Source organism: Battus philenor, unplaced genomic scaffold (assembly GCF_028537555.1).
Source record: "Battus philenor isolate CCGP_79_NKW_IND1 unplaced genomic scaffold, ilBatPhil1.0.hap1 SCAF_4, whole genome shotgun sequence".
Lineage (NCBI taxonomy): Eukaryota > Metazoa > Arthropoda > Insecta > Lepidoptera > Papilionidae > Battus > Battus philenor.
This window is the reverse complement of record NW_027181704.1, coordinates 7690758-7979115: the sequence shown is the minus strand read 5'-3', so window position 1 is coordinate 7979115 and position 288358 is coordinate 7690758. Positions and strand designations below refer to the sequence as shown.

Sequence of the window (288358 nt, the reverse complement as noted above, 5' to 3'; positions counted from 1 at the left end):
AAGTTGGAAGGTTGGGTTGTTTATTCGGCTTTTTAATTCCTATCACTACTGCTTCCTTCCAGATTTTTATTTTTATCTATCGCTATACTGATTATTTTTCTACAGAGTAGGAGGAACTCTTCTTTGGTTTTTTCTTCTCTAATCAGGGAGACTATTGATTTTTCCCTGATTTATACTCCAGACCGGCAGTCGAAATCGAACCGGAATCCCCAAGGTCCAAGCCCGGTTCACAGAAGCACGAGGGGTCGTCTTTGAGCTTGAATCTGCGGAGGTACTCGGAGAACCCCCCGTGCCCCGTGAAGAGCTGGATCAAGACCGTGTCCACCTCGACACTGCTGAGCACGCGGTAGGGAATGTCCGGGAAAAGTATCCTCGTCACTGAAGCCATCGTTCCTTCCATATACCTCCTGTTCCATTTGTCGAGCGACTCCAGTCTCAGTTGTCGCTTGACGAATGAAACGGGGCATCTCTCGTATTCCGGTCTTCTTTTACTCTTTAGGGCCGCGTCCTTGGCCAACTGATCCGCCCTCTCATTCCACTCCATCCCTGCGTGCGCTTTCACCCAGTATAATCTTATATCCTTCTCATTTTCTTTCACTTTCATAATATTTTCTTTCACTCTTAACGCTAAAGGATGGAGGGTCCGGTCTTGCAAAAGTTTCGAGGGCGGACCGCGAGTCGCTCATTATGGCGCATGACTGCGCGGACCTGCTGGCCGCGTACCCTGATGCTTCCGCTAGAGCCAGCAGCTCTGCCTGGTATACAGTGCAGAAGTTGCCTAACTTGAGTTTCTTAGTATGCAACTTTACGGCGTCCCGCATGACGCAGAACGCCGCACCCACCTTATCCTCGATGCAGCTACCGTCGGAATAAATTACCAGATCGGCAGCCACGGTGGCAAGTCGGACTTCCTCCGCACTTTCCCCCAGACAGGAGAACTCCACACCAACTTGACCAGACGAGTGTGGTAGTCTCAGGTAGCTGACCGGTACCTTTAGGTCTTGGTCCCCTACCACCTGCCGGGAATAACCCCTTTTTATTTCAAATAAACGGCTGCTTCATGGACCCGAAGGTCTAGAGGAAGCAACCCGGCAAGTATGAGGACCGAGTGCAGGGACGCAGTCCTGTGGGTCCTCACGATCTTCTGTGCGAAGCCCCGCTGCACCGCGTCTGACTGCCTGCAGATCAGCAGCTTCCTAGCCGCCGGCGCCGTTTATTTTTCAGGCCCTTAATTATGTCAGTTATCTCGTCAGAGGTTACGGGGTGTATATATGGTCCGGAGGGAGGATGTACCGACCAGCTTCGGACCACTTTTTCTGCATCTCCCCGAGGCATTAGAAGACGTCTTCCTAGCGTACCTTTGTCGTATGCTTAATTTTGTCACTTTCGCAGCATGACCACGAGAATTACTTAACTACTTATCCCAAAAAATTGTCGAATATTTTTTAAAAATTAATAATAACGTTAGTGATTTTTATTTGTCTTTAAATTTTGTATTTTTATATTATTAAAGACAATAATTTAATGTTCCTCTTTTCAAATGCACTAGTTTTAAGTTAAATAGTACTTTAAAATAATTTTGTTATTCTAACATCCTTCAAAATTTAGATAAAGTGTCGGTAATCATGGTAATAAGGAAAATTCGAGTAATTTAATTGCTTCGTCTAGCTAGAACTGTGAAGGCGGCTTACGTAGCTTTGTAGAGATTTATTGCTTCAATTATACTTGCTCTTACCAACTTACACCTGAAACTGCCGTCTTTTGTTCTCAAACGACCAGATTTAACACATTGACTTCTATGCGACTACTACATCTGTTATGTAATTTCTATTGTTGTCTTAAAAAAAAGTAAAAGTTTCTTTGACAAAGAGCAAGTAGTTACAAAGATGTACAATAAAAGTCGCAACTTAACCTAATCTATGTAATATATTAAATTACCTGACATAAAAGCAGTAAAAATGTTGTTACAGAGCAAAAAATATGATTAGTATAAGTAAAGATTCTGATCACTTTTTTGTAGTCTATATTGACCTTTTTTTAGTATTTATATAATTCTTGTCAAAATTTAAAAAAATATTACAGAGTACCAAGATTCTATAAAATACTATTATTAATTTTAAATAACCGGAAGACCGGACTAGTTTCACTCACATCAAAGATATCTTTAGAAGCACTGTAGATATTTATGTTAAATTCGGTGTAATAGACGCTAATAAACATTTGGATAAAGCATAAAATTCACTTACGTGGTAATATAATATTTGTTCTGTAACATTACATAACGATACAATATCTACAAGAACTTATCTATTACCTACTTACTGTTACATTACTTCCATTCGTCATTAAATAACAGTAAGTAGTTACTCCCAATTGCATTTTTTTACTTATGGTTAAAAATATATTATGATTCAATATTTTTTATAATGTGTTTTCACTTTACTCTTTCCTTGGCAACTTGGAACCACCCGTGACCTGCCGTAGCCACGATCTCGTCGGTCATTGGTCATATGTCATTAGGTCTGCCTCTCACTCTGGTACCTCGTGGTCCCGTCCATTTTAAAAACCCACCATCATTATTCAATGAATTAAAAAAATATTATTTGTGATTCCCTTTAACAAAAAAACTCATTAATATTCCTATTAGTGTAAAAGATTTTAAACTAATAATAAGGACCAATGAATTGCTCTAGGTTTTTTGTGTGTTTGTTTTGGGTTAGTGTTATTTATTGTGATCGCTTTCATAAATTAAAGATTTTAGTTATTTGTTTGTAGTTCTTTTTAGACACTTTAGGGCAGGGCGCTTTTGTAATACTCGTGGCTACGTACTTAAAGGTGATGAATGTAATAACATCCATCACCTTTAAGTACATTCTGGAATAATAATTCCAGAGCTCATTTTAATTCTAGTTTCTATTAAATAAGGATTTTCACATATGCTCACTTTTTATAATCCATATATAATATATGAATATGAATATTAAATGAACAACGGTAAAAGCTTTTCGGTAATTCGGCAAATTAGTAAGAGTTATCCGTAGGGCGTGAAATTCTGGACATAAGCCTCCCTCTATAGATTTATAACAGAACTGGAAGGAAGCGGCCTGTATCCAACGTCTTTCGTTGAAGGTAGTGATTGACAAGCAGGGCTTTGATAGCAGTTACCACATGACTTGCTATCTTGAATGTTACAAAGTTAATAATAAAAATAAACATTAACTTGTCCTTAGTTTTTCATTCTTATTTATTATTGCTCTCAAGCATTAGTTAAATGTTAAAGGTTAATGGCACTGGTAAGCAATAAAATTTAGTGAATTGTAATATACGCTTAAGAATGAAAGAACGCAGTACGCAGCAGTAAGAATTGATGAAAGTGTATCATTGACGTTAGTGTATTCCTCGCCTGTTAGCCTACGAATTATTCTTACGTTCAGTATAAAGCTAAGTAGATCAAAAGACAAGTCCCTGTTTTTATATACTTTAAACAGCTTGTTGTTAAAGAACGAACGAAAAACAGACAGGACTTTTGTGCTATAGATCCTATGCATTCTAAATATTTACTTTATTCGATTTATAAAATGATTCTAGTAAAGACGTCATCTAGACGGCTGGTAACAACATACTAAAATTAGGGTAATTTAATTGTCACGAGTGCGGGGACAGCTTATGTAGTTTTGTAGAAATTTATTACCTTAATTATACTTGCTCTGGCCAACTCACACCTGACACTGCTGCCGTTTGTTCTCAATCGAGAGGATTTAATTACAAATGAAGCTTATGTATTACTTGGCATAATAGAATAGTAACCTCTACTACATGGTATATGGTCAACCTGTTTAAATTTGAGATAAAGTCTATTTTCATCGGATCATATCTCGATATAGTATTTCAACGTTTAACAACAATAATCGTTATTACCCAGAGGTTTGACGAAATTCGCGAGTGTTCGTATAGTTATTCCGTGTTTCCAATAAATGGTATAGATTCGATCGATATTTTGAGGTTATGCAATAACAATTTTAATTTATTTCGTAATTATGTAGCAAAGAGGATTATTATTAAATAGCAGTAAAACTTAGGTATGGCGGTTCAGAATTGACCTAATCAAAAAAGTTTTATTAAAGATACCGCTATTAGTGCAGCAAACAGCTGCTTATGTAATGGTCCAACATAAAAATAATTAAAATTTCCTAATAATACATAAATTCCTACTGTAAAGTGTCTTTTTGTTTTTTTTTTTTTAACTGGAATAGATGGAGAAACAGGCATGTATTTTAGTGAGAATATAGAATAGAATGTGAAGTCAAACTTCCACATACAGGTGGTGAATAAAACACTTGCTAGCGAGAATGCTACTTTTTAATGATAATTTCTCAGCGTCTAAAACTATTTTGTTCGTGCAAGGTACGCCGTCGGGACGTCATTTAGCTGTCTCATTTCTAATTCGTACTCCATTTTTAAATTGCATGAAAGAGTTATAAGAGGATGCTACTTGAGAAAATATGTGAAAATTGTAATATTTATATAACATATTACAATTTTTGAGTTGTTTTACAAAAAAGAGGTTATGTTCAATGTACACATAAATAGCATTGACTCCAGTATATCACTGCATATTTCAGCTCTACAAGTCGCATCAAAGGTTTCATTCTGGATTCGACTTCAAAGTTTAAAAACTGCTCTTACGAATGCATTAGTACTTTATATTTAGTGTGTGAAAACGGTACAGCCCAAATGTAACTTCAAAAAAGCCGTCCTAAAATTTAAGCGTTAGTGTAGTAAGAGAATCTCGACTCCCCTGTTAATGTTACCTACTCAATGTGCCACGTGTTCTGTTTAAGTACTCAGTTTGTGTCGTTATTCACTTTTTCCTCTCAAAATTTTCATATACGCCGTATTTACACGTTATGAAATTTATGACAATGACATTTAGATCATAAACCTAGTTTTTGACCACAGGCCCTTTAAGATAGTTATGTCTCTAAAAGTAATCAATGAAGAATTGAGAAGACTCGTAGAAGAACCAGAGACACATTACAAAAGAACTGCAACGTTTACATGGCATATTTTTAAATATAGTTCGACCCACAACCGTAATGCTAAATTTCAGCGCTTAACTTGTAATTTACTTAAATTTCTGTGGAGAGTTAAAATAAATTTTCATGGACATATTTACAGAAAGAGAACGTTTACTTTATATTTTTTAATCGTAAAGCACAAAATTAAGGAAAAATTTGTAAAATTAAAACCTTAATATAATGTGTAAATTATTTTTTTGTTCTTTTGTTTGATTAGTGAGAAAATCATTGAATCAACATTTTAATAACTCACTAGTAGCCAACTAAGATCAATAAGACTCACCTTAAAGCCAAATATTTTGAACAAAATTTACATATTGTTTAAATTTATGCTTGGCGCTGCAATAAAGATTGCATTTCAAACGAATTCTATGTCACTTTATTATTAAATTTCACCACTATGATGTTTTGGTAGATGACTTATTTATTTTTTTATATCCAATTAACAAAGATTCTGATTCTGAATCTGATACGGTTCTCATAGTATGTAAAAATACCAATGTATCATAACAGGTTGTCAAATATCTCCCTTCCGCTTTTTTGCTCTTTATTCAATGCTTTATAAAAAGTGTTACAGTGATCGGATTTAGTTCAAATATGCGCCCTTTTGTTCGATAATCTGTTTCCATCTAGACGGCAACTTCATAATACCTCCCTAGTAGAAGCCCCCCTCCTTATTTGCGAAGAACTCGGACAGCCATTTTTTACAAACCTCTTTTGAGTTCAACTTTACACCACCAAGGGCGTTTGCCATGGACAGGAACAGGTGGTAATCACTTGGCGCTATGTCCGGGCTATATGGTGGATGTGATAAAACCTCCCATCCGAGCTCCCGTAGCTTCTGACGAGTCATCAACGAAGTGTGTGGTCTGGCGTTGTCCTGGTGAAACACTACACCCTTCCTGTTGGCCAATTCTGGACGCTTCTGGTCGATCGCCTGCTTCAAGCGGTCCAGTTGTTCGCAGTAGATGGTAGAATTAAGCGTCTGGCCATATGGGAGCAGCTCAAAAGTGGATGATTCCCTTCCAATCCCACCAAACACACAGCAAAACTTTCCTGGCCGTCAATCCCGGCTTGGCCACTGTTTGGGACGATTCACCGGCCTTCGACCACGACCGTTTTCGCTTGATATTGTCGTATGTGATCCATTTTTCGTCGCCAGTCACCATCCGCTTCAAGAATGGGTCGAGTTCGTTCCGTTTCAGCAGCATATCGCAGGCGTTGATTCGGTCCAGAAGGTTTTTTTGCGTCAAATCATGCGGCACCCAAACATCAAGCTTTTTTTTGTATCCAGCCTTCTGCAGATGGTTTAAAATGGTTTGGTGACTAACTCCCATCTCCTGGGCGATGTCACAAGATGCCACATGCCGGTCTAACTCGATGTAGTCCATGATTTGATCGGTATTTGTCGTCACAGGTCTTCCGCCGGCTGGCTTATCCATGGTGTGGTTTTCGCCGGCTCTGAATCGTCGAAACCATTCCTCCGCAGTTCGAAGTGATAGAGTACCATCCCCCAAAACACCATTAATCTCACGGAAAAGTTTCTCTAGCGGATTTGCCTTTAACGAAGGAAAACTTTAAAATAGCGCGAATTTCGGCGTTAGTGAACTCCATGTTTACACGTCTATAACTGTTGAACGCAATATCCAAACTAATCATGTCGTTTTGTAGGTTATGTCAAGACCTTTCAAATTATGTATAGTATTGCCAGATATGAGCTCTGTAGCGCTTTGTACATAGCCGCGAAATTTAAAAGACAAAAAGGCGGAAGGGAGATATTTGACAACCTTTTACAAATAATTATCCCCTTTCCTAACAGAACCCACGACAATCATCGCACGACTATAGCGAAGTTAATTCGTAAATATCGTACAAAACGAGAACACGGGTGTTAAGTTCGGTTTCATCCGCACAATAGTTAACACTGGTAAGTTTTAAAATACCAAAAATTAAGCTAAGTATCAGCTTCTTAATCATTTATTGTTCTTCAAAATAGTCTACTGGATCATTTATGCACTGTTGCACCCTGTAACTCCATCTTGTGAAACAGTCACCACTGTTATTTGAGGGTCTTTTCTCTTTCTTAGATATCTTGAAAACTGATTCTATGATCCAGTTTTTATTTTATTTTAAAGGATAAAAGTTGACACGAATTTTAAAAATGAGCGACTAAATGTTGTATAGTTCGTGAAAAGATTTTTAAAGAGTTCTATTTTAGTTTATAATTTTTGAAGTGGCCTGTTCTGAAAAGTTTCTTTGTCACCAAAATATTATTGAAAAACCTTTTAATATACATCGTTCTATATTTTTTTTGTGTATTATATTTACATACATCATATTTATTTAATATATTCAAATGAATCCGTGAAAAATAATGTTTAGTTTTGAAATAGTTAAATTAAATCAAAATCATTTTTGTATATTCTGTTCTATAAATACTTTTTACCTATACCGTATATATTTCGTAGAGGGAATGTAGAAGCTCCAGGTACAGATTACGTTTAATTTGCGCCTGTAAATCTCTGTTTGTTGGCTCTCACGTCGCTGTCGCGGCTTGGCAATTAAGTCTCATTGAATTCAGAAGCGCTCGTACAACTGAAATTAAAACATTTTTGCGGCATATAATTTATAAATAAAAGATTAAAACAGAAAACCTTCCCAAGTACATAGCTTTTCATTATTTTCTTTTTAAATTTACTGTCCAGAAAAAGTCGGAGTAGAAAAATATTCATGTTTAGATACGTAGAATACCAAGCAATTTTATAATGTACATGTACATAAGAATGTCACCTTTAAATATGTATAAACTATTAGGTATAAATAGCCAATTAAGCACGTGTGTATTGTATGAAATAGATGGCGAAAATCAATTAACTCGGAACAAAAGCCGACAATTTCATGAGTAGATTAACACATTAAGAGTAGATATAACTTTGGCAATGAATTGTATAGGTGATTGAAACACGAGTTATATTTAGATACAAAATAATATTTATTTAAAAGTTATAATACTACTGTGAAACGGTAAAATATTCGAATTAATTAGATTAATACAGAACTTACGAATAATGTAGACAGTATCCAGAAAAGTGAGAGTCCCGGTCGGAATATGTCGAAATGCGTAGACTAAAACCCTCGCATATTCCTGCTCCATCGCCTGCTGTCAGGGATACAGAATCATTCTGGGATACATACCTATTAAACACTGCAGCAGAATCAGACCTCTATTTTTTTTTCTCTTAAATCTCGCTGCAGTGCAGCTCTGTGTCAGATACGATTTTCTATTGCGATGGTAAAATTCCTACCAGAGTCCTGATATAAAAGCTTTACAAATAAATCTCTCTGTTGTCAATTCCGCTGTGTAGTGTTTGTACCATATTTGCGACTAATTTTTGTTCAATCTAGGAGACATAGATCGTCGCATCGCGGTATACTCAAATATGGTCCTTTTAAACTTCGAAAATCATACTGCGCCATGTAAACTGCAATCTCAGCCTGTCTCAGCACACAATTAACAAAAGTGTAGCTATCTCAGAGCGTCGACTTCTAACCAGTCAATAGTAATGGGACATAAAGGTTCCAATTCACGCCACCATAGATGACTTAATCACGAGTAGTAAGTAATATACGAAGCAAGGAACTGTCAAGGGTGTTTTATTCAAACGAACTTCGATTAAATATGCATAATGAAGAATTATAAACATGAAACTGAAATGGTATTTTGTATTTAGCACTACAAAAAACATTTTAATTTTATTATATCATAGTAACAACGTTATGACAAATTGATGGCACTGGAACATTCCAACTATTTTCTTATAGGAAAAAAAGTGTGTATTGCCGGTGATTATACCTTATTATTATTGTACTAGATATTGAAGAGCAGTATATCCTATTCATTCAATTATATCAGAGACACTTAAAGGCTCCAAGTATACGATAAATTCATAAAAGATCTGATAAATTCGTCGCTATATTCTACACCTTTGATAAAAGGAGATGCCCACTTAAAGCGTAAATTAATACGTGAAGTAATTACGGAAATAACTCTCTACAAAAGTACTTATGATTGAGTACTCGAGCCGCGGCTTTGAGCTTAAATTTACGAAAAAGTAGTAAAGCAAATTTAATACGTCTAATAATTATCTATTATCAATCATTAATAAAACAATTAGGTTATTTTTAAATGTAATCATCATGTCGTACCTATGGAAAGATTTAAACAAAAATTTAATCATACAATGAAGAGTTGCCATTCCTACAGATAAGAGGTTGGATGGTTTGTCTGTCTATAATTGTAGTTTTTAACATAATTTTATTAACAAAGGCGGTTTTACAAAGAACTTAATTTTATTTATTACAGGAACGTATAATTCTAGAGTAACAAACATTGTAATGAAATTTTTTTACCGTTCCGCTCACCGTCCCAGCAGGAAAAGAGTTAATTATTCGGAAATTTTTCACTGGCACGGAACCCGTGCTATAGAAACTATTAAAGAGGTTCCAGATTTTAATTGGGGCATTTGTTTTAGAACAAAGCAAATGGCGAAACGTAAAAAATGTTCTATTAAACATTTAATTTTCTATAAGGAGCTATTTCATACATTTTTTTGTTTTTAGCAGCAGTACTCAATGCTTTGTCGATAAACGTTATAGGTTTATTTTATTCTTTTCGAATATCACATTTATATCGCATTTACTTTCGTAAGTTAATATGATTTTTATTAACTTATTAACTATACAAAAACTCATCGAGCTGTTTGTGATCGAGGTGGTGTACCATGAGGTTTAGAATTTTGAAATTTGGGTATGACGATTTTCTTTTGGAGATAGGACAGGTAAGAATAGCTTTTACAAAAAGAAAAGATTTTTTAAATTATTTACTACGGATTACACTTTTCCCAGTTATTAGAATTATTTTTCTCCTATTATTAGAATTATTATTTCTTTAATGTTATGAAAATTGATTCCTTACTATTTTTATATTCTTAGATTTAATTCAGGTGTTTTATTTTTTATGTTGTACCAGATTAGGAGTTTATACTGTTTTAGTTGCTGGTTGATCTTCTTATTCTAATTATGCATTTTAAGGGGGTTTACGTGCAGTTGCTAAAACTATTTCCTATGAAGTTATTTTAGCTTTAATTATATTATCAATGATGGTTTTAATTATAGATTTTAATTAAATATCTTTTTGATAAGCAAACAATTTTTTTTTATTATTTTAAAAAATTTAAATATTTTTAATAATTCATTTAAGATTATTTTGAATATTCTCAAGATTAGCAGAAAGTAATCGAACTCCTTATTATTTAGTTGAGGGGAAACAGAATTAGTTTCAGGGTTTAATGTTGAATATAGAAGAGTGGGATTTACTTTAATTTTTTGAGCAAAATAATCTTTAATTTTATTTAAAGGATTATTATTTATTTTAATATATATAGAGGATCATAGAATTAGATGTTTTTTATTTAAAATTAGTTTAATTTTTTATTTATTTGAGTACGGGGAACTTAACCTCGTTATTGGCTTGAAAAATAATATTTATCTTCAAAGGGTAATTTCTTTGTCATTAAACTTTTATTATTTATTGGTGTAAAATTTTTTGTAAGTTAAATAATTAATAAAATAAATATCCTTTCTTGAATTTTCAAAACAAATGCTTACACAAGCTTATTAATTAGATAAAAATTAAAAATTAAATTTTCTCAATATTAATAATAGGATTAATAATAAAAATACAAGATAGTTCATAATTGTCCAGTGATAATATAAGGATCTTCAACTGGTCATGCTCCAATTCAAGCTAATAAAAAAATAGTAATGAAAATAATTCAGTTTATAGGATAGAACTGAAGTATTTTTTATTTAATGTGAATGGTAAAATAATTAAAATTAAAATAGGTATAACTAAAGCGATTACTCCTCCTAATTTATTAGGAATAGATTGTAAAATTGCGTAGGTATTAGTTTTCTACTTGAATAGGAGTCACTAATTGATAAGTGGGTATAAAATTATCTGGATTTCCTAGTAAACAGGGAGATAAAGTTAATAATAAAATTAGAATTATAAATTGAAAGAAGTACAAAATGAATGAAAGGGAATTTTATCTAAATTATTATTAATTTCTCTAGGATTATGAGTCCTGTTTAATGTAAAATTCCTAGATGGGTAACAGCTGAAAGAAAATTTGTAAAAACGGTCGCTCCTCAAAAAGATTTTTGACCTCATAGTAAAACGTATCCTACAAACGCAGTTGCTATAAGAACAAATAGAATTATAATTTCGATTATTCATATAAATTTTAAATTAAAGGATTCATAATAAATTTCTCGACTAATTTGTAGGTAAATACAAATAAAAAAGAATAAAGCTCCATAAGCATGTAAAAGGTCGAATTAATCAGCCATAATTTACATTTCGACAAATGTCATTAACACTATAAAATGCTATTTCAATATTTGCTGTATAAAATATAGTTAAGAATAGTCTTGTTAAAATTTGAATAATTTGACATAAAGCTGAAAGAGATCCTAAAATTCATTAAATAAAAATATTAGAGGGAGAAGAAAGAGCAATTAAAGATCCGTTAATAATGTTTAATAAAGGATAAGTTTTACATAAAGTTAAAAATGTATTTATCATTAGTAATTAGATGAACGAAGAGGACCAAAAAAAATTGTAATTAATTCAATATTGCTACAAGAACAATAAAAAGGTAAATAATTATTATATATATATGAAAAAATATGTTTGATTATTATATAATTTTAAAAGTAAATTTTATTTTCATTATTAAAAAAGTAAGGATTAAAAATATTATTTATTTCATAATTTGAAAACAAAGTCAGTTTAAGTTATGTATATATACACATAAATATAACTCGAATACATATTATTGAAAAAAGTAATACAAAAAAATCAATATTAAAGTTTTCATTAAAAGTAATTATAGATACATTAATAAATAAAAGTCCTAAAAATAACATAATATCAATAAATATTTATTAGTAAGCCGGATAAAATACACGGAAATAAGGTTTGAAAAACAATTACTAATCTTATGGATATAGATTAAAAATATGTAAAAAAGAAAATAATATTATTAAAAAATAAATTTTTAGTAATATCAAAGGTTTTTAAATAAAAATAATAATTTTGAAGATTACAGGTAAAGAAAATCTTTCTTTGAAATTTTTAAAGAATCAATCTTATTTTTGATTTATAACACCAAAGTTTTACTACTACTAATGATAATACATATAATAATAGTTACTTTAATTATTTTTATTTTTGGAAACATAATATCAGAATATGTACAGATATCAGTGAATAAATCTTAATATAGTAAATATTGCTCCTATAGACAGAACATAATGGAAGTGGGCTACTACATAAAAAGTATCATGAAGAAAAACATCAATTGACAAATTATCTAAAATTACGTCTTCTGTAAAGAGAAAAAAAGTCCTAATCTTCATAAAATATAAGGACTATATTTGTGTTTTATGTAAAGTAGCATGTCAACTGAAAATTTTAATTCCTGTAGGCACAGCAATAAATATAGTAGCTGATGTAAAATAAGCTAGAGTATCAATATCTGTTCCAACTGTAAATATATGATGTACTCAAACAAAAATTCTTAATAGGCCAATTGCTATTATAGCATTGATTATTCCTAAATAACCAAGTTTATTTTTTTCCTCTTTCTTGAGAAATAATATGTGAAACTTGCAAATCCAGGTAAAATAAAAATATAAATTTCAGGATGTCCCAACAATCAAAATAAATTTTGATATAGAATAGGATCTCCTCCTCCTGCAGGATAAAAAAAGTAATAGGAAAAAGTAAAAATCATAGTAATAGCTCCTGTTAGAACGCAAAGGAATAAAAGTAATAATATAGCTGTGTTTCCTACTGAAATAAATAATTGTTGTAACAAAGTTAATTGCTCCTAGAATAGATGAAATTTCTGCAAAATGTTAAGAGAAAATGGCGAAATCAACGTCACTACCTTTATGTGCAATATCGGAAAAATGAGGCGGATAAACTATTCATCCTATGCCTGCTCCTTTTTGAACAATATAATAATAATCAGAATTAAATGTTATTTTTTCGAGGGAAAACTATATGAAAAGATCCTAACATTAAAGAAACTAACCAATTACCAAAATTATAATTGGTATAACTATAAAAAAATTATAATAGAAGCAAGAGCTTTAACTGTAGTATTATAAATTTGGTCGGATATGAGAAATCCTTAAAACGATAAGCGTGAAAATCTATATTCAGCGTTATCATTATTGTGTATAGATTAGTAGGTTTCTGAAAATAATTCTGCCTTAATTCAATTTAAAAAGAAAAATATGACAAATTTTTTAAACATTTCACGTAAAAATCTATATTCCGCGTTATATTTATACTGAATAGATATCAAGATTTTTTGAAATAATTGTAACTTGAAAGAAATTTTAAAAGAAAAATATGACGAAATTTTTTAACTCTACCTCCTAACTAAAAATGTCGGCTGGTTCCCTTACCTACTCTGTACAGTGCAGTTACTGCAATTCTTTTCTCTTTAATGCTCCACTCCTTTTTCTAAACAAAAAACGTACAATAATGGCGGGGAAAAGTCTATTTTTTTAACGTAGAACGTTCAAAATTCAAATTAATGTTTTTTTTTCAAATGTATATAAACAGCTAGTAACAGAATTTATGGCTAGACTAGGTATTTGTCTCTAAAAGAAAACGATAAGGAAAAACTCTGTGTATTATTTCAGAAGTTTTAATCTCGTTTTTTTATTTTTTTTCTCAGAAGTCTTTCTCTTAATATTGAAATTATGTAACCACCATTGAGAATTATCCCATTTAATCCTTTCCAAACTCCTCTCTTAAATGCAATCATTTTAATTAATTCAGGAATTACTGTTTCTCGTGCTCTTCATTCTATCATAAAAAAATTTCACAAATAACTCAAAGCTTTTTTATTACTCTTTATTGGCATTTTACTTTTCCATTCTTCCTATGAATGCCTATGAATATTTTGAAGCCTCTTTTTCTATTGCAGATAATATTTATAGATCTACTTTTTTCATAGCAATAGGATTATTATTTCATAGATAGGATTTTATGTAATTACTGGAACTATTTGCTTAATCCGTTATTTTTCTCAATCTGGAAAATGAATTGATTTTATTTTTAGTTTCATGAAAGATTTTTGATAGCTCAAGCCACTAATCATTTTGGCAACAAAATTATCCAGTGGTCTTCTTACTTTGAACAGGGCGGCTAAAACGCGTTATTGTGAGAAATGTTGTCAAGAAATTTACTTTGCAATATATTTATTTTTTAATGGCTGCGTGACAAGTGATGCCATCAGTAAAAGCATATCAATGATATCCACGTCTTTTGGAAAACAGAGCAGTCGTTGTAAAACCCTCTAGTCTGATAGCTTAACTAAAATAAACATTTGTTTCTAACCAAAACAATGCTATCGATAATGCTGCCTTTCTTAATAAAACAGCGTCTTGGTGGGGCAAGAGAAACAGCGGTGGACTCATAACGGTGTTACATTTTGTAATCGGATACCGTACTATGTTGTTTCGATGATGCTTAACATATCCATCAAAAGTCCTAACAGTATAAATAGAAAAATATAATAGTTTACAAATAGTGGTAGGTAAACTAATTATCTTAAAAAACTACTACACTTTATCAAATCTCTTTAACTCAGCCAAATAATTTTAACAAAAAACTGTATCGAATTATAAATAAAAGTTGATTCTCTTTTGTAAAATTATTAATAATTATTTTTACATTGTCCATACACGCTGGTGATTCGAAATACCAACATGAGAGACGGGTTTGAAAGTATGCAAACAAATATAATTTTACACCATTTCGAAGCGGAAGCTTAGTGCTAGCCGGAAATTGAAATGTCTAATATTTTTGGTTAGGTCTTTGCTTTCGGATTAAGGCATAAATATAAACATGAAATACTGTAATTGCGTTATAACGTAAATCGATTTTGGTGTAAAATTCTTTCTGGCGTGAAATCGTGTTTTACTTGTCTCGAAGTTTAATTTTTTTTCATAACTATTATTAAAGCACATTAATAATATTATCAGTATTTTTATAATTTTTTACATTTTAAAATATTCCTTTTTCTTTCTTTTTTAGGTATAGGAAGAAAGTTTAAATTTATCTTAAGGAAATATTTCTGATGATCAAAAGATTTCTGTGCGCAACTTCACGATCATAAAATAAGAATACTATGAAATAATAATAAGTTTCGGTTAATTTATTAATTTTTAAATGTCATTCATTTAACAAAAACATACTTTGAACATAAATTAAACAGTTCACTTCAAGAAAATACAAATGTATAAAAACTCTTTTGACTTTGTATAAAAGTTTACCGGCCATTTTAAAACTCGATTTCCATCCTTTTTTTTCCTATAATTGCTATGAACAATAATATTGCGATTAACGACGTCCATCGATATCATTTAAACCTGTTAAGATGCGTAGATAATTTAAACGGTTATATAGTGATTCGAATCATGTATAAAACAGATTTTTTAATATACCCAGTTCCATGATTAATTATGAACAACGTTTGTTTTTTCCTACAATGAGTAGTTTTTTTATTACAATGTTAATTATATAATAAAATAAATTAAAATTAAGTCGGGCATTGTCAGAGCAGTTATGTTAATTCTCTTAAACCAATCACAATAAATGAACCTTAGATATTAAAGAATGAAGATTAGAAAATGGTAAACATATTACTAGATACAAGTTAGTCGGATATTTAACATTCCTTTAGTAGTATAAAAAGTTGATCTGCCAATAACAAATTGGTTTTGCAAGCGATATTCAAATGAAGTTATGCGATTTACTGGATGACTGATACGCCCCGAGCATCTTCAGCATCATCTTGAATAATGCAAATTCATGTGCGTGATTGAATGTATCGCATTCGATTTCAATTTTATGTAAATTATTAGTGGGGCGGAGTATCATGATTTTTGTCCATCTATTAGCAATTAAAACATAAAGATAAACGAAACTCATAATTAAATGTACCTAAGGAATATTTCAAATTGAAAAATGCCAAGTAAAAACCAAAATAAGTATAATAATAAGTTTCGAAAATTTACTCTATTCAAAATTTTACTAACTTTTACATTAAGATTTCGCTAAGTAAGATTGTATAAATCAATTTAAACAAAATATAAATAGCAGTTTACATGACGAGCTTCTGGATACACATTTTAATTTAAACAAGCTTTGTGTGGGCGCATATACAGTCCACGCAAGGTCCAACAGGCAATGGTGCTTCTGTTTACCGGGCGTGGACCAGACCACGATCCACCTGGTAGCAGAATGTCCCGCATTTGAAAGACTCCAACATGAGACCGAATGCCGGCTAGGCAAAAAGATAGAGGAGGCAACAATTGCTTCCATTATAATGGAAAAGGATGAAAGAGAGTGCGTCCTCAAATTCTTTAGGAAAGTTGCACAATACACAATAGACAGGAACAAAACATAGGTGGATAAAATATTGTAAAGTTATTAAAATAGATTCATACATATTAAAAAAATGTAAAAGAAGTCCGTGATAAAATTGATGTACATGCGAAAATAAATAAACTAATTATAGCTGTGATACTGTAATAGAAATAGATAACTAAAGTGTTTGAGGATGTACGAAAGGAATGGAATGATCGAGAAAGGAAGATGGAATTGATAGAAAGAGGAAAAAAAGATATTGTGAACTATGGAAGACGAGAACGAAAATATAAAATACAAGTGAAAAAATTATTATGATATACAAAACCCTGTTTCCAATTAAATAGGGGTTGAAGGAAAGGTCCCCAATAGCGGGGGCCTAAAAAAAAACAGGCAATAGTATTTTTATTAGGAGAACGCTTAGTAAGGGCTAATGAATGAGACCTAATGTGAAAATGAAGAACATTCTGGTTTGAGATTGTGTGCTTGTTGTATGATTGATAAATTTACCTTGTCATTTTAATTGGTTTTGAAGAAAATATGCAACGTCCGCGACAGCACATATATTTAAATATTAAATATAAATATATTTATAAATAAATTTGAGTACAAGGAGAATTAAGGCGGATGCAGTAATTTATGTCATATTACATAGTGCATATTCGCAATGATTGGCGCATGTCATTGCTGCGGGTCAGATTTACTACAACCTAGAATGCAAATTTATGGATCAAATTGAGCTGCGGTGCTTTCAGCCTTCAGTTCAATTGTTATTCAAATTTCAGGTAAATTTATTAACTTTATTTGTGTGACCATATTCGCTCTTTAATTTTGGAACATATAATACTATTCTCAAAAAAATATCACCACATTAAGGTATTATCTCTAATATTTTCAACACAAAACAGTTTTATAAAATTTAAATGTAAAAATAGTTATACTGAATAAGGTTAAAAATAATTTTGCTTATAGCTTGCATATTTATAGCTTATTTCGCACAAAGCTATTTTATTTACTTAGCATTGTTATTTGCATCTAGTGTTTTCTTAAGCAACGTTCAAAATGGTTTATTACTCGGCATAAGTGCCCTTGTTTTTTTATACAGACCAAGTAATTTATGCAATCATGACCAGACTAGTAGATCGTGTACACCCAACCTTTTTTGAGTCCGAATTCAGAAAAATATTTTATTTTTTTTTTAGAAATGTAAATATTTACTAATATGTATAAAAGCTATAAAATGATTTATAATGTTAAAAAAAATATTATTATTTCGTTGTTTCACTATATACGAACAATTTTGAGTTTTCACGAGGAAATCAGCACCCTAAATACAGAACTATTATTAACAAATGTTTTATTCTGCGTGCAGAACACGTATAATTAAGGTAATAAATTCTTCCAGAGGAATTCACTGCCATCCACCCAGCGAGATGAGAATATTAAATTACTGGAAATAATAGCGTTTAGCACAATATTTTACACATTTTAACGTTTTAATTTAATATATATGTAACATATTTAGTCTAAATATATGTCATCATAGCCAGCTATTCTTTTTAAAAACAATTAAGCATCGCAATATATATTCTTCCTAGTCATGGAGAGGGCGGGGGTTGAATTTTTCTACGAGATAAAATCATGGATGAGGAGATCTATAGTAACACATAGACATAGCCCAGTTGATAGGCAAGTTGTAGCGGCAATGAGTAGGCGATATAATGCGCAGAACAGATGGCCACTTGAGCATTGAGGTCCTGGAATAGGGTCCACTGACTCGTGGTCGTCCTCCCACAAGATGGTCTATCCTCATTGTGGGTCGACCTTGTTAAGTTCAGGACGACGTCCCATGCATGCCGTTTTCAACCAGTCCTATTGGAAATCTATGGGGGAAACGTTCGTCCAGCAGTGTGGACGTCTTTCAGCTGGAATACTTATAATGTTTTCTTCCTTGGAATATTTTAAAATCTTTACGAAACTATAAACTCTAACTCGAAAATGCCGTAAAATTGCTAAGGGCATTACATAGAAAAGCAAAACGTTTTACAAAGTAATCGTAGACTTTTGCTAAAGTTATATTATCAAAATTTAAATCGTTTATTAATAAGGTTACATATTCGGAAATATTTCTTAAATGTTTTTACTAAATAACTTCTTCTTAGTAATAGATTAATACTATTAATGGCGTTTCCTATTGTTTTTTTTTTCAAGTTTTATTGGTCAAGGCAAATAATAGATAATAGGATTACTAACAATAGTATTTCGTTACTTTAAAATAATCTTATCAAAATGTGAAATAATAAGATGACAATTAACAATGCAGTAATTAATACCTGTGAATGAAATATCTCGTATCAAAATAAACATCTTTTGGTGGCACGTTGTAATATCTGTTTTACCTTATTTTAATAAACATTAAACAATTTTTTTCGTAATAACAAAAACTTAAACAGCAGAGTTATCCGGAGTCAACTCGTTGAAACATTAATTCATTACGATTTCTGCTCAATATCATTGCAATAGCCTTAGGTTGTACCGCTCTACTGACTCTTGAAAATTGACTCTTATACAGATAGTACGAGGATATATCAGTTAATTGGATTTTTACTTCTAAGACAGTACTATTTATTTTTACTTTTTTTCCTTATTATGCAGCGGTATAAATCGCACTGCCGTCTGTGGGTGTAATCCGTTCTTATCCCATAAATACTGGACATAAGAAATATTCTCTTCAATTTTCATTTTATGAGCCTCATAGTTCCATAGATATCGTGAAGAGACAATATATAGGCGAAAATCTCTTGCATATGTATTCAGTCTAGTCATAAATATTTTGTTATAAATAAAAATTAATAAAATTTTGGTTCCGAATTCAGAATCTGTCATTCTATATTATTGTTCGTTGTGTTTTCTTATTTTCACGCATATTTTAAAATATTTTGTGACATTAAAATAGGGTGGTATGATAAAGGGAACCGAATCGCTAAAATTGCGTAATATAAAGCAGATATAGTTCCAAATAAAAATTTTAAAATACTGTATGCGCTTGGTACTAGTCAAGTGATTCTGTACCGGGCTGGTATGTAACAGAAAAAGTCCACATAGTGTTCATATGAAATAGGCGACCATAGCAGTAAAGGTAAAAATTCGAATAAAACCTGTCCGAAAGCAAAAGATTTTATCCCGGGTGACGAAGATAGCACCTAGAACTGTGTCGCGTATTTTAAAAGATGACTCAGGACTTGCAGCTTATAAAAAACGCTCTGGCGATCTCTTAACTGATAATTTAAGAAATAATGAATAAACAAAAGCTCGATCCACCCAATCTTGGTTAGAAACGAAAGTCTCGGACTTCATGAGAGTTAAAAACTGGCCGTCATCTAGTGCTGATCTTAGTCCACTGAATCATGATTTACAGTGAGTTTTAGAGAGTAAGGCTTGCTCTAAACCCTATAATAATTTGGAGTACTTGTAACAATACTTTTAATTGGCAGTGAGGAATTTTTCGCATCGAAAGTGTAAGTGTTGCTATTGATAACTGGCTTCAACAGGTAAAGAACTGTATTGCTTTAAATAAGCTTCAAGTATTTTTAATTGTTTCATACTAATGTTTTAAACTAGCACGCTGTAATGGTAATAAATTTTACGTACTGTGAAAAAATGTTTTTTTTTTTTGTAACAAAATTTATGGCTAGACTAAGTTTAAAACAGATTATACAAAATGTTAGCCTGTCGAGGATTGAACCACTATTTAAGTCTTGCTTTTAAATCGTAATCAATAATCAATCAATATAATCCCACTAAAATATTGACTTTATGATTTCTTTTCTTGATAAAATAAATATGAGTCAAATTTGTTCTTATACAATTATAATATTACTGTAAAAGTATAGCTCGGAAAGGCAGTTTAAAAAAATAAAATTTTTCTCAATATTTCAGAGATGGCAATTCAAATAATACAATTTAACTTCGTTCAGCGATTTTATCATTAATATTATAATTAATAACAGTTATATTTTTATAGTTATTTATTGACAATCTATGCTCTTTTTGTTATTAATACGTTATCTTATATCCTTCATACGTCTTATCCTTTTTAAATTTTAAGTTTTCATAAGTATATTCCGGAGAAAAATTAAAAAAAAAAATTGATTAAAATACTGTCCATAACAATGTGCACCTTAAATCAAAGGAGACACACGATCATTACGTAAAAAAAATAAAAATATAAGATTGTCGACAAACCAATGATCTTTGGATTTTAGAAAGTAATATTTTTTTAAAAACAGAAATTAAATTAGAAAATAACAAACATATTTACGCAATGTTTAGGCCCCGATATATTTTTATAAAGAGTGTATAAGTTATTACAAAAAAAAACATAGAATTCTAGTGAGACGGCTGAGTTCATTGTACTCATGCGCTATTTTGAATATCAGTAAGGTTTTACCTAGGTTGGTCTGAGTTCTTGCAATAATGGGTGAAGGAATCACAGGAACGTAGCAGAGTCATAGGAATCATGGTAACGTTGAAAGATACTAGGAACGTTATTGATTTTGTTCAACGGGTTCGGGCAATACCATTATTAAGAAATTGTTCAAAAAGATATTTAAAAATAAATTTTATAATTTTATATTTTGTTCTTAAATTAAATAACTTTCAATGTGTATTCCTTTTGGTTCCCTAATCTAGTGTAAATACCTTCATTAAAATAACATCCTCTTTCACTCGAAGATAGAACTTAGTTATTCAACGAAGCGAGGTAAAGAATACCCTAGAGAAGAATTTCATCTACTTTTATCACCATTCGTCAGCAAAACAGCCTCATTTAGATTTTAGATTGGATTTAAAATATAATTTATGTTAAATGATCACAAAAATTTTTATACCGTACATACATTTTTTTGTGATATTAAACATAAATTTTATCATTTATATATAAACAATTTTTGTCACTTTTTAAAGGCTGGAATGTCAATGGGTAGTATTTGCAGCAAAGTATACACAGGAAGTTTATATTTGTTTGAAGAGTCGTGAGCTTCAATTCAAGGCTTACTGATAATCCGATAATCCACTATTCAATTTCATCTCTAATTTCTTGATAAAAAAACATTTATAAGAACACAGCTGATTAAAATAATCTTGGATATCTAAACATTTTAAATAATTCCATTACTTTGTAAAACGGATTTTTTCGTAGAAAGAATTTAATAAATTTTCATTTGTGTAATACGTTATCAGCGTAACTTGATCGGGTCGCTAGTAAAAAATAAAATAAATCCGATAAAAGTATTCACATCCGTTCTCAATTCAGTATGAGATTGTATGCACAAAGCTACATTTCGCGATGCTCAATAAAATTGTAATGGCAGTAGAGACAAAGCAAGAGGGCGTGACGCCAACGAGCGCAATCCAAGGCTTTATTTTGTTTAAGGTGCAGGCAACACGAGTCGTATGAACTAACTTTGAAGTGCTTGTGTACCGTTTGACTGCACCCCTAACTTTCGATCTATTCAATTTCTTCTACGTTACTTGGATTTAGATAAAACTGCTAAATACGCACCTTAACAAGGATATAGTTTTTTTTATCAGAGTTCATTAAGTTGTGTGTATTTAATGTACATGAACCGTGTTAACACAATATTTTTTATAGAATTTTAGATTCCTGGTTTAAAATAACCACTTTGGTTATTTTTACTAATAATTTATGTATTTGAGGAAAGTATCCAGGTGAATACTTATATATATAGTCATAGAAAAGTAATCCCTAATGGGATTGTGTAAACTATTGCAGGAAAAAAATAACGCCGTGTATTAACACAGGGCAATTTTTTTGTTTAATTATTGTTATTTTAGGTTAAAGCTTTGAATAAATAGAATCAAGAACTTTTTCTGCAAAGTAGAATTGTAAAGAAAGTTTTCGTTTCAATTGACTACATAGTCGCGATCAAGCAGGAGTCCAAACACGACTAATGCACGATACTATGAGAAAAGTCAAGCTTTATTTGGTTTAAAGCATATTACACGGATCATATAATCTTTTTAAACTTTCAGAACACCCCGTCGTCGAACGTGCACCGAAGATTGGGATCTCATTTAAACTTTAGACGTTTGAATAAATAAAACTACTTTATTTCGTTCAATCGTTATATTGAAATTTTACTTCTGTCTATAATCTATTCAACAATTTCAAAATCTCAATAATTATGTATATTCTCATTTTAAAAGTTATTTTATTACGTCTTACGGCTGCAATTTATTTTCACAGTCACTTCAGGAAAGTTGTACTTTTTCTCACGTGTAATTGAAATATATTGCTGTAATATTCACAGGACCGGAACTCTTCGTACTCTACTTAGATTTTGCTATACGCGAAGTTTTTTACGGCAACCAATTATTATTCATTTTCACCCTCCCTAAAGAAACACTTAGGAAAGTGTATGTCTCTACAAGTATAAATCACTTGAACCTTTAGCTTTTTTTAATTACATTTCTAGTTGAAAATTTTACACTTATTATATTTTAATAGATGAAGCTAAAATATATTCCTACATTTATTTTACATTTATATATATACAAATATATACTCTCATAAATATAATAATTGAACAAATATAATACATTCCACGCGCGGCTGAGCTTATACTGCAGACGTTATGGACAAATATTTAATATTAAACATTTGAATTCATATTCAGGTACAAAACATCTTTATTTAGGTAAGAATTTACAGGCACGATTGATATTGATGAAGTTACTGCTTACTAACTATCAAAAAAATTATAGAACAAACACTGAAGAAATGAATAAGTATTTTAACATATTAATTTGCTGAAGGTTAATTGTGGATGATCGGAAAAGTCTTACAATCTATTTATAGCTCTTACTTTTAGCCTCTTCTGACCAGAATAGGGCTCTGTCTTAGTTGAGCCTAATTACGCACATGTCACCAGCAGACTCGTGATTGATTGTTGCGCTAATATCAGAGACAATTCCTCAACAATGTGTAATTTTGGCGATAAACATAATTATACATGTGAATATATTATGAAGCATTGATCATACCATATTTATTATGCGTATGGTGGGTTATAATTTCAAAGCAAGTAAAAAGCTTTAAGGTTTCGATGTAATGATACGAATAAGAACTGTGGTAATCGGTGTTATCGTCACCTAACCTGTTAAATAATATCGCCACTGAAATTATTGCAATGTCGAGTTAGTGCACGTGTAACGTAAAAAAAATATTATTTGGCTATATGAAAAGATAAAGTTATTCAAACTAACATTAAAATTAATGGTCCGCTTTTCCGTTTTTTCATAGATGAAGATTTTCATCACTTAATTTTTTTACATAACGAGGATTATAGTTGTATAAATTCACTGTTGTTGTGAAATGAATTAGAATTTGCTTTGGCAAAGGCTCGGTATGAAGCAAACGTGAATTTCCAATGAGTCATTAAGTAGCTTATTCGGATCATAGTGCGTCGAAAGCAATCATTTCCAAATGTTTGTCGGTAGTACGTGGGGCGTTTGCTTTATGCAAACTATTCATGATTCCCATTGAACGATGTTTGTACAGTTTTACGTTATGCACCTTTTGATTTTTTCAGTTATTTATGATAAATGTTTTTAAAGTTTCTGAAAATTAAATAACTTTCCTTTTAATTTTTTTTGTGTATTTTGGTATTTTAAAACCTTGGCTATCCTAAAATAAATTTCATAGTTCCTTGAATCTGAATGTTACTAATCTAAATGACGTTTCTTAAAATTGATTCTAAATTCTTATCTAAATATTTGTTCGTCCCGATTGATATTCGGGAGGGATTCGCGTATCAAACGCTCACATAGAAGCGTTAAGTGGTGCGGCGAGACGATAATACGTCAAACCACAGTCTGGGGAGAGTCCCTGTTCTAGCGAAATTAATATTATCTTGTAATGTAGATAACATAGTTGACAATTCGATAAAATTGGTTAAAGTTTGTACTGCCTCTGTTATATTAACATTTATTATAAACTATAAGCTTTGTTTGACGATTGAAACCATATTAAACATTCATATTAAAAAGAAATCGAGGAGTCTATAATATAAATAAATTATAGAAAAACTTTATTGCATAGTGGCTAATAACTTTATCTTTTATATATGGAATTGATTCATGTTAGCTCATAGATTCGAGACCCGGCCTTTGAGTTCGATGCAGATGATAAAGCTGGTTGACAATATCGAACAATACTGGATATGAATGAATAGGACCGAACTATAAAATGCCTCATTTCCTTATAACAGAAGCTCTCTCAAATTTTATTTCTCGAATACTAGTCAGAAATGATATAAATTATGTTCAAAAATAACCTTTTGTTGCTGCCCAAATATTTACAAAATTTTTATTTTGTTTTTAATATAGTGTGGTGTGCAAAAGTATAAAATAATAATGTTTATTTTTTTTAACTCCATTGAAACAACAAAGGTTTTTAAATTAAAGCTATAAAGCTTGAATGTTCAATAAATCATTTAACTGCAATAGAAGTGAACGATCTCGAATAGTCAGAGCACCATCCATGACCGCATCAAAGCAACGCAGTCTCGAATCCAATGCATTTCGTTTCGCAAATAAAAATGTTATCCCATGAGACCATGTGTAATTGCAATCTGAGTTAAACAGGACTGTTATGTTAATAGTAACAAATGAAATCCTTAGTCTCTGAAATTGTACATTAACTTATGAGATTCAGCAAAAATATTTATTTCATAAGAAAATTCAATGAAATGCTATTTTCAAACAAAATAAAAAATAAGAGTTAAAAAAAAGATACAACAAACGAATATAATACTCAGCAGAGCTCATTAAGATAATAATTTTCCACTATCTTGTTTAGAATTAAATTCATTTCGAGTTGTAGGCTTGTTTGGTATATTATTGTTGGTATATTATTATTATTTAGATCTCTAAATAATAAGATATCTATGCCACATAATTTTTTTATTTATTTATTAACGTTTAGTTCAAAGCTAGCATTATTATGTGCTAGCGTAGTTATGTACGCCTGCAATAGAATGCTGCAATCAATTTGTTCCCTTTTTATGTAACTTTTAAAAATTTGAATTTTACTATTGGCGTGCCTAATTAAAATTAATAAATAAATCAAGAGACAAATTATGTACTATCTTAAACGGAGACATTTTTCTGAAAATGTGAACTAAAGCACGTAATTGTATCGAAATACCGTTTTATAAACGTTGTCGAATCCTTTTCAAACAATGTTATCAAAAAGAAAATGGTATTCGTAATGGTATACCTAAAACTAGCTTTTTGTCTTTTGATATCGCCTTCATCGAGCCCGATAAGTGGTTTTCTTCCAGCTAAGACTTAAACCAATTGAAAAATAAAATACGACGTCTTTTAGAAAAGAAAGTCTCTCAAAGCATCCCTAAGTAAAGAAGTGGTTGACATAAACATTCTTACTGTATACGACGACTTACCTAAGGGGCTGAGAGATTGCATTCAAAATTAAAATAGGCATCCAACTACTTTTGATTTTCAATAAATATAAGACGTCTACGTAAACGAAATATTAGTGACTCAATAAGGAAAAAGTTGATTCATACTGTAAACGGTAATTCTTCTCCTCTCCATAAATTTATGTATTTATTAAATATTAATTAAAAATGATGAAAACTTACTAAATTGAAAAAAAATTAAACTCAATTACTAAAACTAATGTTGATAACAATTTGATTAACATTATTTTTTGAAAACAAAGAAAATGGAGAAACTAGGACATATAAAAAAATTAACGATTTTTACGTTGATTTTTTGAACAAACAATTCCAAAGTATTTTGGTAAAACTCTGTTTCTTAATGAAACTCATTAGATTCTTAAATAAACTAAAGAAATAAATATTATTATTAACGTTGTGTTGTAGGATTAGCCTATCTCAAGAAGCATTGTACAAAATATAATTTTAAGGGACACCTTTGATTTAGTGCTAGGTTCAATTTTCCAACGGCGAAAAAATGGAAATAAAAATATACCTTACTGAGACTTGTACATGTAAAACTCTTACAACGCTGTAATATATATATATATATATATATATATATATATATATATATATATATATATATATATATATATATTAAGCCTTATAATCTATTATTCTACATAAAGGAGAATAATATATATAAATCTATTATCGTGCCCAAAATGCCCCAATTAACAGAGTATCCCCTCCCGATATATCATATTTATAAAATGAGTAGCATACTCTTGGTCAGGAAACTGTTTGTTCTAGAAACTATATTAAGAATACACAATATTATGCATCATAGGTAAGAAACAAGTGACTAGAGAAGAGAACATGTAATTGCATAAATACCAAAACCAAATTCAATTCTTGTTAATATAACATTGGTTCAATATTCAATGAAAGAAACTTCAATAAAGCTAACGTGCACAAAACACAGTACTTTTATTTTTTTAAAAAGAGTGACGAACACATAATTCATTTAAAATGTTACACATTTAGAGAAATTCGTTGAGAGCATTTATTTCTAGAATTTAACTGTTTAAAATAAGACGGAAATTGAAGAAAACCATTAAAGGTTTTGTCTTGATCCCGAACGAACAGAAGTGCAAGTGCATTGATAGATTTATTATATCAATTACCCGGGTAGTGTTCTCAGCTACCTTCCGTTTGAGTGCAGGTGCGCTGAGTTACCTTTTTTTCTTTAATTTTTTATCAAGACTTTCTTTAAAGCAACGTTGAAATTTATCTACATCGAACATGGGTATTAATTTACTTCAGAACGTTTTCAAAACATGTTTAGTTTATTCACTGTGTAATACCGTTTGTAATTAGCAAGAGTATTTTAGAATTTAGGTCAGTTACAGTGTTTGAATATTTCCGAAGAGAAACAGGTATACGGCTTTCAAACACTGGACATTTATTTTGGTGATGTGATATATTATGGATGGCGAGTTTTAGCATCTGTCAGTTAACTTGTCTATACCTTTTAAGAATAAAGGTTTCGCACTAAGTTCTATCCATTACTACATTTGTATATCAATATTTAAGCATATCTAATTTAGCGTGTCTAGTTTAAAATATATGTTTTATTTAAGCATACTATTCTGTTTTATTTTTGTATTATAATTTTTTTACGGTATAAAAAGTAGCAAATTCAACATTATAATTTCATCCACTGCTGATCTTATACTTCCCCCATAGATTTCAAAAAGAAACGGTGGGTAGTATAGCATGTATCGAACTTCCACCGACGGTCTCAATAAGCTGATCGTATAGATTTTCTATGTAAGTTGAGTATTGCGCTTACCGTTTCGTTCTCCGCTGCAGAATATTAAGACCCCAGCGGCTATTTTTGTACACACTATGCAGCCTGCTCACTGCCAAGATGAAGAGATCCTTACGCTGTCTATAGAATAAATAACCTGTCTAGTGTTTGAGAACCCTGCGATACCGGCCATTTTACCCTCAGGCCGTGATTAGACGGAATCCTAATCAAAGGGTCCTAATTAAAGATGGAATCCTATTTAATCAGTGTCATCGCATTACATGATAAAAAAAAACCAGTTTGTTTCTTTCGAAGTATAGAAGTAAACGACTTTCGCTTTCAAGTTAATTTAAAAGATTTTATTTAAAGCCGTTGTTACCCTTTCGATTCGATCGTGATACTTGAAAGTTGCTAGAGCTTTGAACGGTTAGGCTGCGTCTTTCGTCCTCCGACTTTACAGTGTATATGACCCGTATAATTGCGTCTCGAAATAAATACACAATACAGCTTTGAATTTTCTTCATATATAGTAAAGAACGCGCTCCTAACATGACTCTTTTGTTTTGATTGTTACAATCATTTGATTCTATTATAATCATTTAAGAAATAATAGATTGATTTAAGAGACAAAATGTTCAATATCAATGCTTCATAAAATCAAAACTAAAAGTTACAAGATTTTCTAGTTTTTGCTATTTATATATGCAATGTTAATGTTTATTGTTAGAATCATCAATATTTACATTTCACGCGTAGGATATATATTGTTTAATATAAGCCTTCCATGTGGATTTCTTATAGGATCGGTTGGAACGGCTTGCGTCCAACGTTTTATGACCTTAACAAAGTCCTCTGTCCATCTTGTGGGTGAACGACCGACTGCGCTAGCAGTTCGGTGATCTCTCAATAAATAGCGAAAATATCGAAAAACTTTAATGAAATAATTAATATTTATTAGCCTCGCAATGTTCGCGTTACTTACATACATCAATTACATACACGTTACTAGCAATCCATTAGTATATTCATGATTAATTGTAAGCGTAATAGATATTAGAGACTATAACTACAAACAGATCATAGAAGCCTTGTTACACTAAGAAATATATTTTCATTACATTATTTGTAACGATAAAATTTTTGCCGTTGTTTATTTCTCTATTATTATTTTCGTTAAAATTTTGTTAACACTATTTGAGGATTTTTATTTTTTATTCCGGCACAGTATCCTGAGTTTTTAAATATTTCTGGATACTTTTATGATAATATCCTTTATTATATTATTATGTAAACATTTTTCTGTTTATTGCTGCTTGTGAATATGGAGCGAGATTGGCTTAAATAAAACTTTACGTGACAAGCTCCCGGGAGGATAAGCTTTATAAACTACGCTGCACATTAAAGTGTCATAAGCGGAATGCACCTGGAAACGGCGTCGGGATACGTTGTTCTCTACCGTCACTGTGATCGCAGTCAAGTTATTTTAGAACTTTGTCACCAATATCTTTATAATATATAAAATTACGAAATTGTAGTAGCACGTGTTTCACAAGTGTGCATTATTCAATAATTAAAACCTCTACGTAGGCCGCGAAATATTTACGAGTCTACGTACTTGCGGCGTTTTGCGGCCTACATATTATATACTAACATATGCAATACTTATTCTATATCAAAATTACAATAAAAATGATTTATTAATTGAAGTGAAATATAGCAAATTCGTCAGCGCTGCTTTATCGGTAGAAGCAGTGTTCAAAAACGATGCAACATTTTACTTTTTGCGTATTGTAAACACAATGTTCGAAGGCAACGATGATAGAATGAAATATAGTAATAAAAAAAACTGTGTGCTTTTTAAATAGTAGAGAGTATACGGGAGCCTGATTTGATAGAACCTAGAATCAGATTGAGCTCTCTTATAATAGCATCCTTCAACTTAAAGCTACAAGATTTTTAACGCACCCTGATCTGAGAAGAGCTCAAAACAAGTTCAGATGATTTTTTGTTGTCATTTTTACTTTATTACCGCTTAAAAATCCTTCACACTGTTAAAGGGTTTGCCAGAAGTTTTTGTTTGATGAATTTCTGAATATATTTTATGATAATTCACAAAGCATGGCAGGCGGGTTAGTAATCGCAGGATGATATTATAGTCCGTAGAGAATGGTCCCCATCTTCTGAAAACTTGTTTGTAAATAACGACAATACCTTATAATTAATGTACAAAGTATGAATTACATAAGATCGTATCTCGGGAATCGAACTATCGACCTTCGATCGCAAGTTTCAGTTCTCTACCGCTGGGCTGCCACTACAAACAGAGCTACCACTGTTCTATGATAATTTAGACATCACATTGGAGTGTATACAAAAGAGTTACTAATTTTATGGAGCCTAGAGGAATACTTAGAGGTAGAGAATATGCGAAATTGTAGGCAAGGACCTATATTCTGTGTATACTAATTAAACACATGATATTTTTTGTTTCTCTAGCTTTTTCTGAGTTACTACGTTGAGAAATTGTTTCGGATGTTAGAGTAACAATCAATCACGGCAGTGCTAGTGACATGTGCGTAATTAGACGACACTAGGAAGGACTATTCTGATTAAAAGTTTTTTAAGAATACTAATGAAGATAAGCTTAATTTTGAAATTTGTACATCGAAAACGGATAAAACTTTTTTCTACAACTAATACGTTCCCTTTCTTCTTTAAAATTTAAGATATTTCTTTACATAAATTTATTGGTTTTGTTAATTATTATACGATTATTTTTAATCAGTATTTATTTTGTAATTTACTTTTAAGTAATGATTAGAGGTAATAGTTTCCTAGCCTTGTCGACTCTAGCGAGTATTTGTTTAAACAATTCTTTCACTTACAAAGATTAAACTAACCAAATAATTACACTCTGATTAAATGCATTGCTAAGACGCAGATTAAAGTATTAATTTAATGTTATTATGATTGAATATCATACCACCATAATGATGATTAGGTTCGAACGTTATTACACGGTTCTAACCTAATAACTGTAATGAATATAATCTTTGTGAACTATGTTCTATGACACAGCAACACCGCCATCTAGCAATTACATAAAACAGATACTCATAAAAATTTTCTTTTGTTAATTTAAAGATGTCATCATTTCCAATATTTCAGTCGCAGAATATCCACTGCTGGATTACAGCCCCATCCAAAGATTGGATGTGGCTCCCGTCCTGCTTCTTCTGACAATCTTGACAACGTCATCGCTCTACCATGTGGGTAGACATCGTACGTTTAATGATGTTTATACGTGTAATAATTATTCCTTTAGAACAATTTCTACATTGGGAGAGATTGGCTATAGGTGTAAAAGATTAAATGAAGAATGTGTAGCTCATTCGTTGTCATGTAAGGTACACCATATCCACAAATCTAATGTTTCAGAATTAATAAATGACACATTACTCGTAATATAATAAGAAAAAGCGTTATAAAAATTTTGGTCACTGGACATCCAAATTAACCATTTATTTAAAATCTAATCTTGACACAGCCCAATAGAAATCAATTAAAAAAGTAACAGATTAATCTATACAGAGTGATTGAAAAAAGGTGTAAAATTTTAAATCTTTTTGCTGAAAAATTATATTTATTAGTAATTATACATTACTCCTTTAAATCTTTTGCACCTATTTCTATAATTATGTAAACAATAATCTTTATACATCTTTTAGAGCTCCTTGTAATAATACATAACAAGAATTTCGCGAAAACATAATTTGCTAAGTGTTTATTTACGCTAATCGGCAAAAACATAAATAGAAATATATCATTTTGTTAAATAAACATAGAAGACACAGAACGTGATTATATTACAAAAATGCAAATATGTTTGTGCCTGTAAAGTAGAGTGGGAACGCCAACATCAGATTTATTGGGCTCCGTCGCGTACGTGCTTTAATAAAAAAACATAAAGGTAATTCATGCTACGAGTTATTGCCGAAATACAAATATTTGGTCTAAGTAGTTTATGTGTAAATATTTTATATGTGCAGTATTCAAATTGTGAGATTTTTTAAAGCTAATAAAAATATAAAAGGCTTGCAGACCCTCTGTCTCTATTTGGTTAGTTAGAGCAAGTTAACGGTAGCAATTACTTCTAAGTTAAGCATGGCTTGCATAGTGCCGTAGATTTAACGCGTGACATATTAGCAAGTTTGTTTGTTTGTTAATTTTAATCTAAAAAGATTTATAATAATTTTACTAAGAGATATTGTGGCATATATATATTTAATTTAATTTATTTATTTTAAATAGGCGCGCAACGGCAACACTATATCATTGTTTGTCTATTGTAGGCATACTCAGTCCTTGTTATATTTATGATGGCTATCTAAACGTTCGTAACTGAATAAAACAAAAAATATTAATAAACTGCTTTCTATATAATAAAACAAAACTTATAATCTATTTTATGTTAAACTAATTATAGCTAAGATTTTACGCTTTCTTTACAGAGATATTATTGATTTATTATGAGGAAATACCATTGATGTTTTTATTCTAAACCATGTTTGTTTTGTAGCGAGTCCTTTCATCATATTTCTCAGGAGTCACAATTTCCCCTTAATGTTATGCAATTCCTTTTGTAGCTGTACATAACAAACGAATAATAAATTTTATTACTTTGTTTTCTTCCTCGGTCCCAAGTCATATGTGCTAGTTCTATTTTAACTAGCAATAATGATATTTGACTCCTTTTTTAAATAAATATTGCGTAAATAAAAAAGTAGAGAAAGTTTGAAAAAGTTTAAATACCGTTTGACGAATGCGTATCTAAGTTAATTAAACTGGATAACTAATTAATTCATAGTAACTCGAGTGGCAAATACGAGCTGATAGACGTGACGTTGGCAGGCTCCCAGTTGGGTGGATGAAGAACTCTTATCTAACATGGTGATGATGATGATTTACGATTTGAGAAACAAGTTAATATTAGTGTAGTTTTTTAAAAGTCCAAAATCATTGACAATAAGCCAGTAGAATTTGGTTACTAAAATCTAAGGGAATTTCCTCATTCTGTGTAGAATGGAAATAAACGAGCGGTAAATTACGTCGCTACTATTGCTTCCCCGAAGCAAATGTGAATATGCAACGATTCATTAAGCCACTTATTTGGTTTATTCCTGTCCGGGTGCGGTCATTACCGTTGTAGCCATCCGCTTCACGTTTTAAAATCGTAGATGCCATGCTATACTTAATTTTTTAAATATTTGTTTAGGGTTATCAAGAAATTACACTAAATTTATCTGAACTGCGGTTCATACGATATTTATGATTTATACAGAAAAAGTTAGCAGTTCTTGTTGGTTTTCTTCATAAAATTTTAGATCAATATACTTTGGAAAGCCTTATGTACTTACGTAATAAATATGACATATGTACGATTTCATTCACAATGACACGATGTTCAGGTTCTGAAAGATAGGTAGATAGATGACTCGCAAAGAATAATTTACGTCAGGGCTGTTTAAACAATCAATCAAGGAAAAAGTGACGGGAATGTGTAAAGGAAGATTTAAGGATTGAGCGAGATGGAAGAGGATCGTAGAGGAGGACAGGACATAAAGAATTGTAGCGGTATAGAAACTAAGTAAGTAAGAATCGCATAAACTGATCTTTGTACAGAACAATCTCTGAAAACCAGAATAGTGTATAACCAAAACAACACTAGAGCGCCTCCTTTTGTCCCAAATAAACAAAGCAGTAATCTCGAACCTCAAGCGATCTTGAAGAATTTATAAAGCAAAGGTGCTGAATATTGAATATTGATCTGTATAATTTCATATCTTGATTTCGTAAACAGACAATATTTTTGTGTTTCTAATGTGTTGGTTGCTATCAATAAATATGTTTTTCTATTTTTTATTACTACTAAATCATCGATCTTTTACACTCTTTTAAATTGTCTTAAAATATTTGAAGGCATCATCATCACCATTTCTGCTATAGGACGTCCACTACTGACCTCTAGACCTCTCGCATACATTTACACTGGGACCAGTAGAAAACAGATTGCATCCAGTATCCACCGATGATATTACTAAGGTCATCTGTCTACCTTTGTGTGTTGACATCTTAGTCTGCACTTGCCGATTCGTAGCCTCCACGCTAGAACCTTAAGGCTCATGCGGCTATATGTTCAAAAGACTTAGTTTCGAAAAGTATGAAAATTATTTCGGTGATATGATTTATGCCATTTATTTAACTTATACAAACAACTGTCAAATAATGTGATTAAAATATTTTTTATTTCTACATTATTAAATATGTTGTAATATATATGTGGCCTATTATTACTTTAAAAATATCTATGCCAGGAATTGTTATATAATTTTATAGTTGATTCGATTGTCTTTTTCATCGTTATATCTTTCGGAAAAGGTCTTAACACTCAACCACATACACATCTATTTGTATATAATGTTACTAACATCGATATTGCTTTATTAAATTATGGATTAAGGTAATTGTTTTTTGGCAATCGTTATATCAAACTATTATTCTTTTGTTATCGTATATTATGGAGAACCTAATAAAATTTTAGCTGCAGACGTATAAGTTGAACATCAGTGACAATTTGGAGAACAAACATTTGTCTGCTACATGTATGCCATTTCCGTTTCCCTGCCGAAATATAAATTCCATGACCGAATAGAATCCATGAAAGGGTTTAGGTTAAGTTCAATCAAACTTTGGCAATCATCGCGGCCGCCCAATCTCCCGTGTAACAATGTGTACATTGTTACACAACAAGAGGAAAATCTTCTCAAGTCACATTAACCGTGCCCTTATTTATGCGCCATGAATACAAATGCAATAATAGAAGGGATTCCAATCTTACATGTCTATGGATACAGTAAACCAAATCAATTCTTCTAGTAAATTGCTTCCTGTAATAGATGTACGCAAGTACAATATAATGCTTCACAACAGATATTCTTGACAATATTTTGCCGTCGTAGACTATATCTAACTTTGACTTGGATATGACTGACGTAAATGCCTAAGTATATGCTAGTAATCTCTTTTGACCTGTGTTAAATAGGATAAAATAGAAGACGGGAAAACTGACCGAAAAGCTAAAAGATTTTGGAACAACTTGGATAAATATTGGGTCAATTTTTACGTGTTTGATACATGTACTCTTTATATATTGGTAATGTCCTTAATTAATTTAAGATAAAGGATATTTTTTTTGTATTTGTTATTAATAATTGTATAAAATGTTACCGTATATTATCCTTTTTTTTACTTTTATTTATCTGTGCATTTTTTATAAAAATAGTATTATTTTAATTGGTTGAGGCCATTGGTTGTTACGCGGAATGTACAGTAGACATGTTTAATTTCCGGTAGCCGGTATACTTCCGTTTCAAAATTTATTGAATACGTGTATGGTATGAAGATCAATATGAATCTAAAGAAAAGATAGAAAATGACAACTTTTGTTGAAAATTTTTTGTTCTCTTTTGAACAAAATCACTTACACACACTAGTAAAAATTATACACGGACCTAAAATTAAAAGTAAATAATCAGTGCAGCATAGGCTTCTTACCGTTGACAGTTTTTCTAAAGTTAAATTGAATACATTGTTACCGGTAGTAGTAAACTATAGAAAAAGTAATAATTCATTATGGGCCCGCCTTTTTTTCTCATTGATAGCAGTCGAGAAAAGAACACCTTATGGTAAATTGTAAGAATTGCCCGTAACAACCGTGTGCTATACATACACGCTTATAACTTTTTTAAATGTCATGTAACAAGTCGACAGTCTATGAGCAGAGATGTGTTCGAAGATAACGGTCGGTAAGATTATATAAGAAGTAAATTTCCCATAGGAAATATATCTGTATTATTGGTGCTTTTATCGCCTCAGCTCATCAGCTGATCATCAGCTGTACGTAAAGTTGAATAAGAAGGATCAAATTATGTATTAATGTGTTATATACAATAATATAGTATTTTTTTCATAAAATTCATTAATATTAAATCAAATCAATAAATAAGATTTTCCCAATCGGCGATACTTTTGGTATATGTATACGGTGGAAAAAAAGTTATCTGACTCTTTAATAGTTAAAAAGAACAACTCTTGAAAGGGTTGAAGGAATTTCGATCAAACTTTGCAAAGACCGTTCCAATCTCATCTATAAGCAACAATGTATAAAGAAGGGTGTTTCAAATCAACGTAAAAGCTTTCTAATTCAAACCTCGAGTAAATCAACAACAAATTAAAAAAGGTTGTCGGAATTATCTTATTTTTTAAGCCGAAATGAGAATTCATAAATATTATTTAATTTCTAGTGATTATTTAATTACTTAGTAAATAGCAAAAAACGGTTTTATTTATGGGCTTATAAGTAATACTGTTTCTATTGTGTGACAATAGTAAGATAAGAGATAGTCATTTAGAAAGCGATAAATAGGATACATGAAAATATTATTTTGTAATTGAAAACTCTGGACAGGATCATGTTGCCATGGGTAGGAATCGTGATACGATGTCCATTCGTCAAATTTTCTTCTAAATTTTTTTTTTTGCGTAACTCGAGTGGCAACTACTTAATACTTAACTTGTAACTGTAAATTCTTTTGAAATATAACGGCCCCTACACTATATTTACATTGATTGCATAACTCATTTATTTTTATAAGATGTTTTTAATTTCCTGTAGGCTTGGCCAGCACAAGAAAAAATCTAAAATGAATGTATGCTTTTATATTACTTACTCACTTTGTAATTTTTATTTTGCTCTATTCAGGTTGACCACTTTTACACTTATTTCCAATCTTCAAAAAAATCAATATGATCACTCTGGAATGCGCTATTAATAATATTTGTATTGCATTCTTTCAACCACGTCATATTCAAATTAATCTACAGTAGTTGGATAAGAAGAGTCAAACACGCATTATTATGGCGAGAAGGTACAATAGCTATGACCTGATCACCTACGGTAAAAGTTTTGAGGAACCACTAGTTCCTTTCCAAGCACTGTTGGCCCGGCTCAAGGTGGCCACTCTGATTGAAGTGGGCTCGATTGAACCTTCTAGAGAAACGTACCGCAAAGCAAAGGTTATTGTTATTGTTAAAGATTTCTTCTGCTTCTGCCATAGCAGTGGAGAGAGAATCGCGGATGGAGGCGCAAGTGTGGGTATTGCAAAGTGCCGCTTTCCCTACCATCCGCGACTAAGCGAGGTTGCACCGCGCAGGTAGGTCTATGTTTAACTATAGACGAAAGTAAGCTAACGATCTCAAACCATAAAAACCCCCAATTCTTACAAAGAAAGCTTATAATCCTATGATGTGGTCACTTTTTATTTGATATAATAAGCTGCTACGACAAACTACTGTTTAATGTTATTGAATTGTCGCAATCCAATACAAAAATAGTAAATAAACGTACTACAATAAACAACGATTCCTTCAAAAAAAGTTTTATATTTCGCACGCTGCAATAATATAGCTATGTATGTATATTATCATAGTAATGCTTTATGTTACGCGAAATATTTTTTGTTCGATTAAATCTTAAAACGCCTTTATGTTTTCTTTTATGTTGAATGTTTGACAGCTGGAGGTTTTGTAATTACTTCTGTAACATCTATAAAAAATGAAAAAAACTGTTTTTAATATTCTCCTCAAAAGCTTTCTTTTTTATAGCATTTTAATACCGCCGTATCAATCGAGCCTTTTCTGAGTTTTTACCTGAGCTACACGTTCAGTAAATCATTATTATATTAGTAATAATTTAGTAAATGATTTACCATTACACTACTATAATGACTTCCAACGATAAATAATTTTAGCTAAAAGTTAACTTTTATTGTCTTAAGCAATTGAAAAACTGTTAACTTCGGGCATCCAATTGAATCAGGAAAACACAAATATTTCTAACTCGGCAATAACTCGGGGCGGGAATTACCTTTCTGTTTTTATTAAAGCGCACACGCGCCGCCGGCTCGATATATTTATTGTTAGCAGTTTCAGTCGTTAACACCCTACTATTGCCAAAATATTAAAAAATATATATTCACTCTTTACTTTGATTGTTTTGATCGTAATGTCAATTGTTTTAATTTAGTCGAGTTAAAACAGATAAACATTCATTGTTTGATTTAAGATATCTGCTGTGAACGATGGATTAATACACGCCTCCTTTATCAAGCAAATTGTATTGGTAAATGAATTAAGAGATAATGTCGTAATTATGACAAAGTCACTTGAGAAACTCAGCACGGTGCTTGAATATTTCAAACGAGTTGCGCAGTGGGTAGGACCGAGAATAAGCATGGATATGACTAAAAATAAGTTAAACGTCTGTATCATGTCCACTCCTATAACAGCTGCAGGCTCGATGCTTGAATTCGTTGACTAAAAAGTTAAACCAGATTAGTCCAACTTCGAGAAAGTAGTTTATCATCGAGTCCAATCCAGGTGTGCAACATTCCGGAAACCATGAAAAATCTTCTTGTGTGATACCGTCAATGCCTTAAGAGGAAAGACTACAAACGTGCGTGTTATCAGTGATGACTTACGGTATGGAAATGCGATCACTCACTCTGGGCCTTACTAACAATTTACCTACGATATCGAATCAAAAATAACGAGACCGGAGTGGCAGCAGGTAGACCATATAGTACACAGAACAGATGGCTGATGGGTTTCTGGAATGGAGAGCACGAACCGGCAAGTGAAGCATAGAATGCCCACATTGTCGACAGACTACTTTGTTAAGGTCTTCTGCTTCCATGCGGTATTATTGGAAATCAGTGGAGTAGGTCAATGTGCATCAATGGACGTGTTATGTCTGAAGTGATGATTGTTTCGTTTCACATTTTTTAACCACCGTAAAATCCGATAGATGGCTCTTGTTCGTTTACCAAAAGGTGGCGACGACTTATTTTCTAACAATAAAACATCTAAGTATGTTTTTGTTAGTTATTAATGTTTTCTACATTTTAACTTTTCATAATAAGCATTATATGAAGGAAACTAAATTATTAATGAAAACTATTCGTTTAAAAAGACATTTTAAAGTACAATGACATTAATACAATGATTTTCGTTTCTTGTTTGAATTGAATGCTATGCGTTGGATGCTTCAATATGTACATTAGCTCTGGGGTTTAGCTATAGTAGACATTTTTAATTTCCGGCGGCACCGGGAGCTTCCGTATTGAAAAAGTGTTAACTGAATGTGTGCACGTGCTCTCGGCGTGTCGGACTCGAACGAAAAATATTGACGCTTGTAAGGAATGAATGGAGCTAAACGTAAATAAAATAAATCGAGAGAAGTTTTATTTATTTTCTAAAATGAGCAATTGCATCCTTTTACTACACTATACATATTAAAAATTCACAATAAAAAATCTACCAATGATAAATAATAAATATTGGCAACACGTATACTAAAAATAAACTTTTTCACTGACTTTTTAATAGTTAAATAATCCCCTGCTAAATAAAATAGATTCGATAGTCCTTTCCATTTATATATTTTTCAATATAATTAATTACTATAATTCATTAAGTTAATTTCAGTACACCGAATATACTTAGAGAAATATTATCTGAACTTTTTAAAAATATTTGCTATTTCTTTATGCCTAGAAAAATGTTCTTGTTTAATTCTTGTTCAATTTCGAATAACCGCTATACTGTTAATACTAATGAAGTAAAATTGGACCTGGTACAATTATACATCGCGGGATACAATCTTATAGAACTCACATTTTGTATATTAATTATATAGGATTGCCCTTGCTCACAAATAAGTTTTCATACAGCAACGTTCTCTGCGTGCCATAATACGATACAGCAATCGCCAACCTCGGACTCACAGATATCTTTGAGGGTGGCCTGTGCCTTGCAGTGAGCATCTATAGAGTGAAACGACGACGATCTGCGTGGTCAACTCACGTGTGGTAGGCGCGGGCTCGGAAGTGCTCCCGCTACGTAGATCGACAACATAGCTGGTAATCACTTGATATAGGTAACGCAAGACGGGTCATCGTGGCGATCTATGGAGAAGGCCTATGTTTCGCAATGATCGTCTTTCGGCTGTCATGATAATCATCATCTATTGATGATGATGCTCTCTGTATGTAAAAATGACTAACGATGAAGTACCTTTTTTTGGACGGCTAGTAGAAATATAATTTCATTTCTTAAATACTTCGTTTTTGGGTCTACAAGTCTATTAAATCATTTAGTTTCACCGTGTGTATTACTAGTTATGACTTATGGTACTGAAATGATGTCCCTCGCTTCAGGCTTCATTGGCAAGCTAACAATGACTCACCCAGCCACGGATAGGTCCAGCAGTGGACATCTTACGACCGAAATGAGGATGATGATTTCGTTCCACTCGTTCAGTCTAACCAATAACTCTAAAGCAACATTCACTTCTTTTACAGTATTCGAAAAAAAAATTTTTAACAATCGCTTTGACTTCTCTGTGTGTACATACACGAAAAAGTTTCATATAGGCAGATTGATTATCACCGATAAGTTGCTAGCTAACGAGAAAGTAAACAAGTTATCCTTACAAGAAAATAATGGTATTTTAAACATGTATGCATCTATTTTAAAAGGCACGAATCATAATAAAGATGTTCTTCACTCGCTTTTAGGACCAACTAAGTAATTTATAATTACTTTATAAAACAACTACTATTATTAAATGTCCTATAAATTTAAACTATAACCACAAAACCAACCTATTTTAAGTGCACATCATTTATTTGTAGTATTTAAAAAAAATGTTGCAAAAAAATATTGATTAGTATATGGTAAAGATTGAGAAAATATATAAAACTAATATGTTTTTTTTTATTCTAAAGAGTGGGCCATTAAGTTAGATTTTAAAAAACCATAAATTGTGAAATACAATAATGGAAAGCAATATTATATTTACAAAAGCTAGCTACGTTCTAATTACTTAAAATCCTATTTTGATTTTTCAAATAATAACCTAAAAGCATATGTATAGGATGTTTTACTACAAGGAAAATTTAAATGAAATTAAAAATCCAAATTAACATTGTTTCTAAATCTCATCTCAAAAACATTTACTAGTTTCAGTGAATTTATATTTCAGTGAAATTTAATTATTTAGTCCACTATTAACGGGGCAAAAATATTTATGTTTATTGTCGGGAGAGATCCTCAATGGGACCACATTACGCTTGTATATTTAAAACTCCTCTAATTACATTAACATTGGAATTATAGTCATTGTTAATTTAATCTGACTAATTTATTACCTACGTAAATTAAAATATTAATTACACGACTAACATATCTTCGACACATGCTGATTGTTATAATATATTAAAGTTGTACTGAATTATCAATAATTTAATTAAAAATTGTTAAACACAAAAAATATTTCATTACTAATATTTTCGCTCATTCGTAAATGTCAGTCAGTTTTTAAGTGTTGTGTTTATATAAAAAAAAATTAATAGTGTCCTGGGATTCAACGAACGACCCGCGTGCTTTTGACATTTAACTTACAGGCAGTTCACACCCTTTTCATCCCCGAAATCACCCCGAATATGGAACCTCAGAAATAAATAAAATGTTTTATTATGCCTGTCAATCTTTCTTTTAATAAAATTATATTAAAAATATACTCACTTGCAACACGTCTTGATATATTTGTTAATATCATTTTACTATGAGTATTGTTTTAAGACCGCATCATGAAATATTATAGAAACCACGTATTGATAAAATTGATTTGTGAAATTGAATTGATGGTTTTTTGACGTAATAACACCTATAATGAACTATATAATAAGAATAAAATATAGCGAAAAACAACTCGTATAATATTTTATACGATATCATAACAAAAAGATGTAACTACAGCTATACGCAGGTGTGATAGGTGTCAAAAATACGTCACACCGTGTGTTGTCGGTGGGTTTTACTTTTGCCACTATGATAGAGCGTCAGGTCTGCTTCGGCCAAGTTTAAGGATCCTTTGAAGTCTCCATTACAAGGCTTGCTTAGGTATATGGCTAGAAGTCCGTGTGGTTTATCAAGATCCACTTGCTTTCTATGATATTTAATTTGATCTTGTACCTTTAGTATTTCTCTAGGGAGGTCACGTTGGAGATTTTTTTAAATCCGTGCATTTAGATTATAAGTAGTATGAGGCCGTTGAACGACTAATAGTGTTTAAAAAATTGTAATCTCCTAGTCCATAATCTTAATACAATAACTAAACTGATGATAAACATCCTGATTTCAGACATAGAACTTCTACTACTGAATATAGGCCCCTCTAATCTTCCGACGACTTTAACAACGTAGACAATAAGCGCAGAGTAAGACGTCCACCTTGTTAGTCCTAGTTTGCGCTTACCATTCTATGGTCTCCATTTCAGGACCTTAAGACGCCAGTAACCCCCTGTTTTGCGCTAAGTAGTCTACCTGCTGTCACTACAATTCACCAATCAGGTGGGTCATGTTGGTTACTTTCTTTCTTCTACGGATTTCCTCATTAAATCTCGTATGAAAATCCCAAGCATAGCCCACTCTACTCAACAAGCCCAGAAATAAGAGACACGTAAACTTGATTAATCGGTTATTATGTAAATAGGTTAAGCTAAAAACTTTTTCAAATGATGAAGCAACATCAACAGTAGAAGTTAGTAATCAACGGTTCGTTCGTAGCACTGCATTACTTCTACGCGCTGTCCGAATGTTTGTACGGCGCATTGTAAGCGATTCATTCTACATCAAACATTTTTAATTTCCGGAGGCTTCGGCTTTTTCGCTTTAAAAAGTTTTTTATTAAATGCGTACGCATATTTCTGGGAACGGTCACGTAAATGAACAAATTAATAAATTTGGAACTCTTTGTTACTATCAAATAATAAAACACTTTATTTTATTAAGAAATAAGGCAAAAAGATCTTATTTAATAACGTAAGTTGCTAGTAATTTAGTTTGAATCTTTATTTTTTTATATAAGATACATTAAGACAAGCATTTTTTTAAATATTTTTAACTGTATTTCCTACTAATTAACTTGTAACGAGTGCGAAAAAAGCATGATATTTATAGTGCACATAAGTATTACATCGTATTTAAAATGAAATACCGTGTAACATCGTTGTACAAATCTGGCTGAGTTAAGCGTTGCAAATTAAGAACGCAAAAAATATTATACTCCTTTTTATGTATGTCAAGTTATATAATACATAATAACATATTCTATTTTTAAATTGCATGTCGAGATAAATTTTTTAATGATGTATATATATGATAATAATAAATATGATAATAATAATAATAATAATAATGTATATAATGATGTATATATTTTTTAAGTTATATATATTTAATACTTATATTAGTAGAAGATTCTTATTGAAAAAGAATTGCAAAGTACTTGAAAAGTTTTAAGAATATAAAGACCATACTTTCAATTAATTTATTTATCATTTATTTTATCAACTATTATATCATTATGTAAAAACTGATCGTATACCTACTCTTGGAGGTATTTTAGGAAGGTAGTAAAGCGCCTATGACCGCCAAAAAGTATTAGAGAGGTATTTAGAAAAATAAATCAATAATAAACTACATACGAAATTTGTTTGTATAACGAAGTAATAAAATCAAATATACAAATAAAGAACTTCTAAACTAATAGATATATTATGAGTAAATATCAAAACGTAATATTTTTATATTATTTTTAGCTTGTAAATCTCGATCATGACAGATTCTGGGCACATCAATTCCCATATAAGTAAGTTAAGATAGAAGACAAGTAAGATAGAAGTGCCATTTTTATTCTTATTCCACTATTATTCTTAGAGAATAAAATATTTGCACTTGGGAGTCTGGATTATAGAAATTTATTATCTTAAACACCGGAATGACTCTTTCACGTCCATAAAATAATAATTTGCAATATTATTTTATATCTGTAAAACATCCGTATTTGAGCTTTAATATATATCCTTTATAATATCCTAATCATATTAATGATGTATTATTTTACATAGACGACACGGCATAGAAGAAGAAATAAAATCTATTTCAAATGAACGAAAAAGAATTTCAGTTTTACTTGAACAATAGATCCTAAAAGACGAGATTTTTAAACGAACCATTCACACGATACTGTCGCCGCTTGCTTTTTGTTGTACTTTATCATTTCGTGGTACTCTGTAATCGCTGCTCCTTTCACAACAACATGTGCAATGTGCATGTTCTATTTAAGAAAAATTCTAATCATTCTTATAACAATAACGAGTATTCAAACTGTACAAGTAAGTAAAACACGTTTTTAAGTACTTAGAAAAAATAAATGTCTTTTTTTCACTTATAAAATGAACTATTTTTAATTTTAAACGTATATAATTCTCGATTATAATACGGCTTCCTGTGGTATTATCGCTATTCGATTAGATCGCCAATATATTTTCCTAAAATTCCTAAATTCTCGATTCTGCTATACTTAACCATAATATTATTAAGGTATTATTACTAATTCTATATTTCAAGAAAATTAATCGATTGAGCCGGCCTTCTCTGGTATCCTCGAATCAGAAGCTTTTAACGCTTATCACGTGATATCAAAAACAGAGATTCTCTTTTGAGTCTCTTGCACCCGAGTCACTACAAAGAGGGTCTGCCTATGCAGCCTATGAACTCACAGGAATGGCCTTATATGTCTAAAATTACTACTAGTAATTCGGTTTTGTAAAGAGTCTTCGTGGCTAACTTCTGAGTAATTTTTAACACAACTAAAAAATCTATCCAGGTTTTATACTTATAAAATCAATAGTTTGAAAATATGTTTTTAGCGGGTAGAATTTTTTAAAATTCGTTCTTAGCTGACATCCACTCGGCGAAACCATATTCTTACCAAGTCTCTAAAGCGAAAGATGTAGTATGAGTGAACGATATATAGATGATTAGTTTTTCCTGGCTTTTCCAAGTCGAGGATTGTATGAAAATTGCATGAAATAAATAACTCGTGTTTCTTTCTTGTAACGATAATTAAATATTATAAACACAAATTTATGGCATTTGCTAGTACATGGCATAGTTTTATCATTTATTTACAAAAATTATACGCTATTAATATTACTTTATTACAGAACATATACCCTGGAAAACCTTCGCTTAGTGACGTACTTATGTTGAAATTGATAGCCTACTATGAAAACAAATATAATATATCTGAACAAAAATCTGATTTTAGAGCATTTAGTAATATTAATTATACAAAGGACATGTCTGACGTTAACGATAATGGTGAACAAGGACTGCACATTTCGGTAAAGAATTTTTTTATTTTTATTCTTCCTTACGGGACTGGTGTTATAGCAAACAGTAAAATATTCTCACTTTAGCGGCAATAGCTCCTATTTAAAAATAAAATAAACGGAGAGAATGTGCCTGCTGTAATTCATGCGAACCCACTACGAATTAATAAAATCGCTACATTATTCGCCCCAGAATACGCTGTATTTATTACAATGTTTTCCCTTATCTTTTGTAATGTTAAATATTAATTAGCCATGTTAAATTATTTATTAGTTACGACTATCTGGGATTAAACCTGTGTTCCAGTTTTGTAAGCCACAATTCTTAATCACTGAGCCACACAAGAGTTAGTAAGTTGAAAAAAGTAGTCTATTTAAAATCCTTCACTAGTATTTGTTTTTATTAAACAGCTCGCAGCTCAGCTTCTTAAATTAATAACTTCATAATAATTTAGACATATTTTGATAGGGTTCTGTAAAACTGTAAAAAAATATATTATTTTGTACTTCCATATTAAAGTTTTCAATTAATGTTTTATATTTTTAAAAACATTTATTTTTATCACATAATTATAGTTTTTCTTACTTATGTAATTACAATCAGAAACTTTGGATGAGCAACAAACTGTTTTGTATATACAACGGAAATCCGTACCATTTTTTAAGGATAAACATTTAGAAGATTCCGTTCTAGTCATTTAGTGAGAGAAAGACACGCTACCCGTGGAAATTGCAATGAACCGAAAAAATAATTAATATTGAAGAAAATATAAAGCGAAAAAATGACATTGATTACTTTTTTATATCTAATCAACAGATACACAAATGAGTACGTAAATTTTTCTTATAATTTTTTCACAATGTCCCTTCGAAATAATTTTCTCTCGAATAACTCAAAACTTAAACTATTCATTTTTATGAAATAAATAAAATAAGGTTTAAATCGTAAGGTAAAACAAAGTTCTGATAATTATATGATGTCTGATGATATCTGATGTTTAAGGGTTTCTCTAAAACTGCTATTGAAAATAAAAATGTTTAATTAATGTTTTCAAAACAATAAGAAATATTATTTAGTTATGCAGTACAGTACACGCACAATGTATTGCTTAAGAAAAATTATTATTAGCATAGTATTAACATTGTCTTTAAAAATTCAATGACTCAATAGTAGCGCAATGAAATTTCCCTTACGTTTCTTTTCTCAAATTAACCGCCCATTGCTCTCTTATTACTTCTTATTTAAATCTTGTCCACATTCTGGTTCGCTTTCTTTAAAAACATTTTTTTTTCCTGCTCTGTTTTTAACACATCATTTTAATTTATTAAGTTTTGGAAAAGATGTTTTTTTAACATACATATTCAACATACCTCAAACCTTTTTACTCTTTTGTTTCCTCCTTCTTAACCATTTTATACCAAAAAATCACGTAGTAAAGAAACCGTTTATCTGAAGGGATATGGTGAACACTTCAAATAATCCGTTGCTCATCAGACATTCAAAATTTCTCTTTGTATACGATATCTGGTCGCTCTCGCTTTCTTAAAAAAAGGAATGTATTGTAATATTGTCCTAGTAATTCTATTGGCGTCTACACCAAAATAGTCCCGCCTACACAGTAGTAATTTATTGTTTTGTTTGTTTATTGTATATGTTGTTAATATATAAATTTTAATTTACATTTTTTTAAATAAAAATCAAGCTTAGACCACAGTTTATGGTATTAAGATTATTTTTTAAACAATTGTCAATGTACTATAGTACAGGACGCTCATAAATACTTATAGTAATTATGTTTTAATAATTATTGAAAGCCCTTCATAGATGCTATATAAATTTCATACAGTTTTCATAATCTTGGAGTTAATAAATAATATAAATAATACACTTTTAACTCTACAATACGTTACGATACAATACCGTACGTTTTTAATAATGTTGAAATAAAAATATATTGAAAAGTTTAATAAAGTAAACAATCAAATGTTTAATCATGGTATCAAATGCAATCAATATTTATATCGCTTTGGAATGTACATGTTTTAGGTTCCGGTTTATGAGGCCGACACGTACGGTGAGCGAATATAGCTTGTTATGAAAACAGGAAGGCGAAGAGAAAATATCAACAATCTTTTGACTTGCGTACAAAGTTAAACGATTATTGCTTAATGAAAGCTATAATTTGTACATTGGATAGTGAAACCTGATTTTAGAAGTTTGACACTGATACAAATAATGAAGACAAGTAAAACATTATTTTAGAGGAAAACATTCATTTTAGTGCTACCCACGATTTTAACCAGTGCAGTGTTATTATTCGTCATCTAGAAGTGTAAGAAAATAAGACTAATCAGCCCCATTAAACGTTACTGCTTTACCTAATTGCTTTAAACCTCTACAGCGAACGCAAAATTATGTTTTCAACACTTCAAACAGCTACTCATTTTATTGCTAACGCTAAAGAATAAAATACGGTGAAATTAGTTATTCATCAAATTAGTTTAATCAGAACAATTTACCACATACAAGAGATTTCCCAACGTTGATGTTTATGCTTTATCTTTAATTGGTTTTACAAGAAATGCAAAGAATATGCTTATCTTACAAATCAACCGTACTTTGTAAACTTACACTTAATTAAGAAATTTCTACAATCTGTATTCTATTCCGTATAAGCTGTTCCGGCAGATTTTGTACTGTACAAAATATCTATAATATTTCAGAAAGTTTATTTATTGTTTTAATGTGAAATTAATTAATTATAAGATTGGTAAATTATGGCCGATGCACCTGTTGAACGACAATATAAATATGCAACGCTGCAGTTCAAATTGAACTTTCGAACACACGATGTTCATAGTTAATTGTCAGACGTGTTATGTTTATATCTATGCGCAAAGGTTCAAATGCCATTTATTCCTATTTCATAGCCAAAGATACAAAAGCCATTACATCTTTTGAATTTAAAATTTTATTTAAAACTTCTCAATTTTCAAATTTTTTTCAATAAGAGTTTTTTTTTTTTTTATAAAACATACACAACTTGAAAAAAGGATAAGTGTAATCAGTGAATTTGTTCTCAAGTAATGGTGTAACCATGGGAAAAGCACGTGTAAATCTTTATAAATGTGCATATGTTTCACTTAAATAGTATAATATTCTGTTTAAATAAATCAGCAAGGAACGCTTTCTTACACAAAGGAAGGTATTACCATACAGGGTGTTTTAGGGTTTTTAGTTATAACACCGTTCAAACGAAGTTATTTAAACGCAGTGTTTCATTTTACACGACGACAATTACGGTCATTCGAAGTCGACCGTGATATTTCCAGTCCATTTCTCTTAACAGCTCCGCTTTTACAGCCGATTCGTAATGAAACTCGTTTAAATATAACAAAAGTGGTCGGATTACGGCAAGCCAGCAGTTTATACGACTTAATGACCACGCTCCACAGAAATAATTGGAAACTTAGAACATTACCAGACTGTTCTGATTATTTTAGGGGTTAGAAAATCTATGAACATGTATTTTATAAACTTATTAATAATATTTTATTAAACATATTTTAAAATTATGTAATTTTATGACAAAAATATAATATTTCTGTTTCCAAAGCTACACAATTTGAATATTCAGGGAAATACAGTTACTGAATTTTTATTATAATTTATTAACCTTTAAAATTAACAATAATTCCCAGTATTCTTCTTTATCTTACAGCTGAAATGATGGTAATGTTGATAAAGATTCTTTTCATAATCCTATTCACGTTATTATTATTTTTTGTGCAAAATATTGCACAGTTCAATCACTTGTTAAGATAATGCATAGGGTTTTTTGTTTTATGTTATGTTTTATATTTGATTACAATGTTTTGTAACTGTCGCTGTAAATAATCACTATAAATAAATAAGTAAAATAAAATGCATCTGTGTACAATTAAATAACTTTTTAATTTAAACATTACCAGCAAAATAATAAATTAGTAAAAATTGATAAATACACAGTTTGGAGAAAGCCCCTCACGCACAAGTGCAGTCCATTCGTTTGTCGAATTGAGTGATTTCCGCTGTGAGATCGACCAAAGAGAAATACGAATGAAACAAAATGTTCACGAGCATTGCGAGGGTCGTCACAAATTTTATTTCCTGACCATTTTAAAAATTATTTATAAAGTTTTGTAACTCTTCTAGGATTTTCAATATTAGTTATAACGGATAAAATTCAATACAAATCGCCAAATAATTATTGCGTGCAAATTATGAACATTGAAAAAATATTAAAAACTTGAAAATTGTAAACTAACAATACGTTAAATAATGTTGATAAAAATTACTTATAATAAATTTATACCGAGGTTCTTTAATAACCTCAATTTTTTTGAAATTAAAATAATACATAATTCTATTAGTGTAGTCGTGTAGAGTCTTTATCGTTTCTAATATGTTCTTCCAATTTTGAATATCAGTATATAGTATTCAAAACAAGTATAAATATATCATACAAATTAATACAAAAAAAATAGTAGCAAAATTAGCTACTTGAGAGTAAAAGCTTTCAACATACAGTTATTGTATTTCTTAAAGTCACTATTAACATATAAGGTACTTTCTTTTAAATTTAAATTTCGTTTAAATTTTCACGTGTTTATGATATATACGGTCAATTTTGATAAACTTCTTGTGTTATTTACCTAGTTTTATATATATAGTATGGAATTTACGCCAAAGAACTTGTTTAAAATAAATGTTATTTTAAAATTTCTAACGAAACAATAATCACAAATAGATATTACGCAACTGTTATTACTAAGTAGTACTTTGTTTTTCATTCCATTTTTACAATTGTTCATTTAATACGTCGCGATATCATAATATACACCTATATTTAATTCAGACTACCATAAAATACTAGCTTTTAACTAATTTCCGTCAAAATTGCTACAGTCTCTATTTATATAAATTTAAATCATTAAGTACACTAACATCTATACGCAACATTTGTTGGTTATGGCTGAAAAGTACAATAGTTTAATAGAAAATACAGACTCAAAACTATTCATTTAATATTTTTGGTCTCATATTTGTCATAGTTATAACCTAGATGAATGTGCTATTGCACGTGCGATATGAAATCTGACATTGGCATAGTTTTATCTTACATGGCACGTTCACTTTTTTTTTATTTGATTTCTTTAGCTTCTCCTTCGTGCAAGGTTTGTAACAGTTTTACTTTTGTGAATACAATAATTTCGACGAATGTTTTTATTGGTAGGATAAAGAAATATCGAGAGTAAAAATAGCAATATATTTTTCCAATATGAACTATACATTAAATTAAGACACACATCTATAGCTGTTCAATATTTATATTTTTTTTTATCATAAGATTTTCCATATTATTACAAAAAAGGAAAGTTATGACGTAATGACGTGACAAAAAATATATTATTACCAATAAGAACATTTATTTTGTAAGTAAACGCAGTTATTTATGTCTTAAATTAAGAAAATAAACAAAGTGATCACTCTGAAATTTGCTTAAACAATTTATTATATCTATTGAACGGCTACAGACAAATAACTTTTGACATTTTGTGATTTGACGGGATAGCTAATATTACATAAAATACATGATTAGAGTTATATAGAAATAGAAGAAACTGTTATGTGGAATTTACTCTTTACTTTTATTTGTTGTATACTTGTCCCCAATTTTGTTAAGCATATGTAAGCTTCGGTAAGACTGCTGTTTCTATTTCTATATTAATACTCTTCTATTTATACATACTTATCTACATAACTGATATGCACTCAACTAAAGCTCTTTGTTAAGCTGCAAAGATGAAATAATTATGCAATAAGCTGCTAACTACTATAAACTTACCGTAACTAAACTATTAGAACGGGAAAAGATTCGGTCGAATGCACATCTCTTGCTACACTTCATGTGGCGGTACTTTTAAATGTTGTATTATAAAGAAAAATAAATGTCACGTTATTGCTTGCCAATTTCTCTTCTTTTTTTAAAAAAAAAATTGTTGGGAGATACAATCATTTTGCAATATTCTGTTCTTCCTCTTTTCCAGTAAATTTTATTATTGTAATAAGTGTAATATTTTATTATTGTAATATATATATATATATATATATATATATATATATATATATATATATATATCATAACCTCAAAATTCTATTAATAAGAAGTTAAACACACCCATACTCACCATGCGTATATCTCACATTTTCTCATAAACATGTGAACGAATATAGGTGAACGAAATAATTTATAATTTTAGATAATTTTTTCACCAATACTGGTTATATACACTTTTTGCAGCAAGAGTAATCATAGTTCCTGTATGGTGTGGGAGAAATTTTTTTTTATTTCTATTATGTATATACAGAAGGTAAAAATCAGTGTATAATATTTACGTTTTAATATTTAGCTTCAAAATATTTAGCCTTTGTTGGAAAACAAACTTCTTGTTTATGTTATTAATCATGATTTTGAAATTAATTTTATCCGGTTCTTATAGATAGACACTACTTTTTATCCTAGACTTTTTATGTATATTCTATAAGGTAAAATTCAAAAACCCAATACATTTGTTTTTATTATTTGCTTATATAATACATTCTATTATTACTAAACTTTTCATTAAAATACTTGTTATTTGACGATGTATTGTTTTAAAGAAGAATGCCACTTATTGGATGTGGGCCACGATATATCGACTATAAATATAATAGATGTCAGCCACAGCAACAAAGAAGAATAAAGAGGGTAATAATTTCTTGCAACAAATATCTAAAGGAGAATCGAAGGCGCTCATAAGAAAACATAAGTCATTTCAGATTTGTAGTGGAAAAATTGTTTTGTTATTTCAGTTTCCTTCCGTATGACGTTAATTGAATCGTTTTTTTTAAAGATTTTTAATAAGTAAATTTTAAGTAAATGTCTTTTAACAGTTTTTGTTCATATCGGTATTATTTAAAAAAAAAAATTTTTATATTTTAAAAAGTCTTAGATATCACAGCGACAAGAATAGAAAATTTTCAAAGAATGTAAAATTTAACGAAAATAATGTTATGAATTATTTCGAAAATATTTAATGTCGAAATCCTCTCGGAGTCTAGCCAAGACTAAAATATGTAGGTCATGAAGCTTGCGCCAAAACAGATTTCGACGCCGGTTGCAGGTGTAATCCTTTGGCGACAATCTAAGCAACGTGCAGCGTTTAAGCACGGCTCGTGTACATAATAGGATGAAGTAATGGCTAAAATATTACCACGTGTATAATTATCATCATCTTTCTTACTTTGCATTTTTCAACATATTTAAAATATATTAATTATAAAGGCGGTTGGTTTTTATTGAGTATTTACTGCAATATTATATATTAGGTGGGCAACTAAGTTCTCCCTATTTGTCTATAGATGTATCCAGCAGTGTGTTGATAGAGATTGACATATTCAAAACGACATGGGTAGGCTCCCACTAGGTTGCTTAACGGCTTAGTGAAGGTCGCGGAAATTAGCTGGAGTATACAGGCCGCGCAGTACCGGTCATTGAGGCGATCTTTGGTGGAGGTCGACATGGCGGTGAAGATAATGATGATGAAAACGTCATGACCCAAGCTTAGACATATGGTAAATAAATCGCTATGACACGTTAGTGATATACGGTATATGTAGACTGTACATTAGGTTATGTGAAAAAATCTGATTTTGTACTGAAAAAAAAATAACAAAACGATCTGTGGTATTGAAATATAGATTTACTACGGAAATAATCACTAATCTATCCAATCATGAGCGAAAGTAGTTAGGTGTCTATGAATTTTAGACGTCATATAGCTTGCCAAGGATGAAATTCTTAGGGAGAATTGCGGGTCACAATCCATATAGTGTGAATTGGAGGACTTCGCATATCTAAAGGTTTTTATCCAAGATTATTGCAATTTCTACATAAAGTTTAATTTTAATTTCTCCGAGCCATGATAATACTGTTACAAAATATTTACGGCTACTGTACGAATTACGAAATATGATGATGTTATGATTCTTAACCACTAGGCTATTGTATTGCCAAACGTATTGTATAATATATTAGAGAAAATTCTACACTTTCAATTACCTTTATTTTATTTGTAAGACATTTTTTTACGCACGTTAAAATATCTTTACTTTATTCGGATAATTTGTGTTATATTTCGTCAGCTTAATCTGAAATGCGGACTTCAATTGCACGGCATTGTATAATTATCTAAACATAAGATTATGTCATGTGACCTAGGCCCCGTTTTTCGGCTATTATGCACATCCATATAAGTTTAAGGAGCTCATTACTTTTTTCTCAATGCCGAATTGTCACAAAACAACAAAAAAAATTCCAAATGAAATGGTTTTTGATGCAATTTTTTATAAAAACTCAATAAATATTTGGTCTATTAGACAATCCCCATAAATATAATCTTTGTCACAAACAGCCACCAACAGAAATGAAAGAGGAAAATGTTTCTCTTGTAACAAATACCGGAGCAATATTGAAGACGACTATAAGAAATATACGTCATCTAAGATTTGTAGCGGTGAAATTGTTTCGTTTTATTTTTAAACTTTAGCTTTTTACTTTGAATATGTAATAGATATTTTGGAACAATTTGATACGATTTACAACTAAACGTCAAACACGATTTTGTATGCGATTCAATTTACAAATATGATTAAGATTGTTTCATTGTAATTTGTATTTAGTTAATACATAGATAATAGTCTATGCTTAAGCACACAGTTGCTTAGATATTGCAGGTTTCTGACAGCCTATTAAGGCAGATTACATTTGCGGCAAGTCTCAGAACATCACGACGAAACAGGAATGTATGGTATTACAGATAATTTTTAGAACTGTTTAAAAATTACATTAAAAGAATAATTTTGACATTCTAAAATACGTCACTTAGATAACCTTTTCACGTATATCACACTGTTATTTTATTTCTTTTCACATTTTAATGGCGAATTAGAAATTACATTTAAACGTTATAATGAATTTAACACGAGAACACGTTCGTTTTACGATTCGGTATTTTAAAATATTAACTCATGTTTATCTTGTTCTTTGATCATTAACTTCTACAGTTTTAAACGAGAAAAAATATTATAATGTATAGATTAACATTATGTTATTTACACAGATATGGGTGATATATACCATCAAAATGTTAACGAAATACACCGTATTTTAAACAAGAACTATGTAAAAATAACTATGAAAAATTTTTTTTTATCAGATTGCGCATTTACAAAATTCTCATTTGTCATAAATATTAAGTAACTAAAATCAAATAGTGTTTATGTAAATATTCCAAAACTTTATAAACAGCACGCTGTTTAGTTTTCTATATAACTGGTGTACAAATACTTTACGCTTCGGATACTAACAATGCTTTGTTTCCATTCAGTTTGAGAACAATAAACCTCACTGTCCATTGTAAATTGAGATTATCTATCCATAACACGGTATCGGAATTTTTAATTTCGCTAACATCCAAAAACATAGCGATTTCGCATTTGTTATAACAATTAACCTGAAATAAAAAATATCTCGTATAAAAATGTATAAAACGTGATTTAAATTTTTAACATCCATGTTATGTTTAAAAAATTGGCAAAATTATCCAATTCAAATGCAAACGAAAATATTTTAGATACAGTGTTTACCCTCATCAGTTATTTGGGATGCAATTTAGCCGGTGAAATTCTGGTAATCTCTTGTGATTTACATCGAATAGCAACGTCCATCGTTTTCCAATCGATTGGAAACAATGATGATTTCCATAGCGAGTAGTATTTGGACGTCAAATTAAACCAACCAGCCAATACTTAATCTATGAAATTTTTAATATTGAATACGTTTTTATTATTAAATTATTATAAATAATTCAGGATTTATTGTAAATTCCAAAAAATGTCATAGGTAATTGTCGTAATTCGGACGTTTATGAAGCATTACACCGTACAAGGTATAAAATCTATTAATTTTTAATTTAGTAATGTTTTATTGCATTCTATTTTATTCCTATTATCATTTTATTTATAATAGTAGGACAATATGGTGTAATTAACACAGTAATAACAACGTTTGGTAAGTCGTTATTACATTATCGACGTAAAAAATGTTGTTATGTATCACACACAATTCATCGTCGTTTCAGACTACCACCGCTGAGCATAAATCTTCCCCGTAAATTTTCAATAGAACTTCATACGACCTTACCTAATCTAAACAAGGTTATCTGTGGGTCCGACCTGTGCTGCGCTTGCCGATCCGGAGTCACCACTATATAATTTTAAGATCCTAACGGCGATCTGTTATGTGCACTAGTTGTCCTGCCCACTTCTACTTCTACTCGCCAATCCTCTGGGTTATATCGGTAACTTTTGCTCATCTACGAACATCTCCATGCTTGTCTCGATCTCGTAGAAAAGCTTCCTGAACATAGCTCTCTCTTTGGCTCGTTGAGCAACTGTGAGTCTAAGAACGAGGTCCGAAGTGCCACAAAATTCAATGAGTGCAATAAAATATATAACTATGGATTTAGATTAGTAATAAATATAATTAAATATATTACACAAAAAATTTGCAATCTATTCATCCAAATTATTATAAAATATTTTTTTAATTAAAAATAGGAATAATATTCTGTAATAAATCTTAATCTAAATGTTAAGGACAACATTTAGCACGCGACATTTTTCCTCGGGTATTGTAATAAAGAATGATTGGCTGTACTTTTTCTACGCCAAGGAAAATGAGTTAGAAGCAACTCAAAATGACATTCTAATAAAGATTGCTCGAAGCGTTTTAGTCTAAAATATCCAAAATAATTCAAAATTTTATTAATAACAATCTCAATATCCTGTTTAAAATTTTTATGATAAAATCCCGCCGTATGTGCAACATACACCGGTGTTTTAATTTATTTTAGATATTTTCAAATTTATTGATCTGGCAACAATAATGGCGAAATTTTACTAACACAAACTATAAACGATTCAAAATGTGTATTAAATTAACTTGAAGAGCTAGTATTCCGTAGTTGACTTATTGCTCAAGATATCGGCTTAAGTACGTTAATGATCTTATTTAATCTCAACACTGTTGAGGGCAACACAGCATGCAAGATAGCGAGAGTACATAATTAATTGATACCATTATTAAACGAAAAACAATAGGCTATACAGTCGATTCTTTTCTATCGACTTTAGAGAGGATATGTTCATATTAGTTATTGATTATTGATAGCAAAAATATGTTAATCTCCATAATTGCTAATAAACCTATCTTTTTATTGTAATGACATAATTTGTAGTTATTTTATAAATAAATAACTATGGAGTCTTTTAAATTTTTTACCTTTATTGAATCTACTTACAATGACATGAAGATGCAATAAATATACAAAAATATATTTCCATGAATTCGCCGGCACAGTTTTTTGTACATTTTCATACTAGGTCTATTAGCGGTTGACACCTCATAAATTTGATTATATAATTTTTAACAGTATGGTATAGTAAGTAAAATCGACTTAAGTAGTATTACTAATGCACTCCACAATAAATGTTCGATTTTGCAAAACGAAGCATTGTGCTTGCTAACACTAAATCGGTTTGCATTAGTAGAATTAGAATTCTCGTATGATCCCAGATATTACTTTTATTGGCTAGGCGGTAGCCGAAAATTAATCAGTTCGAGAAACTTTGCTGGCCAAATACCAAGTACTTAGTTATATTAACTGCTAATATTTGCACAAAATTAAAATAGGAGAAAAAGGATTCCGATAAACTAATGCAAATAACTGACATCGGGGAATTAATGCTCAGCGATAACGTAAGTATCAGAAGCCGAGTCGATGCTCTTGAATTTGATCGTTGTTTGGTGTGCACTTTCGTGAATAATATGGCCATCACTAACAAACGGTGAATATAATAGTTACGAAGAAACCTTTTGAAAGATTTCGTTACTTTACCTCTGGCATCTATCTACACCACATACGAATTCAATATTAATCTATTTCCGGTAAACTCTGTGATTAGGTCGCAGTACTTATTACTTACTTGCTTATCCAAAACGTTCACTATAACAAAGAACGTATCCATCATTGTTTCATAATGTTACTAAATTAAAATTGTAGTTAATATTCACATCGATGCTGGTACCTAAATTAGCAGCACCTTATGAAAACACGGTAAGTACCTGGAAGCTACAATGACGACTTGTATGAAATTGGGCAGTAAATTGAAAATACAAAATACTTTGAAGACGTTTGAAATATAAGTATTTCCGGAACACATAATGGACCAAAATATTTTATACTTAATCACCCTTGAGAATTGTTTTGTAAAAAAATTGCTCGTTCGTTGAGTTTAAGACCCTTCGCTCGTTAGTCACAAATTGAGTATTTTTCTCGTACGTCCGTAATTTCGGTTTCTGACGACTCAAAGTCTGTTGCTTCATTTTTTCATGATATACGTTTTGAAAATTTATTAATAATTTATTTAAGGCGAATCATAGTTTTTTAGTACTTCTATTTTACTTTGCCAAAATATCAGATGCAACAGTATATTTTCAGTATTTTAATAAACTGATGTAAATATATATTTATATAATTTCATAATCATTATAACCGACTGGTTTCGCATTTTATTGTAATGTATTATTAATGTAAATAAAGATTATTATGGAACCTAAAAGTTCAACATAAAATTCCCTTACTAAGCAATCCTTACTGATTGCTAATTCCGTTAATGTGCATTTACTCTTGTTAACGATCTAGGAGTAGAAAGTAAATCTTCTCGTTTGGCCGTTTACCAAATATCTTTTAATTAGCACCTAATAATTCTGTTTTTAATAATTATTTTTATTTTCTTCAATTACACTCCATTAGTAATTTAGCTGTGCCAAAAATTATTAATGCCGTTTTTATCAAAATTTATTCTTAAATAAATTTAATGAAACCAAACAAAGAATTAGTACAAGATGTTTGGAAAAATATTTTAATTAGACTTCGAGGAAAGTTTGTTGGAGCTTTTTGAATTCTTCACGAAGCATTGAAATTTGGAAAATAGTACAGTCTTTTTTTTAATTTAATCGCTACAGAATAAAATCTCAACAAAGTATAAACCCCCTAATCCGATTTGCTTAAAGAAGGTAAGTATGTTTCGAAAGGACACTCTAATTTGGGACGAGCTGTCTCGAGATATTCGAGAGCTCTTGAGCTGCGGATATTTGCCATTAAGATTCAAAAAAGAGCAGGAAAATACCATATGACTAATAATAATTATTTTATAAAGTTGCCACCTGCACTTTTAAAAACAAAACCAAAGTTATCGTTGAAATGGCGATGATATTGCGGAAGGCTGAACCTGAGATGCGAAGCTAACAAAAATCGAGATATTTCTACACTCTTTTCTCGGCCGCTAGAATACAGTATCTTTTATATAGAAGATTCCTATGGTTGAAGACAAAAAAGGTTTATTTAGCTTTTTGCTTCGTTGTACACTCTCTTCTAAATCAAACTCAGCAATGCTTTTATTCCAACCTTTACGGTTAGTAGGGTATGCGATTATACTTAAAAAAATCTTTTACTAATAAGTAAAGTAATAATGGTATAATTGCTTTTTAGACATGATTAATAACAATTATTATGATTCGTAACGTACTTCCCATTATCATGCCACAGAAACAGCTGTGCTTAAGATTTCTATATGGGATCGATTCAATAATGAGGAGATCCGAATTTGAAGGAAAGTAATCCAAAATAGCCCAGCGGTTGGGTAAGTAAAAAGAGTAGTGGATAAACCACGTAGCTAAGGAAGAAATGGCTGCTGGGACCATTAGGTTCTTTAGTGGAGATAACGGCACACGAAGCGTAGATAAAGGTCGTCGGAAAAGGCTAGTTGCAGGCCATGCCCTACAGGTTCTATTGTAAACATCTAGGTGAGGCCTTTGTTCAGTAGTGGTCCCTACAGATGAAATAATGAAATAAGCGTTTAGTCTCAGTAATTGTTCATGAAAAACATTATTCTTAAAATGGATTCAGCCCATTTAATTAAATGAATATTTGCTATGATAAACATTCGTAGAAAAGTAAATATATGGTTTTTATGAATACACCAGACCATATATTTTTCCAGCAATAATGCTGATTCATTTTTTAATAATTAATGTCACGGAAATGACTAAAGTTTTATATAGAGTTGATCAAACGGAACCGATTGATAGATGATTTCGCCGATGACTCATCGGCCTAGTTCTTCCTACTCGTCGTTCTTGTATATGGATTAACGCAAGCAGTGAAAAATTTGCACGTGAAAATAATTTTTAACAAAGCTTTTAAATAATAATAAATCATTCTCCAAATGTAAATAAGTTCCTGTACTATTGTGATATTATTTATTTATATTTACTTTGTGAAACCATTATGATTATATTAAGATGTATATTTCTTCTACATATATTTCTTAGACACTAAATAATGGGACATTCGACTACAGAAAAATAATTATTAAATTTAATTTGCGTAATATTTCCTGGCCGTTTATAGTAAAATATCAGCATAATAAATATGATCAAATAATATTGCTACCCAGTTCAAGACTCATATATAACCAATTATTAATAACATTATTATCTCAAAATGTATACATTTCGATTTTGCATTATACTTTACATTTACTATTTACCTAATACAGATAACTTAATAAACGTTATTAATAAATACCATTAAACTATTTATGAATGATGTTGTATTCTATTATTAAATAATGTTACAAAATAAAAAAAAATTGTGGTTGAGTTTATTTTTATCAAATATTATTTGCGCGTTATTGTTAATCTGTGCAGGCACTAACTAAATTCACTGTTTTCAAATAATTTTCAAACAATTAACGACTTTTTCCAATGTAAATGTGACCTGTATAGTTTGCCACAATTTCATTCTATCAATTCCATTGTTCATATCAGATATAAATCGACATCCAATGTTGATTACAAGCTGATCAAATAATTTACCTAAAATGGCTGAATATATCTTCTTTTATGCTATAATGTTTGTTAAAATTTATTTCTGCGTTCAAAAAATATTAAATTAATTTGTAGTAAAATTAGTACAGTCGCATGTTATTCTTTGTGAATATAAATTGCTTCGAACTGCTTAGCTGTTTCCAAGATTTTGAAAGTAATTGTAGCACTATACATTAAGGAAAAATTAGACAAATTTTAACAGTACCGCAATTTTTTGTGTTGGACCAATTATCAACCCCTGAGCATCAAGCAGCCCTTAACTTTCTCCGCGAGTCTATTATAGCTTGTCATCTACTTCAAATGAGTTTTTATTTTTCTTCCTTGTAATTAAAATATATTGCTTTAATATTTCCTTCTCGCAATTTTTTATTTTTTTAATCTAAGGTATATAATTTCTCGAAGTTATCTTCTATTAACGTTGTTTTGCTTTGAATGTAGGCTTAAGAGAAAAGATTACTGCCAAGTTTATTTTAATGTTTGTTTTATTAATTTTTAAACATAGAGAAGGTTTACAATTTTTGACAGTTGATAGCATAAGAAACCACCTGGGTTTTATATATGAGCTATAACAGTCGACATTGAATAAGTAAAAAAACGTAAAATAAAATAATTTAAAATGAAGTTAAAGATGGGAATAAGTAAAAACTATCCTCCACTTGTCTAGCCTCTGTATTTATTGCATTTACAATAAGATATAATATTGAAAGTTATTAACAATCACTGTGACAACAATAACAATCTTTACTTTTATAAAAATCTGAATATATAACAGAAGCCAATGTCTTTCTTATTATTTTTAAAACCTAAATTTAAATTACAAATAATTAACGTACATAATATTCTTAGATTCGACAAAGAATACTGATTTCTATATTACCATTTCCCCTTTTTTACTCTCATATTCATTTAAATATAAGAGAAAAGAGGGGAAATTGGTAGCCTTTGGTATTTTAATAGGTGGCTATCTAGGTACCTCAGCGCTTACGTATCGTCAAATAAAAACATTCTCTGCAAACATTGCTCTGTTCTGATTTGAGACGATCAAAACTAGTGTATAGTTGTGTTACTAAAAAGACAATCGAAAATCTCGATGTAAGGTACCGTGATGAAGTTGGATTTTAAATTTAGAAATGCTGTGTCAAAATTGATCTTCAAGAACTGTTTGTCGTGACGTTCAATTAATTCTTTTTTTTTTAATAAAAGAGTAAAAAGTACCGTTTAGAAATAACACATGTCGTAACAGTTGAAGACAACTAAATCTATTAAGAGAAGTTTAGATACTAATACTCGTAGGTATGTCCGTTGATGCGTTGTTCGTGACTCCTGTTAGAAGCTAAGAAAACTACAATTTTTCCAACACTTTTAAAACGTTTTACGCTGTACCATTCATTAAGTATACAAGTTAACCCAAACTATTGTGCTCTTTAATGTAAAATAATACATTTTTAATATAAAAGCCCTTTTTTAACCTGTATTTTTCCGAGTGATAATTTTAAAACAGAATACTAATCAAATTTAGTTTTAATTTGATAATTGATTAGGCTTATTAAGTACACATTTCTGACACTTAATTTTATAAAACTAAAAGGCAAAACATGTATGACATTATATATAATCAAGTATGCATAGAAATGGTAAGCTCAAAAAATAAATAGTAAAAGCATATTAATGTAATCTGAATAAGAGCTGTTACAGTCACTAGAAAGTTATTGGCGGTGATTAAGAAAGCGCGCTATTATGTTCCTGAGCAGAATTTTATAATAAACAATGTCTATTAACATTACTTCGTAAGGGAAAAAGAAGTACTTAAAGATCACCTTCGGTTATTGGAGAGAGAGTATTAGAAGAAACGGCAGAAAAATGCATATTATGCCATGAACTTTAAAAGTATTATGTTAGTACCTAACTAGAAAATGTTGACGATATTTCAATATTGTTAATAACAACATCTCCCTAGTGCCTAATACATAGAATCAATACCATTAACATTATGCCGAGACATGTTCACTAATCAAACATTTGTGTTAACAGGGATCAGATCATACATACGCGGTTTATTGCGGACTTTACACGATATATAATATACCTGTGGTTAGTGTTATATGTTTACAGATGATTAAAAAATCTGATTATTACAATTTTATATTTTTAATCATCCACTATGGGATTTGTGGATCAAAGACTGCGAATTTTCCTTCATATTTGGCTTCCTATTGTCACGAGACATTTTTACAGCAGACACTTGGTTTAACCACCACTTGGGTCTGTTTCCATGAAATCTTTTCCTGTTCAGGGTGGCCGTTTTTAAATTATTATTATGATATAAGTACACGTAGTATTTTATGATGTCATCATCATTACTTTTGCCTTCTCGTTTTATATTGATATTTGTTTCCTGTTTTAAATAATATTTTCGACCTTGATACCTTTAAAGTATAACGAACGACAGGCAACGTAAGTGATGAGATGAAAATAAAACTCATGTGGTGGTAAGTGGTACGTACAGTGTTAATATGTAAAACCGCTTGATATTCGCGATTTTGTGTGGTCTCCACTTTTTATCCGTAGGATGTAGTATTTCAGCCCTAGGGCGTCCACTGTCAAATGATATAGGCCTCCCACATAAATTTTCAATAGGACGGACAGTACATAAAGCTTCCTCTAATGGCCTACATCCAGCGTGTTCCGACGACCGTAACCTTTATGTTACGCCAAAAGTATTTTTTATATTGTAACATTTATGCTATGTATAGTTATTTAAAAAAAAGTTCATAATACATATATATTATACATATTTAATTTCTTTAACAAAAAACTCTTAAGTTATTAATCCCTTACGACTATTGGTTACAAGAAATTGTAGAGACGATCGAACGTGAAACCTATTAAGCCAATATATGCATAACCTGATGACTTAAAATTAATATCATTTATGTACGTAAGCTATGACTAATTATCTCAAAAAGTTTCAAGCTATCTTTTTAATTACATAATGGTGTTAGACGATAAAACTTTAATTAAATTAAAGATTGAGCGCGTATTTGCTACACGAAACATGTTCCCGGCGCACTTTACATTTATATTTATTTTTTATACATAATTGGGTTTATCGTTGACTAACCACTACACGCAATTTTTACTTAGTATAATTTTTGACTATTTATAAACAGTTTAATATATCATGTCATTAATTTATTAAATAAATTAATATAAACAAATGGCCGGTGGGGCCTGGAGGTTCTAGTGTGGACCCCACAAAATTAGTGACGCACACTGCTTCCAACCGGTCCAAAAAGAGGTTTATGGGGGAGGCATAAACCTAGCAGAGGGAGTTCTACGACTGGAAAAAAATTTATATTAGGTACAAAATATGCAAATTTATAATGAATTTAGATTGTAGGACACGTGTTTTATTAGATGTGCAACAGTACTGATATGATACTCTTTTGTTTATGCGACTGATGTAGGTGTTGCTAGGAGCTTAAAGAAAGTCAGCCCCGTACCTGCATCTGCCCCGCGCACCGCAAACATTACCAAATTTTGATGCACCAAAGTTTTGTGGATACTGTAAATTCCATTACGATATACAAGCTATTTTGTGAACAACGTTTGTGTAAGATTAATTTGTTAATCCAACTTGTGAGCCTACAATGTTCAACAATATATTACATAATGATTTAAAATTCAAACAATTTATTATCTACCCAAATGCTAATACAATTTAATTGATTGATATTCTTTAAAATATAAAATATATATAAAAATATAAAATATATCTTTTCTGCTATAAAATTAGCAGAATTGATTAATTACCAGGAAAAGTTTGAGAATTTTATTCGATGAGGATTTCTTTTATAATTTTAATATTCATTGATATTTGGTCAAGTAAAATAGAAATTTCATCATATATTTTTAAACCAATTTTTAAAATTTGAATCGTTTTAAAAATGTAAATCAACAAAAATTACGCATACATACAATTTTTACAAACATCTTTTCAGCCGACAGACGCCTACTGTAACGCATTGGCCTCCTCCTAAAATCGACACGGTAACCGGTCTTGCGCAGCCCGCATCCAGCGACTTCCTAGAATCCTTTGCCGTCGGTACACCCAGGGGGACGTCTACCCACGCCATGTTTACCGCCTCGTGGTCGCCTTTTAAGAACCTTTTGGCCCCAACGACCATCGATGTCACGAGCGACATGCTCCGTTCACTGCCACTTCAGACGAGCAATTGTTCGTGCTACGTCAGTTACCTTGGTTCTACTGCGGATCTCCTCATTTGTGATTAGGTCTCGTATCGAAACTCATCGCATATGCATATGAAGTTTTAAGTAAATAAAAAATACCTTTTTTCATTTCTTAAAATTCCCTTTTACTTGTTATCCGAAATTAAAAATAAGAATTTAAAAAAAATTCTTTGGATACAAATACATTAGTCAAACTTGAACACAAATATTAATTTGCAAATGTAAATTCGCTTCTGGTATTCGACAAGATGCTATCAACCGCTATACGACCGCAGGCTGAACTGAACAACAAATAGTATTGGATTCTCAGACAGTGCCAAACCATAAATATATTTCGATAGTAAATCAAGCTAAATATTCAATAAAATAAGTTACTTATACAATTTATATTTTATTTAATAGTCTTTAATGTTTTCTTCTTATAGGTTGTAACCTTGAGGCGTTAGCATTTATTTATTTTTAAAACAGCATCTTAAATAATGCAAAAAAATTCTAACTAACCTTCACATTCTCAAAATTCACATAAATATTTTGTAACTATGTTACGATCTGTAGGAAACTGTGGCTAACGCACTGAATAGAATTGTATAGTAGTAATAGTATATATAAAACTTCTAGCCTTATTGGCAAAGTCACTGTTATCCAACGAGTTATGAAGAGTGCTAAATTTAAGTTTCTCTAGAACATCGACTCAGGAATACGAAGATCGTTAAATGAACGAAAGTAACCTTCAAAGTGATCTGAAATTAAGGAGCAGTGGGCAGAGGCCTCTTAGGGCGAAGATAAGATGGCTTCTGGAAGTAAAAACCAAAGACCCGCAAGCGAAGTCTAGGAAGAACCTTATTAAGTTCGTATTTAAGAGGTAGGCCTTTATCATCCGACAGTGGACGTCTTGCGGCTGAAATGATAAAAGTAAAGACCATTTACAAATGCACAAATGTCAAACAGTTTTAACAATTAAGATTGTACATATCGCTTACTACCAGATGAATTTCCTTTTCTCCTTATCACTTAGGTATTCTATCATTCGGTATATTTCAAGTGTAGTGCAATCAAAATAAACGGTAAATAAACGACAAAAGCACTAACTCAAACAAATACACTCTAAATTTAAAATCTATTAATGCGCAAAGATTTTTGCATAGGAAATACATGCATCTGCATACTTTGCATTTAATAACACGTTTAAAAATTTCTCTTTCAGTTTTGTTTACATTTTTAAGAGATAGCATTTGATCCCGTTATCAGTTGTACCATTTAACGTAGTTTAATTTAGTTTTGGAATAATATGAAAAGTACCCATCACAAACAAAAATTCAATTAAATTCAAATTAAAAAAAAACACATTTTAAGCGAATGAAGTTAAAGGCAGTAGCTGGTTAAAAATAAATTTTAAACGTATGTTAAGAACGTACTTTTTGCATTCAAACAAAAATCATAATGCTGGGTTCCGGTTTTTAATTCAAATAACGCCAACATAAATCATTTCAGTAAATATACTAGTAGCGTTGCAAATTGATTAATCCTCTTTTGCCAAAGAAACTTCACATACATTAGTTATAGCCAACAGAGACTACTAATTTTGCTAATGCGTTGAAAATAAAGTTTAATTACCGGAGTTGTTTTAATAAAACAAAAGAGTAGGTTTTTGTACTAAAATACTCAATAACTTTTATTTAGGTTAATGGATTAGTTATATAGGATTTCAGGACGCATTATGCTAAACTTTCATTTGCAACTATTAAATCAGTTATTAATAAATATTATTTAAATACTTTATGCATTTGTAGATGAATTTTATAATGACTGTAGTCTAAACAGATGGACTTGTACAGATTTCAGAAACATGCGTTCTTGTAATAATTTTGTCTAGAATCTCTTTGAGACTCGTTTGATGTCGTCTGTTCATGGATTATACCGGAAAATTTAAATTACAAGTCAACTAAAAAATAAAAATGTAGGCATTTTTTGTAACATATATAATACAAATCTTATATGCTTATAATGGTTGTCGCAAATATATAATACAACAAATCAGAATCCTTTAATTGAAAGTAAACTTTGTACTATTTCTTAAAATTGAACAACCGTCTACCCATTTATGTTTTCTTTAATCTTTCACTTATCCTGTATGATACTACCTCAACCGCAACATTCTTAAATTTCAACCGCTATGGCGCATTTCTCAAGAGCAGACTGCTTGTTCTGTGTGAGAGAAAAATATAAAAAAGGTGATTCGACGACTGTAGTGCGAAAAATATTCTGCAATATCCATACGGTGACCTTCGGGGTATGAAAAAGTTACAAACATTGGCGTGATACTGGCTAACATACGTAGACATTAAACACCACGATAATTACATTTTAACCATTACGCGATTTTCCTATTTAGTCACACCAACAGATGTGTACGAGTAAGATGTTCAATAACTACATATAAATCACGAGTACAGTTTTTTTAAAACTACATTTTTCCTATTATAGCACTATTTTGTGCGTCTTTGTAAGCACGTGTATTCAAAATAAGCTTCTACGCTAACCGTAAAGCTAAGGGATCATCGTAATAAAATGCAAATTATCACCAATACAATCTAGAGTAATGCCGTTCAGCTGATAACTGTTATTAGTCCATCGACGGCTTTAGCGTTTGTAATACTCGATGCAACATTGGCTTCCCTCAATATCATAACACCACGAGCCGCTGATATTATTTAGATTAACAAAAACTATTCAGACTGGTATTAGATTGACGTGTATGGAAATATAAAAAGGTGAGACTCTGAAATGTATGTGTGCAGGAATTGTAACTTGCCTATGGCAATATAACATCTCATCTCCTTAACAAAAGTACACATTTTTAGTTATAACATATGTAACATTGATATTGATTTCAAATCGTTGGGAAATTAAACTTTTTTGGGAAAACCGTAAGAATGCTTTCTTAATTATATTTATATTTTATTCAAAATCAATAAGTTAAGTACAATTTGAAGATTTATTTTGTATTATTTATTTTAATCACAGAAGAGCACTGTTACCTAATACAGACATCAATACTTAAAAGGAGGCTCCAGCGACTACTTTTTGTAAACACTAGAATAAATAAGATTTGTTATTAAAAATACTATAGCATACCCACTAGAAAGAAGATAGCTTTCGTTAGATTCTTTACATGTATTTAATATTTCCTCAAAAAAATTATAGTCTCAAAAAATGTTAGGGATCTTTTTGATAAGGTGTTAGTGTTTTAGAATTAAATTTTTTTAGCGCCAAGGCAATTACAATACTAAAGTACATGCGAATAATACGTATTAGAAGATATAGATCCTCACAAGGAATAGGTTTCTCCAATAAATGTATATGTCACTGGCATGTATAATGTATTTTATGCAAAATAATTTTTTGCAAAATTCTTTTATAACATTCAATTTTAAGTATTCTGATCACAAGATTAACAATCTGTGACCTTTTTAACAAAAAGTATTATCCATATTGCCAAAAAATAATTAAAAATTTTGATTAAACAATGTTTGTCTCTGCTTTTGTGTTAACTTTTAAGTTTTTCCAACACAATTAATAGTATAAATATTTTTCATATAAAATTCTTTTTTTGTTTTTTTTTTTACAAAGTTAAATTATTGTATGAAAATCTTTAACAAAGTGCTCAGTTATGAACACTGAAATAACAATGACTTGACTATTGGCATGTTTAATTTTAAACGCCTGGTTATTGCTGCTATACTATGATATTGACATAAAACTTTTCATGGGGTGATAATTATTGCCAAAAACATCTGTAAAAGTTTTCCAATATTCTTTTTCCTCTTACTCCATAAAACGTAAAATGAACTTTCCCAAAGCCTTCATACAGATAACCTGGAGTAGCTGAAAGTTCCGATGCATTAGTGGAATTAGAAATCTTATATCCGTCGAACTTATAACTCTTGTGTTCGTTCGCCGTCTGTGAATTAATCAGAGAGCCAGTAACAACTGGGCGAAAAAGTTATAAAACATTTATTACACTTGATTCTACTTACGAAAAACCATAACATCATTATCATATCAGTCTATTAATAAACCAAAAAAATAATGAACACGTCTAAATTCTAACCACCAGTTATTTGTATTTAAACTCTTCAAATATAATTAATATACACAACATACATTATTATAGGTCTTTTATTGAAGAGTGAAAATCTAATTATAATAATAATTACAATAAATATATAATAATAATTCTAATACCACATTTCTGTGACTATAAACAATCCCACAGTTTAAATATATTTTTTGTGAAGAGAACAATTTTACAAATAAAGCTTAAATTATGTTAGTTTATTAGTTATTGTTATATTCATAAAGTTATATTTTTTAGGTTAATCTTTCATAAATAAATTCCAGAAAACAACAAAATGTAAGACATAAATGTTGAAAATTTAGGGGCATCGTCCTATTTTACACAGGACATGGCTGCACAACGCGCAAGGTAATTAGTGATATTATGAGTTACATATTATATCATTTGGACCACTTGGTCAGTGGTCGTATAAATAAGATAAGATTTATAGCTGAAAATTTTGTTATGTACCTCTAATAGTAAAATCAGATTAAATTCACAAGGTTTTTAATTGGCGTCTTTGCCTTAGCCTGTAGTGTTGCGTGCCGTAAGGGTATTTGTTGTAACATTTCTTACTGCTTTTCGTGATATATGTAGCAAGTAATTTTTCGAAATTAGATGAGCATAATACATTAACAATATAAAGTTTAACAGTGACAAACATATTCTATATTTAAGCACAATTCAAAGGGTATTAAGTGAATGTAACGAACATAAAAAAAAATAAACACACTAAGACAGACCCTAAAGAATGTGATAGTTTAGATATGCTGTTTGCTTATATGACTATATAAGTAAATGTTGCATTTATATTTAATCTATATCTGAAGTATTGATGTTTTATAAATATTACAAGTAAGCGATAAAGCCCCGGGGATTGGCAAGCCGATGTGGCAGTGATTAGGCAACATAATGCGCGAATAGATGGCAGCTAAGGCCTCTAGGATCTTGCGTGGATACCACGAGCGGAGACTGCAGCGTAGGACATTAACCCAAAAGGTGAATAAGCAATATTATTAAGGAAATCTCCTTAATGTAAGGTATTGGATGTGGACTGCTAAACGGTCCTATTAGAAATCTATGAGATTTATTTTCGCCTATGTGGTATGGTGATGATAAAAATGTACAGAACTGCCATTTCAAAAGCTAAAAACTTATGTACAATAGTAGTAAATTATTAATATTAACACTTTTCTAGTCTGTAGTAAATTGTAGCAGCATATTGATACATGGTCATAAACGGAACGCAATTGATCCATCTAGATCAGAAGACTGCAACCGATGGTCAATGAAGAACCCTATAGTAAAAAAATTAATATAACGCATAACTCATGTTATGTACGTTATAATATAACAGGCATGACAAAGTATTTATATCAATTATATTTCAAACATATATCATCAATGTTAAAGATTTTTTTTAAATTATAATTAAGATGAAAATCAGAGCTCTTTATGGTATTTGATCGTTAAATATTAGTACTGACAAATTGCGCTGAACTACAAGAACTCGTTTGTAAATTTGCAAACGGTGGTTGTAATTTGATTTAGCTTACTGAGATTTGGTATTGATCATGCAATTTAGTTTCAAATTACAACTTTATTGAACGTTCAACTTTACTTGGTTAGAAATTTTAATTTACTTATGATTTACTACGTTGCTAATATTAAAATTATTCTTGTCTTTAAAATTAATGCTTTCAAAGGTAATAATTAAGAATTTGAAAAGGTAGCATTAAAACTATCCTTTTTCGTAATTCCTGTTTATTAGCTATAATAGTTACTTCCAGGTAATATTTTCTTAATTTTTACAAAAACACTTTTTTTTAATAGTGAATATATTTATAACGAATATTTATCATTAGCATCATAACAGCTATGACGCGTCCGTTCACTCCTGGACATAAGCCTATCCCAAAGATTTTCTATAGGACTGGTCGGAATCCAGTATCTTCCGACAACGATAACAAGGGGGTCTGTCCACTTTGTAGGTAGAAATCTTAATTAAATGTTACTTAAATATATTAAAATCGATTTAGCAAATTATAAAAATACTCGATCCGGATTATTTATACATGGGTAATTAAATTGTCCTGTATAATTAAGCATAAAGGTTAAATTTGAATATAAGTCTAGTATAAGTATAAGTAATAATTACAAACAATATTTACTTCGTACAATAAACACTGTAAGAAAATCTCCTCTTAAATCACCAAGACTACCAATTAAGTTCTAAGCTTATCAGGCAATTTTAACGCCTTTAAATTGGAAAATAATCTTGATTGGATTAAGAAGTTTCAAAATAAAAACGATTTACTTTTTTTAACTTTTAATGTTATACAAAATAAGTTTAATAGGTTCTTTCATTACAAAATGTAAAAACTCTTGCATTTAAGATATTTATATTTTATAGTATATTGCATTTTAACTAATTTATAATGTCTTAAAAAAGTAAGTTAAAAAGAAAGGTTATACATTTTTATTTATATTTTTGTGAATTCAAAAATTTTACTAACACGACTAAAGTATTATACCATACACCTGATCATGGGCGGTAAACCTTCACACGCTTTTGCATAATCGGATTATAGTATATTGATTAGCTCTCGTACACACTCTTGAATCAGAATTCGAAACGCCTTAGCAACTGCCCAAACTGAGATCCTCTCTAGTAGGTCCTTGTGTTCAATAACGCAGTAAGGTGCATCTACCTGAGCGACCTAAACCAAAGAAGTGTGTGATGTAACGGCTCCAAACAATGGATCTAAATATAAAAGTCACCCTGCTTTGCAATTGAGGAATCAGAAAAGGGTCTCGGTTTTTAATTATTTCAAAAACTGTTTAGTTAAATGGTACAATCGGAAAACAGCAATATTAATAGGTGGACGTTGGCACTTTAGTACTACTTATCTATACAACGTTAAACAAAGAGATTTCTGACGACATTAAAGTTTCTACTTTATTACCAAAATATCCATGTCACCCAAAATTCAACCGTAATTGAGCTCAACATAATAATCTCCTATTTCGTGATATGAATTAGCATATATATGATCGTATCATGCACGTGCTTTATCACGTGAATTAGGTTAGTCAAAAATCTGCACAACTCTCATAAATTAAACCTTAAATTTTTCTGATTGTTTTTATTTAGATTAAAAAATTTAATATTTCTTTTGATTATAAACTATAGCTGTAATCTTTGTAAGAGAGTTAAAAATTTGTTCATCTGTGCATTTTTTACTGAGTTTTTAATTGAAACATCCTGATTGGAGACTCTTGCTTTTTACATTTCTTAATAACTGTACATTTTCAGATTTTAGAAAGAACGCTGAAATGTTTTTGTGTTTAAGTAGGCATACAAAAACAGGTAGTCCTATGTTTTCTATTGCTATGATAATTTAAACGCCTATTCCGTCTAAGTTTTATTAGAGAATACTAATGCGATATTTCTAAATACTACTTTAATAAAATTTCAACAAATCAATATAATAACATATAAACATGTTTAAGATCCGGTAATGCGGAACGCTCTTTTGCTATAAATTTTGCGCTTTAATCTAAATAAAAATACTAAAAAGAATCAAACAACAAGAAACAGGATAGTGGTTATTTATGTGGCACCTTGGAAAACATACAAAACAAGAAAGATAAGAAGCTATACCTTTGAAAGTTGGCGTACAAAATTTAAGATCTAGCTTATCTTTTTTAAAAACACGTAATTTTACATCAGTAATATTTTTGGAATTGTAATACAAATGTTTTAGATACTTTGTATATATAACCTTTGATTGTAAACATATCATCTTTTGCTGTCAACTTATTACTGTAAAGCAAATATCCTCTAAATAAATATTTATATTAATAAAGGATTTTACATATATTTGTAATTAATAATAAGTAATTTTAAATAATAATATTTAACATAAGGTTGCAATGAAAGGTAACGAACGGTTCGTGTTTATAAATTTTATTAGAAAATTAATATAATCTATAAAAATTATTAATAATCTTTTAATATAAATGTCAATGGTAAATGACGGATAATTTATGAAGTCGTAAATTACGACGATTTTATCAAGTTCTTCCTACAAAAGTTATAAATAATATATCGGTATTATGGTATTTTAAGGTATTGTTTATAAGAATATCATAGCACGTTATTTGCAGCCGGAGACCGGGACATCGGAGGTTATACCACGTCTTCCTCTAACCCCCAAAGCAATTTAGCGACTAATTCTGGGTGAGCTACTGCACGGATATCCTAACACCTCGGTGTCGCGTGTTTCTGTTAACGAGTAGGGCAGTTACACCGTAAGATATTGAAACAATACGCTTCACAAATAACCGCCGTCGAAACTGTGGTAGTAAGTGAGAGTGTTACAATAGTGTTATCAAAAAACATTATTGAAGGAGAACGTGAGGTTTTAGAGCACGTAAGAAATCCGGCATAACCCTTTTGCACTCGCAAAATAAGTGTGTCTCACGTACTATTTTCAGATCAGGAGTTGGCCCTTATGGCATCCAATCTAAATCTACACACGCGAAGATCCGATAAACTCTCAGGCCGTGTACCGACTTCATAAACACGACTGATTGGCCAAAAGCTGTTGCAGGCGGTTTACATACATTTAAAAAAAACATTAATTTTAATTTCGAACATTAGCTTCTAAGAAAAAAATGGTCTTCTTTCACACCATTAGTGTATATTTTTTGTCAAGAAATTATTTGTTTTGATGGAGTAGGGCATTAAAGAGAATAGAATTGCAGTAATTGCGCTGTACAAAATAGGTAAGGAGCCAGCCGATACCACTTAGCTCTAAAGAGGCTTCAAAGGTAGCGGCCAAAATTTAGCAAAGCCATCATCCAGCATACGTCATGGTTTAGTGGGGTGTCTCCTACCAAAGGGTTACAAAACTCCATTTTTGCGAAAAATGAGTGAAAACTTCAGCCAGTGTATCAAAATACCTTGCTCGATGCGGAAGTTAAACCTCTCAACAATAGTCATAGAACAGGGATCTACACATACGCCTACATTGTAAGATGGATGCCGACTAACTTCGGCACTAGTACACACGGGTCGTCCAGTGGACACCGGCTAGCTCTGACGTTGGTAACGAAAGGGTTAAGATTCAAATCAGAAATCACAATATGCTAGTCATAACGTGTATGTAACACGTTTCTGTTTAGAATATATTGCAAAGGTTTTCTTTAATCGTTCATAAAAAAAATTGTTAATATTATAATATTTTACTCGTTTACATTTTACTCGTTACTTTAATAATGAATAATCTTTTTTCTGTGGTAACAGGAAGATAATATCTTGGTCTATCATAAAGTAGGTTATTCTTGTAAGTTTGTATGTTGGCACGTCGAAATGCAAAATTCCTGCTTATAATAAAAATGTAATTTTAAAGAGGGAGTTCTAAAACTAGCGACATTATATCACAAGTCAAGCTCTTGTCTAAATTAGTTTTACAACAATATCCTAGTCAAGAAATTTGTAGTCCACGGACACTACAACATTTCATCGAACAGGTTTCAGTTAACGAACTTTATATTTAAAGTAACTCTTGTTTACTACACTATATTCATTACAAAAAAATATTTTATCGTAGTATATATGACACGCAAAACGTTATGGTCTTTTTTTTAAATATATACATACAAAATCGAGTTAACAAAATTGAGTCATTAAAAATTACTCAACGTTTATTTCAAAGTTTTGTTATAGGAAAATGACCTTAACTCTATACTACTACTAGATGGGAGTATAATGGATACATTTGGCGTTAGGCTGTAATATAAAAACAGTAATTTAAAATAAATATAAGTAGTAACTGAACATACTACAAAAACGCTGGATTGATTAAAACGTACTATGCATGTGGATGAAGCCTTTGTTCAAGATTGGTCAAACCTACAGATGAAATAAGAAAGATTGATGTGTGTATCGATAGTACGTAATTATACTTGAATGAAATATATTTATTTATACAAAAACATATTTTTATTATCAACTGTTTAATTTGCTTTTCACTTATACATAGGTGAAAATCAAAGTTTATATATATTATAGATAGATTACGATTATAGATATATAGATTACGAGAAATTAAATAAAGCCATTGTGAGAAGCAGTGGGCAAACTCCTTTTAAGGTTAAAACCGTATTCCACGAAGTTTCTCCTTAATTTTTTTAAATAAAGGAGCCGTTTCATTCAAGGCCGGGACTTAAACGAAAAGAATGATTTAATAATTCCATATCTACCGTAGTCAAAAACTTAGTTGTTCGTTTGACGGCGGGCGTTGAAGTTTTATCTCTTTTCTTATTTTCCAATTGATGCCTATCCGACCAAAGAACCTTAGCTTATTACCTTTGTTTAAGTCTATCATGACTTTATTGCCGACTGAGATCGTCACAAAAATCTTAAAAATTAATGGTAGAAAGTATTAATGTGCGTGAAAAGAATCGTGATGACTTCTACTTATAAATATTTTTATATCAATTTTGTACTGACCTGTTCTATAAAATTTTAGTCACCAACGTATCTTAATTTTTATAGCAGCCCGTAGATTCCGTATCAGATATTAAAATACATGATAAAAAATTTAAACATTACAGCAATATATTTTACAAAAGTAAACTGACAATATAAGTATTCTTGTAAATCACTAGAACACTTATTAACAGATGTTTTTCGAAACATTTCTGAAAAGCAATTCTATTTCTTGGCAGGATTTTGCTGTCAAATGTGAAATAAATCCTTGACTTGTACAGAAAATCCGTTGTGACTGTCCATACTGTCTATGATCGATCGAATTTGTACCGTAATACTCGTATGGTCTGAGAAACAAAGCACAATATTAACAAAAAGATACTACGTGAGTCGGTCAGAAACATTATAACAAATGTTTTAAAATAAATAAAAACGGTTTAAAATCTTTGCATTGTTCTTATTAATTTATAACTGTATACCATCTTTCTGTTATATGATATACTTATATTATGTATTTACGATAGTTATATGTAATATAATAATTTGAAATTTAAAATAAAAACATTTTATAAAACATTCAAAGCTCAAAAAGGTTTGCCCTTAATCTACCACCATGCGATTGTAACAAAAATATTACTTAATTCGTCGTTTCAGTAAGCCAGTTATAGGCTCTACTCGTATTATCCTTACCAGAAACTAACTAGAAACGTGTAATTTATTAAACAAAATCAATGTATTAATTAGCAATTAAAAGTTTTATTTTTTAAGAAGTGTATATGCTGAATATTAACGAACTTGCTCATGAACACGCAAACCGTTGACCCATAACTTGGAACCAATTAACCTACTGTTGGCAGAGCACCCCAATTAAAGTCCTTGCTCGGATTATTCTGAAGACAGTTTTACAACTGACCGTTTCAATTACGTTGAAACATTAGCGGTCTGTTATGGGATCAGCAATTAATATCAAAATGAATTCGGCGTTCGCAGATTCAACGGGGCTGCACCGAAAATCTATTAATTTGCCCGTAAAGCCTGGCCATTACAGGCGAGTCGCCAATTATTCCCGTCTCCCTCGGTAATTAAATTCTATGATGTTCGCCAATCTAAGACAGACGCCGTTTGCGATACTCGAATTACTGTTTCATTGCCCGTAAAAAATACGAAGAGGCTTAGTAATGAGCGAACTTTAAAAGGAATTTCTTTTATAAAGCGCCCTAATTCTAAACGTCTGCGATAATTTGAATAAAACAACGAATGAGCTTGTGTGTAGTTAATATTTTGACATTTAATTTATATTATTTACAAAAACCATTTTTTTAAAAAAAAACCGAACATATGTTTTGAGTTTGATGTCCTAGTTTTCAGAACAGAATGAAAATCCATTTATATTATATCAAAGTTTTATGTCACCTGTCTACCTAAAAGACCTCTTCTTGAAGATATACAAAGTGATTGGTTATAGATGTAAAAGCAATAAAATGGCGAATAAATAGACCATTTGGTATCAAATAATATGTGATATACCCTACCCAAAAGTTAAATGTTTTCGAAAATATAAAAACGTAATGATAATCATCACCACCGTCAACAACATGTGAGCCAATAAACGCGCACTGCAAGATAATGGATGTAATAACGTTTTCAAAATTGGATTTACATTATATTAAAATTAATTATTTTTAGTTTCTGTATCTGTAGATTTTCAACTGTTAAAACTTATTGGACTGTCGCATTCCCATGGAAAAAAATAATTAATGCAGCTTATTGCAGAGTAAGCACTTAATACCGATATATAAGATTTAAACCTTAGGTTAAAATATTAACTACTTTAAAGCTACACTTATAACCAATCACTGCTTATAACACATTAATGTAAATTTTGCTGTGCTGTTGTAATCTTGCTTGGGGTAGAGCAATCAAAACTAAATTCTTAGAACTCCAGAGAGCTCAGCGAGCTGTTTTAAAAGTTATGCTACGAAAATCGTAGAGATTGAACTGATAAACTTAATTCCGAATGTAAAGTCTTTCGTTTACGCTATGTTTAAAGTTATGGTGTCCGACAAGAGAGCAATTATCTTTAAAGACTTCGAACATCGATCGTAACGCCGCATTTATCGATTACCAATATCTCGATACATACAACTTTCCTCAAACGGCTTTCGTCCTTTTTGGTACCTTACGTCTCCAATGAAGTACGTGGTCAGAGACGTAATATTAAACTACTGCCATTGAAAATTGTAATGTCTAAATTAACTCATTGGCTTCTGTCGGTTTCATGTCAGGATTCTATTGAATTATTAATTACTTTCGATGATTAAGTATAACACCCATACATACACCTATCACAATACCCGTTGGATCTGGATCCCTCCTTGGCTCGCCTATGGTCCACGCTGCCGTCCCAAGCCGTACACATAGCCATACACAACGTAAATACTCCACACTAGTGTAGAGCGGTTTAATACGTGCAAACGTCTTCATACAACTGGATCGCCACTGTTCAACTTCTGTTTTGTTTTTAACTTAGTTCCGATGAAGCTGTAAAAACCCCCGGGCTAACATCAACCGAAACCAAGCAACACATACACCTATTCGCATAGTTTTTCAAATACAAACACAGTGGTTTCATAGTTATAAATTTTCTACCTTAGGACTGACCTCAAAACTTTTATTTATGTAAGTAACTTTAGATATTTACCTTGTTGTTAATAGGTATGGCATATTTGCTAAAATATATTTTTAGTATTATTGTGTGATTTGAAGGTTTATTTTCTTATAATTTAACATCAAACTTATTTCAAGTTTAAAGTATTTTTTATTAATTACCGTAACTGACTTGTCAAACGTACGTGATACGTTTTAAATTAAGTTCGTAAGCTTACCAAGTTATATTAATTTTTATACGTATTATATAAATTTAAAAAGATTCCAGCACTATTTATTGACCTTCAATTTAGACAGGCTTTTTGAAATATGGTCAAAGAAACAGGAAATTACATAACTCGCAAAAAATTTTCAAGGAATACTTTGTTTGAATATTTGTTTAATTTAAAGAGAACAGGAAATAGTTACATATGTGTATGAAAAAGGTACTTAAAAGAAGTAATGGTTTTTCTAATAAAACGGGAGAATTGAAAACCAATATAATTCTAAAATAATTTATTTGTTCACTTTCTGTTATAAAACAATTGCTTACTAGCTAACTTAATATTTAATATTTTACAACAAACATACCTACGTACTTCAATAGCGATCTTCCTACTCAAATTCATCATTTTAATATCTCTTTACAAGTGTTATCTTTTTTGAAAGATCAACTAAATAGAGGGATAAAAAAATAGATCCTAAATGGGAACAAACGCAACAAATTATAAGCCAATTCCTTATTTCAGTCTATACCTATCTTAATAACAATTGTACGGAAAATTCAAGCAAACTACAATTCTTGATTTTCTATTATACATTAAAACCTGAATATTACATTAATACTGTCAATTCGTTATAGTTATGGAAGGTTATTGCTTTTAATTTCAAATTGAATTATATTTATCTTGATTAGATTCTATACACAAAAATATTAATTAATGTTTTATTAACATACTATTCTCTTTTCACTAAGCATGCTTCACAAGGCACTATTCTAGCGAGATTACCTAGAAAAAAAACTTAACTGAAAACAATTGGATCAATGTCTATTAAATTCGGTTTTAACTCCGAAAATGTGCCTCAAATTACACTTCAATCATCAAGTAATAAATCAATAACATGAAGTTTTTGAAACTCAAGCCATTTTATAAGAGATCTTACAAACAACACTAAATTTTAAATATAACCATAAATAGCCTAAATTAATGCGTTAATAGAAGAACAGCACTTTCATTATTGTAAAAATAAATATGCTTGAAATGTGTGGAAATATTTAATCTATAATAACTATATTGGCATTTATAATATTGCTTTTTATGTTATAGTTAGCAATAATTTGGGACTATGCACACACGTCGTGTTTAAATTAAACGCATACGTGTACCTAACTAGCCTTTCGTAAAGAACTTAATTCATCACCACAGCGTATACCGTTTCCAAAACATATGCATACTTCTGGGCGCACATAAAGCTCTGTATATAAAATCATATGAACAATAAAGTCCTAGATGCTATGCCTAGCTTGTTAGAAAACGAAATTTTATATTTCGTGTTTATATTAAATACCAATGTTTCTTCAGTTTGATGTCTATTAGTCTTTATTATTCAGATGGTACATTTTATAACGTTGACCAGTAATACGACGTAATATTTCAAAAAAAAAATACGTAACCCTTATTTGATAGGACAGTGAACTCAAATCCATAAAAAAGAAATTTCAAATCCGTCTTGAACCGATATCACAGCATTTTGTATTTCGTGAATTATCACCATCCCTACTTATTGTAATATTTACAATTAATTTCCAACATAGAGACAATACACGTACATACGTAGTCCATATACAATCATTACTTATTGACGATCTAAATAACGGAAATTCTACGATTACAAAACAATGTTCAGTCAAATTTTAACAACTTGTATTAAATATATTTAATGCTGAGTAACGTAAACTATTCGATATTAAATCATTATAAAACAGACTTAAGAAAATTTACAATTCTGTACACAACAATTGTTTCCCCGGTCAAATAAAACCAATCATCAATCAAAGAACGCAGAAAGCGGAACCGCCAACAAATCTGTAAAGTTATGTATTACCGTATTATATTTCAAATTCGACGTAATATTTACATCTGATGGAATTACTTCCATCTATCAAACGAAACGGTATTAATAGTATTGCTAAAGACATTGATTTGGAATTATTCGCACAAAATTTATTTAACGAAAACATTCTGGACACGTATTTAATTCAAGTTGATGTGGCAGTAGTAGGTACTCTACATAGCGCGCACCACTGATGACCGGATTAAGGTACTGAAATGGAGATCACGGACCTGCAAGTGCAGCGTAGGAAAGGTGGACGCCCAAGGTGGACAGGCAAACTTGTTCTTCGTCAGCAAATGCTGGATGCAGGCCGATTTCAACCGATCATATTGAAAATTTATGGAGAAAGCCCATGTCAAGTGAACGGACGTCTTAAGGCTGAAGTCATTAGGATTGTCTAATAACATATTTAAGTTCGCGGGAAATCGTTAGAAGCGACCGCTAGACCGCGCATTGCGGCAAACTTTGAAGGAGGCCTATGCCTTGCAGTGAGATAGACGATCACGCGGTTCACATGATGATGATGATTTAATAGAAGTTAAATATTAAAACTCCGAATGGATACATTAAGAACTGAAAATTAGGTGTATGAAATTGTTGACGTATTTAATAAAATATCGGATAGTTTACGTAAGCTGGGCTCGGCGTATGTAATTGTTCATTAATCACTAACGAGTTGTGTCGTATCACCGCAGCGAAGCCACAATCTCGTTGTCCATATTGTTTTGCTGGCTCGATGCGTTCAGGTTTTTAGAACATTGCTGTAAATTGACTCTTTGTATTAATAAGAAACTTTATACTAGTTGGTTGCTTGATTACACTTAACTATGCAAAGTTATTTTCTTCATTCCAATGCCATGCCTCTGTTTTTAGAAATTTGTTTTTATATTTACTTTCGACTTTAAACTAGAGCCACCAAAAAATGAAACAAAAACAACATATTTTTTAATCTTACCATCTGCCGAGATTCCCAAGCTTTCATTGCACTTTTATACTTTTCAAATTCGTGACACCAATCCGAATATACTTGTTTATATTCTTGAGAGCGGCTTGGTTGAGTACACCTAAAACAAAATATACATGAGTGCATAACACTAGCCAGTCACGCTTAACATTAAAACATTTGCAGGTTTGCTTTATTTTTCTACTTATCGATAGCTCTTCTAATAACGAGCAAACAAGTCGTTAAAGTTATACGTGAGAACAGAGAAGTTCTCGCACTAGACATTTTATGTTACAGCTAAACTAAACGGAACGATGTCTGTAAATTTTTAACCCGTTAAAATCTCAAAACATGTTCTTCACGACTTTAAATGTTATCTTCGTTTGTTTTAAAAAATGTAAATATATAAAGCATCACCTAATTGACATATACAATAAAGAAAACACATATCCTTTAAACCTATTTATTTTAACAAAAAAGTTGAGATCAGAAAAGAAACCGAAAGATACCCTATTCATTTAATTGAAAATTATTACCTTTGGGTATCAATGTCAAGATTGTATGACGCGATAAGCGTTGGACCGAAATAACATTCGTAGCGACCCCGATCGAATTCAGTCACTGATAATAACACCAAACCCCGCTCCGACGTCTGCAGTATTCGCTCCCAACTTAAAGAAAAAATAAAACATTCATCAACAGAATGTAAGATTTAATAGGGTGCGTATCAAGTGTATATATAAATATTACGAATAAATTTAAGAGTTTTCTTTAATTATAAATGTGTATGACACATTCCAATTATAATTAATGAATAGTAAAGTATTATACATATTTGATTTAAATTCAAATAATCAAAACTTTGTTAGCAACAATAATTTTTATAATATCTTATATTTCTATCCACACCCCTTCAACAGTCAGAAGTAGGTAGTTGTTATCCATTATTCTAATCAATATTCATATAAAAAATTACAGTAAGAACAATTTATACAGTTTGTAACAGAATTATTACCAAATTTAAAACAATATGAAACAGAATAGTTTTAATTGTATAGAACCATTTTTTTCTTCTTTGTATAGAATAAATCCTTTAATTAAATTATTACACTTAAGTTTTTTTTTACCAATGTACTTACTTGTAAATAATCTTATAGCGTCCTTTTTCTCTAGAGTGATGATACCAGATCACAACCTGGTCTTTTAGAGCTTCAGGTGTCTTCCCGAAAGCCGCCAAATGCACACTCTGCCCATAACCTGCCCTCACAGTTCTTTGAGGTGCACTCGCTTCGCAGATTGATGGCGTAGAATTTGTTGCATCGTGCAATAGGCCAGGTGTGTACGGACGGCATGACCCTGCCTCCTTATCCCAACCACAGTAAGGATCTAACACACAGCGTACACAACTGTCATACCTGTTATTAAAATTTGTATGTAATATTATTAAGGTATCTTTTTAAATTCTTATTAAGTCGTAAAGTATTTTTACAAATAATAACTTTAAAAATCCTTAATGATTTCATACATACTTTTAAACATTTTTATTTATATTCGAACAGATATACATAAGTGTGTAAAAGGATTAATTCATTACTGTTTCATATACAAATAACGGGTAAACTTGTCTGGAATTGTTATATATAATTTAATGGGTGTTCCAAATTATGATCGTTGGTCAGAGTTGAGTCATCACCAATTTGTTGATTCATATTATAAGCTCCTAAAACCCGTAAGGTTTTTGAAATATAACGATTCTTGCACTGTAAAGCCCAAATAATTATGTAATAAGAACTAACCGATGTGTACACGCCTTAAGTGGTAACTGTCGGAGTCGGTTGTCCGTTGCCAGATAAAGTGCGTGGGTGCGTCGTGACAGTGCGAGAGCTCGTACAGTCTCTGTACCCGCCGCGCGCCACACATCCGCTACCCGGGACCCACCGCCGGCCCATTGCACTATTTTGTACACCTCGCCGCTACCTTCGCAATATCCACTTAGTTAATATTTTATTATAAAGGAAACAAACAGTAGAAGACACTCAAATAATAATTTAAGCAATTTTTTTGAGTATTTTCATAACGCAATACCTAAAAACAATTTCATATGAGCAATTCTTTGAACTACGACGTTGTTCTTGGTTCTTCTGCGGATTTTCTTATTTCCGATTCGATCACGCAGCGAAACTTTAAGCATAGCCCTCTTCATTGCTCCCTGGGTAACTATGAACCGTCTTATAAGGCTCTAGTAAGCATCAAAGACCTTCATAACACATTGTGTTATTTTGGATGAGATGTTAATGAGATGTTTCAAAGCGTCTCCATCAATTCCATCATACATTATATAGGAATAGCTCTACGAAACGAGTTCTTGTCGATTTATTCAGTTTAATTATTTCTTTGCTATTGTTTTTTTATATGAAATTCAAAAGGTGTTCTCTTTTACATAGAAATTGGTACATACCCGAATATATAAATGCGAATAAAAATTTGAAAGGAACTAAGTCAAAGTGAAAACACACATAAATTTTACTTACTAGTGCCAGCATAAAAAACAGTGTAAGTGATGTCATCGCCTAACATATCGACGAATTGTTTGTCTACTACCAACGTCGTGAGCACCAAATCTCGCTTGTAGAAAGCAGGGGTGTCGCCCTCTTGTCTAACCGCTGAATCCATTAAGGGGTGTGACCTGTTAATAAATTAAATTGAATGTAAGGTGCAGTAGATTTTTTGAAAATTCAACAACAACTTCATTAGTAGGTAGGTTAGGTTAATTGAAAATGTTTTTAAACTTAATTAATTGTTTACAAGCTTTTTTTTGTTATACTGAGGAAATCCATGATCTATGAATATTGACTATTGGACAGATGAAGATGTCTTAGCCAGTCACAGTTTTTGAGGACATCTATAAACCACCTACGTTAATGAGTAAACATTACTGTGTTTTGTATTCTCTAACGTAATTTTAATACTTGCACAATAATCAAAAATCCGTACGTAATAGTTTAATAATTTTCATACAAGTTACTAGACTATACGTCATCATCATCATAGTTTAAAGCATAGCTTGTGTGTCTATTCCATTAATTTATAAAAAGCCTCTTAGTATGTAAAGACAAAGGTCTAAAACTAATGTGTTTCCAGAGATGACTTAATGCACAAAAACATGATCTGTCACTTCGTGGCTCATTCGGAAGCTCACAGTTGCTGAACGAGCCATGGAGAAAGCTACCCCCGAGGGTTTTTTTTTTTTTTTTTATTATTATATTTATTTCTCTATGAGGTCGAATCAGGAATGAGGAGATCTGTAGACGAACGATAACCACTGCGGCCTTAATATACTGGAATGAAGTCTTTACGTAGCACTACAAAACTATGCGTTATCTCTTACCACTTAAAGCCTGTGTCTCTCATTGCTAGTTGCTTCTGATCAACTAGTTTATGCTTTCATCATTGTCCGGGTACATTTATGTTCGTTTGTACATTGATATCGACCTTAATAATAAATCAGAACAAATTTCGCATTCCGTCATCAATTAAAGTACACGAATGTGACCCAATTAGGAGAACACGCATCGCGTCTAGCGCTCGATGTACTCTCGTACAGATTAGTTTTGGGGAAATATAAGATTATAAATGCTCCGCTTTACCGTTATTCTAATTTTGTAAAGACATGTTATGCTATAAAAGAGATAGATCAGTATATATTTCAACGTGTATTATTTTTTAAATAAATTCGTTTGCATTTTATTACATTCAGGAATGTCTACATTTATGTGAAACATGCATTAAATATTTTAATTTGAGTATAATAACGCTGTTCCTTCGTCAAAATTTCTTTCAATTCTCGTACGTAATATTCTAAACTCGTACAATGTCTTGACAGAATTAAATGTAAACTTGATTCGCAGGTAATTTTCCTTAGGTTCGAATGAAATATTAAATTAATACAGACCATTAACTTGTTTTATTAATACTTTTTATTACATTAATAAAAAATAGGCTATGGTCCAATCAAGACAAGTAACACCGAGGCTATAGTTAGCTACCGAAACCGCTTTACCCCGTCATATTTAATGGAATCAGGCGCTACCTTGCGGAAGTCCATCCTAAGTAAGAAAAGGACCAATGTTTAGCCACTTTCGAGAGTGTACTCTGTGTTTGGCACTAATCGGTGTAACATAACTCCTGAAGATGCCCCGTGCAGGGGCAAAACACGTGTTGAGTAATTTGACGGTGGCGGTTGTGTAATTCGCATTGTTTGCCGCATACGCAATTATCAGCGGGCTGGCGGGCGATGCACTTTGTTGCACGACTTCCACTGCATGTGCGGAAGTGGCTAAATATTGGTCCTTTTCTTACTTACCCCGTCATGTATATAGGCGTGGTGAGACGGAGGTGGGGGGCAGTATCGGCCGCTCTGTTCCTTCAGTTCCTTCGCCTAGAGCGAAGTACAACGATTTCGGTAGCACTATGTAACAAATGTTCCTTTGCATTATTCCTGGCATTTATTTAAAGTGAAAAGTACAGAAGTGTCTGGCAGTTATTCCGTATAAAAATAATCGTTTTGGAATGTAATTACCTGATAAAATTTAGTACATTATCCGGAAGCGCTTCTGTGTTATTAACACAAGTGCCAGGTCTAGGTTCTGGCACCCTTGCTCTAAGAACAGGTAACCACGCAGAACTTGAAGTAGCCTAAACAAAATATATTTTTTCAATATTTGTAACAGGATTTTTATAAACACATTCTATATATTCGTAGGTAAAACCGAATGACGTCTATTAAAGCAAACATGTAAAATTTTTTGAAGAAAGCTTTTAATCATATTGATTGTAATAAATATAGAAAACGCATGACGCTTCGTACATATAATTTTTAATAACCTAAGTTAAGCTTCGAATGATACAGATTAAACAAAGTATTAGTATTAACTTAACTACCATTAAATAAATATCACAAATTGTATTTAAAAAATTAAAAGAAAAATGTTACAATATAGATTTTCACCTGTTCTTTAAAGCGTCCGGCAAAGGCGTTTTGTATGTCTTCCATCGTGTAAGTACAAATAGCTGAACCAATTAGCCCATCACTTGCACCTGTTGTAAAGGCAGCATAGAAGCGCGTGGTATCCCCCGGCATTTGATACACACTCTCTAGGTCAAAAAAATAAAACAAAATGGTTTAATAAAATAATAAAACTATTTGTAATCATAAACGTCTATTCATTAAGGTTGCCCAAATGTTTCCCAAGACGCATGATCTGCCAAATTTAAAGAGCTCTGAGAACTTTTATAGCTGTACCAATCCTTAATTTTAAAAATGTATATTATAGAATAGTTACTTTAGTTAATAGTAAAATTATTGTATTAGGTTTATCGTATCTGTAAAGATAATGCATGTTAGATGATGAGGCAAAGATTCAATAGAAACCAAATAATGTTTTAATTATTAATAAGTAAGTAAATAAAAAAACATTTTTATGAAAACCGCACATTACGTTAAATTTATTTAGCATAAATAACCACATTACCCACATAAAAGTAAAACATGATTCAATTTAAAATTTAATTGTTTTTAGAAACTCACGTATTTCATCAAAATAGAACGGGAACTCTCCAGGTATGCTGCAGTTGAGTCTCGCTTTTAAATAAGTGGCCCAGTTCTGGCTAAGTATGTGCTTTCCCCCTGTATCTTGTTTGCAAACCCGAGCCACCCGAGAGTATACAGCCTTTCCACAGTTCATGAATTCAACTGCAGTTTCTCGAAAAAATAGCAAAACGTACTCTCCAACGTCGAAAGATCCAACAAAATTAGTTTCTAAAAATTATAAACATCTATAATAATCTACTTTTCGGTTACATATTGTATAATAAAAATAGTTATAACAAACAGCTGGTTCATTTAAATCTATCAAATAATATTGTGATTGTTAATTAAAATTCTCTTTTCTTGAAAGTATGAAACTTTGGAATTAGATATATACTCACTGTCCAACCATTTCGAATCATATTTCAAAGTCCTCTTAAAATTAAACCTCTTTTGTCCAGTTCGGAAATCAAAGAGGTCATTGCGGAAAATGACTGGATCCGCTTTGGTGAACTCGGCGTTGGTTCCAGCATACAGTGCTGGCAGCCCGCCAGGATTCCCATGGGTCACCCATACCGCCGTGCTATTATCCGCCGGGTCGTAAGGACATTTGGCCACTCCGAGGCCCACGCCTGGCACGTACTCGTGACGAGGAAGGTGTGTCAGATTTAACTACGTGAGCAAAATATACAATAAAAATTAATATATTTATTGTTGTTTATTATACTTTTATTGGTATTCACTAATAACAAGCTTCCTTTGTTAACTTAACAAAAATGTTGCAAGTACTTGTGAAACTTGTATTAGCGTGAAATGTTTTAAGACAATATTTCTTATGTTAGTGTCTGTAATTTAATTATTAATTGTATTGCAATATTATGACGCCTAAAACTACTTTTACATTCAAAAACGTGGTTTTATAATTGTTTGACACAAACATATATTTACCACACCTTTTAAAAATTTAAAAATACATCTTTAAATAAATTGTTGATTGAAATTCACCATCACATATGGTCACCATTATATATAAGGTGGTAAAGTACAAATGTTTAGAACTGTATGTCAGACTAAAACAAAAAATAATAATATTGATGACTATAATTATTATATTAATTTCTGTTATAATCTATAAAATATCGACCACAACAAAAAAGCTGTTTATATGTTTTGAAACAACAATAAAAGTCATAAGTGAAAAACGCATCATAATTTAAAACGCACGGCTAGTGTTCGTATGAACAAAAGTATGACGTTAAAACAAATGAAAACAATAAAATTAAAAATAAAACTCTTTTCAAATTTAGTGTTTAGTACAAACTACCGAACGTGTGGTCGAGAACCAAGAGATGTCTGACCACTTCCACAATAACTCGCCGGGGCCGCGTTCCGTTGTGGTCTTATTCCAGGTGAGGGTTAGAAAAGATAAACAAAACTCATTTGTTATTTTACACTACCGCAATAGCGCTTCGCATCGCTCGTAAATGTATTCTATACAGTTAATAAAAACATTGAATAGAAATTACCTTATGGAAACAAATTCAAACTTGCGAAGCAAAATTAATACATTTTTTTTAAATAAATCATCTGTCAGTTTACTCTAGTACATATTTTTACCATCAGTTTTTTCAGCGTGAGAGAAATTTAAATGATTTCAATATTAATTCAGAATCTACTTAAATATTGCCATCGTGCGCCACTGACACTAATACTTTATAAGAATACGTAAATATGAAAAAATTTTTTTACTCATGATAACTACTGAATAAAAATTATTATTAAGTCGTTAAATTTTTCGTAACCCTTTCAATATGCCTTCCCTTCTTAGTAATAATGATAATGCGATGAGATTTGTCTAACTTTTTATATATTTATTGTTACAGTACTTACATATACAACCCAATCCTTAGGGCTGTGCGCGTTGGTACCGCACACATATAAACGTTCTCCATCGCCGAGGGGCTGCAGCACTCGAATGTGGTTCCTACACTCGAACGGCTCCGACTTTCCTTTGCTTACACACCGCGCCACATTACTTGCCTCTAGTAGCAAGGCGTCTCGCTAAAAACAAGTTTACTTATCAACCAAAGAGATAAATTTCTCAAAACAATATAGAAAAATTTATGCTATTTTTGTTTTTAATTAGACGAATGTTATTGGTCTAAGTAACTATCTACATGTGTATATATGAAGTTTATATATATACTGATTCATTTCGATATCTCTTGAGCTAGAAACATAGAGACTAAAAATTTGATAGGATATTTTTCCTAGAAGACGACAACTAAGAATGAATTTTAGGAAATTAACCCACAAACTATAGCTACGGGTTAAATCTTTACGTGAAATTTTTTATGACGTATTTAAATTACCTAGAGTGGCTTTTATAAAAAAAATACCTTTAAAAGGCTGGGTAGAAGTAGAAGTAGAAACGCTAAAAATAAAATATAAATTTTAAGAAGCGTAGTGGGCAAAGAGACAGCTAGTATATTTTGTTTTCTTTTATTAATGTTACTATTAACATAATATTGATATACAAATACTTTCATATTACATTCACTGTTGATAACGGCGACTATACTTTTATACAGTTATTCAAAAAGATTATCGGAAGAAATATGATATTTAAATAAAAAAAATCATTAATATGAAAGAATTCGGAGATGCAATAAACACTGATCATAAAGAATTTTATAAAAAAAAACTCGGTAATCGTTAGAAACAACCAAACAAATATTTATTCTTTTAAATGAGCTTTGTTAAGATCATTCAAAATGTCAATTCGTTGATGTAATGTACATTTATATATTTTTAAATGCTATTAATGTTTCCAATTTTCTCCATAAACTACTGCCACTTTACTTTTGACTCTCACATTGAAAGTAAAAACACCCAATAAGAGTTGCATTTTTAAATCCTTTGGCAGGAGAAAGCTTTACTTTGTACACGTTAGAGAGCGCGAAGCTCAAGTTTCCGCATAATTGTAAGTGTTTTTTCTTTTAAGTGAAATTACTTTAATAAAAACTCACGTGGCGTAGAGATGCGTTAAAAAACCCCTCCGCGCTACAGAAAGAGTGTTGTTCTTTGAAACCTAGCGAGCATTAACGAGCTTTTATCTCTAACATGGTTCCTCGATGCGGTTCACTTCTATTTATATTAACAGCTACTGACTCATACTAACCTCACAATGCGACTGACTAATATCTGTCATGTTTAGTTTGAATATTCGATCCCTGTAACAAAAGCAGAGGAAGTGACATTAAATTAGTTACAAAAATAGGTCCCTATGTAATCGTAGAACCTAGGTCTATATTTCCTGACAAAGTCGCTGCGAATTAATTTGTTTGTTAATGTAAATGTATAAAAGGATTACGAAGAGAAAAAGGAACAATATAGGTTGTTAAAAATGACAAACAAAATGTTTATTTTATTTGATATTGCTTTCTTTTATTATTTCTCCATTTGAAAGTACAAAATTATGCAAATTTACACGAATGCAAAGCCCAGACTATTGGTGATCAGTAGCCGTGGCCGATCGATTGGTTGAAAGTGTTTGTTGAGAGCGTTCCAATTCCATTTGCTGAGCGGTACTATTCGCCTGTTTCAACTTGACATAAAAATGACTTCATCATCAATACAAACGGCGTGTGAAAAACGTGGTGTGAGTTAGCACAACTAAAATCAGTATTTTTTTAAAGGAAATAAGGGATTTATTTTTATAAGGGAAAGCTTCGACGTATAGTTTAACACAATTATATATTAGATAAAAAGGTAGATAGGTCCTTCTCATGGAATCACAGTCATATAATCTTACCACAAGAAACACAACTTCGAATTATTGAGCCCGACAGTGTGTCCGCTAAATCAAAATAGACACAGGATAATAATATATTATCATCATAAAACAGACATGCAAAAGTTGCCGGTGATGAAAGTATGCAATTTAGTAATTGATAAATAATAGGCCGTATAGCATGTATTGCCAATAATTTATATTTACAAACCACAGTGACTGCTTAACATTATAAGTACTAAAAATAATTATAATAAGTATTGTCATAACGGTATTTATTCTTTCTGTAACCGTTGATTTTTGGATACATCAATTGGCAGCTAATGTCATATATATTAATTCTTTTAAAGGCTTTATATCCATAAGCAAGCACTCTATAGATAACATTATTTTTGAAATGCAACCAAAGATACTTTAAAAAAACATATAACCCTTACAAAAATTAACATAAAAATCTAAAATCATGATTTGACAAAAAAAGACTAAACAATTAAAGAAAGTTGTATAAATTAAAATAATTACATCGCTTATAAGGTATTTCCATTATATATTTATTTCGAATGCATAATGCCGAAAATATGACAATTGAATGACAAATTAAGGTCATACGCTAAGTTCAGCCTTAAAAATGATATCTGTTTCTATCCATGTCAGCTTCGTGTAATAAGAATTTTTTAGGGAGTCGTATTTTCGTATATAAAAAGAATTCTCTCACAAATCATTATGAAAAGTGTATAGATAGAAGGTGCTATTGTTGATAACAAAGTTATCCATCTAAACAACGTCAAAACTTATTGTTTACCAAAACAAAGTAAAATTTCACTATACTGTTTCCAATTAACGAATAGAATAGGTAATTCGAAAATTCCCCGATCTATTGTTAATACGCCACATGACACAATGTGACGTTTTCACGGCACTGAATAAACAAAGTTGACAGGGATTGTAGATAATTGACTTTCATGTCTCGGTCCCATTTCACCGAGGTAGGCAGATCATTACTGTGTCGTTGAATCATACAAACGTTCCATTCTACTGCTAACCTGGTCCTAATAATATGTTTAATGAATAATTACGACGCAATTTCCTTTCACAGGCTTTACTGCTATTGCTATTTTTAAAACATAAGCACAACCTATAAATGGCATTCGAAGTATTATTCCTAATAATTACTTTCGAACAACACATTGCCGCGAACGTAATATTTTAGTAGTACTGAACATTTCGACACTTGCAGCTCGTCGTAACTCAAATTACAGCATTTTTTTTTAAATAAATATTATTATAAAACGAAATTAACTGCTATTGCTATATTTTTAAATAGAACAATTTTTTTAAGATTAATGCAGTTCTGCTTCAGTATTTGTAAAGAATGATAAAGAATTTTTTACAAATGCTATGTAGATTTGCAAAATTACTGGTGGAAGCTATCGTTTAGCAATACGCTTTTAACATCTTTCAGATCGGCTTAGGGTAGAATCTGAGGTCATTCTTACAAAATTACGCGAACTTAACAAATGCGTCAATCACCCTCTTATCTACCACCAAAAAATTTCTTCGATACCTAAATCTTATATATGGTGACGGATAAAAAATGCTGTTCCCTTTCTTTCTCCCTCTCCACAGCCACGTTCCGCATAGCAAAGGTTTTGTAGAAAGTTACCATCAGAATTTTATCACTTTTCGTTCTATACATTGCCATAACAAAGGCAGCAATGAGGGTCATTTTCCATTTGTTGTTGAGAATTCCCCATTAATCTAATAGATAACCACGCGTTATTTATAATTTTGTTTGAAAGGTGTCCTAGCTAAAAATTGCTCTAATTAGAGGACACAAACAATTACGTTGAATATTTTTATTTTAGAATCCTAAATATTTATTGGATATGGCTTATTAGATACCATCAGATGAAAAGTTCATATCTGCCTACAGTTTCATTTTTTAATTAAGTATGTAATGTAACATTGCTATATTAGAAATCATTATAAAGGTGTGGTAAAGATTATCCAACATTTACAATTGTTATCCATTTTTATAAAGATCGTACAGCTCAGAGTTTATTGTAAGTGCAGCTGCAGTAGAATGCAACTAGCATCCGAGCTATTGATGCCTTTTTAATTTAAATTTTATCAGCACGATATTCGAGGGGGTATACACGTAAAAAATATATCTTTCCTGCTAACCGCATAAAAATTTATTCCTGGTTTTTAATAAAAATGACTTGTTGTATAAATTTAAATGTACTTAACTATGACTTATACAGAAAATAGTACTTACATAGCACCCACGTAAAGAGTATTTCTCTCTTCATTCATGTACATAGTGCGGTAGAAAAGATTGCCGCACGAAAACTCCCGTATATGATCTGCAAAGATAAGAGTTTTTCTTAATTTTTATTGGTATTAAAATTTTGTCTTGATTACTTATAAAAAAATATTTAATTTAACGTCCGCAAGCAATGGAGTTATTGCAATCAACGTATTCTTTATCCAAATTCTAATTCTGTTTCAAATACCTAAAATAACCTTATTAAGCAATGAACAAATATTTGTATCTCTGTTTTCTGTCAATATTTTTTTTCTAGTAAAAATTTACTATTACATAATTCTAGTAATAAGTCATATTAATTTTAATATGAAATGATTAAGCATTTATGTTAAGTTTAATGATTATCAAATTCAACGAAAGTAAAGTGAAATATTTTACTGTCCTTTGTATCAGTCTAACGATTGGTGTACCTAATGAAAAACACATTCTGAATAAAAAAGTAATATTTTTAAGTTAATTTTGAAGTAGTATATATAACCTGATTGTTATAAATCAAATAAAACTATCTATCTTATTCGAATAATATATTTTCATTAACGCGATTACCGGCCGTTGCAAATACATCATACATCATGCAAATTCATTAAACTAACAACCATTATTCTGACAAAAGTAAAACGCTATCTATCATTATTTAATTAATGAAGTAGTCTGTAAGTGTGTTAATATCTGATGATTTAATTATATTCGTTAATGAGTAGTTCATTACGTAGTCTTCATTTAAAGTTTCGAGGCATATCATTTATTTTCATTAAAGTTTCATATCATTTCCACATACGATTCTGTATCTTACTAAATATTAACTGTTTTGATATTTGATATACCTTGCGAGTATATTTAGTACCTAAATATGTTATTCTAAAACGCAAATACAATGCTATATATGTGATAAGTTATCAATCTTTTTACTATTCTCTCAAGCTGTGAACTTACTAGTAAAAAATAAACTACATTGAGTAAAAATGGTATATCAATTAAAACTTTTAATTTAACACTTTCAATTTACCCGTCCATGCGGAATAAAACACGAGAGATATTGTAACGAATAATATTATTAAAATTTTCTTGTATTAAAAATGTGCTCATAAAATCAAATGGGGAAAAATTTAAGGGTTTACATTTGTAAAACAGTATATATAATTTATGTTGTTTGTTTCTTGTTTTTTTACTCTTACAATAATAATTTACATTAACTTCTTTAAAATCTAGCGATTAGCCCATGGTTAGCCTCTTGGGCACCTTTGATTCGGAATGCAAAGCGCGTAACAAGTGGTACCAATACCCCCACAGGCGATACCTCGGCACCAAATCACTCCATGAAATATCAACCTAAACAAACTAAGAGTTCTAACCTAACGTAACAGTTCACCTTTTAGGCCGCCAAGCTCTTAGCTTTTTAAATAATGTAAAGGATCGAATCGATGTTCCATTAGAACCCTTCCAACTTAGTTATTGTATAAAAGTCTTGACTAAACACCGCGTTAAAACTTTTTGTTATGGAATAGCTTTATTTGCTCATTGGCGAAAACCATTTTCGGTACTTATCTATTAATCGAATGCAAGTAAAACATCTTTTACAATATGCATAAATTAAAAGTTGACATTGTTTTAACATTTGTTAAATGAAATATCTGACTTTCAATTATTAATTAGAACGTGTAAATTTGGGTAGTTTGGGTTTGTTGTAAGTTTGCTGTCAGCCCAAAGGTGCTCCTCATGGGTGTCCGGAAAATGGTATTTCTCTATCAGAAATGGAGCCTTCGAAGTCTCAGAAGTCTAGGATAGAGGTTCTAATCTCCCACTACCTTATAGCAGAACATTAAGAACTGTGAGAAGAATTAAAAAGTTCGCAGTAAAGATACCGAAGTCTCTCACACCGCGGAGAGGTACCAACCGTGGTGGTGGATAAGAATCCTACAACCCTGATATCACCCCAGCCGCAGGGAAACTTGAACATTCAGAAGATTTCAAAAATACAAGAAGGTTACTTTATTTAACGTTATTTGCGCCCGGCTAAATTTCTTTTTGTCAAATTGAATCAAATAATTTCGAAAATGGTATAAAAAGTAATATTTATTTATGCAACTTAAAGTTATTTTCATTATATACAAATGTTTAAACAGGACTTAAATTTAATTTAATATTACAAATCAAACATGAAAATGGTTAATTACAATAAATCATTTGTTGATAGTATTTCTTTGACTCAGTCATATGCTTCAACTAAACACAACGCAAAAATTTATTTGTTTTATGAATTAAATATACATTGCGTTCACGAAACGCCATAGATCCATTGCGGTTGATAAATATTTTCCACGAAAACAATCCGTAGCCGGTTGCAATTTCAGTCGGCAGGTAATTATGACGGTTGTTACGATACCCAGTGATTATTGGCAGGTGCAGCGGCAACGCGCACGCTACCTAACGTGACTCCCTCTTTTTCGTCCCACGTTTTTACAATCCTAATAACTTAAGCGTATTAGATTGGTTCAACTCATATTTTAAATTGGTTCAATTCTTTTAGAATTGAATATTTTTAGTGTCCTAGACGAGACTCCTTTTATTTTAAAATTAAAATTATCCTTTTTTAAACATCAATATTATCATTTCATTCATACGACTTACACCGATGAACGTAAGTCCCTTCCCTGTATATCCAATAGGAGGGGTGTTTTGACGACGTTAACGAGATCGTCTATCACCTCGAGGGCTGACGTCCTACGCTGCGATTTCCGGTTCATGGTCTTCACTCCAGAAACTTATGGCTCCAGCAGCCATCTTTTCTGCGTGCTATGTGATCTGCTATCTATTTTTAGGGTTTTCCTACTTCATACACATCATTTAATAAAAATGGCTTTAACATTTCAGTTTGCGTAACTTCAACAAAGTATATATTTTACAATTTTGTGGATCAACCCACATCATTTTATTACACGCATCTACATATTATTTATTCATAATATTACCATTACAAATTAATTTAGAACCTTTAAAAATTTTATTATTATGTAGGGGCTAGGAAAAGATACATCGCGACTTTTTTCTTAAAGATGCATATTTTTTTCTTAAAGATTTAATCTGAACAAATGCTGTGATTCATTTTTTCATTTCGGCTACAATGATATAGGCTACGGTTACTAAGATCTCTGATGAACAAAACAAAAAAAATACTACTCCCCTGTATGAAAATGTTATACAATTTAGTAATTATCAAAGGAAAATCAAACGTTGTGAATGATATCTTCAACGGCTTATAAAATAATTTAATTACGGATTTAATAAATTAGCATTAAGACATGTTTTTTTTTCTATTAAGTGATTAATAAGAAGATTAATGATAATTGTTACTAACTTTTCCTACAGATTTAAAATTAAATTATATTTGTTGTGGATGCTGTCATGTGATCAAACGCGTTTACATTTTGCAACAAAGTTCGACCGGCGGTTGAATACCACAGCGATTACAGCGTTAATGAAGTCATTGTTTGAATATCTAACGAACCGTGTACAGAGATTTATACGAAACACGAAGCACGTGCGTGTGTCACGCTCTCCTAATTATTAAATAGACGGTACAGACATTTCTTCTCCAAGATGAGCTAAATATTCTTATCCCATAACAAACCAGTTTACTGCCTTTGTTTATTTACATACCCCTTAAAAAGTCATTAGCACAATGAAAGGTAATCCATACAGAGTTAGTTAAGATACTAACCACCTATGAACTTAGTAGATTGTGAAATAATATTAGGCGCTTAATGAACAGAAGAAAAAACAGATAGCCACAGCCAAAAAAACGCTTACTAACAATCGAGGTTACTTCTACTTATGTGCTTACACCGTCCTATGGGCTTATATAATAACTATTTACGATGTTACTTACACTAAACGCTCAGGTAATGTTTCTTAATCATTACGTAACAAATTAAAGAATTTCACTAACAAAAACTTAAGTAAAATTCTATTATATTATAAATGATTTTACGTAATAAAGTTTGGAAATGAATTGCTTGCAAATAAAAAAAGTCGTCTAAAATTGTTTTGGGCTGTTCTCAGAACAAGACGCATTTAAAACCCTCGTAGTTTTAAGCCGATGGATGCCATTACAGGGGAACTCAATCTGATTCTAACTCCTTTCAAATTAGGCTCTTTTGGTATCCTTCTCGTGATGGGTACAAGTGGTACCTGTAAATGTAAAAAACCGCGTGTATCCGGCATCGTCTGATGACCTTAATAAATTAATATAAATTCATAGTTTCCCAAGATTCAAAAATATAAAACATTACAAATAAGTATTAATTAACAGCAGTAAAAATAACTTTGTAACGTTCTAACTGTAAATTTGGAATACATTTAAGTACTCCACTTAAATGGATACAAAGAATGGGGAAACTAATTAAAGCTTTTAAAGTCGGGCTCGAATAATTCTTTAAATATCTACATTGTTACACAGTTAATATCTCTATGCTCCATTGCGCTTAAACAGCGACGCGATGCATTTCTCTTATTACGCAATTCACTTACCAGCCTAAGAACCAAGAAGCGGCAAACATACTAATTATACAGAACATCTTTATATCTTATTTTACTATAAATAAAAAAAAAAACTTTCAAAGTACTGTTTATGGAATAGTTACTAATAAAAAATTCTAATCTTAATAGGATACTAACTATCCACACAGTTGTAGGGATCGTAACTTCCAATAAACTGCGTACAAATGCTTCTCGTTTGTCGGTATTTAAATTTAAAGAAGTAGAAATTTCACTTTAGCTTATCTAAAAAGTCTCCTCACACAATTTTACTAAAATTCCTTTCATATTTGTAAAAGCAACGAGACTTAGCATAACAAATATGCGACTGTCACAACTCTCATCGTTTCGGGTGTTATATATCCATAAATTTAAATAAATTTCTTACTTAAAGAAATTAAGTGCGTATTCACTGACATTTTATTTAATATTAGATACAGCTGCACGTAGCGTTACTTTTCATTATTATATATCTTTCACCATGTTCAGCTACAACTAACTATAAAAAAATAACGTCAACAAGTTTTAAACACTATATTAAATGTCTTGAACATAAAAATTATTTACACCTATCCGGGGGCCAAGCTCTTATTTATTATTATTTTACGTACTTCGGTAGGGAGCCATTTTTTCAAAATTTAAATTTTTACGCGAGCAACAATCGAATACATATTTAAGAGGTGTGCATAAACATATTAAAAAGTACAAAAAATGTATTTATTGGGTTCATAAATAAAAGTACATGATCATTAAATATAAAACTCCTTAATCGTACTTCTTTTCATATTGTTCATAATTTGTTGAAGAATTAGTGACAACACTTCATGAATTCGACAAATCATCTGCAAGGCGTCGGCCTACCCAAAAGATATGGGGGATATACCATAATCGACACGCTTGACAGGAAGTTTGGCGATCGTACTATGGTATTATGTTATGAAGAAGAAATTGCTTCTCATAATCTGGAAACTGTTTGTCAACAGTAGAAATGTTTTGTAATTATTCCACAAGTGAGAATACAATCGCAAGTCTCAGTCCTTTCCCGCTGGATTACCGTTGCTCGACTTTTTCGACATTTGACAAATAACAGAAACCAAAATAGTCCTTCAGAGAGCTGTATGTGGCTCGCAATCTAAAAGTTATCCCCTATGACATGCATATACATACTGCGTGCCATCACATTTGCACTTGCTTTTTAAGGACATACTTGTGCTATAATTGCCCTATTCTTTATTGTAAAAGCGATGTCATTACGACAAAATTAATGTTATTTAGTGATAAAAATTAATCAACCAACAATGTTCGCTATGTACCGCCAGTAAAGCGTACTAAGTGAAGCTATAACTATACTTAAAGCAAATTAATATCAACTAAATAAGCTGTTTTATAACGGCTGTAATATGTAAATTCATAATAACGACTCGTAGCATCGTGATGTTGGCACTGACGACCGCATTATGCAGATATCATCGCGCTGTTAAATATCGCAACAAGTAAAACGAAAGAGTTGAATATTCACACGGATGGGCAAAGAATGTCAGCTGCCTGCCCGTTTTGGTACAATTGCTATGAAATTTTACAAATGCATTTAAGATTCAAATGAAAATTTTAACGACTTTTTAAAACAGTTTTATTTATTATATTTTCTCATATTTGAGTCAATTTCCCTCTCATCCCTTATCAGAGTTTTATATGACAGAACGCTACAGGCTCTATCTTGAATTATCATAGGAACTGGGTCTTGGGTCTTTACATTATTTATTTCAGCTGATTGAAAGGATTGGAGTCATCGTCAAGCTCTGTAGTTTAGGATGACTATTTTGTCATACATATCTACACACTCGTGTCATTTTAAAATAGTCAATTAAATCTCTTTGTCAATAAGCAAAACTCCGTTATATGCAATCTTATTAGTATGTCACGGAAGTCGATAATAATTTATTTATATTTTTAAACACTTTTAATAAAACGTTTACAGTAACAGTGTCGAATCGCAAGTGAGTTCACTAGTTAAACTGGAATTGCTCCGAACATTCCGGCAAGACAATGCGACCGTTAGTTGACGTTATAAATACAATGCGCGCACATGCGGCAGATGTTTTTAAACCGAATCTCTACTTTCTTTTATTTACAAAATATTTACTTAGTTTAGTTTGAGCTCTCTATACCATTTTAAAATCGTTAACTAATTACGAACGAATAAATTCACGAATACATACATGTGTTAATTAGAACAGTGTTTTCTACCGATTTGTTAAGTTTTTAACATCAATTAAAGATCACAGAACTTTTATTAACTATCATTAAAAAAGATACAAAACAACTTACTTAACATTTCTTAAAGCGAATTAAGTAACAAAAACACTGAGCTCCTCCAATTTTATTTATACAATACCGATCAGAAAAGTATACGGACGTTTAAAAATACTAGTGAAAAATTCGCCAACGTTAACTTTAAGAATTTAATAGAATATTTCAAACTGCAGTGCATTTCTAACACTAAATTATATCCAAAATAGTCTCGCCTTTGTGAAATAATTTCGATAGTGCGGTCAGTTTCCAGTTTTCGCTTACATAGTGCGAGATCCGTTTGTTGATACCGCAATGGTCCTCCCGTAAATCTGTCGGAGCCGCGACCACCTCCATACAGATGCGGTACCACTTTACAGATACGAGTCGCTTCCTTTTTTTAATCACTTCAGTTTCCACATTGATTTATTGCAACCGCATACGTAGCATACTTTTTTCGTTCCACTCTAGTATTTGTAACAACAAACCAAATTGAAATTTTATTTCTTGCTTTTTTGTGCTATAATTTTTTACATATTTATAAAATCGACTGTTAGCTTACTTTTGTAATAGCATATTTATTGTTCTTACACAAGTTAATTTATATCAAATGTTTTAAAATATCTTCAGATTCCATTTTTTTTTCGTAATGTGGCAAAATGATCTTGACTTTCACATGATAAAAAGTACAGCGTCACACTAGCCAAATAATTTAATGTGATATAAGATAAAGACAGAATATTAAAAAGTTGAGCCCGTTATAAAGTTGACTATTCAAAATGATTTAAAAAAAATACATGTTCTATTTACATCAACAAATATCTTTTATTTTTTTTAAAAAAACGAAGGCATTCTGTCAATTTAAAAAAAATATCGTCATGGTGTCCTCCAAATTTTCGAGAAAATTCTTCCAAACGACTTTGAAGGATTTCGAAAACAGGCCTGCAAGCTTGATTATTACTTCTTACTTTAATTCAGCAAGTGTTACCTGAGAGTTACTTTGCTCTTGAGACGTCCTTATAAAAAATTACATGGCAACGAGTTAGGACTTAGTGCTGACCTCTATTTGCTACGACTTTTCTTGGGAAAATTAAGAACATCTTCACTGGCATTAGATGTGTGACAAGTGGCCAAGTGGGACTTGGCCACTTGTCACACATTCGGAACTAATCATAGACTTGTACTCGTTAAGCTGTACTTTACTGTACTCGTTTAGCTTTAGTTATAAGAAGTTATTTTAAACACAAAAGTAAAGTTTATTATGGCGCACTCGCATCGCACTCGCAGCGCATATTTAAATATAGGTTTATATAACTAATCTGCGTTCGCATATTGTACTTGTCAATGTCATAATAATATTAGTGACATTAAAATAAGTTTGTGCAACATAGTGAAGTGCACTTAATCTATTAAGAACATGTCAGTGCCTTTCAACTAATAGAATTTTTAATCAAGTTGCTTGCGGCGGCGCCGCGACACGGGTACGCCAGATTAATGTAATTGGACGAAGCCGTCACAAAGGCAAATTGTAATCCCCCTCTTTCATTATACTATATGCTCGTAATACTCAGACAATGTGTGGTATTTTTTATTTTATTTTGCACGGTGAAAGGCGTAAGATAAATAGAGGAGTGCCAAAAAAACGTTAACGTTAATTTTCCCGTTGTCATAATTGACTCGATTTTCGGTGTTGATATCCATTGGGTTGGTACTTGAAAGCGTCGACTACCATTGTGGTATATTATTCAGCACCGCCCCTCAAATCGAGCGACTGCGGCACAGTCGTTAGGAGAGCTCGAAGTGTCGGGACAATTAAGTTGAAGCGGCGATTGTGAGCGCTGCCAAAGCGGATGTAGGTCAGCGGGTTCAGAGTGGACTGTCACTACTGAGGTGTTGGAAGATTCGGTAACCGTTCCTCCGCAGACCCGCTCAATCAACCAATGTTATTTGTTAATAAATCAACATTTAGTTAATCTACACGAATTCATTACTTTATTTTGTATTTTTGGTCATTACAAATATTTATATAACTAAGGGGGACAAGTATATGGATTTATCGATTCACACATTTTATATAAATAACGAAAACTAAATGAAATTTGCTTGATTTGTCTTTGACCGGTTCATAACTGAGATGTATGTACCTTTACCTTATTATTTCATTTATATACTTCTATTTATACGACATTACTTGCCTATGTTTCAACAAATAAATTATTATGTTTATACACCGCCAAGCTATAATAAATGTAGCGTATCCATTAATTCAAACCATCTCCCTTCACACAAACATACGGTCAAAGGGCTCGCGGATTTCTAATCCTAAATTTTATATTTCTCCCACTACTAGTTCTGGTAGTTCTCATGCTCCACTTAAATGTAATGAGGCGCAGTATCTGCGTGTTTCAAGTACAAGATTTCTTTGTCCTTTCGAGCGATGTTGGGGAGGAAGGGGCAGTCCTCGTTGAGTAGCTATTACCGTAGTTTCTGTTGCTACCGTAGCTCTTGGTGTTGAATTTCCCTTCTTTCTTTTGTTTCTTCTGGCATCTCTCTTGTTTAAGATTGTCTAGTGCGGTGACTCGTGTTGGTGGCCTTCCTGTTCTTGTTTTAGATGGATTAACTGTACTGTAATTTGGCGCTGTGACGACCACTAGTTTGTTAAGGTCACAACCTTCTTACTTCGGCATCTTCGAAATATTTTCTTGACGACTCTCCAAAAAAATTCTATATTGAGGGTTTCAAATCGCTATAGATATCGATATTTTTCTAATATAGCTCCGCGTCAGTCGCTTTCCAGACAAAGCGATTATCCATGACTTACAAGCGATTCCAGTATGTTCTTGTTGCCGTGGACGAAACCAACTCTCGCTTAAGCCATTATTGGCCTTTCTCAAGACTCATACAATAATAATTTGTGTGTCAACGAGAGTTTACTGGACCATCATATTAGCGGGTGTAGTCTACCCGATATGTACTCGGCCTTGTTTCTCACGTTCTCAAAATGCGACATGAAGTCAAAATTGACCCTGAGGTACTTGACTGACTTCTTACATGAGATTTGTTGGCTGAAGGCAGTGATGTGGTTTAGCTTCCTTTGCTCCGGTAGTAGCTTCAATCCAGACTTATTTTTTCTAGTGAAGTCCCTCCAGAATTATATGGTTTCGTTTTTGTCCGGGTCGATGTCAATTCTCCACTTCCAGAATCATTCACGGATAGACTTGCAGATCTCAGAGGATGTCGCTAATGTATAGCGAGAATAGTAGCGGGGAAAGGCAGGAATCTTACGGTAAATCAGTCCCCTGGAGCAGCAGACGTCCTCGATACGATACCAGAAGATGCGGTTCTCCAAGAAGGCTCGAATGATGTGGACTATCCTGTCGGGCAATTTGAGTTCGAAGAGCTTGTATATTAAGTCCATGTGCCAGACTTTGTCGGACACCTTACATTATCTATACCGAAAAAGAACGTACAAATGCCAATCGAAATTCTTCTTATCGTGAAACCTGAGAGAATGTCATGTGTTAGACTGTGTCCTTGATGGACTTAAATGGTTCGGTCTGAATCCAAATTGCTCGTCCGGGATATTGCCATCACAGAACACAAAGTTCTACAGCCGAGACAAGACTATTCTACTAGTTCCACCTCAGCAGGCTGCCCGGGCCAAATTTATAACGTTTTACACGCCTGCTGCTTTTTCCAGAAGAGTGGAAATAAGCGGAAGTCATCGGCATTCCTAAATCGGCTGCTATCCAGCTTCCACGCATCAGGCCGCTGGGGCATGAAGATTCTGAAAAAAGTGTGGAGACCGTGGACAGGCAATTGCAGCGTAGGACACCAACCCACAAAGAGAAGAGACAACTTTATTGAGGTCGTTGGAAGACTCTGGGTGCGGGCTTCCAACCAGTACTGTCGTAAGTCTCTGGAGGAGGCTTTTGTCCAGCAGTGGACGTCGTATTGATGATGACGGTCAATCTAATTCTTAATAATAACAATAACATACTTTACTTATCTTAATTTGAAGACTTAATTGAAATGATTTCATTATTTTTATTAATTAAATAATCCTATTGTCACAATACGTATGAAATGGTTAATATCCATATAACAAGGAAAAGTAATAATGGATCGACTTCACAAGAGCCTCAAGAACAATCAGAAATCTTATTATCTTATACGAGTAAATTATCTATTAAAATATTCAACAGTCTATTTAGAAGAAAGTCGCAGGGTTGGCTGACAGGAACCCAAAAGCTCATTTCACGGCACTCGCACTCATATTTTACACTTCAAAGTATCTTAACTTATAAGTAGATATACAACCCTGCTTCTGCTTTATAATTTAAAACGCTTTTATTTCAAGGAGATAAAGTACAATTCTCTACGATAGAAAATTGTAGTAGTATTTTAATATGAGAGCTAGTTTCGCCATAATGTATGCCCGCACGTTACTTGGTACAAGAGAAAAATGAATGAAAATCCTTATTTAACATAACAACAGCTAGCTATACCCAGCATATGATTTGGCACTACAGAAAATGTTTTTAGTGTGATACAACAGATTAATATTTGACTTGCAGGGAGATTTTTACATATTTGCTGCGGAGTAAGTTGTCTATTTGTTTTTTAACATAATGATGAACTTTATTATTTAAATAATAGTGACGTTACTGCAGCACAAAATATTGCAGTGCCATTGACATCGTTGTCAACGAGGCACTCACTCTTCGTTACATCGTGCCGCTAGATTTATTAACAATTGTTTCCATGCTCGTCACGAGGTTTGTTTAAATTGAAGGCTTGACCTTTGGCTAACTTAATTATAAAAATGTGTGAAATATGCATCTTACAACTACAACGCGTTTACTCAAATGGCAACAGTATCGTTTTCTTCCATATTTCCGATGCTATATAACATTATATTTCGTGTGATAACATTTGTAACGTTGAATATTCTACGATCTAGTAATATATAACATACAACGAGCAAATAGGAAACACAACGATCATTTTTGATTTAATAAAACAAGCCATAAAACTTCCCATTATTCTTCTCCTATCCATCATGTATATGACTGCTGCTACATAGTGACAGTGGGCAGCCACGTAGCATGCAAAACAGTTGGCCTATGGGGCTTTAAGATTCTGAAGTGAGACCAAGGACCGGCGAGCACAGCGTGGACAGACGATGCTTCATAGAGGTCGCTTCCAAATGGCCATATTAGAAATCTATAGGGTTTACACACTTCTACGACTGAAAAAATGATGAAGGATAAATAGAAAAATTGCATGCCTTGCATCATCGCTCTACGGTGCGTCCGCATAAGCAACGTAGAGCGTACCGCTTTCCCATTCCGGTGAAATAAATAATATGGCATTTGGGCTCTAGATTTTATACCTAATGATGCTATAAACGCCAACGGGAAAAAGCGTTCAATTTTTTTATTTCAGTTCCAAACCGGTATACCAAATATCTAGTAGCGATTGTTCTTGATGCTAAAATTAATGCTAATTTAAAAGCAAAGTATAGAGCATAGTTTTCGTATTTATTGCAGTGCACCTGTGTTGTAAAAAGTTGTTCCCATATTAAAAAAATTTAACATTTTAAATATTTCACAAAAATTTTAAAGTTTATCTTTTGTTCATGATTAAAATTTTAATAACTGCTCCATTTTAACGCAACACGTTGTTTTTTTTTTATAAATTGTTGCCTATTGTCTCCTCCCTACAATACACTAGCCAAAAACAAACAATTAAAATTGACATGGTTTTAAGTTTAATATTTTATGATATTCATGACCTTGAACGGTTAGATAATTTGTTTCATTTTTTATTTATTTAGAGAATAACAAAACATATAACTTTTATTAGTTAAAATAACTTACAAACACATTTCACACAGATTTCTTAATTTATAAAATCACTGAAATCAAAGTGGCATGGCGCGATACATAAGTTAGAACGTTCTTAAAAATTGCTTAAAATATTAATAATATAACTATTTATTTTTAATTTATTTATATAATTATTTTTTAGTATTTATAACATTTTTTCAACGAGGATGAAATTACGTGAAAAATATCAATACAGTCAGTACCCAGTTCTACTTTTGGAAAAAGAACAATCTAAATATATTATATATTTTGCCATAGTTGGTTATAACGGTACCAAGATGAAACAAAAACTTCTAATTACTTTTAAACGGCACCAACTGAAACTTAATTTGATTAAAAAAATAAGGGGTCAAAGTCTACTTGATTTATTTTATATCGACAAAAGCTACTTTCTGAGAGTCTGATGTTTAATCAATAAAGAATTTTTCATTTGAATGTGCTTCTCTTTCCTAATATGTATTACGTCCAATCAAGTGAAATAAATTTAATTTATAAGTAATTTTTTGAGAGAATTATAACAAAGGATAGTTAGAATTGCCTAGTTTTAAGCTAATTACAGCGAATTTAATTATGATCCCTAGTATGTCGTAGGTAAATATAACGGTGTACATGCGGGTGGCGCGACGTCTGCGGTACTCGTGGGCAGCCGAGCGTGATTCAGATAGCCCCGAGCTGTGTCACCGCGCACAACCGTCGCTCCCCAAATAATAATTCCGCATACATTACCTGCCAGGACCGCCGAAAGCGAAGTAGTGTTCACGCGGGCACTGCGGTGTGCGCTATTCAATTGTTATGAACGCCGCTCTGAGTGATATACGGTCAACTAACACAGGTTCCGCTATGGAAATCTACCCACACATATCACTTTGTATTAAAGTTTAAAATAGCTTAGACGATCTGGAGTCTCTGTAAAACTTTACAAATTTGGTAATCACTAAGTACCAATTAAATACTTCACAATAACTACACCTGACTAAAATCCAAACGAAGGAAGGCTTTCACTGACATTTGGAATCTTGTATACGCTTGTTAACACTTATGGTTTGGTCGTAATTTATCTCTCACTACCTTATACAGGCGTCCCATGGATGCCTTTTCGACCGTATACGTATTGTAATTTATTAAAACACAATTTTTTTTCTAGTTTTATTTTGTAATAACATAGAAAATAAAAGTAATAAAGTAAGTAAAAATAACTTAAAAGGTAAAATTACACATCACTGAAAACCTAATAAAATAAAGTTAAGAAATGTAATAATCTTATAGCAATTAATTCATAAAAGAATTGCAAAATATAACACGATGAGGACATCAAAAATTTAAATAAGCTAAAAAAGATAAGAAGTAAAAGAAATAAAAAGATTGCATTGGTAATAGCAGAAACGTAGTAATAATATCGTAACTACTTGCGCCGTTCTGCGACGGCCTGGTACAACATTGCCTAATTAGCCGTCTCTTTAAAGCTATCCATGCCTTTCCCGCAGACATTTCCACTGGGAACTACTTTCATAGTTGCTAAAAATCGAGTAAAAATTGTTAACATTCTTATTCTGTAATTAAAATATATAATACACACATTTTAATTTTATTCCTGTTACTCGATATGGATCGATGCATAAGAGAAAAAAGTAATTCATCGTTTCTAGATTTAAAGATTATCATTTAAAGATACAGATATTGAAATTGAAAACGTTTCAAAGTTGTGGCGAAAGCACTTATGTAGTATGCACCATGTTCCTAAGAAACACCAAAGTTTTTTGTTATAAGAATATATAAACAAGATTAAAAATATAGTCAGTCATGACTGTTCATCAGTTATTAAACAAATTTAAATTACTTCTAAAGCGGGATAAACATTTCTCCCGTAATTATCTTAACATTATGTACTACCGGATACTCAAGAAATTGATTTATTTTACTTCAGCCAATTACATTATTTTAAATGGCTAACTTCGTTATTGTTTCGTATAAATAACGTTTGACACATATTATTGATATAAAAAATACCTTATTCACCCACTAAAGTAAAAAGTTGAATAACTTAACACTTAGAAAAGTCTTAAACGTGTTGAGTATTTCAGATGTACACTTTCTATACTTCAAATATCTAAGACCTTGGCTATATTTATGTTTAAAAAAAACACAAAACATTGCTTCTCGTTTTCTTTAACGCAACTCTGGAACTACTTCTACAATGAAAACCTGCAGTAAGATTATTTTTAAATAACTGGTGCGTAACCATTATCTTACAGTTAATATTGTGTAATATATATGTACAATAACGGATACATTTTTAAGTTTATTTACGTTACTTACGTTACTTTCTTGGCATCTGTCGCAAAATTCTTATTATGACAGGAGAAGCAAAAAATGCTCAATAGCTTTAAACCCACCTGTCATTACTTTTAATATAGGTAAAGTGGTAAATAAATAATTTAAAAAGTGCCAGTGTTTTTAGTCTCATCGAAAACGAGGCACGATCGTATATCACATTAGACGCTAACCCCCGATCATACTAGATAAGAGCGATGTTAGAGTTTCTGCCGCCCCTTTTTCTCCCAGTACTAATATTTTCCGAAGGAGCAGTTTTTCAGTTTCATTATCACCCTTCTTACATGATGACTTGTAGGCGACATATTTGAATGGCGGATGGTTAGAGCGGCTCTTTCGGAAAGGGCTCAAAGCCCCTTGGCTCCTTGTGCCTTGTCAATTGATGGAACGTCCTTGTAAGAAGAGACTTTAAAGCTCGGCGGTCTACCCATCTGGTAAAAGGGTAGTTGCTTACCCTTCCGTCCCACAGAATCTACATATAACGCAGCAGTGAGAATCCAGTCCAAAAACAATAATATAATGAATAATGTAAAATGCGCTCTTAACTTAATATTTAAATTCATAGGTAATTATCACACAAGACAGATCCAATGAAGATTTGTCACTGGCGGATCAAAATAAAAAAAATATAACGTTTCCTTTAAATAAATGGAACTTTTATTTAAAATCAATTATTAAAAGCCTATACAGAAGACTGGACTTATTAACAAAAAAATTGTCGTGTAAAATTTTTCACTAACAGAATCGTATTTATTCCGTTTGTATATTACTGACAAAGCTCAACAAGCCTCGGCGGATCAATTTATTTTACTACGAGTCCTGTCTATAAAAGACGGTAAACTGACAAATTCTCTTGAGGGTAGATTTAATGATTGATGAAGTTTTACATAAATATGACAGAAGATATTTGAATTTCAAACTAGTTTCGTTATTTGTCTTGTTTTATTTTTCTTTTAAATTTTAATCCAACATCGTATACAAATTACATTGTATTCGGTCTATGAAAACAAATGATAGTAAATGAGAAAGCTGTGGTCACATTACCTGCTGTAATAAGCTCGTAAAAATGTACAGAACCGTTTTTAGTCAACTCCAAATATTAATGCCTCTGCCAGTGTGGTTAAACTGAGTGACAACAATAGGTAATATTTGGGGAAATGTAACCGGCAGGCCACATAAGATAAAAGAAAAAATTATAAATACGGCCATGAAAAGCCAGATGTTGTAAGTACAAGATGTTATGGAACATGCGCATTACACAAATTACCTCAATAAGCACGCATGATGGAGGACGGTGTGCCCGCGAAATGGTAAAATTCCATCTACGGTGAATGCGCTACAGAATACAAAATTCACATGTACTCCAATTATAGGAAAACGATTTGATACGAATATTCTTGGCAGACTTGCAAATTTTGTGCGGAATCGGCAAGATATGTTTATTTTGTTGCGATCCCGGGATGGGCCCACTATGAGTCGTGACTTTCATACCGGCCGGTCGGGAAGTTGGAAAAAATCATAAATAACCAATTCACGAGAATATAATTGATTACCCAAGAATACAAAAACACTGTGTTTATTAACTTACACATAGAACTGATACCCTTAAGAAAATCTGTTAAGTAATAGCTGACCTAATATAGACGTATATTTTCAAAATGTGCCAATATATTTTTATTACTTAAAATGATTTCAACTTGTGAAAATAGATTAAATTTTACATTTTGGGATTTTATTTATTTTTTATTAATAAATATCGTCTTTTACGACCATGTTCAAATAAAAACATAAAATGGTAACCTTTTGGTAACCATTGAGATGTAATCCATAAATATTACGGATTTAAATAGATATAAACAAACATGTAGCGAAAATCTTGAAATATTCATACATGTACGTACAGACAATCTTTGCAAAGAAACGTATCCTTTAACTTTAAATGGGCACTCCGAGTATGACACTTTTTGTACACTATTTTCACACTTAGTTCATTGACAGATTTTGTTTTTCAAAAAGTATTAACACAGAAATTCCCTAATTTTTGTATATACATAGAAGAAAAAATGCAAAGCAAATTATTTTTTAATTATTTACAAAAATAAATTTTAACTTTCCTAACGTACGTAACTTTCTTATATTTTGTTTAAATTCACTTACCTAACTATTATTAAGTTAACCTTTTTGTGGTGTAGCTAACAACAAACAAATAACGTGATGAGTACGTCGGCTGTAACAAAACAAATAGATATGGTGAGTTGTTCCAACGTTAGAGTTATAAAATTGTTCACGCTGTCAGCCCTTGTGCGTATTGCCGGCGAGAATATCTTATTGTGGGTAACCCAGCTCTCATAAACTTTGCTGCGATGGATGTCACGTGCACGAAACACGTACGGCGCGCTTCTGCCCGTCTGCCCAAAAACGAGTTGTAATTTTAATTAAAATACCATAACTTTCCTGCCCCAACGAGTTTGTTATTGCTGAGAAATATTCGAGCCATGAAAAGTTAGGTTATACTGTAATTCATTCAGCTTTCAAGAATTATTGCTTTTTACTGTTGAATTTGACAGATATTTTAACAAATTTGTAATGACTATTCATCTCTAACCAACACACTATTTTATTTTAAATACAGAATATTTTTTTTAATCTTTCACGGAATAATATTTACTATTTCATATTATTTAATATTATACGACAAAAAAGTGAACACACAAAGACATGGTTTTTATCGCCAAATTGCCATTAATATCTGTGAATCACGATATAATAAAAAATAGGCTAAATATTCTACAAATTTGGAGTGTTACTGAAGATAAAAAAAAATAATGTGAAAAATACATATTAACTCTTTCTTCAAAATAATAAACTAAAAAATAAACGTAAGTGCTAAAACTATTACTGGTCGGCTACTAGCATTTCAAGTAAACTTAAGATGGCAAAGATATAGAGCAAACAGCTATATTCCCACGCCGACGGCGACGGCGGGAAAGACGCCTCTTTGCCGTCACGTTTCAAGCCTTTAATTATCCAGCTCACAGTTTACTTTTATCTAAAGACTTAAAAATCGGACGACTTTGTACTTCCAAGAGTTTATTTGCTGGTAAATAATAATTTATAACCTTGTTGATGCAATCATTTTACGTAAACATTAATATTAAAGCCGATTTAATATGGGGGTTTGCTTAAAATCTTCAACTACTAGCACCACATTACACTGAGGTTAAAAATCTAGGGAAGCTTATAGGTGTTGACAGTTGACTGACGCAATTGTAAAAGCGTTACACGTTACCATGCATGACTTCTAAAACTTCTGAATACATGAAGGCGTGAAGAAAAATAGTAGCGGTTATCGAAACGATTGACCGTGTCCCTCAGCCATGATGAAATGACTAAGAAGAAAACCATTATATCAATCGTGTACAAATTATGCAAAGCTAAGTGGTGGAGGATTGACATTCGTAGACGAACAAAAGTAAACGACATATCCCAGTGAATTAACAAGTTAAGTAGCAGCGGGCAGGCTACGAAGCGCACAAGAAAGATAGCTGTTGGGGCATTATGGTTCTGGAATGACAACCACGGACCAGCAAGCGCTACGTAGAAAATCCACCCACAAGAAGGACAGAAAAGTTTATTAAGATCGTTGAAAGACGCAGGAGACAAACCACTTACGACCCATTTTATTGAGACCTGCGTCCAAACGTGGACGTTCTACGGCCGAAATGATAATGACGATGAAGTAGTTATTTTTTTAAACATTAGATAAACAATTATGTTATCTACATAAATTGCGAGTACAGAAAATAAACTTGTCTTTTTATCTCTTAAAGTATTAGCCCACTTAAACAAGTCCGTAACAAAGGTAACTTGGAGCAGGGTTACGGGAAGGAGTGTCCGACAGCAAGAGCCGGGAGCTGGGAGCTTGGGAGCTAGCAGTATTGCGGACTCCGGGCACGTCCGAGATCCGACACTTGGCACGGCTCACAACCCCGCACTCCGCCACGCTTTTGCCATAATAGAAGTTTTAAGTTTTAATTACGCTTCTGCAAACTTACAGACATTGTAAAATCTTAATTTGAAGAAAATCCTTGACATTTAAATAGATAGGCAAATGTCTCCGCAATTGTAAAAGTTATTAAACATTTAATTAAAATTCTTATTTCTATTACTCCTCCTCAGATTTTTTCATGAAAAATTACAGGTTTATTAAATAGTTGTGTAAATAAAAACTACAATATACAGTTTGACTGATTGAAGGTGTAAAATCTTAGTGGAATGTATTTATAGCTCGTATGTCAGCAAAAAACTTTAAAGCGCTGAATATCTGTTATAATGCGTCAGGCCAATAACTTCTGGCAGCGCAAAGGCATGGCAGTCTGCAGGGACAGATACTAAGCATAAGTTATTTTAATACGTCATAATTCACCTTTTCTTACTATATTGTCACAACATTATTTGAGTTATCTAAAAACATTGATTTTTGGATAGGATGTCTCATATAGTAATTGAAAGCTAACAAGCTTTTACATCTTTAACTAATCACTTTGAATATTTGTTCAATCTTAATTACGCATATTTATTGAAATTGAAACGTACAATTCACTTTTTTATTATGAAACTGTATTTTTAACTATTGCACCATATCAACTGTATTACAGCGCGTCGGAGGAGCAATTTAAAGTTAATAGATGTTTATTTTTATTACTTTTTTAAATTGAGATGTAAAACAGTAAGCCCATCCTGATACAAGTGTCATGTATGTTACCTTTTATCAACTAATGTTTTAAACTTTATGCTCTTATTTAAAACTATAATTTACCTATACTCTTTTCTACAACTTACTTTAACCTTCTTGAGTAAGAACTTATTTTTTATTACATAAAAATAGCATAAACATTTTTTTATTTATTTTTTCTTTCGAAGCTTATTAAAGAGTTGTAATTATTTTTGCCATAACATGAAAGTATCGAGTAAATAATTATGTGAAGGAACCTATTAAATCAAATAATCAATGTTTCTCCGAGTGAAACGCAATCATAGCGGAGCAATGAGAACAAAACTGCCAAATATAAATAAAAGAGCGTCGAAGTCCAAGTCGAGCAATTCCTGCAGCGATAAAACGGAAAAGGAGCGATATTTAAATTGAATACGCCGTAAATAAATGCTAAATGAGACAAAGGACTGTGCGAGAATTTGCAATCTAAACAGGAATAAAAGGAGTAATGTATCTTTAATGAAAATGGCTACGAGATGGCGGTTGCCGGCGCCGCACCGTCCGACGGCCGCATTCTATCATTCGTACTTCCTTTTTACGTATTAGATCTAAATAGTTCAATTACTAATTTTTCGTCTGTACATTGCAATTACATTTTCTTTTTTACTGACTTAAATAAGTTTACCATGATCCTTACAAGAAAGCTCAAGGCCCTTCGCTCGATCGAATCGGAAATGACGAGATCCGCAGAAAAACCAAAGTCACTAACGTAGCTCGAATAATTGCTAGTCTGAAAAATAGTAGGCGAAGCAACCTCGTGCAAACGATGTCCATCAAGGCCGAAAAGATTTCAAGTGGCGACCACGAACTGACTGACGTTGCATGGGTCCTATCAGGTGGAGTAACGACTCATTGAAAGGCGCGGGAACTCCGTTGATACGGGCAGCGCCAACGACTAACAGTGGGCGTTTATCGGTTGCTAAGATGACAGGATTGTGATGTACTTCTAAATTATTTAACTTTAACCCTTTATTTTTGGTACAATATATTTTATTTCTTTATAATAATTTTTATTTGAACCTTGGATCGTACAAACACATGTGGTGTGGTCTAATATCCTTTTGGGTCTTGAGTGTATACTACACTTACGTTTTCCTATTCAGGTTTAATTAACCAAAAATATCTCAATCTTATGCTGCCCTAAAAGGTACCCTAAAAAGTCATGTTAATTGTTTCCGATTTCTTTGTGCATGTATATTACACAAGTAAGAAAAAATTTTTAAACTATGTAATTCTAGGGAAATAAGTATTCTAAAAGTTATTATTTACGAGATTTAATTTACCAGAAATAATTCAGACAGATACTAAAGAATAATAATTTGAATATGCGGTAATCCTAATTTTGTAAATGCTTTTTCTTTCTATATTCATCATAATGTTTTTTATTAATTCTAAATTTATTGATTTCCGGATTTTTAACACAAACTTTACCAAATAATGTAATATACATGATCTACAAAAGTATATAAATTCATTTGACTCTTTATTTTAGAAAGTATAGTAATATAAACATTACTTTAATGATATAAAAACTGTAAAATACGATTTATCCAAACGTACTTGAGTCGGTTCATTCAGGAATTCATCGCCTGTCCCATCACGACGTAGCTCGACGCCACTCCGGGCGCGCCAGTAATTCCAACCACGAAACCGGCCGGCAAAGTTTTGACAGGCTTTTGAACGTCTCTAACTAGTCGCGACTTATTTTAATGCAGACACTGCAACAATACCTCTAGCGGCAACTATTTAAACTACAATTTCTATGAGTTACGCTATAATATTAATAATAATGTTTACATTTGTAGCATTTTGTATATAGATTTACAAATATATTATAAATCTGACAAAGGATAAGAATGTTTTATATATATTTAAAAAAAATATTTAGAAGCATGCAGTATTTACAGAGTGGTTCGTTATAGTCGTAAAAACTTTAAAGGGATTAATGTATAGAGCTATTTAACTGCAGTTAATGTATAATACACCGAAATAAAAATTAATGGTTTCAGAAATAACATATAACGTAAGAGTAAGAGACAGTGTTTTTTCTAACTCTGATTACTATTAGTTTAAATTTATTATTGTATATTATCTATACCCGCAGACTTTGTTTTGCCAAAAGTTATTGGATTGGCATGTTGCTTTCCAACAGAAATAATAAATTAAAGTAACGTTAGTTTTTTTATTTCAGAGTGATCACTTTATATAGGATATATGAAAATATTCATAAAAAGCTTTAAAGCTTTTTGCGGACTAATAAGTATACATGCACTTTAAGCCTAATTAAAAAAAGTGACACTACTGACTGGCGTACTTCGATCGCCTCTTATTTTATTCTTCGAACGAATAAAACCTAAAGTCTATACTCAACCCCAATCTTCACACGGGTCTGGTGCGTTAGTAAATGTCCCAATCTCCCAAATTTTGTAGTTTTAATATATGCTGGTTATTTCTCTTATAATGAACAGGTGAATTAAGAACCGAACCTGCGACTAACGATTGCAAGCCTAAATTCTACTAGTTAAGTTAAACTAATAAACAATCGCTAATCGGTGTCACCCATTAAAATAGTACAAAAATTATTTATTTCGTTGTCTGCTTTAAGCCAATAACAATAAAACAAAGTTATATATAAACAATATAAACAGGGTATTAATTTAAAGTGCAGCTTACTAAAAAAAATCTCTATGTTGCTTCAACACACAAAATTCAAAACGCAAACGCAATGCGAGGTTAGAAGGCTTTCAGTGGAGCTGGCCGTTTAGCAAAGTTTAAGTAGGAAGCAGCGGGGCGGTTCGTTCGTGTATACGTCACGCTGTTCGCTCTCTGCATGTTTAATCCCTCCAAATAAATAAACTACACCCGTCTCTCGTATCACTATAAATCCTCAACGCAAACGTTACTTATTTTAACCACCGTGCAAACTTTCCGCAAGCAATTTTAATAGCTGCATGCAATTTATATTTTGGCTCTAGCTTTATTTGTGTATTCGAGTGACTTTGACGTATTGCTTAGAGGGTAAAACAATATCACCGAGTTCTATTTTACATTGGACTTTGTACGGTATCTATGTATATATGGATTTCCTAGGTACCCACCCGATTTTTCTAAATTTTAACTGCAAGAAGGTTGAGAGAGCGTTCATTAAAAATGCATATTTTATATCTTATAAATATTATACTAGAAAACTGGTAGAAAACTCCGCCATAAAACTATTTTTAACGAGGTCAATATTACCAAGAATAAAATCTAAGAAATGATCCCAAGCAAAAGGCAGCGCGGGCCGTTTGGGAGACAGCTAGTGTAATAGTATACCTAAAAACTTTCCAATGTTCATTACATTGGGAACGTTTATCTGTTATTAAAGTGGCCTATTTAAGACAAGGCGTGCGTGCGCCTCAATTATAGACGATATTTATTTGTCCTTTACGACTGCAGTATGAGATCACTTGCATTCATATAAATAGAGAATTTGAAATTGTAGCACGCTAACGTTTCTGAGATATGCATTTTAGATTTTCGTTCGGAATTACATTGGCATACGTATATGTACACATATCACTGCGTCAACAAACTACCGAATAACATAGCAACAACATGATATCGGTGTCAATACCGCAGAGGATATACCAGTGCCATTTTGCTTGAATTGTATTGGCGAATTATTATTTCGTATGGGATTTGTTTTACATGTATAAATAATAATAAAAATAATACATTCAGATTTTACCACAACAATTTAATATCTCGTAAATTATTTATCACCTTAAACGCGTTGGCCTGATAACTACAAATTACAAAATTTTTCACTGAAAGCTTTTTTCGGGGACACGTGGGGGCCGCCAAAGTATTTCGAAAATATCGAAAAATATCCACAGAAACTAAAATGCATCAACAAAATTGTAAGGGTAAAAAATAAAATGTGAAATAAACACTTAGAATTTTTTTTGGGAGCTTAATAATCGTATCAAACTTTTGATATTCCAAAGTGGTTTATTCTAAATATTCTTCAAAAGACTTGTAATCCAATAAAAAATAGCTAGAGAGCATAATAGAAAATTATAAATAATAAAGCAATGAAAAACTTATTGTCTTCAATAATACACCCAAAAAAACCAGTTCCAACTTAACTAATATCTTTCTAAACTAAATTAAAATTAAATTTACCTATAATACTCTTACAATTTGCTCAATGCGTACTTAAGGTTTATCTTTACGACAGACGTGGTACGTAGTTCCGAAAATTCTTAAATCGAATTTAGCCACAAAATAGATGCCATGCATTTAAATAAGTTTTGAAACGTGTACTGATTGATTTTGCCCTAAAAATTCAGACTGTTTTGGAATTCACGAGGGAACTGAGCGAAACATTAACTGTTTAACAGAGAAGGTATGCTGCGTGGCTTTTCTTTTGAAGTTTACTGTTTTAATATCACTTGCCGTGGTTACTGAATGTGAATTAACTAGTGGGTACCAGTATAAAATTAAAGAAATATGTCTGTGACTTGGAATAAATTTTTTCTCATGTGACCCCTGGTAATTATTTAATTGTATAAAATGTGACGTGCAAAAATATTTTACACATGATGGTTAGACAATACACTCTTCTTGGTATAGAACTTCTTACTGCAGCATTGGATAGCAGCTGTAATTCTCATTTATTTAACATAGTAATTGCCAATGAAATATTTCAGGTATGTCCAAGACATTCCAATCTTCTGTAATGCCACCGTAAATGCGAATTCTTTATGTTTATGACAATAAACTTACGTTGTAATCTATTTTTATAAACATAAAGAAGTTAATTTAGGTTCTACTATCTTTAAAAATCTTAAACGTAAATTTTAAGCAGAAGCTCTATTTTACAAAATTAATGAAAGTATACATGAATTATTAATTTTAAAATAATTTGCTTTTGCTTCAGCTAATAACATTTCCAGTCGTAGTTAAATAAACGACATCACTAAGTTAAATTTAAATGTCGGCTGGAGTATGCGCAGGCGCCAGTGCTTCGTCTCGCTAATTTGTTGGATAGGACATATGCAGCGTAAATTTGTTTATAATAAGCATAAGGAAATTAAATTGTCGCAAGACATTACATTTTTCGACACATAAATCATCATATTTTAATTTTATTATGTAATCTAGATTCCAATAATTGAAGACAATATCTTTTCACAAAGCTCCGAGCTTCTACTGCCGATTTTATTTTCATTTTTCTTTTTCAAAATAAAATATTTATATTTTCGTCACCAAAACCCTAAAAAGGTATGCAGGTAATGTAACATGTCAACGTGATACATTCGGTAAATACCTTACTGCTCTTCCTACAATTGAAAAAGTTGGAATAGCAGCACGTGTATTAACTAATTATTGTAAACAGGACGTTATTTAAGCGCTCAAAAGTTAAGACTGCTAAAACTGTCATGTTTTACCATTAATAATTCTATTCGTTGCGGGTATAAGCAATTTGAAATAAATCTCAAAATGGCTGCCAAAGTTCAAGTGATTGATTCCTGTATTCTACGCGGGTCTCGTCTGTTCCCTTTCAGACAACATCGTAAAATGGTGTATGGACAATTTATGAGGCCAATGCTATGTAACCCATTCTGGTGTAGGCAGATTTACGATAGCAGTCCCTCACGAAAACGATTACGTCTTCACGATCGTGTCCAACAAACAACTTCCCCGTGATAGACTGCCAGAAGATATATGGTACGCCTGGATGGACTAGACGTTTCCTTACACAGCATTTCCATAACAAAGAATATTTCAAAACTCATCAGTTTTAATAAAATTACTTTTTACCATAAGTTGGTTTCATAGGTACTTAAGCGGTCAATTATAATTAAAAATTACATTGACAGTTTTTCTAAAATTTGTGGATTGGTTGAAAATGCTTGCCCGTAAACTTTTTAATTGCACAAATATATAGAAAACACTTGAACTTCAATTAACCATAATTAGCTCTCGGTAAAATTTTGCGTTTTGCCATTTAATACAAAAGGTTTAAGAAACTTCGTTTATACCTAATCCATTAGCTATCGACTACCCGAGTTTTGCGTACTTGATGGCAGCTGCAAAACGAATTTTGTGTACCACGTTTCAAATTAAAACCACATTTACTTCATTTATTATTTGGTCTTTGGTTATGTTAAGCTTTTAAGCATATATAGCTACTTTTCGCAATAAAACTCATTATACCGTCAAATGATAATGGCTAGGTAAAATTTTACCTAAACCTTGTCAACTACAAACCGAAACTATTTTCATTTAAGCTCACTCGTTACACCGACTTTGCGAATGTTCGGAATCTGACTAAAGGGAGACCAACTGCAGACCAAAATGCTTTAAAATTTCGATCTTGACTACTTTTCAAGAAACGAATAGTTTAAATAGAATTACAAAAACTTATTATTTAACATTTAAAAATATCCTGTTCGTGCAGTTAAAAAACTAACTAGTGACTATATTGTTCGTCAAACGTAGTTATATAGATAAAATCACAAAAGTTTTATTAAATTATTATTGAACTTAAGGTCGTTGCAATCTGCGACTATTGATATCCTTTTTAAAATAAAGTGCCATAATTAAAAAAATGGATTTTACATGCAATACAAACATCAAAAGCATGCTTATAATTTTTAACATCATACTAAAGCCAATACACGCATAAATTGAACTAAAAACTAATTTGCTTTACTTTCCACTACAAATATAATCAAAAATGAGATTTAACTCACATTTTTCCGTTGAAAAGGAATGAATGGATTAACGCTCAAGTACTTTGCAGAAAATCTGAATTGGTATTAAATGCATCAAATATTTTCATGAACAACTTGATTAGATTTACTCCGATTACACACACAGATATTGTCTATAATGCAGATAATAAGTATTTTCGATACCCTATCGAGTTTCAGTTAATAAATTGACTTTGTCTTTAGACTTGTCTTTTTTCGGTCTGTCTGCCGAATGAAAATCAATCTCACAATTAGTACTTCCGAGGCCTTTCTCAATGAATTCGGGGCGTTGATATGGGCCCGTGAATACAAGTTTCCGGATCGCTTTTCTAGGAATACTCGGATACACAGCGCTCGTTCGGAGCAAGACTCCTTAAAGCTAAAATTAATTTTCTGCTATGACCAGTCAGCCATGATAAACGTAATATCGCTCTAATATTGCTACCATACCAAAGGCACCTTAATATTAATACCATATGATGCTATACATACATTGCTCGGGTTATTAATTTATTAAATTGTCGTTAAAAGTAATTCAACTGTAAATTATCCAAAAAAAGTATTATAAACAAAGTTTTTTTTAACGAGCGTATTCAAATAATAAAAAATATTTTATCTTGAAAGTACAGCTAGTTATTCTATAATCATTACCAAATCAATCTCGACAAATCGTTAACAAGTTTTCTTGCGTTACATGCATTTCATAGATGTTATATCTGTTATATGGATATGTCTATGTTTTTCCAAGAAGATAATGCCAGAGGTCACTCAGCTTCCGAAACTATTAATTTTGATTCAAAATTCCAAGAAATGCAGTAGTAACTTGGCTGACCAAATCATACAATTTAACTCTAGATTAATAAGGATCACAAGAAGTATCGTCTTTTGTGTGGCAATTTCAAACACGGCGTCTAAACAGAGCCAGTTATATTGATTCCAAGTTTTAAAATCCGTAACGTGATTATCGCAAAAGATTCGACATTTTGTTAAAATGTAAATAAAGATTTTGATTAGAGAAACACATGGGCGTGGTGGATGTGTCCGATAATATTTTTAATTTGACATAATAGGTGAAACTTATTCTTTTTTATGTTGTTTAGGTAAATTAATTTGTATTTTGATTTAAAAACAAAGTTTATTGATAAATTATTTACTCAAATTTCATTTAATTATTACTTAGGTATTATGATAAGAACTTTGTTTTGAATGATTGATTATGGGTGAAAAAACTTTAAAGGGGTGAATGTATAAGTCATTTGCTGTATAATATTTTATTTGTAAAATTTATTGACTGATTACTACATCCAAAAATAAATTATTGCTTACAATACAGTAGACTTTATACTGCTAGAACTAATTGGCCTATCGTATTCTTATAGAAAAAATAACTATTTCAGAATGATCACTTTGTATAGGATGATTGGAAATTAGTGTAAACGTTTTAATACATTTTTTCTGACGAATCAGCTAGAGATTTCCCTTTTAAGCTTTAGCAACAATTACCCTGTATAATCATAAAACTGTCTCATTTTATATTTTTGAAAATAATGTATAATCGACAAAATCCTAAAGTAATCAAAATTAACCACGCATAATTTATTGATTCTCAAAATAAACACACATTTACTTTCATATAATAGTAGAATCGTTCACCACATTAGAACTGTCAATTGTAATTTCTGTTTCATATCATATTATTGACAGCCTCATAGTGCACTGCGACGTCTCTAAAACTTTTAAAACCTTAACTGTTCTTTATAAAACATGTTTTAAATAACCACTTTCAACCAAAAGCGCAGTATTTTAAGATCTCCATCCAAAAGACAATGCTGAGGATATTTATATTTTCCATTAAATATTTCAGTTGCTCAATATCTAAATTCTAACTAACTAAACTTCTAAACTAAATTCTTATCTAAATTCTTGAGTTACTGTTATAGCGCAATCAATTTTTAAAGTTAATATACAAAATTAATAAGGACCACCTGTGTATTCTTTTGTCATATGCCGAAAAACCAGATAAATAATGTCCCCTAGTAATAAAAATAATAAAATATTGTAACATTGAACGTAAATAAAACTTCTAATAAAGTACAATCTTCGTTAATTATATTTAAATTAATATTTTCTTTAATAAAAACATTGTCAAGTTGAACAGTTGAATGCTAGTTGTAGGTTGCATTCCTACCTGCCATATTCGATATCTGTGGAGGCAGTCTATGTCCAGTATTGGACGTCTTGTGGTTTAAATGATGAAGATGATGATGATTATATATATGTGATGAAGAAGATTGTTTCGTACAAGTAAAGGTTTGATAATTTTTAATAGTTTTATTTTAAGTTATTAAATAGCAACACAATATTCATCTGTTCATCTGACAGCGCATGTAGTGTCATGAATGTTTGTAATATTAATAAGAGCTAGAAACAGAGCAGATAAACGGTTTTTATATTAAAGAGAAGATATGATTTATTTACGCGTCCGATTAATATATCACCGTTATGATTTGTCTTTGTATATTTTATCACAAACAATCAAAAATAATCAGTAGTTCCGGCGGCGCGCACGCTGTAGCAGCGACGGAAGTGGGGCCGCTCTGATTAATGAACCGACTTCACCGACTTGAAAATGAACCCTATTAGTTAAAGAACTTATCGTCTAGCAAAAGAAAATACTCTAATTGCTGACTTTTAGCCGTTCGGGAGCTTTTAAACGGTTATAATTAGCAATATTGTTTTATACCGCTACAAATAAGTGCGTGCAACTTTTATTCAATGGGCTTGAACGTCGAGAAATATTTTTTTTGTTACAAAAGCTACTATATAAAAAGGTAAACCGAGTACTGTTTTTATTAAAAAATATATATATAACGCTAAAATAACATTATTTAATTTTTATTAGATATTACAATATCAATTACCGCATACATAATATTGTAACTATCGTAAAGACAATTATTCTAGCTCGTTATTTATTGAATAATATAACATTAGATGAATTGCATGTTTTTTTAAGCTCGGTGACGTATAATAAGCTTAGCATGAATAAACTAAACAATCTGTGAGCAGTATGTTATTAGCCAGGCAATAGCAAGCGACGTATTCGCTTACGTCGACGTAGATGCCCTTGTGCCGGAATGCTGAGCAGGTATTATAGACGAGTAGTATCCCGGCGAGCTCGACGACCTCCTAATTTTGTTAAAGTAGCAGCCAGAGCCAAGGCTACCGCAGGAGCCCTCGACCTTCGCTACCTTAAAGAGATATTAGGATAGGCGCCCCTTGCGTCCTGCCGCCTCTTAAAATAAAATACGTAAACGGTCGAAAAGCATTGATCTCTATTTCACAGTGTCAAATAAAAATTTTTATATCTATATACATTAGTAAACACCTCGTAATGGCATTCATATAACAACAAATTTAATTATAGGTGTATTTAAAAATCCCGTTATTTCCCATTAAGTAATGGCATTAACAAGATACAAAGTACATAACAACATCGAAGATTTAATATCTGCTGAGTCATTGCATCTGAGAATAAGGCTACGAACACACGAAGCATTTACAATGCATTCATTACTTAAGATAAATCATTGTTTAGATAAAATTTTGATTGCTCACGAATACTTTGAAGCGTGACTCAAAACGTGTTTATTTCGCATCACATTAAGTCAGCTTTAATTATACATTAAACAATTGTGAAATTAATGTCGACGTTTTTGTTATGCAGTGTTAACGATTTCGAATGGCATATGCAGCAATACTTTTTCTTAAAACTTAATTAAGACGCAATGAAACCTTTAAACTATTTTTAACTAATATACTTGCTATCGATGGTTATAGTCGAAGTTTGTTAAATTATTGTGCAATTATCTGTTATTTTTAGTACATATTACATACACAACAATACTGTAATTTTTTTTCTACTTAGCAATAATTTTTTGTGTTCATATAAAAATTTACAAGAGGTTAAAATAAAGAACTTTTCACACTGTAATGCACAGAAATAGATCAATTCAATAAGGTACATTCGATAAAGTTTATGTAAGGTTATTATTTTTCGAAGCCGAGTCGAGGTGGCTGCGTGCGATGCGGTGCAGTTGGCCGGCCACCAAAATTTATCAAAGGCTGATTTATGTGCCGCACGACGAAGACAGCAGCTATCGCCGACCTTTACCACGCCGCATATATTTTTTGGTCCATTTTTAACAAACTGTGAATAAAATAAACCGTAAGATTCATTGCTTTACTTTTATGATGCTTATTCCGAGTGTTTCCTCAATAAGTATGTGTGTGTTTAAATCAAAATATAACACCTACCCTACGTTAAAATCATTGAACTTTTTACTGTGTCGAAAAGAGTAAGTTATGGCAATTATAAATGGTCAATAAAATTTATTCATTTTATGATATTATTATGCCTGTAGGTCGTTTTTGTTGTCGTTTATAGTAAACACTTTTGAACGTCATGAGAAACATGCATGGAGTACCAAATTTATAGAAAATAGCATCAGATTGAAGTTCACTACAACCATACAGATGTTCATAATTCAATAAAAAATTTCAATCATCACGAAAGAAATCTGCCATTTTGTATTTTTGCTAAATGTCAGAATTATTTGTCCCGACACGAATTTGGGGCTTTGAGACTGCAATATTAAATTAATAGACTCACCGAAAGTAATCCAGTGGTAAATAAATCACATGACCAGGAGAACCAAGTAACAGTTGAATTACGTAAAATTATGTCGCCCGGAAAGTGATTTACATCTTAAACAAAATATTCATATTTTTTTTTCGTGTTTATTTTTAGTTGTCTAATTCGCAATTAATTTTAAAAACATATTGTTACGTTTCAATATATATGTTTTATAGTTTATCGGTTGACAATAAAATAATGAAATAAAAACAATTGAGATATTACTTATTTTCACGTAGTAGTACATAATAAAATAATCTAAGTAAGTTGTAATGGATTTTAAAATTAGAAATGATACGCTCAGCTTTAAACGCGAATGTAAAAAACAGCAATAACGTTGTAAGAAAAGGCAGCGTCTAGATACATGGTCATAATTTAACGAAATGAACGTCTTCACGCTCCTATGATCTAGAAAATAAATGGATGCACAATTTTTCGTGTTCCGCTGGGGCGTTAAATTATGCGTTTATCATTTAGGGATGTTTACAAAGAGTCTCCCGCGGGATAAAATTGAAACAGCTGGAGCGCTGCCAGGCGGGAGGCAACACACAATAATGCCATTTTATGCGCACTATAAGCCTACATTTCTATTAACATGAAATTAAATAAACAGAATACTTATAAAAATTTTACATTTGAATAAATTAAGAATACTGACGAACAAACAAAACACAAACAAACTACAAATGGACGTTACATATGACGATTTCTTATCTCTCTACTTAATTAAAACTTGGCTTTTACAGCTATACATTCACCTCTTATAAACTTTTACACCGATAACCAATTTGTTTAGCACAAACAGCTGCGGTGCTACAAACTACAGATAATAAAATATTATAATCATTTCCTAACATTGAACTTAATCAGCTCTTACAAAAAAATAACATAGAATAGCAGTTAGGTAAATTGAAATTAATTAATTTCAATTTTATACCCTGGAGACGCTTTCGAAATATTTTTCAAATAAAATTTCACTCTGTCGCGTCGCTTTGAACATAAATCTCTGTTACCCTCTTAATTTTCTGGAAGCGGAACGTTTAGAGTTATATTATTCCATTACACGTTTTATTCCAATTGAATGTACAGAGAGCGTGCTATTTATATGCTACTTAACGCTATAAAGTCAAAACCTTAACAAACAAATCATTTCATTCAGACATTCGTACATTGGTTTTTTTACAAATGTACTACAGAACTTAAAAAAATCAAATTTGATTGTTTAAGTCAAGATAAAGATATTTCGTCGATAATTCTAATAAATCAAGACTTATTTTTAGTGATACAAACGTAACAAAACTCAAATCATGTTAATGAACTAGTCGTAAATCTAGAGTATTAACATAAATTAAGTAGGTTATGATTTTGTGTCAATAAAGTTATCGTGATTTCGTGCGTAGACTTGATAGCAATATTCTATTTGACTCTACGTGACATAATAAAGTTTACTGACAACATATCTCCGGCCCTTTTTATCATTTCCGCTAGATTACCGCGATCGCGCCTCAGGGGAACATAATATAAAAATAAGATGCGGTGAACACAAGGTAGGTTTGTTATTTACAGGGACAATTGTCAGGCGAAACGGCTGCCGATAGACCGAAATAACTCGCGTCGGCTTTCTGCGAATTGAAAATAAACTTGCTCCTCCGTTGGAAATGTCAACATGAAATTTTAAACTGGGCATTTGCAATGACGGACAATGACGTAGCCTTTTCCACATGATTTCACTTCAATTATATTTGAAGCAAATTGTAGCATGTTCGTGGTATAAAAGTCATTGGCCTTATGATTATTGAAAATATTTTATTTTACTGACCTCAAGTGCTATAACAATGTTAAAAAACGTACAAGAAAACTAATATGTCAATCTATGACGTACCGTTTATGCTATTTAAATATCATATAACAGATATTTCATTTATTATTACGTTTTCCCCCTTTTGCAGCTTTTTTAGATTAAAAAGGTAAATTGCATATATTTGTAACGAAATATTCCATTAATAGACTGTATATTGTACGCGTGTATATCAATTAATTATTATTTTTTAATTACAACACGAAAAATAATTATATTCGTTTTATCGGTTATACCTTTATTAGCGAGTCATCTGCGGAGATCGGAAACTACGTAGCAAACATAAAAAAATTGGTCATGCATTCTTAATCAAGGATTGTCATAGCTTATGTTCTAGAGCTACAATTTGTTTCACCGATAGTCTTGGTATATTATTGTACATTAGGTTACTACTCTATTATAAATGTAACTAACAAAATTGTTCCCCTGGGCTAATTTGACTATTGCATCGAGGCTTAGAAAAATATCTAATTAGATTTGTAAGCTTGTTATCTCTTAAGACGCAAGAGATAACGCCATTATCACAGTTATTTAAAGTTATGATCATAAATCGTATTTATTTAACTCAAATACATGAACAATAAAAACCCGAGGTAGCGGGTTCACTTATTTGACTTTATTTGAGCCGTTTGTTCTCTTGCCGAACACCCGTTGGAGTCCGTCCAACAGTTTTACACAATCATTCCACTCAACTAAGCGTTGTCATAAACAAAACTCGGCAGGTATGAATTGCACAAAAAATTGGATATAATTGCCGCTGTGTTGTTCAGCTGTATCATTTTTAGCACAGTACATTGTATTGCTAAATTATTTTATAGCGGCCAACTTGGCGCTGGTACAGACCGCATGTATTGATTTCGCAGCATAAGCTGTTAGCTTATGTATATATGATATCTGGGCATGATTGTTAGCTTCGCCTTTAACATTCAGTCTTGTTGTACATATGTACCTAAACGATTTCTAAGTATACGGTTACACCTGTACTTCTGCATCAAATTCAGACAGAAAATAATTTTATGATAGATTCAGGCGTTACCTTACGGAAGTCCATCTTAACTAAGAACGGGACTAATATAGAGTTACTTCCGCTATGCAGCAGTAGTCGTGCAATGAAGTGCACCGCCCGCCAGCCCGCTGATAAATGCGCATAAAAATATTTAGTTTCATCATTACATCATTATCTCACCTGAGAATAGTCATCGATATAAGGCGAACACAAAATCAATATGAGTAAAGCCATCAAACAAATTTTAACTTTAATCAGTTTTATAAATATTTTTCTAAACAATTTTTTTACTTATCTAACGTTTTTCTTTCACCAAAAAACAAATAGCATAATGAAAAATCATATAAAATGTAAAAGACGGTTAGGATATTTTAAAATGAGAGTTTTGATCCCCCGTCCCTTTATTTGGCAAGCGAACTGGAAGTTCCCGTGCCAAATAGGTCGCCACTAAATGAATCAAAGCGTGAACTTAACTAGCATTACATTTATTGTCAAAGTTTAAATAATAGAAGGTAATATAGTTTGGAAGCTTTCACATAAAAGTTAAATAGTGCACTGTGTTCACTGAGATATTAACGAGTCGTTCTTCTTGTTGGTTTATAAAACAAATAGTCATAAATTTTCTCCTTTACAACGCGGCCGGGCAGGTATTAACTCCGTTATTATACTTTTATAGATAACTGTGTATTAGACAGCCTATCTAGCTTAAACGTTTAAGATAAATATAAGGACTATCTCTTAAATATGACGGTAAAATATGACTACAGTCTACTGGCACACCGCATATTTGTATAATAATGATCTTATATTCTTATTAAGTTTGTGCTACCACACGAAGCTAGTGATTCATCCAATTTACTATTTGTATGTTTCTCGTATGTTTTGTTTTTCCTGCAACATATACTTCCAACCATAGTCTGATTAATTATTGTTTATTTTTTAACTGGTCTTCTATGATACGTGAAACAAGTCGTACGCATACTAAGTTGTATTATTATTATTAAATTGAACACAAAACATTTAATTTACATATAAATTACAAATTGATTTTTATGTCATGTTTTCAATTTGGGTTTAAAATACGTACGTAATACAAATTAATAAGTAAATTTTTGGTTTACACCTGTGCTTTAGTTACCACCCTTAACTATTTAAATTTAATTATGAATTGTATATTTTAACCATCGCATTTTCACTAAGCAATTAATAAACTACAAAAGAAATGTCAGGGTTTCCGGCACATATTGGTTATTTCGTCATCATAATATATTCACTTGTTTATGACTTAGTGATTCAGTTTTAGCTGTCTTATTTGTTGCCTAAGTAACTAAAATAATTGCGAAATAACTCGTACTGCTCTATATATTATAAATATCTACTAAAATCGGTATAATTTTATCTGCCGGGATTAATAATTAGCCGTAGAAAGTCCCCTGATGGACAACCAGGATATATATATAAGTCTTTAATTAATTTCGTATCGTAAAAATAGATATTCCAATTTACATGCTCGGAAATAAGGAAGTTTGTAAACTGTAATGAGAACGCAAAATTGTTTGCAGTCCCACATACCCACGCGGCGGACGTAATGGCGGTTACCGTTACTTTTTAGAATAGGATAAGCGATACTGTCTACCGTATGCCGTTCTCGACCTATATCGACAGAGAGGCATTGTGCGACGCCCGCCCGCCTAGTCTTTGTAAAGTCGTGTTGTCGCTCTTATCGGTTGACAGCTAGCTAATATTTAAATACTAAAGTCAACAGTTACCTCCATTATAACTACTTTACACGTTCTACAATGTCAATGTACACTTTTACTCTATACGTTTTTTCTAGACGAGCTTCATAATTTTGGTAGTTTTTTTATATCATGGAAAAAGGTCATATCCCATTCTACTTTGCTTTAATTATACAGACACTGTAAAGCAAATCATTCGTTTAAATTATCGTTTATTTATTGGTTTTACCATGTACTGATTCATCACGATATATCTGGAACCATTACTTGAAGGGATATTCCTTGTGCGGAATAGGGGCCACCCGCAGGATCTTGTAAGGGAGATTACTGAAAACATTGCGAATTAATCTACTGTTATTAAGTGTAAAAAACTTGACTAGATTTTTTTGTCATATTAATAATTACCAGGAATAGATATTATGAAATAATACATACAAGAGACAGTTCGGGCCATGCGAAGCGGGTGGGGGAGAGCTTGTATTAATATAAAGTATTATAAATATACTATTGTCTCTTGACATTATATATCGAGGACATCTTAGATACCCGAACAATAGCGCCTTTCTTAATAGATAACAACGTTGAAGTCAGGTCAACTGTAATTTCGGTCAATGTATAACTTCAATATTGAGTTTATTACATTAACTACATATTAAATGTTAGCACATGCAAATTGAAGATAGTCTTAATTTATTTTAAATGAAAAAATCTATATATAAAAAACCAACAATACATTGTAATAATTTCTATAATTATTTTATAATGGTTATCTCAAAAGACAAGGTAGAAAACATTTTTTACCTTACTATCACAATAGAAAATGTTCGTTATGTAAAGGTGTTATAAATAGTACTAGGCCAAACAAACAAATAAAAACGAATAATCTTTAAAACCACCAATAAAACGCTTTTGAATGCTCTGAATAGAATGCCAATAGAAGTAACAGCTACACACGCTTTGATCTCGAATTTCACGTAATGGTGGAGTGAAATAAAATGCATTCATGACGGTATCTATTTATATCGCGGTCGTGTCAAATTACGTTCTACATGTAGCGGTTTATCTCGGATAGGGGTTCAACGTCAGTCAATCTGAGGTGCATGTCTGTCAGGCCGATTTACATAGCCTCGCCCGTGCTTGCGTCGAGACATGCTCAATAAAGCTCATTTAACACATAAATCCCTACACGGCGGCGCTGCATGCCGGGATATTAGTTAACTCTTTATACCATATGGAAATTTCAACTTATTCTGACATTCAACTAAGTACAAAGATAGTAATTAGTCAAATATAATTACTGATACTAATATTCTTAAACCATTTAAAATCGAATCAGTTCTTTGAAATTATCAAATTAATCATTTGGATTAATTAAAACCGTTAATACGAAGAGATCATTTATTGGAAAAGACATTTAGGTTCGTTGACAAACTTCCGTAATACAATTTCCCTTCATAAGCATGAAACATGTCCACAACTGAACCTTGGCCAATTTCATATATTTCGAATATGTTTCGCTGGAACCCACTTGCATCCAGCGTATTCCGACGACATTAACAAGCTCGACAGCTCTTCTTGTAGGTGAACGTCCTAAGCTTCGCTTGTAGGTCCGCGGCCACCTCTCCAGAACCTTATGGTCCCCACCATGGTGTTACTTCTACTTGCCGATCTACTAACCTATGATAGTTATCTCATTCGTCTACGAATGTACCCATTCCTTTGATCTTGTAGAAAAATTCCGTGCAAAGCCTTTACTTTGGCTTATTGAGCGACTATGAGCATCACTATAAGGTCCAGAGAGACAGAACGCTTTAATAGTAAATTTCCATGAAATCATTCACTATTATATGTTATATTTTGTTAATACATAAATAAACAAACATTACATGTATAGTTTCAAATACAACAAAAAATTATTTAAAAGTGTAAAGTATCAAAGAAAAATACGTAGAAGATCATAATGACAACACTACAATCGATCCAGTTGATTATAAGATACTTTTCGAAGAAAAATTCAAATATTTCGAACGTAGTATTCACATTTTAAAACATTTTTATAGATTTACAAATAACGGTTTCGAATACCGAATACAGCCTCGCAGTAAATAGATCCATATTAAATGACGATAAGATCAAACTGCGGCGCTGTCGGAACGATTTCTTCGTGCCGCTGTATGTTGTCAGACCACACGCAAAGCCTTAGTCTCCACAATGGAAATATAGCCTGTTTGTCTGTAATTTAATACATCAATTGAAATGTAAACCCTGGGACTTTACTTGTGTTGACTTAAAGTTTATACTATATTTAGTATTACAAACTCTTACTTATCGATGCAAAGGATTTAGTAAGCAGAGAATATTAAGAGCGTTTGATATTTATAGAAAAATAAAATTTTACTGTCAGAAAATTAAAGTATTTGCAATGTTTCATTCTCGTAAACGCGTTTGAAAGATACATAAAAACCTGTTTAAAGTATTTAAATACACTAAAGAGATTAATTGGCAGAAATTAATGAACAGTGACTGCATATTTAATAAGAGTTAAATCTTATTTTAACTTATGTCCATCATCATATATACGTACAAATTATTTCGATACTATTTACAGCACTAATACATTATTAATTGTTTTAAAATATCGTCTGTAGTAGCAATTATCATAGCTTCTACATAACCTAGATATTTAAACAAATATAAATAAATTTATTTCGATAGATAAATCTTTAATTTTTAGTGTCTCTTTCATAATACAGCAATACCGGTTTTAATGAAAAGTGCTTTTTTATCTATATTAAATTATTTATTATGAGCAGTGATAGGTACAATTACAAATTTAAAAATACAAGTAACAAATAAATTAATAAATCCATACGATGAGTCATAGATGTGCGAGTGCATTTGTCATTTATGAAGTCACTTTTCTTTGTGCATTCACCCAAACATATATTGTGATAGATATCATAACAAGTATTATAATTATAATGTACCCAATATTATGCAGTCCACACATTATCATATAACATGTAATGCCATAGCGTATTCAGTGACAATATTACTATCCCATTTTACTGTCGTCATCATCAGCTTAAAATTTAAAGTAACAACAATGGGTTGTAGATTTGACTTACGGTTAAGGTTTTCCGACTTTCCTAATGAATGACTTAGTAAGTCCTCTATTCGGTGCCAGGTCTGGTCATGGCAATTTCAATTAAAATTACAACTAAAGAAATTAAAAGCACAGACAAAGGAAACTGAAATTATACTAGACACAAAAATAGCGATGTACATAACATATTAGCACTAGAAATAAACTCTCCCTCTGAAATATCACGCATGCCTATTAACTTTTTTTAAACAAAAGCTTGAAAACAGTTGCGGGATATTACAAAATGAAGGATTTTTAATAATTTACTAAAACTTGGGCATGCAATGCTTTATCGCTGTATCACGGATATGATAAAAGACGACCAATACAAAAACATCATAGTTACCGGCTGGCTCTTCTCAGATCAGAAGGATGTCATTATAGGTGGCGCAATTTGATTAAGTTCCTATCAAATTTGGCGTTTCTTGCATTCTCCTCGTGACTTACACTATTATATGTGATAATAGTCACTATAAATGATCCTTAATGGATAATGATTTAAATAAATAAATGAATATAGGCACCGACAAAGCAAAGTAATGATTGCTGTTAATTTTACTATTTATAATCACGTTTATGTATAATATTCGGCCCTTACTACCAAAGCATTAGAAACAACACATATCGTCTCTCGCACTATAAAAGATCAAAGGCTTAGTGCGTTGCTTTTTAAACGTAATTACTCGTCTGTACAGTATAGTCTACATTTGCATTTTCTCTAAGTAATACACTCGTTAATTCTCAACAATATTTTTTTCGCTTTATAAAGCTGTCCTGTTTAATAAACTAATGGAGAGAAATGCGTTGCGCATCCGGTGTTATTTAAATATAAGTTTATAGTGAAACCGATTTATTGGCATGTATTTCAGGGATCCCTTGAGTAAAAGCATGGCTCGCTCTTTTTAGTTATTCATTACACAATTTAATAATATAATAGTTCCACTCAATAATTTACTCTCTTTATAAATAATTTATTATTATTGTTACTTACTCAATTAGCAAACGATCAGTGCGATCCGAAAAATTAAATGTTGCCCTATTTTTAAATTAGGATTGATATAAATATTTAATTATTTTCGATTGTAACGTAAGAAGAGGACAATGACATTTATGAATCGTCCGCACTTAGAACTCTGAGACATGGCTTTCTCCTTACTGATACCGTTAGCGCACTTTTTTTTGGAATCTCGAAACTCAAAAACGGCAGAAATCATCCCGCTAGCCGCATACTACTTATCTCCTCCACAAAATTTTCGAAACTACCTGTTTTCAAGGTACGATTGGTAAAATGAAATTGTAGGCTCACTTGTCAATATACATTCTATGACTTAAAAAAAAATATAAATATAAGTTGCATGACCACCATCTGTTCACTTAGAAAAGCAACAATGAATCGGTGCAACTACCAGGGTAATTTTTTATATTTGTTCACACTGCTGTAAAATTTAAACACAGTGTGTTTAAATTTTATCAAAGTATAAACATGAAGTTTCATAAAGTTACAAAAATACAGTTAATTATCTAAAATGAAAATAAAACCAATAATGTCATATCTTAGTCACATCGAATATTGATCGATAACGATTGATGAATTGAAAATAAATAAGAAAAAGGTGTAGCAGTGTGAAAATTCTAATAATAACGGACAAAGTTTTCTATTCACTTGCTATTTCTATGTATTTTTTACCTTTTATTCACCATGAATACACCTAAGTTTTAAGTCTAATTTGGCATAAAGTGTGAAAATAAATAAATATATACTATAAATAACTGTTCTCTCTGAAACACCGCATGCGGTTGGTATATTTAGTACGATGATACTTCTCTAAATCACTTTTTAAATTACTTAAAACAATATAAATTACGCGTCTTTCCCTTCAAGAAATTACCGAATCTCTTTTAATTTAACAAACTGATTGAGAATTAATTTTAATCTAGTTAACACAGAAACCACATAGTATTACTTTTATTTTCGAACTTAAGCTGTTCACTTTCAACTTAACGTACTTATTAGGAACAATTATTGGTACGGCGCCTTTGACAGACTGACGAAAAACTAACTATAACAGTGAATTCGTGGGATAGTAATTCCGTAAAAGTAAATGTCATAACATCGCGGCGAACACAGGGTTTTGAAAATCAAAATTAACAAAATAACACATACGACGAGCCGCTTAAACAGTGGTCCCATAATGCCTGGATAATATTGCTTGTACCAATACTGTAAAAATTTTATAGAAAAGAACGCAAAGAACTTTACATAATATTACTATCTTACCGTCTTACAGACTGGAGAATAATAGCTCTTCATGTAAACAAATTTGCTCTATATTTTACATTAAAGCTATACTTTCAGTAATAAATGTGAATTTATATTAGACAAGAATCTACTCTTATGTATTGCTTAGGATGTATGGATCACTTTGATATTATATTGAGATCTAATTTTCTTAAAGCTTAATTGTGCTTATTATTATTAGAAAAACAGAAGCAACAAACAAAAAAATTAAACCAATTTATCACAGCAAGTCAATGTCCTTATCAATCTAATTTTTAAAATAATATTACGCAAATGATAAATAGCACTTAAACTAACAAAGACATTAAGCCCGTGCTCGTGATCGTGTCCATTATAAAAATATCGACGGCAGAATGATTTAGTGAAGGCAACATAATAGAGCCGTTGAGCGTACCTTAAACTTCGTTCATACTAGGCCCTTTTAATGTCTTAATTTAGCCAAGGAGCCTGGGAGTCAGTTACCTGCGCGAAGGCAAGTCGAGCCGGTTTGCAATGATCCTTTCCCCCTCCACCCACCTCCCACCTGAGACCCATCTTATATTCAAAACTTTTTTTTTGCCGCTGACTTCTCACCAGCCGGTTTACAATTCCTTATTTCAAGCGGATGTTACGCATCTTTTGTATTTAATAATAAAAAATATAAATTTGCTCTAAATTTGTCTTGTACTGATTTGTGAATATTAAAAATGTATTATCTTATTTATACTCATATTATAAATAATATTTCTGCAGAAATAAATTTTAACTGAATATAATAAAACACACACGTGTATAAATTAAACCTTCACAATAGACCTAAGCCGAAGTAAACACATATTTTTAATGCTTGAGCAACCATCTATAACTAATGTTGCATTAGACGAGAACTCATTCTTTGAAAAAACATAATTATATTTACTTAATAATTTCTTCTACGGATTTCTAAATATTATTATAATAAATTGTGCGGTATCCTTGTTTTGTAGTAATGACGTCAAATTGTCGCCGTCTCGAATATTTGAATGTCCACAAAGAATTCGAAATGAATTTTGATGTGTTTACTAAATTATTTATAAACTTACCATAGCACTAGCACGTTTGTATTGATAGTTATGTAAATACATTATATGTGTAGTTCCATACATATTTAACTTATACAGGGTGGATTGGTTACAGGTGCAAAAACTTTAAAGGGGTGAATGTACAGCTAATTTACTATCAATTAATGTATGGTACAACTTATGATAAAAACAATAGTTTCAGAGAAATTAACAAACGTAATCATAATGATGTTTTAAAAAAACGTTAAAATTAATTATTGTTTACCTTCTGTCCGTGCAAACTTTAAATTGTCACAAGTTATATAATTCTAATAAAAAATATATTAATATAACCTATTTCAGAGTGATTACTTTATGCTGGTTGATTAGAAATATGTGTTGTCTTTAAAGCTTTATGCTGATGAATAAGCAATAATTCATTCGTTTAAAATTTTTACGCTATTTATTTGTTTTTAAATACGGAAAAAAATCGTGTTATCATGATAAAGGAATTCTTGAATTTAAAATCCTAACAATATTCAAACACTCATATGAATTAGAGGAAATGACGTCATTGCCGCAAAAACATCGGTTGAAGTTATCTGAATATGCAATCGCTACGATTACAAAATACAAAAACTATATATCATACATAATAAGGTGATATTTTCAACAAAGCTCTTTAAAATAATATTTGATAACGACTGTACAATAAATAACTGGTGACTGGGATCCTTAAGAAATTTTATTAAAATTTTTATGGAGCCAGTACGGTGAATTTAAATTGTAAGTCAACCCTTACACTACAAGAAAACTATAATTCATGAAACTATTTACATAGGAGTGATTACGGTATAGATAGAATCGATATAAAAATACCAAACAAAACAAAACATAAAAAATTAAACCCTACTTTCTAATATTTCATGACGTTTTTTGTAATCACGTACTTTTATACGACGAAATAATTACTTTCGCAGTACAATTCTGGTTAACAAAATTGCACCTCTGTCCGTCGGTGTGACTGTCGTTTGTTAATAGATAAGGAAGTTATTACTAACTTACTACTTTAGTGGTAGACTATGTTTACTTTAACATCTATTATATTTAGTTAACCAATTGAAAGTTCTTAAAAAATATATTTTAATATATTATATTTATTTCAATATATTTTATCTCGGGATATCGCTTAAATAAACAACGTATGCTTTCATCCAATATTTGAGCTCAAGCAGTCAGAGTGTGCATTCGGTACCCAAATGAATATTAATGAGGGAAGCTTTAGATTTTTAAACCAAAACAAATAAAAAATTTTAACTAGCGATGTTTATACACACAAAAGATTCTTACTATTTAAGAATATTATATCCACGATCTGATAATTGTGGATTAAGATCCACAATTATCAGATCGTGGATCCGTTATTACTATGAGATTAATTCTCTGTATTTAAACAGAAAGACAATTATGTATACACTCATATAAAAACCTTCAATCCAAAATCTTGTTGCTTATTGATTTACATCTTCTAAAGAAAAATAGTATTTTTCTTTAGGAATTAAACGTTATATTCTTTGGTAAGTATATCAAGCAATATTATAGGTTCTATAATTTCAATTTCTCATGGGTGTAATCAAAGAACGATAACTATACCGGACTAACGACATAAGTTTTGACTGTGGTACGCACCAGCATACAAAACAATTTATTATTTTTGGGTAACGTTATTAAGAAACACAAGCTTGGTGGAAAAAAAAATTATATGCGAAATGTAAATAATCTGTTACATTATAATCTGTGTTTAAAATTAATTAACTTAAATATTTTGAGATAAACATTAATATAAAAGTCCATGACGCATAACTACGCTTTCCGAGAAGCCGCCGCTTTATCGCAACACCCATCAAGCAGTAGAGATACTACTAAGCTTCTTATCATGCGAAAGAAATATTCCATATTTATGTACCATGTCTCAACTAAAGTAAAATTAAAATTAATAAAGACGACTTGTGTAACATTTCAATTTAATTCGAAATATTCAATGGTATTTTATATCTATTAAGAACACTTTCTTTGATGTCGTAATAACGTTAATAATAAATATCCAATTTTTGCTGTTGTACCCCACCCCGTGTATGTTCTGTTTTTGTCATAAATTAACATTTTATTACTACTATCGCCTTTTTCTCTTTCGCAAAATTCTTCCAAATTATATGATATGATATGATATTTAAAGAAAAACTTAATGTTTTGAAAAATACTTAAATAAGTGAGTTTGTACATTAATATTTCATATATCAAGTTTAAAAACATGAATACACGTCGTGAGACTTTCGATGTTCTCGAAATGATATGTTTTAATTACGAAACTACGCAGTCTAATCGCTCGCGCATGTCGCTTTATAGTTTATAACTACCGTCTCTGCTAATTAACTGAATTTATAAAGTTGTTGATTGCTTCCACCTACATGAACGAAATTGTGAGATAGTAATCATCAACTCCCACGCAACATTGAATTCATCTGTCGTCGTTATTATTACTTAAGGCTCATGTTCTGACAGATAGTTCAAGTTGAAGTAAATTTGAGTATTGTAGACTATAAATATTGTATGTTTTATGCGACATTGATTTTATTATGAATTGGCATAGAGTTACGAAAGTTATTACACTCAAATCATCACTTACTTTCAGATGTTACTATAAAAGTTATACAGGTACCATAAATCAACGTCAAATCGAAAAATGAGCACATATGGTATGATCGGGCCCCCCTGTACAGCGCATTAGAAAAGCGTAATATAGCTAACACCAGAAAGTTCATTTAATATAAATCTAACTCACATATGTCTAAAATTATTACTATCAGAAAAGCGATTGCATTTTTTGCACCCTGTTGTCTTTTATTTATATAACCTTTCAATATACGTCAAATAAAATTCATACTGGATTAAAGTTTTATGGACAAAAACGCGTTGGTCAAACCATGTTGTCAAAATTATTACTATGTCCAACTTAATGGACCGCATTAAAAATTGCTATGCAGTATTGGCACGTGATATCAAAAGTTATAGCGTGTTATTGGAATACAACTGTTAGGTCCATAGAATATCCTGTGCTATATTCTTAAGTTTTATACATCTGAAGCGAATGTAACGGTGATCTTGAAGCATTGATCATTCTTCCATTATTCCTTCTTTTATACGGCATCGTTTAAACCCGTACACAATAATGCTAACTCCTTACTATTTGGCGGGAGAACTAGCAGTAGACAGTACTCGTCCTAGACCTTTGCAAAAGAAACCTAACAATTATCTAGGGTATATGACAAGAACTTGTTTTTATTAATACAATATTAATTTATTGTTAAGCAATATACATACAATATACGAAATACTAGGTTGAAATACACATTTTAATTTGTTTTCTCTTGGAATGCCTTAGGCCTATAACTTTTGGCAGTACAAAGTAGGTATGCAGAAATAGATAGTAAACAATAATTAATTTTAATATGTAGTATTCCGAATTTTGACAATGCTTCCTCTTATTGTATTATGTTGTTTATTATTCCAGAAACAAATGTTTTTTATAAATATGATGTACTATACATTAATTGACACCAAACAAACTATACATTCACCCCTATTACACTTATAACCAATTATTCTGTATTATACAACAAACATAATAATATATTTTAGTTTGAAAAAGTTCATAAATAAAGAATACATAATGTATCGACAACCATCGAAATAAATAATAACTGAAAAGTAAAGCAAATACCATTTCCCAGATGTCGTATTCCTTTGAACGGGCTCCAAAATAATGATATCTCCGATTAAACCCGGATAAACCGCGATCTTATTTATGTTTGCTTTGTCTTGGAAATACGTTTGTCGGAAAACGACGCCAATTATTTAACCGTTACGGAATTTAAACTTAAATAGTTATTATCATTAAAAACAAAATGTTATAAGCACTTAAGATTATTAATAATAATGGGTAATGGAAGAAATTAACATTTTAATAACATATTTCGTGGACTCGAGTCTCAGTCTTTGGTTATGACTAACTTTTTAAATGTTTTATTCGTTTCTTATCAGTTAATTCTAGATATAATATTTTTATACATTATTTAAACAACAACTTTAATATGCTAACACTATAACAAACGATACGGACAACATTGAACCCGTTGGAACAATTTAACATACACAAAATAGTCTTACCTCTGTGATGACGAATGCGATGATGTGAAACCGGCCGGCAGCAAGGCTGTTCCTGGAAGGCGGTCCACGAGTCCGCCGTAGCTGACCACAGCATAGCCAAGAGCACACCGCCGATCCACTGACCGCCACCCATCCTGACCAGTCCTACCTATACACATTCACCTATTGCATACGACTTAACTACTCAGAATTGTTGAGCGACATTACCGCTAAACGAGCACAAAATAAAACCGACTATTGTGCATTAAATCAACAAACAATTCTATAAAACTTCAACAATGTTTATATGTTTACGTTACGCACCTAAATCGAGTCTAGCCGAGATTACGCTTCCGTTCGAATCGTTCGAGTTGAACGACTCGACTTTTAGTGATTAATCACCGTGGCCGTACCGCGAGCTTGTTATCTCGTATCTAGTTATAATCTGTTCGTGAGGGTTTACTTTGTTCGGCTCGCGTGATTTATTAGCCGGGAGAAAAGTATCGGCGCGATCGTCGGAACGTGGAGTTGGCGGACGGGGAGCAATACGTGCGCCGCCGACATCGCAACGCCGGAGACTAAATCCGGAACACCGCGAACCGCCTGCCTCGGCACCGGCACGCACGCTGTACGAGACAACGGCTGAACTGAAGCTCGTTTTGCCCTCTGACATGTATCCTTCATGTAAGACGAGGACAGCGCATCGCCAGTAGCTCTGGCTATACCTGTACAATGAAAAAGCTCACGCTGCTGCATTTAAGGAAAAGTTATAACTTAAAAAGTTTTGATATTTCGGACGACTCCTTGCCCTTCGAGGAGGGGAGATTTGACTACGCAGTGACCCTCGGTATCGTTACGAACATATTGTAATGAAGGGGATGCTCTCTATAAAGCGTAGTAAATTTACCTAATTTATGTTTTCGTTAGGATACGCACGAGGAACTTTTATGTTTGTGAGCACGCGAAAGGAAGTTAGCAGTTTACTTTTCTTTATATATGTTTAATAATAAGCGGCGCGGTATGTGTGAGTCACGTCACTTTGTCGTAAATTTCTAACGGAATTCTAAACAAATCGTTACCACGTCTACAATGAAATAATTTATAGTAATTTATTTTGACTGCAATAACATGAACAGATATCTATTTGGACAGTTTTATTATTAAAACAACAAACATTTATGAAATTTCTTTAATAAACGTGATTCTTTAAACAGTGTGAACATAATTTTATGTTAATGTACTAACATAATATAAGAAACTACTTAATTCTAGGGACAATATAAAAACTATAAAAGATAAATGCGGTCATAAAAATTCTAATTTTTTATTTTTTTCATCGTGTATTGTTTTAAACTATTTTATTAAAACATATTAGCGACATATGGACAAAAACATGACATAATTAAATTGTTCCATTCTTTGGTTATACGTGTTAGTAAACATTGAAATAATTTTTTTTGTTTTGTCATAAATGTTTAAAAAGGAAGAATAACCATCATGTTTGGTGAAAAAATTGTGACAGAAGCTTTTCAATTGTAATGAATTAGAGCATGCCCCGCATGCAACATGGTAAAATCGAAAGTTAACACTAGTGGTATATTTTAAGGAGACTAAATCAGCAGATGTTATGATTTAACGTTAGCGCCTCCGATGAAGACGTCTCCCACAACTTTCCTCTGGTTTCATAATAATAAAGGATAGCTGCAGTTCTTATACCATATAAGTAGTATTTTAAGTGCTTTATCGTATCTCATCATCATCATCATTTTAGCAGCAGGACTTTCCATTGCTGGATCTAGGCCACCCCATAGATTTCCATTAGGACTTGTTGAAATCGTCGCCGTCAAGACAAAGTCTGTCCATATTGTGACTCGACTCCCTACGCTGCTCTTGCTGGTCCTTACTTTCCATTTCAGAATCTTAACGCCGCATTGAAAGTTGCTAATCCGCTGGGTTACGACGGGTACTCACATTTGTCGATCGAACTCCTTATTTCTGATTCCATCTTTTAAAGTAACACAGACCATAGATAGCCCTTCCGTTGCATCTATTCAATTGTATTGTCTGTGCAGTTTATTTTAAGTTAACATGTAATATGTAGACTGATACGAATGTACAATAATAAAAAAAATAATAATATAAATTTGAACAATTTTAATATTAGATATGACTTTGTTTCAAAATTCATAAGAATTTTTGAAACTTGGTACCGCATTTGTTAGGCAAGCGATGAGATCTTTAACATCGCAGACCCATTTTCATCAGCGCTTCAAGTTTTTCAATAAAAACTTTCGACGGCATTCGATTTACATACGGCATAGATTCATTTATTTTCTGAGATTTCTCGTATAAAAGCGGTTGAAGGTTTGGGTATCCATTAAGAGAGAAAGGTCCTGGCACTCATAGCATTTGCCGACGTGCCAGCGGCCCATTGCCTAACCAATTTCAATATTTTATATGTTGATAGCTAAAACGAAAAATGTATTTCAAATGCTTAGTTGTCTACTACATAATAATAATAAAGAATATTTAATATAATCAATGTTTTTTTACTGTAAATTCAAAATGAATTAGTATTCCAGTTAGTTAATAAGAAGCTAATTACTATCGAATTGTACTTGTAAAAATACATTCACACAATAATCTAAATTATAAGCAAAATCTCTTAGACTTGCTACTTTATCTACATCCCCGATATACACTTACACTCGTATACAATATAAACAAATACACATACACTACTCACGAAATCTAATGTGCACTTTTTCCTCTGTTTTCTTCTAAAAATTAGGTCACTAATTTTTTATTGTGAATTGTGCTGATAGTATTACATGAAGTGCCTCCGAAGCTCATACTTTATTAGTCGCGGTCAGAATACAAAATTCACATTATAATACTAATCGCAAGACAACAAATACTAGTTCAATAGGAGAGTTTGTATTCGTTTTAGTACTAGGCGAATACAATAATTCCGACACAAAACAAAATAACACGCACGTAGAGTCGTAAAGTGTGCAGTATAAACAGCGTATAAAGTTGTGCTGAGCTTAATACATTCAATTTGTTTTCAGCGGTGGGTTGGCCGCCAATTCCGCCATAATTGTGCAACGATAAACAATGCAACAATGATCACGGCCGCAGTTCGCATTCGTTGTAGTTCCATTTATTTAATAATGACGTAAAATAGCGTACGGAATGGAATTATTTTCGCGTGAAGCGTTATTTCTATTACAGTTGACTTTATGTATTAGAATAATACTAAAATATAATCCAAAAAGTGTTCTAACTTTAATTTACATTTAAGATGTTAAAGTTTGGCTTTGTTTTTATTTTCTTTAAATATAAACCTAACTTTGAACAGATTTATTTTACAACGAGGATAACTAACGGATGACACAGTAATGTTCACAGTACCGCTTTCTCTTATCTAGATTAAAAATAAGGATAAAGTTTAGACGTCATGTGTTTATAGCAAAACTTTTCGATATAAATTATTTAAATCTAAATTCTCGGTAATACCTTGAAATAGTTTAAAGGCTCATTGACAATCAGGAATTATTCACGTTGTCATCCACAAATCATTCCGTGACAGGTAAATGTCCATAAAACAGTTGCTCTCCTAAGGGTAGTATTGGCCTGTCAAATTTGTGTAGAAAAACAAAGTATCATCTATTGGCCTGAATACGATATGAATGATGGGTTATAGGTGTAAAAGCTTCAAAGGGATGAATATATAGCTAATTAGCAGACAATTAATGCACGGCACACTCTACACTACGTAACGTAATGATAATATAGTAAGAAATATATAATAAATATAGTATTTTAAAAACTCCTATTATTAAATTTTAAAATTACTTACTATCTGTATATTATTTCAGACTTTATATTGCCGGTAAGTATTGTGGCCTCTCGCATTCTAATAGAAAAATGAATCATTAATTTTTGTAACATATTTCAGAACGATCACTCCATACCCAATGATTGGGAATAGGGGTAATAGCTTTAAAGTTTTTTCCTGACAAATGACTTTCACACATTTTATAACTTTTACACTCATAATAAATCATTTTCTCTAATTTTTAGCTAGTAAGAAGGCATTTTTAGATCGAGCAAATATGTCTTCCAAAGGATAAATCTTTTATCCTTGTGTTAATTGCAAAGTAAACCTTAATGTTTATTTTAATTATTAAAGATAAACCACTCACTCACTATTATTAACATATTTAGTGTCTGACTATTTGCTGGCCGGTTATTACAGATGTCAATTGACATTGTCAAAATATGCTGTGTTTATTAACATTACAACATAAAAAAATACAACTCTAATTCCAACTAAATATTAGGAATTATATATCTCTATTTCACAGATTTTAATACTAGTTTTAAATCAATATCTTGTAATGCAATCTGGTTTACAATCTCAAACAAAAGGTGCGTTTCTTTTACAAAAAATTTATTGTTTCTTAAAGTATTAAGTTTTTTTTTAATCTCCGATATTTTGAAGTAGCAGTATTTGTAACTAAGATATATCGTTGTTTTTTGAACCCATAGACGCCCGCTGCAAGGCATAGACCTTCCCTAAAGATATATATATATATATATATATATATATATATATATATATCAGAATCGCCACACCAGACAGGCGAGTTAGCGATTTGAAGTGTGTCATTATGGTACGCATTGAAGGCTAGTGCCCACTACTGCTCTGCAGTAGTGGGCACTAGCCCATCCTTTTGAAACGTGTCTGTAAGCAGTGGCAATCATATATAATAAATGCAAAAAGTGTGAATTACATAAGATTGTATCCCGGGAATCGAACCCTCAACCTACGTCTCAGTCCTCTACCGCTGGACTGTCACCGCTCACCATACAAATATATATGTTAATCAAAAAAATAAAGTATAACACTACGTCCTTTTTATTTACACTGAATTAAAATCTTTATTTTAAAAGCGAAGGAGTACAAATTTATGTATGTGCCAAAATCCCGCAACGAGCTTTCGTTCCATTGCATTTAAAGAAGTCAGGTTTAAATTACATTTGTTTTTAAGAAAGGATCTGTCTGTACGATCTTCGCCGTGTGGGAAAGACTCGTATTTAGAAAAGATGTTCGTAAATTAATTTTATTCGGGTATGGATAATTTAACTGATTAACATGTATTATAACTCTGAATCTCATAATTCATTCTATTTTAAGGTATAAAAACTTTGTTTTTATTTGCAATATCTTTTATATTTATTTCTGTAAAAGGCATTAGTAAATATCTTTTTCTGGACTAGGTAAGTCAGAATGGATAAAAGTGAAGGAGTGTGCTATTTTTGATACATTCTGAATAATAAAATGATTATGAAGTTATATTCCGAATAAAGAGATTTTCAACGGCTTTAAAAAATCGATATTGTAATAATATTGCTATATAAAAAAGCTGCCAGATGTGAAAGTTCCCGCGGACGTCGTCACAACGCTCAACCTTTTGTTTGTCTCGCCCACTCGTCTCGCTCACTCGCACGGCGTGCACGATACGCGCTCTTGCTTGCTCTTGGCAGGTAGCCAAAACGCGCAGCACGTGCGCCCGCGGCCGTTGGAGTTCAGAGAGTCGGATTTGAGCCATGGTTCGATGCGCAACCGCGCGTAGGCGAATTATTCATTTTCCGCGCACAAATTGTTTTAATAATTAAATAAACGTGTTTCCACATCACACTGGCTCCCAACCCGTGGCCTACACGCTAATTATCGACGAAATCGCGTATTCAACCGTTCGCCATCTTAGCGTCGTAGAAGAATCCTATCGAAAATTTAACAATTGTGCGTTATCGGAGTGAATTTCGTCAGTGGTTTGCATCTGTTGTTTGCGATGCCGCGTTGCAAGGCTACAGGCGTCCGTAACAACGTCGAGAATGAGGACTCGGACAGGTTCATGACCGAGGGGCAGCTATCGTCGTTCATGGCGGCGTTCGCCAAGGCTCAAGCGGAGTCAAACCGCCAGCTAATCGAGAGTCTTTTGCTGCGATCGCCGGCCTTCACCACAGGAGCGCCCTCGCCATCACCATCGCCATCGTCGTCTTCGGCTCATCCGTCTCCGTCGGGAAACTTCGCCGGTTGCACGGCTCGTTTCAAATTAACACGAGAAAGTGTACAAAGCGATCAGCGAGCAGGGAGTGCGGGCTCGCGCGCGCGTGCGACGTGCAAGGCACGCGCCGCCGCCGCCGTCGTCGCTGTACCTGCTGTGGTAAGCGCAGCGAATGCGCCGAATCGAGGTAAACGGTTTTGTGTTTATTGCAAGAAGAGTGGACATAATCGCGATGAGTGCTCAAGGCTTAGATCTAAAAGTGATCCGCATACAGTTTCGTGTTACGGTTGTGGTATGAAAGGTGTTATTCGTGCTAATTGTGTTAACTGTAATACAAAAAATACGGACACTAAGGATTCGTTCTTTGCATGCGATTTTATGTCAACAAATAGGCATTTATATTCCAAAACCGAGGCATCGCAATGTCAAGCCCATGTTTCTTTTGATTGTAATACTGTTTTTTTAAATTCTGTTTGTAATGTATATGATGTGCCTGATGCGCGGTCAGTGGATAACTCGCGTACCGAGCGCTTGCGTCCGGATGTTTGTACCAAAGGCCGTCCAATTTTGGACATAGAGATTTTTGGCTATCGCGGTACCGGTCTATTAGACACGGCGGCTAAACGTAGCGTTGCCGGATCCACGCTGTACTCCTTGTTGCTTAAGTTAGGGCAGCCGATGCGTAGTAGCGTCATGACTGTAAAACTTGCTGACGGTGTAGTGCGTGACGTGACAGTCAGACTGGTGGACGTTGTGGTGATGCTCGCGGGCGCATCAATACCTATCACATTTATTATTTTTCCAGATGCAGTTAACAATGAAACATTGCTAGGCATTGATTTTATACGTAAAGCTGGTTTGGTTATTGATATTTTTAATGAAACGTGGTTCACAGCTGATCAACCTCAGGTCATTCACCCCTTGCGTTGTGAGAAATCACGTAACTTCATCGGGTGCGCCTCTGCCGACATGTTGCGTTCGGACGAGGGTATGATGCTGTCACCACCTGAAAGAGCAAGCCTTGCGCAGACATTGCAGGAATACGAGGACATTTTCCGAGAAGGGGGAGGACCGACGTCGTTCGCTGAACACCGCATTGACACCGGCACCCACCTGCCGATCGCCGTCCCGCCGTACCGCCTGACGCCTGCGAAAAAAGAAGTTATGGAGGCTGAAATTAATAAGATGCTGTCGGAGGGTGTCATCGAAGAGTGTGAGTCTCCGTGGGCAGCACCAGCGCTGTTGGTACCTAAAAAGGATGGGTCCTACAGATTTTGTGTGGATTATCGCAAATTGAATTCCGTCACGAAGGTTGACTCCTATCCGCTTCCGGTGATCGACGATCTACTGCAGTATACTGGCAAAAGTTGTTTCATGAGCACCATCGACCTCAAGGCAGGTTACTGGCAGGTTGCTGTCAAGGAAGAGGATCGCGACAAGACCGCCTTCGTGTCACCATTTGGCGTTTTCAGATTCAAGCGTATGCCTTTTGGCTTGCGCAACGCTCCAGCGACGTTCCAGCGTCTGATTGACAGGTTTCGTTCAGGGTCTGCTTTAAAAGGCGTGACTATTTTAGGTTACATAGACGACCTCATCGTGATCTCTGAAAACTTTGCTCAGCATCTACAGGATCTTCGAGCTGTTTTCGATCGCCTTCGTGTCTTCAGCCTGTGCGCCAATCGAGCTAAATGCGTGTTTGCTAGAGAAAGTGTTAAGTATCTAGGTCACGTGATTTCGTCTCAAGGGCTATCGCCGGACCCTGACAAAATCAGCGCCATTGTCGATATGAACGAGCCGACGAATGTGAAGCACTTGAAATCCTTCTTACAGACGTGCTCGTGGTTCCGTAAGTTCGTGCCGAACTTCGCAAAGGTTGCGCAACCGTTGACTATGCTGACGAAGAAAGATCAGTCTTGGTTGTGGGGCGAAGCTCAAGTCGCTGCGTTCTTGGAACTTAAGAAATCACTTACCTCTCCTCCAATCCTCATCCAGCCAGATTATAGTCTTCCTTTTGTGCTTAGGACTGACTCGAGCAGCTATGCTTTAGGTGCAGCTCTCTTGCAGGGGGAGTCGCCGCGCGAGGAGCGTCCGATCGCGTACGCCAGCCGCCTTCTGACTTCGGCGGAACGAAACTACTCAACCACCGAGCGTGAAGCTCTTGCAGTTGTGTGGGCAGTCGAGAAGTTTCGCGGCTACATCGATGGTCATCCCGTGCGCGTCGCCAGCGACTACCAGCCCCTGAAGTGGTTACTAACCTTGAAGTCTCCTGCAGGTAGATTGGTCCGTTGGGCTATGAAGTTGCAGTCTTTCGATCTCCAAGTGGACTACACCCCAAGAAAGGCAAACGTCATCGTAGATTCTCTCAGTCGACCGCCATGCGTTGAGGAGGCTCGAGATGCTTGTGGCGTCTGTACGGTGGTGGTTGAAACGCCACGATGGAAGGCAACCGCTCTTCGTGAAGATCAGCTCGCAGATCCTGAAATCGCGAAGATTATCCTGGGCCTGGAGGGAAAGGAAGAAGTGGAGATTGGTAGGTGGACAGATAGAGGTTATCATATGTCAAAGGGGATACTTTACCGATATACGGAAGCAGAAACGGAAGAACCGCAGCTTGTTGTACCAGTCAACCGTCGGAAGCAAGTTATGGTTGAATGTCACGACGCTGCAACAGCTGGTCACGGTGGTGTTGATAGGACTTTGCATCGTATTTCCCAGCGGTTCTATTTTCCTGGAATGCGTCGTTTTGTAGCGGAGTATCTCAAGTCTTGTACTGAATGTCAGCGTTACAAGCCTTCGAGTGAGAAGCCTTCAGGCTTGTTGCAGACTCCAGTACCCGCACAGCGCTTCGAAGTTGTAGCAGTAGATTTGTTCGGTCCACTTCCTAAGGGTCCCAAGGGTGAACGTTGGGTCCTTATTGTCGAAGACACCGCCAGTAAGTGGGTAGAGCTGTTTGCGCTTACTGAAGCTACTGCTGAAGCTTGTGCTAAGATCTTGATAGAGGAGGTTTTCCTTCGTTTTGGTGTTCCTAGGCGATTAATTTCTGACAATGTCGTCGCCGATGTTATGCAGAAAGCTATGTTTGTTTTGGGTGTTAAGCAGAATCTGGTGCCCCTGTATTATCCAGAAGCGAATCCTGTGGAGAGGAAGAACAGGGACCTTAAGGTGCAAATGGCTATCCTCGTGGAAAATCACCATCAAAAATGGCCTGAAGCTCTGCCATTTATTCGTTTCGCTTTAAACACATCGTTGACAAAAGCAACCCAACAGACTCCTGCATACCTGACTTTTGCTCGCGAACTTCGCTCACCAATTGCAGCTCAGACGGACTTGCGTGCAGTTGTCGAAGCGGAGAACTACGTGCCGTAAATCACGCCTTATCTGCTAAGACTCGCAGATACTCTCCAGTCCAGCAAAGAAAGTATTGAACACCAACAAGACCTCCGCAAAGCTGTTAAAGATAAAATTCGTAAAAGTGACGGTCTCGACGTCGGCGACCTCGTATTGATGAAAACGCACGTTCTCAGCAACTCTGCAAAAGGAGTCAGCGCTAAGTTCGTACCTAAACGAGACGGGCCTTACGTCGTTCAGAAGAAAGTTAGCCCAACTACGTACCTGTTAGCGTTTCCTGATAAGTCCGACATTACCATTGGGAAGTATCATGTCTCTGACTTAAGACGCTATCATTCGCGAGAGGGTGAATGCACTGAGATTCCTGAGCCTGTGGCTCCAAAACGTCCTCGCGGCCGACCGCGAAAGCTTGTGTCGGTTTGACCAGTTGTGAGGTCACTGGTCCTGGTCAAAAGGGGGAGTATGTAATAATATTGCTATATAAAAAAGCTGCCAGATGTGAAAGTTCCCGCGGACGTCGTCACAACGCTCAACCTTTTGTTTGTCTCGCCCACTCGTCTCGCTCACTCGCACGGCGTGCACGATACGCGCTCTTGCTTGCTCTTGGCAGGTAGCCAAAACGCGCAGCACGTGCGCCCGCGGCCGTTGGAGTTCAGAGAGTCGGATTTGAGCCATGGTTCGATGCGCAACCGCGCGTAGGCGAATTATTCATTTTCCGCGCACAAATTGTTTTAATAATTAAATAAACGTGTTTCCACATCACAATATCTGAATATCCTTATAAAGATATCATAAATTACGTATATTCTTAAAAAAAAGATAGTCATCAAATAATAACTAACATGTTGTCATGTTCACTTTAATATAAAAAGATTTAAGTATTTATTTATTTAATTTAAGCTACATTTATAGTTACGTTAATGGATATTAAAGCGTTCAATTCATTAACTAAAAACGTGCTCACTGAACTTAATAACTTTCGTTATAAAGCATTTTATTCTTAAAATTCTCAATAATACTAATCACAAAAATACTTCTTATTATTTTTTCGTCGTAGAATACGTTTTTAAATAAAAAAATAGATCATTGAAACAAAATAAGAAAGAATTGGACATAAATTTAAGTGTTATGCGTAATTTTCTTTCTCGGTACGTAAAAATTTAATAAATAGTATGAAATCGATATATTATGATGGAATCAATCTTATGCATGGTGGTAAAATCTTTATAGTGGTAAATGTATAGTTCATCGTATACAAAAGTAAATGATCCTTAAAAAGATATATTACGTGATGATAATATGTTACGACAAAGCATTTTTAAAATTCGGATTACGATCTATCTGTTCCTGCAGTCTTTGTATTGCCAAAAGTTATTGCTTTGTCTCAAAAATAACACAAAAAACATACTTCAAGTAATAGTTGTAAACGCTATAAAGCTTTTTCTGAAAAATAAAACCAAACCAACCAATCATCTTTTATGTGTATTTATTTTTATCAGTTTAATCACAAATATATATTTACTGTTTACTTTCTACATATTCCTTAGCTGCTTTACAGATTTCATCTCAAGTCTGCACTAGCAGCGACTTACGCAGTCTTAAAGATGGCAGAGAGCTAGGGATAATTGATGAAGTCGACGTGACACGCCGCGGTTAATCTCCAGTGGGATACCTTCGACACGAAAACGTATCTACTCTCGTCTCGGCTTAGAGGTCACTCTACTATTTTTAATATAAAATCTTGGTGATAGCTTTTTGTAAATAATAACCGAAACAATAATAAAAGTATATTAATTATACATACATTTATACATTTATTTTAATCATAAACTGTTATCGTTAGGACTAAAATAAAGGCTAAATATAATAATATGTGGTAATTTAGTTGTTAAATCTTAATTAAAAAAAGGAATTATTAGAAAACTTTATCAGACGATCGTGTAAAGTTTAGAAACTACTGACAATTACTATATGACGAATATAAATATGTACATATATCTATTAGGAAGCTATTTGTACAATCTATAACATGTTAGCTAGAGATTCTCTTAAATTTTCCTAAAGAAATAATAACGATAAGTAGTCGAAATATGAATGTTAATCTGGCTTATCTGCATAAGAATATTAATAAACAAAAAACTAGGGATGCTCATAAGATTAACACCAGAAATTAAAATAAGCGTAATATACCTTACGCTCCATAAAGTTAGTGACTCATGCAACTGCGTATGCTATTACAATACACATACATTGAACGCCTCTAGATTATCAATAATTAAAAATAACATTTTTTTATTTTACTTTACTATTTTGTTTTGGATATTATGAAGGTGAACACGAAAAGCTGAGTTTGTTTTTTAATCTTCTTAGACCAAAGTGAATTAGAAACCCACGAAGCTTTAAATTGGAGGATATCATTATACAGAAAATCAGTCTGATTGTAATTCCTATCAAATTGGACTCTTCTGGCTTTCTTCTCATGACGTATACAAGTGATCGATATAAATGATCCTATGTTGATAAATATTTCGTCATTTCTGCTTTTAGACTCCGACTGCAAGACATAAATAAGCCTCCGCCAAAGATATCTATGGAAGGATATAACATAATCGCCACAAGCGTGGCAGGTGGGTTGGCGATCGCTGTATAGTATTATGGCCTGCAGAGAACGCTGCTGCCCATTCTCTGGAAGCTTGTTTGTATACAGTGGCAATTCTATATAATTAATTTGTTAAAAGAAAAGATATTATTGTATCTCAGGAATAGAGCCCGTTACCTACAATTGTAAGTCACAGACCTCTCGGCTACCACTGCTCGATAAAAATGTAAATAAATAAATATTAGTCATTTAATACAATATTTATTTTGTATTTTTCGAAAAACAATCAATAATCGATAAACCAATAGCATTAGTTTTTATTAATATTACCTTACTATTTAATTGAACAGTATAGAAACGGAACTTAATTTAAAACAAATATTTCGTGCATCTCGTGTTACATTTAAAAAAATCTCGTAATAAAATATTCTGCTTACTGCATCTGTATTCATCACATTGAGATATGGGATAGGAGTACTATGAAGCCTCTTCAGTGCAACAGCTTTATTAGCTACGGCGCTATTAGACCTCGACATCATAATTCTATTGCAGTACTGATTGTAACCTGTAACAGCTGCCACGCTGAAACAGTAAGAAAAAGACCAGTATTTAGCCACTTCCGCAAATGCAGTGGTAATCGTGCAACAAAGTGCACCGCCTTGTTGCACGACTCTTTTTTTCGAGTCTTTTTCTTACTTAAGATGGACTGCCGCAAAGTAAAGCCTGATTCCATTAAATACGCTGAAACAGATTTCGACTTAAAAAATCAAATTAATAAATCATATTCTGTTTACATTAATACAAATACGACATTTAAAATTTAATAATAAAAAAGGTCTAATCAGCTATTTAAAGCCTGTTGTTAGTAAACAAAAAAGACTTTAAAAAGTGGTATACTCATTACATAATTCAAAATACAAACGCTCATTATTGTGCCAAATGGTCGCAATTCAGTCGCACGCGGAAAAGCCACGATCTGCCATCGTTACGTTCTATTGTGGCAAAGTTCTAACAATGAAATTTAATTTCTTACCATAACAGGGTTTAATTCGAAACAGCATAAAAGGATTTAATTAAATTAAACCTATTTATCACCCGCAAAGTTCACAAAGTTACTGTGTTATAAGCAATAACATTCTCAACTTTTAAAGTTGAATTACAGAACGGAATTTCACGTAATAAAGCCGGGAAACACGGCTGTGGGGGAGCGCTCTAGCCGCATTTAACAATATTTACATGGGTAATGGGCCTCAATTTTACATAAAAGTGCAAAAGCGAGTGAACTTAGGCACACTAGCAAAGTGGTCCAATTTACATGCATTATGTACACGAGTGATACAGCCGTGGACAACGAACACGTACACAGGCTCTTTGAAATTTTTATACGTTATTCCCACAAATCGGACGACGCAACATTTTATGAGGCACCAAGTGTTATCTAGCTTACTTTGTTATTCATAGTTCCTATTTCAGTACGAAAGTACTGTCGACATTATTCTTTATCAGTATTGGATTACTATTATTTTTAATTCAGCGGTAGTTTAACTTGAACTTTTATTAAACGAAGTGTAAGCCTATTTTGTATAGATATCTTAGAATTTAAATGTTATTCTTATGTCATGTTTCTGCATGCAGAAGTGTTATATACCGTTAAAAAAAAAACAACTTAAGCAAACTATCATTAATTGTTGCTACCTATACATTACTTCTGACTTTAAATTTATTTCATACATGTGGCGTATTAGTATCAAGGAATGCATAGTGCGAGCAAATGAGCTGTTAAAAAAAAAAAAAAACATTTTTTTAAAGGCAACCAGGAGTTGAATATAGAGCCAAGTAAATCACATTGTTCCTTTTTTGTGCGGGTGGCCGAGCTCACACCGGAATTATTTACTACGTAACAGGACATGCGCTTTATTTTGTACATCGTTTTTAGCATTGAATACGTAATGCATAGTAACATTAAATACAAATTTCCTAACTAAAATTTTACAGTCTTCATTCCATATTTGAGATATATTCAACAACCTATTCAATACAATATCTCTGTGTGGAATTATAAAGTAAATAACTTTTCTAATAATTAGTGTTATCTAAGTTTAAAAACCACTCAGTTTTACAATTTAAAACAGGTATGATGTATGGAAAATAATAAATGTTTATTTAATAACGCGATAATAGCAACTGATCGAGCCGTCGACCGGACTCCACAGACACATACTCATTAGAATCATAATCATGTATCACGATATATCCAAAGGCAAAAGTTCTTCTTGGGGTCATCATTACATAAGGTGTCGTTTTAAGCAATCTAAGATCTTCCTGGCCTGTGAAGCCCAACCGAGGTTATTAACACCGAAATTTCTCTGGGAATGAGAGATCTGGAATTTATAATACCTATAGAGGTACCGAATTCGCCATACCGCGCCTTTGGTATGAGCGCGTCAAGGTGGGGGGAGTATCAGCCGCTGCGTTCTGTAAGTCCGTTAACGTTACGTTAACGCTCGCCGCGCTTGTCTGAGACGCGGTACAGCGCTTTCGGTACAACTATAGTTTTTATTTAATAATAAAGATTTAGATACATAATATTCTGAGGATATTTAAGAATATCTGACAAAAAAAACTTCGCTCCTTATAACAATATCATAATGATAATCACTAATGTGTGCAGACATAAACTACTTATAGTTATCATAACAAAAACCATCAAACAGAAGTTCCTAAAAATATGGGCGTATACCAAATTTATTTAAAATAAATATAAAACTTAAGATGTTATGTTTACTTGATACTATGCTTAAATTGAAATATTAAAGCTTTATTTGGTTGCTAGTTTTCAAGTAAAATATTGACGATAATGCATTTTCCTTTCATTTATTTTATAACGGGCTGGCTTTTCTTGAAATTCGTACTCCTTTTGTAACAGATTAACGGACAATGGTGCACCAATTGCATCGTATCGCTTTAGGTGTTTTATTTCGAACCATTACTGCATTGTCGCCGATGCGATCGTGTCGATACAATACTACTGTAAATGCTTGTCTAAAGTACTTTTAACCTGGATGGAAATCGACGTGCAATCGAAATTGGTAGCAAGTTTTATTAAAGAACATTTCAAGATAGTTCTTATTAAAATAATTTATAATTTTGATTTGATAAGTTTCCAAAAGACTATGGCCTGATGAAGAAAGTACTTTTCATTGAATTCTTTCATTAATTTTGAGAAAATGTTATTCATTGTTATGAAATTATATCGTAAGTAAGATAGTCTTATCAGATTAAAATGAACATTTTCAACGAATTCACGTAAGTTAGTGGAAAGATGGAAATTCCAGGGTCACAAAACGATCCATGGAGAAAGCAGCGCCGAAACTTCTCGGCGAGATCGAATCAGGGATTGGAGATCAATAGATGAACAGCGGATTTGGACGTCGCGGAGGCAGAGAGCAGGCTACATAGTGAGCAGACCAACGGCCTTAGGGTTCTGGAGTGCAGACCACTGACCGGTAAGCGCAACGTAAAACGTCCGTCCACTTTATAGTTGCCCTTATGAAGGTTGTCGGAAAACTAGGTGTAGATAGCCAATTCCAACTAGTCCTATTAAACTTTATGAAGCAGACCAATTTCTACCAGTGGATGCTTTATGGTTGAAATGGTAAGTAGAAAGATGACTTAACAACAGGAAAAAAGGATTTTTTTTCTAACTCTAAAATGAAAATGACCTGTTACTGAACTCATTTATTTAAGATAAAGCGCATCATTTACAGTTACAGGTCGTTAATTTCATTTGTGTGAGGGTCTTTGATCGATTTCTACAGCGCACTATACCCTGGAAGTAATTTCCTTAGTGTCACAAGCATTCTACTGTCAACCTTAACAAGTGACTCACGAATTGCAATAATTCTCTTACAGTTCCTAAACTAAAATGTCTTGTATTACACAGTTTATCTGTTCGTATACATATAAAATAGCTTAAAATAAAATAGTAAAAATTAATACGTTACCAAAATTGTTTATCGATTTCATTTATTGTTTTTATTAGATTGAAAGTTATTAATGAAAAATTACCAAAGACTGAAAGATAAGTTATATAAATAAAGCAGCGATATAATTTATTTACTACCTATATGCATCTTGATTGATTTTACAGTAAATGAGAGGTGCAATATTTTGATTGATCTACATTATAAAAATAGTTAAACTAGTGATGGGTCACTAGAGAAGGTTCTGAAAATGGGTATGACTTTTTTAAAAACCACTTCTGAATTTTTATTGAATAGCCAGCACATAATACTTAAACTTGCATTATTAAACGACTAACCAAAAGCATATTCTCAAAATAATGATGTAACACTGGATGCCGCTTCCAACTGGTTCTCTTGGAAATCTATGCAGTGACCAACGTCCAGCAATTGACGTCCCTCCGTTGACATTAATATTATAATAGTAAATTATAAAATTAGTAATTATTTATTGCACTTTTAATTCATATTTAATATAAATCAAGTATATATTTATATTATGACAAGATAACAACATACCTTCTTACATAAATACCGTAATCAATACATTTCGTTAAATGTACTTACAAATTGAACCTATTATTAAAAAAGAAAAGAATATAATATAAAGTAAAGAATCTATTGAAATTGGTAAATAAAAGTTGTAGAATTTCTACCGTTGAATCGTTATTTATCCAGTCTGTTATTGAACACGCAGAGCTGATTGCATAGCATCAATCGCGGGGTTAACTCAGTCAATAGTGTAGACAGTCGATAGGTCTTGTCTACTGCCGACCGCACTGTCGCCGCCATCTTGTTAATGTTTATATTCACATCTTCAACATCGAAACTGCCCTGTAAAATATAAAATAAGCAAAATCAGTTCATATTGTTTCATATTATGTGTGCCTCTGGATATGTCGTAAATACACACACAGATATCAGTTACAGGTGTAACCTTCAAATATACGATTGAATAGCTGATTTGTGAACAAAAAGATTTAAAATTTTTACATCAATTTCAATCATTTTTTATTTTTTCTACTGGAAAGCGACAGGTCAATTACTTCTGGTAGGACATTCTCCAGAAACAAAAAATAAACAATAATAGTTTTAAGAAAAATTCTTAATTGGTGTGTACTTCGTGATTATCTATTAATGTTGATATTTCGATATGTACGAACCAGTCAGCTGTGAAAGACCTTGGAATAAATAAATAAACAAAATAAATAGCTAATAATCAGAATTTTGAAAATCATTTTTCTAACTATGTTATGATTATGTTATTTATTAGTTCTGAAACCGTTAATTTTTGTATAGGGTGTACCATATATTATTTGACATCAAATGATCTTTACTTTCATCCTTTTTAAGTTTTCATACCTCCATACCTATAACTAATGATTCTCAATAAATTAAAAGAGTCTAATGCATATTTCATAAAGAAGCCGGGAGATATGCATGTATTAAATATGTGTCCGCCCTTGCCCGAGTTTCCACAACGTTGATAGTGAATGAACTTGTTATAGGCTCATCAACGGATGAACGAATAGCGCTTACGGTCTGTTAGGCATCTTCAAAGCAGCCCGTGCCCTTTATCTGATAGATTATAAAATACACTGTTAGATATTAACAGTTTATTTAGCAACGATTAGTCGCGCGGAGTTATCGATATATTTATAATAAAATTAAAAAAAAAACTACAAATGATCGGTATTTTCCTTTATTTAGATTTCAACAGTGTTTTATATAAAAATAACGATCCTCTAGACAGCACCCCTTGACTGCGTGTACAACTAGCAAGAATTCAATGTTTTATTAAAAATATTTAGACAGATGTCATTTTTGATTTATATGTAATTTGTCATCTTTTGCTATATTTTTACTTACATATTTTATAATGCCTTATTTATTTTAATTTTGATAATTATATATTCTTATATGTTTTTTAAAATTTTATTATCGCCATTATGCAGGAAGATGATGATGAAGAATTTTTACCGCGTCCATTCGAACAAGGCCATTGGGACTGGAGTGAAGAAACTAAACAATTAGTTTTTATAAGGTCAAATAAATTGCAATTCGTGCATTTAATAAATCTTATTTTTTATGATAAAATATTTAATGAACACCCGCTCAACCAGCTTGGGTTTGGAATTTCGTACTTAGCTTGTTATTCTTTGTACATATTGATTATAATGTTTAAATCTAACAACGTTACATAACAAAATGGTAATAAAATATTTTAAAAACGTTAATTATCGCTAAGTTATAACTGTTGTAATTTATTTAAAGAGACGCAGAAGAGTCCAAAGAAATGGAACAGGAAGTGGGGCTTCAAATCATTCGTAAAATAGAATTTAAGTACGAAGTAGATTTACTGGAAGAGGTAAGATTTTCATAGCAACTTTTATTGTTTATGGATAAACATAATTGATGTAATTACACAAAAATGTTTTCGCAGCAATGGTTTAAAAAGCACTTTCAAAGGCAGCTCAGCGAAAATGACGTCGTGAAGTTACAGGTACCTCGTAGTTTTACAATTTTATAAAAAAAATTAAGACACCCAAGTAATAACGTAAAAATTACGGCTCGTTTACACTTTAGTGTAACTTATGTATTTATTATATCCCTTATTTATGTTGCGTAAGTCAGCTCTAATTTTTAGCTCACTAAGAAGCTGTCTATTTCATTTTTATTTTTCCATGTTTGCAAGTGGCTTGCAGCTACCATCGTCACGGGTAAGACTGGATGTGTTATAATATATGTCCATAAGTCAAATTATTGTCGTTGAATCGATATAAGCAAAGCTATGCTTGATTTTAAATTTAATTACAAAAAAACAAAATCACGACATTATCCGGTAAAAAAATAATTTTATTTAAATTAACTAAAATTATAAGAAGTTATTAAATGAGCCCTGAATTAGATAAAGCTAAAAAAACAAACTGCTAGTAGCAATCTACTGATTAAAAGTATAGTTAATTTAGTACTCGTGTACTATTAAGTTATTACTCGTGTAATTAGTGCAACATTTTGTCAATTTATTTGTTGTGGTAAATCTTGTTGGTGTAGTGTATTTTCTGTAAATTTCTCTATGATTAGACTTCGGACAATCCATGGAGCAACCGCCAAAGTGACTAAAGAGCTTATCGACCACCCAATCTGGTGGAATATCTAATCCATTGAATTGGCAAGTTGGAGTGATAGAGGGCGGGCTACATTTCCGCTGGAGACTTAAGTTTCTGGAGGAGGGATCACAGAACGGTATGCGTAACATAAGCCGTCGTCTTAAGGGTGGGCAAATGACCTTTCTTAAGGTCATCGGAAGATGGTGGATATAGGCCGCCTCCAACTGGTTCTATTGAATCTATATACAGCAGTGTTCATCCTTTACCGAAGAAAGAAGGACATGAGTGCCGCCACCACATGCTTTAACAGCGGGCTGACCGAACATAGTGGGCGATACTCCCCCGTCTGGCCGCGCGCATACCTAAGGCGTGATACAGCGGTTTCGGTAGTACTAAAACAGCCCTAGCATAACTAAGTAGATATGTTTTCTGTGATCTTCCTCCTCAAACCCCTGAAGCTAAAGACGCCAATGGGCAAATTAGTATAAAAATAAAATAATAGTAGATTTGGCCATCTTTCACTTTTCATTTTATTTTATTTACACAGCTTCTAACATTATTTGTTCATATGAACAATATCATTTATGACAATGAACAAATATAATGAAGTAATTATAAATATTGAATAATTGACAAATAGCTTTACGGATGAATAAATAAAAAACGTATAAATTAAAGTACGGTCGAGCGTATGAATAAATAAAAAATAATAATAAAATTGATGAAATAATGCTTAATTTATTAGTCAACTATTTATATTATAGACGAAATTTTTTTTTCAGGATGTCACAGACATTGTTCTATTTTCTGCGCCAAAATCAATTGTTACCCGAGATGTGGTTAATGTATTACATTTACCTACAATGGAAAAGTTTCTAAGAGCTTTGATATTCTATTGCCAATATTATTTACAGGTAAGTCGTTTTTATTGAAGGTGAAGGCAAGAATAATTGATGTTATCACATAGCTAATTTTTTTTTAATAATTGCTATAAATTCTTTCTTTCTATTATATAGCTCGCTTATTTATAAAAAAATTATCATTATTGATTATGTGTAATTTTGTGAAAGTAAAATTTGATTCAATAGTCGGTGGTAGCGTTAGAGGACTGAGACTTGCGTCGTAGGTAGCGTGTTCGATACCCGGGATGCAAACTTATATTTTATGCATTAATTATATAAGAATGCCGTTGCACACAAGTTTCTAAAGTATAGGCAACAGCGTTCTTTGCGATCGCGAACCCGCCTATCAAGTGAAAAGAAAATAGAGAGAGAATCTAAATTGCTGCAGTATATATATATATATATATATATGTATATATATATAATATGTATACAATAATAATTTCAGTAATTAAATATGATCGGTTAGGCTCTTTTTTGTAGATTTTTTACGAAAGTACCGTTTCCTATTCACAAACGATCTTATTCATAAATTCCACTCTGGAAATACTCTTTATTTGTAGTCAACCTAGAACCGCAGTTTGGTGGATGGATACCAATCCTTAAGTTCTGCGTTTGGTATAATCTAGCCTGTGTTTTCAGCGTAACTTAGAAACAATATCAAATGCGCCGTATTCTTTATTATTTATAACAAATTACGTTTTTAACTATTAATTTAATTTAGCTTTTAACAAAACAATCAACGGATATAAAACTAAGTAGAAATTTTCAATAAATATCAAATCTATCAATCTCTTTGCGTCGTGTCCTTCTCTATTGGAAATCGTGATTCTTTTTGGAAAGTCTGTTCGCAATCTGTGCCAGTCTTCAGCGCGTAAATTGCTTCAGCTACTGTGGTATCGAGCGTGAATCGGACTTGATCGAACCAACCTCATGCGCCAGTCCAATTCAGTCCGAAAACAAATCAATCTGAAGGCTCTTTATGAATATACTGTATTTATTTTACAGTATGAAATTTATCATAATTATATGGTTTTAAAAATGAATTTTAATTAATTTTATGAAATAGATCTCCTCAGAAATGGCTGACCGAATTTTAGACTTACACTATAAAATAAAAACGAAACGCAGTTACGAAATCGAAGCTGTATATCAAGAAAACCTTCAAGACCTACGCTTGTTATTGGCAAAGGAATACTGTTCTTTTATTCAAGGTAATTTTCTGTATTGCAGTAAATACTCCCAATCACCCACATTAAGACTGACTGTGGATGTCACAAATCTTCCGTGTTTTAAAGCGGCTTTTAACTTCAGATTTTTTGCGATTAGCATAGTGCGCCATTTTGGGAAATTCAACCTACGAACGATGATGACTGGTCCGAATAAAACACAGCTAATAATACAATTAAATTATAATATATTTTTAATAATTATCAAAGGAATAAATATTAAAATTGTTTTAAACGGAAGTGAACAGATATTTGAATTACGTTATGATAATACAATAATTTAATCATGTTGTGTAAACTTGAACTTTTTCTTTACGTTTTTAATGATGTTTACATAAACAGATTTTTAATCTTAGATATTTGAATCTATATGAATGTTTATAAATATCTTATTACATGTAAATCATAAAGAAATATTGATTGTTTATAATTACTAGTTTAAAAAGCCGGGCTAATACGACTCACGGTGATATGCGTAAACCCTGCTCTTGTATGTTCAAATGTCCGTGAAAAACACAATTTTTTTCATCTTCAAAATCTTGCTTACGACTCTTTTCTTTTTGATATCCAGACATTAACCGATATACTCGTACCATAGTAATTCTATTTACTTAACAAAATAACTTTAATAGGTAAAAAAAACTTAAATGCATGTAAATAATTTCTAATATTTAAATTGCAATGATCATTTTATAGCACTATAATGTATTCACGTTTTGTATTCAATATCTTTGGGGTTTAGAAAAAAAATGTCGCTTTCGCAAAAGCTCCTAATATTTAAGTAATGCTTCTAGGTGCCGGAGAATATGCTAAATATCACCACAGTGGAGTTGGCAGAAAATTATCTTTAACAAGAAGAGATAGTATACTTTTTGAATCTATTTTACGCTTTAGCATTCATATAGTTTGGGTTGCCCTCGGCAGAAAATCGTTTCAACAGATCGGTAAATCTTTTTACGTTTGTAGAATAATTAATTTACCCTACTCACGATCTAAAAAATCAATGATCTACAAATCTTTTAACATATTTTTCATTTCTTTTAAAAATTATCCAATTCATTTTGATATATTTTCAAGATTTTCTTATACATCATAAATTTTTATTACTATATATCAAAACGTATTAAAAGAAATAATTATTTATTTCAGAGTTGGAAATACAACGTGTGTTCAAATCAAATACTTACAACGTAACGAAACATAGATTAACAACGGACTTTGAGAAACTAATTAGTGTTACGGAGCACTCTGTCCTGTACGGTAGCTGCGAGCGAGAGGAACCCACGCTAACAATACATTCCCCTCTGTTAAACGAGATCACGTGTAGTAAAAATGCAATCAATTATCAGTTATTTGGAGTTGCCGATTTTGAATATCCCGAGTAAGTATTATATAATCAATTATAAATAAAATAAATAATACTGTACAACAATACCACATATCTCACGCACTCGATAAAAACGTTTGCATCTCTTTTTTCTAGAATGGAAATTAATTATTGTATGTTTTACCATAATTTAATATTAATAAAAGCAAAAAATGCTGGATTAAGTAGGACTCTGCATTCTTGATTCTCCTATCAGTTCTAGTGCTCTCTTGAGTACGTCACGAGAAGAATGCAAGAAGAGCAAAATTGAATCAAATTGTGAGGCCTTGTAATGGCATCCTTTAAATTATAATAATCATATGAAGGGCTCCAAACTTGTCTCAGAAAAACCCAAAACCAATTCAATAGAGTCTACATTTTGTGATGATTTTTTTTTATTTTACACGTGCAAATTGACTTTTCATACTCACCTTTGCAATTGCGAATTGAGTAGGTATTCCATTGAGTACAGCCACTATGTACCTTCACCGTCGCTGTATGGCGCGACCTAAAGAATGCTTTGAGACATGTGCAAACCTGTAAGCGATGAACGCTCATACTGCCCCGTCCCTGAGGAGAAAACTCTACCCTTCTCCCTTCAAGAAAAGAGAAGCTGGACGCTGGCTCTAGCTTACGCGGGCAACAGACGCCTATAAATCCTTCAGCTAGTGTTTAAGAAGATAAAAAGCTCTTAGCAGTCCCTTGCAAGGAAAGTCTTGTCTTTGCCTCCGTATTCAGCCATAATTCGGCCGGTAGGTGATTAATGTCCCCCGCAGCCCAACCCCTACCGCATGCACAATGCGACCTTGCGTATAGGCTCAGTGAGAAGAAAACAGTGCATCACAATATCGTCTCTCTTCTCCTTTCGCAACCCTGTCTTACTGAGGAAACAGCCTACTTTCTCACCTCTCAAATGGGCCTATCAATTGTATTCAGAACTGCCACTTCGGGTGAAGTCAGCGCCTCGTGCTGACTATGTATGTACATTCGTTTGTTTTACCGTAGACCACGCTATGGTGAAACTAATAAAAACCTAAGCCTCGAGCCAAGACAAAAAGGGAACCTGTTCCAAACAAAAATATAATCCAAAATAAACAATATTTTAAAAGTGTTCGTACATTTAAAAACTGTTAACTTTTCTATTGCAGTCTGGATTCCCGACTTTTGTATTTCAAAAACATTTTATCAGCTTCTGAGAATCATCTGGAGGACCTAGGACTGTCTATTGGAATTATTGGCTTGCCTCGTTGCCGTTTCGACATAATGTTAAGAGAAATAAAGAAACAAAGTGCAAGTACTTCTTCGTCCAGCGTACGTAAAACCACATCACGGTAAAAAAACAATTTTTAAATTGCTTATATCAGCATTGCAATAAATAGAATGATACCCACAGTTATTTTTGTACATACTTTATTTTAATGCATATGTATTTGTAATAACTAGAAACTATAAGTTTGTTTCAGACTATCTACCAGCAAATCTTCCACTGTAAGAAGTACAAAGAGTACATTTCTTAACTTGCCTCTGTATCCCGACATAAATCTACCTTTAAAACGTCTTGATTCTAAGTAAGATATTTATTTATGGCTCCAAGCATTAATAATGATTTAATAACGTCCGTGTGATCTTACATACATTGTCCTCTATAATTGTTATGATCACAAAGCCACGCGCTTCTACAACATTGATAAGATGCAGAGAATATTGTAATCATTTAGTAATATGGCTTTTTATGCTCTATCCGTTCCCTTCGTTGAGCCTAATATGATAACCTGATTAATACTATTTATATTTGGGGATAATAAAACTTTCATACATACACATGAATCCAGGTTAATATTCGTTTTTTTTTAAATGTAGGAAATGTGAAATTCGCAACTTATTACTATTTTGTTTTTAATTATAAGTAAGTATTTACTTGATTTTTGTTATATATTTTACTCGTGGTTTAGTTGTATTTTGTTATATTTAAACTCAAAACTGTTATTCCCTTAAAGCCACTAAAGTATGACGTCAATAGAATTATTTTTTTTTCTCCTGTAAGCGATTATGTAAGAACGTTAAAAAAAATTAGCACGTATGAGACAGAAGAGAAGATTTTTTAACAAAAAGCACACATTTATTGATTTATTCTTTGGCACAAATAACGGAGCGATATCACCACATACTATATTTATTCTGTATTTCCTTAAAATAGGCTCAAAATTTTATTTAATATTTCAGGAGGATTTTACCAGATGTGTTCCCAGGTACAATTATACCAGTTAAATTCCAGAGAAATAAGCAGCATTTGAAATGGTTACGTTACGTCGCAGCCAAAAAAAGAGATGCATTGAAAAACAAAGCACAAATGAAAAAATCATGATTTTCTCTGCACAAATCCTTAGGAATAACTTAGTAAACAAGAAAATAAAATTTTAGAGCCATGAAAACTTGACCTTTCGTTTAAATATCAAATCATAAATTCCTTCAACTTATCATGTTCCGACAGGTTAAGTGGCCGAAACTAATTTTCCATAGTTCAATTATTATACCTGAATACTTTTGAATATTTTATAATAAACCTTTCGTAATAGGAAAAACCTTTGAGGCCATTATAATTTTATAGTCTATACTGTGTACCATTACTGATGATAAAATAACCAACACCGTAATATTTTTTATTTCTAAATTTCACACATGTTGAGCTTGGTATTAACCTGATAATAAATGTAACCGCCCACATTTGTAAAAAATATATTTTTGCCAAACAGTATGTCTAAGCCTAAATACAAAAAAAAACTATTCAACTAATATTCATTGAACTTCGCAAAATCAGAATAACGCATACAACTGTTAGTATAACATCTTTTCTTTGTTAAAACCTTTCAGTTTCCGTTGCTATCAACTAACGCCTTTTCAGTAAATGACCTATCACATTGAGATTATTTACGTCAAATGTAATTTTATTATGTAAACATCCGACAAATAGTGATTTTTTTAAAAAAAAAATATGTGAGACAAACAGTTGTATAAATATTTTAAATTTTTTAGTTTTTATGATTTTTTGTGCTATGGAGGCAAAAAATAACCTTTTTCATGTGAGTATTAATAATGTGTGTGGGTAAGTATTTATTCTGGAATAAAACAAAACTGTAATAATATTATAGTAAAATACAATAAATAACGTAGTGCATTTAAAAAAGGTTATCATATCATATCACGAAACTGCTCCAATCACTGTTAAAACTTTCAGAGAATTAGCGAGCCGCAGTTTGGGGGTGCAACAGTCTTACAAGTCGATTTAACCACCGCTTACGTTGCACTTCATTACAGGGTCGAATTTCTTCTGACTCGTCAGGAAATTGCGGTGGGAAGTAAGGCCTAGAATGAAATTGTTGTTAAATTCTATAATTTTGTGCTTTCTTTCAAAAACAAATGCTGCATTTTGCCACGCAACTATTATAACATTTTACGATTATTTACGCCACGTGTACGCTTTCTCATATGTAACCAAATATGTTATTGAAATGAGATACTACAGGGATGTCTTCGAAGAAATTGTTAACCGCTTCTGTGGATCGTTATTTATGTATTAAGAAAGAACAATTTTAAATTCAGAATGGCATTGGATATAAAACATAATTACAACCATCTTGACGCAGTGTTAATAAAACATCGCAACATAAAACAACAAGCAACCAATGATATTTGACTTACGGCTAAATAATACTTACATCTTGGTTTCCTTTTTAGGTAGCACAATATCTTCGTATAACTTCAGAAGTCCAATGCCTGATTTTTTTGTTGAACCAGTACTTTTCGAGCTAGGGCTGGCACTGTAAGTACTCGTCGAAGACCTTTTCGTAAACAGATTACACAAAACGATAAATAATAATAATTGTTGGCTATCCATTTTCGAAGCTCAAGCTTACTAAGAACAATATTGTAAGACTATATGCGGATTAATAAAAAATATCTCATCTAAACAAATTTATGTTGAATCTTATTCATTATTTAACAAAATTAAATGTCTAATTTTACTTCTCATCTACGAAGTTTGAATCTGCAAACAACTTCCTCCGTTGCATAGAATCTCATGTTTTCTGATTTTTTTGAGATTAAATATAGAAAAAAACCATAAACTGGACGGAAAAAGAAAATTGTTAAGTTAAATATTGTAACTATTTATAGGCCTGTTAGAAATAACGACCATTCGTTATCGTTGTTATAAATAAATTCAGTTGTAGTATTTTTTTGATACTAGTACAGTTACCTGTAAAATGCATATTTATAAAAATTGTAATCAATGTTTTTTTTTTTAAAGACAATTTATTAATTTTCTTATTCACTAAGTTAACCTTTCATGAGATACATAGACTTGTTATTGAAGATAGGTTAAATAAATAGCAGATGACAGAATAATATAAAAGAAAAATTAAGGTATCCTACTAACTTTGGATAGTATTACGAATACTTTTATGTCAAGTTAACGTCTATATTTATGATAAATTTATATCTCTTACATTTTGTGTACATTTATATACACATATTGATAAAAACACCTACAAATTTTCAAGTAATAAGAAATTGCTTATTGTAATAAAACGCTAAGTTAATGTTTAAATAATTGTGTGTGAAAAATGCGTAAAATACGGACATGGAGGCTTTTGATTTTGATTTGGATGAGCCCGTTGGCAGTGGTTTAAGCATTGTATCAAAACTTGATCTGGGTGCTCCAATGATGCCTAAAACTATACCAAGTTCACTTAATGTTTCTTCGGGACCAGCCACTGCTTGCATCATGTATAATGCTCTTGCGGAATATCTGTTGAAATATTAATAAGGGCATTGAATCATTTTTGAATACTATGCGATTATTATCATTTTTAAACTTAACCGAACCTTTTTATAAGATAAACGAATGCTTGTTATTAAACTTACGAAATCAGAATAAAAAAAGAGTTGATAAGACGCAAAAGTGTCGTTTGTTTTAGGCCACCTCCATCCTCTACTAAACAGCTAGACTGAGTAAAATCTCCAAGTCATTCAAAACAGTTTCATGCCTTGCCATGCGTCTTGGTACATATAAAATGATGACCTGAACTTAGACTTGGAACTGCCAACGATCGCCCAGTTCTTAAAACTGGCATCAATTCATTACTTTGACTCTGCTACTCAACACACAAGCTCGCTGATTCAAGTTGATTGACACACATTCGAACGCAGCGCCGTCCTGTGACCGAGACATGCGCTTGAATCTCCTGATCACGCGACGATAGAAAGGCAGACATCATACAAAACATTCACAGCTATTTGAAAACTAAACGTCAGAGTCGAAATCAGCTCGTGTATGAGAGGGGTCACCAATCCCCGATCATTCTAGACAGAAGCGTTACTGGAGTTTCTACCAAAATTTCTTTTTCCAGCGCTTAAACCTTCCTCAGTGGTAGTAATGTTAGCCAGGTAATAGCTACTGACTACATCGAGGTTCGACCGACGTGTGACGCCCAAATCGTCCCCTCGCGGTGGCTCTAGAACCTTATCGCTCCATGGAACGTCCACCGAAGTGATTTAAGAGCTCGGCATCCTCCCAATCCGGTGAAATTATAGTATGTAGCGGTCCGAGCGGAGGCTTCCTAGGAAGCCCTCGAACTTCGCTACGTTAAAAGAGATGTTCGCCCCCCTTCGAACCCACTGAATTTGCAAATGACATTTGCAAGTCGGACAAAAAATAGAACAAAACAGACTATTATTAGAGAATTATTCTGTATATATTCCATCGATTAATCAAATTAGAAAATAATACCATTTACATTCATATTTTTTTTTCTTTTTATCAACTAAAGCTTCTTGTTAAATATCACTATCTATCACCTTGAGGTATTTTATGTTAAACGTAATTTGATTATACAAATATAAGATTGTGACTAATTGTACTATATAATAATTAACCTAAGGTTAACTTACTGACAATATTTTATAACTCCTAGACCCAATACGCGATAATCTATATCTCTGTGACAAAATACTTCATTCATTAACGGAGAACGGGTATTTAACTTCTTATCATGACGTAAACAGAGGCCCAGTAAAGCGTCACGTTCTTCTTTTGCCATCTTTGCTATGTACTCTGTCCGCAGAGTGTGTTCAACTGCGTTAAATATCTCAGTTTTGAATATTCGATTAATTTCTAATTCTGTGAATATTGAAAATTATGTACAGAATAAATTAAATATATACAAACACGAAAATCTTACAAAATCCGCAATTTAATTTATTTATTTGGAGAGTATAAGTAAAGCTTTTACATGAATCAATCTGCATTCGTGTAAAAACTTTAAAGAAGTGAACGTGTTCACTTATCAGCCACAAGCTATGTTTGACACTTATTCCCAACCACCCGATTACATATTGCTATATATAACTTACTTTATATATAACGTGATAAATATAACTTTTTTGTAATGCGACGGCCAATAATTCCTGGAAGTACAGTCTACAAGGACAAATAGTAAACAATAATATTAATAATCTGAATGTTTCAAAACCTTTTTTCTCGCTATATTATCATTACGTTATTATTTCTAAAACTATTTATTTCTGGATACGGTATACAGTACGTTATTTGACAGCAAATAAGTTGTGCATTTAACCCTTTATAACGTAAGCAAGTAAGCAACTACCCTGTATAAATATGTTGTATCCAAATACCTACCAAATAAACATACCTCTAAAAATAAATAAATTATTTGAGAGAGAAATGATTAACAACAAGAAAATTGCCAATTATCTTTCCTGCAAATGAGGTAAAACCAATTAGGTCTTTTTTACTATTGCAAAAACATTAGCTAGCTTAGAAGTATTAGAAATAAAACTAATTATTGGGAATAAAATAGTGTAGTTCTAAAAGTCAGAGACACGGCAGTAGTTTCCCGTTCACAATCTTTGCATTAAAATACACACCAAAAACACTGATTATGTATTGCTTTTTTTTTCAAAAATATTTTTTACGAATCAATTCAGCTCAAATTGCTTATGAAATGCCTTATATCATTTTATTCAGATATAATTTATACCTTACGGTATCATTTTAATGTACGTTTGTCAAGTAACGATTATTATTAAATTAACTAAACTTGTAGGATTGTTATTAGTTAAGAAATGTTTACAAGATTAAGATACGCTATGAAACAATGTGATTGATTAGGGAAAGGGTATTTCTTTAGACAAATAGCTACCATTTCGATTGAAGGGAGACACGTTTTATGGATTTCAGTTTTCTCGCAATGATTTCCTTTGCGATTAATGAGCAGAGGCTATATTCATCTCGCAGAAATGTACCAATGATCGAACCAGCTGCCTAATATTGTAAACTTAATAATTAGACTATTATTATCTGAACCACTAGACCAGTGCTCCGCAACCTTTTCTCATCTGAGGTACACTAAAATCTTTCGTGACGTGCCACTGTGTCTTAAATACAAAATAGGTATAATAAAAAGAGTAAAATTTTAATTTATTAATTTTTACCGTGGTACTCTTGTATCCGATCTGCGGCACTCCGGTCGCGGAGCACTGCACTAGGCTACAAATGCTATTATAACATAAATATAAGTTGCCCAAAATTTTTAGGACGACTTGACTGTAATGATTTCACTTACCTATTTGATTGAAAGACTTCCTTCCTAAAGCCAACCAGACTATTTGCACACACATACGGAGTAGAGTTTCAAAAAATCGTGCATCTTTGTCTGACAACGACTTTCTTTTTTTCTCTGGGCCCATATGATGAAATTTACGTGTGTCGCCACCACCTATGAGAAGTTCCACAATGAATTTAAAACCCAACACAACTGTTTCTCCAGTAAAGAGTTGTCAGACTTTAAAATAAAGCTTTCGTCGACATCACTTATGTCAGTCGGGTCATAAGTTTATCAATAGATGGCTTTAACAATTAGTGTTAGTCGATTTTGATATATCTTAGTAGTCCGAAAGCTCGAAAGGAAGTCAATCTGGCTAGGCTGGCTCCCCGAGGTGGCCATCGCACAACAAATCTAAACAGCCATGAACCAAGCTTTAACACGTGTTATACAAACCGCTTTAACATATTAGCAATTTTACTATGACGTCATATATACTTTTAGTTTTGACATTTGCGGGAAATATTTCTTTTGCGCATCATATATGTATATATATATATATATATATATATATATAGAAACAAAGTACAATACAAAAAAAATACACGTAGAACTGGTAATAAACGCATGAAATTTATAATTTTCCCATTACATTTACTCAATGTTCTTTAACTTCAATTTAATTACAATTAATTAAAGCGTTTACATTATTTTTCACCATTACGTGTAGCATTAATAATCATATTAATATGTATGCCATAATAAATAATCCTAAAAGTAATCGATACAAACCAATAAGCATGGTGCTGTATTCCTTAGCTACTAGTAATCGCAAATCAGACAAATTATCTCGAAATTCATTTTCAACTAGTCTACACTGCGGCGTGGAAACTTTTGTTTCTAGTTCTAAAATCCTTTTTGCCATTTCGTCTGAAATCTAAAGCATATTTTTAAATAAAACTGTATTTATTTATGAGCGTACACGATAAAGCGACAATAAATATTGTCTATAAATTGCCACAGTACCTGTAAATAATATTGAGAATAAATAATAAGCGCCCGTATGAATCTTTCGGTAGTAGGCAAATGGAGCATATTTATAAGCATGGGACTCAATAAATTGATCGGCGCGGTGTACAGAGCAATATCCTTTACATCCTGTGAAATAAAATTATGTTCAGACCTAAATGACAAAACATAGCGGGAGTAAATTGTTGGTCGTGTACATAAATATAATTAAACTATAAAAGATTAACGATGTACATGTAGGTGTTTGCGACGGTTTATATTTTAAAATCTAGATTCCTTAATAATTGTCCGAGTTCTATTATAATGTGTCAACTATTTTTAAATAAAACCAAAGTTGCTAACTAATGTAACACTTTCCTATACCATTAGTGGCCAAACCGTGCACTTGGCTGATCTATGGAGCGCCCGTTACAAGATTACCGAAATACTATTTCGAATTTTAATTTATTTTTTATGTATATTATACATTATTTATATTACATTTATAATAAACTATGTTCTAATTACTATAATCATTATATTAGATTATTGTTAGGTATAGTTTTTAAATTTTAATCTCTGTCCTATCCACTCAAAAAATAAAACAACCCTGTTAATTCTATTTTACAACCTCCCCACGAATTGTTACGTTGATTATAATTTTTTTATGGCAACCATAAAATGACCATAACATTTTTGGAGCCTCGATCGACCCCTATCATCTTTTGTCCGTCTCAATTTCTTTCATTCTTTTCCCTAATTTCTTCCATACTTTACTGATTATGGTTTATTGAAACCTATATATTTTTATCGACATGTCATCCTTACTATAGTGCTACCGAAAGTGCTGTACCGCGCCTGAGGAAAACGCAGCAAAGTGATGGCTGAGGAAAAACAAGCATGAGCGCGGTATGAGTGTCGGTGGCACAATGAGAAATAAAATATCTTTTCGAATATACGCCAAACTACCTAACATTAACAATTACAATACAGTTGCAATTTAATATCTTATAAGCACTATAATAAATAATTTATAATGTTATTAATTATAACATATAAAAATTTTACCTGTATCGTGATTACTTCAGGTTGACCTGGCTTAACTTTTCTTTGATAGCGACGTCTGAACCGAATCTAAATTCAGAAACGGAAACACGATCAATACAATTGCATTCATATTTAAGAGGCTTCAAGAAACGTTATAAATCATATGAGCCGTTAGTTAGGTAGAGTAGCGAATTCTGCGCCACTGACATCGCCATCCATCCTTATTCGCCGACACTTAATAGATCATATACCTGCAGTTTTTTATATGATAAAGAAACATGATATATATATATTGGCAATTTATAAGCGCAAAACGCATTTTTAAAGTTGAATAAAGCTGTAGACTTCTCTCTGTAAGTGTTAGTCGTTATAATTTTTTAGCAGAAACATTTTTTTAACTTTTATCATTTAAAAAGATAAAATGCTTTCACATCATTCAAATTTAATAGCGAATTTAATAACAAATAATAAGCACCCAAATATTTAATGATATTTTGAGATCAACAGACTTCGTTTTTAAAAACACTACTAAACTAAGTTGAGGGGGCGATAACTTTGTAATCTTTCTCACTACCGCGTTAGAACTGAAGTCACTTTCTCCGTGTGGCTGTTTTTTGTCAGAAATGGGCTACAAGGACATCGAATGCTAATACAATTCTTAATAATGCTTACTCAACACTTTAAGGTCTAAGAAATACACGTTATCTATTGTTAAATCTATACATTGATTTCTTGCCACCAAAATAAATACTTTTTCAACAACATAAAAAAAAAACTATACCTGCTCCAATAAATCAACATCGTCCCTAAATTCTATTGTTCCTGTAAGCGCTTTGGTTGGTATTTGAATAGCTTCCACTGGTTTTGGAGGTAGATCACTAAAATTTTAATTTCAATATTATATATACATTACTTATTTGACTTATAAGTATTGATTTTTACAAGTTATCGTAAACTTATAGGTTTTGAATACTAGTTTACTAAAATATTGTTAATATTGATAAATAAAGTTAAAAACAAAAATTAATACACCCCTTACCTAATAAATACTAAAGCTTCTGAATTGTCATCCCATATCCAATGACCATCTTCATACAAACCTCCAAACATTCCTTCCTCGTCTTCGTCGCCCATCTTATTAATGTTTTTAGAACAACTTTTTAATAACTTGTATTTATAAATTAATATTACCAAAGTTTTGGTTAATAACTTTACATGTATAAATAAATGTATACAAATACTTAAAAGTTAATGTATAAATTGACGCACAAATATCCTTGCATAAATCGTCAGAAATGATTGAAATATTTTTTTACACATACGAATATTAAAGAAAAGTTTTAATATGTTTGTAAAACGGTCTAAAAAACAAAACCCATAGTAATTATCTCAAATTTATACAATTACAGAAAATATTTAAATTTTACAATTATGTCTATTCAGAACTAAAAATTAAAAATTTTGCGACTGTCTCTAAAACACAAAATTGAAAAAAAACAATAAAATTATATAAAAAATATATAAAAAAACCCTTTAATATCACTATACGTAGCATACCAATAGCGTACCAGAGTAAATTAAATATGTAGGACGCTTTTATTTACATAAACCTTTTTTGTATCATCTATATGTATTGTATTATATCAAATATCCCATACTACACCAGCTACAGCTACCCAGCTAAAATACGAGCCATTTATTTGTCAAATTATTTACAAAAGCACATTATCATCATTTATATAAAGAGGATGTTAAAAACTAATAAGTTTCGGGTTTCTAAGTTATAATTTTTAAAATTATCTAACTAATGAGTCTCCAATTAACAATGACAAATTAATACAATCAAGAATTCTGGTACTTCGCGTTATGCGAAAGATTTTAAAAAATCACTAGTAAACGCTTAATACCACCGCGTTCCCTATTCCTGCCACCAAGCAGAAGATGTTATAATATACCTCCTCGTTTTATTTTCATTGGATTTTCAAAAAAAAAACATTGAGTTGAAACACGGAAAGAAATAATTTTCTTTACTGTACAATCATTTAATTTGGATCAATTATTAAAATTTTGCCTTTAGCAAAATATGTACAACCTCTCAAATCCTGAAAAAGCTATACTTTAGATATCAAACCATCGAAATATTAATAAAGTTTATAACCTAGGAGTATTTTAAAATAAAGTATGAATAAATTAAGAGATTTTTCCCAAGACACTTGTTAAAACAAAGTTATCCTATGTTTTAAAGAATAGTGGGGAGCACGTTCGAAGACCCCGCAACGTTATTACTTTCAAATAGTATTTACGAATGTACGTGATTCATAGCAGCTATAACTCGGGAATTACAATTTTCAACACGCGTATTTGTAAGTTTAACAAAATTTACGACGTCACCAGTAAGTTCTTACCGACGCCACTGAATGTAAAGTTATGTTAATGTACCAAATGCAGTAACTTTAAACTTACAACCTTAAAACTTACAAAATGTCCAAAGTTATTACCAATTCGAGATGGACAACCTCGTATGAATACGAAATATTCCGACCGAATATCGCATTATGAATATCACTCTCTTCAATATACTTTCAATATTTATTAGAAGTTTATTTAAATTATACAGGATGATCGGTTATAAGTTTTAAAGTTCTTTTAAGGCGTAAATATGTAGCTCATATGACAGAAAAAACTTTAAAGCTTTTACACCTATTTCCGATTAAAGTAAAGTGATCACCTGAAATAAATTACATTAATTTGATTTTTCTATTGCTGAAGGCTTTAGGCCTATAATTTTCGATTGCTTTAGGTCTATAACTTCTGTCAATACAAAATCTGCAGAGCTAAACAGTAAACAACAATTTAATTTATCATTAAGTAGTTCGAATTTTAAAAATTATTTTTCTTATTATATTATGATTAAGCTATGTATTATTTCGGAAACTATTGATTTTTGGATAGAGTGTACGTGTACGTGTTTATCATCTTGTTACTTTCAAAAGTTTCATCACTTAATTTTTACAAAATTATTCATACTATTTAAACACTAAAATACTAACACCGCTTTAAATTGACTCAGAGTATGTTTACTTTTACTTTTAATGTTCTCTAAATTATCATGTCAGAAATTTTAAAAGTTAATTAAAGAAAAACTTGTAAAATCCTTTCATGAATGAATTTCTCAACTGCATTAGGAATGTTGTAAAAGTTACCACGAGAAAACCCCGTCTAAGTTATTGTGGTCTTTTCAAATCGGGGAACGTTTGAAAACATTAGCTTTAAGATAAAGGATGGATTTAGATAACTTCAATCTGTTTATAATTTCAGTCAAATTCAGCTCTTCTGGCATTACCACGTCGTTCAAAATTATCAATGTAATTGATTCTGTGAGAATATTAATAGGTATAAATTAATAAAAAATATGCAATCAAAGTGGCCAATGTGAAGCGTCGCATTCCACATAAAACCGAATAAGATTAATACAAACATCGATAAATCGAGTAGTACATATACATAGCTTAATAAATAAACGGCGAGGGAGCAAGTGTGTCAGGTATATTAATTCATTGAATTCATGCACAGGCGATTGCTCAAACAAGGCTGCGATGGGCGGCTTTGATCGTGCGCGCTCTGCCATGTGATTAAATGAACCACAACTTAGCGACACTCCAGTGAGGATCCAGGCCTGTCTTTCAAATATTGGTTTAAAAAATAATTATCATCTGTTACCTGACGATTATACATAATCTTAAAAAAAACATATGTTTTTTCTTGTTCGTTGTTATTTTTATTAACTATTAAAAAGAGAAATTTATAATTATTGATATTTGGACAGATTTTATTTTTTTATATTATATTTATATTATTTATAAAATTTGTGATATTTATTTTTAGTTATTGAATCAATGGACAAATACATAAACATTTTGCTAAAATATGGAATGAAGGGAAATTATTTTACCGATATAAAAGAATTGTTATTGTAAATGACTTGCAGATCATAAAATTTAAATAAATATTGGTAATAATAAACGGTATTTATGTTATATAATTTAAAAAAAATAAACAATCAAAAACGAACGTAGTTACTAAGAATAACCACATGCAATATGCTTTATCAAAAAACCGAGTTAATAAATAAAAACGTAATAAAATGAGATATCATCACTTATTTCTAAGAGCTCATAGTTGTAGTAAAATTATTATATTAACCAGTAACAAAGTATAACCCTGTATTACACTGGACGAAAAAGTGCTATAACAAGTAGACTTCTCCATAAGTGGATAGTTTTATAGCGCAAATATAAAAGCTGCATTTGTTTTCTATACGTTGTGATTTGAACTGATGTTCAGAAGGATATCCAAAGTAATATGTAAAATAAAAATAAATAATAAGTACAAAATTCAGTACCAGAACGAGTAATAAAATTGTCATGCGATAAGCTAACAAATATAGAATAACAAAAAATGTATTTAAAAAAATCAAATTGGCGTTACAAATGGACAAACAAAAATAATTTTGTATCATCCGACATCACAAGATGTTCTATAAAAACAAATAAAGATCACCAGAGTGCTGTGAAAACAATAGATTGAATAAAAAACAACGTCATAGCATTAGTTATATAGAAATCCAAATGAACAATTATATGTTAGCTTAGTCGTATTATATTAAGGGACATATTTTCATGGTTTATAAAATTATTTAAAACTATTTGAATTCGAAAATAATACCAAGTAATATGTAGAAACAAAAGGACGATTCATGAATCTAAACGAACAACTCCTTCCGCTCCATTTCACCTTTACACCCAAACTTTGAAATCGACGAATCGAACGATTAAACTCATAACTTCACCTATTCACTCGTGTGTAACTAAACACTATATTTAATATAAAATCACGTAATCAAGTTACAATTATGCAATTGCTTTTATCATTAATATAGTTAAATAATATTTGATTTACTACGCAATAATAAAGTAAATAATTCGCTAATAATATTACCTTTTTTTATTATTAGTAGGATCTATATTCCCCAGACATTATCGTCCGCGCCCTTGCAATCACAATAACTCTTAATATTTTTGATTTTTTGACTCACGTTTTTGCATGTTACAGTGTTTGATAACAATCTCTAGTTTTTAAAATTACGTTTCGTGCTACCACTTCCTCATCCCTACTCTATTTTACCATACTCAGGTTGTACGTCAGTATTTGTGCGATGGTTGCCGTATTTGCGACATCGATGAGTTTTGCAATCGCATCTTGAGTTTCCTCCGTGTAATACACGCACGAGTTCGTGTGATATTGTTACTACTGCATGATGGACGCTTTTATACAGACAGAAAGGATTGTACCAATTGGTTAAAATCTGAAGTAGCTGATTTAGTATGACATAGCTTGTATGATTTACACTATAACCTTATTTCATAATTTTTAACATATAAATAAGAATATGTTAAATCATAATTATCTCTCTCCAGAATAGTGTTTTTATTATTGTTTAGCGAACGGACGAACGAAAAATACGAGTTTTAAATACAGGTCAACAAGCAATCTCATGTCAAAAGTACTTAAAATGGCAATTTTTCGCAACTAGAATTATTAAATAACGTAGAAATTGCTAAACCTTAGTTTTGTATTACAGCTTTATGTGAAGAAAATATTTTTTACTCCTTTTTTTATGAAAGAAAGGCAAAAATAGTTTCAGAGTATATGTTTTAATCAACTACATAACCCATGTAATCTATTTCGACGACATATTTTTATCTGCGTTAACAACGGATTTCATCATTTATTCAGTGCACAACCTCTATGTCAGTGACAATCTAAAATAAACTAGCTATGCAAGCCATCTCTGTGTCGATAATAAAATATCGAATCATTTAAATACCAATACTGTTAAAGTATTTCTTGTTTTAATTTTTTTTAAATGATGATTTCCTCACATCTTTACTGCATCAGCTTTAATGTAGTTGTTAAAACACCGTTTAAACATGTAGTAGTAAATATTAGATTTACTATATATTTAGTTTTATATTTACCTCTTAATTTTGTTTTTTTTTCGTTTCGCGTCTGCAAGAGTTCTTTGTCGCATTCAGGAAATTCTACATAATAATAGGATAGCGTAAGAAATTATATTAAGTAAAAAGTGTGTCATGTTTAGTGTTAAGAAAAAAGATAGTATTGTAATATGTATGTTTGACGAAAATCCTAAATTTTCCGAAAGTATTAACATTCCTTGAGAATTTTCGAAGCAGTAAATTAACAAAATTTTAAGTTAGTTTATTGAACAGCTTGTCATTAATATATTAAAATGATAAACTGTAAATATCCACCTAAGTATTTTAATTTCTTTTATTAATTATGAAACAGCGAATAAAATAAGACATTTGTGATGTATTGTTTTTATTCAGTATATTATTTTTTTAAGTAGTGTTAAATAAACATTATCACCAATAACAACACCGCTCCGATGTTTTTATCTAATTTAGAGCTCAATAAATAATTCTTGCTTAATTATATATAATAATTCAGGTTATGTCGGTATTTTGCAAATTTTCTTCTAACACGAAGCAATTTACGTGTAATCAGCCATCTCGTCACCATCCACAGCCCGGGCCTTCACCCTCCAATGAATATTCATGTCGAGATCGATGTGCGCCTCTCTTTATTCATTGTAAACACGTGTACGTGTCCTTTGAAGCTTGCATTGTATTACATAAATGTTGAATTGATCTTGAACAACTATGTACTACGTATATTACAGAAGTCTTGAAAGTGATAATTTTAAATGTATGTACATATACACACTATTAAAAGATTTTGAGATAGTTATCAAAAATACTTTTTTCACATTTTGAATTAAAATTTACTTCGCCAGAGCATGAATTTTGTTAAAAAAAAAACATTTCCTTAATATTGAAGCATTAAATTTAAAATTTGATGTATGTCATTAACATACAACTGCCTATTAAAAGCGAAAGCAAATTAAAAAAACAATAAGTCGGTAATTATAGATACTAAAACCACACAAACAAAATTATTGACTGTGGCCATAAAAACAGATTTTTGACGTGAAACGTCTTTAAAATTGATACCATACACAGGATACCATGTCAGAAAACCGGACCGTAACGAATTCTTATAGACCAATCGTCTGACCTTAATAACTAGAAAACGATTTTTCGTAGAAACATGAATTTAGTGTCATTATTTTTTATTTGAATCAAACCGCTAGTTGTAATAAATTGATTTTATTAATTGATTTGGATTAAACGATTTTTACTTTCGCGCAGATTTTCATAAAATTATATCTTTTTTCATGTACCTGAATCAATTTTTAGATTTCCTTTAAATTGCGTAATACATTCTATTATCCGCGATAAATAAGACTTTTTAGTTACTAACAAAGCTTTATGAGGAAACCCTTAATACGATAGGTCCTATATCGTTGTTCCACGAGCTAGTAACCTGATACCATGAGAGCACAATTCAAGCTTTCATAAGAGATTAAATAACAAACCTGTAACACGAAAAATATCTGTTGAGTATTATTATCGAGATTGCAACATCTAATTCCAGAACTAAGTGTTGCGAGGCAACTCTAAATATTAACTGAAAATGATAATAACAGGATATGATCTACTTAAAAACATACGTATTACTTTGTTTGTATACAAAAATAGTTAATAATAAACAGATTTCGAAAAATCTTTGTGCACTATTCTCTATCTGCTTTATTCTTTCTTGATTTGATTGATTATTTAAGAATTTTTAAACATCAATACCATGAATGAACAAACTATATTTCCAGTAATTACAAACTCACTTAATCACTAAAAATAACTAATAGCATTTCTATTTATTAGGTCGTTAAAGGGTGGAGCTTCGTCACGTGAGATTAATCATCTCCCAAGGTGCAAAAACTAATTTATTTCAAAATACAACCACTACTTTTTCATTATGTTTTCGCTATCAAGCCGGAGGGCTTTCACAGCTACATCGGTGCTGAGTTCACGGAGCGAAAGGATCCATGAACTTATTACGTACCATAAGGGAAATATTTAAATTTAAAGACCAAATTATCTTTAATCGAGTACTAACTCGTACAAGAGTACTAAATCGTCTAAATCAGTATTTTCCAACTCTTTTTATGCCATGCCCCACCTTAGCCTTTGTAAAATACTTACGCCTCCCGATGTAGCATACATTATTTTTATATTAAAGCGAAAGGATTAAACTCGAGTCGAGTTTACTTTCGAATTGCCCCCCTTAACAATCAAATTGCCCCCTTGTGGTGCGTTGGCACCTCGTTGGGAAACACTGAAATTGTCTTAATACCAAATACTATATTCCATTGACCAACGACTCTGAAAACCCGATTTGGTTCCGAAAGTCGCTAGGTAAATAGGTCAAAGAGTGTAACCCTAAATTAGAAACTAGACCGTCATACCTACATTAGCTTAAATATAAGTAGACGACTAGTTCCAACCCTGACCTATCAAAGACGAACATATTCAACCTCGGGTTCAAAACACGTACAATTAGGAATTGACCAATTGACCATTATATGCGAAAAATTCCTAAATTTTGTAAATAAAACAATACTTAAATTATTGTACCTTTTTATTTTGACGCAATAAACATAATTCATTTTGTAGATGCACCTTACTTTTATTAAATGTTAAAAAATAATAATAATATTGAATCCAAAAATACAAAACTCCGACAGCGCAGTATACGGAGGTTATCATTAGAGGCAAAAACGGTAACCGCTTGTCTAGACCTAATGCTATATGAAATACGTTTTCATATATGAAAATAACTAATAATCCATATAAATATAAAGATTCAATTCTTCCTAGCATTGGCAAACGTAAGAAACCTCTTCTTTTGGCACCTTTTGGTTTAGGAACTTCATACAAAGCTGGTAAATGCCCGAAGGCTATTGCACAATGTGTTAACAACATAAGTAATTTAATTGCTACCAGACTTTTAGGATAAAGCAATGGGAAAAGTGAATAATGACCAACTGTAGATAATACTAAGAATAATCTCCCATCTACATCACCAAACACGGCCAGAAAACTGTAACAAGACATATCATATATAATTGGAATAAGTTACCCAACTATCAGGATTCTAATATTATTTCACTTACCTTAATGGAATCAAAATCATCAATATAGCTTTTTCATGAACATGCCAACCAAACATAAACGAACAAGTTGCACAAATTGTTAGGCACCTATAAATAAAATAATATTTAAGTTGTTAAATCATGTTACATTTAACATAGACTTCATTAAATATTTTATTTTTACGTTATTTCCGCTTTTTTGTTTAATAATATACTTTACTCAAGTACTTTACTCAAATATTTATTTTTACTATTAATTTTAAATTTTTCTGCTCCAATTCAAAACCATAATTATATTTGTTCAATAATCAAATTATTACTCTAGGTTTGATATTTTTATACCATAGAGTAAAAGACTGTAAGCGATATGGCCTGACCATAACAAAGATAAATAATTTTAAAATAGCAAAATTTTTAGTGCACTGACATTTATAGTGCAGTCTTATTAACCAAGTAATTTTACAAACAATCATGTCATGTACTGTTTAGTGATAAACGTAATTATTGTATTTTAGACTATCTGTTGCAAGATAATGTTAACTAATGTTAACGAAAATGAATGTATAAAAATACTCAATTTAATATGAAGGACAATATTAATCATTTGGTCTAGAAACCTGCCTATACAAACCTGTAGAGTATGGTAGACCGAGATAGAGTGATCGATACAGATTCTTTTCATCTGCAATTTTTTTCTGGGGCATTTTTTTTTCTGTAATTTTTTTAAGATGTGAAATTCCAATGAGCAAATATGTAATGCATTGAAATAACTATTGAAATTAATCAGTTTCAAAAATAATTGATCTTAAATAATTAATACCTCAAGTTTACAATAATTAATTACAAAATATATCAACCCTAATAATTATTGTTACATTAAAAAAACTATTTACGGAAAGGATTAGATAAAAAGAATTGACAAAAACTTTATTTGCCAAATCTTTTCTGGGTTTGTCAATAATTAATGCAAAATATTAAGATGAACATAAAAAAACATACCTAATAAAACTTATACTTCTGTACTTTCTATCTGCCCCTAGATGCCACAACTTGACTAATGCAGGAATCATCATAGCTAATGTCAAAATAAATGTTACACTAGGTCTTATTGAAGGCAGGATGATGTGGTCATACTCTTGTACAAGTCCTCCAGTCATTGATGCCTCACTTAAAGTGACATTTATCCCCAATTTCGGTACTAAAAATTATTAATGTAACAAATGAAAAATTTATTTATTTCAAAAATTTATTTTTACTTTTTTGTAATTTCCTTTTACTCATCTGGTTTACTACAATTGTTTTATTGATTTAATTTGAATGTAATGCTAAAATCTATAATGAATATGAACTGTAACCAATTCTTAATCTGAAGGCTGAGCTGAGCTATATACATATATGAATGGACTAACAAACAGTTTTAAATAGCAACTTCGTTTTTGTTTTTTTATGCTATTCTGTAAACACCATTAAGCTGTAGCAACTGTTTTTTGTTTTTTATTGAAAAGTAATATTTCTTCAAAATGTTATGAAGATATTTTCTATCAATTAAAAATTAATATTAAATCTGCAATTAGTTTTAACATTATTTAATCTAGTTTATACTAACCTGTCTTATTAAATACTTACACAAATGTTGGAAAGACTTATCTGCAAAATTGTACAAGGCCCAAAAATTTGGGGCCCAATATGCATGACATAAGCCTCTCTTAAATGGAAACAACCGTGACAATAGCTGAAATGTACAATATATATTAAAGTATATAAAATACATATACCCACCAGCTATATTGTATAAATATTAAAAGCTAGATAATTTTACCTGTGATATATGTTTAATAAATGGTCCAAAAGATATAGCAAAAACTGATAAAACAGTAATTCCTAATTTTATTAAATTGCTTAAAGAAAATGAATACCAGGCTGTATGCACTCCGTCCACTGATGATACAGTAAAGCAATATGCTCTCAATAAATAGATAATATATGCAGGAGCAACATACAAATATATGTGTTTAAGATTAAGCAAGATAGCAAACCAAAAAGCCGCCTGTAAATGATTTCCCTGAAAGAATTAAATTTCTCATTAATGAATTTAGATAAGTGATAATAAACTGTGTGGAGTAAGTTTTAACCTGTCATTTGTTTTATATAAAGATTAAAAACAAAAAACACATTTAAAACTTAAATGTTAAATTTCAAAAATATTTATTTATTTTATAAGTTTAATGTTAAATAATTCAAATAAAGAAACTTTAATATTTATAGCTAACATTTTCAATTTTTGAATTTAAGAAATCTGCAACACCAATGAAAATATTTAGTAACCACTTATAATGTCACCATCTTATATTAAAATTCATTAACTAATCTTATTTTATTTTAAATAAAAGTAAACATATTAAAATATTTTACATCACCTGTATCATATTAAAAATAGAATAAAGAAGAAAGGCATACAAGAATCCATTGTATTGGAAATGTATATGATCCACCATTAGTAATCCAGGATTTGCAACCAATAAGATAAACACCAGAAGCTTTCCATTTCCTATAAGATCAGAACAACTGAAAGAAAATCCTTTGTTTGTTTACATGAAAAAAATACAAAAAACCTATCCATTCCCCTAATGAAATATAATTTTAATACATATTTTAACATCCATACACAATTTTTATTTACATCCCAATAATTAAATCACTTTTGCACAGTAAAACATGGCAAAAACCTTTTGAGTGGTTAGTGCTAATCTCATAATGTTAACAAATATTAAATACATACCATTTAACACTATAAATATATACCAAGTCTAGACAGATAACTGAAAATCTTTGAAAAAGAATGGTCATTTGAGAGTCATAATTTAAATTTTGTACTTTCACAATTTCTTCATCAAAACATTTGGCTACAAAGGAAAGTCCATATTCCAACCAAGCGAATAAGGGAGGATAATCTAATGTCCACTCTGATGTCGTGTCATAATACCACTGATCCTTCGTAAGGTTATGAGTTATTGCTAACCAATTCCTATGAACTTCAAAATCTGTAGAACGGCTGGAAATAAAACAATATATTTAAATTGCAGATACAAGAACGTAATTTAATTTTTAAAAAAATAAACTTACTACAAAGGAATTAAAATAATTTTAAGCGCAGTTAGTAGTAACATTATTTGGTAAAACATTTTTTTCTATAAAATATGTGATTATACAGAATTTGAACATCCCCGTGTGGTATCTATAAGGATATCATTGGTAGCTGTGCTTATTAAGTTGCAGTATTAATTAAATATAATAATAATCATTACGAGTAGAATCTTAAATATACTTATCACTACAATAAGTTATCACTAACCGGCTGTCATTTGTCAAATTAGTGATGGGCAAGTTAGTTTATTTTAATCTACTTGTTTACGTTATTATTGAAAACGACTAATCTTAATAGTTTTATGCTGTTAAAAATGCTCAAGACCGTTCTTTATTTTCATGTTTAGATACAGAGATAAATTACATATTTTGTAGAGTAATATAATATGAACAAATATATTTTATTTTTAAGTTGCTTTTCTCATTTTCTGGACAATAAAGTTTTGCAGAGGGTATCAAAATATAATCACTCAATTAATTGTTAAGGTTTCCTTATAGATTATTAAAGAAATATTGTTAAAATTTTTTAAATATTCATCAACATAGGAAGAAATTAACTTGTCTTTACAAAAGATATTACTGCTCTAGAGTACCTCTAACTCAATTTTCTATTACACACTGCATTTATTTTAACTTAACCATTCCAATTATATTCCAAATTTAGTTGAATGAACGGATTAATAATTTTCTTTCCAGCTTACTTTTGTTAACAGTTTGTTCACAATTTTGGTTTCCAGTGGATTAAAGTGTTTTTCATTATAGTTTCTTTTAAAATGTACTGTTATGTTAGTTAAATATTTAGGTTCTATTCAAACCTTAAACATAAAATCTAGCCTTGGTCAGTATGGAATTTTAGCATCTATGTATTAAGTTTATAACAAGTATTTTAAAAATAATAAATAATCGTGCATAAAGACCAGAATCAGTAGCAAACATTTTACACTTTTTGTTGCTCCTATAAAAAAAAAAACATATTTCAGTCGACGTCAGTAGTTGCTTAGGCAAATTATTCTATTTTTAATATATAAAAATAATGGCGATATTACACAGAGCTCTTTTTACTTGGTTTATATTTTTAGTATTCTTAATTTTATTGTGTCTTAGATTAGAATCTAGAACACATTGGAATTGGTTTATAGTTTTTATACCGATGTGGGTGTATGATAGTATATTATTGATTTACGTTTTATTTCATATGGTTTCGCATTGTCGAAATGGAATAGAAAGGTTCAGAGGAACCATTAATAAAAATGTGTGGTATATTGCTGCAATTGGTCTTAAAATGGCAGCCCAGATAATAATTTGTATTAAATTGGAATATACGAAATTATACTTGCCTATTTATGTGGTAATGACACCAATTTGGATGTTATTGCCGGTTTTGTGTGTCGAAGTATTTATGCACCTAATAAGACATTCAAGCAGAAGTAGTCGTTATTAGTGAAGCTACAAAACGGATTTTGCTAAAACAGTATGTTACTAGTTTCTAAAATGAAAAGCATGTGATCTCATGGATTGTAGATAATTATAAACTTGGCACATATTCATTGACAAAGTGGGTGTGTTTACACAGTCATGTCACACCAAATCTGCGTCAAAAACTTGATGATATAACCATTCCATGCAAGGCAGTGCAAAGTGAAAAATGAATGAGCTTAAAGCTTCTATTGTGAAGGAAGTGCCTGCAGGTTCAACAGCTGTCTTAAACTGCAACAGCAATGATTATGACCATAATTTCATGTTCTGGCTTGTTAACAAAACCAAAATTATTGGCCCTGACAATGACTTTGATGAAAAAAAATATAAATATGAAGTTTTATCTGGGAATTTGCGGATAGATGTAAGTGAATTTATTAAACTAACCATTAAAATGATAAGGTATAACAAATGGAGTATCCCATGAGGAGAGATAATAGCTTTACTAAAGGCTATAGATATAGGTACAGTACTAAGTCCTATTAGTTTAAATTTTAAAATACTTTTAGAAATGTAGATTTATTCCTTATCTTTGAACAGTCCATGTGTATTTTCATATGTTAAGTTTATCCTTTTTAATAAATCAATCTAATTTTTAGTAAAAATAAATAGTTTTTTATGTACAAATTTTTACTTTTTTTAAATTTTAGTTTTGGAACAAAATTACTTAATTTCACTTATTACCTATATTATTATATAACTTCTTTACAGAATGTATCCCCAAGTGAATCAGGCCACTATGTTTGTCTGTCCAAACATCTTGATGGGTCAAAGATCTCTGTTGGTGAAGTAGAAATGATTGTGAAAGGTTCATCATTCTCAGCAATAGAAGCAATGAAGCTAATTGCAATTGTATTATCCATTATTGTTATTATAGGCTGTGCTGTTATCTTTTTTCGATTAAGGAGACAATGGAGAAAATATGAAAATCGTATAGTTGTACCTGGTAAGAACTTTTTAAATTTTAACTTTTCAATTCTGTAAAGGTATTGTTGTCAAAATCCTTGTTTTACTACAAGCACAAATATGTTTATAACCATGAGTTTCTGTTAAAAGGCTACATAACTAAAAACAATCACAGGTTGTATTTTGAGATATTTGTAAGTGAGAATTACAAATTTGTATTACAATATATGCTTTTACTAAGACAACTAAATTTTAGATTTTGTTTATAGAAATCTTAAATTTGACTGGATGTCATATTATTTATTCTTTAAAATCTGGTGTTCCTATAAGTTCCAAGTGTTGTTAGTTATATTCTCATTAATTTGGTTTCTGCTATTAAGTTTTATCATTTCATCATATTATTTATTTTCACTGCATAATTCATGATCATCTTCTTTTTCAACACTTAGGTGTGATAAAGTGTCTTTTGCAATGAAATAAATGTAAGCAAGTGCGATATAGGGCAAAGGAATAAGATATTGTCATGAATGCTTACAAATATGGATAAACTAAAACTAAAACTGCAACACAGTGTTGTATATATATAATAATAACTTTATAACATATAATAATAACTTTAGCTGTCTGACCCTAAATCAAATTTCAGAGATATGTCAGGGGAAGGGGAAGACAAGGCGACTAGTAATGTCTCAGGTTGCAAGCGAAAACCATTTCAAGGACAATGATCAATGATCTATCTAGTATTCAAAGAGAAAAGGGGCCAGATGATTACCCATAACATGAATGGCATTAATACAAAATCTATAACTATAATAGCGTTTATTATTATACTAATTACTTAAAAATCTGTTTCTAATTGACAAACAGGGCAAAATCAAGATTGGATAAAATAAAAAACATTTTTTCCAAATACAATGTTATTAGTGATTTAATTTACATTGCCCAAGTGCACAAAATTGACCAACAAATCGCTGCATATAGGTGTCACTATTTGACTGCTCCCTTACCAATGCAAATTAAAACTGTTTGAATCAAATCTGGGCTATACTTAGCCAAGGGGCATGTAACAACAAATAGTAAACTTGAATTTAATGTAACACAATTCTTGTTTGAAAAGAGACTGACTGTTAAGTGAGGTTCACTGGAAATAACACAACAATGAAGACTGTAGATGTTGGTGGAGAGGCTGATTCAGTATACTTCAGAGATGTACTTATCGGAATCTCATAATTGAATCATCATTATCTTATCAGTCAATAGACGCCAACTGCAAGGCATAGGCCTACTTCAAAGATTACCGTGATGGCCAGCTCATTCACTAACTTCCTGCATTAATTAATACATTTATTACATAATTAAAAATATCTTCTTTACTTCGTGTACACTTTTGTAATTACTTTTTGAAATAACTACACTTTTTTATGATCATGTATTGAAAAAACTAACAAGACGTAAATGCAGTGACACACACCTTTGTGAACATACATTTTTAAACAATAACTTATCAGTACTTTTTATTACTGATAGTCATTAATAAAATTTATTTATTTTTGTTCACAGTAGACGAAATTGAAGAAGATGATGGAGATGAAATTTACAATCGCACAACTACTGCTATTACCCCAGTGCCAGGACCAAGTAGAAATGTATCTTCTGAACAATTAATGTATGGTATAGACAATCAAGGATTAGATACTGATTTTAATTCAGTATTTGAGAACATTCAGATAAAGACTCCAACTCCAAGTCTTATTTAAAGTGTAACTCATATATTTGATTATTATCATTAAGTATAAAATTTGTAATGTTATATTAGTACCTTTGACATGTTCAGTAAAAATAAGAAATATAGTGTTTATTTTTTATCAAATGCTGTTTTATAATGTTGATGACCATTTTTTAGACATCTTTTGAAATTCGTTTACATTTAGATCATTCATTTCATTGCATGTTTTCTTTATTGCAAAATCTAATTACAATACAAAATTTTATATCTGCATTAATAATCACATTTTAATAGGAAAATTCAAACAGACTTCTATAATTTCATACTTGCAGTAAGTTTTGTTTGCCTGTGATCTTTCAGTTTTACTGGCACCAAGATTTATTTCATGTAATTTGCATTATTGCAACTGTTAAAAGGATGTATCTTCTGTACTGGTATTGTGTTTATCTGGTGTCAGTTCATTATTATCACTTGTGTGACTTTGTGATAGAGGTGTGGTATCTAAAGTTTCATCTTCTTCATCATCTCCATTAACTTCCATTTCAAACACTCTTACCTTTCGATGAGTTTTTGATAAAACCACGGCAACCTTTCTACCACCTGATACTGCGATTCTAAAACCATCCATTTTTTCTAATACTTTACATACACTTTGATCTATCAGAGATGAAAAGTTCTTTTTAATTATTTTATCATTGAAAATGCAAGATTTACATTTTAAATTTAAGTCATTGGCATTTTCTAGGGCAATTTTTAAGGGCAGTTGTATAAAAATTGTATTCTCTTCATTGCGAGGATGCCTAATGAGTACCGAAAGATATTCTGGTGAATAAAATTGCACATCTATTATGTCTATTGGTTCTTCCTCTGAACGGCCTTGATTTTCTTCCAATAACATACTTGAAGAAAAATAATACTTTGTTGCCACAGCTGAACTTGACTTTTCTTTCAGTTGTATAGACATGAAACATAATCCATCACAGGCATTTCTTACATCCACTAAAACCATTAAAAATCTTTCTTGGTTTGGATCATATATCTGTGATATTCTTAAATATTTTTCAGGATTCAATACAATACCTCTGTTTTCATAACATTTAATATTATGGATTATAGAAAAATGTTTTCCAATATTTTTACCTGTTACATCAAAGACTTGATTTATAGCATCCTTCAAATACTTTTGTTGCTGAACTAAAGAAAATCTTCTAAACTCGGTCATTGAAAATATTGTGTCACTATCATTAACCAAACATGAATTTTCTTTAAGAAATTTATGCCAGGGATTATCCTCATCATCAGGAAGTATGGTTAATTCTTGATCTTGTAAATACTGTCCTAATCTTTCTAAATTGAATTTAACTGGCTTTTCTGCCGAGTTATCATTCTCGGTTTGTACATTATCAAAGTTATATAAAAATTCAGCAAGATGTGTTAGTTCTTGTTGAGTCATTTTAACTATTTCACTAGGTGTTTGCTCATCTAATAAGCGCTTTATTACAACAAACAACCATCGAAAAAATGCCTTATAATTCCGCATTGAAACATCAATAACTTGTTGTAGTTCTAGGCACTTATTCAAAAAGGCACAGCATGCTCTGATAGATCGAGTTACTGTAGTCTCATCCAATCCCAGAATCTGAAAATAATTTATTTATAGTCTATGTTTAAATTATACACAAAATTACAATACAATTTAAAAAAAAATATCAATTGACTGATGCAAGCAGTTTTACTTTAGTTATTTTAACAGCATTATGTCCTGTATGATATATCTGTAGATTACTTGCATGGGGTAATGCTGCTTATACAATATTCGCGACACAATCTATAATTTGAGATTTAGAGAACCTCTTAGAGAAAAGTTTAGTGAAAAAAAACATTATGACTGTGGTTTGTGTGCATAGGAATATGAATAAATTGATGAATAAATAAAAGAAAAATTGTGATGCATATATATAGCTTAACATTAGAATAAAAAAAAGGCTTGTAACACTTATCTAGCCTTCATAAAATTAATATCTCTTAGTGAGTAATTACAATATACTCTGTGTAATGTCTCTAAATTATTTTAGTATTAAATTTAAAAGTGCAAACAAAAATTTATAAAAAAAAAACATTGTAGTGTGAAGGATTTTTTGAGTAACAAGAGAGCTTAAGAATGAAATGTTCTACTACTGTTAAGGTTAGTGTAAAAATGATGTGTTTCGAATGCGTGTTTGGAACCTCCCATAGCTTTAAGTTGGTGTCTCTACGTGTGAATTTCTATTTTTATCGAATTTGTAGTCTGTCTGTAGATGATCCAACATGAATGATAATATGACTAAAATTATAACTAAATAACAAAATAATTTTGCCGCTATCGCCATTACCTTAAACCTGTCAGGTATTCTGGTAAGACCTCTGATATCAGAAAGATAGTAAGATAGATTATGCCCTACAATATTCAGTTGTTTTAAAACTAGTTTTTGAATTGTTGAATAACTCAGATCTACAGAACTGCCAAATTTTTTTAAACCTTTAGCAGTCAACTCTTGAAGTAAAAACAGCTCAAGTTCATCAGATGGCACACCTAAAAATTTAAACATCTCTGGTTAGTTCATAACTTATATAATTATATTAAGTTAGTTAATTTTCAATATACACACCGAACATTAGTAATTCCAATAAATCGGCGGAGACGCCGCCTTGAGGTACTGAAGATGCGTAGTTAGCCATTTTGGAATCCATTTCTAATAAAATATGCTCCCACGCCTCGGTTATTGATATCATAGTTTGATCAAGATGAGACAGTAATTGAACTACTTGGCTGTGTTTATTTGCAACCATAAACAACTCTTCTGAATATGATGATAGGACACTAGTATTAATTACTGTCAAATATATATGTTTACTTATTCTGTCTAAATAAAGTACTTCCATGGCACTAAAATCATCAGACAAGTTTATGTGGAGTACTTTATACTGACCCGATTCATCATTAACTAATTGTGCCAAGTGTATAGTACCGTAAGGATAACGTCCAAATACGCTCATATAGATATTACCATTGCCATATCCAATCAGTAACATGTTTAATTGTGATGGTTTTGGTATTTCTTTATAAGATTTAACAGTGTCATCAGATCCTTGATTTTTGTAAGAATCACTTGTAGAAGGCGGTTTTTGCAAGAATATTGTAGCATCATCCTTAAACAAAGATTATAAGATAACATTTGTTACTGTCAACAGTAATGCAACAAAAGCGCTCATTAGCGCCATCTAGGGAACTCGCTAAATATTAAGCTAACAATAGCTACTAATAGGCAATCAATTTGTAATAGTTCTAACTGGGGACGCGCCATTGCAAGTAGCGCGAATGCACTGCTGTTAAATTATATTGTAATGAAGAATTATTCTCTTTTTCTTATTGAACCACCAAAAGCAATACATGCTCAACTACCTAATCCAAATCTTTTATTTCGGCCATTTTGTTTGTCACAGGACACCCATACAACATTAATGTTAAACACACTAGTGATTACAAAGCATTCATGAAAGAAAGATTTTTTTAATGTTATTACTACAATATTTCTTCATAATGTTTTTATTTCGATATGATAAGTAAAACTTAGTTACCATTACCTGACTAACATTATTACAACTCAAAAAATTGTTAACACTGGGTGAAAACTTTTTATTGGTTACATATTGTTTTGTTAGATTTGTGTTGCGTTGCGTATTCTCGATATTTAAGAGCATGTCCATGCCATTTAAACATACCCGGAGGAATTATTTTATAGGTAATGACACCTACAATTAAATTACTTAAAAAAAAACAAATTCGCCTATGTGTTTCTAGCCATGTTGTATGTTCCATTACAGCTGCAAACCATTACTATATATTTACTTTATTCAAAGGTTCTGCTATCTGAAAATATAATTTTTAACATTTCCATTGCTCTAGTGTTTATTAATCAAGAGTTAAAAATTCGTGACAAGCTTGTAAGCATAGCAAAATTTTCTTTGTATGCCAATTTTGTTACTATAAAATTATTTGGTACACACAAATGCATCAGTACTTTATATGCACTACTGTAATCAAATAGCTAATATGATCTATTAATTCATATTCACAGTAGATATACAGACTATCAAAAATAAGGAGTTTTTACCTTGCATTAAAATTTATCTAACTATTAACTAAATAGCCCTCACAAGTATATTTGTGACCAGAATACTTACGTAAATATTATATTCTGTAGCACTCTCTAATACTCCAGATTTATCAGCCCAAGTAATGCATGAAATTCCTATAGGTTTGCAATCATATGGATCTTCTGTTGATTCGGCATTAAAATCATATTTATCTAAAATATCCTTATCTTCTATATCTACCACATAAACACTTCCAAAGCTGTAACCAATTGCTAATGCCTGAAAACGTAATTTTAAATCTTTACTATAATTGCAGCGCATTCAAACTTTGTCTTGATTGATATACAATTTCTTACATTCTTCTTTAAAATTATTTCAAATAACTATAAAGTGTCCTATGCTTTTATTAACTTCTTAAAACATAAAGGAGTAACTAAAATATCCATTACTATAATTTGCATAAAAGTGCTTGTTCAAAGAGTTAACCACCTCTGGTATATATATATGGGATGTAAAAAAGGAAGGCACAATTATATGAGATATTTCAAAAAAATACTAGATGCTATTTGTTTATTTAATCCCTCCTGCCACTCACATATACAGGTAACTATGTATGTTTAAGTTTGTATGTCTATGTATATTTATGTTCATTTGTTTGTAAATATATTTTTTTGTACACGTGAACTACCCTTTATAATTACTATTAACTTTTCCTTACTATAGTTGTCTGTAAGAGATTGCCTTGTGTGATAAGACCGCCCATTGTACTTTTCTGTATATTATGTATCTTATCGTGTACAATAAAGAATATTAAATAAAAATAAAAAAAATAACTAGCACTACACACAGTAGCTACATGTTTTCATCAAAATCTTAATAATGGGGGATTCTAATAATGAGCATTCACAAATAAAAAAGGTGTAAAGAAGAAGATATAAAGAAAGAACATATATATCAGTGCTAAATAAATTTCCAGGAGCTCAAATTCAAGCAATGCCTAATTCTTTAGTCATATTATGTGAAAAATAAGGCTATGCAGAGACTTCTTATATAGGCTAAAATTAATGGCTTAATCTGCAGGCCTTAATCCACAATGGATGGATCAAAAGAATGTTCTCACAGAATTTTTATTGAATATGTATGCATAAAATACCTGTGGGGGAGTAATAGGGAGACTATAAAAGGCTGCATATTGCAATGACACTACAAATGTGTACACATTGTAACAATAAGTAGGTAAACTAATATGTTGCGGAGAATTGCTTACCGAAACATGAATGACATGACATATTGTATTAAGTACAGAAGTAACATAATAAAATTAATATACAAACAGTAAAACTTTCAAAATCTGTTAAAAGTTGAAATATCTCAGTTCATACATCATTTTTTATCATTTCCGCTGCAGCACATCCACTGCTGGATATAAGCATCCATCATGGATTTTTCTACTCATTACAAGTAATAAAATTATCTATTACAGAAATAAAGAAAAGGGCATTTTAAACAATGGAATTTCCATAATACCCACACCAGCACAATTAGTTATTTATGTTTTAATTTTAAAATGAACCCAAAAAAATTAAATCAATATTGGGTTTTGCCCCGCGTGCTCTTTTTAGTGCTTGTATAGGATTGCCCATATTCAAAATATGGTTGCCAATTAATTCTTGAGGCAAATTGTTCCTTTCTTCCACCAGTACGAGTTTTATATCACGATGATGCGACAAACAATGCAAATTACACAACTACTACCACTAAATCACTCAACACGTGTTTCACCCCTCCATAGGGCATCTTCAGGAGTAATGTTACACTGATTAGTGCCAAAGACAGAGTCAGAGCACTGCCATATGCGCATTTATCAGCAGGCTGGCGGGCAGTGCACTTTATTGCACGACTACGACTGCATGTGCAGAAGTAGCTATATATTGGTCCTTTTCTTACTTAGGATGGACTTCCGCAAAACAACGCCTGATTCCATTAAACACCCTATACCATTACTGACCCTCCACCATATGACACAGTTTCAGTAAAGTTGGTTTGGTTATAGCATTCTCCTTGTTATCTCCACATCCTTTCGCTTCCATCTACAAAATTAGCACAGAAATGGCTCTCATCAGTGAATAAAATGTGGCTCCACTCAGTTGCCCAGTTTCGATACTCGCGAGCAAACACTAATCTTGCTACACAATGAGCTGTCTTGAGTTTTGGAACTCTTGCTGGCACATAAGATCTTAACCCAGCTGCAGTTAGTCATTTCCTTACTGTACATTCACTTACATTTACATTACAGACTTCCTGCAATTGATTTAAGGTTTGAACAGCAGTTTGTCAATGATTCCTTAAAGTCTGCAAGATGATAAAACGGTCAACTAGGTCACTGATTGATTGATTTCTGCCTTGCCCTTGCCTCTACACGTAAGATCCAGCCGCAATCAACTGAATGGTAGGTATGCCCCTCTTCAATCATGATTATTGCCCTAGCTACTGAAGTTGCTGGTAAAGTACCATTTTTGTATCATAACAATATGCACTATTGAAAGCAATCAGTTAAATGAATTGCAGTCACCACACACAGCATCCAACAAAGTTCCTATCAGAAACAATTAGACCACTAGATGTCAGCAAATTCTTAAAAGAACCGTAAAACCTGTTACCATACTTGAAAAGTGTGGAACTTTTAAAGTATGTTATTTCTTAAGAGGGTACTGTACTTACACATTTATAAAAACTAGTTTTCAAGATTTAGAAAAACTTTTAAAAAATCTACCTTTTAAATGTGTTTCCCTAATTGTGCAGGCTGTGTAGTATATTATTAACAAGTTATTTAGAATAGATGGTTATTTATCAATAACCTTGGTCCTGTTTCAAAGAAAATTGGTATAGAGAAACTATAATGAAAGAAAAAATACAATTCATTTCCTCACTTTGCCATCAGGCCTCCAGGCAAGAGCTTGTACAGTTACATTTTCCCTTGGTGGTGGTAAATTCCACACTTTCTGCCAATGCAACCTGTGTACTTGAACTTCACCTAAAAATTACTAAAAACAATAAATTATTTAGAAATCAATGTTTAAATAAGTACATGGAAACTTTAAAAAAATGATGACTAAATTAAAATATAAAAATTGTTGGATTCTGTTTAACAGGCAACTTCCATTATCGTTAAAATTTTAAAATAAAATGATATGGATCTAAATTGATATAGCACAAATCAAATAATTATTTCAAAATTAAAATTAGACATTGAATAATGATTAGATCCATAGTATTTTGAACTAAAATATTTGTTCATAATAAACCTCAGGCGATTCATAAATGATATCACCCGATCAAAAATTTTTTATTTGTTTACCATATTTACTGATTCAATATCTAATAAGAAAATCGATAATTTTGTTTTCCTACCTTTAAAATTGCTTATAGCTAATAAATCCAGCCGGTTACTCCAAACCATGAGATCAACTTGATAAGCGACATGTCTTTCTTCAACTTGTCTCATTGCACAATGAAACATGTTTAAATACTTTAATGTCTTTATAAAACAGTTTTAAAATTTAATTGATACAACCGTTATTATAATTGTGTATTGACAGAGACAACATCAAGTTGTACGGCAATACCTTGACATTACATCGACTGATATTCGGCACAGGTAGTCAACTGACACAGACCGAATGTCATATTGGGTTATTTCGGCATAATTTTATTTACTTTTTTGAACGTCAATTATATTTATGAATATCGTATTTATTAAATGTATAAATAAAAGAATATTACTTTTTACACAAAACAGAAATTTAAATAATTTAATATTTTCGGTGAATAGCTAGTTCGCCAATGATCCGTCGCGAAAAATCACTAGTGTTGTCTACCAATAAAATAAGGTTAAGTATATTTTACATTTACGCTCACAGCAAATATTTTAATCCCTTTTAATTCACACAGTTATAAAAATTTGTCGTTTGTTATAATGGTTAGGTGATTTTTTTTTAAATTTATTTACTTTATACAACATATAAAATGATGTGATATGCAAAAATAAGAACAAAGACAAATCGTATTAATATATTATAATTCATTTTTTATTGACTTAATAATGTTCATGAAGAATATGTAACTATCTTCCTATTTATACCCAAATGAAAACAATGTTTTGTTACATAGTACACATTTTAAAGCTTTTAATTACACATAATAAATATATTTTGATAAATTGGTCAGGAAACAATAACATTTTTAAGTAAGTAGTTTAGCTTTTTTCAATATTTATTTGTAATAAGAAAGACAACATAATACATACTAAAATTTACAATAATATTCATTAATTTTTATGTTAATATATAATAAAACAAGTAACATTTTCAGTTGATAGTGCATAATATTGTTTTGCTCAAAGAAGGAACAATTCTAATTTTTTACATATTTTGGTAACCCAAAATCTGCAATACTAAAATTCCTGAAAAAACAATGCTTATGGAAGAGACTTAAGAGACTACCTTATATTTGTGCTGGACAATAAGTTTTAGTTTTAATAAATATTTAACAGTTTAAAAATAACAAAAATAGAAGATATCTGTAGTAATTAAATAACACTTGTATTACAGAAATTTCTTAATAAATAAATTGTACACAGAATATTTTGCTTTATTATATTCATAACATACAGTTATTAAAAGTGTTTCCCGAAGAATTTTATACACTTTTGTTATATTTTCTGGACTAGATTTAATGCTTAATTTTTTACTGATAAATATACATACATAAGTATTTATTAATAGGCAAACTACACTCCTAAGAATTCACTGAATTCTTGACTAAGGTTATGTTCTTCAATGAATTTTGAAAAGGTAGTTTTATTATTTTTAGATAAATTGTTCTGAAAACAAACTTCTTGGAAACTTTCAAACTTTCGCCATTTTTCTTTCACATTTGCATCGAATATTTCTGTTTTCCTCACTGATATCTTCTTCCAATTCATTGCTTTGATTTCTTTCCACCATTCTGTACAATAGGTATCAGATCCTTCTATGCAAATAATTCCTGGTTTACCAAGTAAACAAAACCCTGTCAAATTATATTCTTTAGCTTTTTTTACGATTTGTTCTCTTTTTTGTTTACTGTAAATATGATGTGAAAAAATCCAAAGCCTGGTAAAGGTAGATGTTTCTTTATGTGAAATGAGTGGGCATTCTGATTTTTTTGTTACATTATTTTCTTGATGAATTTTTAACTCATTAATTTGTTCTTGTAACCATGTTATTATTGTATATAAGCATACTTCATTTTCATGGACAGTTTTTATGTAATTTGTTAACTCGGTATTTAATATGGTTTCTTGTTGTCTGTTTAATTGATTACATCGCATGTACACATGTGGCTCTTTTTCGGGATAAAAACTTGGTAAATTGACACAAATCTCTAACTTAAAACCTTCAACGCAAAGTTTAAGAACAAAGTCAAGATGGTTTGGCACAACAACCGATTTATTTTCTACAAAGTCTTGTATTTTGCTAAGGATATTGTTATCACTTAATATAATCTCATTTTGATTAGGATACATAGATTTCAATAAGTCTAATTCACTCAATTGTTTAGTTAAAGTATTCACTAAAGTATCGTTAATTGATGGCAAAGAATCCATGTTTTTTTGAAATTTGTTTGGAGAATAACTTACTCAATATAAACATCAACGATATTACAAATAAAAGTTGTTTTCATTAGAATTGAATACAAAACTTTTGGCCACAAAACGCTTATAAAAATTGTAATCGTTTCCGTTATAATTGATATATGTTATCGCGGCCAAGTATATAACTAGTCATATCCATGACCCATGACGAAGCTACTACCTACAATTTATAAGCTTATCACTTGTAGCCCTATAGTTTGACTTCAGGTTATCTCTTAATAACCAGTGCGAAAAACTCTAAGTACATTAATAAATTTGGTATATGACTTATTTTTTAAAACTTTTTAGTACAAACGCATTATACGTGAGTTATTGGTAAATCGTATATCAAAATTTTGCTCCTAAATTCTTGATAACAAAAGTCTTTCTAGATAAATTAATGTCTTTTTTCTGCACTTTTGGGTTCTACATTGACGTACAAAGATAAATTATCACATATCAGACCATCATACTTATAAATCTCCTCGGTCATTTTTTTATATATCTAAAATATTGTACTAATAAATTAATATTATAGATTACATACAACTTAATTCAATGTGGAAAAGCACTAGCACTAAATAAAAATTGCAAAAAAAACAAAGAGGTTTAACGATTGTAAGTCAAACTTAAAAATTTGATAATTCATTTAACCGAATAAAGTTAGCTTTCATGAGACAGTAGCCTTATAAAACAACTATATATCGCTTGTACATGCATTCAAGCACGATTACTTAAATTAAAACAGCAAAAAATTTTTGATTAAATATTACTGTTAAAGTAAAACTGGCAAGTGTTCATGTCATTCTACAAGTATCTTTGCGCAAGGATTTTATCGTGCTAGATACTTAGCACTACATCAAAGTACTCATACACTCGCATTCTATACAAAAAATTTCCTTAACACCGAACCTGTAATACTTGGATCATCTACCTTATAACCCTGTTTATTACGCCTTATAACCTAGTGACTTTTTCTTTTTAATGAATACTTAAAATACGTTTAAGTATATTGTTAAGGAAGTAGCAATTGATGACTAGAAAATGTGCTTAGGAAATTCGTTGAAACGATTGAAACTTTGTACATATACGGGCAGAGAGTGCTAATAATTTCAATAAATAAAGAATAACCTATTATGTTTTCCTTAACTTTGTGTTCCACGTAAGTAAGGGCCATATCAAGAAAAAATATCCTACTTTATGAAACGTTATATATAAATCTGTATTACAAATAATTTTAAAACTATATTACTACTTCTAACATTAAATCTATGATTCTTTATTAGTAATTTATTTATTGGAGTTAATTTATTTCTGTGAATACGTTAAAATATAGAGAAATAATACTTACAGGACTTATGTAGGCGTCGAAATAAGCTATATATAGAATTGGCAACACTAAAGAGCGTTTTTTAGTTTCTTTTTCTTAAATCAATGTCATAAGTAAAAATTTGTGGAAGAGAGAATTTGCTTATTTGTAACATAAATTAAAACATTATATCTTGGTACTGTTGAATTCTTACGATTACAAATCGTAAATACATCAAAACGATATGGCTTCACCCTTGGAGCAATTTGTTAATAATGTTAGAACCTCATCAGCTTCAGGTATTTTTATGTTATTCGACTTTAATTAGTACCGGTCATTCATATAAGATAAAGCAAAGAGAAAACATTGATTTTTGATTTTCATTGAACCTAAGTGTAACAAATACATACACTGGGTAAACAAGTAATATGTAAGAAATTAAAAAATCATAGAATCTCTTAGTTAAGGTAGTCTTTAATAATAATTACATATCTTTGTCTCAGAATCTATATATATCTCGTTTAAAATGTAGTGTTACATGCCTATAGCTGTTCTGCGGGTATTACATCCTTATGTACTGCTCATGGTCAATATTTTGTCATTAATAAGGTTTTAATATTTTTGCATTTACGGAATCTTTTAGTATTTCTATGTTAGTGTTCGAGTCGCTCTGATTCCATGGCAAACAGTAAATAATGCAATGGTTTGTAAAATTGCTAAAGTAAGCAGATGAACAATATCATGTTTTAGATAACAAACAAACAATACCTGACATAAGCTTTGTATACATTGTAGTATGGATATTAGCAATACCAGACAGATTTCTGTATACTAAAACTATCTGTGTACTGTTTTCTCAAGAGGGTTTTTGGGCTTATTGTCAGATGAACTTGCTTTCATGTCACTTTATATATGGTATTGACAAGAACCATAGAAATTGATTTAATAATTGGTTTGGTTATTTTGACTTAAACAATTGATAGAAATCTATTTTTTTAAACAGGTCATTTTAGAGAACTGGTTGAAATAATAGGAAAATCTGATGAGGTCCTCCAGAGAAACAGTGCTCATCTAAACACAGTACTGGAGACTCTTGATATTCAACAGCATTCTTTGGGAGTTTTAGCTGTTCTAGTCGCAAAATACTCTAACCCACAAGTAAGTTTTTTTATATTCTTAGTAACTAGTTACTTGAATGTATGTATACACATACAGATGTTATTAGTTCAATGTGAAATATGTGTTTTTGTCTTTTTTCTTCATTGATTTTTAGTGATATTATCTTTCAGGGTACTAGTGAAATTGATAAAACAAATATGTTTCAAAAAATTCATGAATTTATCACTAATTGTAATGGAGAACAAGTACGCTTGGCTCCTGATTTGTGTATGTAACATATTTTGTCTTTACTTATTATTATATCTTTATTTAATGTTTTTTTTTTAATTAACTATGCAATTAATATTTTTAGATGCTGATTTATGCCATCAACTTACTGAACATTTAATTGAAATAAAACAGCCAATATGCGGTATTGAAATTATTAAAAGGGCTATTAAGAAAATACAACTATTTGATTCTCAGTTAACCTCCATTCATGCTGATCTTTGTCAGCTTTGTCTACTCTCAAAATGTATGAAACCAGCTCTGGAATTTTTAGATACTGATGTTACAGGAATTGGAGCAGAGGTAAAGAATAATATGTGTAAGAAAAATATGTGTAGTATTTACTTACAGATTGGAAAGATTTGTTTGAATTTGATTTATTTACATTTGATTTAAGATGTATGTGCTTTATTATACTGTACACTCATAGCATTTTGTAGGTATTGACATCATGCCATTGCTTTTAGAAACTTCGGCACAGCTATAACAGCAGTTAAAGATAGTTAAAGAAAATATTGGACTAGAGAGAGGACTTCCATAAGATATTTTTATTTTATCTAACATTCCTAAAATAATGTTAAAGAGACTTAAAGGGATAAAAATCTAAGGTTATAATCCTAGGTGTTAGTATGTGGTGAAAGTAATAACACTTCTCAATTAAGCTTATAATCATTCTCATACTAGAAAAGTATGGTCAACATATGATTCAATTAATGAAGATAATGATGATTCAAGATTTTTCAATTCATAAGGGTTCCAAAGTAAGCCATAAGGTATACATTAGGTAAAAGTCTCTTCAGCAGTGGCATTAAAAGATGTGCCCGCCTATGATAGCTCCTATTGAAATATTCTTCTATTTCTAGCTTACTTAAAGCATTATTAGTACAGCATTACCTGGGTTTTACTGTAATCGGTTGGGTTTCGATATTCTTTAACTGTGATGATATTTTGTTACATCTTATCCCATGTCCCACTTTCCATCATCAGGAATATTTTTTAAAGAATTGTTTGGTTTATTGTCTTTCAAAAATTGAGTATTGATAATTTATTTTATAGTTTGTCACCCAAATAAGTGCTTTTTATAGGAAAATCTAATAAATAGTAAATTATTCTAATAAATAATTATTTCTAATAAATAATAAATAATAAATTATTCATTTACATCATATTTGATAATAAATTATCAAATATGATGTAAATGATTTTGCCTCACCTTGTCAGAGGGTTCAATAATTATAACTAAAACAAAAAAGTGCTCTCAAGATGGTTAAACATAATTTTTTCTGCATCTTGAGATAATTTGAGTACAATTGTAGTTTAAATGTATAATTTCACTTATTACTATTCAAACTAAGTCATTAATCTTTAGTCTGTTATTGCTGCCCATAATGACTTGACATCTATATGAAAATTGTATAATGGAAATACATTTAATAAAATGAACTATTAATTGAATTTTATTGTAACAAGATCAATGTATTGAAGAAAATTTACATTAAAAGTTTTAGTTGTTCTTTTGTTGTTCTCTCATTCAAAAACCTATAACATGTTTTTTTTTTCATTCTGTTTATATTTTACTAAATATGTATGAAATTTCAGCTTGGTGGAAATAATGATTCAAAACATTTTTTATTATATTATTATTATGGAGGGATGATATATGGTGCAATGAAAAATTATGATCGTGCATTATATTTTTTTGAAGTGGTGGTCACTGTTCCTGCAATGGTTGTATCCCATATAATGCTGGAGGCTTATAAAAAATACATATTAATTTCATTCATATTACATGGCAAGGTACATATTAATTGTGGATCTTTTGAAGAACATTTTAGATTTTTATGTTGACAAAAGTTGTTTGATTTTAGATACTTACTATGCCTAAATATACTTCACAAGTTGTATGCCGATTTTTAAAACCTCTATCAGTTGCTTATCATGAACTGGCTACATCACAACATGCAGCAATTAAGCACAGAGAGACATTTGTTCGTGATAAAAATATGGGATTGGTTAACCAAGTAAGTCTATGACAAGTATATTGATGAAATAAATAGTACATAAAGTATTTAATCTATCTTAACTACCTTATGTAGCTGAACCTAATTATGCAATATTTATACTTAAGTTTGTATTGATCTTTTAATTGGTCTGAACATGTATTGTTGCCAGTTGACTGTTCATATTATATTGGTTGCTTGCTGACTTGCGGGGCTCTGACTGGCTCTAAAATAATGCTATTATAAATAGACAGAATGAACTTTGAATAACAACTGAAGTGCAGTAGGACTATAACTTATCTACCATGCAACTGTAGGAACTTTTCCCAATATTAGAGAGAATCTACGTCTAAAGTTTATCACTCTTAAATTTGGTAGATAACTACCAAGTCACAATATAACAAACAGTGGTGTTTGGTCCTACATTTCGATTATTTTAGGATATAGGTTTTCTCCTAATGTTTTTTTCATCTGTGAATATGGGAGATATTTTGTAATGTATGTACATATATAATGTACATATGTAACAAATGGATTTAGTTATTGATGTAATATAATACAGTCACAGATTGCTAGCGAAATCAAGATTCCGCTGGAATTCTTCAAGGAGTCATTTTTTAATCTAGACAACCCCAATCTAAAATCGGTAATATATCACATAGTTGTGGATACCAGCCTGTGGTGATAATATAAAACATATTACAGTGGCTGTTTTAAAATTTACTTTATTTTTTAGGTCTTAAACTCCATGTACAAGAAAAATATTCAAAGGCTCACCAAAACATTCCTTACATTATCTTTAACCGATGTTGCATCCCGGGTGCAGTTAGCTGGTCCAGCTCAAGCAGAATCTTATATTTTAAATATGGTAAATAATATTTTAATATTCTACTGGTAAATTCTAAACTGAGTATATTCTTTAAAAAATTAACAATTTGACTAAATTAATAATTATTTTGGAGTTAAAGCATTATTGTTAAAGACTTCAATAATAAATATAAATTTTAGATCGAAGAAGGCGAGATATATGCGATGATTAATCAGAAGGATGGGATGGTGGTATTTTTGGACAGTCCTGAAAAATATGCTTCACCAGAAACACTTTGTGTGTTAGAGCAACAGATGGCTGCATGTACAAAACTGCATCAGTATATACAAGAAATGGATGAACAAATCCAAGTCAACCCTCAAGTAAGACCATTTAAGTATATATTAACAATAAATAAGTTTTTAGATTGAAATAGTTTATTAATCTTGGATGTTCATAAAAGTAGACACTGTACATATAAAAAAGAAGTAGTTATGCCAATGCAGCTAATTACCTTTATTAATTTATATGCAATTAAACTTAAATTTTGCTGACTTGTCATAATTATAATGTGAAGTCTGGTATTCTTTTCACTTCATGTGAACTACATATTCTTCATGGCACCTTAAACAAAGATCCATCTGGCCATACATTAATGCACTGAAATTACTAAGATAAGAAACTGAATAACAACAGAAAGCTTTCATTGTGGGACTTGTCTCATAACCTTGACTAATTACTTTCTGTGTGAATGTTTTTTTTCTATATGATTGACAGTTGTTCATTTGATTCCATAACCATTAATGACTTGGGAGTGTGTTCTCTAATTTTTGGTATGTTGATAACAGTACATTGTATAGAGATGTCTCTGGTGTTTGTCATGTTGGGATCAAGGAGTCATTAATATTCACTAAGCTTGAGAGCATTAGACGTTCATATTTTATATAAAGCTAGGGGTTTGTTGAAACAGTCCGTTAGTATTTTCTAGCTACAGAGAAAATGTCTTTTTATTATGATGTAAGTGCCGACTCTTACCCCAGATCTTTTGTATCTGCTAAATCCAAATGAGTGAAAGAAACATTTAACCACATCTATAAAAATTGTTTATTAATGCAAGACAAGTCTCATTAATAGTTGCCACTAAACTTGATTTAAAATAAAATAAGTTGTAATTATTAGGCAGTTGGTATTTTATGGTAGCTGTATCATATTTAGCTATAAATTCATATCTTTATAAAAAAAAAAAACAAAGAAACTTCACTTTTTTTGGGAAATGTAATGAAATGGCTTAACATAATATTTGTCTACCATGATAGTGACATGTTGGTAGTCATATTTTAGCTCTAATGAATTTTATTTTTTCAGTATGTTAAGAAATCTGCAGGAAGCCATGATGAAGATATGCCAGCTACAAGCCAAAACTCAAAGACAACCTATTCAATGTAAATAACCATTAAATATAACAATATGTTTCAATTTTGTGTATTAAAGTTTTACATAATGTACATGCTATTTCTTTAAAAAATCTTGCCACAACACCCAAAAACATCCCTTTCCCAAAATGTTTTCTTCATAATGCTTCGTGTACTGCTTCAGTAAATGCTGCCATACTTTCTAATGGAGTCTGTGGAGTAATTCCATGTCCTAAATTGGCAATGTATCTATGTTTGCCAAATTTTTGTACCATTTCTATAGTCATTTTCTTAATTTCTTCCTGTAACAAATAAGATATTACTCATTTCAATTTTTTTTTATATCTAATAAGACAATCCTAGTTTCTTCAAAACAATAAGCCCTGTTAAAGAATGCATTTCCTATTCCTATGTTCCCTTAAAGAATAATAAAAGCTGATTGTAAATGATTTTCCTTCTTAGTGATGTCAAATTTTAATTACTGTGATCATATACTAATTTTTAAAGCTTTTTCATATGATTTTAAAAGTAATATTTTTATTTGTCCTGATTCAATATTAAACAAATTTGTGTTTGTAATATTGAATCTTTTATCATGGACAAATTAAAATTCAAGCAGAGCAAGTTTTAAACAACTAATAGTATATTAATAATTATACAAACCGGGCTCTTGTATAAATCTTGTGGGTCTAGGTTCCCTTGCAATGTGACATTTTCTCCTACAATTTTTCGAGCTTCAATTGGATCTACAGTCCAGTCTAGTCCAATTGTTTCATAGCCTAATCCTGCTTGAATATCAAGAGACGAACCTGCTCCTTTGGCAAAAATAGTCTGAAAATAAATATATTGATATAAAAACAAATTCAGACCATTTTCATGGTGTATCTGTGAACAAGCAGGTTTTGTTTAAAGTCTCAAATGCTTTTGATTTACAATAACCTACACTTTTTAAATATCATAAGTGGAAGGATCCATTTTCACACTAAATATTTCTGAAGACATCAGTAAATTATAACACAACTAAAGTAAGTTGCCATTAGAGGGTTGAAAACATTTTATAAAAGAGTGAGTTGAAGAACAAGTTGAGTCCTTAGTTTTTGTGCTTTTTTGTTGAGATATAATAAAAAAATCTTGTTAATTAAAACATTAAGTCAACAATTGAAGTACCTATCTATAATCTTTAAACAAAAATTAACTTTAGGCAATATGTTAGAAGTAGTAAATTATATATGTATTACCTGTTTATAATGTTTAGGCTTTATAACAATTAAGTACAAAATACAGCCATAAATTTTAAATTCACTCTTACCATAGGCACTTGATTTAAGTTTCTCTCTTTCAGTTTTGTTTTGACACCTTCTCTGATAGTTTTAAGATATGGAGCTGATATTTCTATAAATTGATTTCTTGTCAAATGATCTGCGCTAGATTCGAAGACTTGCAATAATTGTGCTCCACTTTCAGTCTTTGAAACAATAATAAAAATGCATGTATTTTCAAATGGGGGCCAAAGCACTTTTCAAAAAAGGTAAACATTTAAAAAAAGCTCTGTCATTTGTTATAAACAATTTTATCAAAAAAATGAAGTAAATTTTACCTGCATTATTAAGTAGTCAATTATTACTCTTGTTAACAAATTAAGTAGTTTATGGACATCCTTTGGGTATTTCTCTAACCATTCCTTGGTTTTGGCCATTGTTTTACTACCGCCACCTTCAATCATGTATCCCATCAAAGTGAACTGAAATATTTCAATGGTTTCAATCAAAAATAATTTATTTCTTTATTTTTTAAACAACAATAATCAATGACTTTACCGGTGCACCTGTGAATCCAATCAAAGGTACTTTTCCTTCTATTTTGTGTCTTGTTAATGTTATAGCTTCTCCTACATACTTTAATCTAGAAACTGCACCATCTTCTTTTAAATCATCAATTTCAGAAGGATTTTCAAGAGGTTTTGGAAACACTGGACCCTAAAATTACAAATATTTACAACCTTATAGTATTAAGAAGCATTTGAATGAAGTCAATTTAATATTTACCACACCAGGATGCATTTCTACTGTCATACCAAGAGCTTGCGGAATAACGAGGATGTCACTGAATATGATAGAGGCATCCAAGTGTTCATAGCGTCTCAGTGGTTGAAGTGTAACCTCACAAGCTAGCTCTGGAGTTCGGCAAACAGTGAAGAAATCGTGTTGGGCTCTGACGGCTTGAAACTCTGGGAGATATCGTCCTGCTTGACGCATTACCCATACTGGTACCTTATCTATCTCCTCACCAAGAGCAGCTCTTAAGAGTCTATCATTTTTTAATTCGGGAAAGTTCTGAAATATAGAAAGGATCAAAGCTTTAGGTGTTATGGAAATTGTTATACAAATTAATAACGTCGGCATGATTCATTAAAAATTAAATGAACGAAATTGAGTACCTTATTAGAAATATCCATTTCAGTATACGAATTGATTAATATTTTTTATAATTTTGTGTAAAAATTATTGATTCAGGAACTAATCGAGGTGTTTAAAAATTTAAATTCGAAACTTGCATACGAACGCAGCTTATTATTTTTAATACTTATCACCAAAGTGCAGAATCATAAATTAATGTTATCAGGACTATGACAGTATCTATGGATAGATATTTTTTTAAATTTAAAGTTGGTTATGCTCCGAGCATTTTTTGTTATAGATGAATGGGATTTACATTTTATTGTATTAACTATGTTTCATTGTAATATTTATTTAAAAGCCCTGTAACTTAAAAAATATTCTTATTTTTAAAACATTGTTTACAATTTTTTATTAAACTTTATTAAATAGTATAAAATCATTACGATGGTAGTTTTAAAACTATACTAAACTAAATAATTAAAATGTTGTGTGAAAACAGTCATCTTAAAATATTTCTTTGTTTATACAAAGATATGCTTTGTGTTATAAATATTATTATTGTGTTCAGTAGTATAGTTATATTCAATTCACGTTGAAGGTTGCTAGATTTTCGGCATTTCGTATTTAATTTAAAGTTAAGGAATTCCACTATGACGCCCGCGATAAATTATATTTAATAGTTGTAGTTTAGCATATATGTTAAAATTATATTTTTTTTCAAAGTTACTAGATCTTAAAACTTGATAAAAGATGGCGTTACGTACTCTTACGCTATTGCAATTAAAGATCGATTTAATCAGAATTAAGATTTAACTATCGTTGTTGGATATGTCAATAGCCGATCTTAAATACATACATTATTAAATTTGGATATGCTAGAAATATGTCTCGCGTCCTTTCAACCTTCATTAAAATATCTCTGTTAGTAGTTCTTATGAAATGTATACGAACAGTTTTATGAATTTGTGATGAAGTATTTGATTACTACGTCATATCCTTTTAGCGTAATATTGCTTGGAAACGTTATTAATTATTCGCACATACCGCGAAAGGTGTTAGCATTGTTTTTGGATTCGGAAAAGAGGTTTGTACATAACATACCCTGCTTCTTTCGGTCATGAGAGATTTAATTAGATAATTATGCCAGAATCGCGCTTTCGGTATATACTTAAGCAATGTCTCTCAATATAGGCTTAGGAAGTCACTTTTAATCATCTTTTACAAATCATAGGGACATATTCTGAAAAATGTCACACCTATTCTTAAAAATTCGAAGCCAATGGGTTGATCAGACGAGACGTCCGTTGCTATTGTCTTGCTGTTTTCGTCTTTAAGCAGGATCGGCCTTTCTGCACCATGAACCTACCTTCCTATGTGATTTGCATCTATATCTGGCTGAAGAGTTCAGTTGTCATAGGTTATCCACCTACGGTACGGAGTAGAGGTAAACACTACTATAATTGTTGCTTCCGCAGAGAATGAGGAGTCCGAAATGGTGAGAATTGGTAGTACTGTTTAAGCTCTCCTTATTTACGTGATTAGGAGTGTGGCATTTGCGGCACCGGAGGGCCTAAGAAAATCTCTATGGCCGAATTGCGGAACCAAAGACCTATTTTATCGCTGAAAGGCTGAGAGGTGCTTGTACTTGTGAGCACTAGCCGTTGCATTGGTAGATTCATGATTGAATTCAACTTATTTCAGATGGTGAGAAGTCTTTTCGTCGAAAGCGGAAGACGAGGATCTTTTTCCGACGTGGCAACATAGGCGGCCGGCGTTGGTGGAGATGCAAATCTGAGCGAAAGTAATCCCGTGGTCTTGCCATATACCAACGAAGGAATATTTTAGACAAATCCGACAATACACCTCTCAATCGCCGCTTAGGATAGCTACGGCGTAAATCATAAAAACACAGTTTTAGTCGCAATCGTACTTATATAGACAGCGTCTAAAAAAGTACTATATTTAAGAAATTGCCAGGTCAATACTGATGATGATATTTCAAACGATATGGCTTAGAAGCTTAGATACTAATATTACTTTCACAGAGTAAAGATCAGTTAAGAATTCCACCCTCAAGAGATGGTTGTGGGGGGCGTTCAATTAATAAATGCATATTTCCAAACTTTGTCAACTCTTTTCACTGTAGCTCTCGTATTTATAAAACATGAATATTTTTAAGCATGTTAAATATCATCAAAAATGGATTTCAATTAAATTACACGTTAAAAAAGACTGGCCACGCGAGAGCAAGCTAGTCAAATAAACTACTTGTGTTGTCTATAATATGTCATAATTAGTTTTACTATGTACTGCTATGAAAATTGTGAATAACTTTATTATATCGGTGACTAGAATAACTTTTAAAATTAAATATACACAAAGTTCGAGTGGATCGAAGATAATCTAATAAAAGGATAAAAAAGGAGATAGGTTGGGTAAAAATATAAAGTTTGCGAGAGGACTATTCTACCTGCCATCGCATTTCTATCAAAATAAAAAAAAAACGTTACGAGAGGGGTCCGCCATACTTTTTGTTAGCCTTGCCGCGACACAAGGCGACCTTTCACTATAAGGATTTTTTGTGTCAAACCTTTATCCCAGTTTCCTAATAAACTTTATTCGCTTCGAATGAATAGTGATGCAGCTATTTGTTGCTGATGTTAGTTATGACTTGCGGTGGTCGTTCTCATCGGTTGCTTCACAGATTTCCTTTGCTTTAAGACGCTTTAGGGGTTTTATTATTTGTGAAGTAATAAAATAATTAATTTGAAGGAAAAAAATTGTGTATATACACATTATATTTAACACATACAATATGTAGATACTCCCTAAGTTACTCAAAGTTTTTGTAAAGAGTTACTCTAATTATGGCTTTATTAAAATGTATCATTATTTAAATTCATATAACAAATATTTTAGTTGTCAGTTTGACAGGCATATTTATCATAAATTTAGAAAATTTTCTTCGGTCGACCTAAAGAAATATTTTGTATAATAATAAATGTAAATATACGTATAGTAATTACGTAAAAAGACGATCGTTATAAAAGACATCTCGCGATGTTTTCTTATATAATCACTTCTAACGTGACAATATCATGTATAAGTCGCAGGTGATTTTATTGAACCGAAGGCACAGGTGCCATTGTGACTTGTGCATTCTTTGTAGCGGGGATCCTTTATACTCGATTTATCAAATACTCCAACAGCACACACGCGGATTCCTTTTTCGCATTGTATTTTATATCTAGTATATACGATTTTTTGAAATAAACCAATGACGGAAATCGGAATGTACAGATTTACAGTTTTATTATATTTTCTTAGTATTCTATTGATGGAATCTAATAACTTAATGCAGGGCGATCATTTACACATAAGAGATTTCCATTTACTAATTCATTACGATATCTTTGAAAACATAAGGCTTAGAGACTTTTATTTTGGTGTAAATATTCGTTTAACCGAGTAGAGGTCAGCTAAGAATGGATTTTACAAAATTAATGCCCCAAGAGGGGTTGAGGTGGCGTTCATAACAAAAAAAAAAATAATACAAAAAATAACTTTTAGAAAATTTTTGGCATGTTAAATATTACTAAAAACGTATTTCATGAAATTTACTAACAAAAAGCAATGCGGACCACGCGATGTGGAAACAGCTAGTAATATTATATACAGTACTTATTATGCTAAGGTCTATATTTATACCTAAATGTTGTAATTAACTTTGTTACAGATGACAACAAAGTCAATGATTATATTATACGTCAACGTATAGGCACTGACTAAATTCTAATAGATGACTAAAAACAATAGATACCGAATAATGATTTTAATATATTTTTTAAATTTGGGTTTAATTAGATATGAAATATTGCATTCTAACGGTGTTATGGGAACGTATCTAATGCTATAGATCAAAATAGTAAAAGAAAAGAAGATTACACGCCCTAATTTGGACAGGACCGTTACTACAAAAAAAGTTTCGCGTTTTTTGTAAACAACGATAATGGAGCTGGTTCTGCGATTTATTTTTTTTGGAATCTTTTTGTGCAGTTATTCGATGTTCAGTAGGCGCAGCAGGAGTGGTGGTAATACATCGGACATCTTTATTTTTCGCAAAGAGATGTGGCAAAATTTTAACAAAAATAAGTAAAAGTTTGTAAAGGTTTGTTGGGACTTTTTGTCTTCGTGAAATTCGTGATAAATATTTTTTAAAATGTACTAGCACATATTGGGTATTTTAACCTTAACGCATGGCTTTCTTAATACTACATATTATATTCGAACCCAAGATCTGGGAGTTGACTTTTACAGAGCCGTTTCCTTTGAGTATACAGTGAAAATGATATAAAATAGTATCAGAAATACTGTAATAATTTATACAATCCGTCGCGAATGAGAAACATTCTTCATAGTCGAATTTTATTTTAGCGGCAAAGCTAAAAACCAGGACCGATTTAAGAGTATCAGAGGGCTAATAAGTGTTTTGTTTCTTTGGCTTCTAAATTATTTACGGTTGTTCATATAAGAAGATAACAGAAACTAGTGAGCTAGTATGGTATATGGTCGGGTGAATGTTTTTCGGAAATGGGGGAGTTACCTCCGAGTAGAAGCTGCCAAGGCGGGCGTCAGCGTTAGCGATTAAGCGGATATATGCGTAAGCGTTCTTGTAGTTTAACTGTTAATCGATAGCATTGAACAAAGTTATAAGTAAACACAGTAGCTTTAGTCAATGTAAGTCTGACATAACCTCTTGTGATCATACAATTCAAATTTGTCATTTCTTTCATATAAAATAAAAAATTAAGCATATATAATTGAATATAATTTGCTTATAATGAGTTACATTATTTAACAATGTATGTAATATTGAAAATTTTAAATTTATTTTTAACACCTAACGCTTCAACTTTTCATTGTTATCGAAAGTAGAAATAAATTATAATTACATTGATAATAATACTATTATTAATTATCATAAAAAACAATAATTATGTAAATAGATAAATTTGCCTTATAATTGAAGCGATATTACGTAACACGCTATTTGCAATAAATAATGGTAAGAAATTTATTTTAAAATACACATGACAATGCGCAAAAATTGTTGAAAGGTTTATTTTTGTAATTATTATGACTTTAGCTGTAGGCTGTCAACTGTTGTAATTAGGCCTCCCTGTAGTTTTACAATAAAACTGGTTAAAAGCGGCCTGGTTCAATGAATTCGTCTATCTAGCTTTTTGGAGGATGTCGTATGCGGCGCATCGTGGCCTGTAGTTTTTAATCCAAAGCCTTAAAACCTCAAAGGCCATAGTTATGCGCGCTTTATGGGCCTGCCATGGCTATTTCAACGCGCCAATTCGTTGGGCAATAATTTCTTAAAGCTTTCTGTGTTTAGTTTATGATTTTTATCACAACCTCACGCAAAATAATAAACTTAAAAACGAAAAGACCTTTAATAACCATTGTAATTAAATTCATCCAATAAAGAATGAATGTGCAGAATAGTAAAATAGTAGACTCAATGACCTAAGATATGATTCGTGAGATTATGAGGTCTGGAACTTGCGGTGTATGGTCATGAACACTTTATCAAACTTTAGCACGAACGTCTGTTGTTTAAACAACATACTATAACTTCACAATTATATTTAATTTATGCAAAAGGTAATTTAAATACAATTCTCTTGTGATCCAATTCAAGCGCGCGAAAACTAATTTGATAATTTTGAATAAAAGAAAAATGATATGCTACGTGTGATCTTCGGAGTTTTATTTTTTATGTAAATGTAACGTCTCGTATAATTTTCCTAAAACTTGAATGCTCGATTAGAACTGTAAAGAAACATTTATTTTTTGCTAGATTTATTTATTGGTAATGTAGTATTATCTTAAGGAGTTTTCACAAATCATTTGCTTTTGAATTACGAATGGATTTTAAATCGCAGAAGGTATTGACAAATTCAAAGTACTTTTAACAATAATTAATACGCGTATAGAAGTAAATTTTTGTTTCTTGCTGAAGTTGTAGATAATCATTATCGCAGGACATCTACTGGTCGACATGGGCTTTCTCATATATTTCCAACAAGCGATTGGAAGCGGCCTGCACTTTATAGAGCCTTCACATAGGTACATATCTGCTTAACTATTCATGAATGGCTATGTAGCCCAGAATTATTATTTTAGCATATCGAAATACTAAACGAGAAGAAAAAATAATAATCCAGGATTACGTTACAGGGCACAAAACCTAAAAACTAAGTATTATTTATTAAAATCGTCTTTTTATATTTGTTTCCATACAACAATGTAATTTATTTAAATATTATTTTTAACATCTTTCTGCTACAAACGAAAACTATACTTCCTCGCTTGGAAGGTGCATTCATAGCAATGGCGAACAATTGTCACTAATGCAGGGCTCAATTTATTTACGAGACAGTTCTAGGGGCGAGCTGGAACAAAGTCGTTAAGGCGCAATGGAATAGATAACACTATTAAAACTTCATATATTTATTTTGTATATTATTTCTTTGCTTACTTTATTGATCTTGATATTAAATTGAAACTGCAGGTTAGCATCGAACAATACGACGAGAGGGAACTTAATCGATAATTTAATAGACGGCATACGAATCTTAATAACAGAATTGAGGTCTCGAAAAACGTTATAAGTTAGCCTTGACAATATGTGTGTGGTACATAAGCGTCTTCTAAGAGATGAGGTTTAATAGGAGATAGGTGTTAATTTATTAGTGTAGTGCACGTAAGTAACATTAAGGACTAAAGTTTATTCATATCGAACCAATTACATTTAATAATATGTAACGTATCACATTTAAATCTGTTCGCTTATTGTATTCGTCTTTACGCGTACGCTACGAATCACAAATTACTCATTAATCTTACGATTACAGATTTAAAATTACAATAGGTAGTTTCGAGCGTACGTGAACGATTATTCTGGCTGCTGCGGATCAAGAACCTCAAAGACCTTAAGCGAAGGTTAATGCCGGAAGCGCAGACGCGTTAAGGTACTACTCCAAGGTTTTCCCTGTTCGCATGCAAGAGGAGGACATTGACTCAAGTATTGTAAACAGTTCCTTATCTAGAGCTTCGTTGCGCCTCGCACCGCCGGCATCCTGACGACTCGTACGAAGCTTTTATCTAAAAACTTAACTGTTGCTAGTTGCCCTTGTAAAATGCGTACATACTTACGAATATTTTAAAACTAAATTCATTTTTATGTCTATATAAATTCGTCAGTAATAATTTAATACTAACTTTATGACTAGTTTAAAAAATAAAAAAATAAAAAATTTTATATTCCATTATCATATAAAAACAGAAAAAACACCCAAAATAAAGAATGCTTTTATACAGAGCATAAAACTAAAATGGCAACGGGCTGGTCATATTTTGAGATTTAAAACAAAACCGCTAAATTTAGTTTATTAATTACAAAAGTTTCAGGACGAAATTTCCAATACCAGGGAATTTAAACGTGATATACAAACAGAATGTAGCGTACGACGTCTTTCAAACCACAAGGTGGACAGACCCAGATGAGATCATCGATGGACGATAAAAACGACACGTTGGAATGGGCAAATAGGTAACAGAAATATCCGCAGACGGCGGGTGATGAGTGGAGAAAGCGGGTCAAAATTCGGCAACCCTGCTAAAGATAGATAGTTATAGAAGAAGGCCTTCACCCAAGTGGAATTCGAATGTAGAGATAACAAACAATACTTACACATTATATATATCCTATATATATCATTATACATTAAATACCTAAATAAATTATACTAAAATTGCTAACAAATATTTGAAATGTAACGTATGAAGGATTAAAAAGCCTTAATGATTATTCTTTTCAATCTGTGGCGCAGAAAAATGTTATAATAGGACGTGAATCAATGAACACGTCGCCGAACTTGTCATCATTAAAAAGAGGACGTTAATTTCAGTGAAGTTTTATAAACGGAAGCATGGTCTTTGGCACTCGATAGGATCTTGGAAAGGCCGGTGTGTAGATAACAAACCGCTGTTGATATGAGCAGTAATTTAGAAAGCAGTTTTTTTTGCCGCCACGACCAGCTGCCCACCTATCGAATGTGCATTGTGCATTTGGGGTTGTTCAGTCGTTATTTGACGAGTCATGATTGTAGAACTTTTCGTCAGTTTAAACGATGATTGATCAATGAATGATCGATCAAAAAGATTTGCCGCGTAATTGTTCTTTATTTATAACGTTTTAAACATGCAGGATGTTTTATTTTATTATGCAATCGAGGTTTATAAAATCAAAAAGCATAATAATATATTTATTATATTAGGTAGCCCTCCACTAGGAGGACCGACGACAGATTAAAGTTCGCAGGAAGTCATTGAATGAAGGTAGCGTAAGACCAATCATCGTGGGTAAAGTATATTAAGGGAGATGATATGATGATAAATATATGTTGATAGCCTAAAAGTGAAATAATGAAAGGGCAAAAAAGTCTAGCTGAAAGAATAATACTTTGTTATAAACAAATTAGGTAGGTCTTTGGTTAATTAAAACGTGAGCAGAGTCAAAGATTAGCACTTAGATGTAAATTTCTCGTTTCAAGAGCAGTCCGTTAATATGAGTGCACTAAAAAAAGAATGTGAATAATTTCCTATTTGTAAAATGATAATTTGCAACGGCCTCTAAATTAAAATAACACTTAATTATTTCTTTGCATTTTAATGAAGGCCGCGCGCTAAAAACTGTACTGTAATGTTGTTACTTTTGTTATTGAGAATTAGTTAAATGTGAGGAGAGGCATGGTCAACGATAGGCGGGTGCAGAGGGAGAGGACCGTTGCGTTCGCGTAGGCGCAGAGCGGCGGCTTCGTTTCGTTTTTTACCATTTTTTGCCGCCCTACCCTTGCCTCGCTCGCTTATGTGTACGGCAATCGTTTTACTTTATTTTCATCGCCAACGCACGACTTGCAGCGCTTGCAGGTAAATAACGAACCTCCTTTTTCTTATTTGTTTTGCCACGGTTGGAATTTTGTACCGCCTATTCAGGACTTAAGTTGCAACTATGAATTAAAAGTGTATTATTTTTTTTTTTTGGTAACCACGTATCTGTGTAAAATAAAGCGATTTTTCTTCATAACGAATATCAGGCCAGTAAGTATAAAAATACAATACTACCATATAAAGGTATTTTCGCCACATCGTCCTCAGACTGCCAGATAACTTCTTTAAGCTGCAGAGAAAGTAGAAGGTGGAAGATTACGTGGAGGAACAAATCTATTACCATTGTCCTATGAAAAGTAGGGTATAGGATGGTAAAAAAGCTTGCTATCTATTCCGTCTAGGCGTTTCAAAGCGGACACGATAGAAAATGACGAAAAGGTAGAGAAGAAGAAGAATATTAAGGAACATTAAACCAAAATCAATATTTTTTAGTTTTTATAACAAACAAAAAAAAGTTTGTAGGTCGAATTTAAATTAATAAATTAAAAATTATATCACATAAATGTGCAAAGGTAGTTTTCGAAGTACATATAAGACAATATTGTATAACCGGAAGGGATTTTGTAAAAGTCGACGTAAGCAAAATATTTCTGTCTACTTTAAACTAAAATTTAAATTCACACAAAGTTCTTCTGCAGGAAAGGCAAGTAGGGGTTACTTAAAAAAAAAAACAACTTTACATAATCAAATATCCTTTGCCCGCCGCGGCCCGTTTAAACTCTCGTTGGAAAACACACCGCGATTGACCGAAACCGAACGTCGCTCCTATAAGAAATTCTATTGCGGCTACAACGAAGCCGGCAGTGTGCAACAGGGCCCGGAATCCGGGTTCGGGGTGAATACCCTCGTGTCAGTAAAAACTATTTTCAAGGTTAGCATGGCGCAAGGAGGGGATCGTCGCGGGTTGTGCGGTGCAGGGCGAATTCGGCGCGGTACGGGCACGAGGGGGGGGGGGAGCGATACGCGGACGCGCCGAAATGCTGATAGCCCTCCCCCCCTCCGCCTGCTCCCCTCTCCGCCCTCTCCCTCCGCCGCCGCCGCCGCCGCTGCACCCCGATTGCCGCCGATACTCTGTGCTTTTTCATACAGGACACCGCGTTAATGGTTGCATCTTCATTTTTTTGTTCATTGACAAATACTTTTTACCCGTTGGAGTTACAATAGCAGAATTTTACAGGCTAAGCTAGACTTTAACTCTAAATAGTAATTAGGCTCTAGGGTTCTATTGAGAGCCTCGGCTCGAGCCGTTACATTATTCGGGCCAAACTCTTGGGCCGACGGACGGTTTTCATACCGACTCCACATTAATAATTGCATCTTAGTAAGCCCTAAAATGGTTGCAGTTGTAACGGCTTGACACAGCTACCAGCTCCAATTTCATTCCAAATAAAAAAGCACCGTTTTTTGTTTATTGACAAATGTTGTTTACTCCTTGGGCTTCAGTGTAACCGAGTTTAAGATAGCAGAGTATTGAATACCTATAGTCTAGAACTTTTCTATACCTAATATAAATTCAATTTAATGCTATGAGAAGTAGCAGAAAAAACTCGATCGACACTCCTATTATTAACATGCAAAAACTGTCCTGATATGAAGCAAATTGTGGCGGAATAAAATAGAGTATTTATTTATTTAAATCCGTCCAAATTATGAAATAAATGTTCAAAAACAACTAAACGATTCAATTTATTTTATTTTCGTTTATAAACATTATAACACAATACCCATTAGTATAAAAGTTAATTTGTGCATGTAGAAAATTTTTACTTTATGTCCTTTACAAACCTGTAACATAAACATAAACAAATTAGTCAGATTCCAGTTTGAATCCAAAATGTAAACAAAAATAACAAAATTGACTAACAACTAAAAACCCTATATAAAACAAAGTACTAATAAGTGAGATGTGCAAATTTGTTATACTTTTTAAAGTCAAGATTTACTTTTTCTTCTTATATATATATATATATATATATATATATATATATATATATATATATATATCTTGTATCTGTAAACATTGACGTCAGTTATAAATGTAGCCGAATTTTTCACCCAAGATTGTACTTCGCGAATCGTACGGATTGTTTTAAGGACTCCAAATTATCATGCTTTTTATTGCAAGCCTAACTCTCTAAAACTCACCATAATTCATAATCCTGGAAGTACTTAACAGGACTAGATGACGGTCGGTCTTCAGCTCTGATGAAGTCCGGAACATTCGTTTCTTACCAAGATAGGATGGTTAGAGCTTTATGTCCCGGCGCCGAATCTTGCTGAAAAGACTACTCTTTGTTCAGCTTCACAAGAATGGTATCTTGAAATACATGTGCCGCTGTTTTGGTACCTCAGTCACAAAAACATTACGGTCATTTTGTTTGTTAAAATATCTCCGTTGTAAAAATTTTCTCACTCATCAACAATATTTTTCTGTGACCTCTCTTTATGTTTGACTAATACCAGGCGTATGGAGGATATTAAAAATAGTGTCTGGCACCTTACCTACTTTATGTACATCAAAAATGCAATCACAGCGATTTGGTTCTTATCGCAAAATATTTTACAATACATTGGTGCGAAAATAGGAAACACTATGAACGATAATATAAAAATGACAGATTCCAAATTCAGAAAAACATAATTTAAGACCTAATAGAATTATTTAAATATATATTTAAGTATATACATATATATAATATAACCACCCTGTATGAAACCAATTGTTTCGGAAATAATAAATAACGTAACGAAAAAAAGTAATTACTTAAATTTTTTTTACATATATATATTATGTACACATATAACTAGTCGTCCGGTATAAAAGTGATTAAAAATGAGCAAAACATACAATAGGCAATATTAATCGCATTGCGCGTATGCTGCTACGCTTTTGAGAATCGGCGAGTACATTTAGTGCTGGCACGATTCTGTCGCGTTAATTAGGAGGCAATGGAATTGAGGTGAATGTTGCGGGTTACGTATTTCGGACGTCATATCGCTGGCTAGGGTTCCCCTTCGTGTAATTCGCCATTAGTCGACGTTTGCACTCGGCTTTTTACCTTAATGAGCTTCCCCCATTGCCCGCTCGCGGCGAGCTCACGCAACCCATACGCATTTTTGTGCACCCAACGTTAAAACGTGAAAAATTCAAGACATCTACTTCGTATATTCTAACTATAATTCTACTTCATAAATCTCTTTATAGAGTTTATATTAATTTCTTTTGTATTTCTTTTAATGACACTACACTTCATACTTTTATTTTGTAACATATGGTGTTTATATGTACATATGCCTATAATTATATAAGATCTCATATCTTAATCTACTTTTCTTACTTATTTGCTTTTGTATATCATAAATATTGTGAATGCTGAGCACGCCTTAAATAAGTAGGTGTATCCGAATTTTCATTTGTTATAACGCATAATTGTACCATTTTAAGGAATCTGCTTCTGGTGTGCTTTTCCAATTAAATAAATAAATACTCAAAGGACATATGCAATTTTAAAAATAATGTTAAGAAAATTTGTTACGCATTTGAATCAAACTACGAATATAAATAACTAAAAGATGTAAGACATTAAAATGATAGCAAAAATGCGTATGACGTGCATTTTAGAGACGTTTTCAAACGAATGAAAGGATTAGAGTGTGTTTTTGCTGTTATATAATAACAGAACAGGTTGCTGACATCTGTCATCCTTAGCGTAAGTTGATTAGGGATATGTGAATTTAATTTCCATATGTCATTATAGAACAGAACATTATGCGACGCACAGATTATAAAATATTTAAAAAATATGGACCATTTTCTGTTTAATACATATATTAGTATCAATAAAAGAAATATATTGCATCGGAGCTTTTAATTATTTTTTTATAAAAAAATCAGTATGAACTGGTAGAAGTATTTTGGGATGGAAGTTATAAGAGAATAAATTGTGAAAAACCTATACGTCTGACGCTAATATGCATGTAATTATTAATGACACAAGTTTCCCTTCGTACGGAGGGTGGACATATGTGTACCGGATATAGTTAGCTAGTCAAGTTTCTATAACTAGCAGAATTCATATGTTTAGGCTAACATGTAATACTTAGCGAAACTAACTACATACTATCCTAATCTATATAGCTAGCTAAATTTATAGATAACTAAATTTATAAACCTAGCTAAACCTTTGTGCAGCTAGTAAAATTTATTTGGCTGGTTAAACTTATGTAGCTAGCTAAATATTTATAGCTAGGTACATTTGTAGAGTTAGGCAAAATAATATATCTAGCTTAAATTGTAAACATTGCTAATTAATCTTAAATCTATAGCAAATTTATGTAGCTGTTTTAATCCATATAGCTAGTATACAGTTAGTTAATATATATCTCTCGCTAAAATAGTAGTTTTTTTTCAAGCGTAGTCAAATGAAATGGTTAGTTTTGAACTGAGAATAACAGCTGAATTTCTTTCATTTGTTAAAGGATTGGTAAGGAACACGTATTTGCGATATATAAATGAAAAGTCTTAATAGATTCGTATTTCAATGAAATTAACGGATCGTTTTGATTTTTTAACCGGTCAATTTCAGTTTCATCGTGGTAATAGACGAAAACGTTGTTCAGGCTTCGCGCACGTAACAATTAAAGTGGGCAGCGGCAGGATAGTGCGTGCAGTTGGTGCGTGCGATAGTGATCTGGCGGCCCCTTCCGCGCCCCTCGCACCTCCTAAACAACATTCGAAGTATTTGTGAGCAGGAGGGTTTTTTTGCGCGAAGCCCAAGGGTGGCGGAGCGCAATCGCCCGCCAACGCACAAAAAATACTATTAAATAACTCAACAGAACCGCGGGGCGGATTGTGCGTGATCGCGACCAGCATTAGCGGTGCCGAAGTTGTGTTTTGTATAAACGTTCACTCAGCATCATTCTGTAGAATGGGAAAACGTTGACAACTAGATAAAAGTCCTCATAAGACTCTTATTGAATGTAAACACTTTAATGTATTTAGTAATATAGGCTTTTTAAAAAGTCAAGTTCAAACAACATAAAATTTTGCGTTGTCATCTAATCTAAAACTGTTAATACAAGTTAAGGTAGCCATTGTTTAGCTTACACAAATTGACTGTATTTTGTACATATTGGTTAAAATAGCTATTAATTATATTACTTGAAAAGCATCGAGTCGTTTAAAAGTAGTTTTAAATAATGATATTTTTTTATTTGTAATTAGTTTCATTAGTTTCAATTTTCATTACCTAAATCTTTGCTTAATCTTTAGAATTGAAACTGGAAACTGGTTCGAAATGTTATTTTGACTTAATTCACTCTAATAAACATGCTGTACCCTGGGCAGTGTTTTGTTAACCGGTAAGATTTATTGCAATTCTTGTTTTATGTGAATAAAAAAAAACTTTCATTATTATTAAATTATTTGGGAATTAAAACCCAAAATAGGTTCCCACACGACTAATACTATTTAAATCTGAATGCGCCTCTGTGCCAACCTGCTCAGTCAGACGCTAAAAAAGTTAACAAAAACTCGCTACACACAGTGAGTTTTCCCGCCAACACGTCTGCGATTTACTTTCTAAATCGGCTTAAAGTCTTTTACGCGATTCATCCTTATTAGAATATTTTTGTTATTTTACTACGACTAACGTATGCGTATACGGTATAAATATATTACCCGATACATACATAGCTATGTTCTGAATTTTTTTAATTTTATGAACTAGTAAATTCATCATTTACTACAGTTTGTTTCGTATTCTGATTAACCTATAAGTTGATTCGTTATAGGTATAAAAGTTTTAATACGGTAAACCCTATCTAAAAATCAATGGTTAATAAATAAAGTAATGATAATAAAGTAATAAAAAGCATTGTAAAAATTCAGATTTTTACATTTTAAACTTACTATCTACATATTGTTTACTATCTGTCCCTTCAGACTTTATACTGGCAGAGGATATTGACTTGTCATATTCCACTTTGTGTGATCACTTTGGACAGGGCCAATTGAAAATAGGTATAAAGGCTTTACACCTATAACCAAACATCCTGTATAATTTGGTATACTTTGCTTTTTTTCAGCCGATAAACGCCCGCTGAAAGACAGGCCTCCCTCAAACATTGCCACGATGACTAATCTAACGTTGCCCGCATCTTGCCACTTCTCGCGAACTTAACTATGTCGTCGGTTTACCTAGAAGAGAGCCACCCACGCCTCATCACCCGGTGGTATTAAATACCTAATGTATATACCTAACATCACAATTTTGTGACGTTTGTGACTTGGCATACTCATCATTTAAAACAATTTATCGGTTCTTATTCAGATTAATCTATAAAAAGAAAAATCTCGTTTTAATCACCTAAGGTTATATTCGTTTATAAAGCTAGTGTTTGTTGAGATAACCGCAAAAATAATGTTTCTTCTAATCCTTGCTTTCAAATCTTTGTTTGAACACATGCTCGCATTTTGCTGTTAATCATCAGATATTTTATCGATTACACGTGAACGAGTGTAAACACTTCCACTCCGGTATTGATTTTATTTAACGACGTTTGTATAACGGATCAGCGATGCAATTTGTTTATTCTAAATAGTAACTACTGAGATTTCAAACTAAATATAGACAGTTTAGAGAAATCTGTTTTGGTTGCAGAGCCTCGTTATTGGTTTTACCTTCGGGTAGGTCTTGGTTTTGACCAGTTTTTTGTTTAATAGAATGATTCTTTTTAATATTTTTTGTTACATATGTCTTAAAACTATTAACATGATATAATTAAATAAATGAGAGCAATGGATAGGGCTTGGGCAGTGGTAGCCCAGCGGTTGACAACTGTAATTTGCAATCGAAAGTTGTGATTTGGTTCCCGGGCTACTATCTAATATAATTCATACTTTGTGCATTAATTATTTATGATTGCTACTGCCCACAAACAAATTTCCAGAGGATGGACAGTACCGTCCCCTGCTTATCATAATACCAAACTTAGATCGTCAACACGCCTGTCTGGATTCGCGAATATGATATATTCCCCATAGATATATTTCGAGGAGGCCTATGCTTTGTATTCCGCGTCTGTCTATACATACGATGTATAGGATTATGCTCGAATGCAGAAATATCGACGTAACTCGAAGAATTACTCATCTGAACAGTGTCGGCTGTCGGAGTCGAAAGGTTTCCGAGTGGCAACAATGAGCCAGTAGACGCATCGTGGATACGCCCCTTCACTAGTCGTACAGATGACATAGTGAAGGTGCCAGGAAGTCGCAGCATGTAGAAGGCGCAAGACCGGTCATCGGGGCGATCTTTGGTAGAGGCATATGAATTGCAGTGGTCATCTTTCGGATAATATGATGATGAAAAATTAAATAAATCTTAATTTAGAATACATTTATTGAAGTGCTACCGACATGGAACGGCTATACTATACTCCACCTCGTGTAAACTGGTTTTCTTAGGAGCGCTACAGCCGTTTCGGTAGCACTAAGGAACGGCCTATTTCTGCTATTTCACAGATATTTGAAATAGAAAATTGTAGTAACAACGCATTTTTATACTTAAAACGGAATACCATCAAGAATACATCGTTGAGTCATCAGCAAATTTAAAATGTAACACGTGTTGCAACCGTTCAAATGCAAATCTCCAGATATATCATTAATTTTCTACTTATATCGTTAAGAATGGCACTTAATGATTGAGACCCAAAACAGATGTTGGGAATTCGAGATTCTTTCATCAAGTGGGAAACAAGCCGTGTCAAATGTAATAACAGATAGATCATAAATCATTCTATTATACGAAAACCCTTCACGAATATTGCAATCTTGTCTGTTCAGTATCCATTTAAAGTTAGTTAGTAAGTTTAGTTAGTTTTAGATATCAATTTCGATAACCGGTGTAATATGGAGAGGGATCCTCAGTCTGAAGAGCACCACGAGCAAATAACTTTTTAAAATTGTAATTTACGGTAAACTAGTGGAAATTTGTGGTCTTCACCTATTTGGTTAGTTTTTATTTTTATATACCACCTTATTAGTCGTTTGATCATATCTGAAGGTGATGCGTGTTCATAACATCCTATCCTTTGCTTTCCTCAAGGTAATAATAATGGAGAGTCCACTATATAGTCCACATGAAGATTTGACTTGATCAGACCAACAGGTAGGTGATTGTCTGGTTGTTTGCGGTTGTCATGTTGATTTGGCCAAAATAACTTTGATATAGCAACATTCTCACAAATATTTATCTAGCGATAAATATTTTTTTTTTCATAGTCAAGGTTCCGGGAGGGGTCACTCTGTGTTTGGTACTAATCGGTGTAACATAACTTCTGAAGATGCCCTGTGGAGTGGTGAAACACGTGTTGAGTAATTTGGCGGTGGCGGTTGTGTGATTCGCATTGTTTGCTGCATACGCATTTATCAGCGGGCTGGCCGGCGGTCCACTTAGTTGCACGACTACCACTGCATGTGCGGAAGTGGTTAAATATTGGTCCTATTCTTACTCCCGGGAAGGGGCTTGTTGTGGTTATCACAACACCGGTCATTGTGGCGATCATTAAGTGAGACCTATTCCTTACAGTGGACGTCCATCGGCTGACATAATGATGTTTATAAATAGGGAAATAACGTTGAAAACCAATTAAGACTTTTCATAGAATTATGTAAGGACGTAAAGGTTTAATTAAAGTTAATGGAATTGTATATGTTCTTTGAATCCATATCACACGGCTAAACTCGCAGCTTCGAGGTGGGCCTCACGTGTGTACGCCAATACCGCGCTTTTGCATTTATAATTTAGAACACGTCAATGTCGTTGTGGCGTCGTGACAGCTAAAGTGGCGCGCTTCGGTTCCAAGGAAATTCAATATCTAAATTATGTACTTCTGATGTGTTGTTAAAACGTACTCACGTACAACCTTGTACATCTACTACATATAATGATGTTACTAATAATGATAAATAATAAAAGCACAATGTATCAAAAAATAATTAAATATGAAAAATCATTAAAGATTTAAAATAATACACGAACAAGTTTTTTTTAAAATGAGGGAAGCCTTGGGTTAATAATTTAAATTAACCATAGGTATTAAAAGATTTTAATTAACAACAAATTTTGATTTTAAAAACAATACTCAATACAGATTGGGGTGACAATTTAAAACAAACACTTTTTTTGGATATTTAAATTCGCATGTTATGGTACTTTGATTTAAGAACAAGTCACAATGTTAATCATAAAATTGTCACGTTAGTGAATTCTTTATATTTGTATGATTAGGTTCTTAATAAATATAGAAAACAATAAAAACCTTTTATAAACATTTAATATTTGAGCTCATTCAAAAATAAAATTATGTAGTCACCATATTAGATATTTATAAATAATAGCTATCACTTAAAAATTCTTATCTAATATTATCATAGTGTACGAAAATAATTTGTGATTTCTGTTTTAAACTAGTACTTAAGTTGTTTTTAAAAATTATACTTATTATATTAAAATGCAAAACGTATAGAGCAACGCGTGTGTTATGTACTAACACTGTTTAAAGTTTATCAATTGTTACTTGTTTTAGGCGGATGATAAGATAAATGAAAGAAATATCATCTCTTTCTTTAAGAAATCTTGATTTTTTGTTATATTTCCTAAAAAAACTAATTTACATGTAGCATCAGATAAATACGAGTTTCTAACAAGATTTATTTGTGTTATAAACCAAGTTTATTTTAGCGGGTATTAATGATTTAGTCTGCGATATTTTGTTCTGTCATTCATAAATATCAAATGTTCACGAATAACAGATAAAAAAACTCTTTGTATTTTGTATATTTTTTTATTAGGTTCAATTTATTCATATATAACAAATACCGTCTGCATAAAATATCTACACCTAAAAGACATTTTTTTTAGAATCGTACCAATTATTCTAAGAATTTTATGTCGAAAATATGTACCACGTGAGCGAAGCTTTTAATATTTTGCACCCGCGAAATCTGCTAATGCCACTGACAGATGTTTAAGCCGGGTACAAAAACAATAATATTTTAAAAGCAGAGACATTGTTATTATAGAAATGTGACGTCGAAAGTAATTAAAATACGTAGATGTACAATAGCAAGAATGTTACGCGAATATGATTTGCAATCAACTTGTTGAGTCATTAGGCGTTAACCAATATGTTGCAGAATACCGAAAGGGACACCAAGGTAATTTTTCTTCGTGACAAATTTCCATTCTTCAATTCAAAACCGGTTCGCGACTTGTTGATCCATACTTCGTTCTGTATATGTTTCTTTTAAAATAATCAGTTTGATACTCTTATGTAGTATATTCTAAATAAAATTTCTCATTCTTTTTGTTTGCGATTAGCGTTTACCCTGTATTCATTGACGGTGTAAGAATAGAGGGCAATTTGAGTGCATTTTAAATGAGATTGCCAGTAATTTGCTCACGCTAGTGCCGCTTGACAAACAAGAAAAACTTTTATACAAACAATATAAAGCGATACAAAATACTTTGTAATAAATCGATTCGTCCTTCACTTCGTTAATTGATCTAACTATATTTAATTAAACTTTAATACTAGGTGTAATTTCAACGCTCAAAAAGACAGTTTTCATTTTTGCAGAGCCGTGATGCTGTTATAATGTGTAAAAAAAAAATTAAAAACACATAACATAAAACTTTACTTGGTCAGCAGTGTAAGCCAGTTAAAAATGGTAGAGTGATGGCTTTAAATCTTAATTGCATTATGGTAGCAATACTGTGGGACTTAGTCCAGTATTAACGGTTCGACTTTCTTTTCAACACGGTTATCCCCTTGACTGCTCAGGGAGCCGTTGAGTTTAGTTTCTGCGAAGAGGTTTGCAAGAAACTGTAAATGCCAACAGTAAATCTAGAATTAACATTGTTAGTGAAAAAAATATCTTTGTTTATTAAAATGCCGAAAAAAATCATTAACGGCTCCCGACTGGAAATTGTATCAAAAATTCTCAAGTTGCTAAACCAATGTTTCCTTATTACATAAAACTGTCACGTCCGCTGTATCGATTCTTTGTTAAAAATAGACCTTGATATCTATTGATTATTAACAGACGTCAATTTGTTACTAAGCTACCCTAAATGTACAGTGGATTCTAGTTTAACTTTGAGAAAGAAAACTGAACTGGACAGCGTTTGGGAAACTATGAAACATCTTTTCACCCAATATACCTTAGCGCCTAAAGACGATGGTGTTGATCGATGTTTATTTTGTTACCAATGATAACATACGACTCTTAAAAGTACTTTCTTCTTTCGGGCTTCATCGACAAGCGCACATTCTCTCAACGAGCCACGAAGAGGGCTGTTTCTTTACACTGCTCAGGATTTCTCTACAAAATTGAATCAGGATTGAGGAGATAGTAGTAGTCAAATGAAAGTAACCGTCGTAACCTAACGAATTGGCAAGTTGTAGTGACAGTAGGCAGGCCACATAGCGCACGGAACAGGTGGCTGCTGGGGCGTCAAGGTTCTGGAGTGGATAGTACTCGTATGTCCTAGCTAACGCAACACAGGATTTCTACCCTGATCCTAAGCGTTATTGCATAAACGTTACTTTTATTTAGTATTACTTTGATACTTGGCTTGTATCATCGTCCTGTGTAATAAAAAAGTGTCATTGAATCGCCTACGCGTTGACACCTATTGTGGACTCTGGAATCATCGATTCTTGTATACTTTTGAGCATATCTAATATGTTTTGGAATAAAGTGTTACTTTTGTGAACAGGCTTACTTTGTCGAGAAAAAGTTGGTTCTCCTCAATTTTAAAAATAAACGAAAGTAAACATGCTGGTTCAAAACAATTCGCATATAAACAACTTGACCTTTTGCGTGTCCGAGCGTCGGATTGCGCGAAAATATCGATTACCCTTATCTTATCGCTATCGTTGACATGTCACGCGCTCGGGTGAAAAAGGAATTGAACGCACGCATCTGACCCAGCGCCAATCTCTACCTAATACTTGAGGGTTAAAACGCATGCGCAGTGTTTATCTCTGCATTGGGTATCAGAGACTCCGCCTTCCGCAAATATTTCGCAAAAGTCTTATTGCCAACGTGTCTTAAATTCATATTCAAACTGGTCAATATAAGTTGGCATTTTCACACACTTTTGAATCAATCATTTTAACATTATAAGGGAGTTAATTAATAAATAGTAAGTTACGAGTTGGCTAGAAACTCAACAGTTGCTCTTTTTTAAAATAATTTAACAGTGTTTGACGTATATATTGTAATATCAAATATATAATCAAGTTAACAAATTAGGTTCCACACAGTTCGATCTCTCTGAACTTTAATACTATAATAAGATTTGTTTAATACATACTTTTCATTTTAGGTTTAAAACTAAGAAAAGGAAAGTATGCCGTAAAATTTGTTTATTTTTGCATACACTTAGACCCACATTACATATCGTCAAAGAAAGAAGTTTTTTTATTGCTGGCTAAGCTTAGTCTTAATAGCGGAAAGATATTATGAGTTCTTACTTCATTGTAAGAACACCTTTGATTGATGACCTTTGAATGATTAACCCGTAATATATCACCAATTATCAGAAAGGGACTCGGTTCTTTTGTACGAGTATTTTTGAATTAGTATGGCCGAATACTGTCTGCAATTCTCAATACAAGATGGGATTTGAAGATCGTACAAAGAAAAATATTTTTTTAAGAAAGATGCGTGGATACAATTTTTTCCATTTCATCGAGGTTGAACTAAAAACATTGAACTATTCCATAGAAAAGTGGATGGTTATTTAAAGAATACTATATACATTTGATATAGTATTTAATATTGCTTCTGAAGTTGTGCAAAATATAGTTTGTAATGGTAATTAAAATTCAGTTCATTGCTTTAGCTTTAATAAGGCGCTACGATGTTGTTTTAGCGGTGAGTGGCAACATATTTGAAAGGTCACCTGAACGAACTGGCTCTGTGTTTCGGGGTTCGACGCAGTACATATACTGGATATGAGATTCTGTCTCTATGTAAAGTTTTTATAAAGTATTTTTTTATTTTCAAAGTATTAAATACGAAATAGTAATGAGGCTAAATGCATCCCAAGCCGGGGTGCTATTTGCTATTTGAATTTCGAACCGAATTTTTATTAAAAAGACTACAATATAAGCCCTTTACACACTTTAAACAGTGGTGGCTAAAATACGTTGTGCGTAAGAAAATTTTGTAAAATTTAGAAGAATATTCTTTTTAAAAATCTCGGTTAGTAGTTTATAAATTTACTGTAAAGTTAACTTTTCTGTTCATGATATACTTGTTTTAACATCGAAAATATATACGTTTATATTTTGTAAGTAAAAGTACATAATTAATAATAAGATTTTGTACTTTTGACTTATTTCTAATACGCAATAGAAATGTAAACAATAATGTGGTTTTCACTTTATAGTTAATAATTAACGTTTTAGTCGCAAATATTTTCTTCACCTATTAAAGTATTAAAGCTAAATTACCAAATTTAAAAGTAAGGATAATATTTAGGTCGTAGGACTTTGAATGCAGGCCGCTTTCAACAGGTCCTATTGGAAATATATGGGGTAGCTCTATGTGCAGCAGTGGACGTCTTGAGGCTGAAAAAATGTTGATGAAAAAGCAATAATATATTAGTGAATGAGCGGGTGCAGATTTTGGTCTCAAAAATGTTGGAAAGGAAAAGTCCTTAGTACGGCAATGTTTTCTGGTAATAATAGTGCGATATGAACTGCTCAAAAGTATATGTTATTCTAAAGTATTTTATGTTAGCGCATGAACCTTTACCGTGTGATAAGAAGAGTCATTAAATGTACAACAATTTGAATAAATATTGGTAGCTCTCGTATCTATCACTAACAAAAACGTTAATAATATATAAAATATTATGTATATATACATAAATTAATAAAAATCCATTTAGTACTTTTCTACACTTCGTAACTTCTAGTCGTAACTATGTATCCGATTCAATATTAAATGCAAGATGCATTATAAGATCGTTAAAAATTCAAAAGTTTTAATATTAAATATTAATTTATGTTTTCACTGTTATTCCAAATTTATTATCTTTTATTATATTATAGATATTTAATGCAGAAGTTATATGGTATATAACATAAATTTGTAAGAAAATTATGGTTAAGTTTTTCGTTAAAATGCCTTGAGTCTATGGCGTATATTTTTACCGTTTTCAACTGTATAAGTTTTGTGCAAATATTGCAATGTTCTGTTTTGGAATGCAATGAATTTAAAAAAACTTATAAGCTCGAGACGTGTCAATTTTACATTAAAGGTGATAAACACGTTCGCGATACAGGGCGGATTTTTTTTTAACATCTTTGGACCCAATAGTATGTGTAAGGAAGGCACATCTCTGGACATCGATCCATGGCATTGTGAACGGTCACTATTCGTTTTGGGCGCCTAATTATTTAAAATAAAATTACATGTTGTATATAATTATAAGTAAGTAGTGAACCCATGATATTTTAATATTTGTTTAATTATTAGTGACAATGCCTGTTATTTTTAAAGTCAACGTTTTTAGCTATAATTAAATAAATAAAAATTCGATTTAAATATGTAGAATTTTATGTAATATAAACAAAAATAGATCCAGTTTCTCATATTCCGAATAAAAATTAGAAAATGGCGCTAATGAGTAGATGTGATTTAATAAACTTATTTAAATAAGGAAAATATATTCGTGAAAGCAGTTATTTGAACTAGTTTGCGGCACATTCCACCTGCTATATAATCCGCGCTCTTTCGCAACTGTACCTATCGGTATCTATGTCAACGCGTGAGAGCGTGACAGAATTATCAACGTCTCACGAGTGGGAGGGAGCCAACGAGAGGACCGGACTCGCGAGAGGACGGAGGGGCACCGCTGTACGTACGACGTTATCTGTTCGCGAATATTCTTGCGCAATGTACACCAGGAAAAATAGGTTTCCATTCAACATTAACAACATATTTAGCGTTGTAGCGGGCGTTTGGAACATTTTATTCAACTTCATTATCCTTTAATTTTAAGCGCTCGTCTTATAGAATTATTTACAATAGCATTCAGAGCGTTAAAAGGCTACGCGACGGTTATAATTATGTTGCGAATTTGATAGGTGTACTGTACGCGTAAACGCTCTGACTGATCTTTGTTAGATTTCGTCGTTGTTAAATACCTACTGTGCCGCTTTAGGCAAACTTTCTTATTAATTTACATAATGCAGAATTCTGTTATGAGGTTAAATCTGTCGTGTTCGGCTACTTTATACGAAAATATTTTGTCATAGGCTGTTAAGAATATTCAATTACTAAATATTATTTCTTTAAATAAGACTAAACGAAACGTGTTACAGTATATTCGATTATTTCAATACGTCTAGATTAATTTTGACATTTCATATCAGTCATTGAAATAATTTCAGTAGTTTTAATGACTACAATAACATGTTAAAATTAGTGTTGGGAATTACAGCAATCAATTAACTTTGTAAAGATTCCAATGCTGTAAATTTAACCACCTAATAAAATCATTTATGACAAGCAAGTAAAAGGTTAGTTAATATCATTTTGTTACGTAATTATTTGTTATATTAACATAACTTCACAAGTATGCACTCAAAAGAGATAATGATATACTAGATTAAATTAACGTAAAGGTATATATTTAGTTTAATTATTCATAATTGGAAACTAGAGTAACAGAGAGAAAGAGCACAAGACTGGTAAGTAATAAAATTTAAAGCTCATTTTTAATGCTTTTTAAATGTTATTTCTACTATTCAGGCTATGCAGTTTTCTATTTTTAACTGTCTACATAGAGTCATATTTTTATGAACTTAAAGGTTACAAATCGGTAGAGTGCGTGCTTTCGCATAATGGTTAAAAAGAAGCCATCCAAGCTTATTTCTTGTGCACGGAGTGGTGCAGAATCGATACGGTCGTAACAGGGTTATTTGCAGCTCGTTATCAATATGCCGTTAATCTGTGGACCGTAGTGGGCAATGGCGGCCGCCGCGCATAAACACGTTACGAAAGCGCGCGCAACAGAAGGCGCTGGATTCGCGCTCCATTACCGCTAGGGTTGCCAGTTACATCTATTATATTTTGCATGCCTTCTTCCTATTACAACAGATTGGTATTTTTAAATGTGTCATTTTTAAATGTATTCATTTAACGATGTTATATCAAATATATATTTTATTACTACTACTCCGAAGAAAGTAGAGAATAGTTACTCAAATGGCTATCAGACTTCTCAGTTTTCGGGTTCTAGTATTGCTTGTATTTAACGCAAAGGTTCATTTTAACTAACTTATTTAACATTAACTATGCTTAAAGAATAAACTAACGATGATATTTCAATCAATGAAGCTCTGATCAATGAAGATGTAACTATTGCTTAAATTCTTTTAATGTTGTCACCGGTAGCTAGCTTAGATCAGTTTTGTTGGACTTACCTCGAGATACTAAGAACCTAATGGTATGGTAAATTATCTATCAAGTTTTAAGTATACAAGTGTCGCTGATGGTAGTAAGATATCTCCCTTGGTCGTGTTTCTTCCTTCTTCTATAGTAAATGTTACAGACACGATTTGCAATCGTTTTTGACCAAAATACAATGGCAGAGCTCTGTGTTGGCGACAGAATTCAAATCTGCGTATAATTTGAATTCGAATGTGCAATAATAATTTAACATTAAAAAATATTGTAGCCCTAATGGTCAGTAATATACAGAAATATTATCTGCATTAAAATTTTATTAATAATTTCCTGAATTATTAAAATTTTGCGAGGTCTTTAACTATAATCATATACGTGTACGTAGATAGACGCTTTAAACCATTTTAATACGACGAGGTTCACGTTTATTTCTTAAGGAATCGTAGGAAGATCGGAAGGACATTGTTAACAATAAAATTTTTAGCCCATCTTGTTTACACGTATTTATTAAGATTAATAAGTCAGCCAAAAATGAAAAAAAAAAACAATAATTTGAACTTTAACAGCCTTTTAATTCTATATCATAATAAATTGTTTCTGTGTGATTATGTGAAAGCTTCCCGTAAATAAAAATTTGTTCACAAGATTTCGAAACAGACCTGTGCAGTTCGGAATTATTTATGCTTTATTCGCCTCTAACACTGCTTTCATCAAAAATTCGTAACCCTGCATTCAGCGCCCGCGCCATCAATATGGCGGCCACGCACGTCCACAGAGTCAATGGCCTCCAATGAGCTTGCGCAACTCCACGCGCGAATCTCAACAGCAAAACAAAGTCTTAGCTTTGTTTGTGTGCGGTTTATGAATTCACACATGAACGTTTATACTTAGCCATATAGAATAGTTTTTCATGTGTGCGTAAAACCGATGCATATGTTGTGAAGGGCTTCGACTAATAGTTGCAGGTCAACTGATTAATTTTCAAATTATAAAGTTACCATGAAATAAGTACACGCGTGTTATTCAAGGACTATATTACGAGCTTATATGGGATTTTAAATAAAATTTAAAATTGATTGTTACAGATAATCGGTTAGGTTCTGTCTAATTATTTACTTTAACAATGTAACAAAGTAAACCGCGAATGTAGTAAACGGATTTAAAAAGTACCGAACGATAATAAGGGCTATAAACGAAAATAGGTCAGAATAATATGGCCACAATCAGCACTTGTATCGCAATAAACGAGTCAAACGAGGTCCCGTTAAGAATGGCACTGTTGATATTCATCTAACGTTGTTTTGGCCCGGAATGCGCGACATCACAATATGTGAGCTGGCTTTATATACTATTTAACACATATTTATACAACGTTTTATCCGATATTTTCGATTCCTTATTATAAGTTATTAAATATTTAATATTTATTTTTACAGATACCAATAATATTTTAATAATTATTAAAAAAAAGAACAGTCACGTTTTGTTGGTGTTCGCCAAGCGTTGGTTGCCAGAGCGACGATATCTCGCGAAAGGTTTCAGCAAAATAATTTTAATGAAAGTAGTGCAACTCGAGGTGAAACTGGGCTACCCTCAAATTATGCCGTTGATGTTATCTTGAATGAATATTCACGATATCTAAATGAAGATCGACTTTCAACTATAAAAAATTAGTAAAATTACTACAATTTTAAAGATATTTTTAACGAATCTAATGGAAAATAATTCATAGAGCTAAATAAAGTAAAACGAATGTCCAAACGTGTCCAAACGTGTCCAAACAAGCAAGCTTTTATTGATCTTTAATTCACATGTACTTTCGAATTGTTATTTTAATATTTTAAGTAGTAAGCTAGTGTAAGTATCACTGATTGAAATGGAATATAACAGTCTTTGATATATACATATAATCGTGTAAATAAGTCAACAAATAAGTTGAACAAATTTTGATGAAATAAAAACTCTTGAATGCTATCATACGAGTTATTTAATAATAAAGGAAGGTTTACTTTTGGCTTAAATTATAATTATAACAAGAAAATTGAACTATTCAGACATTATAATATATAAAATGGGTCACCCCTTTACTCACCTCCGTACTGCAGTACAACTTAATCCTACAGCGCTGATTTTCAGCAAGAGAAGGTCTCCGTTTTACTTATACACACGTTAAACTTTAGATTAAAAACTAAGAAGTTCTAGATAATCTTGTGAAAATTTAATATATATGCGTAAACTTAGAATCATGAAGTATTTGTTGAAGAGAATTAAAGAATGTGCGGCGTCTTAAAAGAACTAAGAAATTAAAAAAATATTTTTTACCTCGTGGCATTAACTAGGTGTTAAAATTTAACTTTTAATCATCTGGTTTTCAGAAAGTATAATCTGTTTACGAAAAACTATTTTCGTATTTAGGTCACAGACGTAATATTTGAAATTCTGTTGACCTTCGCAGTATTAATGGCCTGTTCAAAAATTTCTCTTGAAGCTACGATAATACAATAAGCAAGCGCAAATGCGTTTATTCCTTTTTAGCTGAAAAAATACAAAATATAAACATTATATTATTTATACCCTGCCACAAGATATAGAAGTAAATATATTAAACATTAAGCCTGACGTTAACATTATTAAATAATCTAAGAAGAGAGTTGATAGCTTAAGCGTTAATAATTAAACACATTTGAGTTTTGAAGATGCCAAAACATGATCTAACAAGAGCAAAAAAGATAAATAATAATTCTAACTGAAACAATAGAAGGCACAGATGCAAATGTTTGTAGAATATAGACTACAAAAAATATAACAGAATGGCAACGATATTTTTTTCATTACATTGTAAATTGACAAAATATTGTAAATTAATAAATGTCGGCACATTTTGAAGTTCCTAGAATTTTCCACATTTTATATCGCGCATCAGCAATATGATTTTTTTTAAAACCTTCAATCCTCGTAAAGTTTATTTCCGTACGAACGTCATAACTGCCTTTCGAATATTCAAAACTCGTTGTGCATGCGAATCGGAAGTGTTCGGAAGAGGTCGCGGCGAGCGAGCGACACGTGTAAGACTTGCGCAACTCAACCTTGCGCTCGCGAATAATATAGACGCCATTGATATCGGGCATAGCAGCCTGTTAGCGTAGACGTTAATAATGCCTGGTATTGAAAATGTTCCAAAGAAAATTATAGTCCACAACCATCCTAACACCAACTTTAAGAATTTAGCCTTTATTTTCTAACACGCATCAAGGAACAAACAGTATTAACAACAAAGAGGAACATTTTCAGAAAAGTCAAATGATAGTTTAATTTTTAAAATGGCGTTCAAGTCATTAGCAAATTATGAATATTATTTTACGTTGCTATAAGTTATAGCTTCAATATGCCATTTGATAACTGTATTATTAAATAAAAACAAATATTAGGTATCAATATCGACGCTGGTTCAGATAAGTTTATTTAAAAGTGTTTATATTTCAACAATAAGAATTGAAAACACGCACCTCTTATTTATATAATGGCATACTACAAAATATTTAACGTTTACGATGTGTTAAGTGGAGTCAGTGGCGAATCGGAGAGCCTCGTCTATCTGCGTAAGGTCAGTGAGACCTTCTCAGTTACCTACGGCGTTAACATTGACAACAGGTCTTATGCAAATTCAATTACCTTCTCGCCACAGATGCATGTACCTACCTACCTTGTGGGTGGTCCGAGAATTTCGGCTTACTGAGGCTTGGCTCATTTGTTTATGGCACATTTTACTGTCTCAATTATTTTTAAAGACTGATTTAATAAGTCCTCATTATCACTGTTGAATTTCTAGTGGGCTCATCTCAGCAGATGAGCATTCCGAGCTGGCGGTAGCTTACTACTTGCAATCGTAATATAATTTACGATTCAAATGTGCGTGTAAATGACGACTTTAATAGAGATATTTTAAATTCGAATCGTCATTCCTGCCGCAAGAAGTCCATTGCTGGATGTAGATCTTTGTCGATCGGTATGTGCAGATTTTTGTTACTCTTAGCATGCCGATTGTCGGGAGTAGATTTTTTTTTATTTCAAATATGTTCGGGAGATTTTGCAGCTCGTCATCCGTGAAAGTTTTCCCCTAGGCGGTTCTCATGTCAACCACAGGAGGAGCAGGTGAGGTCTATCCTATGCTTATACAATCCATGGCAAGTACTTATAAATATGTCTGAAAATACTATACATCAATTGAGTAGTTAAAATCTGTAGTTGTGTACATAAGAAGACTGTACCATAGCTATCTCTACTTAATTTTTTGGATATATTTAACGAAAAAAACTAAAAATTCAATATATATCAAAACCTCTAGTTTTCGGCGATAGTAGACATTTCTTGGAGGATTTGTTTATCTTGAAATGTATGTAATCTTTATATGGACCTTCAATAAGTACGCACCTTCATCAGGGCTATCAGCTGTTTAAATATGATTTCCCAGTACCTTGACAAACTCATTGAGAACGTGTCACTTAACCACGAACGGGCAGACATGATTGAAGAGATTCAAGATTTTCCTCTAACTCCTTTTTAAACACAATAAACAAAAGTCACAGACAAGTATGTACTAGACTCTTTTATGTACATTTAAAAATACGCATTAAACTATTTAGGGGATATATTAACATATTGTAATATACTGTTAAAAATCAGGACAGCATGAAATAAATTTTTAGTCATTTTTTAAATATCAATTAATAATTACAAAAGTTCTCACGTTTGTATATAGTCTTTAAAATGTTTTATTATAATATTATTTCGCATAAATAAACGTCAGGCGTAGGTAAAAACGTAGTGGCTTTAAAAGAAATATAAAAAACATCTCAAAATTATTTCATCATCATCATCATCGCAGCTGTAAGATGTTTACTAGCTGTAGGCTTACAACAGAGATTTCCTATTGGACTGGTTGGAAGCGGTTTGCATTTAGCATTATAATTGTTGGCATTTAAAAAGTAAATGTATTTAAAGTACTCTTCTATATTCTTTATATTACAAGAACCGCGAGATAAGCTTTTGCTCGGTTTTCGTATCGTTCTGTAAAGCACAGGCAAGAATTCATATTACTATTGCACAGTTATAAAGAAATAAGAACTTTATGTTAAATTATGGTATTAAAAATAATATATAATATAAACTAAATTTGTAAAACGAATATAAAATTATATGACAATTTGTAAGACATTATTATAAAATTATATTTCTGAGAATTGCCTCTACCTAAATTTAGTGACACCTTTTGCCTTGGCGTTGAATTATGGGAAACTTAATACCCTACTAAGATTACTGTTCCAAAGTACTGGTTAATAAATTCCTTATACTTACTTAATTATATGGTTGTATGATTTATATAAATAGCACAAAACACATCAATTTTCGATTACGGATTTTATTATTTGCATTCTTCAGCCAGTACAGAAAATATATAAGTAAATAAATATTTCAGCATGGAAACCAGAGCAATTGAATACAGTGTAGCTACCGGCATGAGTCGGGCGGTTCAAGGAGAACCCTGCTCGGCTGCAAAGGGCCGCGTCAGCGTCACGCGTCGCCATTGACCCACTTACACATACCTAACCGGCGTGTGCGCACTATGTATGCTCGCCGATGAAAGCCCTTCGCGACAACTACTTGTCACGTATGCGGATTTTTTTGGTCTTTAAAAGTTTGATTGGATTCGAGGGTGGCAGAGTTCTAAGGGCGCCTGGCCTAAACCTACTAACCAGTACAAGTCTAGTATACTAAACTCAAAAACTCCCTTGTTAATTAGTTATTCGATGGCAAAATTCTGCCCAGCTATTATATCATTTAGAGCAGCACTACATAGAGAAACTGGATGCTAGGGTTTCCGGAAACAGACCACAGCATTAAATATCACGGAATTATTTCCGTGAAGCAACCCGGTTCCGGGTCCCTGGTAGAGCCCAACCTCAACTCGGATGACGTATGTCTACTCCGTAGATTTCATATTAGCGAACGTGTCTTCTAACATTATAAAAGAGTTTGTCATTAGCATAATAAATCATTGTCATTATTTCAGCCGTAAGACGTCCACCGCTGAACATAGGCCTCTAACAGAGATTTCGAATAGGAACTGTTCAAAGTGGCCAGAATCCAGCGTCCAGAAAAAAAGAATTCCTTCTAGTCGGACGTCTAACGCTGCCCTTGGTCCTTGGTCTCTGCTTCATCTTAAAAATTCCAGCGACTATCTGTTCTGCGCGCTATGTGGCCTGCCTACAAACAGTTCAACTTGCCAATTAACTAGACTATGTCAGTTAGAATAACAAATGACAAAAAAATAAAAAAAATATTTACTCTTGGTTATTATGTTTGTATACTGGTGCTAAATTAATTAAATTATTTTTACGACATCATATGGCGAGGTAAACAATTCGTTAACCTGATTATCCGAATGATGCAGCGCTGTCCACATATTTTAAAGTTATAATTTTAAGGAGAGCTTGTTTATGTAACCACCTTGGTTTTTTAGGAAGAACTCGTAATAATAACAAAAAAAAATTAAAATAATAATAATTAAAGACTGCTTAATAAACTATAATTAAAAAGCATAATAAAAAGTAACGTAAGTGAGAAAACCTATAATGATATAGCGGATTTTACACTGAAGTTGTGACATCAGAAATGGCACGGGGATATCATATTAACAAAAACATAGTAATATACACCACAGTTTCCAAACAGGAATGTACTCCATTTAGTACTGAATTATGCTTTATCAGTTCAACTTTTTTTCCTGAAAATTTTGCTTTACGTACGTTCTCCACAGATGACATTATGCGTGAAATCCCTATGAAATTAAGATACATAATTTATATTTTTAAATGCACCTAAAAATACTAACTTTAATATAAATATAGTTCAATTTTAAATCTGTCTATTAACTAGAACTGTTACTTAGCTTAGAACTAAGAATGGTAGCCACTTTCGAGCGCGAGCATGCCGCATTTCAGCGGACCTCGATCACTACAGTTGTTTGTGGCGCGCATCTCAAGGCGACGGTGGCTCCGCCGCAAATAATTCTGCTATTGTGAAACACACGTCTTATCACCCGCCCAAAACCTTGGCTGGATCACACGAATTACGGTCAAGTTGACGATTTCACGATTATGTTTTCAAATGATAATAAAATTTTCGAAGTTGTCGCTAATATACGTATAGCATCAAGGGTACGTTATTTTATCTGTAGGAAAATTAAAATATTGACTTTAGGAGTAGTTTATAGTTTTATTTTGTTGTACAGGTTGTTTAATTACATATGTAAAAGCTTATAAATAGCTTATTTGTAGTTAATTAATGTGTGAGTGTAAGTTATTTAAGAACCAATGGTCACATAAATAATAAATGACGTTATGGAAAATCGTTTATAAAATTTGGACAGCTATATATTAAACTTACTTATTTTTTATTATCTGTTCCTACAGATTTTGTACTGTTGTAAGTCATCGACTTGTCGTATTCTAATAGAGTTTCATAGGGACCACTTTATAAGGATTAGTATTGTATGTGTGAATGTAGATTCATTTGTCAGAACAAAGTTTCAAAGCTTTCAGTCAACTTGTATACACTTTAGTTTATTTATTTTAAGATCTCCAATGATCTTTATAGAATGCTCTTTATAGGCGAGGCAGTCTTCGTATCGACTTGTCTTCTCTAGGAGATCCGGCGGCGTCAGAGCTTTCTCTCGCTGGCTGGTTACCACGCTACCACTTGAGACCTTATTTCGCTAGATGGGTGTTGAACCTTAGAAGCACATACCCATTTTCTCGACACGAGAAATTTCTGCTATGTGTCGCAAACAACTATTCACGTAAATTTGGAGGCTCTGTTAATGTCATTTCTGTAGAGTGTTCTGTCAAGAACTGACTTGACGTTCGAATGATATATTCCAACTTTAATGCGATATGACTTTTCTGAATTACTCTGCGGATCGTTACTTATATCCAAAACATTAATTACCGTAGGTCTCCATTTAACTGTGCACAGCAGGATTTCCTGCTAAGAGGTATTTACCTCTATAAAATCTTTATGCTATCTACGCATTTGGTCTTTTAGCGAAATAATAAGCTTGCTTACTCTCTTTGTTTTTATCTGGACTAGTGGTTGGTGGTTTGTTGCAGAGTTCTCCACCAGTCGGGTATAGCTCGTTGGTGTTTCTACGCTTCCTGCTTGTTCTGCTCTTTGAGTAACGGATGTCACATTCAACATGTTTCTTTCACGTAGCACTGCGTTATCTGGTACTTTTACTTTATTTACACAGGAAATATTGGACAACTAGAATTTCTATGGTGTCTTATTCTATCGCCGCATTTAACCTTAGCTTAATAGACTTCGGATTTGATATTTTGTGCCAGATTTCTGTAAAAATCCAGTCTTTTCCGTTGTGGTTTTTACACCCTAAGAGGTTTTCAACACAATGCTGCAGAGTGCTACTTGCGACTAGTATTCTTTTACTAAACCATTTTGGTCCATCTAGGAGAGACAATTATTATGCAAATTTCTGCTAAACTTCTTTATCACACGTAAGTAATTAAAATTTGTGACATCATATCGTCTAGAAAATTTGTTTGAGGTTTTAAAATCATCAGATATCAATTATGATTGTGTTAACTTTCAATCACATCATGATGAGTTCAATTTGGTACTCCGTTCGGCGATTAAGTGAGATACATTTTATGACAGTTTTTGTGGGGAACGAAGGACCCTCCAATCCGACATTGCAGCCGATTTTGCACGCAGCGAATGCATAGGCACCGGCGGCTAAAAAGTTGCTGGTCGCACAAAAATCGCGAAGATCTTCAGGACCGCGTCCTTGCACTCGGCACTGATACATGCCGGGCTGCTTCCTCTAGACCCGCAGGTCTAAGAAGGAGCCCTTTTATAAGAGATTGAAAGAGACCCTTTCCGACGGGTATTAGGGGCACGAGACCTGGGGCACTGATAATTTACTTGAGATACTACATCCGTTTGGATACCTTAGTGTGGAATTCTCCTGCCTGGAGGAAGGTGAGGAAGCGACCCCACTTGCCACCGTGGCTGCCGATCTTGTAACTTACACAGAAGGCAGTCGCATATAGGACAAGGTGGGGGAAATAGTATTAAATGAAAAAAAGAACCCTCCAATCACCAAAAGAAAGTGTTTTCCTAGGCACAGTTTCAAGCCTCGATTGCCACTTCCCAAATGCACGTTGTATCATCCATAAAAATAACGACGTCAATATTTTGTAATATTGTGCATCGTCGGAGTTAGTTGTACAACTGTTCCTTTTAACAGCTTCACCTATAGGGTAAATAATATTTATAATGAATATAAAGATGTAGTATTTTTAAAATGTATATTGTGACATATTTACCAATTATAAGACATAAAATTCAAATTTACTTATAGCAACAAAAAAAACGAAAAGTAACTGGGAAAAATAGGAACGAAATTGAAATAGGTATAACTTTATTTATACAACACATGTAGAAGTTGTAGGTAGGTTTTAACCTGTCTATCGCTAGCCGCTAAGCTGTCAATGTTCTTTAAAGAAATGAGTATGGTCGAGTTATAAGGAGACCTATAAACCTTGTTTAAATCGATTCTTAGAAAATACACCGCCTTACGATATAGATACAACATACTATACATACTACTAACTATATATATAACGCCTTTTTCTTACATTTATTCACTGCCAATTTTTGTATTTACTGAGTTACGTCATACAGTAGATTATAATTATTCGCGTTCAAGTTAATATCCTGCACATTTAGTCATTTTTGACCTGAATTTTATTTTAACGACTTGTCTCGTCGTCGGTGTAGATTAGTTCTTTCATTACCTTTTAAGTGTAGTTAATTGCGTGGCAACGCAGCGAGTTCGCGAGAAATGAAACGGGAAGATGCATAAAATATTAAAAAGAACGTTTTATAACAGAATTACAATAAGTGTGTGTACAAACAATCTTGTTCTAAAGAACTAATCGAGTGAAATCGTTTTAAACGTATTGGTAATGGGTAATTTAGTTGTGTAATAAGCATGTTGCAACTTTATTAAGTTTCATAAGTTTGTGTGATGAGTTTCATGAAGTATTTAATATTATAAGACTAAACGAGTGCGGACCTTACGTTTTAAAATTAGAAGTCGTTTATATGTTGTAACATGACAACAGATGTGTTATTCATTACCAAAAGAAGCTAGATTTGTGCATTATCTTTCAAGAGGCATACCAATGATAAATGCGTCGGCGTCAATGCACTCCGTAGCATGCTAGGTCAGTTCCCTGTGACTCAGTCGCTAATGCACCGTTACGAGCATAACGCATCGTGATCGTAACTTTTATTACGGTATTAAAAATGTAAGCTTTTATTGCTTGCTGCCCATACATTGATGTTTTACATAGAACGTTATCTATTGCATTAAGTCTGAACCGGCGATGTATGGGGATCTGAACAATATGTTGCTTGTAAAAAGGTTTCGAAGTAAGTATTTTTAAGAGAAGTTTCTAGCTGCGTCTCGATGGAACAATTATCATTACCCGGTGCTCCAGTGACTTTACAAAAATACATATCCATTGCTTTCATTTGTAATTTACTTTCGTTTTCAGTTTATTGTTATGTAATTGAATCAATCGATTCATTTTGATATCTAGTTTATTTTAATGAAATGGCATTGATGTTTTTCTTAGTCTAAAGGCGATAAATGGGTTTATTTTTAGCGATGATGTAATGAATACATTGTTGAGAGGTAAATTGCATCTAAAAACACGTCCATTACTTAAAGGTTAAACAGAGATTGCCGTATGATCATGGACTAATTGCTATGATAATACGTGCTATGTAACGTATAAACATTATAAATATATTACTAATAACTCACGCAAAAACATTTGTGATATAAAATAATACTCTAAAAATATGTGTTTTAGCACATACTAATGAATGGATACATAAGAAGTATGAGCGTCTTTGTTTGCAGTGATTAAGAATACATATTTAATTTTTTAAGTGCACTACAAAGACTACAAAATTACCATACCACTTGTAAACTGAAGGACTTAGTATTTTGACGTGCACAAGAATTATCCACAAGTTAACATAACTAGAGATATAATAAAATCGATATTAAATACTTAGGAGTTTTATTTAAATAATGATATTATTTATGTTCTCAAATGCATACTCATTTGAATATAATGCTTGTTGATTAAGTAACCAAACACGTGGCCATCTGCCTATTTAACTCCTCAGAGCCCTCTGCAGAAGGGTGGGCGCAACCCTTAAAGCGACCGGCCACCCTCGGACATACGGTTTTTTATCACGTAACAAACAAACTGCATTAACGAAAAATATCGGTTCCGGAAATCCTGCGCTTCATATATCAGATTTGTTCAATATTTAAATTCTTTTGTTTTACGTATGCCTATCAGAGTTACTGATTAATTTAGCCCTATGTGACGGATAAAGAAATTTTATGCACATCAAGTACAGCTTTATTTACACAAAATAATTAAAAATGTTATTTAATCTTAACTTCTCGTAATACATTTATGTAGGCAATTCTCCGCGATTCATTCATCATTTATTAGGGAAAGAAGTAGCAAAAAAAAGAGCTACTCTAAATCTTCCTCGTCGATGACACATTTATTCCAGCTTTTAGAGGTTAATTTAATAAAATGTACAGTTAATTAGCGAAGAAAATGCAACATTTTGTTTATTAACCGTAAAATGCACAATATTTCCTAGTTACATACACGAATAAATTATTTAATGGAGAAGTAATTAAAAATAAATTAAATTTTTATTTCAATTTTTATAAAAATGCTTGCTAATTAAACGATGTAAGGTTGCATCTAAAGCATTAATTAAATTAATGAAAAGTCAAGAGCAAATGTGCACGGGCAGATGTAAAAACCACCACATATTATATCTATGTTAGATATAATATCGACATGTTCTGCAACTGCATAAGGAATTGCAGCTTGAGCAGTCAACCAATGAGGGACCGCGTTTATTCACGCACATCGAATTAATTCACCGCAACTCGTATAGCTTCTGCCCTCCTTAGTTTGATAGATATGAGCATAATTAACGGAGATGTGAACATAGACAAGATGGCTGATTGTGTAAAATGTTAATTTTTTTTGCAAATTAATGACACGTGAAAAAAAAAAGAAAATAGACATACATTTTAAATAAAGAATATGTGAAAACGTATATAATATCCTTAATTTAAAATTTAAGTACACTGAGTGATTGGTTATGGATGTAAAAGCTTTAAAAGAGTGAATATGCTTATACATAGCTCGTTTGCTGTCAGTTAATATATAGGACACCCCATCCAAAAACGAATACTTTCAGGAATAATATATTAAGTAATGATAACAAAGTAAGAAAAAGCGTTGTTAAAATTTTGGATTACTAGATATTAAAATTAATTATTGCTTATTGTATGTCGCTGTAGACTTAGTACAGCCTGAAGTTATAAATATAACATTTTTCGTAGTAGTCACTTTGTACAGGGTGATATTTTGGGCCTTTACACCTATAACCACTCATACTGTATTTTCGTTTTAATAGCTGCTATGTTATTATATTTTAACAGTAATGTTAAAATTGATTTAGATTTGCCCGGCACTTTGCAAAGTAACAGTTTAAGCTTTACTGTACGACTGTGTACAACTGTTTAACCTTTAAGTAATGGACGCGTTTTTAGATGCAATTTACCTCTCAACGATGTATTCATTACATCATCGCTTAAAAAACATTGTTGATAACATTCTGGAATTTAAGAAGTCAGGTTAGAGTAATTGGTTGTTCATATCGTAAGTGAAACGGAAACGTTTGTGTGGGGTTGCGATTTATTGCGGACGGCTTGGGACCGCAACAGCCGGTGTCCCTTTGCTTTAATTGGATACAAAACACATCCCATTTATAAAAGATCATTGTGATAACGGGAAGTCGCAGCTTTAATGTAAAAAAGTGTTAACGCATTTTGTAAATTTTTTTCAGCCCTTAATTAAGAGATGATTTTCAGAATTTTTGATAATTCAACGTGTGTCTATCCTTGCGAAAGGAAATCTGAATTTGATACGTCATGTTCAAAAATCTTTTACCATTCTAGTCAAAATACTGATACTTATTACTTAGTTAAAGTTAAATCGCTAAGCTAGTAAAAGTTTATTTGCAGTACTAAAAACTGTATTTTACAGATAAGAAATTATAAAGGGTAATTAGGTAAACACAGATGTTCAAACAAAGCTAACGACTATTTCCAATCATACAGTATAAAGTTATCACTATGAAAAATGTCACAAACTTATTTCTATTGGAGTGCAACTGGTCAATAACTTCCTGCAGTATAATCTCTGCAGAGACAGATAGTAAACAATAATTACTTTATGTAGTAGCTAATCCGAATTTTGTAAATATTTTTTACTATATTGTTATTATGTTATTCATTATTTCTGAAATCATAAATTTTTAGAAAGGGCATACCGTTCATTAATTGTCATCAATTGTGCTATACATTGACCCCTTTAAAACTAATATACCCATAACCAAACACCTTCGATACATATGTGTGTTGGAAAAAAGCAAATGCAAAGCGTATATTTGCTGTACCAGTTTTTCCATTCTTTTAAATGTAACATAATTCCTCCTAAGAAACAGGCGGTGCCTGGAGCAGAGTGATTTGTTAAACTTGTCTGCGTAGAATTTGTTATGGATAAAAAAAATTAAATATAAATTCTGAAAAATATTTAATATCGATTATATATTTGTAATAGTAATTGGCGCATTCATTATTATTTTATAAAATTGAATTGTGCACTACTAGAGTATACATATAATGTACGTGAGCATGACGTTTTCGAAGATTCATTTTCGTATTCATAAGTAGAATTTTTTAAAACGAAATTGTAAAAGGCTTCCAAATGAGCGGCAAAAAATATAAGAAAGAAGATTGCACAATAAATCTAATGACATGATGCCGTCTATAAATATAATCGAAACAGGTAGAATTTTATACTAATGACGACTTCGAATTCAGAAGCGCGTAAAGACCAATGCTAAGAATACTTAGAAGAGACCGTACAGGATTGCGTGAAGGTCGATATTTTCTTAGAACAGGAGAGTCTTAGTTGTTTAGTTTTGAGTTTGAAACTGAGAGGTGTGCGGGGGTGAGGTAGGACACTGAAAGGGTTGTGTGGGAACGGAGGGCACCTGCGTCTGCACATGGTGCTCGCCCAGTTTGTTTTTTATACATTTGCGCAGACAGATCGGTCTAATGCAGTTTTTTAGTCATCTTACACTTTTTGAAATCCGCTTCAATATATTTTTTTAACATTAAATGTTCACAATGACAGTGTTTATAAAGTATTTAAATTCAGAACGTAATCACCATAATTTTCGAATTGCATCGAATAATAATGGATTATATATTGTAAATATCGATTACAGAACTACTATAGAAACTGATAAATCGTAATCATGACATAAAGTTAAAGTCGCAGCAATTAAATCGAAATTAAATTAGTATATTTCCGTAGAAATTTGATATTTCTTGCGAAAATTGGTTTTTGATTAGCGGCGAAAAAATTTAATAATTCATCAATGAACAACGAGCCAGAACGAGGGTCGTCGCGTACCGTCGATTCAAACTGTTCACTGCACTATTATCGTGTCAGCGACTAAACATTACTGTAGCGCGTTTTGTGTTCAAGAATTGCTGACCAGTCTCACAAGACTCTCGAGGCCACTGAAATCAGTTTGAAACGTAGATCTTTGAATGTGTAATCATTGTACTGTCTGAATTATTTAGTCGCAGCGGTCATTACCTGTAGAACTGCCCCTATTTCTCGCCACTATTTATTCATTTCGCAACAACTAGACGGCATTTTCACCCCCGCGGTTCACGGCTTCTCTTTATTAAATACTTAATGTGATATACGACTGCAAATTTGTTTCTAACGACATTAGAACTAGTGACGTCCATCTAGTAGAGGGCATACCCACGCCGCGTCCACCGGCTAGTCTGTTTCTCTGCTAATATCACATATATAAATTTAAAATAAATGAAATCATCAAACTTACTTTTTTAAATAATTCATTACTATTGAGAACTGTTTATTCACTTATATAAAAAATAAAACCCAACAATATCAAAGTCGATAATATTTAAATCAGCACACGTTCAGGATGAGTGCGATAAAATTCTTAACATAATAGTCAGTGATGGAAAAAAGCCAAATCGTGTTTTATGCGAGTGTTAATCGGATAGCTTCGCGTTTTTTGCATAAGCGGATAACCCTTTGTCGCTACCTGCGAGTTTACCCGAAATGACGGCCATTGTACGCTGCTCCCTTATGCAAGGTAGTGAGTAGGGTGACTATGAAAATGTAGTCATTTCAGTTATAGCACATTAACTTTTGAATCTTTATGCATTCACAATTGATCGTAAATCTATTAGACATTTTCCGACACGGTCATCTTTCCACGACGTGTGGGTAGACACTGCCCTTCCCGGTCCGTCGTTTCTACTCAACCTTAAGGTCCCAGCGGGTATCCGTTCTGCTTGCTATGTAGTTTTGCCACAGCCAATTCAACTTGCCAATCCGATGGGTTCCTTCGTTTCGTCTTTCGTTCAGCTAATGGGACCTATTAGCCCTTAACAGTGTGGTGCTTCAGATAGTTTTGCAGAGGTCAAATGCTTTGCCTAAAAAATATAAAAGTTCTTTGATACAGTGCTTTCTACAATACTAATACTAAATGTGTTTATCAACTTAACATAAGGCACTACATCTTATTCGTACAGTAATTTTACGATGGCGCACTCAAACTGGAACATAGATTTTTGTGGTTATAGTTATTCTTTGTGCGAAAAAACTTTTAGAATAAATTGAACACATATGAAAAAATATGCATTTTTTATGTAAATTTGTACAGTATCTATGTTTATAAACTGAAACAATTTTTAGTCTGTTACATTACAAACAAATGTTCGTCAAGCTGAACAAATAATTATTTAAACCTTTATATTAAAAATTTGTTCTAAATCATTGTCACCATACAAATTGTATTGTATACCAAAGATTTGACTGGGGGATAAAGAATATAAAAAAATGCATGAAAACATGCTTTTTTATGCAAGTGCAATATAGGTCAGGTGCTTGCGTAACCCTTTCACGGCGTGGGAGTAGTAATTTTTTTGCTGAATATAAATACTTGATGTGTTTTGTGCAAGGCTTTTTTGATAATGGCAGAAGTGTTTGCGATAATTTGTTCCCACAATTCTTAAGGCGATCAGGGAAGTGCTGACAGCTACAGAGATCAGTTGATCAATTATAAACCGTTAGCGTTGTACGCGAAAAAAGGAAAGCTGCAATACGTGCCTATTGTCAAAGATAACTGTTTTCTGCAGCAGTTTTCGGTGTTGTTGTTATAAATGTCTTTGTAAGTTCACTTGTATTTTTTTCAACTTGTCAGAAAGCTAATTAGATTACGTTTCATTTAAAATTAATGTGAATGATATATTATATACATTTATTGGTTTGTTTTTTGTAGCTATGATTCTAGTCGTAGTTTAGGTCATAATAGTACTTTTAGTATGATGGAAATATTGTTTCTTTGTCATTATTTCCATTTAATAACATCTGAAACGTAATATTTACGCAGGACGCAAGCCTCTTCCAACCATATTATTGAAATTCTATGAAGAAGACTATAAGTTCAGCACTGGACGTCATATGGCTGAAATGGTTGTGATTTAAAAGATTCCAGTTTTGATTTTTAGGTTAATTGAAAGTGAAAACTGTAATGTTTTCGTAATAACGAGCAATTTACTCAATATATATATATATATATATATATATATATATATATATATATAAATAGTTTATTTTAAAAGAGGTTATGTGTGGTATTTATAAGGTTGTGCACATAAGATTATGGATGGAATATTATGGATGGATGGAATAGAAGGTTGCCCTTACCATTCACTTCTGTTAATTTAAAAGTTCAAAACGACATAAATAAATAAAAAAAACTTTTATTCTTGATAAAAGTTTAAATGTTATGTTACTTAATCACCCAACTTCTTAAGTAAAAGTCTATCATAGTGTTTTAAATAAATAATGAATTTATCATTGTTCTTTTATGCTGCTATTTCCCGCCAGAGTACAGTTTACTATTGAGCAGTCATAAAAATATTACGCATATAAAGAATAAAAGAAATTGAGCCTGGCAAAGTCGTATCTAATAGCAGTAGTCAAAATATTCTTACTGAAAGAATAATGAGAGTTCGCGGCAGGGGCGAGTTAGGACCGGAAACGTAACGTCCGCGGTGGAACTGAACTTCCGGTGCGTCATGTGTACATCGATCGTGTTAATCGTTATAAAAACAATGAATACTCTCGAATTAAGCTCAATATTAATAGAAAATTAATATTACAACTTCATATTACTTAAATATGCAGTTTTAAAGCTGCAAATGTCAGCTATGTCTATTTTCTCTACGAAAATATTTTTTTTATTAGATTTAGTTAAATATTAGATAGTAATTATTATATAATATCGTCCTTCATGATATTTTCATATGGGAAATATTATCTTAGAAAGCGTAGATTTGTCATTAGCCTTAGTACTTGATTATCTAAAGTAATATCATGTACAACGAGGTTATTGTTTATGCAAAACACCTCTTTATTACTACGGGTTTTACATGTATAATACTGTTAATAATTGATTTGTTAAAGAGAAATATATTTATTTTGCTATATAACGGGTGGAAGGTGTCTTGTGACGGATTGGAGGTCGGAGCGCTTACCTTCCCACTGGTCGCGTACCCCGTTACTTCAGCTAATTATAGCAGCTTTGCTGATATATAGTGCAGAAGTTGCCAAGAGATTTTTTACAATGCAACTGTACGGCGCCGTACCCAACTTATCCTTTATGCGGCTGCCGTCTGTGTCAATTACAAGATCGGCGGCTGTGGTGACAAGTCGGACCGCTTCCTCACCATCTTCCAGGCAGGAGAATTCCATACCAATCTGTCTAGACGGGCGTGGAAATCTTAGCTAGGTCTAGGTCCTAAGGTACTCGCCGAATGGCATTTTTAATCTCAAAAAGTGCTGCTTCTTGGACGCGCAGGTTCAGAGGCAGTAGTCCGGCAAGTATTGGGGCGGAGTGCAACGACACGGTTTTGTAGGTCCTCGTGATTTTTATGCGAAGCGTAGTTGTTACCCCGTAGAAAGTGATCGGTCTTAAATTTAATTACTTTTTATTTTATACTACCGGAATTCGACAGATAGTAAACAGTAATTAACTGTAGTATTAAGTAATCCGAATTTAAAAAACGCTTTTTCTTGATTAATTATTATAACTTTATTTAATATTCCTGAAACCATTGAATCTTTATAGGGCATTTCATACATTTATCGACAGCGAACAAACTGTACCACCATTCCTTTAAAGTTCGTACATCTCGAACTCTGTGTATTTTTGAAATTGAAAATATTTATTTAAGCACCGAAAAACTTCTAAATATTTTATTACAACTTTGTGGACGGTATGGTTAATCCTTGACGGCGAAGTAATAACATATATTTCTAATTTGTACGTAAGCATGTAATGTTTAAAACAACGACATTCATCTCCCCGTACAAATAAGTCGGTTTGCGTGCGCAATAGATCAAAGTAAACGTTAGCATATGTACACATGTACTCAACGCTGCTAGAGACGCGGCGTTTTTGCTGGTGTCACAGTTCAGAGTGAGGCGTGAGAACGTGCATGAGGCAGCCGATAATGCTGAAATGGTCGGGGGAGTTTTTTTTTTTTTCAGGAGGGTTCAATGACTTCACGCAAATGTTCGCGTCGTCTAAGTAACTCCGTTTGCTTTAAAGCAACGCATAAGAAAATAAATAATTTTAAATTACTTGTAGACCAGTATTGAAAACGTTTCAAACGTTATTACCTTGGATCGTTATTTATGTATTTATGCAAGAATGAATTTAAGCTTAGACGTTTATGATAGTAATTTTAATGACGATAATAGGGTTTTGTTGTCTGTGTGTCTTTTACTTCAATAAGAGCTTAGGTGTCACAATTCATCTGATGCACGCACATATGGTACTCAATTAGGTCCTCCTATTATTCACTCAGGAAACAGAGCACCTGTAATAAATTATTTTACGGTTTTATTGTAAACAGGTTTTAAGCTTGATTGGAAAGCTAACAGTCGCTCTACGTTCTATGGGGGTTGATGTGTAACAGTGGACATCTTACGGTTGGAATAATAGTGCTGAAAATGATTATTGTAGAGAGAAAGGCTTCTTTCTCGGTGTGGATTTGTTCACAATACGTAGAAGTTTTTAGATATGAAGTAGATGAAGTAAATATGACGCGGCGTGAAAAGCCCCTCCCCCCCACTGGGTAGACTGACGGCATAGTTAAGTTCGCGGAAAGACCCTGGATGTGGACATCGCAGGCCTGGTCATTGCGGGGATCTTTTGAGAGAAGTCTACGCCTTGCAATGGAGTCCATCGGCTGAAAAGTGGAAGTAAATATGGAAACAAAATTTATATATGTTCTTTTATTTATGAGTAGCTTCTGATAAAGGCAATAAATTATTAAACAAAGCGTATAAAATCCTGTATCTCCTTTACTATAAGAAATTTATCATGTAACCAAAGTTGGAGAACTTTTTGTTAGTGTTAAAAGTTTTTGCGTGAAATTCTCTTACGTAAAAACGAGCATTCTTTGTAATTCAAATATTTGCTCAGTGACTGAGTAAACTTTGAAAGATCATGTGTTAATCTTTTTAGGGTTTTTGGTGTCATTATTGCTACTTACGACACAGACGAAAAATTATTATCAACGTCCGTCCATACATAGTTTACCTAAAGTATGATTTTGCGAAAATTTTGAAAGTAATTTTTATTGTTGATTGTACGGTAGTGGTATGTATTAAATTAGAATTTATGTGAAATGAATACAAGCTTTTTTATACATACTTCGCTAAAGCAAAGACAATTTTATATTTAATTAGTAATTTTACTTTTAGTTACTTCTTCTTGTGCTGAAATTTATAATCAATGGAAACGATATTGTATACTATGCAGTTGTTCTTTATATTTTATCTGAGCCAGCACATGTAAAGTTGTCGTAAGATAAGTTCTAGTAATTTAAAGTCCAATTGATCCGTATAGAAATAATAGTGTAAACAAACAAAACTCAAACGTTAAATCAGTGATTTTTTGTAACAAAATGGCTGATTTATGTTTTGGGTCGTAGGCCGAGCTGACGTGATGTCGGGTACAGTTATTCTGTGATCCCTCCCACGCTTTTGCACAAATCCAGCTACAAAAAATTTGGAATTTTATATTCTCTACTACCTGATCGTGTGGCTTGCAGAATTTTGATAGCTTTTGTGTACGGTTTTTTGCTTTAATTTGTGACAATTATACCGGTATATGACTTTTTACCTGACTTTTTGTCGTTTCTGGATTCTAACGTATCTTGTGTTTTGCACGTTCGTTTTCAGTGGATATCACACATAATTCAATAGAGGTATAGGGGTCCGAACGGTTTTATAAAATTATAAATTATGTTATTATAAACATTTCAGTCGTAGGTTATCCACTAGTAAAATTACGTGTATTTGATAAAATGGATATCATTTTTTAAATTAAATTAGTTTGATTTCCTTTGTTCAATTAATTAAATATTAATAAATGACACAGCGAAAAGTAGAACATGTTTTTGAAAGATATTAATAAAAAGTAATTCTTTTTTAGTAAATAATTTCTAAGGTAATAACCGTAAGATTCTTGAACGCGAGATTTCTAGACGTTAATCGATTAGAGACGATCTATTAAAAGAATAGAGTTCAAAGGATGTGCAGGTAAACTGATGATATTGCATTTTATGAAATGGTTCGATGTTAAAAAAAGACGCTCTCTCTGCATGTGCCATTTAAAAAGGTGATAGACAAAAAAGAGGTGGGCAAAGAAAGAGTGCGAGGGCCTTGAAAAGGGTTAAATATACAACGTATGTGTGCAGAGCAAAAAAATTGATAAAACGCTCTTTTATTATAGTCTACTCACAACGTATTGGTCAAAATGATAACGCTTGCGTAATACAATTTAAAAAATCTTGATGTATGAAAATTTATCGGTCAATTTAAAAGTGAACATTGCTGTCGAAAATTGTACATCCAAATAATATAAACTTCTCAATAGCTTTAACCTCACATGAGATTGTCATGTTTTTTATCTCGTAAATGAAACGTACAATTTTAAGCGATCGTACTATTCGATTTTAGGGTTAGGTACAAATTGCGGGCAATAATATTTTTTTTGTCGTATGTGGAAACAAAGCGGTACAATGGGGGTTATTTTTTGCGGCTCTTACAACATGTGCAATCGACTGTCTGACCTACTTATGCACTTCCTTTGCATTAAAGAGTTCGGTAATTGAATATTGGAGTTACCGCTGGCAATAAGTTTTTTTTTTTTGGTATATATATATCGCTTATTACTTCATAGTTTCACAAGTTTGAGGATAAGCACATAGCTAAGGGCTTTTAACATAATAAGTCATATTTGTCACATCCTGTAATACTTTCTTCGATCCCTCCTAGAAATATTAAATGTAAAAAAAGTAATTTTAATCTGTGGATATTTAAAAAAAAAAGTAACAAAATTTTAAAAAAATATTGGTAATTACAAAGAAACCTATATGTAATTTCCCTTTTCAGACATACAAGGGTTTCTTTTTACATATTTTGTAATGTCTATGATGCGAACCTATTGAGTTAAATATGACTGACGGCAGCGAAACGAAATCTCTTATTTCATTCTTATACATAATAATTAATTTCAACATTAAGTTCGTCTTTCTCATTTAGGCTAAGTCTTTTCGCCTCTATACGAAATGTTAATAAAAAAATTAATAGACCTTGCAAATCTGAAATATAATTAATGTCTAAAACATTATATAAGTCGACAGTGGAACCGTATTTTCGATTGTTGTAAGATCTGACACATCTCTTAGGGTTGATAGTGAAATAGAATATAATTTATTGGAAAGAAAAATATTACGTGAAATAAAAATTAAAATAAAATGTAAATAAAAGTTATATACGAGTTGGTAATACTGTAATAATCCGTAATTTAGGAATGAGAACAAGGAAAGGAAGGCTATGTGTGAAAAAAGATATATAAGAGAAGGGAAAAAAAGTGATTTTGAAGGATAGAAGGAAAGTATATAAGAAATTGAGACGAATGAAAGGATAATGACGAAAAAAATTAAGATATTGAAAAAAATATTTACCCTATAATGTAAATTTCCTACCCCAAACTCGGTAGGGGCAACGAGACGCCGCCAAAAACGGTGGCCATTACAAAAAAACATTATTAAGTAAAACACAATGTACCGTGTAGCGAGCTAGCTCTAAAAATATTAAAATAGTATTTATCCTTATGAAGGTTTAAGTGGTAGCAGAACTATTTATAAACAATCAGGGGTGCAGAGGTACATGTTGCAAGCGACTTTTTTAAAATAATAGCAGAAGAGTTGACAAGGTGACAGCTAATTGAAATACGCCCATGTGCAGTGTTTTTGCTCACCGCTACACTACAGGGCTAATCTCGCGGCATCCCCTTTGATATATTATGGTTTACTCTGTGACGTATATAGAAGGGTTGGAAAATGCTTGTAGATATTTCTTAATTGCTTTTTCGTTGCCACATTTATGTTGTTCAATTTTTATGAGATACCTTTTCCTAATACTTTATTAAAAAAAATATCGAAAGTAAAGTGTATTATTAAAGTCTTTTTAAGCATTTAGACATGCTTATAAAATTCTAATAAAAATTATATTAGAATTTAAATTCTGTTAGTTCAATGTCAGAAATAATATAATATGCGAGTATAAAGGGGAAAAAATGTCCATATCAAAAGGTAAATAAATATTCTTTGTTTGCCTAGAGTTCCATAGCGGGAAAATTTTTAATTTCGTTATTTATAAAACATAAAAAAATAGTTTAGTCAATGATAGTCTCTGCAAAAACTGCTTCAATAACTAAGAAACATTGCATAAATGACCTTATGTTTTTGATTTACTTATTTGACATACAAAAATAATTATTCTTGACGGCAATATGTTACCCGGGGAGTCCCTAGAGTTCACTGTTAAGAAAACATGTGGTTTAAAACACTTTAATTTGGATATTTTACACGAAAGGGTAGCGACGTTCGCACTTACGGCTTGCTATAGTTAGAAAACAGGACAGAAGCTCTATTTGAATATAATCCACTTTTAAAACCCTTTCTTAAATTCTCCCCTTAAAGATTTTTTTATTTACACATCCGGTAGAACAATGACTTCTTTGACGTTTTGACAAGCATTGTTTTTAGTTATAACATAAAGAAATCGGCGCCGCCTCGAGTTACCAAGGCCGCATAAATCAGCAGAGCTCAGCATAGTATACGTTGATAATGTTATCATATGTATTGAGCGACAAGGTCGTATATAACAATATTGATATATACAACTACTACCACGTTTATTATTATATATATGTATACATAAATAGGCGGCTGATATTAATATATAATATTAATACGCTTTATACTTCATGCATACGCTAATTTATTCCCAATGTTTGCGAGTAGTCGAGCGAGTTTGACGGTCTAGACTTGCTATTGGCTAGCGCTCCGGGAGGGCGATCCTCCTCCTCTCGAATGATGCGATTCGCGAACTAACACATGCTCACGACATCGGCGATTCGCGTCCTGCGCATATAAATAAATAATACGCACGGCTTATGTATTCTTTACTTTTGTACCAGGCGTACAGAATTTTTGTTTATAAATAGTAAGCAAGTTTATAAAAAAGTGATGCAATTTTTTAAATATGTGAATTGATTTATAAACTCGGCAATGTTTATATTAATTAGCATTGCTCAGTTTTTAAATCAATTTGCTAATTTATATCTAGTTTACATATACATGTAAACAACATATACATGTAATCTAGATATCATTCAGCAAAATTTATCAATTTCTTGCAATTGTAATACATTTGAAAGCATATATTTTTAAATAATCTGTTCCAAAATAAAAAATATATTAAATAATTATATAGATATATTTATTTATACCAAGAAGGTATGAGATTCAGGTCCAGTCCTCATGGTTTTTTAAGAAAACCATTAACAAGCTTTAAACAAGTTCTGCCTTCTTCATTTGTTGGTAAAAAATAAAATAAAAATGAAAGTATTATAATAAACAAATAAACGAAGAGATACAAAATTTTAGATAGCTAAATGTTACGTACATAATGTTTAAGCGTAAATTTATTCGTTACTTGCTAAACAATATTAACGTTATAACGTAAAAACCGTTATGCCGTGCTATTGAATAATAGCAGTAATATTCTCAGTGGCCAGCTTATAACAATCTGTTTTATTTGAAGTTTAATTCACATGCGTTTAACCAGTCCTTGCACAATTGCGTATGGACTTCTTCGGGAGCGCATCAGAGATCAGAGGTCAGAGCCGTGCATTATTGCATCGCATACACAATCGCATGGAACGGTCGGTTAGAAAACCTTTTTTGACAAATGTATATCTAAAATATCCGATCTATGTAATTATTAATAAAGTTGATTTATAATAACATATAAGAATTCACAAATATGACAATTCGACTGATTTGATTTGTGTTAATAAAATGTTGCTATATATAACATATTAAATAAATGTTATATTAAGCTTTGAAAATAGGTTGTTTCATTAAAAAAGGAATCAAAAACATTTAGTCTAATATTGTTGCTTTTAAATTAAAAAAAAAACAAGGTTTACATAATTGATATTTAAAAATAACAAAGTAAAAAAATTGCTTGTTATCACTAAGGATAACATAGTTATGTTATGTTTTGAAAGGAAATTTTACATATTTTAATAGCGTAGACATAATTTATACGTAGAATATAATAGATTTTCTTTTTTTAATAAAAGTGAAAAATGGTAACCGTACGGTACATTTAAAGTTGTCAGTTATAATAATAATAATTTAACCTTATTTTTAGATGCTGGATGTTATCTATAAGTCAATGCAATACATAGTAGAGTACGTAATTTTTCTTTAAGTTCATGAGCGTGCGGATTTCGGATTTAAGTCCGAAGAAGCTGTATAAGGCAGAAAGGCTAATAACGCCCCAATATAGGAAATATTAGAAATATAGGAGTGGACCGCTGAAATGACGATAATTGTGGTCTATGTGTTGAATCACTTTACAACGATTACAAAAGCAAAAACTATAAATTTAAACGATTTTGTTTTATTGAGATCTTTTTTAATATATTAAAGCTTTAAATTTTTTAATGTACATTTTTTTTATGAATAAACTACATTACAAACTACAGTCGAAAAGATCTAGATAGAAAATTGCAATACTTAAAATATTAAAAGATGGTAGTGTTATACAGAGATCAATGTACTTTATGCATTCCGTAAAAAGATTAACACTAAATTACACCTTTTTTCAAAATTATATAAGATCATCAGTTGTTTACAATATTTTGGTCGCGGCATTAATCTAATGATTGTGCAAACTATACGCAATACCGGTTCGCAATGGTACGTACATTGTGAGAAAAAACGTTTTCAATCGGTCATCACCAAACTGCCCACTAGGCTAATGATCACCTAAACAAAATACCGGACAAAAAAACCAACCCGGGCGTTTACAAAGCGACGAAACAACAGAGAACAAAGGCGGTGTATTCGCACAATACCCGCCATATTAATTACCCTTCTCAAGAATATCCAACAATGGAAAGGGTTTAATAAGCTTACAGTAAATAAAAGAGTCGTAAATCGGGGAACTGACCGTTGTCCGGTGACCGCCGTTTTTAATTCACGGATATTAAATTTAATGTGACATTTAAAATTGGAAGTGCTTTCTAATAGAAATTTAGAATTAATATGTAATTGTCCAAAACTATTTGAAGTTTCTTTTAGTAAAAAATCGTTTTGCAGAAATCATAACCAACACAATTCTAGTTTCAACATGTTTTATTATTTTGTCAAATAGATATATTACTAACCATTTTTAGTTACACTCGAATCAAGCATGTTTGTTTTTCCAACATAAGTTATTAATTTAAGATTGACTTAAATGTTACCTCATTGTAAGCTTACGATTACAATTAATTCCAGCCGAAGAACTTTCATTTTAACGTAAACGGTTTCGATAATTTGATTTACAAGTATTTTTGTAGAAAGAAATCCAGAAATAAATGACCTTTTTTTTATATTTACAATTATAAATGGACATATTTAAATTATTTCTTGAGAATTGAAAAGAATTTAAGTAAACAAGCCAGAAAAGTTGAACGAACCCTGCGTCCTTAAGCAATAAAGTAATAATTTTTTTATTATAAACGACTATTTTATCATAGAACATGCGAGAATTTTTTTAACAGAGAAAATTTTTAATTTTGGCGTTTCATATTTTTATTAGTCTTTTATTTGGTTAACGTTCATTATCAAGGCTACGTGTTATTTCTTCTGCTAGAATTTTAGGGCCGTTACTGGTCAAGCACGGGTCATAGGTGACGAACGAACTTGCGCCCGGTTTATTTATGTGATTTCGTCTACAGAGGGTACTATCATTATTATTTGCATGTTTTATTTTTATTTAATACCGATAACGTTAAAACAAAACCGCTTTTTATCTACATTTTCCGGAGAAATATTGAAATGAACTTTCGTGCTAGCCATTGTTGCGTGTTCTTTGAAACAATAAAATCTATATGACTTGTATTCATTGTTACGTTAATACATTTTTTTATGTATTATATTTGCTAAGAAAGTTCGAATGCTAAGATAATTCGCTGCCATTGTGTATGTTAACAATGAACTACTCTGTGTACAGGTGGAGGGTTAAGGTATACAATTTGTTTGCAAAATTCACGGAACAGCTGTCCGTTGCTCACCTCTGCCCAACGTCCGGTGACCTCTTGGGACTGAGAACTTGAACTAAAACTTGACATTGAATTTCTTTTTATATCACTTGCAATAAAGTTGATAAAAGGTACTCTTTTTGGATCTTAAATAATTTCTCAGAAAAGTCTCTTGTGCCAGTACGCCAGAAAATAAGATAATATTTATCTTCCTTTTGTTTGAGAAAATAAAAACTGTTTCCTAACATAATATTCCGCTCATTAGGTTAGTTAGACAAATTTATTTTTTCTATTACATTTATATGTAAGTATGTATGTATAAATATTTATTGAATTGATTCGACCTTAATCCAGTATTCTAATTTCTAATTTTACTGTTGTATGTCATAAATATTGTAAATCTTATAAACACCTTTAATAAACAAGTGCATCAGTTTTTATAGCATAATTGTACAATTTAAATACATCTGCTTCTGGTGTGCTCCTTTAGATGAATAAATTAGGTTCCATAAGTTAAATTATGCAGTTTAAAAATATTGTGTAAATCTATTCTTCGTTTAATTTATTAAAATCTGTCAAGATTTTTATATACGCTTGATATCAAAAGTCTATTGTGCGGCCAGCGATGGGCGAGCTATTCGCAACCCTTGGTCAGTTGTCCGTCCGTTGATCACCTCTGACCGATGACCACTGACCTCCTGGGACCGGCAACTTGTTCTATCCCGATCCGCCAACTTGTTACGACATTGAACTTCGCGATTCACGGCTTGATGTTTTTTTTTTGGATTTTTTCCGCACCTGGCAAAATGCTACTTTTACTATTTTCTTTAGCAATAGAAAAATTATAGAAATATTTAATGATTAAAAATTAAAATTTACGTCGAAATATATAAAATAATGAATGCGTTTAATTGTTGATTTAGTGTTTATCAAGAATATTTATAAAATGTGTTAAAAATTAAAATAAATATTATCTTTTCTTGAAAAATGTAATGTTCTAAACCAGCGTAACGATGGATTTTTGTTAGTTATTTATAAATATTTTACGCTATAAATTGAAATAATTAAAGAAAAAAATAAGAAGAAAATGATCAAGAATACAGAAATTCTCTTAAATTTATTACAAGTATTGAAAAATATTTTCTGAAACACGTTGCTCCTGGTTATAGGTAAATGTTTTGACCGCAGAGTATATATAATAATCACTCTCTTACTTATATAGAAGTAAAAAGATAAAGAGTAAAATTAATTATTTTTATTCAAAAGACAGAACCTTGAAATTTACAATGGCGTGCTCATAAATAAATTGTTATAATCAAATTCCCAAATCATTTGAATATTTTTTGTTGAACACTAGACACAATGCGTCTCAATGCTGTTTTAACGCATCTGTTCCTATATTGCTTCTTGTAGTTCAAATTTTGCGTAATTCTTATACGAAGTTATATTTTGGAACCTTCCGTTTAATAATATCAAAATTCGCGGTGTTTTTTTCACTTTAGGTCCCTGATGAAGCAATATTTTTTTATAATAAAGGCTGTGTTTACACTTAATAAAAAAATAGTTACTATCTAACAATATACCTTATCTTTAATATTAAGGATACTTTTAATTCAGGTTCCATAACTCTGGACTGCCATGTAGATTCGATATGGACACTATAAACACTAAATATTTAAAAACTGTAGGGTATCAGTATGGTATGTCCGTGTCATGTAATATTCAGTAACGATTACGTTTATTTCCTCCGGCTATTCTTATCATTGCACGTTCTTATTTCATTTTTATGCTGATTTGATTTAAATGTTTGAAATACTTTACATTTTTAATCGGTACAGTTCATATGTCAGTGGTTTAGCATACAACACTACATCATTAATATTGCAATTTCTATGCAAACAAGTACTAAAATGTATATGTTAATTACTTGTTTCGCAAGTTGAAACAATAAGGTTCAACGAACGACATCATAGGGCGTCATTTAAAAGACCTCTTACGGCACTTAGCCGTGTGCTTATATGATGCTATCGCAAACTACCAACATATTTTTCCTATTATGTATAAGTCATCTTTGATTTTTAAAAGAAATATTGTCTTTATGTAACTGGTTTTTAATATGATGTAATTTATTATTAAATGTTTTTTTTTTCGATTTTAAAATTTAAACTTTTTTTTAATCTCTTTACTCTTTGATACTTTGGAACATTCCTGGCCAGTATATAGTTAGGCTCTATAATTAGATTATTTCATGTAACTTAAGATGCGATCAATTAATCCGTGGTACCGCAGGAGGAAGCGAACGTGCTTGAAATAAACCGCCTTGTCGCAGGTCTTACGCCCGGAACTAGCCGATGATTCTTTTTATTTTCTTCAGTACATTATAGAAGGTTAAAGACTTACAGAGATTTAGAAAGGAATAAAAAATTATTAATTTTCTGATGACAAGAGATTTTGATAGTAGTGAAATAGAAGATCGATGTAAGTAAATAACAATCGTAAATCTTAGATTGCCGCTGACAATTGCCAAATGACCGCGCTGTCTTCACTAATATTAAATTAAATATGACATTTAAAATTGGAAGTGATTTTAAATGAAATTTTATATTATTATGTCACTGTCGAAAACTATTTCTTGTTTTTCCAAGTTATAACAAAACAGTTCTTGTTGAAATAGCTTTTATTTTACTATTTTTGATTACCAAGCACATTAGTTATTCTAACATGCTCTTATTTCCTACAAGATTATATTTTATTTTATTACTATTACTTCTAGCCTATGAAATTTTATTTTTAAGAAAGATTTTAACTGAATAACTCTTACATCTCTTCTTTTAGTCTATTAACGTCTTAGTGACGTTTTTGTACTGTCATTGGTAACTCAGCTGTAGGATGTCCATCACTGGACAAGGGCTTCTTCATAGGTTTCCACTAAGACTGGTTGGAAGTGACGTCTTCTGTCGACAATAAAAAGGTCGTTTGTCCAACGTCTCAACGACTGTCGACACCTATGTTTTTTGTATTCTCTCAACTTTGTTATATTACCGCTTAAATAAATAGAGACCAATAACACGAGGATTTTAATCTTTCATCTTAGTTTGCGTAATATTTTTATAAGTGTATTTTTTTATATTATTCAAATAAATAGCAATGCGTTGTTTTAAAAAAAGACTAACGACATTTAAAATTTATTATTTTTTGATTGTTAATTTCATTTTTAAAGTTCATTCTGCAATATTTTAAATTATCACTTTAACATCTCAAATACCAACTGCTTTACCGACCAGTGACTGCAATAGACGCCATCATAACATCATTGTTTACAGCACCATCTATGAAGTGTCAAGGTCAAACAGCCACTGCTTTACCGACATTTAATAAGGGCGGCGCCATACAAAATAGAATTATTAAAGAAACTAGTTTCTTTACTATATGAGTAGTAGTTCCACACTGCGGTTCGACCAGACATCGCCCAATAAGTTAACGGAGAAGCCGGACCCACGATCCTCAGCAGTAAGGAAAACGAGAGAGAGAGTTAATAATAAAATTCTAAATATGTATGTATTCATACGCAGAATTTTTTATTCGTTTCTTCATGACTGAGGGTCACGGCCAACTAGTCTCCGCTACCAGTTTTCTTCAGGCTATTCTGTTTTCAGCAAGTTTACCATAAAACATAGCTCCTTAGCAGTTCACCGTTTTCGCTTTTGTAACTGTGTTAGTACAACGACAAGGCAATCGTCCTCTAGCCTTATTCCTTTCTTCATTTGCGACAACCATAAGATTCTCATGACTAAAGTATAAGCTTCTCATCCTTATTACGTTGCTGGAGTACTGCGCAACAAACTATAAGATGTGTCATAACTATAGTGTTGTGTGCTCTATGGCGGGAAAAGTAACGTGTATTTTGATAATATTTACCGGTAAGTAATAATAAGCCTGATCGCACATGTCGCGCATGCGCTGTACGATCCGCCCTCGCTTACGTGGGAAGTAGGAAGCTTCAATCTTTTTATTGGGAACTATAATTAACGAAACCTCCGCTATAATTACAGGGGCGATTGCTAAATATAAAGGAGTATTTTTTATTTCTTTAATCCTTTTCCCAATTAAAATTATGGGGCGACGGTGGTAATTTAGTCGGAACGAATTTGACTTAAGAAATAAAGACACGTTTGTGTTATTAAATATTTAGCACAAAAGTAGGAAATTCTATAAAGCACCATTTTAGAATAAGGCTTTATTAAAACATAACCATTTTTAATTACATGTCTTTCATGTATTAAAATAGGTTTAAGGCGGTTTTAAGAGAAAAAAACCAAATGAAAAAAATTAAATGATTACCCATAAACGTCCTATGCGTGAGTATATTGTTATAATTTATTTCTCTTTTGTTCTCTATCCTCTATATTTAAGATACATTGCATTCGCTATCCCATGCCCGCTTTTCAAGGCCCGCACTGCCTTTTGTGGGTATAACTTTGTAATTGTTTGTTATTTTTTACATACCAAAAAAATACTGAAATTTTTATACACACAAGGGCTAGAAAAAGTGTATGTTTAATGCACGTCAGTTCAGGCCTACTTGGGTAGAATTTTATAAAATCCACTTCTTAGCTGACATTAACACGGGAAAAGAAATTCTCCTTCTAAATTTCAAGTCTCTAAACCTTATGCTTTCAGAGACATTGTAATGAGTAAGTATATGAGTAGAATTTTTTTAAATATTTTACTTGATCAATAGTAGACAGTGTTTAAAAATTAACAATAGTCAAGATAGAAACCGAAAAACAGTTGAAAGTATCAGATGTTTTATGTTTTGCATCAAAAATTCTTATAGAGCTTTCTATTATAATAGTTCGGGTCACCAGTATTTAAGAAAGCAGGTGACTTTTAATTTGTAAATGTAATAATAATTTTTCTTCGTGGTAAATACGGTTATACCATAGCCTCCTAAAGGATCACCAATAATGAGTCTCTTTACATACACTAACAAAGTTTTATTATTGAACATTAAAACTGGAGCATATTTTAAACAATAGTGCAAGAGCTATTATCCACAGTTATAATAATTGTAAACATTATAATTATCAACACTTGCTTACTTACTCCGTCAGAAATAATCATTGTGTACAATTAGCGATTTGGCCATTGAAAGGGCAATTTGCATAGTCCGATAGCATATCAGTTGTCAACAAACATATTTAGACGTTGTTGACCTAGGTTCGATTGCGCCGTAGGTACTTTTCCTTATTGTGCGTTTCGTATCTTTTGTTAACTGCATAAAGAGCGCGTAAGAGAGCGCACATATCTGTTTCCGTGAGAATTAACTTTTTTTTTAACTTTATTAGTTTAAAAAAACAATCAACAAGGATCGGGTCAGGATTGATGATGTCCGTTAAAGAACCTAAGTGACCTCCATAGCCCAGCGGTTTGGCAGGTTACAGTGGCCATGTCACATAGCACAGAAGATAATAACCGCGTTGGGACTTACGATTCTGAAGTAGAGAAAACAGACTGGCAAGCGGTATGCACCTATGAGAAGAGATTGACCTAGTTAAGAAAAGCAAATGCAGATCAGTTCTACCTTCTATGAGTGTGGCCACGACCAGCTGTGGACATCCTACAGAGAAAAAGATGTTGATGTTAAAAACAGAATTCATACGTTACGTTATTACAGACATCAAACGTGTGATTATACTTGAACTAACAACAGTATCAAATCATAATAATTGGTACATAATACATTCAACTGCTTTTCTATACCTCTTCTAAACCCCACAATAATCCTGGCCCCGCGATAGCGCGCGAACTAACTGCTCGCATCTTTATGATGACGGGTGGGGAAGCAGTTCTACCTTAACATTAAGGAAGCTCTAGACCATCGTCTTTGAAGTAAACAAATATGTGCCTGTAGTTTTGACTAAAGAAGAATCAAATAAAAGTAAGGAATTTCGGCCCATAATTCGGTATAACTTAATACATACATTATGAATTACTGAAAAAGGCGCGAAGATCTAAAGACAAATTTGCATGATGCATGCACTACATATTAGTAAAATTGAAATATTACATTATTTTTGACGAGTTGATGTTTTGAAAAGTTGTTCGCCTAGTACATAAAATTCTTTTTAGAATTATGTATGATTTATGTGTAAATGAAAAATACACAAATACCACAATGACGACTGCTCGATTTACATTCGGCACGACTTTCCTTTGTTTTGGTTTATCTTAACCTAATTAGTAATGACACTGGTGAATAAAGTACACAAGTATATTACTGTATTAACTGAACTATTACTATTACGATAAACATTGAAAGGTTATTTCTTCGATGTGATGTAAAATTTTGTTTAGTTTGTTTAGTCTGTAAATTACTCTTGAATATTAGTTCAAACTTTTAAAGTTTATTGTAAAGATTAATATATTTACAGTGAGTAAATTCATGCTTTCATTTTTCGCGGTTTACGAATTTACTAATGAAAAAGTGTCTGCATGCTTTACATAAAAAATTGTACTAGTGTATACAATAAATAAAGGTTAAGACATTGTCTTTTATAGAGGTAGTTAAAATGTAACGTTTTTTACTTTAATTGATTTTGCGTATCGTCTTATCAAATGTTGGCAAAAATACCAAATGTATAAACTCAGTGTATCTACCTTAAGTGAGATATCTTTTTATTTTAAACTCCTTTATCGTACGGAATCGATAATCAGGATGCTTAATATGTAACAGTAATTAACCAGGTGATAGTTGTCATAAAGTAGCTCATATATGAAAGAGAAAAAAAAATTAAAAAACACACACAAATAGGCGTACTCTTAGGCCCATGATAGACTTGGTAACTTTTGAAAACCAAATTAAGGCGTCACGATTGTTTTTATTTCCTTTTATTTATGTATTTGTTACAATTTTTTATGAAAGTGTTTAAATTTTGGCGCATAAACAATATGTTATGTTAGTAAATATGTATTGAGAATTTTTTATTAGACAAAAGAATTACGTTCATATAATAGATATATATAAAAATGGTTAAAGTTTCGTGAGATGAGAGAGAGATTTTGAGGTTTAAAAAACATCATATGTGTAAAACGTACCAATCAGTTATCTGGAAAACAAAGATGAATCATAACAATGTTATTTTAAGAGACAACATTTTCGTAGCCGGCCGTATTGGTATTTGTTATGATTTTTTTAATCGTTTAAAATTGAAGCCAGGAAGCGATGACGTCACGAGCGTGGCGGTCGCGGCGAACGCGCCGTCCGTTGAGGCAGGCCAGACCACGCTCGTCACGTCGCACTGTACGGATAGCAGCCCACTAAAATAATCTCTTCACATAAAGGCTGATTGTTTAACATGGTGCCACAGAAACAAGACTCAGAAACTAATGTGCCCCTAGTCACATTTTTATTACTGTAAATCAGACTGTTTTTAGTAAAGTCAAAAAGAACAATTTTTGTCGAAAAAGTGTACATATCTTTTACTTAACCTCAAAGTTTCTGTTTCATGCGGCTCGCTTGCAACTTACTACTATAATTATAATTGGTATCGAAAGCCAAAATAATTTGGCCTATTTGGTTTAGGAATCATGTCTAAAGGTTTCAATGCAAATACCTAATTATTAGGTTGTTATAGTGAAAGCAAATCTTAAAATGGAAGTTTATCACGTATAAATTTTATAATGTAAAAAAATACATTTTTGAAATATTGACCACTACTTTTTCACCATTTTTTTCTTACTACGTAATTTTTTATATTTTATGTTTAATATTGTTTTTTCACAAATTCAACAGTTAAGGTTGCCAAATAATTATAAGCTAAACTATTGATTTAGAAAAGTAAAACACTCACAAAACACAGTTTATTAGATTCGGCACCATAATACCTTTTGGTTTACAATTGTCAACAGTATAACTAAAACGGAACATAACAATCTCGCCATAGCTACGTAACTTTTATCTAAATTCTTAAATTGTTGTATAGTTTGTAAATTTAATTTGAATACAATAAAATGAATTAAGTACTAAAGTGAATTTGACATCAGTACAGTCCGAACGGAGTTAGTAAATAGGCGCTATGTATCGCGATACATACAACGTAACGGGTAGCGCAGCGCTCCGCTGCCAACAGACGGCGCACGAAACCAATTCTTTCGCTTGTTGATGCAATCTCTTCATTCAATGTTAAACAGATGCCATGTAAACGTAATTTTATCTGAAAATAAAGTATATATTTTAGACATTAAACACTTGTTTATTTGGGTGTTGTTATTATTTATTTAATTTATCGTTTCTAATAAACGTAAGACGTCCTTAATTAATAACTTTTAAAAATTCCCTTAGTCTTGTTAGATTGTATGATTATGAGACTGAATGGTTTCGGTGTAAAATAAATATAAAAAAGGATAATTAGATAATTGGTTCGCAAACTTTGAAATACGTAATTTATATTCAAATAGTTATTGTACGTAGAGGCGCTTGGTAAAGTCTTAATCAATTTTAAATGGCGTCGTCATCCTACGAATAAACATTCTACGTACGGTGACTAAATAGTGAAATCCGGTTGGGAGGGGCAACATCGGCTAGCAAGTTTCGACGGGCCTACGAGGGGGGAGCAAGGACCAAAATGCAGCGGGCGGAGGCATTAGAAGTGCAATGTCCTCGTCAACATGGCTGCAGAGTTGTCTCGCTTCACTTCTCCTCGGCCGCGCAACTAGCGCGACTATTTTTTAAGAAAACTTTTGATGCATAATCATCGCACTTTTAATTTATTTTTAGTACTCCATTGAGATTTTTTTCCTACTCTTTCCATATCAATTGTTAGTATTCTAACATTTCTTTCAAAATATTTGTATTCCGTTTTTTTTTACATAATATATCTCTTGTTTAAAAAATTATCTGCTGGACCAGTCGTTGTAGGATCTTTTGGAGAGATCTTTGCCATGCAGTGGTCGTCTATTGCGGTGTTTCTTTACCGTGTTGAACCAAAGTTAGTTACATATTGTCAATTAGAGCTATTTGACTCGGTCTCACTAACGTTTCGGTGTCGATGACCAAACCTGAGGGAAGCTGAAGCCATAAAAATGAACGCTAACCAATACGAGGGTGAATCCTGTTATTATATTACTGCGGGCGTATGTTTTTTTCCCTGTTTACTTTTGTTTGGTCTTTGTGATAAATAAATGCATGTAAAACACTATAAGTCTGCAATAAGGTCCGCAAATAAACAATACCTATTATAATAAATGTACAGTACAAAACGCACTTCAGTACTTAAGATAAAATGTTAATGATTAAACCGATTATTTTTAACAATAATCGATTTTATAATATTTTACATTTTATTTTACCTTATTAAATATTATTGTAATCAGACTTTACAAACAATGTAACACTTTATAACTATAAGCGACTAAAGGGTTTGACAAAGGCTCGTAAAAGTAAATTTGTGGTTTTCCGCTAATTGTTATTTTAAGACACGCGCTCATAGCAAATTTTGTCTAATGGATGATGCGTACTACTAACAGTTATCAAACGATATTTAATGATTATTTGCAATTAATAATCGATTAAATATCGAACATTTACATTTGCTAACATTAACGATTTTGAACGTATTTACGAGACAAATATATTTTTGAAGCACGAATAGGTATTTGAATTTACTCTTCGTGTCATAGTTGATTCAAAAATAGAATAAGTTATCGTGTTAGTCAAGTAACATGTTGTCTATTTATCACAAGCCCTATTAACCGACTTTACGTCTGACGAGCGTGGCTGGTGAAGTAATGTGACGCAGAGGCAAGGGGTGAGGAAGGTGCGGTATCAGGCTTGACCTTGGTGTAGGATCGAAGCAAAGCTCGCGGTCCCTGACCTGACTATTTCGAGTGGCAAGTGCAGCGATGGCGGCGTATGCAATGTGCATACCGAAATAACCGCTTGGTTGGACGCCTCGCCTACACTCACGCCTTCATACGCTTCCTACGCCAGGATATCGCGACAGACAATGCGAGAGGATAATAATAAATATATGTACGTATAAATCTCATACAAACATATTTAATTATTATATTTATATTTTACTCAGAATAATGATAAGTGTATATCTCAATTATTAAAAAAAATGATTTAGACAAAATCTTTTCCAAAAATTTTCATGAAAAGTTTGCATGTATAGAATAGTTTAATTACATGTTTTCATTCTGAAATAAATTTGATTCCAACGAAAACAAAGTGTATGAAATATCAGAGATTAATGAAAAATGTTCCACGAATAAAAAAGACAACATCGTGAGAATGGCCGCGTATTTGATGGACGAGGGAAAGGGTCTAGTCAAGGCTGCAGACGGTGCACTTTCACAAGAACTAGCACAGAGGTGCATCGCTCATTTCACTATAACGACGCGCGTCTGGTTATGTTTGCGTTAACCAAATACGTGCTCGTATCATATGCATCATTACTTCTCGGTACGATTCCTTTGAATAACAAACGGCTTTGCTAGAAAAGTTAATGTGTCCAGCCAGCGAAGTTTTTACAAAAATCAATGCAATTTTTCGGCACGTATTCTTACTTTGAAAAAAAAGGAACATGTAAATACTCTATTAATGTATTCTGCTAAATATTTAATATACATACATACATTATTAAATTCACTAACGCATTTAGTGCAAAAATATATATTTAGTTTAATAATTTAATGAGCAATAAATGTTAATTTTAATTCTTAATTTTAATTTTTAAATTCTATACTTCACATCTAGTTTTCTCACTTCAGGATATCACGTTTAAAGTCGCTTCTAAATACGACAATCAGCCCTTCGTAAACACATACAAGGTGAATATGTATGTGTACTGCAATGTATGTGTGAGTAACTAATCTATTGCGCCCGCGCAGGGCTCAAGGTCACTGGCCAACGATGACGCGGCCCATCGACCAATTTTTAATTCGTCTACATGTCGCACAGACTTTCTAAACTGAATTTAAGCTTGCGACATTATAACGAGCCAAAAATACGAATACTTAGAGAAAATAAACACAAATTTTTACATTCGTAGTGTTACAACAAATGTAAAAATAAAACTTTATACAAGCAACATGTATGCTTTAGTAGTTATTTTTATATTTAGGAACTATAATATATATTTTTAAGAGTTTCTTTATTAAGAATTCATAAAAAAAACGTGCACGTAATGCCAATACAAACATAGTACAATGTTTACAAATGTTTGGTTTAGTTAGTATTTTTTTTTAATTTTAACGAATTATTTTCGCATCACACATGCAAAATAAAAAAATTGTTACTACTAGCATATTCTGTTACATTGTAATAATTACATTTACACGGGAAAGTTTAGATTTTTAAGAGATTACTTATTGTTACGATATATATTTAATACATATCTAAAAAAAATTCTTAATATTATCCATTGGTGTCACCAAAAACTTCCATATGACTCAAAAAACTGCACGAAATTTTAATGTTTTATTATTTTTAAAAATAATTAAAAAAGTTAATTCCCTCGATCTTCTATCTTAAAAAAAATTTAATGTTTCTAGCAAGTATACATCAACTATGGGCAAAATAGAGTGTGAGCGAGCAATAACTATTAATCTCTGTGCAGCAAAACAAATCCTTATTCTTTCATTTTGTGTGGCATGTGGCTAATTCTAAATTCTTTTCAACAAGAACTATAAACTTCCTTTACTACCTTTTTGTAATGTCATAAGTGTATACTTGTAACTGGCTACTAGTTTAAAAACACAATTATTTTGTACATATATATACCTACAGCTGTAAGATTCCCATTCAAATAACTAAATAAATCTAAACGCGTATGTAATGCTAATATAGTAATACGTATATATGCCAACCATCCGGCATTATGTTAAGGGATCTAAAGATAATTCGAAAGAAACAAAACGATCACGAGGGCGAGAAGCGAGGGTGGACGTAGACGGGTTCTGCCGAAAGACTATTGTAGCGTCCGGGAGCGGCCAACGACCTGCCCAATCTCCGTTGCATTAGCATAGCGAGCAATATTCGTGTCTAGCACATGCTTGTGTGCGCGAGCTGCGCCTGCGCTCCCTCGTCGCAACTTCAGTATATCCTGTCCATGTGTGCGTGTCTAGATTAGGAGCACACTACCGCGCGTAACAATATAATTTGAAATTTAAATTTGTGAAATAATTTTTTTTCATTGGATATTTGTATTTATTTAACTCCGTAACCTCGTTGATATGATATCTGATAATTAATTTAGTACTTTTTCATTGAATGTGTCCTAACATTCAAGGTCTAAATTATCTTTACGTTTTAACCGAAAAAATTAGCTCTGCGCCAAAAAATAATACATGTTCTATCAGTTGGAATATGTATTGTTATATGACATACCGATGATTCACTTAAATGCCTATAAAATACGATTTAAATATTTATAAATGCCACTGGGTAGGTACAAAATTTATAGTTTTATTTTTAATAAACAGTTTTTTTAACTTATAACTACAATATGAAATTGCATGGAGTTATAGAAGTGTCTCGAACGTAACATAGAAAGATGCACGCACACTTTCGCTCAGTTACAGTTCAAATGTGTGCGGGACCGCGGAATGCGGCGACGCTGATATAATTTTTGGGTTCGGAGCCACATTTGATAATAGGATCAAGTTCAAAAGGCCAATTGTCTCAGTGTAGATATATTTTTTGGAAATTTCGACTTCTCATTATCGGTCGAGTTACTTAGCAATACTTCAATGATATTTATAACCACTATTTTAAAAGAAATCAATGCAATGCCGCTTAAAAAAAACGATGAATTTACATTTCGAATAAATTTTCTTACTCAAGAATTACGCGTATTTTAGTAGTTGTAGATTGTGATTTGGGGTTTAATGCTCAAGTTATCAGTTCTCCGTTTTAACTCTATTTCATTTATGTTCCATTTATGTATATAAATTATTTGGAAAATCAACGATTAAATGTTAATATTAAATTAAATAAACATAGGAATACCATCGTCATCAAGGTCATAAATTAATTGAAATAATGTTAAAAATTAATGAGACACTTAAATATATAATAAACTCTATTGACACAGTGTCGTCAAAACAAAGGAATACTTTCCCAGGATAATTCTGACCAAGGTTCTCTAAGTGGAACATGCGATACGTTAAATGTGACAGTAAACTATTTCAAAAAACGTGTAAATTTCGAAGACACGAACTTCCACGAACACGGCCGTTTTAGATAATTACATCGTCTTCGGATTTTTACATGTATTATTGTCCCAGTGAAATTTATTTCATTAAATTAATAAAATCAAAAACCATTATTTTAATTACTACTATTCGCTAATTTATTCGATGGTAGTGAACTACGATTTTCAATCGATTCAATCGAAGAGCCGCCTCTAGTGTTCGCGTTGCATCTTGAATTTTGTAGGCATGTGCAACCCTATTTGTCTGAATAGAAACTATTTCGTACCTGCGAAGCTAATTTTTTTTTCAAATAATTCTTTTGACGAAGTCATAAAACTAAACATTGCGTAATTTCCGCATTGTACGAACCCTTTCCGTTTGTTTTTATTGTACCCCTTTATTCAGATTTTTAGTCGGTACCTTTGCGGAGTTCTGCAATATTACTGGTGGGCCGTAAAATAATAAAATATTGCGCTATTCTCTGCAGAAACGTGTACCACACAGGGAAGGGTTTAATGTTGTGAAAACAGTTTCTTTATTTAACACTTTTAACAGATTTTAAGGACCGTAACGGTACTTGTTATACTATAACTTCATTTGAGCGTCTTAGGATTCTAATGGAAGGTTCGTTATTTATTATATGTTATTAGATAAGTGAAACGGCTCCATAGACGCTCATTATTTATCACGAACGCTAACATACGCCGCCGCTTCGAGCTCAACACATCTTAAAGTTAATCACTTTTTAGAAGTGTAAGTAGCATTAGAAGAAATAATGTAACAAACTGAAATGTAAGTGCTCTGATTTTGGTAAAAATCTGAACAAATGTCATTTGACAATGTGTATAAATACATATTCTGTTATCACAAAGTAGTAACATTATCACTGATGATCTATACCATTTGACCAAACGGTTTAATAATAAGTCAAGCCGTATAACCATAAATAAAATGCAAATTGAAAACGATATTCCCTTTTACATAAATTGTGTATATGAATCATTTGTTACCTGACTTCATTTTCTTATACTAAAGTTTCATCTAATATTGAGTTGGGTACTCATTTTTGGTAATGATCATACGAAACTATTTAATTTGACTGCTAACTCTTTTTTAAAACTCTCGTAAAAGTAATTATATTGAAGGATTTTATTTTCTCGAACATAACATGTGGTGAGAATCATTTTAATTTACTGTGCTAAAAACATTAACATTTTTAATTTCAATATTAAAAAATGTGTGTTAAAAAAAGATACTTCAATTAATGTTACTTACACGTAAAAGGTAAAATTTACAAAAATCTTTTTTTAGAAATTTTCAGAATGAATTAGTAAAACAAAATGCGTTAAAACATACAATAACTGTTATACTCAAAGAAACCGTCCGAACAAAGTGAAAAAGTTATTCACAACTTTAGCTACAAAGGATGCCGATGTTTTATATCATCGTTCTCAAAGAGGCCGCTTTTACAGCTCATATAACGAACCTTTCTTTGACCATCCATTCGATTTGCACAACCAAACTCATTACTAATCGCTAACGCCGGCTAACGGCAAAGATCGTGGTGTAAACCGTCGTCGAGTAAGGGCGCAGAAACAATTTAGTAAAAAATACAATAACTTTTATTACATTATAACACCCATTGTTAGTGCTAGAGATAACATAACTAAAAATATTTGTTTACTTGCGCAATTTGTCCTTTTGTATAAGGACTTCAAAATATCTATGCTGAATAATACAACTAATACGTTGTTATAAACCTTTCAAAAAAAACTGTAGACCGTTATTATGAACGCTAAAAGCGAAATATAATTTATGCGATAATCGATCGGTTTTTCACTAAATGGATACCCAAGAAAATAGAGTACAACAACCATCCATCACCAGTCCAATCAGATATAAAATTACAAATAAATAGGTATGGAATCGCCTTAGTCCATTACCCAAAGCACAATTTGTGGAGAGCGTAGAAAAAAAATATTTCAACTGTTTGACATGACCGTAGCAAATGACAAAAGTCAATCTACACATCAATCGCCAAACATTGGAAATTCGGGAGGCAACACGCGACTACTCAATAATGTACAAAATATCGATGTGGGGCATCGCCACCACACCGCCATGCGTGGACGCGCTTCCTTCCCTGCCGAATTTACTCGAACCTTAAACTATTATAAATAAATACCTTGCTGTACTTTCTTGAATACTATTATTAATTATTACTTTAAATTGCATACTTCGATATCCATGTAATGTTTTATAGTAATCAATGTCATATTTTTTCAATGATTTGACACGTTTTTAACATAATCCGTAACTTCAAAGATAGAACCACTGTGCGTGTACTTGCTATAATCTGCAAACATAGCTATAAAATTAAAGTGTTAGAAGGAATTTTTGTATAGTGTTAAACAATTATTACATGAAGCAAGCCAGCCCAGTTTCATGTCTGGAAGAAAGTTATAAATGTACACCCTTTTTTATACATAACTATAGCTAATCATTTAATATTTAATATAAAAATTATTAAAAATCGTCATGAAAAATAGAAGTTATTTACAACAATCAAAGCGACTTTATTTTAGTCTTTTATAAATAAATACGTCGCATCTTTGTCAAACGGAATGTTATAAAGCAAATAAAATGTAAAGTAGTTTAAATGTATAGATTACGAACCGATCGAAATCTGATGATACATTAAAGCGACACAAAGAGGTCAGCTAAATTTTGTGGTGTTAAATAGGGGGAAAGGGGGTTGCCAAATGACACGTTCCTATCAATTATTCAAACAAATTCTCCCCGACTCATTTGCGTGTAGAAGACAAATATATGCCCCTCGAACTCACCGAGGCCAGAATGTTTTTCTATAATTACCATCGAACACCACTATACAACCACGACAACATCGGAGAATAAGATTATGCTGGTATAGTTGTTAGCTACAGACAAAAACATACTTTTTTATTGTTCACTAACAAAGGCGTATTCTTTTTAGTGGTATTTTGACATTTTCTATTAGCTTATTTTTACAATCTTGGTGCAGTGAAGACATCGTATCGCCATTGTTAAGCCGACATTTGCTATGTGGTTCCTTTTTGGATATTCATTTCAATAGGACGTATTCCTCTCCATAGATTTCCAATGGTTGGAAGCGGCTTGCATCCAGCGTTTTCCAACGACCTTTACATGATCGTCCGTCCACCTTGTAGGTGGATTTCATACGTTGCATTTGTGGGTCCGTGGTCTTTATTCTAGAACTTAATAGCTTCACCGGCCATCAGTTTCAGTAGCCTGCCTCTTGCCAATCCGCCTAGCTACGTCTATTACTTTAGTTCATGCATGAAACTCAATTATAACGCATAGAAATCCCGAAAATAGCACTATTACAAGAATTAAATTTTAATAATTTTAAGAGATTGCTCCGTGACTCTAAGCATTTGCCTGTATAAAACTATCTAAATTGGTAAAAACAACAAAAGTAAAAAAAATGGCAGAAGAGCAAGTGGATGCTGTTTATTACGCTGGTCCGATCACTCTCAACCCCTTATAAGACGCCATACAGGGCGTATTACACCATCTGAAGATGACCCACAATCGGGATCAATGGCGTAATATCATACGTTGGAACTTTGTGAGAGGATCATGACTCTCATATTTAAGGAGAACAAGGCAGGGAAGGAGGTAAAGAAATATTAGTAAAAGGTATTTAATGTCTCAAAGTTCTAATTTATTCAAATTAATTTCACAACGTCAATATATTCATCAATGTAATAACCTGGCCCAATTAGTCTCATTTCATAAGACTAGATAAATATATACACCGTATCTAAAATTTATGTATTAGCATTTGATATAATATTTACTATCTATTATAAGAAAGTTAGGAAGCAAACTATTAGGCTTCAGGCTAGAAATAATGACAGAAAAACTACGCATACCGTCAAAAGTCGAGCATATTACACATGGTAATGTTTAACTATGGGCTACGGCGGTCATGTTTTTTGGATAGATGAGTTTCTTTGAATCAAAGTAACGAAAGCTAGACTAAACTATCGGACGTCGTAGTAGATGATGAGAAATATGAACAGACAAACTGAATATTTTTGCACTGCCAAAAACATTTTTTAGTGGAATCATCTTCAGGAAAGCCAAGAAAAAAAGGAGACATTTTACTAATACAGTTACCCAGCGACTGATAAAAAATATGTGCGCTTTTTATTAGAAAGATTGAACGTAAGGAGGCGGTGTTCGTGGATGTCCAGTGGACTTCAATTATTCAGTATGCGTATTTTGGTCACGAGGCCACCCGACCGCCGCGGGTTACAATATTTCGCTGTCAATAACTGAGTCCAACAAGGGGTTGACGTAATTAATGTACTAAAAACATGTCAGTTCTGTTACGAACACTTTAATTCACTGTTATTTTTCTATTTTAATTTAATAAAGCTACTAGCAAAATAATTTTAGCATATTTGATGTTGTTATTAGTTTACATGGACAACTAACACCGACAACTTGAAAAAGCTTTTGATCATTGTGATGGTAGATGGACAGATGAATGCTCATTCGCTGGTCAGATCAGTAGTAAAAGCAACATGCATGGCTAAAGATCGGCATAGATGGTATAACATAATGCACCAGGAATTTTCCAAAAAGGGTCCCAGTCAGTTTCAGTATTGAGGGGATACGACGCAAGGAGTAGTTAACATTAGTAAGAGAGAGCTAATTCAATGATCTAGTAGATCAAAGTGTGAAATAAAATTGTTTCACTATGAATTATTTACTCGAGAATAAGTAGTTATATGTACCAATTATTTCTTATTAATGGTTACTTTGATCGTAATGCGTGATTTTTTAAGGGCGTTGATTATAGACTTGAAATTTTTTCCCTTTTACGTATCCACAAACTAAAGGATAGTATTGTTTTTTTGGTGGGATTCGGCATTTCTTAGTCGCAGAAGTACTTAATTTTTTATATTAATGGTGTAATCTTAAATATTTGTTACTATCAAATACATTTTATCGTTTAAAAATATCAACATATTAGCTGCTGGGCCTTGGCCTCAAAATCTCTGCGTAGCCTTGCCGTAGCTTATAAACTCGTATTGTTGAACAATCTTTTGGAGCCACAAACAACTGACCGATCTGATAAATCAATACAAACGAAATAAAAAATGGAACTTATAATTTTCGCCTGTGGCTTTTATCATCAACATTGTACGATGTCACAGTACATTGTTATCGTAACAAAATTGTATTTTTTATAAGTTGGCTTGGTCTAGGTAGGATCGGACTAAACAACGCTTCTAGATAGATATTAAGTAGATAAAATCATTGATGATTTAGTACTTTGTATTTAAAATTAAAATTAAAACGGAATTATTTAAAAATATCTTGCAATAATAATTACAAAAATCAAAAAATCATTCAACTTTATAAAATAATGATTTTTTTGCTATCTAAGATTTTGTGAATAGTCATCGTTCAGAATAGGTATACGTTGTACCAGGCGCGCAGAATCTTATCACAAACCGGAATTTATACGGCTGTGTGCGAATTGTATATATAAGATAAGTAGTATATCATGGATTGGCAACGCCCCCATGAACGTAACGAAAATGAATCATCTCTAGATATATATGTATTTACATACACATATTCATAAACATGTCCTCACACGAATCTTTAAAAGTAACTGGGTTCTTCGCACATGATTATTAATATAAGCTAAAAGTTAAATAGAAGATATATTTTAAATTTTGATAATACGATTATATAATAAGTAATTAATCGATAAAATCCTCATAAAAGCCTCAGAGTAAAAAAAAATCATATATTATTAGATAGTTATTGAATAATAATTTAAATTAACTGAACCCTAAATCCGGTTGTAATGTTCTTTTATATGCTGTTTTATATTATATTGCGATACGAATGTTTTTGTATTGGTATGCGAAATACACCCACATGATTTATGTTATCCTAGTATCATAAGAGTTTATAAATTTCAAAGAACCAGGGGAGAGCAAATTTTTTTTACAAAAATTATTTACGAATTTTTTTTATTTACGAAAACATCATCAAAGTAAAAAATAGTAAATTATTTTGTAAATTTCATTTGTCTTATCTGTCATATAAAATGATTTTTTTCGCTTATAAAAAAAAACTAAAGAGACTTTAGCCTCATAATTTTATTTTTTAATAAAATTTCTACAGTTTTATCATAGGTTACTAAAAAAAGAAGAAACATACAATATGAAGAATAATGGGAAACAAAATGTATAAAGGAAAGCCGGGGTAACAAAACAAAGTTCGTGCGAATTTTTTGGAACGTCAATATTTAAGCCTCAACGCTTCATGATCTCCTGGTACAATTGTGCGAAATTGACGTAACTTCTTACCCGCCCACAACAAGAAGATTTTTTTTATACTGGCACGTGCCAAGTTGCAAAAACCATTCGTCATTGTCTGTCGTCATACGGTGGCTGCACAATAAAAGTGGACGGTGCAATTACACCAAGGTGCGTTTTTTGTAGGTCGGGGATACCCTCTCGCACGAGGCGATGAAACTGTGCGAATTAGTATTGAGCGTAAAGGTCTTTGTACTCTTTCTTCAATGTGTGAAGCTATAGCTACATAACTGTACAGACTCATGTGAACGTGTGTGAGTAACATTCCGATATTATTATATATTGAAACCGCTTAAAGATAAAATGTTGTTTAGTTTTTTTTAATCGTTGATCATTATTTCCAAATATTGTATTAAATTCGGCAAACGAATATGCTATATCAGCGTACACAGTTATCGGCCAAAAAGATGTGTTATCGGGCCGTACGCACTCTATCTGCGCGTACGCATCGTGCGTGAGCGTTGCATTTTGCGCGATACGCACTTCGTCTAGCCGCACGTTTTCAATACGATTGCGTAGAAAAGATTACTTTCGCAAACGAAATACTTATGTATAGAATTCACAATACGTGATGTTCATTGTGAAACATAAAATGCGTTACGCATTTTTGTAATTATGAAAATAGTAAACGTTTTGAGATTACATTCTGAACAAGGTTCTATTAAAAATTAAACGAATTATGCGTAATAACATCGGCAAACATGAACCTAAAAGTTAAAAAAAATATTATTAGTTATTTTCATAGAAAATTTAATTTAATTTGTATTATTTACACATGTGGCTTTAGTATTTTTAAATAATAAATGATATCCCTAGCCAAAGTTGATTTGATAACAATGAAGTTAATTATTAAAAATAAATAAAATATACGCAAAATAAATTAAGTGTAATTAAAATATAAATAGTTCTCAATATAAAAACGTTCGTTAGAAACATTCGTATAGATAGACATCTGCAGCGGTTGGTAATCTTTATCTACTGCTTACATATGTAGTATTTATTAACAAAATATTTCTGCAATATGCCTACGGCTCGTCGATGAAACATGATAAACATGGTACAGAGGACTCTCACTAGAGATAACGTTATCAGTACCGAGAAACTTTGCAGCTCGATAATAAGCGATAACGCAATGACAAATTGCAATATAGTGGACGAAACAACTAACCAAAAATGCAAGATCTGATAACTGTAAATTGCGGTCGTTAAAAGGTTTTTGCTACGTCAACACCCAACGACAGTGTTTTTGATCAATGTTTCCATTGTTCTGTTGAAAATTACTCAATATTTAGGTAGTGTTTAATTAATAAATGCGTGTTTCTAATTACGACTAAGTTATTGATATTTTATTTAAAAAAAATAAATGCAACATTAATAGTACAATACAATGTTTTGAAGTAATGTCACGTTTATAAACTCACAATCCTATAAAGAATCAAATAGCATTTAGCAATGGAATGGTCATGTACAATCTTTTTTGACATATAATGTGAAAAGGGGTTTAGGTTAAGCGCTTTTGATGCGGGTCGAATTGGGCTTGGACAGGAAGAAGTATTCGCTTAGTTTTTTTGCTATTATTTGGGTAATAAAAGTGTCACAATAGTTTTCAAATCAGTAATGTTATGTGACAACGTTATTTTCTAAAATACCAATTGCGATTACAATTATGTTCACATAGGTTATATCATGATATTATTTAAATTATGAAATACACTACAATCATTTTAAATATCATAATTAATGTAGCCACTTTTTGTATGTTCCAGGAACTTAACATACGTATAGTTTTAAAGTCCAAGGTGAGTAAAAAACTCATTTTGCTAATAAATGATTCCACGTTGACTTTCTCGTAATAATAATTGGAAAAGATGTAATGAACATTGGTAAAAGTGTGACCACCTTTACTTTATTATTAATCTGAATATATTTCACAAATACAATTACGGCGAATATAAACTATCAAAATATGCATTACTTTGATAGTTTGTTTTCGCCGATACAATACATTAAGAGTACACGGCTGTTAATGCTAGAATATGTGAAGTTAAAATAAATCTGTGTTTTTGTGAATTCTCAAACGGTCGAACATTTTTTCGCTACTTCCTAAGATTGGATAGGTAGTAGCTAAAGTCAGTATAGCAGTTCCAATATGATGCAGGGAATTTTAAAGAGTAAATATATTTGAGTTTACGATTGAACAAATGCCATAACGAAGAGTTGTAGATTCGTAAAATAAAACACAAAACATAAAATTACTTTTTATTCATAGCTAATTATTTGACAGGTTTGTAGTTTGTCTATTTTGACGAAAACAACCCTAATGTTTACCCTTACCGTCGGGCACTCTATGAAATGGTGCGATTATAATAAAAATACAATTTTGGCCACAGCCCCATGTCAACATAACCAAGGGGTGATTGCAAATAAAGCGCTTACCGAACACATTCATTCCAATTTCAATACCGCATGATACGCTGGACGATATCAGCAATATTGTATAAATACTTTTTGTGTAATCTACATTTATTCATTCTTTTTTCTAAAAAATAGTGTTTCTAAATGATCGATTTTAAAAGTCAAAATGATACATGCGTCAAGTAAGACATATTCATAAGACGATGGGATTTCACCAACATGTTCGAAGACCGAGCATTAAAAATCGTAATATAATCAATAATGATATAATATTAAACAGTAATAATGTACCAAAGTGACAATGTATTCTGACCAGTTAATCGAATCAAATAGAATGAAAATAATCTTCCTAAAATAAATAAATGTTCGTGTAAGAACGAAAAGTTTATTGTATAAAAACTTGGAACGTTATAGTTATTGTTAAGTTTATGAAACTAGTAATTAACACGAAGAAGCTAAGAAAATAATAATAACGATGTGTTTTGCGTAAAATTAATAATACTGAATAACTTCAATAGATGGTATAGTGGTAATAACCTTTGATAATACATAATATAGGTTTTACATTACTCATCTTTATGAAGTCGTAAAAGTAGACCAGTTTTAGCCATTGATACCTGTAATTATAGCGGACCAGTCCCTATCGCGTTGGGATCTGTCCGTCGGTCGCGTTGTGCACGCGCGGTAAAAATAACGTACTGCGACCATGATATTTTATTGATTTTTTACAATTATACCGATATGAAGGCCATTGTTATTAATCAATTTTTGCAAACTTACATTTTATTTGTTTACTTATAAAAGTAATAATTTTTGTTCTATTTATTTATTTTAATTACTTTTTAATTTGTAAATAGTTAAATTTAAATACATCGTATTCTTTTCATAAAGATAAAAATAATTTTTCTCACTTTGTCAAGTACTAGTACAATATAGTGTAAATTATGTAACAGGATTAGCCAAAGAACTTCATAGTTTGAGTCATACTTAAAAATTAAAAATTTTTCGCGCGCCGCAACTAAAAAATAATGTAAAAATATGAGTGTGTGATAAATATGTGTATTAAATTTAATATTTAGATTTTAAAAATTAATCACATTTTTTTTAATTCTCTTCACGATTCTTTAAAATTTGGTGAATAATTATTTGTTGTTAGTAATTTAAAATATATTTCGTAACAATAACAAAACAATTTTTCAATATTAAAAGACAATAATTAAAAGGCATCTCGGGTGCATTTATCGAGTGCCACAAATAATCCTTTAGAGAGCCGCATGTGGCCTGCGACCCGCCGGTTGGTTCTCTCTGTTATATAATATTAAAAATATATTTTAGTGAGAAAAAAATCGGGGTTACTGTTGATATTTTATAGTGATATAATTTAATATTTAAGTATCCTCAAATGCAAGCTAACACAAACTATTTTAACCAATTCCGATGACAGTTTCTTAACTACGTAATTTAAACAAATGGAAAGTTTATAAAATGATTTCGAGGCAGACTTGTACATAAGTATGGCAGTTTCGTGTGGAGTTACGAAAGTGGTTTTTTAACTTTTGGCGACAGAAACATAAATTAGAAGAACGTTTTACGTCTCATTAGCAAAGGGCGTGACGAAAACTAAGCAACATGTTTTTTAACTTCGTTTTAACCGTAAGAAATATTTATTACAAATAGATAATGTTTAAAGTATTTATATTGCATGGTAATTCATCAATAAAAAATACAATTCTTAAAACTAGGTTTATAAAGGTTACTTCTGCTCACAATGATAATAATATATAATAATTTGCTTTGATATTAAATGATGAGTCATTATGTTATAAAGTTGCTGTATACATTCTCTGTATCATAACTTCAAAATCGAATATCAAGTCAACAAAATATTCGTAGATTACGTTTTCTACTTTCCAATGGCTTTTAAAAGTATCGTATCAGTGCAACGACCAGCGTGCAACGGTGGGACGATCTCGCGGCTAGCAGATCGAGTCCGTCCAAGGACGTCCACTCCGATGCAACCAAAAATCATCCATACAACCTTATCACCAACACAAAAAGAGCTATTTTTAAGCGTCATCAAACGATAATAATTCCAGTAAGAAAAATGATCCTGTATAAAAAAAGTAAAAAAAGTCTACAACTCGCGTTTGTTTTATTTTTCGAGCTTCGACGGAAGGCAACATGGCGGCGAGAGGAGCGAATTATTGTGAATATACTTAGAATAGAGATGTCTATCAATGTGTATTTGACATCTATCATATTTGCATAAAGCATTATTTATAAAAAAATGAACTTTTAAAAGTAACGGCAAAATAATTTAAATATGCATCAACAATTCATTTCACATTTAAGAATTAGCATACGTTTGTCTACAAGCAGGTGTTTTTGTTATTTTGACAATATTACTTAAGACAACCTCCCGTTTTTTTTTATTTAATAGTTGTTTTTTATCATAGCTCTTGACCCATTTCAGAATGCCGCCACAAGCTGATTTTATCTTTACCAAATTTTGATATAATGGTTATGAGTTATGACGACATAACGATGAATGTTTTACTTGTGAATGGAGTATTTTGATATATGAATAAATAATTTAATTTAAAAGAAATTTCTTAAATATTTTAGAGACCTATGTTTTTTCATTGTAATCGATAAAATTCACCTTTCAGTTTAATAAACAAGTATTTTCATTCATTTAATTTTTTTTCATTTATTTTTTTTCATTCATTTAAATGATTAAATTTAAATGAATTAATAGATTGGTTCGGTACAACTATATTAACATATTATTAGTTAAACAAAGAACAGTTCTAACAATAAATAGCAGACGAAACCAAGCATCATTACTTTGCAACAATAAAAGACACGCACTCCTAGTAGAAACATATTTTAGCCATATGTATTAAATTTAAAGAAATGTTATATTTATCTATTTACTTATTTAGAAGTCATGCTGCTATAGGTAATTATGTATGCACAGATAAATAGTTTAGTTAAAATAATAGTCAATACAAATACGCCTATTGTAAATTTATAGACGTTAGCGAAAAAAATGTTCATTAAACACCTTCCGATAGATTGAGCGGTATGAACATTGTCTTCACAATTTATAAAAGCGACAATCTTATGTTATAACCATAAGTTTAAAATGAAATAATTCTTTTTGGCAAACAATTTACTGAAATAAATATTGTTTTTAACGCAATATTTTAAATATTATTATTTTTAGCTGACATGTCACTATTTATACCTTTTTCAAATTAAATTTTTATAAAGTATACTTAAAATAAATTGAATATCATTTGTGATGTAACAATTTCGCTACATAACTAAATGAATAAAATATGAATACATAAAACGATGGGCCTGCATCGGACAATCGCAGGAAAGACTACATTGTTTCACCTTGGCGTCGGGGAGTTTCGCTAGAATGAATCGCATCCGGACGCACCCGGGTTGGCCGCAACACGGACTCCCACACCGTACATTACATTTTTAGATAATTTCGCATTTTATAAGGGTGACATTAGTTAAAGATTTAACCTATCTGCTTAAATAGTCGTTCATGCAATTAGTATCAAAACATGCTAAAAAAACTACAGTGTATTTTTTTAGTTAAATATTCAATTTGTCACAGATGGCCAACTCACTTATTAAATTATATTTTATTCTATTGTTGATAATTATCAATTGTGTAACGAAATTAGGCTAATAATAATAGTTAAAAATATTAACACAATCAACACCGTTATCAAATAACATTAATAAAAAAGATGTGACAAGTAAATTTCAAATAAAGAAACGGAACGGTCTCTAAATCCTAAGAAATTTTACAAAAATTTAGACGTCAATGTATCGTAATGTAACGCAGACAATTTTTTAAAATATAATAATGATGATTAATAATAAGATCTAGAACTAATCAGTGTACACCGATTAGAATATTTTTTATTTGTACTTAAAGTTTAGTCTATTCATTGAAACACGTTTTTGAGTAAAACAGCGGTTTGCGAACTTAAGAAAAGTAGCTGTTTATATGTATGATGAACGAATTTATTTTAAAGTATATTTGCGATATCGTCTTGATTAAACAGTTCGAATTAAAACCTAGAGCTAATTATTATTTTATTTATTTACTATTAATTTTAAAAGTATATCAATTGGTGGATTAGCAACATAGTTAAGGTCGCCGAAAGTCGCTGGATGCGGGCAGTGTAAGTCCGCTCATTGTGGCGACTTTTGGAGGAGGTCTTAGCCTTGCAGTGGGCGTTAATCGGCTTTTGTGATGATGATCTAAATGATTTATTGTACGACAGGATATGATCGGAAATTACGAGTAACAGGCCAAAAAATTAAGCACAAAAGGTCTCATCGAAATTCGATTTCTTCCAGGTAAGCTTTTTTATTCAATCTATTTTAAGTTATCAATTTTTAAAGTACGTATCGTATATGAACAAAAATAAGTATATTGTTGTAGATACAATTAAATGATGATTTAATTGTTTTTCAGCGTTTAACACTCAAGGGGTTGGAATACCCCAGATGAAATATAATAATAAATTCAAACGGGGCGCGTGGCAGGATGCTGTTGACAAATGCCGAGTCCGTGGCTCTCCGTGAAATTATAATTATCTATTTATTCTGGCTACCAACCCTTCGTTCATTATGCAAAGTTATAATAATTGCCGTTGCCAACAATAAGCAACGCGTACAAAGCTATTGACGCTATGCATTTCATGATATCATTATCCCTTTATCTCTGCTTAATTTCAAGTACACATAGACATTATTTTACAAAACGTTGTGTTCTTACATTTAATGATACTTAAAATAACCTTTGTTTATGGCATGATCTCGCAATGTTTTTTTTAATAAAATAGTTAAGCCGCTTAGTAAAAGCAGCTTATTATATTAGCAGCTTATTATTAATCATTATTTTTAAAATTTTCAAGAAAATTGACCACAAATTAGATGTAATGTCATATAAAAAAATAAACAGATTTGAAGAAATACAGATTTATTACGGTATTAGAAAACAGAAAAAGAGACTTCAAATTGTCTATTTTCATTTCAGACAAATTATATATATATTTATATATATATATATATATATATATATAAATATATCTATATATATATATATAATCTGTGGTGGAGGCCTATATCCATCGCTGACCAAAGGCCTCCAAAAATCCTAACACTAGTCTAAATGCCTGTCTATAAAATATGTTATTTGACGATTTTAGTCGCAATTTAAAGACTCCTACAAATTACAATGTAAGTATTAAGTCTTTATTATCTTTACAACCTTATTAGTCATCACTATAAATATTTAAAAGATCAAATTAAGTGTGGATGTGGTCATTGAGAAACCTTTTTATATTTGGAATATATACAAATATTAGTAAAACGTCAGAATAAATGAATTTATATTAAGGGAGATTATGTAGAAAAATATGACGCTTACTTGCCAATAAAAATATATATTTAAATAGTCTCGGATTTAACAAACAGCTTTCGTGTAACATAAAAGATTTTTGTCAATAACGGAAAGGGTTTCAATACGCGTATATTAACAGACAATCTAAAAGAGGGTAATTTGTGCAGTAATGTATGGTCGCTCCCTTGCTTTCGGTTCATCAGTCGCGTCAATTTCGGATCTCAACGAGCCACCATGCGGGATCGCATTATTGCTTTTTTATTAGCTTTTTTTTTCTTAACCCCCGCTTCGCATACCGTTTTTGCTGCGCGTGCGTCGTGGGATACGCTACGATGCTGTTTATGCTGGTATTAGCATAATAGTATAGTACATCACTTTACATCCATTGTTCACCAATTGTCGCTGAAATTACAATAAATGTGAATTGCAAATATACCGAGCGATGTTTGTTGTACTGTCAATAAAACCAAAACCCTGCGAATTTCGTTGGTTGTTACATGCGCCGGTGTCGAAGGTCATAACTGTTAACAGAATTAACAAAGGCACATTTGCATTTCTGCATTTGTGTTTTCGGGGCAATAACCAAATTATCATCCACTTTTAACGGTCGTGTGGTTGACCACTAGTACTAATTTCTAAACATGGAAAATGTAATTGATATCATATAAAAATCATAAGTGTGTCATTAACTTTTAAAATCGTGCACATTACAGTAAAACCATTAATAGTCTTCCAAACAAAATAAAATTCATTATTTACATACACATTTTTTACTCCCGAAACATGCGATATTCGTAAGAAGGGCTTTTAAATGATTTGTGCGTATGGGAACGTAATCGATATGCAAACGATTGCGTCAAGTGCACTTTAAAATTCACAGCTGAAGTGACGAGAGCAACTTTGACATTTCACTGCCATTGTTTACGGCGCAGAATTCGTTGTTAAATTATGTCGTGGGAAATGGTTTTGCACATAAGCCAAGCATCGTTTTGGTTTTATTTTAAGTTTTTGTAACGTAGACAAATATATTATTCAATTTTTTTTTCATTACAATCACGTTTTCTCTACCTCTTCTACCGTAGGATGCCCACAGCTGGCCTTCCTCATAGATTTCATTAAGCGTTTACCGACCACGCTGGACCATGTCGGTTAGTTAAGTATAACGTTTATGGATTTCCTCATTCCTGATTCAATCTGGTAGGTTTCCTTGCCAAAATGTAAGTCCGAATTTTTGTTTACATATATAAGTTTCATAATGTCCATTATATTTCTAAAAAATATATTTATTTCATTTATAAAACTTTATGTGTATTATATAGATATTTACTTTTCTAGTTGCCCCGGTTCTCTTCAGCGCCCTTGGGTCGCAATCC

At 31.9% G+C, this 288358-nt stretch overlaps 10 protein-coding genes across 11 annotated transcripts; 4 read left to right on the top strand and 6 right to left on the bottom strand.

Moving 5' to 3' along the window:
• Window positions 1-78390: 78390 nt before the first annotated feature.
• LOC137928622 (semaphorin-2A-like) lies at window positions 78391-139729 on the bottom strand. Its single transcript, XM_068771527.1, has 14 exons — window positions 139180-139729; window positions 92579-92666; window positions 89689-89740; window positions 88398-88568; window positions 86909-87179; window positions 86508-86738; window positions 85929-86074; window positions 85500-85615; window positions 83452-83606; window positions 82717-82897; window positions 82060-82335; window positions 81457-81591; window positions 80933-81041; window positions 78391-80738 (listed from the first exon to the last, which is right to left on the bottom strand). The coding sequence occupies exons 1-14, from the start codon at window positions 139310-139312 to the stop codon at window positions 80664-80666; spliced, it is 2139 nt and encodes a 712-aa protein (XP_068627628.1). The 5' UTR covers window positions 139313-139729; the 3' UTR covers window positions 78391-80663.
• Window positions 139730-157500: 17771 nt separating this feature from the next.
• On the top strand, window positions 157501-164192 carry LOC137928966 (protein phosphatase 1 regulatory subunit 36-like). The gene is made up of 9 exons (XM_068771972.1): window positions 157501-157572; window positions 157648-157707; window positions 159097-159228; window positions 160286-160430; window positions 161240-161389; window positions 161595-161826; window positions 162960-163142; window positions 163275-163379; window positions 164035-164192. The coding sequence occupies exons 1-9, from the start codon at window positions 157501-157503 to the stop codon at window positions 164174-164176; spliced, it is 1221 nt and encodes a 406-aa protein (XP_068628073.1). The 3' UTR covers window positions 164177-164192.
• An 858-nt stretch (window positions 164193-165050) lies between these two features.
• On the bottom strand, window positions 165051-172622 carry LOC137928965 (protein phosphatase 1 regulatory subunit 36-like). Its single transcript, XM_068771971.1, has 10 exons — window positions 172528-172622; window positions 172270-172366; window positions 171510-171575; window positions 170460-170591; window positions 170226-170370; window positions 169455-169607; window positions 167761-167989; window positions 166451-166618; window positions 165528-165650; window positions 165051-165174 (listed from the first exon to the last, which is right to left on the bottom strand). The coding sequence occupies exons 1-10, from the start codon at window positions 172620-172622 to the stop codon at window positions 165051-165053; spliced, it is 1332 nt and encodes a 443-aa protein (XP_068628072.1).
• A 7470-nt stretch (window positions 172623-180092) lies between these two features.
• xit (ALG6/ALG8 family glucosyltransferase xit) lies at window positions 180093-183960 on the bottom strand. The gene is made up of 8 exons (XM_068771528.1): window positions 183748-183960; window positions 183404-183676; window positions 183042-183189; window positions 182444-182686; window positions 182251-182356; window positions 181624-181822; window positions 180646-180732; window positions 180093-180572 (listed from the first exon to the last, which is right to left on the bottom strand). The coding sequence occupies exons 1-8, from the start codon at window positions 183804-183806 to the stop codon at window positions 180098-180100; spliced, it is 1590 nt and encodes a 529-aa protein (XP_068627629.1). The 5' UTR covers window positions 183807-183960; the 3' UTR covers window positions 180093-180097.
• Window positions 183961-184784: 824 nt separating this feature from the next.
• On the top strand, window positions 184785-185222 carry LOC137928627 (transmembrane protein 60). Its single transcript, XM_068771532.1, has one exon. The coding sequence runs from the start codon at window positions 184802-184804 to the stop codon at window positions 185207-185209; it is 408 nt and encodes a 135-aa protein (XP_068627633.1). The 5' UTR covers window positions 184785-184801; the 3' UTR covers window positions 185210-185222.
• Window positions 185223-185261: 39 nt separating this feature from the next.
• Window positions 185262-188006, top strand: LOC137928626 (uncharacterized). The gene is made up of 3 exons (XM_068771531.1): window positions 185262-185608; window positions 185956-186190; window positions 187711-188006. Exons 1-3 carry the CDS (start codon window positions 185414-185416, stop codon window positions 187905-187907), a joined length of 627 nt encoding a protein of 208 aa, XP_068627632.1. The 5' UTR covers window positions 185262-185413; the 3' UTR covers window positions 187908-188006.
• Window positions 186996-195635, bottom strand: APC4 (anaphase-promoting complex subunit 4). Of its 2 annotated transcripts, XM_068771524.1 has the most exons (6): window positions 195425-195635; window positions 194944-195047; window positions 192101-192292; window positions 190525-191065; window positions 190249-190448; window positions 186996-189515 (listed from the first exon to the last, which is right to left on the bottom strand). In XM_068771524.1, exons 1-6 carry the CDS (start codon window positions 195531-195533, stop codon window positions 188286-188288), a joined length of 2376 nt encoding a protein of 791 aa, XP_068627625.1. In that variant the 5' UTR covers window positions 195534-195635; the 3' UTR covers window positions 186996-188285. The 2 variants fall into 2 exon arrangements, with proteins under 2 accessions (XP_068627625.1, XP_068627627.1); XM_068771526.1 differs by lacking the exon at window positions 192101-192292.
• A 608-nt stretch (window positions 195636-196243) lies between these two features.
• LOC137928883 (RWD domain-containing protein 2A) lies at window positions 196244-197660 on the bottom strand. The gene has a single exon (XM_068771887.1). It carries the CDS (start codon window positions 197658-197660, stop codon window positions 196803-196805), a length of 858 nt encoding a protein of 285 aa, XP_068627988.1. The 3' UTR covers window positions 196244-196802.
• Window positions 197661-199131: 1471 nt separating this feature from the next.
• CSN3 (COP9 signalosome subunit 3) lies at window positions 199132-204695 on the top strand. Its single transcript, XM_068771529.1, has 9 exons — window positions 199132-199295; window positions 200000-200154; window positions 200286-200382; window positions 200468-200685; window positions 201982-202179; window positions 202251-202403; window positions 203119-203250; window positions 203391-203573; window positions 204556-204695. Exons 1-9 carry the CDS (start codon window positions 199241-199243, stop codon window positions 204634-204636), a joined length of 1272 nt encoding a protein of 423 aa, XP_068627630.1. The 5' UTR covers window positions 199132-199240; the 3' UTR covers window positions 204637-204695.
• On the bottom strand, window positions 204667-207208 carry Urod (uroporphyrinogen decarboxylase). Its single transcript, XM_068771530.1, has 7 exons — window positions 207040-207208; window positions 206648-206935; window positions 206420-206578; window positions 206200-206343; window positions 205912-206067; window positions 205266-205433; window positions 204667-204904 (listed from the first exon to the last, which is right to left on the bottom strand). Exons 1-7 carry the CDS (start codon window positions 207055-207057, stop codon window positions 204761-204763), a joined length of 1077 nt encoding a protein of 358 aa, XP_068627631.1. The 5' UTR covers window positions 207058-207208; the 3' UTR covers window positions 204667-204760.
• Between the last annotated feature and the right edge of the window lie 81150 nt (window positions 207209-288358).

Coding starts and splice junctions, on each gene's coding strand:
- LOC137928626 (XM_068771531.1), top strand. CDS start 185,414: ATGAATGAGCTTAAAGCTTCTATTGTGAAGGAAGTGCCTGCAGGTTCA. Junction 185,609..185,955: donor CTGGGAATTTGCGGATAGAT/GTAAGTGAATTT, acceptor ACTTCTTTACAG/AATGTATCCCCAAGTGAATC. Junction 186,191..187,710: donor AAATCGTATAGTTGTACCTG/GTAAGAACTTTT, acceptor TTTTGTTCACAG/TAGACGAAATTGAAGAAGAT.
- Urod (XM_068771530.1), bottom strand. Junction 206,579..206,647: donor TAGAAATGCATCCTGGTGTG/GTAAATATTAAA, acceptor TTGTAATTTTAG/GGTCCAGTGTTTCCAAAACC. Junction 206,344..206,419: donor TTGGATTCACAGGTGCACCG/GTAAAGTCATTG, acceptor GAAATATTTCAG/TTCACTTTGATGGGATACAT.
- APC4 (XM_068771524.1), bottom strand. CDS start 195,533: ATGTTTCATTGTGCAATGAGACAAGTTGAAGAAAGACATGTCGCTTAT. Junction 195,048..195,424: donor AGCTATAAGCAATTTTAAAG/GTAGGAAAACAA, acceptor AGTAATTTTTAG/GTGAAGTTCAAGTACACAGG. Junction 192,293..194,943: donor CCTGGAGGCCTGATGGCAAA/GTGAGGAAATGA, acceptor TTACGTTTTCAG/GCATTAGCAATTGGTTACAG.
- LOC137928627 (XM_068771532.1), top strand. CDS start 184,802: ATGGCGATATTACACAGAGCTCTTTTTACTTGGTTTATATTTTTAGTA.
- xit (XM_068771528.1), bottom strand. CDS start 183,806: ATGTTTTACCAAATAATGTTACTACTAACTGCGCTTAAAATTATTTTA. Junction 183,190..183,403: donor TATATTTATAGTGTTAAATG/GTATGTATTTAA, acceptor ATTTTCTTTCAG/TTGTTCTGATCTTATAGGAA. Junction 182,687..183,041: donor CTATTTTTAATATGATACAG/GTGATGTAAAAT, acceptor TAATTCTTTCAG/GGAAATCATTTACAGGCGGC.
- LOC137928965 (XM_068771971.1), bottom strand. CDS start 172,622: ATGGGCGACGAAGACGAGGAAGGAATGTTTGGAGGTTTGTATGAAGAT. Junction 172,367..172,527: donor GAAGCTTTAGTATTTATTAG/GTAAGGGGTGTA, acceptor TTAAAATTTTAG/TGATCTACCTCCAAAACCAG. Junction 166,619..167,760: donor GGAGTTATAAAATATTGTCA/GTAAGTTAACCT, acceptor ATATTTCAACAG/ATATTCCGCAAGAGCATTAT.
- LOC137928966 (XM_068771972.1), top strand. CDS start 157,501: ATGGAACAGGAAGTGGGGCTTCAAATCATTCGTAAAATAGAATTTAAG. Junction 160,431..161,239: donor ATACTGTTCTTTTATTCAAG/GTAATTTTCTGT, acceptor TAATGCTTCTAG/GTGCCGGAGAATATGCTAAA. Junction 161,827..162,959: donor GCCGATTTTGAATATCCCGA/GTAAGTATTATA, acceptor TTTCTATTGCAG/TCTGGATTCCCGACTTTTGT.
- CSN3 (XM_068771529.1), top strand. CDS start 199,241: ATGGCTTCACCCTTGGAGCAATTTGTTAATAATGTTAGAACCTCATCA. Junction 200,383..200,467: donor ACGCTTGGCTCCTGATTTGT/GTATGTAACATA, acceptor TAATATTTTTAG/ATGCTGATTTATGCCATCAA. Junction 203,574..204,555: donor AAATCCAAGTCAACCCTCAA/GTAAGACCATTT, acceptor TTATTTTTTCAG/TATGTTAAGAAATCTGCAGG.
- LOC137928622 (XM_068771527.1), bottom strand. CDS start 139,312: ATGGGTGGCGGTCAGTGGATCGGCGGTGTGCTCTTGGCTATGCTGTGG. Junction 88,569..89,688: donor TTAGTCAGTCGCATTGTGAG/GTTAGTATGAGT, acceptor ACTTGTTTTTAG/CGAGACGCCTTGCTACTAGA. Junction 81,592..82,059: donor CGCTATAAGATTATTTACAA/GTAAGTACATTG, acceptor TTTTTCTTTAAG/TTGGGAGCGAATACTGCAGA.
- LOC137928883 (XM_068771887.1), bottom strand. CDS start 197,660: ATGGATTCTTTGCCATCAATTAACGATACTTTAGTGAATACTTTAACT.